Source organism: Myotis myotis, unplaced genomic scaffold (assembly GCF_014108235.1).
Source record: "Myotis myotis isolate mMyoMyo1 unplaced genomic scaffold, mMyoMyo1.p scaffold_m19_p_1, whole genome shotgun sequence".
Classification (NCBI taxonomy): domain Eukaryota; kingdom Metazoa; phylum Chordata; class Mammalia; order Chiroptera; family Vespertilionidae; genus Myotis; species Myotis myotis.
Genome location: NW_023416313.1, coordinates 42,696,667 through 42,939,496, shown reverse-complemented (window position 1 = coordinate 42,939,496; position 242,830 = coordinate 42,696,667). Strand labels below are relative to the sequence as shown.

General features: G+C 37.2%; 4 protein-coding genes, 1 long non-coding RNA gene, 1 other non-coding gene and 2 pseudogenes across 9 annotated transcripts; 6 read left to right on the top strand and 2 right to left on the bottom strand.

Annotated features, from left to right (window-relative positions):
- The first annotated feature begins 10,385 nt into the window (after positions 1-10,385).
- LOC118664995 (transmembrane protease serine 11C-like) lies at positions 10,386-65,154 on the top strand. The gene is made up of 10 exons (XM_036325793.1): positions 10,386-10,441; positions 16,674-16,789; positions 21,300-21,418; positions 26,433-26,500; positions 30,140-30,303; positions 45,601-45,639; positions 49,475-49,646; positions 51,385-51,644; positions 55,416-55,558; positions 64,993-65,154. Exons 1-10 carry the CDS (start codon positions 10,386-10,388, stop codon positions 65,152-65,154), a joined length of 1,299 nt encoding a protein of 432 aa, XP_036181686.1.
- An 11,375-nt stretch (positions 65,155-76,529) lies between these two features.
- Positions 76,530-97,192, top strand: GNRHR (gonadotropin releasing hormone receptor). The gene is made up of 3 exons (XM_036302773.1): positions 76,530-77,048; positions 95,807-96,026; positions 96,948-97,192. The coding sequence occupies exons 1-3, from the start codon at positions 76,530-76,532 to the stop codon at positions 97,190-97,192; spliced, it is 984 nt and encodes a 327-aa protein (XP_036158666.1).
- A 10,355-nt stretch (positions 97,193-107,547) lies between these two features.
- Positions 107,548-174,392, top strand: UBA6 (ubiquitin like modifier activating enzyme 6). 2 transcript variants are annotated; one of them, XM_036335429.1, is made up of 33 exons: positions 107,548-107,704; positions 111,486-111,548; positions 116,521-116,615; positions 117,126-117,154; positions 121,351-121,445; positions 122,215-122,326; positions 127,613-127,693; positions 130,450-130,572; positions 132,748-132,871; positions 134,849-134,952; positions 136,348-136,410; positions 137,178-137,254; positions 138,069-138,135; positions 139,691-139,834; positions 143,319-143,386; positions 143,851-143,929; positions 145,796-145,876; positions 149,925-150,002; positions 151,689-151,870; positions 153,544-153,649; positions 155,141-155,230; positions 155,342-155,422; positions 156,153-156,281; positions 159,099-159,150; positions 159,240-159,303; positions 160,226-160,295; positions 161,642-161,713; positions 162,971-163,088; positions 164,212-164,405; positions 165,417-165,544; positions 166,451-166,538; positions 166,734-166,828; positions 171,930-174,390. In XM_036335429.1, exons 1-33 carry the CDS (start codon positions 107,634-107,636, stop codon positions 172,063-172,065), a joined length of 3,159 nt encoding a protein of 1,052 aa, XP_036191322.1. In that variant the 5' UTR covers positions 107,548-107,633; the 3' UTR covers positions 172,066-174,390. The 2 variants fall into 2 exon arrangements, with proteins under 2 accessions (XP_036191322.1, XP_036191330.1); XM_036335437.1 differs by having other exon boundaries at positions 107,566-107,704; positions 116,521-116,529; positions 117,147-117,154; positions 171,930-174,392.
- LOC118669321 lies at positions 139,841-143,299 on the top strand (annotated as a pseudogene).
- A 10,657-nt stretch (positions 174,393-185,049) lies between the features above and the next one.
- Positions 185,050-227,537, bottom strand: STAP1 (signal transducing adaptor family member 1). Of its 3 annotated transcripts, none has more exons than XM_036335409.1 (9): positions 227,343-227,537; positions 214,401-214,472; positions 210,011-210,124; positions 208,005-208,061; positions 204,834-205,006; positions 202,996-203,124; positions 197,522-197,591; positions 193,346-193,442; positions 185,050-185,261 (listed from the first exon to the last, which is right to left on the bottom strand). In XM_036335409.1, the coding sequence occupies exons 1-9, from the start codon at positions 227,460-227,462 to the stop codon at positions 185,200-185,202; spliced, it is 894 nt and encodes a 297-aa protein (XP_036191302.1). In that variant the 5' UTR covers positions 227,463-227,537; the 3' UTR covers positions 185,050-185,199. The 3 variants fall into 3 exon arrangements, with proteins under 3 accessions (XP_036191302.1, XP_036191282.1, XP_036191293.1); XM_036335389.1 differs by lacking the exon at positions 185,050-185,261 and adding an exon at positions 191,261-191,448; XM_036335400.1 differs by lacking the exons at positions 185,050-185,261; positions 210,011-210,124 and adding an exon at positions 191,261-191,448.
- Positions 191,135-193,123, top strand: LOC118669306. The gene is made up of 2 exons (XR_004971955.1): positions 191,135-191,264; positions 192,635-193,123. It is a non-coding gene; the product is annotated as an uncharacterized LOC118669306 (long non-coding RNA).
- LOC118661535 lies at positions 202,399-202,509 on the bottom strand. Its single transcript, XR_004969362.1, has one exon. It is a non-coding gene; the product is annotated as a U6 spliceosomal RNA (small nuclear RNA).
- On the top strand, positions 218,028-218,997 carry LOC118665080 (annotated as a pseudogene).
- Positions 227,538-242,830: the final 15,293 nt, after the last annotated feature.

Genomic DNA, 242,830 nt, shown 5'->3' with positions numbered 1-242,830 from the left:
CTTTCAACAAAAAGATATATATTGCCCTAACCAGTTTGGCTGAGTGGATAGAGCATCAGCCTGCGGACTCAAGGGTCCCAGGTTCGATTCTGGTCAAGGGCATGTATCTTGGTTGTGGGCACATCCCCAGTAGGGGGTGTGCAAGAGGCAGCTGGTCAATGTTTCTCTCTCATCAATGTTTCTAACTTTCTATCCCTCTCCCTTCCTCTCTGTAAAAAATCAATAAAATATATTTAACAAAAGATATATATATATATATATACTAGAGGCCCAATGCATGAAAATTCATGCAAGAGTAGGCCTTCCTTACCCCGGGCTACTGACACCGGCTTCCCTCTTGCACCCGGGACCCATGCTTCCCTCCTCTGGCCACCAGCAGGCACCCGGGACCTGGTCAGGAAGGATGTCCAGGATGACGTCTGGAAGATGTCCAGTCTAATTAGCATATTACCCTTTTATTATTATAAATATCTTGGTGGGGTCAAGAAATATCTTGATATCTTAAAGAAGAGAAAAACAAAATGTTCTTAGTCTCACAGCAAAAAGAGACTTAAAAATAATGTTATATTGTATATTATTAAAAGTAAGAATTTTTTGTTATTCAAAAGACCACATTAAAGGATAAAAAAAGGCCAAATGACTGAATGAGATTATTACAATACACATAACTAACAACTAGTCTATATCTAGAATTTATAGGAAGGACTACAAATCAATAAGGAAAAGACAGATAACTTGATAGAAAATGGGCATAAGGTTGAAACAGGTACATCAAAAAAAGAAGGAATCCAACTTTCATTTAAATGTTATACATCTACAGGATTGTCTAGCAATGTTAACATTATGAATATATTTAAACATGTCTAGTGTGTATGGTTCTATTCCAGTATTGGATTCTATTTCTTCCACAATTAAGTCATTTTCCTAAACTATGTTTTTGAGGGTAAAATAAAAAGATACATATAATCACACTTTGTAACAAGATACAGGCTTGAATGATTCAGAGATTGTTAAACAATTGTACTTGCAATAATAAAAGTGAAAATGTTTTAAATAAAAGCTGTGTGTGTGTGTGTGTGTGTGTGTGTGTGTGTGTGTGTGTTTAAATAGAATACTTATAAAGCTCTTAGAAAAATAGTTAGGGAATCAATGTTCCCAAATTTTCTTTGCTGGTAAATTTCTACATTTCCATTTTTATTCTCTCTTTGTGAAACATATAAAATTAAGATTAGCATTTTACAGCTTTTATAATTTTCAATGTTTTTATAGAGAAAGTCCTGAAGTAAACATCTTTTAATATTCTAAAAATTTCCACTTTTTATAACCATAGCAATTTAGTTTCCTTTTTTTGTTCTACTAATCAGAAAATATGGCCAGGGTTTCCTACCAGCTGTTTCTTATGTATGTATGTATGTATGTATGTATTTAATGTTTTTATTGATTTCAAAGAGAGAAAGGGAAAGGGAGAAATAAAAACATCAATGATGAGATAGAATCATCAATTGGCTGCTCCCTGCATGCACTCTACTGGGGATTCAGCCCACAATGTGGGCATGTGCCCTGACCAGGAATTAAACCGTGACCTCCTGGTTCATGGGTTGACCTCAACCACTGAGCACACCAGGTGGGCTGTCTCTTTATTTGATTTGCCACGGGGGGGAAATTTGTCAAATTTAGTAACCAATCTATCACTAATGGATGTTCAGAAAAGATGAATCAGTAAAACTCTTGAACATTACTAGATATTTATATGTTTCTACTAACAGCAGGAAAATGTCAGAATTTTACCTAAACTTTCTATTTAATCTAGTTTTCTGGAGTGTAATTGGCTCATAACTTTTAAAATGTGGGTTTTATGGTAAACATCCACACTGAAGAGAAACTTTAACATTATCTCAGAGCCATACTGATAAGTTTTTAGATGGCAACAATATAAAGCTAAATTTCATGAACAGCAATGATGGCTGTTAGTGTAACTGTCTATGTCAGTGATGGCGAACCTATAACACGCGTGTCAGAGGTGACATGCGAACTCATTTTTTTGGTTGATTTTTCTTTGTTAAATGTCATTTAAATATATAAAATAAATATCAAAAAATAAATCTTTGTTTTACTATGGTTGCAAATATCAAAAAATTTCTATATGTGACACGGCACCAGAGTTAAGTTAGGGTTTTTCAAAATGCTGACACGCCAAGCTCAAAAGGTTCGCCATCACTGGTCTATGTGGATAATATAGGAGTTGGCATATGTAGGTTTACAGTTGTGAGTATGAGAAACAGTTTCTTCTTGTTTGTTTATTTATTTATTTATTATTGCATTATCTATTATTATTAACCTACTTTGGCCCACCAGACATTTTTGCATATTTTTGTTTTTAGAAAAATAAGGAAATAAATTCAACTCATAATATGATCTCATGGTCACATTTGGTCAAAGAGAGTATTTTCCTTAACAGTTAGTTACACTCTGCAAAAGGTCAGAGAAGTTAATTGATGTGACCAAGTTCATCCACTAGGAAAAGGCAGAAGACAACTCAACTGCTGGTTATCTGATTCAGACCAAAGTTCACCACTCCCCCCCCCCCCCCTCCGTCTCGCTACCGTTTACACTGCTCTTCCACTCACATTGCTCTATCGAAGGACCATGGTGAGCCACACCAGGGCTTCCATTTCCTTTTCTGTAAAGCATCAACAAGAATACTCCCCACTTCCTAGGGTTTTACTTCAGGTAAATGAGGAAATGTGAGCATTTATAGAAAATAGAAATTTTGGTTATTACAAAAAAAATTTTAGTAGAATAACTGAGTCAACAACAAAAAATTTTAAGTGGGAATTTTTACTCTGAAGATATACAATCAGGCAATTTATTTCACAACCAACTATAGCGTCTAAAAATGTGTTTTATATTATTCTTTAATTTCAATGATAATAAGCATGACATCTTTTTCTAAAGATCTAAACCACTCAGAAAAGAAGTGCGACTCTTTAGCAGAAAGTACAAAATTGTCTCGAATTTGGAGGTTCCAGTCCTATTTGGTAAAGGATCTTGGTTACCTCCACTCTGGCTGGGTAGTTTCAAGAAGGCTGTCTGTTTCCTGAATGATTCCGCTCAGAATTCATGCCAAACAAAACCTGATCAGGAAACATGAAAGTGTAAAAGCTTCAAATGCATACTCTCTCGTTAGCAACAGTTACATTTTCTTGTTAAGTGAAGTTAATATTAAATCTTTCTTTTCACACAACAAAGTGCTTTCCCTAACTAGTGGCGGCGGGAGGGGGGGAGGGGGCAGGGCGGATAAGCTCTCATAAAATGCCTTCTCGAGCTCTTTTATAAAAATGAAGCACAACTATAATATTATAAAGTGAGCTTGTTTACATGATTACAAAACTCATTTGAGTAGAAATCATAAAGCAGGCAATTTCAATGAATTCTAACATGAATATAATGAAAGTGTGGTAGTTAATATTTCATGTCTACCCTACTATTAAACCTATAAATTATAGGAACTTCCTATACCCTATCTGTTAAAACTTGCTCCAGATAAAGTAGTTTTATAAGGATATTTCTTTCTACTGGCAGTTTTGCTGGGATACTCCCATGTAAGCGGATTTGCTGGGTTAACAGTGTAAACTGCTCTCACTCTCTTCACCTGACCAATTTTGAAGTTATGCTTCAGCTGATAAGATTTATTTAGGTTAAATAATGTTAAATTTATTTTAACATTTCCTCACTAACTGTTCTGCTTCATCAGGGGTATTTATCTTTGATAAATAGGAACCGTGAAAGCAAAAATTGTCTTTCTCCCCAGGATTTTTTAGGAAAATAATATATGACGGTGGGCCAAGCAAAGATGACTGATGATATTCTAATGTTGTTTATAATTGTACCCTAACAATACTCAAATATCTGGTCAAGTCAGTCAGGTCGCTTCCCACCATCAGGCAGCCCTTATATGACTTTTGCTCAGTAAAGAACAGATGACTGTTCATTTCTAACCAAATGCTTTGCCAATGTCTTCACACACATGTAAGCAGCTATATCTGTTTAATATTGCTTGACTATTTAACTCCTGAGATTGTTTTGGAGTCCTTATGAATTGCTGCCAATTCTCCCTGGAGACGTCATTTGTTCAGGTGTCCAGAATACAATATATGTATCACACATTACAGAATAAAGTACAAAACTATGAATAAAAATTCCCATTAGCAATAAGTAAAATAATAAACTAAAATTTCATACAAAAATTGTTTTCTTATAGATCAAAAACCTAACCATTGAAATAATGACCTGCAATAATAAGAGTAATAAGAATGGTAGTTATAAGTAGTTGATATTTGTGGAGCATTTGCTAACCACCTGACCCCATGTAATAATGCCAGGAAAGATATTATTACAGCTGTTTTTTTAATATGCTTTATTGATTTTTTTTAGAGGGAGAGGAAGGGAGAGAGATAGATAGATAGAAACATCAATGAGAGAGAAACATTGATCATCTGCCTCTGTACACCCGCTCTGGGAATGGAACCTGCAACCCTGTCATGTGCCCTGACCAGGAATCCCTCTGGTGACCTTTTGTTTCATGGGATGATGCTCAACCACTGAGCAACACTGGCTGGGCACAACTATTTTTAACAGGGAAAACCTAAGGTTTAGAGAAGCTAAGTAAGTATCTAAGGTCACAGAACTGGTAAATTGCATAGTTAGGATTTCCAGGCAGGTTTTCAAATTCTAAAGCCTGTGTACTTATTCTTTAAACACTAATTGTTAGCATAATTTTAATTTTTATATATAAATGTTATTTTCCCAACCCTATCAGATTTAAACTTAAGAATCAGACCCTATAAATACAATTTCCTCTACATTATAATGATATTCATGTTCTCATGAGTACCTTCCACATTATGGGAATCTCCATGTTCTGATGATCTAGATTTTCAAGGGTTATTATGCACTCGCATCCCTTATTATCAACAAATATGCACTGGCTGTCATTCAAATTGGAACCTACAGAATAATGACACTCAGATGGTTTAGTAAATTTTTTTTGTTGGTCTCCGTGTCTTTACGGACAAATTCTCACTTATCGTGTGATCATATACAACCTCCTTTTGAACCATGTTGCTTCCATCTGTAAATACCATATAGAACCTGACCTTTCCCAGTCTCAAACATGCCCATAGCCTGTGCCCATGAAGCCACTCATACACATAAGCCTCGCCACTGTAACCTCCTATCCTCAACATCCAGGCCACAAATGTTTCTTCTGAAGATTTCCTAAACTTCCAACCTTCAGGAATGATGGAGGTGTCTATGCAGGGGCAGAAAGACTGGCTTCTCTCAAAGTCTGTACCACACTTTTTCAACAATCATTCAACAATAAACAATTCTGAGGGGTCTAAAGACTCAAAAACATCTCTTAAATATTTCACTCATTAATCATGTCTTGCTTAAAATCTCACCAAACTCCTCATTTAATAAAATGTTGTTCAGTTTAGGCTCTTGACTCCTCCACCTCTAAGAGCTGACAGTCTCAAGGACCTGATGTATTCCATGCACTCCCTCTGGCCACCGCCACCAATGTATAACTGACTACTATGAAAGAAAGAAAACTAAGGCTTCCATACATATCAATGCGATGAAACAGATGCTGAAGGGAGCGTAGGAAGAAGGTGTGAAGGATATTGATAAAGGCTTCTGGGCTTTAAGTAGTGTTCTACTGTAGTTTTTAAACTACTGTAGCTTTTTCTACACACATGGTTAATGGAATCAAACACTATCTGCAATTCCTAAACTCCTTACTAGTTCTAATGATGTCCTAAGTCAATACCACTCATAGTCATGCTCATCCTGGGCCACCTGAGAAATCCTTCCTATTGCTCCTCTTGTGATGACTTATGCATCTCATCGGATAAATTCTCTGGCCTGTTTTTTTTTTTGGTCCTGAACAGGCTTAGGATACAAATTTATTTATTTTCAATCTTAAATATTCCACTTCCTCCTTAGTTTTGAGGGTTAGAGCATTTTAATGAGAAAGGTATAAATTTGAGTGAACTGTCAAAATCATAAGCAATAAAAATATGATTATAGGAAAATCAACAACAGTTCCAAAGATATGTTTTCAACCACTTACTTGGATCAACTTTTTAAAAAACTTTAACATTATCCTTCAAATTTTATGTTTTATATAGTTATATTATTCTGTTTTGTTGTGTGTGTGTGTGTGTTTAATCCCTGTTTGGTTTATAGATCTTATCAGAACAAGGCAACTCCTCTTCTTCTAAAACTCTGAAGCTTTTTACAATCCCTTCTCTAAAACTTTTCTATTTAGGAGACTTGTCAAGCTTGTTTTATATAAACTGACTATAACTTCATTTTTCTCCAAACCTGGCTCAGGAAACATCAATTGCAACATCAAATGCCCTTAATTTTATAGAAACACTTATCCATAATATGAGATTAAAATGAAGTTTCTTTTTCATCAATTCTAGATACCCAGAGGTAAGTGCAACTTTTGTTTCTTTGTAATCTCATATAATCTGGGGGATAAATGCTAGTTTAAAAACATGTAATTGTAGGACTCTCCTCAATGGCAAACATTTAAAAACTTAGAAAATAAGAATAACTCTTTAATAATGAAGACCTCTCTAGTTAAGGGATTCTTAAAACCTGCCTCCCCCCCAAAAAAAGTGTTCTTAACTTTTAAAAGTAAATTTTTAAGAATTTTAAATAATAATTTAAAAGTGAAACAAATAAAAATGCTCTGTAAATGAGACAAAGAAACTGGAGAAATAAAAACTAAAGCACATAGTTTACCTCAAGCAGACTTGAAATTGCCCATTAATTAAAAGGAAATCTTTACTGAAAAGTGAATATATATTTTAAATTACTTACATACATATGGAAAAGTTCAATAAAATCCTATATTTTGACATCTTGGATTTTAATTATTCAGGTAAGTTTTTAACATTTAAGAAAGCAAAGTCTATGTATGTGTGTTTACAGTTTATGTTTCTTATGGAACGCAACAATATTGAATGATATAACTATTGTTATTCAGAAGACGAAAATATATGGCCAATAACCTATGACCAGTTTGTATCACAGCTTTCCCATGAAATTTATACAATCACACAATATATGTATACAAATTTTTCACAAATTCTTCCTGGAATTCAAGTTTTCAATAAATTAAAATATAGCTGACTTTCATCTCAGAATTCCCACCATGATGCATAACAGATAACAGATACTCAATGAATATTAAAAGTTTTAAAATCTTTAAGATAAATAAAAGTTTTAAAATCTTAATGGCATTAAAAAGAAAATTAATTTTTTGTTCACAGTTGATGAAGATTATAGCAACAAAGGTAATTTTATCTTATATGCAGCCATTTTTTTATTATGACTTCCAAAACCAAAATATACTTGGAAAAATCTAGAATGCATTTTTAAACATTACTAAACTTCTTTCAAATACTTTTTCAAGCATACAACTGTTGTTATTAATGGGTCAGAAAGGTATACACAGAGACACTCAGACACACAAATATTTTTAAACACATACAATTATGGAACTTAAAGGAATAATATATACTCATAAAAACAATCATATGCACATTAACCAAAAAGCAAAAAAGTAGTCTTAGGTAAGAATAAGAAAAATTCAAGAATTTAACCAATATTAGTTTTTGTTAGACAATTTTTATAAAAATAGTTAAAGTATGAGTTATCAACAATGAGTATACACATAGATAGTCATTAATAAAACCCATAATACTAATTCTCAAAGTATGAATTTCATGTATTCCAGGATTACTTTTTAAACTAACTTGTTGATATATCAAATAAAAATTTTTACATAGAATAATCTCCTTAAAATCGCTTACTTATTATATTTAAAAAACCAATAAACTGTTTTCTTTTGCAAATACCTTTTTAAATATTGAACTATCTTTATGTTTTATCCTTTGTGATTTTATAAAATTTCTCTTCACTCAATGTTTTCTACTTAAAAAGTACAAAACATATATTTTATACTTTTAAAAGGTCTATTTTAAGTTTTTACATGAAGTGTTAAAAGTAACTTTAACTGAATAAAAAACAGTTTCTTCATTTTAAAAGAATGAATTTTGCAGGCATATTATAAGAATGGAAAGGAATTAAAAGCTTTAAAAAAAAATCAGTGACACTGCCAATAATCAACGACAATCAATTTTTACTTTCTCTCAGTTCACATCTAAATTTATATGTAATTTTACTTGGTTTATAATCACAACTGTTGGTTCACAACTTGGCCCTTGTACACAGAGGGCAAGGAGGGATAAAAGACAGAAGCCACTCCAGATTTGTAGGTGGCAGGTTTTAATAAGCAAGGGAACTTATTTAGGAGGCTTGGTTTGAGCAACAGCGATATGAGATCTCTACACTCGCCTGCCAGAATCGTAAAAGATTATCTCTTACCTGAGTTCAGTCACGTATTCAGTCTAGTGGTCTCAGCACACATTGTTCTCTCAAGGTTGTGCCCTTGAAGGTGGCTCCCACCATGGGAATGGTGAGCAGAATTTACATTCCAAAGACAGGGCCGGGGGCGGGGAGCCTGTGATTGCTGGAATCCAGTTCCTGAGTACACCCGTGGTCAGTGGTCCTATCCTCTCAATAATCTCCTCCAACAATGTATAAAACAATTTTGTATTCTGCTTTATTCACTTTATATTTTAATGTCATTTTATATTGCTTCATGATAACTGTCAAAAGGCTTTAAGTTTAGCTTACTTTTCAATGCATCAGTTAACATTCATTTAAAAATTCGTTTTTAAATTTTTTTCACTTCAAGCCAGTGGTTCGTTGACTGATTGATTTTTAGTGATAGCTTTTAAAGTGGACACTTGGCATTGTAACAGAAAAAAAAAAAAGTAAAACATAGTTAACCCTTGAACAACATGGGTTTAACTGAATAGCCTGGCTTATACGCAGATTTTTTTTTCAATACACTTGGCCCTTATATCTTCAGGTTTTGCATTTACAGATTCAATCAATACAAGGATAAAAAGCAGTATTTTAAAATGCCCAACCATAGATTCCTAACTGCAGATTGAAAATACAGTTGACGCTTGAACAGGTGGGAATTAGGGGTGCCAGCCTTCGAGCAGTGGAAAATTCACATATAACTTTTGACTCCCCAAAAACTTAACTACAGTCAGACTTTGCATCTGTGGATTTAATCAACCACAGTTGGGAAATCACAGTTGTGAATGGGAAAATATTGTTTTCTGTGTGTGGTTGATTGAATCTATGGTCACCAAATCTGCAGATACAAAGGGCCAACTATATTTATCAAAAAAGGTCCATGTATATTTGAAAATGCACAGTTCAAACCCTGTTGTTCAAGGGTCAACTACACTATTTTCAACCCAAGTTTGGTTGAATTTGTAATGCAAAGGGCCGACAGTAAATTTTGGGGGAGTGGAAAGTTATATGTGGATTTTTGGACAGGGTGAGGTGGTATCAATGCTACCACTGTTGTTCAAGGGTTAACTATACTTTTAGTTTTTTTAAAATATTGTAGTATACATTATCATAAATGTTAGACATAAAATATATCTAACTTTCAAACAGAAAAGAATGGAATTTAAAAGGAAACTTAGAGTTGTAACTTCCAGGTGGCTAAATATTAGAATGTGTCCTATCTAGTTTCCACACCAATATCTAAGTTGGCTGCCAAGAAACATAATGCTATCCAAAACTTTGAAAAACTAGTAGTTAAATCTTTTTTTTTAAGTTAAAAATCAACACCCTTTGGATTTCAGGGAATAAAAAATTCTTTAATGGGCACTAGAATTAGGATCACTGTAAAAATTTCAGGAAGGAATTCATCAAAGGATGATATATGGGTTGAAAGAGTCAAGAGTGTTATGAGTTGGAGAGCATTCAGATTCTAATGGAGGGTTAGAGCTTGGACAGCCATTGGCCTTCCACCCAAAAGCAATAATGAAACTGCCAAAAATTTTGGAAGTGGATTCAAAGGAGGGAAACGAGCAGCTGCTTACCTCCAAATTCACAAAATGCAAAAGCTGGGTGAGTAAAAGCTCTTTTCAAACCTGGGGACCCTATTGTTTTGGTCACTCACAGCAACTGAGAGTTTTAAATTTTGCCTCCACTTGGGTCATGTGATTATTTATTATTTATGGGGAAGCACCTATACAGCTCATGTTTTACTAGTGTAAAATTAATTAGCAAATGTTCAGAAAGCACTTTGAAGATGAAAAGTTGTGTGACTGCTAAATATTATCATTATACTACTATCATAAAATACATAAAAGGCACAGGATCTCGTAAGCTAAATAGATGGAGAATGACTGTGCTGTGTAGCACTCGGGGAGAAGATGGCAAAGGAGCAACCTCCGCAGAGGAAGCAGGCATGGATGCCACTACAGAAAAGGTGAGCTTAAATGGGTAGGCGGTGGATGCAGGATGGCCTGCCTTTGCTCCTTGGGCCTACTTTCTGAAGGGACCAAATTAAAATAGCTTCATTAGTATTTTAAAGATCTTAAAAACAAGGTTATTCTCTCAACTTGTTATGGAAATGAGAGCAATGTAAATCACAAAGGAAAAACAAAAATGAATAAGATTGAAAAACTGTAATTATTAGAATCTGTTTGCTTGTGAATTATTGTGAAAAATCTTTCCATCACAAGTAGACCATTCCTGAAAAGTATAGGTATAATTGCTGGAATTCCTGAGGTAAAATTGGGGGATTTTACTTTTAAAAAGATAATTTCACTTAGACAATGTAAAGAATACAGGATAGTTACATCTCTCTATTTCTAGTGCTGTATGTTGTAATAGAGGCAATATTTGTGTTCATAATATGCTATTTTGCCTGTAGGAAGTGGAAGACAAGGTTTAGGTCTTAATTTTTAATTACTGAAACAGTGCAATGCTTCACTGCTATATAGTGTTAGCAGTATAATTTAACATGTAGTTGGAAACAGGAACAGCAACAAGAAGAGGGGACTTTATTCCTTCCCATTAACAGTGCCATGTGCCCAGATAGCGATTGGCCTGAAGATCAAAGAAGTGTGTTGATGGTTCCATAGCACACAAAGAAGTGCAAATAATTTTTGTGATTCTTCTTAATGTAATCAAACTAACTCACAATATAAATATTCACATACTCATTAGTCTTTCCTAGACTCCAGCAAAATGCACGCCTTGATAAAACCTTTGAGCCTGACCCATATTTTTAAGAAAAATTTTAGACGACTTTTCTGATTTTGATATCTTGCCAACAGCTAGCCTCTAGGTAAAGAGTATAATATTGAGCAGAATGTAATTTCCCAATAAACATGTTGAATAATCAGTCATTTTATACATTAATACTTAGCTTAAGCAGCTATAAGAGAACCTCTGATATCTTTCCCATCAGTTAGTTAATCCTTTTATTTAATTAACAAAAAGGCTAGAAAAAGTATTTAATCTTGGTTTCCAAGTAATATGTTCTATGCCCTTCATGCTAACTTGCTATGCTCCTTTTGCTCCATAAACAACATATAAGAAACCAGACCCTGGTTTCATCCTTTGACGGACTTAATAATTTTTAAGTACAACTTACTACTGTTTCTGAAATCCCTATATAATCCTTGATATCCTCTTATCATTATTATATCTAATGACTTCAGGATATATTTGGCAAAAAAATATAACACTGTAGAAAATTAAGGCAAGTTGCTGAAATTAAAACAAGTTTTCTATTCCTCAAATTAACTCCATCCCAAGACCCAATTTTGGTTGAATAATATTTCTCCACCAACATTCCACATCATAACACTTTGAGAAAAGTAGAATTTATGTCTGACTTTGTGTTTAGAGAACATTTTAAAGAAAATAATCTAAATGGTGACAAAGTTTAATTTTTCTTTTGAATAGCAAATACACTCACACACACAAACTGCAGATTAATTAAACCCTTTGCAAATAGGAAGAATATCTATATTTTAGAAAACTCAGGTGACAATGACAGAAATACTTAGTTCACCTGCCTTTAAAATTAATTTTTACTTATTACCATAATTTTACATTTATGAATTAAGATATAAGTTACTGTGGTGATCTTTGATTTAGTCTGTAAGGTAAGTGAGAGTTGCAAGATAGAGTGGCCTGTATGATTTAATTTTCCTTCTGGAGATCAGGAACTCTCACCCAAAACCTAAACATACTAATAATAACCAGAGGAGAAATCCCCACCTAGAATCCCTACCATATCTTCCCTAGATTTGAAATGGCCTAAACAGAAAATATTGTTTTACACTTACCCTTCTTTAAAATTAGGAAACCAGAATGGTGATCTGCAAAGTTCCTTCCATTTCCAAGAAGCTATGCATATCCCATTCTAGGAGCTATACATTGGAGGGAGGTTTGAAGTCAACAATACTCCTTAGTAAACAAATTCTGGTAAACAAGAATCACTGTCCCATCACCTTATAGACAAATAAGAAGGAGGGACAATAAATGAAGTTTATATATGTGAAATATTGTGAAATTTCCAATATTCAACTTTTAATATACAAACACAGCATTTTTATATTATTTATTCTAGAAGCACATGGTTGAGAAGAATAAGAAAATATACTCCAAATATTTGCTACATCAAGTTTTACACTCCATTTATAACATTTTTTTGAAGCTTATCCCTTGGCAAACTGTGTTGAGTAAAATATACAGACATATACCTTTGGGAATAGAAAAGGTTCCTTTAGGGTAACATATTCATCTATAGGAAACTAAGTTACCAAGATTTTATTATATTATTTAGTCATTTATCTTTCCAAAAAATGTAAACTATTTTACATTCAGTAGGTGAGTTGATCAACTTGGGGGAAAGTGTTTTCCTCTTAATTTTTGCAGAGATAGATGTCTTTTAGTATTTTTTAAATTTTATTTTATTATAGATCCAAAAAGTTCATGGGTATTGTGTTTCTATAGAAATATTAAGATATTCATTTATGTGCAGAGCATGTACAAACACAATTTAAACAAAATATATTTAAATTGTCAAAGTTTTTTAAAATAAAATGAAATTTCTAAAAAGATTTGGAGTTGGAAATTTCACCTGCATTGGAATCTAGTTAATATTATCTGTTCATGAAATAACACCTCTTTGAGGAATACTGGTTAACTAACTAAAAAATAAACTTCCCAAAATATATTTAATTCTGCTTGCAAACAAAAATCAAATTAATATAGGTGTTTCAAACTGATCAACATTTAGTACTGTCATTGTATGTTGATTATATATGTTTACATATATACATTAACATAACAATATGTAAATCTGAAATATATATACAACCCTATGTGCAATATTGTATGTATAGGTATATGAAATATACAAAATAAAATATTAAGAATTTATATTATGTTAATATAAAATGTATAAACCAAATATTATATATACACATATATGTATATATATGTGTGTGTATGTATATGTGTGTGTATATATATATACATATATATATATATACACATATATATATATGTATATATATATACATATATATCATGGGCTGTTTTATTCTTCAAAATTTATATGTTAAAGCCCTAATCCCTCATACCTCAAAATGACTGTAGGATTTACAGATAGGGTCCTGAAAGAGGGAATTAAGTTATGAATTCTCAGACTGAGCCCTAATCAAATATGACTGATGTCTTTGTAAGAAGAGTAAATTAGGACACAGATATGTAGAGGAATCTCCATGTAAAGATACAGGGAGACAACAGTCATCTGTAAGCCCAGGAGAATGGCTTCAGAAGAAAACAATCCTGCCAACCCCTTGATCTCAGGCTTCCAGTTCCAAAATTGTGACAAAATAAACTTCCATTGTTGAAGCCTCTCAGTCTATTGTACTCTGTTATGGAAGTCCTTGCAAATACAATATTCACTATCGTATATAAAACAAAATTCATTTTACAGTTTTCACATTTAACATTAGTAACCTTGCTCATCATTATAAACCCCTTGCCTAAACCAATACCGTGCACTTAGAAAATGTTCAATAAATACGAACATAATAAATTACTTAACTTCTAAAGAGAAATTTCCTGTTTATGCCAAAGAAAAACATTATTTAACATTGTAGAAATATAAATACATTGGATTTAAGTTGTCGCCCAATTCATAAATAATATGGTAATTTATTCTAAAAGTTTTTATTATTGTTATTTTCTTACTCTATTGCTTGCATTAATGCTTATTAAAACAACAACACCTATGAGTGTGTGAATAATGCTGAATAAGCCCCCAGAGCTTCTGAAGGCTGTTTTGATTAAGGCCTTAAATAGGCTGACTTGAGCACTGGCTGGTGCAGCTCAGCTGATTGGGCGTCTTCATCCAGGGGTTGCCAGTTGATTCCCGTCAGGGCACATGCCCGGGTTTGCAGCAGTAAAGGGTGTGCAGGAGGCAGCCAAAGGATATTATATTCATTCTCACATCAATATTTCTCTCTCCCTCTCTAAAAGTCAATAAATTTTTAAAAACAAGGCTGATTTGAACCCTAAAAATATTAAGGGTGGGAAAAGACCAGTCATGCAGCATTATTCAAAGGAAAGCAGGACTGACTATATTAATATCAGAGAAAGAAGTAGACTTCAGTGCAAAGAAAATTACCAGACAGGGAGGGAGATTGTATAATGATCAAAAAGTCAATCCACCAAGCAGATATAGCAACTTTAGAAGTATATGTACCAAACAACAGCTCAGCAAAACATATGAGGTAAAAATTAAAAAGAATTGAAAAAGATATAAAAATTCAAAATTACATTTGTAGAATTTAATGACCTCTTCAATAAGTGTTAAACAACTACAGAGAAAAACAACAGATATAGAATAACTCAATAACACCATCAAACACAATATCTAATCAACATTTATAGAAAGCCTCACCCAACAACAGTAGAACACATTCTTTTTTAAGGATCCATGGAACATAGCCATGCTAGGTCATATGCAGTGCCATAAAAAAATTAAATAATTCAAATCATATATAATACATTTTTCACTTGCAATAGAATCAATCTAGAAATCAAATTTTAAAAGTTAACAGGAATACCTCAAAACACTTGGAAGCTAAAGACATTTCTAATTAATCTATAGGTTAAAGAGGAATACTAACAGAAATATTAAAAATACATTAAACTACATAAAAATGAAAATAAAACATCAAATTTCTGAGACACAGCTAAAACAGTGCTGAGATGGAAAGTACGGCATTAAAAACATGCATAAGAAAGGAGGAAAAGTATCAAATAAATAATCTAAGTTCCCACTGCAAAAACCCAGAAAAAGAAGAGCAAAATAAACCCCCAGCAAGCAGAAGAAAAGAAATAGTGAAGAGTAGAAATTAATGAAGTGAAAACAGAAAAACAGTTGGAAAAAAACCAATAAAACACAGCAACGGTTCTTAGAAAGAAATCAATAAAATTAGCAACTCTCTAAAAAGACTAACAAAGTAAATAGATTAAAAATTACCAATATCAGAAATTGAACAGAATCTTTCTATAGATACCCATAGACATCAAAAGGATAAAAAGGAAATACTACCAACTCTATATACTTACATTTGACAACTCAGACAAAACAGACCAATTCCTTGAAAAAATTACATGAATTCCTATCAACACTATATTCAAAATGTTCCCAAACTTCAGTCTCATTTAAGTTCCTCTGCCTCTCCCACCCTGGTTCAATCCAACATCATTTTGTGCTTGGATTATTATAATCATTTCCTATATTGTTGCTCTGCTTCCACACTTATTCTCTATAATTTACTCTCCACAAAGAAGTCAGAGGGATCCCATTAAGAAATTAGGCTAGATCATCATAGGCTTCTCTCCAAAGACCTCCAATACTCCCATTTCACTCAGAGAAAAGGCCAATATAATTACAATGATGAACAAGGCCCTACATGATCTGAGCCTTAGTACTTTTCAGACTTAGTCTCTTACCACTCTTCCCTTCATTCACTGCTACAGCCACGCTGCTCTCCTAACATACCAGGCATGACCCTCCTAAAGACCATTTGTCAAGTTGTTCCCTCTGCATGGAACATTCCAGAAATCTGTATGGCTAACCCCCTCACATGTTTCAAGTCTGCTTAGATTTTACCTTTTTAGTAAGCCTAACCTGACTATTCTATTTAATATTGCATCCTGACACCAACACCATCTTACACATGCTTCCACATTTCATATTTTCTTTACCTAGAACTATGTTTTTTTCCTACAGAGCTTAATATTGTTTTACCAGTTATGAATTTTATTAATTATGGTATTTGTTGTCTAGCTTTCCTCAGTAAAATGTAAGCTCCATAAGAAAGAGGCCTTTTTTCCTACAACTCTGCTTACCACATAATAGGATATCTAAAAATATTTGCTGAATGAATGAATTCTGATTTTAGTATTACCATTATTATTCATATATCCTCAAAAATAAGCAGGCCAAATATTATATTCACTAATTCTATACGTTGTTTTCCAAGCTCAGCAGTCTACTGAATCCACAGTTATTGAAAAATAATATACTTTCATACTTAACAGCAAATTCATATTTATTTCTGATAGTTCTATATCTTACTCATATTAACACTTGCTTTCCTATTCTTTTTTCTCAGAAGAACAGAGTCAAACACAAAAGTGAAACTCACAAGGTGTGGAAAGATTACCCTGGGTATCATAATTATTGTGATTGCTGTAGTAATCATCGGACTCATTGTTCATTTCGTCACTTATGGTAAGTACTCATGATATCTGGCTTTCCAGTCACATGAATTTAATTTCCCATTATTGGAAAGTTAGGAGCTTTGAGAATAGGAGGAAAGGAATCAGATAAGCCTATTTGACAGAGATAATTTCTTATGGTTAATAACATTTACTGCAGTCTTTGTTCTGTAGCGACTTTTGGCTTAGGGCATTCTGAATCCAGAGATGTGGTATGATCTTTTTTTTTTAATTCCTGGTAAAGATTTAGGTGCTCGGAGTACATTAATTAATGAATTAATTAATTAATTAACCGTTACATTAATAAGATTTGAAGAGATAATCAATGAGTTAACAAATAAATATAAAAGCCTACAACCTAGATTTCTAAGCTAGATTTCTTATTCCAAAGCCTATAATAATTCTCTATATACAATGATTTCTTTTCATAAAATTCTCTCTAAAAAAGTCAAATATTTTCCATTAATGAGGGATGAAAAAAAAGAAACAGTAAAAATTTTTCTATATATTTTTCTTTTACTGACTGGCTTATTTCACTTAGCTTAATGCTCATAAAATTGAAAAAAAGTATGGGATCCTAATATTTGATGTTTTCTTAAAATAGCTTTTTGTGCCAACCCCTCTGTGTCCTGTGCTTATTACTTTCTTTCATCCACTCTTTCCTAACCTTTTCAAGGATAAGGATTTCTTTATAAAAAAAAAAAAAATCCTACATTCCCACAAGCAATTATCACATTTATTGATTGGTAAATCTCACTTGATCAACATGTATAATCCTTTCAATATATTGTTCAATTCAGCTAGCCAGTATTTTGGTGAGGATTTTTGCACCTATACTCATCAAAGATATTTGTAATTTTCTTGTGTTCTTATCAGCTTTGGTATTAGGGTAATGCTGGCCTCATAAAATAAGTTTAGAAGTATTCCCTCTTCTCTTTTTAGCCAATTTTGAGAAAGATTGATATTAAATCTTCTTTACATGTTTGGTAGAATTCATCAGTGAAACCATGTGTTCCCAGGATTTTCTGTATTGGGAGGTTTTTTATTACTGTTTCAATCTCCTTACTCATTATATATCTGTTCAGATTTTCTATTTACTGATGATTCAGTCTTGGAAGGGTGTATATTTCTCAGAGTTTATCTATCTTTTTCTTTGCTACTGTTTTCTAGCTTAAAGTATATTTTGTCTAAGTATAGCTAACCCAGCCTGGGTTTATTGTTTTTCTCATCTCTAACAATTTAATTCAAGAAAAAACTCTGTCTTGTTTTACTTTGCATTTCTTTATTTGTGAGTGTGCAGGAAAGATTTTCTCCAAATAATTAACTTCACTGACATGAAGGATCTTCTCAGTGTTACAAAATGCTTTTATTTCTCCATCTCTTTCTTTCTTCTGTCTTCTCTCTCTCTCTCTCTCTCTCTCTCTCTCTCTCTCTCTCTCTCTCTCTCTCTCTCTCTCTCCTCTCCCCTACCCCCCAGTCTGTTAAGTAGTGGGGTACAATGGCACCTGAGCATAGTTACAAAAAAGTTTGGATTTCTATAATATTTGATGTACTAAAATAGTACAGTCTAAATACAAAAACAATCCTGAGAAAAAAGAATGAAGGCAGAGGTATCACATTCCCTGGATTCAAATTATAATACAAAGTGATGATAATCAAAACAGCATGGTATTGGCAGAAACACAGAACAATGGAACAGAACTTAGAATCCAGAAATAAACCCAGATGTATATGGGCAAATAATTTTTGACAAAGAAGCCTAAAATATAAAATAGAGATAAGAAAGTGTCTTCAATAAATGGTGCTGGGAAAACTGGAAAACCACATGCAAAAGAATGAAACTAGACAGCTGTTCATCCCCATGTACAAAAAATAATTTAAAATGAATCAAATACCTAAATATAAGATCGGAAACAATAAATTACATAGAAGAAAACATAGATACTAAACTTATGAATGTTGGTTATAGAGAACATTTTATGAATTTGACCCCAAAGGCAAGGGAAGTAAAGACAAAAATAAATTAATGAGACTATATCAAACTAAAAAGCTTTGGCACAGAAAAAGAAACCAACAACGAAACAAAAAGACAACCAACTAAATGGGAGATGATATTTGCAAACAACAGTTCTGACGAGGGCTTAATATCAAAAATATATAAAGAACTCATTGCCGAAACCGGTTTGGCTCAGTGGATGGAGCATCAGCCTGCGGACTGGGGAGTCCCCGGGTTCAATTCCGGTCAAGGGCATGTGCCTGGGTTGCGGGCACATCCCCAGTGGGAGATGTGCAGGAGGCAGCTGACCGATGTTTCTCTCTTGTCGATGTTTCTGACTCTCTGTCTCCCTTCCTCTCTGTGAAAAATCAATAAAATATATTTAAAAAAAAGAACTCATAAAACTCAACACTAAACAAACAATCCAACTAAAAATTAGGCAGAGTATATGAACAGATACCTCTACCAAGAAGACATACAAACAGCCAACAGATATATAAAAGGTGTTCAAATCAAAGCTACAAGGAGGTACCACCTCACACTTATTAGAAAGACTATTATCAACAAAACAAATAGTAACAAAGATTGGAGCGGTTGAGGAGAAAAAGGAACCCTCATTCGCCAATGGTGGGAATGTAAATTGGTACAGCTACTATGGAGAACAGTGTGGAGGATCTTTAAAAGATTAAGAATATAGTTACCATATAACCCAGTAACCCCTCTTTGTATATCTACCCCCAAAATTTGAAAACATTTATTCGCAAAGACATATGCACCCCTATGTTCATTGCAGCATTATTCAAGGTAGCCAAGACATGGAAATAACCAGTGTCCTTTGATAGATGATTGGATAAAAATGTGGTACATACAGGGTGGGGCAAAAGTGGGTTTTCAGCTGTTCGTATGGAAAATAATACAATAATTAATAAATAATAATACATCTATGTTTTATGTACTCATAACTGGAAACCTACTTTAGCTTATCCACTATACACAATGGGATACTATTCAGCCATAAGATGAAATACTGCCATTTGCAACAACATGTATGGACCTTGAGAATATCATGTCAAGCAAAACAAGACTGCCAGAAAAAGTTAAAAATCATATGATTTCACTCATATGTAGGATACTAAACTGAAAGCAAGAAATGAAGAAATTAGAAAAACAAACAAAAACTCATAGACACAGACAACAGTATAGTGGTTACCAGAGGGAAGGGGGATGGAGGGTAGTAGAGGGTAAAGGAGGTCAAATATACAATGATGGTGAAGGAAGATTCTTTGACTTTGGGTATTGGGTAATAATGCATATGAATATCATGTATCATAGAAATGTACACTTGAAACCTATATATTCTTATTAATAATGTCACTCCAATAAATTTAATAAAAAGAAAATAATTACTCTATAGTTTTGCAATAAATTATTTTATTTTTTAACGTATTTTTATTTATTTCAGAAAGGAAGGGAGAGGGAGAGAGAGATAGAAACATCAATGATGAGAGAGAATCATTGATTGGCTGCCTCCTGCACTTCCCACACTGGGGATCAAGCCCGCAACCTGGGCAGGAATCAAACCTAGTTCATAGGTTGATGCTCAACCACTGAGCCATGTCTGCCAGGTGCAATAAATTGTTTTATAACAAACTTTTGAAAAAATAAATAAATAAAATAGTAAAGCTGACAGTCTAACCATCAGCTTTATGGTTTGCTTTACTTTCTGAAAGTTGTAAGTTTGATTTCTTTGTTCTGTTTCCTTAATTTGCAGTACGTACAAGTCATCCCTCATTTTACTTTCCTCTTTATTCATTTTCATTTCTTAGGTACTTCATAAATTATTAAACCTGAGACTCCACTGATTTTCCAAAATGTAATCTGTGATGATCACAAAACTAAAAATTATCTACACTTTAATATAATTTCATTTCATAGCCACACATCTGTCTTCAGATTGCCCAAACTTGAAAGCTAGCACATTGAAATTTTACCTAAAAAATTCTGATAACATTCTTGGGTGAAGTTATAATTTAATAAGCATTCCTCTGTCAAAGTTGTTTCAATAGTCACTAGAAATCAAGATTATTTAAATGTCAAGTAACCTGAAATTTTATCAGAGTATTATATTTCATATGTTATTTCTTAAGAATAAAAGCAGTTACATAATGAACTATCCTAAGTGAAATAGCCAATCATAGCAAGACTAGTACCATATGATTTAACTCACGTGGAATTTAATGAACAAACTACCAAGCAAAACAGAGACAGATTCATAGATAGGGAGCAGCCAGACAGCTCTGATTAAGGAGGGGGTATAGGAGGGGGAGGGGTGGAGGGATTGAGAAAAAAAAAGAGAGAAAGAACTCATGGACATGGACAACAGCATGGTGATTGTGGGAGGGAGGAAGGTGGAAGAGGGCATAGAGAGGTTAAATGATGATGGAAAAAATAAAATAAAATAATTTTTTAAATAAATGTAGTTACACAATGATCAAAGTCAGAACTATTTTTTCTTTTTTCTCCTCAGGGAAAACATCTTGCTATTATCACATCAGCTTTAAAGCCAATAATGTTGACTATGACAGAAAGTTTGAAAAGCCATATTCACAAGAATATGTGGACCTAAATAAAAAGATAGTGTCTTTGGTAAGTTAAAATGTTTTTCTGTGCATTGTCTTTTTAAATGCTGTGCTCCTAGGAATACCAGAATCCTAGTAATCACCTTCCAACTTGGAATTTAATAATTCATAAATTCACACTGTTTCTTACCACTATTTTAGTTCTAGATTAGGACAGTCAGCCCTTTCAGAAGGTAAGTTTCTGTCTTGATTCAAAAGTTTTCCACAACTCATAAGAGAAGTGTATTCAGTTGCCTAGAGAGTCTTTTCCCCTACTTTTAAGTTTTAATCTACATGGAAATAGATTTAATATAAGGTAGAGGGCCAACTTTATTTTATTTAGTTGAGCTGGCACTACTTATTGAATAATCTAGTTTATCCCAATGATTTAAAATGCCACTCTTGTTAAGTCCTAAATCCTCATATATTCCAGAATCTATTTTTGGATTCTGTATTGGACTACACAGTAATTGCATAGTATTTCTTTCCCATACCTTTATTTTGAGCAGTGCCGGGGTCCAACCCCAGCAGGTCCAGGGGTCCCCAAAGGTGTGGACGGAGTCGGCGAAGAAGGAATGATACGGAGACAGTGTTCAGTTGATCAGCAGCCTATCCAGGATCTCCAGCCAGGATCTCCAGCCAAGTTCTGTGTCCATGTTGTCTTGCTAGGTTCTCCAGCCAGGTTCTCCAGCCAGGTTCAGTCACCAGGTTCTAGTCAGGTTCTCTTGCCAATTTCTGTAGTCAGGTTCAGTCCAGGATCTTTTGCCATGTTCTCTCGCTAGGTTCTGTCTCTAAGTTCTGAGGCCAGTTTCTGTCCAGGATCTTTTGCCATGTTCTCTCCAGCGAAGTTCTTCTGTCTCTAGAGAAAGTTCTGTGTAGGTTCTGTGCCTAGGTTCCGTCTCTCCTAGTTCTGTGTTCTAAGTTCTGTGTTCTAAGTTCTGTGTCTTGCTGTCTTGTTACATCTGTATTTATACCAGTTGATTCAATCCTATCAATCTCTATTACAAAGGTTAGGGCGTTTCTTATCTCCATTCCAGGGAGTAAAGATTATGTAGCTTAAGCATGATTGTCGTAGTTAAAGTGATTAATTACCCGCCTGGCACTTAGTTGAGGGGTTTTATTCCCTCCCTAACTTCAGGGGAAAATCCCTACCTGGGGAAACAACCTTTCTCAGAGACCTTGGTTAAAACACATAGTGCCAAGAAGGTGAGCAAACATATTAAGAACAGTATGCCATATATGCCAGGTCCCTTGAAACAGCAAGTATGGACCGGCTCCCGGCAGAGCAGTATTTCATCCCTTTACTTACGAGTATGAGGCTTTTAAATAATAGATAACTAGGTTTTGTTTGTTAATGCAACTTAATAGATTCTTTCATGACATTTTGTCTATTCTCATTCATTATAACAAGTAATAACTGTTTTTATTTTTTAAAATATATTTTTCTTGATTTCAGAGAGGAAGGGAGAGGGAGAGAGAAACATCAATGATGAGAGAGAATAATTGATCAGCTGCCTCCTGCACACCCCCTACTGGGGATCGGGCCCACAATCCAGGCATGTGCCCTTGACAGGAATCAAACCAGAGACCCTTCAGTCCACAAGCTGATGCTCTATCCACTGAGTCAAACCGGCTGCCATGGTCGGCAAATTGCGGCTTGCGAGCCACATGTGGCTCTTTGGCCCCTTGAGTGTGGCTCTTCCACAAAATATCACGTGCGGGTGCGCACATACAGTGCGATTGAAACTTCGTGGGCCATGCACAGAAGTTGGTATTTTGTGGAAGAGCCACACTCAAGGGGCCAAACAGCCGCATGTGGCTCACGAGCTGCGGTTTGCCGACCACTTGATAACTGTTTTTATTTCTCTAGTTTGCTTTAAGTAAATATTTTAGCTTCCTTTTTTATTATTTCTGATTTAAATTGTTTTCCATTCCATTTTTTTCCTCCTGAAAATGTCAATATACTTAGTTAACTTATCCTTTCTGGAACTAGAAATTACATAAATATTTTTCCACTATTATTTTAAAAACTGTTAGTCCCATCAACTGGTTATTTTCCTTACCTAACCCTCAACCCAAGAAAAGGAGGCCTTTAACATACTTTCCCTTCTATCCTCTCCTCCCTTTTCCATTCCCCACTCCTGATAAGACTTTTTATCACTTTTATTTTCTCTCCCTCTTCTGCCCTCCTTTCTTCTTCCTAATAACTAGGTTTTGCTGAAATAGTACTTCAAGTTCAAAACTATTATTAGGATGTTTCTTAAAGTATGTTGCCTCCACTTTAAGCATAGAAATTATATGTTCATTATATTAATATCACACACACACACACACACACACACACACACACACACACCAGGTTTTATTGCTCACCATTTGTTTCTTCTCTTCTTAAACTTCTCCTCCAGGGGATCTCAATTATGACTTATGTCTTACTTTATGAGAATTATTAGTCATGTATTTTTCTCAGTTGTGATATGTAAATGATGTTACTAAATCCTTGCCATAAAAACCTCTTTTCCTCTGATTTGAGATTATATCTTGACTGGGAGTAGGATGGTTAAATTGTAAAATTTTTATCTCAAAATATGACAATATTATCTCACCAACTTCCAACTTCAAATGTTATAAATGAAATTTCTGATTCTATTTTTCTATTAATGTATACTTTGTTCCTAAATAGAAATTTGTCAAAATTTTTCTTTATATCTAAAATGCAAGAATATTTCCCAGATACATCAAACATGCCACAAATCAGTCTACTCCTTTGAATCTACAGGTTTTGATCTTTATTTAATTCAGAACCATTTCCTCCCACTATTTATTATCATTATTATATGTCATCCATCCCTCTTTTTTGTCTTTTCACACTTCTATTATTTATAGCCACTTCTGGAATCATATTCTAAGTGGGGATTTTTGCACCCATTACTTTATTTTGATGAAAACCTAATCTGTTTTATTTTCTTTTTCTGGCAGCTAGGCTCCTTATTTGCATTGCCATTTTTCCTGTTGGCTTATTGGGGCCACTGTTTTGTTATTAGAGGTAGTACTACAAGTTGGGAAATGAGATTTTCTTACATCCTATAGGCTGAAGGTTGGGCAGCAGGCATTCTTCATACCAAAGCCCAGAAGGAAATCTTCCAGCTCCCCATGTTCTGCCCACCATACTAGCTTAGTCTCAGGAGCAAGGAATCTTCAGTTTTGCAGTTTCTTCTTAGAGGCCGTGGGTCTATGAAAACCCACTCACATGGTCCAGTGTCAGCTTAATCCCTGGGCATCCATGCATCTCAGTTAGTCAATCTCTTCCCAGGGCCTGTGTGATTCTATCTTTTCACAGGGTTCTCAGGTTGTTCTCTAGGTTCTTCCTGGCCCATGAAAAAGAAGGTTCCTCATCACCTCCCTTCTCCCAGGACTCCAATTAAGCCCAAACCCACTCAACACCAGGAAAGGCAGGTATATTAAAATGGAAATAGAAGAGAAATATGACGTAATTTAGCTACCATCTTGTCAAGATTCTTCCATTCACTATATTTTAGGAATTACATCCAAAACCTTTATCACGGCCAACAAGGTTCTCTATAATCTTGTCGCTACCTACGCATACAACCTCAATTTATATACCCTCTCCCTTGCTCACTTTACTTGAGTCACAACAAGTTTGCTTCTTCCCTCAATTATACCAATCTCATTTTTCCCTAGGAACTGCACTTCCTTCCATCTAGAATATTCCTCTCCCCTTGATTGTCAGGTTTCACTAAAATATCACCACTTCAAAGAGGCCTGACTTGATCCTTCCCATATCTCCATTATTTACTTTAGTTTATATTTTTATATCACCTAATACTATCTCAGATTATCATATTTACTCCTTGGTCTGCTTGTTATCTATGTTCTCTTTTGAATCTCTAAAAAAGAATGGATCTATCTGATTAGTTCATAGTTTTATTTAAACATATACTTATTGAATACATGAACACCTTCCAATTGCTTAGGAGCAAGAGGAAAATGTAATTTAAATCGCTGCAATTCCAATATTGAGTCAGTTTTTGAAGGCCAGTCTTTGCAAAAGTAAAAGTCATGGGCAGTGCAATTTGTTGTCTGGTGCTCTGTAAAGGTCCTACAGTGGGAAATCATCCATCAGGTTGAGATCAGGAGCACCTGAAAAAAACAATTCATAAAATTTCTCTGAGAGATTTCTACATATCTCACTTTGATCCCATCAGTAGCATGTTATTCAAACAGCAGGCAAAAATGGTTTGAAGTTCAGTCATGAACGGAGTCTGCCATTTTAAAGAGAGAGAGAGGGAGGGAGAGAGAGAGAGAGAGAGAGAGAGAGAGAGAGAGAGAGAGAGAGAGAGAGAGAGAAGGAAGGAAGGAAGAGAAAGAGAAAGAAGAAAGGAAAGAAAGAAAGAAGAAAGAAAGAAAGAAAGAAAGAAAGAAAAGAAAGAAAGAAAGAAAGAAAGAAAGAAAGAAAGAAAGAAAGAAAGAAAGGAAGAAAGAAAGAAAGAGAAAGAGAAAAAGAAAGAAAAATCTCCTTCTGGGGACATTTCTGTAAAGTTTTATGACATTGATATTCAATAAAAGGCTGAACATGGAAGATAAAATATATTAGTTGGTCTTTTGAATTCACCTCTCCAAAATGAATATTCTGATGTATCATGCTACTGTTAGGAACAAATATTTTTATACAACTGTGCCACATATTTTTTTTATTTAAAGACATTTGTGAATGAACTGGCCTGAAGATAATTTTCAAAAAGATATATATTTAACACATTGCATCTTTTCCCTAAATGAGTCATGATCTGGGAAAATTTTAATACTATGTATTTGATGATATTAAAGAACTAGTTAATTTTGGGGATGTAGGTAGTAGTAAAATGAAACTGGTCTGGCCATTTATTAATAACTGACAAAGTGGAATGATGGATACATGGGTTTTTTTACACTATTCTATCTGCTTTCATGTATGTTTGAAGTTCTCCACAATGAAAACTTAAAATAAAACATAATAATTATGCATTTTACTCTTTTAACAGATAAATGAAACATTTCATGGATCAAAACTGAGAAGACAGTATGTCAAATCCCATGTTGTCCAAGTAAGGTATATAAAATAGCATGAGAGGCACTGAGAAAAAAATGTTCTGTCCTGTTTCTTATCATACTCAGCAGAATATCTTTGCTTGGTATACAATTAAAGGGTTCAAACAAATTTGAATTCAGGGCTTCAAAACAACTAGCATTTTCAAATGTGAAAAATAAAAGGTATTCAAGGTCTATTGAGAAATTATTGAACCAGAATCAGGAGTTCCAGATTATTGTAAGTTTCAGGTAAAGATTAAATGAGTGTGTGCGCGTTTTAAATATAAGGCCCAAAATAAAAAAGTACATTTAAAATCAGGAGATTATTTCAAGCTAAGGAAAGAATAGGTAAGGTAAGAGAGCCATGTACAGAATGTCTGACCCAGGAGTCATAAACTAGTAGCTAATGGGGTAAATCCCAAATGGAAAAGTTAGAAAATTTCACATAAAAAAAAAGAATTTTTAGAATGTTGAAAAATCAAAAGATCTAACAGCACAGACCACATTCCCACATGATATTAGTAAACTGAAACTGAGGCTGCAGTTTGCCATGATGTATGCACATGTATTTACACCCAAAAAGCTTCATTCTTTTACCTTACCCTCCTGCCCCTCTAAAAATCCAAATCTGCAGCTGTTTTCTAGCAGTGAGGATGTTTTAACCAAATACTGGGAAGGAACAGATAACCTGCAAGAGATAGGAAAAGAATAACAACTACAAATAGAAATAGAAATGTTAATATGCTTTGGAATCTACCTCTCCTTAAACCAGCACACTTAACCAGTGACCCCCTCCCCTGGAACTTTTTATATATTAACCCATTTAACCTGATAATAACCCTGTGTGGTTTTATATATAAGTTTCCCATTCTACAGATGAGGAAACTGAAGGAAAGGAAGGGTAAGTGACTTGCCAAGGTCACACATTTAATAAATACTAGAGCTGTAGGTTGAACCCAAGCAGGTATATCTAGATTATTGCATCAACTTGTGTAATCTTCAGCTTTCACTCTTGCTCCACTACAATCCATTCCCCACACTGCAGTCAAAGTGAATTGGAAAAGCATATAATCCCCCTACTTAATATCATCTGATCATTTCCTACGATTTCCAAACTCCTAATATAGTCCACATGACCCTACCTGACCTGGCCCTGCCTCTCTCTGACCTTTTCTCATACCCTTGACTTCACTCGTAACTTTATATTCACACTACTGACCTGCTATTATTCTAATAAACATGCAAAATTGCATCATTGGCTTTGCCCAAAGTAAACTAAACTCATGTCTTCATGACAGGAGGTGGTTTTACAACTTGGAGTAAGGTGCCCACCAAGGTTAGGCTTTCACCTTCCCCCTGAAACTGAGAGATAGAGAGGCTACCATCTTTGATGGTTACTAGACCCGAGTAACCGTAGATGGCCTTCAGGGGCTTGAGAAATACATTTCTGGGTTAAACTGCAAGAGCCTTTTGAAAAACTTACTTATAACTCAAAGGAGCAGAGAAAGAATTTACATTTACAAGTTTTTAGAGTAAGTGATCTAAAAACAGGGCTATCAGGGGCCTAGAGTCAAAAAGAAGTCTGTCAAACATTTAATAAAATGAGGGGAATGTTAAGGCTACTTTGGGCAAGGTTTTTACAGTTGATATTCCTTCTTTCTGGAACATTCCTCCTTCAATCTTAATATGACTCAGTCCTTGTTACGAGGCTCTTACTTCAAAGAGGCTTTATATAATGTTCCCATATCTACCCTTCAAGTCAATGCTCTATTTTCTTCATAGAATTTACCATAAAGATTATTTATTTCTTTGTTTTCTTGTTTATCTGTCTCTCTTTCTAACTCATGCTAGCAGGGATCTTGTGGTCTTATATGAGCTGATATAGTACCTAGAACTATGTATGGCATATTGCCTGAACTAAATTAATACATGTCTGTTAAATGAATCAAGGTATGAATGAATGAATGAATGAATGAATGAATGAATGAATAGAAAGTTCAGGAATGTAAAAGAAAATAAGCATTTGTCATATAAAACTAAAGAGTATTTTATGAGTCAAGAAAAGGTAAAATTAAAATAACTTTTATTTCATTTTTTATTAGAAAAGAGGACCATTTTACCCTAATGATGTCAGCCTAATAACCCATATGTCTATATTTAGTTTAATTTTAGGTTGTTATTTGACACAGAATGAAGAGTCAAAGTGACATCTATGGTTTGACAAAAATCTTTAAAATAAACAAAGTAATACAATATGTCCTTGCCTATTGCATTAGAAATAAAGTGTTTGTCCCTATAGATCAGACAAGAAAAAAATAGCATTGCACCTACATAAAAGTATACTTAATAAATTGGCAAGTAATAACTAATGCTTAATACTGTATAAAGGAAATAAAAATAATTCACATATAGCACTCAAAGTAAGAGCATATGCATACATACTCTAAAACATAAATAAGGAGTGATATAAAAAATAAGCTAATCCTTTAATTTAGAATTATCCTGGAAAAAATTGTTAGAATAATAGGCTTTATAACCATTTTAATCATGGATACTGGCCACGGTTTCTGTTTTTGTTCATGAGTGTTATGAAAGTTTAGAAGTGGATGTTTTCGGGATCTTTTTTTAAAATATATTTTTATAGATTTCAGAGAGGAAGGGAGAGGGAGAAAGAGAAACATCAATGATGAGCGAGAATCGTTGATCAGCTGCCTCCTGCATGCCCCCTATTGGGAATCAAGCCTGCAACCTGGACATGTGCCCTTGACCAGAATCAAACCTGGGACCCTTCAGTCCTTAGGCCAACTCTCTATTCATTGAGCTAAACCGCCTAGGGCCAGGGTCTTTCTTGAGTCTCATAAAGCTTTGGGGTGGTTGTGGGTTTTCAAATGCACATATTCAGAGAAATACCTAGAGAAGTAAGGAGACACAGAAACTGAGAACAGAGCGAACAGAGTGGAAGAGACATTCCCCAGAGTCACCGGTAGTTACCCCTTTTTAAATTTCTGGTTTGTTTATTTATTTTTACTTTGTTTATTTTATGTATTTGCATCTTCAAGTCAGAATTATAAATTTAATAAATCTGGTAGAAATTTTTTACTCAGTCATGATTTCGAACAGGTGAGAGAGAATTGGCCCACCCTGGAAAATTCTGCCCTCACTTTAAAAAAATGAGAATTAATGATTCTCTCATATTGCCTGTTACATTCACTTTTATACTAGCTATTGGCCCTTTATACAGAGTCTGTACTGGATTTATAATACATAGATGCATTTATATTAATAAGTAATTTTTACACAATACTCTAAAATTTTCAAAATACCTCCATATACATTATCTAATATGGTGTTTACAATAACCCAGTAAATAATATTCCATCCCTATTATAGATATGAGGAAATTTAAGTACAGAAAATGCCAACAGCTTGCTATAATCAAGAAGGTGGCAAGTAGTAAATCTAGAATACAAATTCAGTTCCCCTGAGTCTAAATCACATTGTCTTTTCTGTTCACCATGTCCAGAAAGTGCCATTTCCATGCCCTCGGGAGAAACTGAAATAGCTGCTAGGAGTTCTGCTTAACAAAGTATGCAATGACTCTGCTAACAATGACAAAGGCTCAGTAAAAAGCTGAATTTATTTGTCTGCTTCTGTTCTGCAGCAGAGCCAAAGGGAAAGTGGTAATACATTCTGTGCTGAAGTTTATATTCTGCTTTAAAAATAAGGCAGCAAAATTTCGAGATAGGATCGAAACCATTTTATATCAGAAGTTAAATGGTGAAACTGGGTGTTTAAATATAGATTCTTCTTCATTGAGAGTCTCAGGTAAGCATTTTTCTGTATGGTATAGAGTGATTTTCAACTTTTAATTTGAATATGGTATTTTGATATGCAAATGAAAACAACACTTCTCTCTTTAAAATGTCATTTTATATACAACGATAATTATCTTTAATCACTGATTAAATATTCAAGGTTCATTTTAATCAATTTGTTTATATAATATCATCTTGCATTATTGGAATTAAACCTTATTTGATTATAGTTTTTTTAAGTAATCAGGTTCCCAAATAATGTTTTTTTGCAACCTAAGGCAGCCTTTAACTCTGAAACTATTATGACTTGTTCTGTGGGTCATGATTTCTTCCTCCATTCTTTTGGATATCACAAGAAGCTAGACTCCTAAACGCCAGAATTGAGTTTGAATCTCTTTAACATCGTACTTCTTTATAGGCCTTTAATGGACTTTGTCTCTCACTCATTCCCACAATCTTATTCTTATTCTCAGTCACCTAATACTATTGTAAAAGGCAACTTCTAAAAAGTAGGAACAAATGTTCCACCATTCTCTGGTCTTGATAAAAGTACAGTTAACATTTGGCACAGTAAGCCATGCTTTCAGTTCTTTGGTACAACAAATTTGACCAAGGACAGAAAAGTATCCCTACCCTTAAAGGAAGGGCTACATGTTTGTTTAGGGTGTGGGGAGAGAGGAGAAGAATCTCTAGACCAAGGGTTCACTTGCATGGAACATCAAAAGGCTTAAAACACAAAACCTGAACATGCTTCTCCTGATTATGGAGCACCATGTGTTTGAAATATGACCCTTCTCCAATTATTTGATACTTTCTTTTATAACCTTTCTTATCATACAGCTTATCCTATGTATCGTGACCTCAAAAGAATACAGATAAGTAAAGCAGCTCTCCAATTTATAGAGAGGTTGACAACAACGGTATATTTTGGGAAACTCGTTTGCTAAAACCATGAACTCACAAGTTAAAAAACAACATTATATTCCCAGTATTTTTCCAAACTTTAAGATCATTATGTACGATACCAGGAAAACAGGCTTTCTGGATGTCTTTTCCAGATTTATTCTTTTTCTCGGTAGTTTGGCATATGACAATCCTATGCTACAGTTTTAAGAAAAGCAGTGACCGTTAAGTGTAATATACTTAAGTATGGACTGCACTTTGGTATTGTCTTAGCCTCCACCTGTTGCTGAGAAACTCCACCTCCCTCCTTTCTCACCTCTCATCAGAAGGTTTTTGTCAACAATGTATCTAAAGCCCTATGTTTTCAGTCTACTGGCTTCTACACCCTTGTCACCACGTTTGGCCAACAATTCCAGTAGGAGTTATATTCCTTTGACAGAGCTCTCAGAGAAGCCCATTCTTTCCCTTCAGTGCACTTTCTCAGGTTTTAATTATATAGTCACTAAAGTGATTACTTGATTATGGACTGTCTCTCCCATCAGATCATAATCTCCTTGAGAGCAGAGGCCATGTCTATTTTTGCTCACCATTACATTTTCAGAGACTGGCACAGGGGCTGGCATATAGCAGTTAATAGTTGTTGGGTGAATTAATGAATTCCATAATATCAAAGCTGCAACTGAATATATATATATATATATATATATATATATTCTCCTATTCTGGATAGTATAGGATATACATATATAGTCAATTGGGGTTCCATAAAAAGAATTAATCCCTAAAGAAAATGGTATGTGTGACTGTTTTCAGTTCTTCCAAATAAAATAGTACTATTCCAGATGCATAAAAGAATTCATTCATTTCACAAAAATAAAATCCCCCTAGGGCTTTAGAGCTTAATTCTCTTCCAGAATCCCAATTGAGGAGGGATGACGGCAAGGTTGCAACATGTATGTTATTAGTAGACATTGCTACTCCAGATTTAGGATGTAAAGAGTACTTCACTTATTAAGACCCATGAACATAATGTGTCATTCTACTCACTCCTGAATTCCATGAAAAATGACAAAGCTACTATGTTCCAAGTTACTAACAATCAGTGAGAGAGCAATGTTTTCTCCATTCATCCTAAACTCACTAACTAGTTCAGAAGATTTTCAAATTGCCTAGTTAGCATAAACCTAGAAAAACCATTGATAGTATAGTTTTTCCTGCCCATGAAAATAGTGTTTCCTGAAAAATCTCTCAAAAAGAGAATTTCTCAACCTAATACCATTGATGCCAATGGGTAAACTTTTTATGCATTTCCAAGCTCCCAAATTTATATTCATGGATGCTTAAATCATATCACAATTCTTCAAAACAGAGATGATAATGTCAATAATTAAAATTAGTTAACACAGTTTTTCTTTATTTTATGATGTGAGTGCTTACATGATCTCATTATTTTATAGCTTAAGAATCAAACCAAAACATTAAAGTGTTTGTTTATGTAATTCAAACTTCAATGCAAAAATAAATAAATAAATAAAGGATGGAAGGAAATGACAAGTTAAACAATTCAAGTGATATCTCACCAAACAAGTTGACCTCACAGCATGATGCACTTGACTCTCACTGCCATAAACTCTCAAATCAAAAGCTACAAAGAAAATGTAACACTAGACTAGATGTACCAAATACACAACTACAAAGATGACCACATGGTGGCTCTCTTCAGGGAGCTCTGGAAGGAAAAATCCAAGTCATTCCTTATAAAGAAATATCTCACAAGCTAAAGTGAGGGTTTTAAATCAAATGTCTTATAAAGTTGAATGTTCATAACTTTAATGAACATATTTAAGGGTATGCCTGTAATTTTCTTTAAATAATAATCATTTCCTTAAAAATGCCTGCATACATTGGTACACTTAACCATCTATTGAATAGGAAGAAAAGTATTTTAAATACTTATGCTAAATTATAATTGGTTAGAGTAAAAATTCAAATTATGTTGAAGTAATAGAATGAATAGTAACATAGAACTTCATACAGATGACTGTCCTAACCCATTATTAACAGTTTTACAAGAAGAATAAAGCTCTGGCCTAGCAGTCATTTGTGAGCAGCAGGCCAACACTGACAAATGGATTAGTAGAACTCATCTTTTTCATGTGGCTTGATCCTGAGACAATACCTCGCTGCATTTGCACCATGATTTAATCAGTTGACTGACCAATTATTCTTTGATAAATCCCAGAGGAAATTTTCTTAAAGCTTATTATTTCCCACAGTGTCCTTTCTTAATCAAGAACCAATCTTCAGTTCTTATAATCCTGTTTTATTAACAAAATATTTTTAAAATATTCTAAGTAGTATAATACCTTGACCAAAGACAATTCATTGCAAATAAATTTGTCTAAGGTAAATATTCTGAATAGTTTATATTTTATCTGTTTAATAAACTATAAAAATTCTTTTTAAATTATATTTTTACAAAAATCTTTCTCAAACTTACCACCTACTTTTCTAGTATGAACATTAGTATGGACATCCATCAATATATAGTGGATATTCTAGTGCCCTATATTTCATGTAGGGAAATATTGGGTTATTGGTGCCTTTGCCAAATAATCCCAATGTTTGGGGTTTTGAACTCTAATAATTGTTCTTTTATTTTATTTCTCATACTTCAATGTCAAGCAGAGTTCCCTTTATTTCTTCTTTTTAATACTTTATTGTTTAAAGTATTACCTAAGTCTCCTTTTTCCCCCATTGAACACTCTCCAGCCACCCCCAACCCCAGCACATGCCCTCACCCCCCTAGTATCTGTAACCATTGGTTATGCTCATATGAATGTATATGAGTCCTTTGGTTGATCTCTTACCCCTCACCCCTGCCCCCCTGCCTTCCCTTATAGGTTGGACAGTCTGTTCAATTCTTCTAAGATTCTGGTTCCATTTTTGTTCATCAGTTTATGTTGTTCATTATAATCCACAAATGAGTGAGATCATGTGATATTTATCTTTCTCTGACTGGCTTATTTTGCTTAGCATAATGCTCTCCAGTTCCATCCATGCTGTAGCAAATGGTAAGAATTCCTTCTTTTTTTACAGCAGTGTAATATTCCATTGTGTAGATGTACCACCGTTTTCTAATCCACTCATCTGTTGATGGGCACTTAGGCTGTTTCCAAATCTTAGCTATTGTAAATTGTGTTGCCATGAACATAGGGGTGCATATATCCTTTCTGATTGGTGTTTCTGATTTCCTGGGATATATTCCTAGAAGTGGGATTATTGGGTCAAATGGGAGTTCCATTTTTTATTTTTTGAGGAAACTCCATAATATTTTCTACAGTGACTACACCAGTCTGCATTCCCACCAGCAGTGCACGAGTGTTCCTTTTTCTCCACATCCTCTCCAGCACTTATAGTTTGTTGATTTGTTGATGATAGCCATTCTGACAGGTGTGAGATGGTATCTCATTGTTGTTTTGATTTGCATCTCTCTGATGATTAGTGACTTTGAGCATGTTTGCATATGTCTCTTGGCCTTTTATATGTCCTCTTTTTAAAAGTGTCTATTTAAGTCCTTTGCCCATTTTTTTATTGGATTGTTTCTCTTCCTTTTGTTAAGTTGTATGAGTTCCCTATAAATTTTGGAGATTAAATCCTTATCAGAGATAATATTGGCAATTATGTTTTCCCATGCCATGGGCTTTCTTGTTGTTTTGTTGATGAGGGTTTCTTTCACTGTGCAGATACTTTTTATTTCGATGTAGTCCCATTTGTTTATTTTCTCCTTAGTTTTCATTGCCCTAGGAGGTGTATCAGTAAAGATATTGCTATGACAAATGTCTGCTATTTTGCTGCCTATGGCTTCTTCTAAGATTTTTATAATTGCCCGTTTTATGTTTAAGTCCTTTATCCATTTTGAGTTTATTTTTGTGTATGGTGTAAGTTGGTGGTCTAGTTTCATTTTTTTGCATGTATCTGTCCAATTTTCCCAACACCATTTATTGAAGACTGTCTTAACTCCATTGTATGCTCTTGTCTCCTTTGTCAAATATTAATTGAGCATAATGGCTTGGGTTGATTTCTGGGTTCTCTCTTCTGTTCCATTGGTCTTTTCGTCTATTCTTGTGCCAGTACCAGGCAGTTTTGCGAACAGTGGCTTTGTAGTATACCTTGATATCTGGTATAGTGATCCCTCCAACTGTGTTCTTCTTTCTCAAGATTGCTGCAGCTACTCGAGGTCTTTTTTTAATCCAGATGAATTTTTGGAACATTTGTTTTAGGTCTGTGAAATAAGCCATTGGCATTTTAATGGGGATTGCATTGAATCTATAGATTGCTTTGGGTAGTATGGACATTTTAATGATGTTGATTCTACCAATCCATGAACATGGTGTATTCTTCCATTTGTTTATGTCTTCCTCTATCTCATTTTTCTGCATCCTTTAATTTTCTGAGTATAGGTCCTTTACCTCCTTGGTTAAATTTATTCCTAGGTATCTTAATTTTTTGTTGCAATGGTAAATGGGATTTTTATTATTATTATTATTATTATTATTATTATTATTATTATTTAGTTTCTCTTTCTATGAGTTCATTATTGGTGTATAAAAAAGCCATAGATTTCTGATTGTTTATTTTGTATCCTGCTACATTGCCAAATTCATTTATTAATTCTAGTGATTTTTTGATGGAGTATTTAGGGTTTTCTAAGTACAATATCATGTCATCTGCGAATAATGACAATTTTACTTCTTCTTTTCCAATTTGGATGCCTTTTATTTCTTCTTGTTGCCTGATTGCTATGGCTAGTATTTCTAGTACTATGTCAAACAGGAGTGGTGAATGTGGGCATCCCTATCTTGTTCCTGTTCTTAGGGAAAATGGTTTTAATTTTTTCCCATTGAGTATGATGTTGGCTCTAGGTTTGTCATATACGGCTTTTATTATGTTCAGGTATGATCTCTCTATTCCCACTTTTCTGAGAGTTTTTATCAGAAAAGGGTGTTGGATTTTGTCAAATGCCTTTTCTGCATCAATTGATATGATTATATAATTTTTATCTCTCAATTTGTTTAAGTGATGTATCACATTTATTGATTTGGGGAGATTGTACCAGTCTTGCATCTCTGGAATAAATCCCACTTGGTCATGGTGTATGATCTTCCTAATGTAATGCTGGATCTGATTTGCCAGAATTTTGTTGAGTATTTTGGCATCTATGTTCATCAGGGATATTGGCCTGTAATTCTCTTTCTTTGTGGTGTCTTTATCTGATTATGGGATTAGGGTAATGCTGGCTTCATAGAAAGAGCTTTGAAGTGTGCCTTCCTCTTGAATTTTTTGGAACAATCTGAGAAGGAAAAGTTTTAGTTCTTCTTTGAATGTTTGGTAAAACTCCCCTGTGAAGTCATCCAGTCCAGACCTTTTGTTTCCTGGAAGTTTTTTGATTACTGTTTCAATTGCATTAGTAGTTATCAGCCTATTCAGGATTTTTTATTCTTTCTGATTGATTTTTGGAAGCTTGTATTTTTCTAGGAATATATCCATTTCATCAACGTTGTCCAGTTTGTTGGAGTAGAGTTGTTCATAGTACTTTTTACAATGCTTTGTATGTCTGTGGGGTCAGTTGTTACTTTACCTTTTTCATTTCTGATTTTGTTTATTTGGGTCCTCTCTCTTTGCTTCTTGGTGAGCCTGGTTAGAGGTTCAGCAATCTTGTTTATCCTTTCAAAGAACCAGCTCTTGGTTTCATTGATCTTTTGTATTTTTTTTTGTCTCTATGTTGTTTATTTACACTCTGATCTTTATTATTTCCTTCCTTCTGCTTACTCTGGGATTTTCTTGTTGCCCTCTTTCAAATTCTTTAGTTGTACAGTTAGATAATTAATTACCATTTTTTCTTGTTTTTCTGAGGTAGGTCTGTAGAGTTATGAACTTCCCTTTCAAAACTGTCTGTTTTCACTGTGTCCCATAGATTTTGTATTGTTGTGTTTTCATTATCATTTGTTTCCAGGATGTTTTTAATTTCTTCTTTGATCTCTTTGGTAACCCAATCATTGTTAAATAGCATGCTATTCAGCTTCCAAGTATTTGAATTTTTTATTGTTTTTATTGTAGTTGATTTCTAATATTATGCCATTGTGATCTGAGAAGATGCTTGATATGATTTCAATCTTCTTGAATTTGGAAAGACTTTGATTGTGACCCAATATTTGGTCTATCTTTAAAAATGTCACATGTACACTTGAGAAGAATGTATATTCTGTAGCTTTGGGATGAAGTGTTCTGAAGATATCAATTAAGTTCATCTGATCTAGTGAGTCATTTAATATTGCTGATTTTTTGTCCAGAGGATTTATCCAGTAATGTCAGTGGAGTATTAAAGTCCCCTATTATGATTCTATTGTTGTTGATCTCTCCCTTGAGTTCTTCCAGAAGTTTTTTTATGTATTTGGGTGCTCCTGTATTGGGTGCATATATGTTTACCAGAGTTATATCTTCTTGTTGTATTGATCCCTTTACTATTATGAAATGGCCTTTTTATCTCTTGTTATGGCCTTCACTTTGAGGTCTATTTTGTTTTATATAAGTTTTGCTACCCCAGCTTTTTTCTCATTTCCATTTGCCTGGAAGATATTTTTCCATCCCTTCACTCTCAATCTGTGTGTGTCCCTTGTTTTGAGGTGGGTCTCCTGTAGACAGCATATATATGGGTCATTCAGCCACTCAATATTTTTTGATTGGAGCATTCAGTCCATTTACATTCAAGGTTATTATTGATAGGTACTTGTTTGTAGCCATTTTTATTTTTTGTGCCTATGTTCCTTCTTCCCTTTTTATTTCTTCTTTTTACAACAGTCCCTTTAACATTTTTTTCCATTGCTGGCTTGGTAGTGATAAACTTCCTTATGCTTTTTTTTTAGTCTGTGAATCTTCTGATTTCCCCTTCAATTTTGAATGATAGCCTTGCTGGATAGAGTAGGTTGGACTCAGTTCCCTGGCCTGCATCACTTTGTATACTTCCTTCCATTCCTTTCTAGCCTGATGTGTTTCTGTTGAGAAATCATTTGATAATCTAATGGGAGGTCCCTTGTAGGTAACTCTCTGCCTCTCTCTTGCAGCCTTTAAGATTCTCTCTTTATCATTAACATTTGCCATCATAATTATGATGTGTCTTGGTGTGGGTCTTTTTGGGTTTATCTTGTTTCAGACTCTCTGTGCTTGTGTAACTTTCTTCTTCCCCAAAACAGGGAGGTTTCCTGACATTATTTCTTCAAGTAGGTTTTCTAACCCTTGCTCTTCTTTTTGTAATTCTGGCATTCCTATTATACATATGTTGTTTCATTTCCTGTTGTACCAAAGCTCTCTTTGCTCTCCTCCTGCCTTTCAATTTTTTTCTCCAATTGCAGTTCAGATTGGATGTGTTTTGCTGCTCTCTCTTCTAATTCACTAATTTGGTCTTCTACTTCTTTTAGTCTACTGTTGAGACCTTGCATAGTTTTTTATTGTAGCTATCTCACTTTTATTTCCTCTTGATTCTTACATAAGTTGTTGATTTTCTCATCCATCTAGTTTATGAACTGTATGACCCTTATTCTGAATTCTTTTTCTGACAAATTGCATGTCTTCATTTTATTTAGTTCCTTTTCTGGTGATTTCTCCTTTTCTTTCCTTTGGGGGTTGTTTCATTGTCTCCTCATTTTTGCTCTCACTGAAGGATCTAGGTGTTGAGTTGCACTGGGCCTGTGACTGCAGTGGCAGGCTTGGTGGCAGGTTGTACAGTCACCAGGACCAGGGTTGATGCATTGGGCTTAGCTGCTCATTCTTAGTTGTGGCACCCAGGGTTGCTGCATCAGGTTTTTTGTGGGCTAGTACACTCGTGGCATCTGGAGTTGCTCTGTAAGGCTTGGATTTTCACGTGTGGAAGGGGCTCCCAGGGTTGCTGCAAAGGCTTGGCTCCCAGGGTTGTTGTGTAAGGCTTGGCTCCCAGGGTTGCTGCATAAGGCTTGGCTGTTTGCACGTGGACAGAGTGCTCAGGGTTGATTCATGAGGCATGGCTATTCGCATACAGACAGGGCGCCCAGGTTGCTGCGTAAGGCTTCGCTGTTTGCACGCTCAAGCTGAGTTCTTGCTGCCACTTCTATTTTCTCTGCCTCCTTCTATCTTCTTCAATTAAATTCATTCTAAATATTCTATAGTAAATAGAAAACATTATAAAAGCAAATAGCTTTTAAATGATTATGTGACAGGCTTTCTTATTTAATAATATAGGTAGATTTTTTTATATATCTTTTGGCATCTTTGGTACTCTTATTTCCTGATTATTTTTAACTTTTTTTTATTGCTCAAAATATTACAAAGAATAGTACATTTGTATCCTTTTTTATTTCCCAATTCTTGACTTTAATTCAGAGAAAATGTTGCCCAGTCTCCTTAGCAATGTAGACCACTATTACTGTTGGAATTTTAAAATATCTTTCAATAAGTTGGGAATTTATTTAAAACTAGGCTTGATGCAGAAATTTGTGCACAGAGGCGGGGGTACCTCAGCCCAGCCTGCAACCTCTCACAATCTCGGACCCTTCAAGGGGATTTCCAGCAGTCAGACATCCCTCTCACAATCTGGGACTGCTGGCTCCTAACCACTGGCTTGCCTGCCTGCCTGATCACCCCTTACCACTTGTCTGCCTGATTGCCTCATCACCTCTAACCACTTGCCTGCCTGCCTGATCACCTCTAACCACCTCTGCCTTGGCCCCCACCGCTGTGGCTTTGTCTGGAAGGATGTCCAGAAGGACATCTGGAAGGACATCCAGAAAGTCATTTGGCTGTCCAGTCTAATTATCATATTACTCTTTTATTATTATAGACGATATTTATTTCAGTATTTTTCAAATATAATCTTGAGTTTGAGTTTGAATTCCAAAATATTGTACCATACAACTAGTTTTAGACACTGTTCAGATACTTTAAGAGAATTTAATATTAATAGATAGTCACTATCAATAGAGTATATGATACATATCCACAAAGATATCTGTGAACTAAGAATGGTCTTTCCTAATCTTTTTAATTTTTTAACCTACATGAGAGGAAAAACCATTATAATTTTATAATAGTAATTTTAATAGTCAGGCATTAATTTTAAATTGCTAATACTAAAACATTCTACATAGTGGGCCAATGCAGTTAATTGCCTGAGCTACTTAGATTCATCTATAGTGACTAAGTTCTAAACACACAAAAAGTCTGAGATTCCGACCAAAATAGGCAGGCTATTAATAGACCAGACACCAACAGATTTTATTCAGTGAAGTTCTAATTTGATCTTACCAATTTAAACCCAGTATACCTAGGATGAGTCCTGAACTTCTGTCATCTGCTTTCTGCATCATATCCATTCCTTGACACTTCTTTTAAAATACATATGTGTGTGTTTTTATTGATTTTCAAGAGAGGAAGGAAGAAGGAGGATAGAAACATCAATGATGAGAGAGTATTATTGATTGGCTCCCTCTTGCATGCCCCTTTTGGGGATTGAGCCTGAAACCTGGGCATGTGCCCTGACTGGGAATTGAACCATGACTTCCTGGTTCATGGGTTGACACTCAACCACTGAGACACACTGACTGGACTGGGCTGGGCTTCTTGACACTTCTTGACTGAATTCCCAATCTTGATCTCCATTATAGATAGTTTTGTACAGCTATCTCTATTTTATCGATTTGTGTTTGTGCATTTGCATTTTTTGCTAAAACTGAAGTTCTCAGAAACTTAGCCTTTAGGGCTGAAGTTTTAATAGGTAGGCTAGCTAGCTCTTGCCACTCCCACAAAATGCTTGGGATCTTGTACTCATGGGATTGAATGCCTGGATCCCAAATACTATGTACTGATTGATATTCAGCAGCATCCTTCTGAGGTTCAGATACATCTGTGTGATGGTTAATTTTATGTATCAATTTGACTGGGCCACAGGATGCTGGGTGTGTCCATGAGGATGTTTCCAGAAAACATTTGCATTTGAACTGGTGAAGTGAGTAATAAAAAGAATGTAGATGAATCTCTAGAAAGCTACACCAAGTGAAGAAGCCAATCTAGAAAATTATATTCTAAATCATTTTATTTATATGAACATATGACATTCTTAAAATAAATAAAAAATTATAGAATGGGAGAACAGATTAGTGGTTGTCAGTGATAAAGGATGGGAGGAAGCAGATGTGGCTGTAGAAGGGCAACTTGACAGATCCTTGTGGTGATGGAAATGTTCTGTATTTTACAGCATCAGTGTTAATATTCTGATTATGATACTCTACTATAGTTTTGAAGATAATACCTCTACATCTTTGCAAGATATTACCTTTGGGGAAAATTAGGTAAAGGGTACATAAAAATTATTTATTTCAACTGCATCTGAATCTACTATCTCATATTAATTGTTGAAATTTTTAATCGCATTACAAAAAACATATACACACAAAATTTTGGGATTAGATCTTTGATGTCCTGATTGGTTTGGTTCCTTATCTCTCATGTTCCTAGATCTCTGCTTACTGTCCTAACAAATATTATTTAAATGAATCACAGAGTGGGGGGTTTTTTAAATGGCTTTGAGAAATTTGGAAATCTTTCGATGATTCTGAAATATAGCATTATGGAGTTACTCCTACTAAAGTATAACAATGATATTTCATCTTCCATTTCAGCAGCCTGAAATCTTGACACTCATCAACACTTTAGATAAGATTGTGAAGGTACTAAAGCTATTAGGAAAAAACACTGTTTCTTCTTTTATATGATTATTTATTTCCTGCTTCTCTTAATGCAATACATGTTAAATAGTATCATGTAATAAATGCCAATTTTAATTTTTCCCCTTAAAGCGATTTATTTTTCTGATAATGTATACACCCAAGAGCTTCTATTCAAGCTCATAAAAGTCAATAAGGACAGAAAAGGCATTCACAATATTAATAGCTCTGTGTTAAAAAGAAATAAAAATTTTTACCAAGTCTGTCAACTCAGGCCAGATAGAAATTTAAACTTAAAGAATTTAGACATTTCTTCCAAAACAGATTTTCTATTCTTTGCACCTTCTACATTGTGTCTCTTAAGGAAAAATTTCTGAAGAAACACAAAAGAATTCTTTGTGTTCTGAATAAGAAAGGAATAGCTGTGGTTTGTGGTTAATGAAAGCATACTTGTGCAACTTCAAAAACGATGTATTTTATGTCACAAGTATTGCATAAAATAAGTCTATAAATTTTGTTATAGTTGAAATTGGGTCTATTAACCATGGCCTAAATATTTTTATTTTTATGCAGTTTTTTAAATCAGTATAGTTCCCAGAAAAATAATATTTTCTTAACTATAGAAAAGATACGTTTAAAACAAAACATCCTGAAATAAGTTCCAAAAATTTTTTAATTTGTTCAGAATGAACAAGTGACTATTATCAGGTTATGATTATTTTGCATCAAAAAACTATTAAATGCAAATTGGTAAGGGAACATGAAGCTAGGGTATTTACTGAGAAAAGGGGGATAAGAAGGAAAACTTCTTGGAGAAGCTACCGCTTAAGATGGGTCTTAAAAAAAGCAATGAGCATGAACTAAAAAGAATCACAAAGTATTCTTTGTTGAATGTAACGCCAGATCTGTGCCATCAAAATGAAGACATTCACAAGGTACCCCCAGGAGTGCCAAGCTAGAAACTTCCCGATCTGAAAGTGCTAATCCTAAATATTAACTTCCTGTCCAATGTGTGTTCTCAAAAGAGCCCCTTAGAAACATAAGGATAGCATTTCAAAAGCTTAAGACAGGTTATCACTTACATTGTCCACTGCTCACTACATCAAAGAGCTGTCTAAATATACTCCTCAGTACATGTCTGTCCTCTCTTCATTGCAGTAGTCTTTTCTACTGCTGCCAAAGCTTAAGATCAATTATGGCTAAGTCATAGGAAAAGCATATATATTACCAAATAAAAAGAAATATTTCTGATTTTTCATGTTTCTTAAAATTGCATAAAGGTAAAAACAAACAACAAAAAAAAAACATTGAAGCGCAGTTCTATCTTAAAATCTACTACTTGCATACACAACTATTTATTTAAGTTTAACCAACATAAAAGTTTAATTAATTAAATGTTAAAATCTTTTACATTTTTTTAATCTTCAAAGTTAAAATGATGAACATATTGAAATATTTACATCACTCTGAGGAATGATATATGATATTTAATATCTAACTATAGATTCAGTCTAATTAGAAGCTTAAAAAAACTATTTATTGTTAAATATGTAGCCAGGTGACTAATCAAAGCCTGCAGTGAATGAAGGATTCAGATTTTATCAACCACAATCCAGGTCCAAACTCAATTCCTTTGCCTTCTAATGCAGACAAGTCATATTAATGCTCTAGAGTAGCTTTTATTTTTAAGTAAAAGTAATTTCCTGATTAAATTTGTCATCAGCTATTCCCATTCCCCTATCACCAGTGACTTTTCTTGGTGCACTAATGTTCTCTGCCATAACACTTATCACATAATATCAAATTGTCTACTTAGTTGTATATCTCTTCCACTACACTCCAGGTTCATTGAGGGCAGGGGCCTTGTCTATTCTTCTTTGACTCCTGGTCCATGGAAGAAACCCATGTACATTGGCTGGGCTGTTTTTTAAAACTGCTTTGTCTTATCCATTAATGGAATCTCATTTCTAGCAGGGGCAGTGTTATTGGGGGAGAGGGGAAGAGGTCACTTCCTGTATACTCGATAAACAGAGTATCTTGGGTTACAGCGTTAACTCCTTGATTCAGAGGTAAATCCAGAGGAGTTCCAGCCTTTGAGTGTATGCCAAGGGACTTAAAAGGAAGGAAACACAGTGACTCAGACCAAAGGAGTGACAGCTAATGTCATTTCCCCATTCATTGTACATGTCTGTCTTCCACCAACCCAGGTGATAGTTATTCTATTAGGTTCTGGGATAATACAACTACTAAAAGTAAGTTATAAGTCAGAAATATTTCTTTCCTTTAGCAAGTCATGCATCAATAAAGAAATCCTCAAAGAAAGAAGAAAGTTCTGCAATCATAGAAGGGTTCCTAAATAATTTGTTCTTAAATTATAGGAATATAAAATTTTTAGTCAAGTTAAATGATTTTATTCCCCAAAATCTTAATGTGGTTTGATATATTTTACCAACCACAAAAAGCTCAAAATTAAACTCTAAAGGTACCATGCTGAACAAAACTTGGCTTCTGGAAGGCAGTTATGAAGGATTAGATGGAAATATGCTACCTTCCTGGTTTAGTAGGTGTGGTGCATGTCTACTCATAGTCCATCTGACTGACAAATTGCTCCTGACTTTTTGTCCAGACAGGTTGATTCTCTGGTAAGGGATTCTTTTGTCTCCCTGGTTTGTTGTGTAACCTAATGTAAGAGTGTGTAACTATAATTGGTATATGGAACTGGATACTCCCTCCTGGATTTATAGAAACCCAAGATCATACTAAAATGAACCTACATTGACACTTATAGTATTTAATTTATAGAGCAACTAGAGGTGGGTGGGGTTTTTTTATTGATTTCAGAGAGGAAGGGAAAGGGAGGGAAAGATAGAAAATCAACGATGAGAGAGAATTATTGATTGGCTGCCTCCTGAATGCTCCCCCGCCCCCACTGGGAATTGAGCCCAAAACCCAGTGTGCCCTGATTAGGAATGGAATCGTGACATCCTGGTTCATAGGTTGACACTCAACCACTGAGCTATTATCAGTCAGGCTAGCGATTCTTTTGGAAAGAGAAACACTTAAAGAGAAATATCTAGTTGACTTACAGTTTTCAGCATCTGAAATTTGCACATTATCATGATTCAGTTGTTCACCCTCTCCTTGCACATCTCCCTTATAAATCAAACAGGTTTACAATTTTACAGGGATGTGGAATTTTGCAGACAATTTTTCAGAATTTTCTGGAGTAAATCTCATCCTGTAATGTTCCCTAGTTGCTAGAAATGATTAGACGTTGTTAAAGTCTGCCTTACTACTAAAGTAAAAATAAAAATTGTTATCCAAAATGAATGGAAAACAAATATCATATTTAATTAAATGTTCTGAATAATTGAAACATTACACAAAGAATATTAACTTTAAAAATATCAAACTCACAAAATTACTTATTTTAGAAAACTTGAGAAATTTTAGGCAGAAAAATGAGTACTAAGATTTTATTATTCTTTATGCTAATCTATAAACACAGAAGTTATATAATGAAGATTGAATAAATAATTATGCCTACATAAAAATCTATTCCCCACAGAAAAGTATTTAATATTAATTACTATCAAAATAATATGTTTATAAATATAAATATTTCCATTTTCTTTTCCCTTGACTTTTAGACATAGAAATGTCGACAGCAGAAAATCTTCTTAATACCTGTAAGTTCATCAACAAATACTTATTTTCTTGTGAATCTTAATTTCTTGGATGGCAAAAAGACCTCCACTGGAGAGTCAGTGTGGTATTCATAAAGGGGCAATGGGAAGCCTGCTTTTAGAAACTTGTGTGAAGGTGACCTAAGTTGGCCCTAAAATAACTGATATCATGGGTTTAAAATGAGGAACACTACCACGTGCCATAATGGCACAGGGGATCTAGGGTTTATTAAGCACTTAAAATCTAAAACCAGCTACCTCTTCAGTATTACCTATCAGTTTTGAGACCCAGATCTGCTATTTACCACTGTATAAATTTATATAGATTATTTAACCTTGAAGCCTTTAGTTCCAAGTTGTTGTAAAGAAAACATATTATAGCACTAGTACTTACAAGAATTAAAATACTCCTCCATTTTCCAACTGCATATCTGTGTGAAACCAGATGTTCTTCATATAGTTTAACCAAAACAATATATAACAGTAGATTGAAACAAGAAGCAGATATAAGAAATTCAGCCATCTTTTATTAAGACAGACTTTCAAAATGTAAAACAATGCTACTCTCTTTCCCTAAATTATATTGTTTTGAAAATATACTTTTTTAAATAAAAATATCTAATTTATACTTTTAAAAAGAGAGTACATGGCTCATAATAAGCACTTAATAGATGTCAGCTGTTAGATTTTCTATTCTGCCTATGAAAAATTCAGGTTTAGGAACTCACTATGGAATTCTGACCCTACAAGCCAAGCTTAGTGTGCTAAGAAGTAGAGTGCCTTACGTGCTGGCCAAGGCTTTCTGCTCCCACTCTCCTAATAGCTGCTCTGATAAAGGTGATATCTGGTTGCTACAACCTGGCTGTCAGCAGAAATACTGCTCCTATCTGGGGTGTGAGACCAATTGAGGTAGCTGGATTAGAGGAATCTCCCCCCCAGAGACAGGTGACACTGACCCTGGTGGCTCTTATTATCCTTCAATCACAGCATAATTATTTCTGAGCAACCTGGGCAAAAGTTAAACACAAAGCTGTATTACTTTTCTCTCTGATATATTTTGGCTGGACAATCCTCAGGCAACTTAATAAGACATCTTAAATCGCTTATTCCAATTAAAACTTTAGTACTGATGTGATCAAAATCTACAACTAGGAATTTGTCAGGTTAGTAGAGTAGAGGTCACCAAGACACAAATAAAAGCAGTGGTAAGAAAGAGATCGGCAAATTTATTCATTCCCCAGCTAGAACACTAAACAGCCAGCTAGATCAGTAATCTGAATTTGACTAGGCCTCTCTGAGATTTTGATTGTACCTTAGATAAAAGGGGAGAAAGAAGAGATTGGCAAGCAAAACCAAACCAGGTTAAAGAAAAAATGAAGGTTTGGAACATGATATAAAGTATTTAAAGCACAGCAATAGGTGATGTTTCTGAAAGTAGCCAGAGAATCATTATATTCTAAAATCTTTGAAATTTACCTTCTGACCTCTTTTAACACAACAAAAGCAAGGTGCCCTGTAAGATCTCAGCAAGGTAATAACAAGGTAATACTGAAGAGGTAGCAACTGAAAGCTTAACAGAGAGCTCAGAATGGCAGTTTATGAATAATTATGAATGAGATTAAAATTCTGAGTAAGAGCAGAAACAGGGAAGTTAGAGTCACCCAGGGGAGTTTCCCCTAGCTCACAGAGAAGCATCTTTGTTTTTATATTCCTCTCAAGGAAGTTGAATAAAAGCTGATTTCCTTTAGGAGTTGTCCAAACAGAAGGGAGGATAGGGAAGAACCATTATACCTTTGGGTTCTGGATTGTTTGTTTTATCCTCTGTAGGGACCATGATTAAGGAGTAGAAAGAAAGAGGAAAAGTCAAGGGAGTTACATTCAATGAGTCAATGTGAGAGCTCTCCCATCAAAAATAGAAATCACAAAGGCTCTGTTTCAGCTAAATGGTTTTTATGAATAGGATGCCTTGACAAATGAAGTTTGGGTTGTATCAAACAGAACAATCTGGAATCGGAAGCAATATACAAACTTGAGGACTTTAGAGGACTAGGGAAGGCCTTTTAAAAGGTCTATGTGTCCCTCCCCTGTGCTTCTCATTCCTTTCCACCCTCAGGAAAAAATATCTCATGACACATCTTGTCACATATAATTAACAACATCCCTATAAAGCAATTGACCATCTAACCTTTCCGATTAATTTAAATCTCATTCTTGACATAAACTCCTTTCTCTAACTCAGAGTTTATCAACTTTAACACTATTGCCATTTATGGGCCAGATAATTCTTTGCTTCAGGGACAGTCCTGTATATTATAAAATTTTAGCAACATTCCTGACCTCTACCCACTAGATACCAATACTCCCACCCCCAATTATTACAACCAAAAATGTCTCCAGCCAGATATTGCCAAATTTCTCCTGGGGATGGAGGGTGGTGTGCAAACTGTCCCTGATCAAGCGCCACTACTTTAATCTATGCCCACATTGTTGATTATGGCAAGTTTTTGGCACTCTCTAAATGCTTAGGAACATTACACATTACAGAAAAGGGTTTTGCAGTCAAATATCATGTTTATTCCAAGATGTCTCATGAATTAGTAGACTAGACAGACTTCATTTCTACAAACATTTGTTGAGCGCCTTGTATATAGTAGATTCTCTGAGATAGCTTATGGAGATACATTTTTTTAAAGATACAGTTTCTGCCCTCTAAAAAAATATTTATTAGTAAGACTGACAATATTTAAAAGATACCATAAACTGTTAAGGTATAAGCTCGGTGCTTCATTTGGAGTAACATGAGATAGTCAAAAGAATCAGAGAAAGAGAGTCAGACAGATAAAATAACAGTGAAGTCGTTCTATTATCGCAGATTTGCTTTAAAGGCTTAAGAACCTATGCTAAGGAAATAAGCCAGTCAGAGAAAGACAAATACTATATGATCTCACTTATATGTAGGATCTCATGAACAAAATAAAACTGACAAACAAAATAGAAGCAGAGGCATAGATACATGGAGCATACTGACAGCTGTCAGAGGGGAATGGAGGGGACGAGATGAAAGAAGATGAAGGGATTAGCCAAATAACATATATGCATAACCCATACACTCAGACAACAGTGTGGTGATGACCAGAGGAAAAAGGAATTGGGGGTGGGTAAGGGCTAGCAAAGGTGGAGGAATGGGGATATCTGTAAAAACGTCAACAATAAAAATAAAGTTAAATAAATACATTATACTTTTTTTAAAGAGTCTAGCAGTTTCTCTGAATCTAAATTTACGTGAAAGTAGTCTTGATTCAGAGAAGCATATAACTTTGAGAATATCCTGTGTTATTCCTTTTATCCAGATATTGTGTATTGTAACTTGAGTATGAACACTTTTTTGTCTACTCTTTCTCTTATAAATATCTCATTCATCACATTCATTCACTCGTTACTATGAATGTTTCATAGCAATCGTTACTCTAAACAACTGCTCATGAAATTAAAAGGCACACATTTCCCTATGCAACTTCATAGCTGGTTATACAATTATTATCTTCCAATTTCAAACATTTAATTTCACTTAGCCCTTACAACAGGCAAGGCCACACAGACACAGAGAAAGTGTATGTGAGTGATGAGGATGGGGAAGGAAGATGTCAATTTATTTTGAATGCTCAGGAAATCTCATGTCAGTAGTAAGTTAGTCCTAACTTTCCCAAGACTGTCTGTTGAGTTTTTCCTTAATTCATAATTAACAGTGAAATGTACTATGGGGAATTTGTTTACTAGAGCAATGTATGCATAAGCAATATGAATATCACTATATGCTAATGAGCTCTATTTTGAGCAGGTTGTGGACTGCGAACAATAACTTTCTCTGGCAACAGGATAGCAGGGGGCACGGATGCCAAGGAAGGGGAATGGCCCTGGCAAGCTAGCCTTCAACAGAACAGTGTCCACCGATGTGGAGCCACTCTGATTAGTAACTATTGGCTTGTCACTGCTGCTCACTGTTTCATAAGGTAAGCTCTGGACCACATAAAGGCTTCAAAGCACTCAAGTACCTAAAAGTTTGATACATATCTTTCAAGAATATGGCCATACACAGCACCTCCCACTGTTTAATATTATACAGTCTTAGAATTACTTATTGAATTATTAATTAAAAAATAGATATATTCAGGCTAATGCAGATTTGTCAGCAGTGACTTATGGACATTTTAAGTCAAAAAAATCTTTATGTGTGTCCTTGTTGTTGTTTTTGTTGTTATTTGGGGAGGGGGGCTACCTGTGATTTCAAAGATATTTAGCAGCATTCCTGTCCTCTACCTACCAAATGCCAATAACATTCCCTCAGGATTGACAAGCAAAAATGTCTCCAGATAATACCAAATGGGTCCTGGAGGATAAAATAGCCCTCAGTTGCAAATCACTAAGCTAGATTCACTTAATTTAATTTTTATAAAGAAACTCTAAATCCCAAATTGAACATAAGTCTTCTATTTCTCATCATTATTACATTTGGTCTTATTTAATAGGTATTTGAATTCATCCTGTATCCTCCCATATATATTATAGCCCTATTTGAAATGATTATTTCTTTAAAGGATATATTATTACACCAAAGTTTGCCTTTTTTCTAAAAGCTTTTTTACCCCTTTGTTTGATGGTTCATTTCAATAATTTCTATTAGCTTTATAGAGCATTTACATATTTTATTTTAAACAAAAACTCCTCTCAAACTTGAGAGTTTAAAAATGTCCCAGAGTTCTAATTTTCAATGCTTAATATACAAACTCTTAATTAACAAGTAATGGTACCATGCCCTAGCCAGTTTGGCTCAGTGGATAGAGCGTTGGCCTGCGGACTGAAGGGTCCTAGATTCAATTCCAGCCAAGAGCACATGGCTGAGTTGTGGGCTCTCAATCTCCAGTAGGGGGTGTGCAGGAGGCAGCCGATCAATGATTCTCTCTCTTCATTGATGTTTCTCTCTCTCTCCTTCTGCCTTCCTCTCAGAAATCAATAAAGAAATATATAAAAAATACAAGTAATGGTATCTTGGTTGATTAGCACATAAAATATCTTCCTATTTATAGTTATAACAAATTTGTGCACCAATGAGGTCCCTCCTCCTGGCCTGCAGGGATCGGGCCAAAACTGACTTTCCCACATCCCCTGAGATGTCTTGGATTGTGAGAGGGCACAGGCCAGGCCAAGGGACCCCACCGGTGCACAATCAGGCAGGGGAGGCCTGTCTACCCAATCCAATCAGCCAAACCTAAGCAGCAAGGTAATCTAAGCAGCAAGGTAATCTGAGTGTCTGCCCTGTGGTGGTCAGTGTGTGTCATAGCGACCAGTTGAACAGTTGAATGAATGGTCAGACACATAGTATTTTAGGCTTTTATTATATAGGATGATTATATAAGAGGATTTAGATACTTCCTTAATTTCTATGTTTACTCTGTCCCATAGGCTTGCCCACTTTTTATTTAATCTTTTTACCATGTGTTGTCATAGTAATCTATTTAAATCACTCTTGAGTCTTTTCTAGAAAAAACAAGAATAAAATGTAGTTTTTATGGGTTATCTTTTAAAATATACCTTATTCAGTTATTCAGAATCTAACCATCTTATTATTTTTTAATTTTTCTCATACATATAAATTTATTTTTGTGTGCTTATATGTACTATAGAAATTCAAAACATATCTAATTATTTTCAGAAGCACACAATATTAATAAATAAATTTATTTTCTTTAGGAGCAGTGATCCCCAAAAATGGAATGTTAGTTTTGGGCTTCTTTTAAGTGATCCACAAGCACAACGAAATATCAAGAATATTATAATTCATGAGGACTACCATTACCCTGCACACGAGAATGACATTGCTATTGTGAATCTTTCTTCACCAATATTATATACAAGCAACATTCGAAGAGTATGTCTTCCAGAAGCTAATTATACACTCCCACCCAATTCAGATGTGGTGGTCACTGGATGGGGAACATCAAAGACTGATGGTGAGTTCCTAACCCTCCTCCATTGCATGACTTTATTTTTAGGAATTAAAAAACAATACTCCCTAAAACAAACTAAACCTAAGAAAGACTTTCTCTGCATAATTTTAGAAAGAATAATGTGCAATAGATTGAAAATTATCCTCAACAACTTTCATACAAAACTACAGTTTCATAGAGCTATCTAATCTAATAAAAGAGAAACATGCAAATTGAATGCACCTCTGCTACACCCCAAGACACGCCCACCATCCAATCAGAGCAACTGTATGCAAATTAACCCAACCAAGATGGCGGCTGGCAGCCACAGAGCTGGAGCAAGCAGGAGGCTTGATTGCCCAGGTGATGGAAGAAGCCAAGCTTCCTGCCCTGGCCGGCTGTGGCCTCTGGTCAAAGCAACAAAGTTTCAATTATAGAAGATAAATGAATCCCACATACCTGCTTCCTGCCAGCCTCCACTGGGAGCTTTGAGGGCTGGGGGCTTGGCCAGCCTGCAAACAGCCCTCAGCCCCTCACCTAGGCTGTCCAGAGACCCCAGTGGGGACCCCCACCCTAAAGGGGGTGCTGGCAGCCTAAAAACAGTCATCAGACCCTCACCCAGGCTGGCCAGTCACCCCAGCGGGACCCCCACCCTGAAGGGGCTGTGGCCAACCTGAAAATAGCCATAAGCCTCTCACCCAGGCTGTCCACACCCTCATGGGGTGAGGGTCCCCACTGGGGGGCTTGGCCAGCCTGCAAACTTCCATCAGCCCCTCACACAGGCTGGCCAGGCACTCCAGCGGGGACCCCCACCCTGAAGGGGAGTGACCAGTCTGAAAACAGCCCTCAGCCCCTCACCCAGGCTGGTCAGGCACCCCAGCTGGACCCCCACCCTGATCCAAGACACCCTTCAACGCAAACCAGCCAGCCCCCACCCATGCACCTGGCCTCTATCCTATATAATAAATGAGTAATATGCAAATTGACCCTAACAGCAGAACGACTGGGAATGACTGGTCACTATGACACACACTGACCACTGGGGGCAGACGCTCAATGCAGGAGCTGTCCCCTGGTGGTCAGTGCACTCCCACAAGGGGAACTCTGCTCAGCCACAAGCCAGGCTGATGGCTGCCAGTATAGCAGTGGTGGTGGGAGCCTCTCCTGCCTCCTCAGCAGCGCTAAGGATGTCTGACTGCAGCTTAGGACTGCTCCCGCTGGCAAGTGGATATCCCCTCAGTGCTCCCAGGCTGCCAGAGGAATGTCTGAGGGCCAATCCCCCGGGGAGCAGGCCTAAGCCAGCAGGTGGACATCCCCCGAGGGGACCCAAACTGTGAGAGGGCACAGGCCAGGCTGAGGGACTGCCCCCCGCCCCCCCGAGTGCACAAATTTTTGTGCACCGGGCCTCTAGTTTACTATAATTTCCCTTAACAATGGCAGTTTTTATAGAAATATATTACTTGAATAAGTAATTCATTTTCCTCCATTTCATTAATTAATTCATTCATTCATTCAATAAACATTTATATTCATTATCAGCTTTGTTTCAAGTGGATTGGAGATATTAATAAATTAAATAAACAAATATTCTTGTCCTTATAAAACTTACATTCTTAGCAAAGAAAAATAGATAATAATCATAAAATATAATCAATAAGTACATTACACAGCATGTTTTGTGCAGGTGAGGACCACAGAAAAAATAAGGACTACAGAGGACTGGGCAATTTTGAAGGAGTGAAATGAGTAGCCCTCTGTGATAAGGTAATACCTGAGCAAAGACCATTTAAACATGTGCATCCTGATGACCCTTATAATGTAAATATGTAGTGGCTAGTTATATTCATAAATGCATTTGAAAGCAGAAGAAAATGAACCTAAAATTATTTCTAAGATTCAGAATTATGGTAACAGCAGAAAATCTTTAAAAAGATCATAAAATGTATGTTTCTGGAATATGAATTTTTCATTTTGTTTTGTAGGGTATACATATTCTATCTAATAATAGACAAACATGGGAATTGACCATACCTTCACTACGCTTCCCATTGGCTAATCAGGGTGATATGCAAATTAACTGCCAACAAAGATGGCAGTTAATTTGCATACGTAGGCGCAATGCTGGGAGGCGAAAGGGGAAGGACGGAAGAAGCCATCTGCCATTGACAGTGATCGGAAACCCAGGTGGCAGGCAATAGCCAGTTGCCCTGCCCCCCGGCCCATGATCGGAGAACCGGGGCCACATTTGCCCACCCCCCAGCCAGTGATCGGAAAAGCCGGGCGGGGCAAGGAAGAGGCAGCCACCAGCAGCCCCCTCTTCCCTGCCCCACCCCGGCCGGTGTTCGGAGAAGTACCTGTATTTTTAATAATTTTTTGACATGGTAAAAGAATTTTACATTACAATCCAAGGGTGGTGGGGTGAGGAGAAGGAGTAGCAGAACGATCCAACAAACAAAAAGGGGAATAGAAATGCATGGTGGAAGGGATTTGAAGGGTGGGTAGGGGCATTGCCCAACTAAAATGCAATTGGTTTGTTACTGAGTACTATTCATGGGAAGACAGCATCTTGACTCATTCTCTATACAGCATATTGGGAGTGAAAATGATGCATCCAGGTGGAAATATGATTAGGGGTTGGAAGACAGACAGGGAAAGAAGAAGTCAGAAATAGACACTGAGAGAGTCACTGGCTGGCTGGCTGCAAATACTGACACTCCATTAGTGATAGAATAAAAAAGTGGGGGATATCTCTGGAAGATTCAAGAGATAGAGGGCAACTCTTCTATAGTTTTGACTTACCCAGCAGATTTCCACATACACACGTGTACACGCCTATTTTTGCATGCACACACATATACACATAACTGACTGCCCTCCCTGGAAGCACAGAAGAAGAAGAAGAAGCCACCAGAAAAAGAAGCCACCCACCTTTGGTCCAGGCACCAGGGCCTGCAGCTGGCTGCAGCCCAGGAGACGGACAAGCCACCCGCCCGAGGTCCCAGGCTGCAGCCACCTGGAGAAGCAGCCAGCCCTGTGGTCCAGAGCGCTAGCACCTGTGGCCAGGGAAATAGGTTCCCTCTTCTCCTACTGCAGTCACTACTTCAATATTCCCCTTCTGAATTTCTCTCCTGTGCTGCAACCCAAGTCCACTTTTCATCGGAAGGATACGGAACAGAGAGAGCAGTATTAAAAGCTTACATTTTTAAGCCGGTACGGTTGGTACTTAAACGTAAATGGAAAACTAGAGTCCTTAAGGTAACAAAGGCTACAAAGGACAGGGACAGCACATGACCTATTACATCCAGCAATCCATATGGGGACTGAAAACTTTGCAATGATGACAATTACTGAAGATATGAATCAACTAAAATAGTTGACAGGGACAATTCTTCCATATTTGAAAATATCTACATCAAAGCTGTTTAAATAGATTTTCATCTGCATAATATAACACATTCTGACAAGAACACCACCACCACCAATGTGGTCAGTGTTGTGCCGATAAATGTTTAATAACTTTTGTGCACCGGGCTACTAGTAATAAATATAAAATTACAAAATAACTCTAAAGGAAAAATCCCATCACATATGGATGGACACACTATTTCAAAATATGATCATTTTTAGCAATAGCTTGCTGTGTTGTTAACATTTCTTTCTTACTAGGAAAGGAGACAATTAAAATGTTTTACATTTATTTGAAAATTGCATACAGTGTTAGGTACTAATAACCTAACCAGAGGAACTAATTAATATTGACTTTAGCAAAAATTATAAAATCTCTTCTTCCTTTAGGAACAATTCCTAATATACTCCAAAAAGGAGCTGTGAAGATTATAGATAATGAGACCTGCAATAACGAAAAGATATATAGTGGTGTGATCACACCTGGAATGTTGTGTGCTGGGTTTCTGACAGGAAAGGTGGATGCCTGCCAGGTAAGTCTGCCTATTCCATTTTCAAGAAGATTTTTTTTTTGTAATTTTTAATTTCCAATTAACCAGTTCCATTTTCTCAAAAGACTGACAACTATTTAAAACTTAAGTATGTTTTATATCCAAAGTAGCTAATTAAAATTATATTGCTTTCTGATAGGTCCCTTTAAAGTACTAAAATCCTAAGCCACCCTTACTATTATAAGAAGCTGAGTGGGAATGGGGAAAAGACTCAATTTGGAGTAACAATAGAGACCAAATGAAATATATTGGTGACTTTAGTTCAATTGTCCTCTTTCACTGAGAAACATACAACTGAGTTCAACATCAAATCATAGAACTTTCTTAATTTAGGGTGGCTCCAACACCCTAAACATTTTTTTTTATTTAACAAAGCTTATATAGCATCTCCATGTGCCAGACACTGTTTTAAGATCTTTAAAAACATTAATTTATTTGTTATGACAGTTCTGTGGTGGATGTTTGTACTATTATAAACCTTATTTCTCAGATAGAGACTGAGGCAGAGAGCAAGTAATTTGTCTAAAGTGACACAGGATTAAATGGCAGAACTGAGATTTAAGCCCAGGAAATTGGGCTCTATAGCTTATGCTCCAAATGCCATATTAAGCTGCCTTTCCTTATGATTTATATGCTTCAAACACTCCTGATGCTATTTATAAGCAATCATATAGAGCTAACAAAAAGTACTACTGCAGTTATTAGGACAGGGAGAATCGGTGATAAATCCAGAAGACTCTTATTTTATTAACTCATTCTTTCATGCAATTTACTCACTACTAACTATGTGCTAGGTGCAGGGAAGTTAAAAGTGAATAGAGTATTATTCCTAACCTCTGGAGCGAGAAGACATGCAAACAAGTACTTGCAGTACATAATTATCATCTCTAATTACAGATTCCCAGCTTTCCAACTGTCCTACTAAACCTATTCTTCCAAGTCATGACAAGCTTAAATCCTTGTTTCTCTCCTTTTTCTCTCAGCCCACTCTCAGCCTACAACACTCTTCTAACTTTATGCTTCTAGAATGTATGTTTTGTTATTTCAACCACTCTCGTGACACCACCCTCAATGACTTCACCATCTCCTATTTCCCCCACACCCATCCTAATAATCTCTAACCACTGAGAAATCTATCTACCATATTTGCTTTTATATGTGAGCTCCTTAGCACAGCAAGAAAACATCTGATAGCCTTGTAAATCTGTGCTATATAAACACAGCCTGGTCTTTAACACACTGTTGAATTCTTTAATGCATATTTCTTGATGCTGTGTCAAATTTTCATTACTTTTTTTGAATGTATCACACTAATGTAAACTACTAATTTAAATCACAGTCTTATAATCCTTGACTTATGACATTTCCTCCTACTAACTAGAAAAAAAAATGAAAGCAATCACATGAAAACTCCTTTAATAATTTTTTTTTTTTTACCTGATACATTTATAGTTGCACTTATCTTCACCTTCCAGGCTCACAATGAACAAGTTTATCGTACTATTCGAAGCTAATCTCTTACCTGTGTTTTTCATCCACTATCTTTCTATATATACAGATATTTGAACTTTCTATTAATTTGAACTTTCTTCCATATTCTCCAAACTGTCCCACTCTAATATACTCTTCCACATATTCTGCAAGCATTATTAGGTCTCTCCCTCAATATATCATACTCAGTCTTTCTTTTCCACTTCTTGATCAAATTTCTAAAGAATGCTTTACCATCATTGTTCCATACTCTCAATTTACTCACTTTCTGACCCACTGCTTGTAGACTTTGACCCTACCAGTCCACTAGTCAAGATTATTAATGATTGTCTACTTGACAAATCTAATATATGTAGAGTGTAAGACAGACTGAAAACAAGTGAGCTAGAGATAATGTGATCTATTAAAATATTTTTCTGAGCCCTGTGTTGTTTGGCTCACTGGATAGAGTGTCAGCCTGCAGAGTGAAGGGTCCTGGGTTTGATTCCAGCTGGGGGCACATGCCTGTGTTGTGGCTTGATCCCCAGTGGGGGGCATGCAGAAGGCAGCTGATCAATGATTCTCTCTCATCATTGATGTTTCTCTCTCTCCCTCTCCCTTCCTCTCTGAAATCAATTAAAATATATATATACTAGAGGCCCGGTGGACAAAAATTTGTGCACTCGGGGGGAGTCCCTCAGCCCAGCCTTCCCCCTTTTGCAGTCCAGGACCCCTTGGGGGATGTCTACCTGTCGACTTAGGCCCACTCCCCGGGGGATCAGGCCTAAGCTTGCAGTCAGACATCCTTCTGGCAGCCAGGGAGCCCTCAGGGGATGTCCGACTAAAGGCTTAGGCCCCCAAGGGATCGGGTCTAAACCGTTAGTTGGACATTCTTAGTGCTGCCACAGAGGTGGGAGAGGCTCCTGCCACCACCACTGCGCTGGCCAGCCATGAGCCAGCTTCTGGCTGAGTGGCACTCCCCATATGGAAGTGCACTGACCACCATGGGTCAGCTCCTGCATTGAGTGTCTGCCCCCTGGTGGCCAGTGCGCATCATAGCAACCAGCCATTCTGCCATTCAGTCAATGAGCATATTAGCCTTTTATTATTATTATATAGAATGTCCCAATTTCCCCCCTTTTGCCCCCTCTACCCAGCTCTTGCCCTCACTTCTCTCTGGCCATCACCATACTGTTGTCTGTGTCCATAGGTTGTGCATATATTTTCTTTGGCTAATCCCTTCTTTAAATTCACTTCTTTAAATTTTTATTTTCAGATAAGTGCTTATAACTGCACTATTATATATTTTCCATTATATCATTTAGAATTAAGATATTTTTTAATTGAACCCTTGTAAATTTTAGCACAATTTAATAAATTATGCTAGAAGCAATTAGGAGATTTTTCATGTAATGCATACACATTTCAATTAATATTTTATTAATTTTTAATTTTTTAATATTTTAATTTGAAATAATCTCATACATGTAAAAACACTATAAAATACTACAGCATATTATATGTACCCTTCACCCAATTTCTTAGGTGTTAATAATTTAAACATAACCATTATACAACTAACAAAATTTGGAATATATTTTTCTTATAATCTCTTTATTGTTAATTAATCCATTTACTTTGTTTTTGTTAATCTTCACCCAAGGATATTTTTCCATTGAATTTTAGAGAGAGTGAAGGGAAAGGGAGAGACACATTGATTGGTTGCCTCCTACACATGCTTTGATAGGGACTGGGGATCAAGCCAGCAACTGAGGTACATGCCCTTGACTGGAATCGAACCTGGGACCCTTCAGTCCACGGGCTAATGCTCTATCCACTGAGCAAAACAGACTGCAGCTTAATTCATTTACTTTTAATCTATCTGTGTCTTTATATTTAAAGTGGGTTTTGTTTTTGATTCACCCTGCCAGCTGCTGGGGGCTTCTGGGACAGGTGTGCCTTGCCACCCCAGGACCCACCGTTCTTGGGTCCCAGGGCGGCAAGGCACGGCTGGCTGCTGGGGCTTCTGGGGCAGGCATGCCTTCCTGGGCAGCTGTCCAGCCCTGGATGGCAGCGCGCTGGCGGTTGGTGCTGTCCCTCCCTGCCTGCAGTATGCAAATTAGCCGCCATCTTTATTGGCAGTTAATTTGCATATTGTGCTGATTAGCCTATGGGAGGTGTAGCAAATGTATGGTCAATTACCATGTTTGTCTATTATTAGATTAGATATGGTCTGAGGAAGGCAAGGAGGTCTTCAACTAAGACACAGTAGGAATGAAGAAACAATAATAGTTGAGTAGACAAGATGGTGGGATGGATTATATGTGAGGATGAAAAAAAAGGAACAGTATAATGTTAACTCCATATTTCTCCCTGAGCAACTGGAGAGAGGGTGTAAATGAGAAAGAACAGGTTTGAGGAGGTGAAAGTTCAGTTGGGGATGCTAAATTTGAGGTGCCTGTGGGATATCCAGGCGGATATATTCATTATACTATCCTATCTAATAATAGACAAAAAGGGTAATTGACCATACCTTCGCTACACCTCCCATTGGCTAATCAGCATGATATGCAAATTAACCACCAACAAAGATGGAGGTTAATTTGCCTACATAGGCTCCCAGCGGCTATTGGCTATCGGAGCCTGCAATCAGAGCTGAGAGGTCCCCTGCCCAGGCCTGACGCCTTGGTCAGAAGCGTTAGGCCTGGGCAGGGCAGAGCCGGCAATAGCGGGGAGCTGGGGATCCCCTGCCCAGGCCTAATGTTTGGCCACAGGCATTAGGCCCAGGCAGAGGCAGAGAGGGAGATCGCGGAGAGCTGGGCAGGGGTGGAGCGGGAGATCTTGGAGAGCTGGGGGTCCCCTGGCCAAGCCTAATGCCTCCACCAGAGGCCTTAGGTCTGGGGAGGGGCAGTGCCAGAGATCATGGGTAGCAGGGGCGGAGTGGGTGATGGTGGGAGCTGGGGGTCCTCTGCCCAGGCCTAATGCCTTGGCCAGAGGCGTTAGGCCTGGGCAGGGGCAGAGCCAGCAATTGCAAGGAGCTGGGGCCAAGTTGGCAATTGTGGGAGCTGGGGGTACCCTGCCTTAGCCTAATGCCTCGGCCAGAGGCGTTAGGCCTGGGCAGGGGCGGTGCCAGCAATCACAGGTTGCAGGGGTGGAGCCGGCCATGGTGGGAGCTAGGTGTCCCCTGCCCAGGCCTAATGTCTTGGTCAGAGGCATTAGGCCTGGGCAGGGGAGGAGCCTGGGATTGCAGGGAGCAGGGGGTCCCCTGCCCATGGCATTAGCCCTGGGCCACAGGTGTTGGGCCTTGACAGGGGCAGAGCAGGAGATCACAGAGAGCTGGGGGTCCCCTCCCAGGCCTAATGTCTGGGCCAGAGGCATTAGGTCTGGGCAGGGGCGGTTCCAGAAATCGGGGGTAGCAGGGGTGGAGCCGGCAATGGTGGGAGCTGGGGGTCCCCTAACCAGGCCTAAGGCCTTGGCTAGAGGCGTTAGGCCTGTGCAGGGGAGGAGCCAGCAATTGTGGGGAGCAGGGAGGGAGCTGGCGATGGCGGGGAGCAGGGGTAGAGCCAGCGATCATGAGGAGCAGGGGCTGAGCCGACGATTGAGGGAGCTGGAGGTCCCCTGCCCAGGGCTAATGATTCGGCCAGAGGCCTTAGGCCTGGGCAGGGCCAAGCCAGCAATTGGTGTGAACTACAGAGGAAACACCTTTTCTGACTGCTCATTGGCTTAGCTCCCTGTATGCCACTAGTAATATTCTTAGTAACTTGGGTAATAAGAATCCAAATAGGTGATCTAGGGTTTTTTACCACACTCCTGGAGAAAAAAAGGAAGGTCCGCTCCTGGCGGGTTAAGAGATGTCATATCCTGTCCTAGCTGGTTTTGCTCAGTGGATAATGCCTCGGCCTGCCTACTGCTGGGTCTGGGTTCAATTCTGACTAAGGGCATGTAACTAAATTGCAGGCTCCTTCCTGGCCTGGACCCAGGTCAGGGCTCATGCAGGAGGCAACCAATCAAAGTGTTCCTCTCACTTTGATGTTTCTCTCTGTCTTTCCCTTTCTCTTCCACATTCTCTAAAAATAAATGGAAACATATCCTCAGGTGAGGATAAAAAAGAAAGAAAGAAAGAAATGTCATATCCTATGAAAGACACATCTTAAAATGCCTAAAGAAAGTTGACATTTTTTCATGGTAAAGGGACTGGAGTCCGTGTTGATGAAAACACCTTGGTGGCTGCAGTAACTGGCAGTGGCTGCAACAGCGCAGTAATGGGGCTGGTGCCTTCCCCTGATCAGCCCGGTCTCCTCCCACAAAGGGAGGCCAAACTGTGGCTTAGGTCCGCTCCCCAAGGGGAGCAGGGAGCAAGGAGTAGGAATCCCCTGAGGGCTCCCAGTATGTGATAGGGGGCAAGCAGGGCTGAGAGGACCCCCCCCTCCAGTGCACAAATTTTTGTACACCAGGCCTCTAGTCCTATATAATAAAAGACTAATATGCAAATCGATCAAACAGTGGAATTACCGGTCGCTATGTTCTGACTGACCACCAGGAGGCAGACGCTCAATGCAGGAGCTGCTCCCTGGTGGTCAGTGCACTCCTACAGGGGGAGTGCCGCTCAGCCAGAAGCCAGGTTCATGGCTGGTGAGCACAGCGGTGGTGGAGGGAGCCTCTCCCGCCTCACAGCAGCACTAAGGATGTCCAACTGTCAGTCAGGCATCCCCCGAGGGCTCCTGGACTGCGAGAGGGCACGATTTACATGCACCAGGCCTCTAATTGAAAATAAAAATCTTGCGATCAGGAAAGACTTCTGGCTAGAGATACATATGAAAAGCCATTGCCATCTGAGTGGTAGTTAAATTTGTGAGCATGAATACAGTTCTTCAAATAAAGTGTATAAAATAAGAAGCATCTAAATAACAGAATTCAGTTATACATGTTTTAATAGGTAACACTAAGAGATAATAAAGATCAGAAAAGCAAGAGAAATTTGATGTCACAAGAGTCTCAGAATCAGAAAAAGGGAATAGTTTATAGTGATACATGCCATAGAAAAGTCAAATAAGATAAATGCTGGAAAGAGCCCATCAAATTCTACTAAAATTTTGTCAGTAAAGTTTGGGAAGTTGCATTAGTGGAGAAGAAACACCATTTAGAAGTTAAGAGTGAGATGAGAATATGGAAAGTTCAATGTAAACTACTACTTTAAATCACTTAGCTATGAAAGGATGATAAGGCCATAAGGAGGTCTTAAGATCAAGAAAGCCTTACCTGGTTTGGCTCAGTGGATAGAGCCTCAGCCTGCAGACTGAAGGGCCCCAGGTTCGATTCCGGACAAGGGCACATGCCCAGGTTGTGGGCTCAATCCCCAGTAGGGGGCATGCAGGGGCAGCCAATCAATGAGTCTCTCTCTTCATTGATGTTTCTATCTCTCTCCTTCTCCCCCTCTCTGAAATCAATATATATATATATATATTGATTGTATGTATAGATAGATAGATAGATAGATAGATAGATAGATATAGATTGTATGTATATATATTGATTGTATGTATATATGTATGTATATATGTATATACATATATATATTAAAATAATAAGATCAAGAAAGATTGTCATTTTTCAGGTAGGCAAAACAAAACAAAAGACTATTTATAGAACAAGGTTCTTGATCCAAAGAACAGATTAGTCTTGGAAACAACTAAATACATATGTTACTCTAAAGAGGAGAGCAGATACAGGTGTAGGGCTGATGCAGGTGAATTGCAAAGTCAGTAGGGACAAAGACAAAACGTGGAAAGATTCCTACCTGTTAGTCTCCACTTAACTCTATGAATTTGATACTAAGACATTAGATTCAGAGTCAGGGAACCAGATTTTTAAAAATTGTTAAATGAGCTTTGTGCACTGCTGGTAGGAATGTAAAATGGCACGGCCTCTATGGAAAGCAACAGGGTGGTTCCTCAAAAAAATATCATACAATCCAAAAATTCCATTTCTGGGTAAATACCCAAAAGAATTGAAAGCAGGGACACAACTAGATATTTGTACATCCATGTTCATAGAAATATTATTCTTAATAGCCAAAAGATGGAAGCAACCTAAATGTCCATTGATGAATAAAAACATAAACAAAGCATTATATGCACACACACACACACACACACACACACACGTATATATCATGGGATATATATACCATGGTTTATATGTATATATAATGAAATGTTATTTAGCCTTAAAAAGGGAAAGAAAGTCTGACATATGTTACAACATGAATGAACCTTGAAGATATTATGCTAAGTGACATAAGCCAGTCACAAAAGGACAAATACTCCACTCAGATGAGGTACTTGTAGCAGTCAAATTCATAGATACAGAAAGAATGGCAGTTGCCAGGAGCTGGGGAAAGGAAACAATGGAGAGTTATACAGTTTAATGGGCATAGAATTTCAGTTTTGCAAGATGAAGAAGGCTCTGGAGATGGATGGTGGTGATGATCACACTACAATATCAACATACTTAATGCCATAGAACTATATACTCAAAAATGGTTAGAATAGTAACTTTTATGTTATGTATATTTTACACAATTAAAAAAGAAATAATGATTTTTTTTAAATTGGGAAATGAGAAAAGTTATGATTGGTTGCTCTTAAAAAATGAGAAAGTAATACGATTGGAGACAAATAACTATTGAAGAGAGGTGTTAGTGCAAGGGTGTAAATTTGTAATGTAGTATTTTTTCGCAGAATATGGTTTGGCCTGGATTATGATGGGAAGGTAAGAAACTGAGAATCCTGTTGAAAGAGCAGTGGTTTGGGTAAATTATGGAATATAGTCACATGAAGAAAAATGGAAAGTAAGAAGTAAATACACTAAGAGAAAAGGGAGGAGTCAAGAATTGGCATTCTTGCCCTAACCGGTTTGGCTCAGTGGATAGAGCGTCCGGCCTGCAGACTGAAGGGTCCCAGGTTCCATTCTGGTCAAGGGCACGTACCTTGTTTGCGGGCATATCCCCAGTAGGGGGTGTGCAGGAGGCAGCTGATCGATGTTTCTCTCTCATCGATGTTTCTAACTCTCTATCCCTCTCTCTTCTTCTCTGTAAAAAACCAATAAAATATATTTTTTTAAAAAGAACTGGCATTCTTAATGAGGCTGAAAAGCAGGTGTAGAGTGAAAAGTGGTGGAATGAGAACACTGAAGGGACAGGTACATGCAATCATAATGCAGAAAAATGGCATTTAAAAGGTAGAGCAGTTCCAGGTGATAAAAAGTTTGCCATTTACCTCTTTGCAACCCTGTCCAGAAGTGACATGGAAATGTTTAATGTGTCCAGATTATCAGAAGTAAGGAAACCAAGAGACTGTGGATTCATCCAATAGATATTGAATGATCCACTATGGTGTGAAGGATTAGAGCAAAGGAAAATCCAAATGCCAATGTGTTCAATCATTCTAGAAAAGTGACCTAAATATTAGTAGATTAAAACCATAAGGAGTGTAGAGGGTAGTTTAGCCAAATTACACGATTCTGAAAATCGGAGAGATGTTTACACAAGAATGGAAATCACGAGTCCAATGTTGGTGATGAGTAAATAAAAACCTTCCTTTTTCCCGGCATCTGTCTGAAAATAAGTTTTGGGAGATACTCAGATAATTCTTCATCATACTGATGATTACATTAGCAACAATACCTTCAATATCTTTTAGGTAACAGTTGAGTTGAAGTTTTTCATACTTGTTTTCCATTATTGTATTTTATATCCAAAGACATAGACTGATATCTTTTATTTAAATAAATTATTAGAGAACACAAAAATATTCCACACTAGAATCCTTTTAATGTTTAAATACTGTTTTTCTCCTTTTTCTGTCCCTCCCTAACTTTATTATAGAAGAAAAATGTAGTATTCATCTTTAAATTATAGTAATTGTACATATCCTTTTTCTTTCTAGGGTGACTCTGGTGGACCCCTGGTTATGGCAGATCAGAAAGGCATTTGGTTCCTTGTTGGCATTGTAAGCTGGGGAGATGAATGTGCTCTTCCAAACAAGCCTGGCGTCTACACTCGAGTAGCCTACTATCGAGACTGGATCACGGCCAAAACTGGTCTCTAGTGCAGAAGTTCTTTGTTCTAGTAGATTAAAGCTTGATGATCATATGCTTGTTAAATGTTTGTAATACCCAAACTACATTTAACTAGGAATCATTTTATGCATTAATGTTTCAAATTTTAAAATATTCAATTTTAGAATTATGAAAGCTTCTTATGTATTAGATTTTGACAAATATTTAGTGAAAATAATAGCACAGACATACAACTTTCTCTTTTGCCCCTTTCCAGACTGAAGACTATTATATGAGTAAATATGGATTATAGCTAAGGAGGTCTTCACTGCTGATTTGCAGGTCCTTGAGAAATTATAAAGTTGGTGTTCGCAATAAACTTTCTCCTGAAGGTATAAATAATGCCCTGCTGACAGGCATGTGGATTCCACAAGATCAATATATTGACAGGTTGTAGCCTAGTGAGTTTCCCAGGAAAATCTGTCTACATGTTTTTTTTCTATTTTGTGGCAGTGCTAACCCCCTTTCTATTTTTGGCTTCTTCACCTTGAGTGACACAAAAGAGCATGGTAATCCCATGGAGTGCATTGAACGGATCTTGGTGACTATTGATTTGTCCCTATTTTTCTTTCATATGAAAGTGAGGCCAGAAGATGGTTCTCACATATAAATATATAATAGTAAAATTATCCTCAGACACGACATAGTCTTGAATAGACTATGCAAGTAATGCCAAATTCCTCAATAACACAAATTATCAACCAGAATAAATAATATGGAAATTTGGTTCCACTTCGCTTTCCCAATAAGAAACATCCTAACCAACTTCTGAATCAATACCATTTTATTCAAAATTGTATTACTTTACAAAAAACAAAGATGTCATACTTTTGTGTGTAAATTGTCTTAATTAGAGATTTTGCATAAAGCAATGTCATACTATGTATAATCTGGTATCTGGCCTGGAAAGCATGATGGACTAATGACTTAAGCCACCACTGGTCTTCTTTACCTAATTTTTATATAGAAAATGTATAAAATTCCTATGGGAAGAAGTACAAACACTTAACTTTTATTTTTTAAAATAATCTGACATGAAGATAGGCATGGTAGGTAAGTACATTTATGAAGTATGCCACTTCCAACTAGGGATGGTTTAAGTGAACCAACCTGCATAATGATATATTAGATGATGATAGACTGCCTTTTCCTCCCTATAGAGAGAAAAAAAACAATAAGTAATGTCAGTTATAATGGTGCCTTCTGACCTGGGCAACAGTGTCATAACTACTGGGTATCTTCAGATTCAGGAATTTCTGCAATAATTAATAATGGCAAGATTTCATGAGGAGAACTTTCAAATAATAGTGAAAACTCAATACATTAAATATAAATAAGTTATTACCAAGTTTATTAAATAGTTAAGTTAAATATTATACAAATAACACTACAAGTACTGTGTGTTGAAATCTACTTTTTTCAGTTAATCCCTCCTTACTGGTAAACTAGTAATATTTTAATGAATTTATAAGGTTCTTATCTCAGTTGGTTTCTTCTTTAACCTGTTTAAACCCCATGCCTTTGTGAGTGCTACCATCTGAGTTATTTGGCATCTCTTTCAGCACCTTTGTGATTTACTCAGCTGAGGCTCACAGAGACTCCTTTGTCAGGTAAAACCTAGTTTTATTAGATTGCTTACTACAGATTCATATTTTCACTTAGGTCTATTATTTCTTTACTTTTTCCTCATACTGATGCTTTTCGGCCAGAATTGAACCTGGGACCCTTCAGTTGCAGGCTGACGCTCTAACCACTGAGCCAAACCAGTCAGGGTGATAAGTTATCTGTCTTATTCTATATTCTTAACACCTAGAACTCTGTCTGACAGATAAAAATATTTTTTAAATAAATGAAAGAATGAATGAATGAGAAAAGCGTGGTAATTTTTCTATGATGGTGTTAAATAAGGCATAACCAATAAATAAAAATACATAATTTTAATGAGTACAAATCTGTGCTTAATAAAAGAGAATAATAAAAAATGATTTTAAAGCTGATGACAGAGAACTTCAAAACTGTGTCATGGCCCTGGCTAGGTGGCTTGGTTGCTTGAAGCATTGTCCTGGACAACAATAGGTTGCGGATTTGATTCCCAGACAGGACACATATGGGAGGCAACTGATGGATGTTTCTCTTTCATCTCTCTCTCCCTCTCTCCCTCTCTCTCTCTCTCTCTTCCTCTCTCTCTCTAAAATAATAAACATATCCTGGGATGAGGATTTTTTAAAAACTTGTGTCATGAATTTTATAGATAACTAGAGGCCCAATGCACGAAGATTTTTGCCAGAATGGGCCTTCCTTCCCCTGACTGCCGGCACTGCCCTTGCTCCGGCCAGAGCCACCTTTCTGCCTTTCCATGCTTCCCAGAGGCCTGGAGCAGCTGGGGCAGTGCCTGCATATGCAAATTAACCTGCCATCTTTGTTGGGTTAATTTGCATACTCACTCTTGATTGGCTGGTGGGTGTCATGAATGCACGATCAATTTGCATCTTTCTCTTTTATTAGTGTAGATACATGAGACCCAGGAGGTTTGAGTGTCATGCAGAAAAATTGGAATCTCTTGATTCTCAATACATATAGTGCTCTTTCTTCTGTACTATATTTATAATGAAAATATAGTTTAAATGCCATTATAGAAAACCTATAACCCTCAAATATTTATTTTTTAGAATGTTCTTTGAATAGATTATATGGGTTGTAATGCACATTATTTGTCCTCCACCTACACCCCTCTATCATACGTGGACATTCCTCCATCAATTGTTGAGCTATCTTCTTCTGAGAAATGCCCTCAGCTGATATGGAACGCCATTCAAACGTGCCCGAGATGTCTCCCACTTAACAGGTGGTCCTCAGCCAATGGGTAACTTATACACAAGTTGTCCTGATGGTGGGACAACTGTGGTGCCATTTACACCCCAGCTTTCCATGTGGGATCACACTAAGGCTGGACGTCAGCTGAAGCCACATTTGCCTCACTTCTTCCTCTGTCCTAACTTGCTTTCCCTCACTCATTTGAAAACTTCACCTTAGAGCACTCTCTGAAACCACTTGCACAAGAATCTCCACTTCCAACTCTGATTCTATGGAACTCTACTTAATACACTGGTTGATTTAATTTTCAGATTAGTTGGTTGTTAGGGAAAACAATTTTCCTGTATTTTTTCTAAAATACATGATGTATTTTTCTAATTTAATAAATCTAGTACATTAAAACCAATTGGAAGTTTATTGTTTCAGAATTTTATCTTGCCAAAATTAATCATTACAAACATGAAGTTTCCTTTTACTATAAAGTTAAACATAGGTAATTTAGGCATTTAAATGTAACTATACTGATTTTAGGACATAAAATCTGTGTTTAACTAAAACTATGTTATCACTTTGCTTTTCTTTTTGTCTCTTTTTCGTGGAAGTGTAATGCAAAAACATTTCCAGGTAACTAACCATACACTGGTTGTACAATACCAGTTAATCAAATTTTGCTATTCAAACACTTTTGATTTAAAGAGTTTTATAGATGCTTTGATAAGCTAGCAAAGAAAAATTCTATTTAACAATTAATACTATATTAGCAATTCCATAGGTACAGATCCCTATCTATTAAATGACTCTTTGTAATAAAGGCCTTGCATAGGTGATAACTGCATTTTAGACCATGAGAAATAAATAGGAGAAAAACTATCAACAAAGCAAAAGACAACCTACTGAATGGGAGAAGATATTTCCCAATAATACATCCAATAAAAAGTTAATATATAAAATATATACAAGACTGATACAACTCAACACAAAGAAAACAAACAGTCCAATTAAAAAATGGGCAGAGGATCTGAATAGACATTGCTCCAACGAAAACATACAGATGGCCAACATATGAGAAGATGCTCAATGTCACTAATCATTACAGAAATGCAAATTTAAACCACAATGAGGTATTACCTCACCTCTGAGAATGGCTATCATCAATAAATCAACAAAAAAGTGTAGGTGAGGATGTGGAGAAAAGGGAACCCTCATGCACTATTGCTAGGATTGCAAACTGGTGCAGCCACTATAGAAAACAGTATAAATATTTCTCAAAAAATTAAAAGAGCTGATTTATGACCCAGAAATTCCACTTGTGCATCCAAAATAAATTCAGAACACTAATTCAAAAGAATATGTGCACCCCAATTCTCATTGCAGCATTATTTACAAAAACCAAGATAAGAATGTAACCTAATGTCCATCAACAGATAATTAGATAAAGCAGATGTGGTACATATACAAAATGAAATATTACTTTACCATATAAAAGAATGAAATTTTACCATTTGTGACAACATGGATGGACATAGAGGATATTATTCTAAGTGAAATAAATTAGATAAAGACAAATACCAAATGATTTCACTTATATGTGGAATCAAAAGAACAAAATAAATAAACAAAAAAAATAGAAACACAGTCATAGATATAGAGAACAAACTGATCGTTGCCAGAAAGGAGAGAGGTTGAGGGGCTAGGTGAAAAAGGTAAAGAAATTAAGAAGTAAAGAGTGCTAATTACAAAATAGTTAAGGGAGTGTAAAGTATAGCATAGGGTAATAGTCAATAATATGGTAATATGATAAATGGTGCCAGGTGAGTACATACTAGAATTATTGGGGGAATCACTATGTAAATTATATAATTACATAACCACAAAATAAATAAATCCTACATAATAAAAGGCTAATATGCAAATCAACTGAACGGTGGAACAACCGGTTGCTATGATGCACACTGACAACTACGGGGCAGAAGCACAATGCAGGAGCTGCCCCCTGGTGGTCAGTGTGCTCCCACAGGGGAGCACTGCTCAACCAGAAGCCAGGCTCATGACTGGTAAGCATAGCGGTAGTGGGAGCCTCTCCTGCCTCTGCAGCAGTACTAAAGATGTCTGGGACGTGGGCTTAAGCCATCAGTTGGATATCCTCTGAGGGCTCCCGGACTGCAAGAGGGTGCAGGCCAGGCTGAGGGACCTCCCACCCAAATGCATGAATTTCATGCACCAGGCCTCTAGTCCTATCTAATAAAAGTAATAGGCAAATTGACCATCACTCCAACACACAAGATGGCCGCCCCCATGTGGTCAAAGATGGCCACCCACATGTGGACACAAGATGGCTGCCAAAAGGTGGCCGTCAGGGGAGGGCAGTTGTGGGCGATCAGGTCTGAAAGGGAGGGCAGTTGGGGCAGACCAGGCCTGCAGGGGAGGGCAGTTAGGGGCAACCAGGCTGGCAGGAGAGCTCAGTGGAAGGGACAAGGCCTACAGGGGAGGACAGTTAGGGGTGACCAGGCCAGCAGAGGAGGGCAGTTAGGGCCAATCGGGCTGGCAGGAGAGAAGTTAGGCATCGATCAGGCTGGCAGGGGAATGGTTAGGGGCAATCAGGCAGGCAGTCGGGCGAGTGGTTGGGAGCCAGCAGTACTGGATTGTGAGAGGGATGTCCGACTGCCCAGTGGTATCAGGCCTAAACGGGCAGTCGGACATCCCTCGAGGGGTCCCAGATTGGAGCGGGTGCAGGCTAGGCTGAGGGACACACTCCCCCATGCACGAATTTCATGCACCGGGACTCTAGTAATTATATAAAGTGCAATTTAGAAAGGTTTAAAAAATAAACAGAAAAAGAAGTGTTATCAATAAGCTTCTTGTTGTCACTCCTAATTTTGAAAATAATACTAGTAAATTTGAATATTATATATTCTAGCAAAATAATCAATGAAATAATATCAGATAAAAGACAGCAGATATCATTTATTTGGACTAAAATTGTTTTTCAAAGACCTTGTTAAATAACTTCAGCATCTATGGGTGTCAACCAGTTTTAATGTTAAGTCCTAAAGATTTTGAAACACAATATTAATTTTTATAAAAATCAAAATTTAAAAACTGTTTATAAAGAAATTATCATAAAAGAATTATTATCATTGTCATTAACTCTGAAATGAATGTTTATGTTTTATGGGGCCAGAAATGTTCATGAATGGATTTCTATAAAGTGGCAAACCATAAAATTAAGAGCCAACTTATCTAAATTCAAACCCTGGTTCTGCTACCTAATGTCTGTGGCCTTAAGCAAGTTACTTAACATTTCTGTGCTTTAGTTTCCACATTTCTAGAATAAAGATAAAAGTAGTATTCTCCTCAGAAGGTAGTTATGAGGATTAAAAAACTAAACACCTTAAAATAGCTCCTGGCACAAATTTTGTATATTGGTATTTGTTAAGCAAAATATTTATTTACAACAATTTAACATACTCAAAGAACAGGACAACCCTTTATTTCACTTTACATATTCCCATTAAAGAAATATAAGTTAGAAAAGCAGGAAAAACTACTAAAATAAGAATTGTGTAAGTCACTGTATTCTTATTCTGGTGGGACATTGATATAGGTTTGTGGTACACTATTCACTTCATTTTACTAATTAGAAATTAGGAAATAGTTCAATATTATAAATACAGAGAAATTTCCCACGCTCTTTCTAGAAGGAGCATAAATAGTAAATTAATTTTTAAAATATTTCTTTACTATTTTCTGAGAAAAAAATGCTACATATTGAAATATTTATCACATTATACTAATTATTTCTAAGCTAACTTCAGTGGTGCTCTAAGGTAGTTCTTCCATGTTAGTATACCTTATTCTAATATAGAATAAAATTAAAGGTTGGAATCTACTTAACTCTGTTAAGAATAATGTTAAACCTTAACATGCTAGATTGTATAGGGAATATAGCAAAATTTAAAGCAAGTAATACTGCACTAGCTGATTTGGCTCAGTGGATAGAGCATCAGCCTATGGACAGAAGGGGTTCAGGTTCAGTTCCTGTCAAGGGCACAGGCTTGTGGGAGGTAACTGATCCATATGAGTGTTTCTCTTTCTGTGGCTCTCCCCATATCTTCCACTCTCACTAAAAGTCAATGAAAAAATACCATTGGGTGAGGATTAACAAAACAAAAAACAAGTAATGCTGATGATTTTTTTATAAATGTCTATTAAAAGGAGCATCAAAAAAATTATAAAAGTAGATGAACCACTCATAAACAACAGAGGTTTTTATAAAAAAAAAAATTTAAATGTGAAAAAGAAAAAATATAAATGAAATAATATCTATATATATAAAAGCCTAAGCAACTGAACGATAGGTTGCTATGACCACCAGGGGGCAGATGCTTAACACAGGAGCTGCCACCTGGTGGTCTGTGGGGTCCCACAGCAGGAGCGCCATTCAGCTGACTGACGGGAGCCAAACGCAGGGTTCACTGCTGGTGAGCTCAGCTGGGGCAGCAGGAACCTCTCCTGCCTCTGTAGCAGCTTGCTACTGAGTGGGATGGAAGGCGCAGCAGGGCCAGGATGAGGGGAGCAGCACAGCGCCTGGCTGCCTGCTGTTTTATGCATTAATACATCCCTTGGGGGATGTCGGCACTGGGGATCAGGCCAAAACCGGCAGTCCAACATCCCCTGAGGGGTCCTGATTGCAAGAGGGCACAGGCCAGGCTGAAGGACTCCACCAGTGCACAAATCCATGCACCAGGCCTCTAGTGTTACATAAAAATTAATAGAATATAAATTAATTTCATGGGAACCTAGTCTTAATAAAACTTAATTTGAATAGAAATAAATAATACCAATAATCACATACATTTTCTAAGTTGCATTTTAAATTTTTATTTATATTATATTTGCATTAGAAGTTCTAATTTAATTGTTGAATATCTAGCTTTCAAAGTTCCAGTTCTGAAAAATATGGGATTAAGACTTGTTGTATTTTAGAACTGAATTCCTTTATGAAATGGAAATGTTAAGTGTGTCAACAGAATAATATCAGAAATAGAATAAAATTAAGTAACCAGTAGTCCACAAGAAATTTATGGGAATAAAAATACCTCAACATATTAATTATGAAATATGTTTAGAAATATCAAATATAGTGAACTTTGGCTAGCCTTTTTTTGATGACCATAAGTACAGTACCCAGGACATAATGTTCAATAAATGTTTGATTATCAATTATTGAAATAAAAATGATAATTCTTATATTGTTAGTTTGTATTTAGTTATATATTCTTTTTTTAATTGATTGGGTTTTTTAATTGACATTGGTCAACATGAACATATAGGTTTCATGTGTGGGTTTCTATGTTACAAGTGCATATTCTTTTTTTTTTTTATTTTATTGATTTTTTACAGAGAGGAAGGGAGAGAGATAGAGAGCCAGAAACATCGATGAGAGAGAAACATTGATCAGCTGCATCCTGCACATCTCCTACTGGGGATGTGCCCGCAACCAAGGTACGTGCCCTTGACCAGAATCAAACCTGGGACCTTCCAGTCCGCAGGCCTACGCTCTATCCACTGAGCCAAACCGGTTTCTGCTACAAGTGCATATTCTTAATTAAAATTAAAACATAAATGAAATGTACTACTTTCAATATTTAGTGAATCTATCAATTTGACAAATAAGCATTAAAAGTAATTATGCTTCTGTTTTTTCATTTATTTCATAATATCAATGATCTATGTTATAATGTTTTTTGTTAATCTGACCTGCAATATTTTATATAAATTTTAAACCATTATTTCCTATCATTTGCCTCTGATACAGTTATGCTGAAATAAGAATTGTAATGATGTCTCATGGTTTGATTCTCCAAATAAAATACTCTCAGAAAATGAAAATGAATTTTCCACGTTAAATGCTACATATAATTTAGCATGACTTAGAAAAAAATTGAAGAGCATTTAAATTTGTTCCTTATTTCCATAGCATTTTTGTATAAACACTTCCTCATCAATAATAGTCCACATTTCCTTCCTCAAATCCTTCCAATTAAATTCAAATGAAAATGCTCTCCTTTTACTCAAATATCATTGTTCCAAATACTATCATTCTTGGTTAAACAAAGTGAGTCATGTTTTGAAAATGAGAGAGAAAAAAATATTCCTTTTCTCCAATAATGTGCTGCTTCTATCTTTTCTCTCTACTAGAAGAAAAAATGTTCTCCCAAATACTTTTTATCCATATACTCCTCTTTTGGAAGCCTGACTTCTTCTATTCTTCCAGTCTTATTGGTAAAGAGGTGTTAAAAATCCATTTCTTACACCTCTGGGTCACTTCCCAACACTATTTCTCTTGCACTTCAGAAAGAGCTAGTCAGGTAGGTACAAGAAGAAGATGGAGAAGATAATACACAGAAAAAGAAAAAATGTCATGCTTGAATATCAACTCAGGTCATGAAACAGAGAAAGTTGCTCTAGAGCTGCCTGGGTTCCTGTGGGCTTTCTAGGCCTCTATTACCTAAGAGGGTCTCCTTTTCTTGCTACCAAAAGGACCTAAATACTCTGGCCCTTCATTCACCAAGGACTCTGACATCTGGCTCAGTCCTTCCACCCACTCCTACAAGAGAACTAGTACAACACAAGAGGTAAGGCCAGGACCTCTGGAGGCAGATGCATGCGATGTAATCCTAGTTCAGGTGTGTAAGTGGTGCTCTATGTTTCGCTTTCCTCAACCACAAAATTAACATAACAATAGTACTGACCTCTAAGGCTGGTGTAGGGATCAAATGTGTTAATGTATGTAGCATGCTTAGAAAAGTGCCTGACACATAGTAAGTAGCCAGTATGTGTTAAATCTTGCTAATAGTATCATTATTGCCAGAATCAATGAGCACCTTCAAAATCCATATGGCTGACCCACCCATCCAGCAGCAGAGATTCGCGGCTCTTTGAGCTCTTTAAATGCATCAAACCTCATTCACTCTCTGCTTCTATTCACCTTCATGGACACACCCTGTATTTTCTTGTTAGTCAGAACAGCTTCATCTATAGAATCTTAAATGCAAATCTCTATCTAAAGTTGTGATCTCTTACTCCATTACAACTTGTTTTAATGTTATATTCTTGTTTTACTCTGTTGTGATCTCCTTCTTACTTTGCAATGCTCCCCAATCTCTCTGTGTTCTTTAAATGACCATGTTCTGCCCTGACCAGTTTGGCTCAGGGGATAGAGCATCGGCCAGCAGACGGAAGGGTCTGGGGTTCAATTCCCTGTCAAGGGGTGCATGTGGGAGGAACCAATTGATATGACTCTCTCACATTGATGTTTCTCTTTCTCTCTGTCTGTCCCCCTCCCTTTCACTCTCTCTAAAAATAAATGGAAAAAAATATCCTCAGGTGAGGATTAACAACAACAAAAAGAAGAATCAACCTCTGAAAGTTTTGTTTTAAATAAATGAACATAAACCAGAAAAATGCAAATAAATGAACCAACAAGAATGAACCATTTAAGTCAAAAGATCCACTTTTAATATTCTTCCAGCTTTGGCTGCCACAGAGTCAAACTAGTTAACATAAAACAAATCAAGCTGGTGATTTAATAAATGCCAATGTAAGTCATACCAGTATTTGTAAGTAACATCACCAAACACTCACCATGAAAGTTAAAATAGCAATACAGAGAAAGCTTCTAAGTGGCCCCAAGGTGAAATGACCTGATATAAGGAATATAAGCAAATATTCATATTATATAGAAACATACAAATGTGGTTATAGCATTAATACAGCATTCTCTCCCATAACTAGTTACTATATGCAATAATGTACAATGATGGTAAGTATAATATTGAGACAATTATATAAGCGAGGCAATAATTTTTTTAAATAGTTTACCATTTTTATTCTAACTTAAGCATGGATAATCTGACCATTAAGACTGATTGATAACTTTGAAGCAGTCCAATTTGTATTATATCAATTTGATTCTAACTGTTGTTATTAATTTATGTTTTGTGGAGGATGTCATTAAGTTAATATATTTGTCTAGTGTTTGAATGCATAGCAGCATGTGATTTTAAAAGAAAACAAATGCTTTTGAGAAATGTATTCATTTCTTCAAACAACAGATTTTAACTGAGTTATTTTTGTCTTTTCCTTCATTTTTATTTTGCATCTGTTGGACGGAACACTAACACATTAGTTTTTAGAAAATCTCTTCATTACTGTTATTTTAATAACATCCTGAGTAAATTTTAAATTCAAAATTAAGCTTCAAGTGTCCTTCCATCAGGAAAAATGTTGTGACAACCAGGCCATCTGCTGGGGTTCTACAGTTACGTTTGGCCCTCAGAATGTGTTTGGCAGGCTCTGTTTTAGCACTCTGTTGGATTATAAACCCACAAAACAAGTTCACCTTGATCTTTTGCATTAAATATAAAGTATGTCAGGAACAAAACTTGTCATACATCTAAACTGGTGAGAGAAATAAAATAGGTTCAATTACAATAAAACTCCAGAAGTGCCAGAAGCACAAGTCTTGAAGCTCTTCCAGTTGGGAAAGATGGCAAACGGTGCCTCTGCTGAGCAGAGTCAACATCACTGTTCATTCAGCAACAGCAGCAGCCCGCTGCTGCAGGGCAGCCTCCCCACCCTGACCGTGTCTGGAAAGATTCGAGTGACCGTTACGTTCTTCCTTTTTCTACTCTCCACGACTTTCAATGCTACTTTCTTACTGAAACTTAAGCAGTGGACCCGGAAGAAAGAGAAAGGGAAGAAGCTCTCGAGAATGAATGTGCTTTTAAAACATCTGACTTTAGCCAACCTGTTGGAGACTCTGATTGTCATGCCACTGGACGGAATGTGGAACATCACCGTCCAATGGTATGGGGGGGAGCTCCTCTGCAAAGTGCTCAGCTACCTGAAGCTTCTCTCCATGTACGCCCCAGCCTTCATGATGGTGGTGATCAGCCTGGACCGCTCCCTGGCCATCACGAGACCCCTAGCTGTGAGCAACAGCAAGCTGGGACGGTCCTTGATTGGCGTGGCGTGGCTCCTCAGTGGCCTTTTTGCTGGACCACAGGTAAACCATTATCAGGAACGTGTGACGCTGTGGCAATCACAGATTTCCTATCTCAACTTGAGTACTGTTTTGTTGTAAGTCAAAGGCAGTATTGTATTATCCTTAAGGGCTCGGCTCTGGAAGTCAGAGAGTAGAGTTCAATCCTGGCACTGTTCCCTTGGGCAAATTTCTTAACCTCTCTGGGTTTCACTTCCTTCATTTATAAAATAGAGGTAATGCCTACTTCATGCAGCTTGTGTGATTAAATGAACATGGATTAAAGTGTCTGGAATTATCTCTGGTGCATACTAAATACTCCCCCAAAATGTAGTCATTCTCAAACTTGACTGCATTCCCATCTTAGTTTTCCACCTATTTTCTTTTTGTTCTGGTTGACATGGGAAATTGAGAGGATCTTTAGGAACTATGAAATTTGCATAGCTAGAAAGTATTTATAACTTGTCTTATTTGGGACCTCTTGAGTGGAAACATTAAGAATTCTGTCATTGCAGTTCAGAGAGAATTGTTCTCAATTAGTATGTTGATCTAAAATTTGCAGCTGAGTGGGATTCAATAAAGAGGAAAAGAGGAAAATCTTGAACTTTTGGAATTTTGAATATTTTCCTGAGGTTGACAAACTTTTCTGGAGGAAAGTTAGACTGTAACCAACTATTAGCAAAACTCTAAGACTGTTGGTGCAGGCACAGGCCCTCTCCTGCAAAAGGCAGATAGAGATCTCTCCAGATTGTTTTCAACAGAGGCTACCTGGTTAATTGATCTATAGAATCTGCCTTTGTCAGAAGTCATGCCTTTGAAGAAAAGGACACATTCTTGCAAATAGAAAGATCCTTTAGTAACAAATAAACAAGTTCTCTGTATGCATGTAAATGTACTAGATGAAGAACTTGGGGCTCAAGGGGGTATCAAAAAGTAAAGTCAGACTTAACCAGGATCCTCCAAAAACGTACCACTACAAATGGAAATTTATTTAGATATTCTAAACTGGCCAGATGGTAAAAGAAAAAAAAAAAGGCAATGCAAGACTCACTATACAAATAGTACAAGACACAAGAAAGCCAGGTAACTAAATTTTTTCACTAATTCCACACTTAACCAATATTTTTTTGTTAACCAATTAGTGTTTGTTTTATAGCAGGGAAAATAGAAAAAAAATGTTTTTCTTTCCCTGGGGGAAAGTACATTACAATTGTTCTCACAGTGAATGAGTAGATAAGAATAGATGTAGCAAATATATCACTTGAAATTAAGTTATTTAGCTAAGGCTATGGCTATGTTTTGAAATTTTCCATTTTGTTTCTTTAAAGTATGAGTGCTGCTTTTTTATTGGTTTTCTTGGAGAAGATAACCAAAGTTGGGGAAGATAACCAAAGTTGGGTTTCTAGCACTGAGCCTGGTATTGACAAAATTAAAAAATTACCCTCAAAGAAAATGTAATTCAGTTGTGGAAACAAAATTTATATAAAGCTAATTTAACTATATACTAAATTATTTTAAACCTATTACAAATGTGAAAAGAGGGAGAGATGAGTATGACTTGAAATGATAAAGAAAGATTTTAGGGTAAAGGTACGATTAGCCGAGTTTTTAAAGAGGGATGGTATTTGGATGGAAAAAAAATAAGTCAAGGAGCACATATATTTTCAACAAAGATTGAAAGTGTGATTTTTTAGAAGATGTGTTTGGCTGAAGTGACAAATTGAGAGTTGGGACCAGCAGGAAATTAGATTTGGTTAACCTCATAGGGTACTATTTCTTTGTCATAAAGTAATGTGGTTATGTTGTCTGCCTGTCTTTGCCTTGAAGGTATATGCTCCTAAATAGTGGAGACTGTTGTGTTTAACATATTTCATATTCACCGTACCCAATAAGATACCTAGCAAAAATAGAAATGTAAAATGTTTGGATAATCTGAGGTTTTTCCAGATGAAATAAATCTTCCACGTTTTACTAAAAAAAAAAAAAAAAAAAAAAATTGGATAAATGAATTAATGAATGGGGTAAAATGGATTTATATTATAGCTATTGAAAGCCAGGGAATTTTGAAATGAATGTGGGAGCAATATAGCTGTGAGACCTGTGCAAAGGGTAAAATGTTTTTTTTTCTTTTTAGAACTGACATACATCACTGTATGAATTTATGGTGCACCACATGATGGAGTGACTTACATATATTGTGAAATTATATTAGAAATATGCACTTTTTGTTTGTTTTCATGCTTTTAAAATTAATTGTTTATCGTAGAAAATTGGTGCATAGATATAAAGAGCAAGTGTTAATTTTCCCTAATCCTAGCATTTTACAAAGTTATCGTAATTGTACCCTTCTTTTTTCATCAAAGGCTATATAAAATGATTTGCCTTTTCCTTAACTGGGAGCTTCTTCATTTTAATGTCTATATAAATTCAAATGCAGCCCTGACCAGGTTGCTTAGTTGCTTGGAGCATCGTCCAGTACACCAAAAGATTTCTGGTTCCCTTCCCAGGCAGGGCACATACCAAGGTTTCAGTTTCAATCCCTGGTAGGGCTGTGTGTATGGCAGGCAACCAATTGATATCTCTCTCTCTCTCTCCCTTCCTCTTTCTAAAGCATTTTTGTATTTTTTAAAATATGTCTTTATTAATTTTACAGAGAGAGGAAGGGAGAGGGATAGAAAAAAGAAATATCAATGAGAGATGGGCAATAGGTCAACACTCAACCACATGGTTACTAGGTCAACACTCAACCACTCAGCCATACCAGTCAGGCCAAATTTTTGTATTTTTATCGATTTCCTAAACATAACCTTTGACATTTATTTATATGATGTTGTTCTAGTACTTTGAGTGACTTATTTGAACTTATCATATCTTAATAAATGTACCACTTTACCTTAAAGAAAAAGACTTACATATATTGTGAAATAATTACCACAATAGGTGCAGCTAACTACCGTCATTTAAGATACAAATAAATAAATAAATAAATTTTCTTGTGATTAGAACTATTAGGATCTAATCTGTTAAAACTTTCCTATATATCATACAGCATTGTTAACTATCGTCGTCATGTTACGGACATTACTAAAATAATTTTTAACAAAAATATTTTAATAAAATGCATGCAGAGAGAAGAGAGACAAAGAAGCTTTTTCAGAACATCTGGCAAAGAGGTGATTAGGCTGAGGGCTAGGGTGGAGTCAGAGGGAATTGATAGTAATTACAAGGGACATTTCAAACAAAAAGCAAAGCTTAGCAACAAATTGGCTTTAATAATAGGGGGTTAATAATAGGAGGGAGTAAAATAAAACTCTAATATTTTTGGTCAAGGAGTTTTAATGGTAAAACTACAGAAACAGACAGGTAGGTTGAGAAGAAGAGTGTCAGTTTCTTTGTCTGCCTTTCGATGTGAAAAGGGAGGAAAGGCAGGCTTTGAAAGGGGCTAAACACATTTGCTTTAGGACATGATATTGATGATATAAGGCCTTTATATAAGTATTAGAGGCCCAATGCACAAAATTCATGCATGGGTGGGGTCCCTAGGCCTGGCCAGCAATCAGGACTGATCAGGTTCCCAGCATCCCTGTCTCCCTCCCTCCTCCTTCCCTCGACACCCATGTCCACTGCCACCCACTCCCAGTTCTGTGTCCCAGACTGGCAGCCTGGCCTTGATCAGGCAATTGGGACCTGCCAGCCAGGGGTAGGGACTGGGAGGTTGGCTGGCAGGCCCCGATCAGGCGATTGGGGCCTGCTGGCTGTGGCAGGGGCCAACTGCAACGCCAGCAGGCGGGTGGCGGGCCAATCAGGGCCTGCCGGCCAGGGGGAGAGCCAGGGGGAGGAACCCGGGATATTGCCGCCAGCCCTGAGGAAGGAGCCAGTTCTCGGCCCCCCTGGGAAAGGGGCTGCATCCACCGCCACCCACCCCCAGTTCCCTGTCCCAGCCTGGGGCCCGGGCCTCAAAGGGGCCTGCTGGCTGGGGTGGGGGGAAGAGACTGGGAGATTGGCCTGCAGGCCCCATCAGTAATCATGGCCTGCGGGCTGTGGGCAGCTCCTGCACTGAGCGTCTGCCCCCTGGTGGTCAGTGCACAACATAGAGACCAGTCATTCCAGTCATCTGGTCGTTCCATCATAACAGTCCCTTAGGCTTTTTTGTATATAGTCTAGAGGCCCAGTGCACAAATTCGTGCACTGGTGGGGTCCCTCAGCCTGGCCAGTGATGGGGCTGATCGGGGCCATGGGAGGTTTGCCTGCCAGCCTGATCTGGGACATTGGGACTGGCCAGCAGGGAGGGAGGGCCACAGGCAGTTGGCCAGCTGGCCCAACTCCCAATCAGGGTGTGGGGGGGCTGGTTGGGGGCAAGGCCGGCTGGTGGGGGGGGGGTCCCCTGGCCAGGCCTAGGGACCCCATGGGCAGTTGGCCGGCTGGCCCAGTCCCCTGGTCAAACTCCCATAGAACTCCTGGTCGAACTCCCAGTCAAGGGGACAATTTGCATATTAGCCTTTTATTATATAGGCTGGCTATTCAAAAAGTGGTTGGTAATTTGGAATACTGACATAGATGAAAGTTAAAACAGCAGAAATAAGCCAATTTATGATGACTGAAACACAAACCCACCATTTCACTCTCTTTTAAAAGGACTCTCCAAAAGGCTATAAATAAAATATTGATTTATTAACTCAATTATTTCCATCTAAATATATTACAGCAACAACAGAAAGAAAATACCAAAACTTATCTATCTTGATGTAATAAAAAAAAAAAACCATAAAATTAATTTTAAATTGTTTAGGAATTTCAAGTGATAAATAGCCTGACCTCAAATACATTACTCTGAGAGGTTTATGTGAAATAGGTGACAGAAATTATGGTGACATAGATTTTTTGGTAAAAATGACCCATCTTTACTTTCAGCAGCACTTTAAATTTGTAAGGAACTGTGTAAAGTTTCCTGAAAAAACTAAAATATGTAATCTTATGTTATATTCACACTAGAGGCCCGGTGCACAAAATTCATGCACAGGGGTTGTCCCCTCAGCCCAACCTGCACCCTCTCCAATCCAGAACCCCTTGGGGGATGTCCAAGTGCTGGTTTAGGCCTGATCCCAGGGATCGGGTCTAAATTGGCAGTCAGACATCCCTCTCACAATCCTGGACCACTGGCTCCTAATTGTTCACCTGCCTGCCAGCCTAGTCACCCCTAACTGCCCCCCCTGCTGGCCTAGGTGCCCCCAACTGCCCCCCTTGCTGGCATGGTCTCCCCAAACTGCCCCTTGCCCACTGGCCTGGTTGCCCCTCACAGCCTGCTTGTTCAGTCATTTGCTCGTCCCTCACTAACCCCCCGGCTGGCCTGGTTGCCCCATGCACCTGCTTGTTCAGTTGTTTGGTCGTCCCTTACTAACCGCCCTGCCAGCTTGGTCATAGGCAGTCATCTTTGTGAGGGTATGAGGGTTAATTTACATATTACCTCTTTATTATATAGGATTAACTCTATGAAGTACAATAGAACCATGTTATTGTCCCCATTTTAAGCATGAGAGAATGTCCAAAAAGAACCTTTGAAAATAATGACATTCAAATCTTTTTGGCAGCATACATACTACATAGAGACATGGTTTGTCTGTCTGTCTTTCACACACCTATGACTGAGAACAGATTTTCATTAAACAAATACCTACTCTGTTCCATCTTATTTTTAACTGTTGATTACAACTACCTGATAGGCACAACCTGCAGCTTGGAAACCACAGGTTTAAAGGATTCATTGGCTCTCCCAATGTCACTTGACCTGTTGTTATTTTTTTATTAATGCCAGTTTTTCTTTTTATTATGGCTCTCTGCTATCTCTGAAATGGGGTTTCAACCCTGTGACTAATGTTACTTATATTTGATGGGGAAGATGAGACATAGAGAGGGCTTTTTATTTCTAGACTGTGACACATGGTGAGTGTACTTCATGCTTCACCACACTCTGGGGACAAACCCATTGACAAAGACACATCCTGCCGTGGCTAATTTACAATTGACTTTAATCTTCATCCCTTGGTACATATTTTAATTTTCTATTACTTGAGTAATTCATTACCAGGTTTAAAAATATAACAAGTTCATTGTCAAAATTTAGGCCTGGCAGCCTGGGAATTTATTGCATTTTGCTACAGCTCAGAAAGACCAAATTTCAAATTGGCCACCTTGGTTTTCCACCTTTCTTATTACTAACCTCAGAAACTACATTCTATGATGGATTGGAGATATATTTCCAAAGGTTTTAGCATATGTACTGTAGGAACTTTCAAACTTTTTATGAGTAATGGAAATTTTAAAAAATCTATGTGAAGCCCCAATAAATAAAACAGATATGCTCTGGTTGAATAGGGATAAGGGAGGCCCAGTCTTCTGCTTGGCTATACACTAGCCCCAGTAATAGTCTCTCTGAAGATCTTACATCTCCCTGCAACAAAGTATGAAAGGCAATGGGATAGTAGAAATGGCATGGGTATTGGATTAAAACAAAGGTGACTTCAAAGCTCAATACTATCTCTTACCAGCTATGTGATTCTGTGTAAATTACTTAATTAAGTTTAAGTGCAATTTTAAAGACTACATTATAAAGAATAAGATATATAAAGTATCATCTACTATAAAACTTTATAAATACTCAGTTAATGTTTATTCATTCCTCTCTTCCTGTCTTCACTCCTTCTTTCATCAAGTCAGGTGAGAAAATAATAGGGAATTATGGGTATTGAAATGCATAGTTCTTTGAAAAACAGTAAAGAGAATTGCTTATATAAAGGTTGATTATTTCAAATTTATTCTGACTGATAAGTAAGTTTGGCCAACCTGCTCCCTAGTCACCAAACTATCCTACTCAATCTGATAGGTACTTAATAAATCTAGTATTGGAGGCATAATTTTTAAAAAGTAGGAGAAGGAAAGAAAGAGCGAAGGAAAGGAGGGAGAGAGGGAAGAAGGAATGAAAAAAGAAGAAAAGGGAAGAGTAGAGAAAAAAGAGAAAAGTAAAAAAGAAAAAAAAAAGGCAGCAAACATGACCAAAAGACAATCTGAATTAAGAGCATCTGTGGTTAGGCTGGTAAGTACATGTTGAGAAGAAAACATTTCCTGAATTAGGTGTGTCCATATATAATTAAAAATTACATGGTTTTCAATAACAGTCATTTAAGACCACAAGAATTCCAGAGTAGCAGATTATTTACAGAAAGAGCTTATACCACTAGCTCATACCACTGCTTAATATGAAACATTACATATTGACAGTATTTAAATTCTATAGTTAACCTAGGCCTACAGGCAAGATATATGAGCCATCCTTTAGACTTTGTTATAAAGATGTGTGGTCTGAAGATGTGTGGAGGCTTGCCTTGACACAGAAAATTTATAGTGCTAGAATGCACTTTCGAACTTGACAGGCAGCTTAAATTCAATAAATACTCATCTCACACACACACAATATGCCAAGAACTGTACTGGAACACAGTAATAGAAAACTAACAGCAGATAACAACAATGATGATGATGATGATAAATAATAGTTATGGAGGACATAAATATTGGATAGGAAGTTACTAAATTCTTTTGTGTTCATTACTTCATGTAAGGCTCCAACAACCTTGTGAATTAGATATGATTATTGCCCTTATTTTATTCATGAACAAACTAAGGATAAGAATATTATATAATATGCCCAACATTACCATCTACTAAGTGAAGGTGTCAGTGCACCCAATTACCTTCATACCCAGAGCTTTTAACTACTACACTATACCACATTATGCAGCATTGTTTATTTCCTTTTTACCTGAAGGAAAGGGAAAGACGGGGAAAGTGTAAGGTGAGAATAGATGGTTAAGGGATTTCAGAGGGAAAAAAAGATGGCATATATTTATAAATATATAAATAAATATATATGAACACATATTTGTAAGCTCTGTGCCTCGAAAATCAATATATATAAAAGGCTAATATGCAAAGTGTCCTCGCGGGAGTTCGACTGGGAGACCTGGAGTTCTAGCTCTCGCTATGATGTGCGCTGACCACCGGGGGTGGCGCAGAACGAAGGAAGGCCCCAGCAGGCAGCCGGCAGCTGGGAAGGGAGGCCTCGGCCTGCAGCCAGAGGCCCTGGTAGGCCCTGACCACCTGCCAGGCCAAGGGACCCTACCCATGCATGAATTCCGTGCACCAGGCCTCTAATTTTATTATAATAACAGTTGTGACTTATATAGTGCTGTGTGCCAGGCACTATTCTAAGCACTTTCCAAGTATTTATTTGTTTAATTGTCATGATATCAACTGTAGGTACTGTTAACATCTCCATTTTATAGATGAGGAAACTGAATCACATCACCTGAAGATAATTACCTTTGGAAATGATTAGGTAATGGTGTAATTAGTCTTGGGTAAGGTGAGGGTTAAAAATAATATTCTAAAAAGAAATGAACATCTGCAATTGACTGAAAGAAAGGAAAACAGATTGCTCTTGTTTATGGCAAAATAAAACAAACACTAATGAAACTAGGGCCAAGGATAAGAGAGGAGAAACATAAAGAAATTAAAGAAATATAATCCAAGGACAAAAGAACCACTGGAAGTAAAGTGATCCCTCTAATAATCATTAAAATGAATGTGGCCTTGAGCATAAAATAAACCAAACCAAGCCTCAAACAACCAATTTATGAGCAAGTAACTTTCTGATTTTCCATAACACTTTACTATACTTCTCTTTTTGAACTATCACAGTCTATCTTGTATTGCAGGTGTCACATTCATGCTCTATCTTCTTTACCAAATATTTAATACCCTGATAATAGGATATATCTGGTTTATTGTTTAGTACAGACAGCTCCTAGTATAGTTTTTAACCAAGGAGTTGCTTTAAAAATAAGCATTTTGTCCTGGCCAGGTGGCTCAGTTGGTTGGACTATCATCTCGTACACATAAAGGTTGCAGGTTCGATTCCCAGTCAGGGAACATACCTAGGTTGTGGGTTCAATCCCCGGTCACTGTGCATTTAGGAGGCAATCAATCAATGTTTCTCTCTCCCATTGATGTTTCTTTCTCTCTCTCTTTCCCTTCCTCTCTCCAAAATCAATCAATCAATAAAAATATATATCCTCAGGTGCGAATTAACACACACACACACACACACACACACACAAGTATTTGTTAAATAAAAAAAGATGTTAACCAAAATTCAAATCAGCCCAGCCAGTGTGGCTCAATGGTTGAGCATCAACCCAGGAAACAAGAGGTCGCCAGTTAGATTCTAGTCAGGGCACATGCCCAGGTTGCAGGCTGGATCCCCAGTAGGGGGTGTACAGGATGCAGCTTATCAATGATTCTCTCTCATCATTGATGTTTCTCTCTCTCCCTCTCCCTTTTTCTCTCTCTCAAAATCAATAAAATATGTTTTTTAAAAATTCAAATCATAGTACCATATTTCAAAGTCACTATTATTGAAAGTGTAATCATTACAACTTAAAACATTAGAGTGAAAATGTGGCCCAGTGCAGAGCATAAAGTAAAACTCAGGTCATCTGGTTCCAAGTACAATTGGGAAGGTGAGAAGGAAAGTAGAGATTTTAAGAAAATATAGGACTTTCAGGTTCTATGTAAAGTAACCCTTCCAAAGACTTCAACTCACATCTGTTTGGTCAAATTAAAAACTGAGCTTTAAGTAAGGTAGCTTGAAAAGAAATATGGAAAATTGAAAGAATCACTTTATATTGAGGAAAAAGTTGGTCAGGATCATAAAATAGAATTAGCTGACTGCGTGTTTGAGTTTCTTGATATGATCATTGGGCGCCCTCTAGTGGATTAATTTTAAAATTATTTTTGCCCTTGAAACTATCAACATTTTAATTACAAATAAAAGAAAATGGATGGATTTTTTATTATATTTACTTATATTTTTATTATAATTATAGTTTATTCAAATGTTTCTACTGTAAAAGAAAAGAAAGGAAATATAGGTGTGTGGGTTTTTGGTTTTTGTTGTTTTTTTTTTAATTAATCCTCACCCGACAATACTTTTTCCATTGATTTTTTAGAGTGTAAGGGAGGGAGGGAGACACATCGATTGGTTTCTTCCTACACATGCCCCTAGTGAACCTGCAAACCAGGTATGTGCCCCCAACCTAGAATCGAATCCGCAACCCTTCAGTGCACAGGCCAACATTCTAACCATTGATCCACATGGGCCAGGGCAAAAATATAGTATTTTTAAAATATATATAAAGCATATTCCACTCCTGCTTCATCACTTCAAAAAGAAAAGAACTAGGCTGTTAAATAAATAAGTTTAGTTTAATTTTTTTCTAATGCAATAAAAAACATTTGAAAAGGCTGTCCCTCACTTACTTAAAATAAAAGAAATCCTGGCTACAGAAGCAAAAATAAACAAGTAGAACTGCACCCAACTACAAAGCTACTGTGCAGCAAAGAAAACTATTATCAGTGGAAGTGGGGTATCCCTTTCCTGACTGAGTGCTGGGGGTGGAGTCCTCATGATATCTTGAGAAAAATAATTTTCTGGGACTTGAATGGGAGGATGAGTGATTTTTATTTATGAGGAATTATATCCTTGGGTTTCCAAAGTCCTATTTCTCCTAATCCAGTCCCGGGAGAAGTACGCTGAGGAGTCAATAAAACTAAAAGCAAAGTCAGTGTCCAGAGTTTCTGTTCCATATTGCAATTGGATCCGGTTTAGCATTAGGCTTATTGCAGTCCTTTGGTCCATTGTGTGAGATCCACATGGCTGTGGACCAGGTGAGTAAATGCAAGAGATCAGGGGTTTGAGAGTCCCACAGGCCAGGGGTCAAGTACAACATGCCAAGAGCCAAGAGCACAAGAGACCAAGAAAATCCAAGAGAGTGAACTCCTTTGTTTAGGGTATTTAATATTACAAATCTTGCACTGGCCATGCCTACTCTGGCCAATGGCCTGTTCTCAGGTGTTGACTGACAGAGAAGTACCTTCCCTATGTCAGACTTTATTGGACATTCCTCTATTCACCCTGTTCAGTCCCTTCCCCCATGGATCTGTGGGGAATAGACCCCTGACGGCTCCCTGGGGAGTGTTAAACTGCAGCTTCCTGGTAAAGCTGCCCAAGTGACATGCCTATAATATGTGGCATTCCCTTTGTTTCTTTCCTGTTATTAATAACTAGGTTAATTACAATGGTGCCAAAACTATCAACAAAATTAAAAGACAACCTACCAAATAGGAGGAAATATTTGCAAATCAGGTATCTGATAAGGAGTTAATATCCAAAATACAGTAATTCTTCCTCAACCATTATACTAGTATATGACAGTGGTGGTCCCATCTATACTAATAAAAGGGTAATATGCTAATTAGACTGGTAGACCTTTCGGGTGGCGGGGCCAAGGCAGAGGCAGTTAGGGGAGAGCAGGCCGGCAAGGTTGGGGGGAGGGGGGCAGTTGGTAGTGAGCAGGCTGGTGGGGAGGCAGTTGGAGGCAAGCAGACTGGCAGAGGGGGAAATTGGGGGTGAGGAGGCCAGCGGGGGGCAGTTGAGGGTGAGCAGGCCAGCAGTGAGGGGACAGTTGGGGGTGAGCAGGCAGGCAGGCAGTTGAGCAGTTAGGAGCCAGCAGTCCCAGATTGTGAGAGGGATGTCAGACTGCCGGTTTAGGCCCGATCCCATAGATTGGAGAGGGCGCAGATCAGGCTGAGGGACACCGCCCCCGTGCATGAATTTCATGCACCAGGCCACTAATAAGATTATAATGGAGCTGAATTTTTCCTATCAGCTAGTGATATTGTAGCTCTCCTATCACAATGCATTTCACAAGTACTTACCATTGTATTACAAGTGCCTATGGTATACAATACAGTAACATGCTGTGCTGGTTTATTGCCTAGGAGCTGTAAGGGAACAGAATTTGTCACCCCAAAATATGCCATTTTTTCACAAGGTTTATTTTAGGCTGGTTCACTTTTAAAAAACTGAAGATATGGGTGAAACTCTGAAATAAAACAATTAGAGGTTACCCTTTATTAAAAAAAAAAATACACATTTACATTTGATTAAATCTCCATCTGTAAGGGTGTCTCTCTCCTGGTACCAAGAAAAGGGAATGACCTTATCTCTAGAAGTTCACATCAATGCAATAGACATTAAATCTGCATAACATAACTCAGTCCCCTACCCTCAACATCTTCATTTCGCTTCAGCTGAAGATGATATGTAAGGTGGTGACTTCAGCCACTTTGGCAAGTTACCTGTTTTACAGGGTCTCTCCCATGTAGATGTGAGTTATGCATGTAATTAAGCATTTGTTTTTTGTTTTTCTATATTAATCTGTCTTTTTTTACAAGGGGTCTCTACCAAGAATCCAGAGGGTGGAGGGAAAATTATTTTCCTCCCCTCCAGAGCAATAGGCTATACTATCCAGGTTTGTATAAGTGCACTTTATGATGTTCACACAGTAACAAAATTGCCTAACAATGCATTTCTCAGAGCCGATGCCCATTGTTAGATGGCACATGACTGTATTTAAAGAACTCATACAACTCAATAGCAAAAAAACAAACAATTCAATTAAAAATTGGGCAGAGGGTCTGATTAGACATTTTTCCAAAGAAGACGTACTAATGACTAATAGGTACATGAAAAGGTGCTCAGCATCACCAGTGATCAGGGAAATGCAAATCAAAACCACAGTTAGGTATTTCATACTTGTTAGAATGGCTGTTGTAAAAAAAAAAAAAGACAAGAAATAGCAAATGTTGATGAGGATCTGAACAAAAGTAAACCTTGTGCACTGCTGATGGGAATGTACTTGATACAGCCACTATAGAAAACAGTATGGAGGTTCCTCAAAAAATTAAAAATAGAACTACCATACTGATACAGGATTTTTGTACTGGAACACATGGTGTTCCCCTGGGCAGGATGGTTCCCCAGATTCTTTGTCCATTGGAGTCGAAGAATGAATCCACAGACAGAAGATGGTCTAGCAAAGGTGGAGATTTATTGAAAAACAAGTATAGACTCCCATGTGGGGAGGGGGAAAGAGTCCCACCGACTTCCTGTTTCCACAGTTTATAAAGGCTGCAAGTCCCTATGTCCTGATATCCCTTCTGATTGGTCAATATTCCCTTTTGAATTGGTTACTATAGTAACTCCTGAGGCCCTCCTCCCTCATTGTTCTCCTTCCCTCTGGGCTTTCTTCCTCTTTCTTTATTTTGTAAATATAGACCTTTAGCTACTCCCAGTTTCCTTGTCTTATGGAAATGTAACTCCTGCTCTGTAGTCCTGTGTTTTTTTCCATGGACCCCCAATCCTAAAAATTCCCTAAACCTGCCTATTTCACCCCTAAAATTCCTATTTTAATGTGATCCAGCAATCCCATTTCTATGTATTTATCTGAAGAAAGCAAAAACACTAAATTGAAAAGATATATGCATTCCCATGTTCACTGTAGCATTAGATACAATAGCCAAGATATGGAAATTACCTGTGTCCACTTATAGATGAATGGATAAAGAAATGTATAAACACACACACACACACACACACACACACACACACACACACACACCATGGAATATTATTCAATCATAAAAAAGAAGGAAATTTGCCATTTGTAACAACATGGATGGACCTTGAAGGGACTTTGCTAAGTGAAACAAATCAGACAGAAAACATAAATACTATATACTATTGTTATATGTACAATATTAAAAAGAAAAGAAAATCAAGCTCCTAGATACAAAGAAAAAATTGGTGATGGTCAGAGCCAGGAGGCGGTGTGTGAAGGGGAGCAAACCATGCCAATTTCCAGTTATAAATGTCATGGGGATATAATGTACAACATGGGGAATATACTGTCCTTAGAAGTTTCACGATGAAATAGAAAATGTGTAACTATGTATGGTTGATTCCGGGTGTTTTCTTGAGCAGGATGCAATGGTGATTTCTTTCCCAGGTTCTTGTCCAGATGGAATTGAAGAGTGAAGCCACGAACCAAAGGTGGTAGAAGAAATGGGTGGAAATATATTGGAAGCAAGTACAGATTCCCATGTAGGGAGGGGATCCCAAGGGGGTAACCCACCAAGCTCTTTTTTGCTAAGGTTTATAAAGGCTGCAGTGCTTTGTCTCTTCATACTGCCTTCTAATTGTCACTCTTTTGCAGAATATCAGCTTCAAAGCCCAATCCCCACATGGTTGTGCCCCCCTCATTTTACCCCTTCAGTGGTAGAATTCTCTATCTCCTGAGAAAATCTGTTCTCCTCTTTCTCCCATTTGTTGGCATTTCTCTATCCCGTGTGAAAGTTTATTTCCGTTTTCTCCCCATATCCCGTGGCTTTTCCCTATCTTCTGTGAATGGATGTCTTCCTCTCCCCTTATCTTGTGGCACTTTTCTATTCTCTGTGAATGTATGCCTTCTGGTGGCTCCAAGCCTTCACCTATGCCTTCCTCCCCCATGGACCCTCTTTATTCCTAAAACTGCCTAAATGTGGTGATCGTTTAGAATGTATACATCAAAGCATTATGTTGTTCACCTGAAACTAATATACTGTTGAGGTCAATTATACATCAATTTTTAAAAAGAAGAAATAAAAAACTACAGATTTAAAAAAAGAAATCCTGTAATATTTTGGTTTGAATTTACTTGCTATCAGTTTTTAAGTGCTTTGGCCCTCTTATCTTTTCATTTTATTAACTAGATGCCCAGCATGCACAAAACTGTGCCTGAGTAGCTTGCTTCCGCTTGCCTCAGCTGGCCGCCCTGCCCATTGCCACTGGTAGCTCTCTGCTGCTAGGAGCTCGCGCCCCACCCCGCCCACTGCAAGAGCCACTGCTCATTTGGTCATGACAGTGTTACAGCATGATGACCACGGGCTTTTATATAAGAGACTAGAGGCCCAGTGCATGAAATTCGTGCATGGGGGGGGGGGTCCCTCAGACCAGCCTGCACCCTCTCCAATCTGGGACCCCTCCGGGGAATGTCCCACTGCCGGTTTAGGACATCCCTCTCACAATCCAGGACTGCTGCCTCCTAACCGCTTGCCTGCCTGCCAGCCTGATTGCCCCCTAACCACTCCCCTGCCAGCCTGATTGACGCCTAACTGCTCCCCTGCCGGCCTGATAGCCCCCAATTGCCCTCCCCTGCTGCGACCTGCCTCCTCCAGGACCTGCCTCCTCCTCACGAGGCGGAAGAGACGCTAGGACCACTAGGACCGGCCTCCTCCACACTGCACTGATCCGTGGGACCCCCAGGCCTCACCTTGCGAGCTGCCACCAAGCCCTGCCTCCTCTGTGTGTGCGACCATCTCGTGGTGGCCATCTCGTGGTGGCCATCTCGTGGTGACGACATCGTGCACAAGGGCGTGACGCCACCTAGGCTTTTATTAGTATAGATGTTGTATTGTAAATTAAAGTTTCTCCATGGAAAAGCTTGTAAATGACTAGGTAAGCATGTTTTTGATGAATGAGGAATGAATAAATGTCCCCTGCAACTCATTTTTGAAAACAACTTGCAACATTTCTTTAATAGTTGATTCAATTTGTGCTTTATAAGAAAGCATAATTTTATGCTTAGAGAAAGATTGCAAGAATTGTACAAAGATTTCTTGAATACATTTCCCTCAGATTCCCCAAATATTAACATTTTAGTACACTTGTTTGTTTTGTTCTTTCTCATAAACATTTTTTCTGAATTGCTTAAAAAATAAATTCAGATAGGATGTTCTTTCTCAATATTTCAATGTGACTTTTCTCACATATAATCACAAGTATCAAAATCAGAAAAATAGCACTGATACAAGGTCTTTAATCTCTATACCTTATTCATATCTCACCAGTTGTTGTAATGTCCCTTTTAACAAAAGAAAATCTATAAGATTATGTGGTAGACTGAGTTGCCATGTGTCTTGGGATCCCTTTAAACTACACCCTTTACTCAGTCTATTTGTTTGTTTGTTTCATAATATTGACATTTTAAGAGTACAGGTATGTTACTTTGTAACTTTGTAGAATGCCCCTCAATTTGTGTTCGGTGTTTTTTCATGGTTAGTTTCTGGTTATGCACCTTTAGCAGAAATACAAAAGAAGTGATGCTGAGTTCTTCTTAGTGCATTATATAAGGAAACAGATGCTGTCAACTGGTCCCATTACTGGCAATATTAGCTTTAATTATTTGGTTATTTCTCTATGATAGTTATTTTACTTTTTATAACGCACATACAGTAGGTAGATATTTTTAGAAATGTAAGTAATCTGTTCTCTGCACTTTCACCAATGTTTTTACAATGCATTGATGATTTTTGCCTGAATCACTTTTTATAGATTACCACTACTGTAATTCTGTTGTTCCTTTCTATGATAACAAAGAGCTTTCCCCCTCCACATTTGTTTGTTGTTGTTTTGTAATTTATTGTTAGAATGAACCCATGTATTCTTACTTTATTCAATAGTTTCTCATTTTTTATCAGTTGTTTCCTTTATTATCAAGCTTAAACTGACCTAGATTTGGCCAAGGGGAGCTCTCTCAAGCTGGCTCGTGATCTCTTTTGGCATGCTCTGTCACTCTCTGACTACTGCCTGACTTCTGGCACAACAAGTTTTTCTAAGCACATACTGTACTTCGCTGCCCAAGCCTTGGCATCACCCACTTCTCCAATGAGCTCTTGTTCCTTTGGTAGACAATGACAGTTAGAAATCAATATCTGGGCACTAATGTGTCATTATCTCTAAGGTCTCTCAACAAACAGAACTGGAAAATAAATAAATGTACACATAGGTGCACACACAAATATATATATACTAGAGGCTTGGTCCATGAAACCCATGCACTCAGGGAGGTCTTTCAGTCTGCCTGTGCCCTCTTGCAGTCTGCGAGTTCTCAGGGGATGTCCATGGGGAGCTGGCCTAAGCCGTCAGTCAGACATCCTTAGTACTGCCGTGGAGGTAGGAGAGGCTCCCACCACCGCTGCTGCACTCGCCAGCCATGAACCCAGCTTCTGGATGAGCAGCGCTCCCTCTGTGGGAGTGCACTGATCACCAGGGGGCAGCTCCTGCATTAAGCATCTGCCCCCTGGTTCAGCACGCTTCATAGTGACCAGTCGTTCAGCCATTCAGTTGATTTGCATATCAGCCTTTTATTATATAGGACTAAAGGCCCGATGCATGAAATTTGTGCAAGGGGCTTGGCCCTTGTGGCCGCAGCAGCTTGCCTTGGACTTTCACAGCTGTGGCGGCTTGCCTCGGCCCTCGCAGCCCGGGCTTCATCCAGAAAGTCATCCAGAAGGACATCTGGAAGGTTGTTTGGCTGTCCAGTCTACTTAGCATATTATGCTTTTATATTTATGCTAGAGGCCTGGTGCATGAAATTCATGCACAGAGGTGTGTGTGTCCCTCAGCCCACTTGCACCCTCTCTAATCTGGGACCCCTCTCACAATTCAGGACTGCTGGCTCCCAACCGCTCGCCTGCCTGCCTGCCTGCCTGATTGCCCCTAACCACTCCCCTGCCAACCTGATCAATGCCTAACTGCTCCCCTGCTGGCCCAATTGCCCCCAACTGCCCTCCCCTGCCAGCCTGGTCACCCCCAACTGCCCTCCCCTGCTGGCCCAATTGCTCCCAACTGCCCTCCCCTGCCGGCCTGGTCACCCCCAACTGCCCTCCCCTGCTGGCCATCTTTGACCACATGGGGCAACCATCTTGTGTGTTGGAGTGATGGTCAATTTGCCTCTAATATTACTCTCTTATTAGATAGGATATGTGTGTGTGTGTGTGTGTGTGTGTGTATAGAGAGAGAGAGAGAGAGAGAGAGAGAGAGAGAGAGAGAGAAATTTTCCTTACTCTTTATTTTTATAACCATATAGCACTCCATCATGTGGTCCACCATAGTTTATTCAGCTACTGTTCTATGAATTGGTACTTAGATGTTTTCAATATTTTTCTATTACAAGCAATGCACCAGTGAATAACCTATGCAAATGTATTTTCATATAATGTAGGTAGGGGTATATCACCCAGATATAAATTCCTGGATGTAGGATTGCTGGATCAAAGGTAAATGAATATGTATTATGCTAGTTATAGCCAAATACCCTCCATAACAGCTGTGCCAATTTGCATTCCCACTAGCAATGTCTGACAGTCCCTGTTTCCACACAGCCTTGCCATGAGACCATGTTGCTACCATGTTGCCAATCTTGTTAATGAAAAATTACATTCAGTGAAGACTTAATTGGCAATTTGCTTGTCATGAATGAGGTTGAACATCTTTTCATAAGCATAAGGGCGACTATTAGATCTCTTTTGTGAACTGTATGTTCATGTCCAACTGTCTGTTTTGACCACTTTATTGGATTTTTTTCTTTCTCAAAAATAAAATTTAAATACATAGCTTGGGGGCACATTCTAAATGCCATAGTTTTTAAGTGCTGCAGATGGGACGATGAACAAAATTACTTGCAAAGATTACTCAGCACATTTTCATCTGAAATTGAAACCGAAACAAGATTTAAATCCTTGAGGATTCTTCTACAAGTTTGAGAAAATTTCCAAAAAAATCAAAAATCCTATAGATCCATTCACGTTATCCAAACATATTTTAAGTAAAGATTCACTTATAACTTTTCATAGAAATCCCAAAAGGGTAAATCAAGGACCTCAGCAATTGCTTTGGGCAACAGCATCCTAAAAGGCTAGCAGAATGCAGAACACTTTCAAGAACACATGCAAATACTGTTTGAAATAAAGTAACACAACTTTTTAATTTTTTATTTCCTATACAGTTATATATCTTCAGAATGATTCATTTATCTGATGGCTCCGGACAGTCAGACGGTTTCTTTCAATGTGTAACACACTGCAGTTTCCCACAATGGTGGCATCAAGCCTTTTACAACTTTTTCACCTTCAGCTGCCTCTTCATCATTCCTCTTCTCATCATGTTGATCTGCAATGCAAAAATCATCTTCACCCTCACACGGGTCCTTCATCAGGATCCCCATAGTATGTATGCCTTAGATTTGGTGTTAGTTGTGGATTAACAGTTTTTAAACAGCAATACCCAGAGTGGCACTTAGTATGTGCCAGGTACTGTTCTAAGCAGTTTGCATATGTTAACTCATTACATTCACAATCACCCCAGGATGTAATCCTTTTATTATCTCTATTGACAAATGAGGCTATCTCTCCTAATGTTCTAAATTTGGACCGTGGAAATAAAAATGAAAGGACTATTGCCCCACTTACCCAGTGTAAGTATTGGTGAATTGTTCCTGCTGGGCTGTCACTAACTCTCTATCAAACACCTGATTTCTAGAAGATAGCAAAGTACAATTCTTTAAATGGCAGCCAAATATTTGTTTAAATTAAGCTCTTCTGTTTCACATCAAATCCTCTATATCCACACAAAATAACTGTGCACATTTGTGTATGATTGTGAGTGTGTGTGTTAGATATGTGGAAAATTGTTGAACATGTAATTACCTGTTTCATCTGAAACTTTACAAATATGGTTGTGACTTTTTGCTTCAATAACCTGGTGCATTCTCAAAAACTAAAATGTATGAACTTATAAAGTATGCATGGCTATGTTGGCATTTCAACCAAGATGCAGAGAACTTAACTCTACTCAACCTCAGTCTGATCTCTCAAATTTATATTTTAAGAATTTGAGTACCACAATATTTCAAATCCAAATTAGTTTGGTAGAAAAATATAAGAGCACTATCATCTTTAATATTTTCTATTAATTATATGCTATAATGGAAAACATGCTTTTCCAACAAATTATCATTATTAAAAACATTAAAATTTGTTTCCATTATATTCATTAGGTTGAATTAGTGATTCTCTCTTCCTTTTTGTCCATTTTAGTCTTGTAATAAAACTGGTCTTTAAACACCTACTCTTTTCTCTTTCTAATAGATCTACAACTGAATCAATCCAAGAATAATATACCAAGAGCTCGGTTGAGGACCCTAAAGATGACGGTTGCCTTTGCCACTTCATTCACTGTCTGCTGGACTCCCTACTACGTCCTAGGAATTTGGTATTGGTTTGATCCTGAAATGTTAAATAGGGTATCAGATCCAGTGAATCACTTCTTCTTTCTCTTTGCTTTTTTAAATCCATGTTTTGATCCCCTTATATATGGGTATTTCTCTCTGTAATTATTAGACTACATAGGAAGTCATGTGAAGATAAGCAAGGTAATGAATTTTCCCATTTGGGAATGATAAACAGGTAGCAGCAGACAAACTTAAAAACAAATCATAATTTAAGTTTATGCTATCATCCTTTTTTAAAAAGAATCGCATTGTCAGAGACTCAATTACTAGGGAAAAAAACTTCAGAAATATCTTGAAATATTTTGCCTTAATCATTAGCTTCTGAATTAATCTCCTTCTGACCTCCTATAGTACATTATAGGCTCATAAATGATAGATAGATAGATAGATAGATAGATAGATAGATAGATAGATAGATAGATAATAGATAGATGATAGATAGATAGATTGATAGATGATAGATAGATAGATAGATAGATAGATAGATAGATAGATAGATAGATAGATAGATAGATAGATAGATAGATGACAGATAGATAGATAGATGATAGATAGATAGATAGATAGATAGATAGATAGATAGATAGATAGATAGATAGATAGAAAAAAACCCTGAGCTACTGGTCGAACGTTCAACCAGTCAACTGGTTGGCCTATCGCTATGACACACACTGACCACCAGGGGGCAGATGCTCAATGCAGGAGCTGCCTCTTAGTTGTCAGTGAACTCCCACAGCAGGAGCACCGCTCAGCTGACCAACAGGGCCTCAGGCGCCAGGCTCAGGGCTGGCGAGCGCAGCTGCAGCAGCAAGAGCCTCTCCCGCCTCTGTGGCAGCCCTACTGAATGGCAGCTGCAGCAGACACAGTGGAGCTGGGATGAGTGGGAGCAGCGTGGTGGCCAGCCCAGCTCGGGCTCCTCCCTGGCCGCCTGCCACTTTGTACACTACTACATCCCTCAGGGGATGTCAGACTGCCAATTTCGGCCCAATCCCCACAGTCCAACATCCCCCAAGGGGTCCCAGATTGTGAGAAGGCGCAGGTTAGGCTGAGGGACCCCACCAGTGCACGAATCCATGCATCGGGCCTCTAGTGTTTCTATAATAGCCATGGCCTAAGGCTAAGAGTTACCAAAAAGTCAGGCTGAGAAACCACAACACAATCTTAATCTCAGAAATCCTTGGAGAGTTTTTCTCCAAAAGGGTTTATCAGCAATTCTGATCTTATGCTACAATAATACATGGAGCACAGAAACAGTATTTCCCCTCCCCATAAAATCAATTTTTCTTCCTATGGTTAAAAAAAATGCAATGAAGCTTATATTTTGTTTGGCCTCAAAAGCATTCTGATGTTTGGAGTATTCAGCAATTACCCACCATCCACTCTACCAATATGACAAGACTTACAAGTAGTTTTTCATCTCATTCTTTATTTACATGGTATGTGACTGCCTCTACATGAAGTTGAGTTTAAGAGGGGTTTGGATTTCAACAGTGTTTAGAACAGTGGTTCTCAACCTTCCTAATGCTGCGACCCTTGAATACAGTTCCTCGTGTTGTGGTGACCTCCAACCATAACATTATTTTTGTTGCTACTTCATAACTGTAATTTTGCTACTGTTATGAATCATAATGTAAATATCTGATATGCAGGATGAATTTAGGCGACCCCTGTGAAAAGGTCGTTCAAACCTTAAAGGGGTCGCAACCCACAGGTTGAGAGCCGCTGGTTTAGAACATTCCTTTAAGCTGTAGAGTCTATGGAGTTTGTGGTAATTAAGTGTAGTAATAATTATTGTTTTAAAATACAATCACTAAAAGGTCTATGCCAGTTATGTTTTATACATAATATACTCTCTGTTTTTTTATCATACAGAATTTGTGTTTCTCGTGTCCATTACTTATTTTTTATATCCTCTGTTCTAATATGAGGGATTTTTTTCTATCTTGTGATATTAAATAGGAAAGCAAGTGCACAAGAAAAAGATATTTAATATGTAAAAGAAACTCTGAAAACCACAATTTCAATATAGATAGGTCAAAGAAGACAGCAGAGTATTGGGGAAAACGCAAAAGAAAAACTCTCTGTAAATGGGTAACTAATAGTTACGGATAGTCACATTAAATGGTATCATTTCCAAATGATGTCAGCACAGTACCTCTTTTAAGTCAAGCCTTTTTCTACTCCATGAAAAACAGGAGAGGATAAAAATAATGGGACTATAATACCCATTAAATGAGAAAATTATATAAGGGACTTAAAAAAAATCAACCATTTATTTAACTTTTTTTTTTTTTTTAAGAATAGGTAAAATAACCCTGGCTGGTGTGGCTCAGTTGATTGGCATCGTCCATGCACCAAAAGTTGCCAGTTTGATTCCCAGTCAGGGTACATGCCCAGGTTGCAGGCTCAATCCCTGGTAGGAGATGTGCAGGAGGCAGCTGGTAGATGTTTTGCTCTCACATCGATGTTTTTCTCTCTCTCCTCCTCTGCCTTCCTCTCTGTCTAAAAATCAATTTTAAAATCTTTTAAAAAGAAACAGGTAAAATACCATTATAGTAATCTAAGATATGTAATGCCCACAAAAGATGAAATGTAATTCCAAATATTCTAGGGCATATGAACTTGTGAAAAGTAAATTGCTAATTAGATTCATGGTAGGTCTTTCCTTTCATTATTTTTCTCTTTTCATACTTTCAGTGTTTCAGTATTATAGTGTGTGGTGTTTTTTTTCACATCCTACTTTATTTTCCAATTCTGTTTCCATTGGTCCTATTTCTCTCACCACTGAGCTCTTCCGTTGGACATTTTCATTCATATCTTCTTTTTTACTAAACATTTACCAATCCATGATCCAACTCTAAAGTTGAATTGGTTAAGTCAAAATTCGTAATGTACCAAAATGTTCAAATTTAACTTTAAAGGCATGTATACTGATACCAAGATTGGATGCTTCTGCTAAATAACATAGGACTATATATGTCACAGTAAAGCCCATCTTCTACAAGTCTCTATATCATATACTTATTCTTTTTTTTTTAATATATTTTATTGATTTTTTACAGTGAGGAAGGGAGAGAGATAGAAAGTTAGAAACATCGATGAGAGAGAAACATCGATCAGCTGCCCCCTGCACATCTCCCACTGGGGATGTGCCCGCAACCCAGGTACATGGCCTTGACCGGAATCGAACCCGGGACCTTAAAGTCTGCAGGCAGACGCTCTATCCACTGAGCCAAACCGGTTTCAGCTCATATACTTATTCTTAAACTGATAACCATTCTTACTTTTTCATTTAAAGGCAAAAATAATACACATATACAAAATACAACCTAAGGGCTTTATTAAAATATGTGTTTAATGAACGTATGTCAGTTTGGCTCTTATATGTTTAAGAAACTGTTCTCAGGCATTTCTTTATATATTAAGTAAAGGGCTATTCAAAATCTTAATGCAGGTGGTCTTTAATATATGGTTCATGCACAAAACTGTATTTACATGCAACTGCTTTTCTTTAATTCTGATTTGTATTATTTTATGCATTTCAAAACATTAGCCTGAGTGGGGTTTGTAGGACCAACCAGACTGCCAAAGAACCCCTTATCACAAAACAAGGTTTAGAATTGCTGATTCTTATATATTTATGAGAAAGTTTACTACAATAAAAATGTATTAGAATATAGTTATTTGTTTATTGCATGCATAATAATGTTAATATTGAAACTGTATGTTTCAATTTGATTACTCGCCATTTTCAAACTTAGAAACCCTCTAAAGCTCAATATATAATTAAAAACTTAGCAGAAATAAGTATGTTATATGAATACTATACTTCATAAATTATAATAGGGATATGGATATAAACTAAAATTCATAGTCCAAAAGGTAAATGTAGCTTTTAAATTAAAGATACTACACTCAACAGAGTGTATTTAATATTTGATATTATAGTCACTCCCTCTATTTCTAGTCATAATAAAAGATGAGGATTCCCTGTTTAAAAAGATATATTTTGCAGAGTCTAATGTATCAGATAATTAAAATTTTATCTTGTTTGTCTCCTCCTTTAGTTAGCATATAAAACTGGTTTAACAGTGGATTTCCTCCTGTAACTCAATTTAGTAAAGACATTACATGAACTAATGACAATGTATTGAACAATGACTGCACTAATTCAATTTTGGCCTAAGAACCAGAGATACAATAGGGGAAAATGTGGGGGAAGGAGGAAGATTGGTACCACAAATACTATCTTCCAGGGAGCATAAATCAGTGTAAGTTAGTAATTTCCTTAAAGTGACCTGGTCTCAGAATTTATTTGGTAGTCATAAAGAGATATTTGTGGCAGTTAGGATATATTTAGAATTTCATTTATTTTGTTTTAGCCTAGTTTCAAATGTTTAACCAATTTATTGAGCTTGTCTATTTACTGTAAATTGCATCCATAAGAAGCTAATCTTTAATTAAGATTAATTAATTTAAATGTTCAATTTAATTTTTATGGTTATTAAGTTTTTACTAGTAAACATCATGTTTAAGAGAATTAGTCTAATTTTAAAAGCTATATAATATGTAAAGTGCACGCATAGGAACAATAGAATATATGCAAAAAAGTGTTGAAATAGTTATCTCTGAGTAATAATTTTTAAAATTTTTCTTTCTTGTGAATTCCTATAATTCTAAATTTCCAAAATGTATATTGTTTTTATCATGAGAAAAAAATACAACAAATGTTATTTGTGTGTGTGTGTGCTTGTATGACTTTTATTTTATGTATCACTGTTACTATTAGAATGGTTTCTGCTATAACTAATAGAAATGTCAGACTAGCAGTGGCTTTTTTTTTTTCTTCATTCATTTTACAGGAAATCCAGAAGTAAGCATGTAGAGTTGGTCATTCAGAGATTTGAGTAATTTTTTTTAATTGTTTCTACTAGGCTTTACTTTAGTGATTAGAAGTTAGTTGTTGCCAATTGGGAGCCTCAAAGGCAGAAAGAAAGGGTGGCTTCTTATTATGCATCTCACTTTCCCAGAACTTCAGCACTTCCTCCTAAATTGGCTATAATTGTAACACGTTACAATAACTAATAACTTGCAAAGGAGAAGGGGATTACCCTAAACAGCTTAAAGGTGTGCTTTATCTTGTGGAGGTAGTGTTCAGTTTCCTTGAACATTTAGCCATCTGATAACTGAAAATAATTGTATTTCTTTTTTCTCACGTGTATATGTGTGTGTGTGTGAGAGAGAGACAGACAGAGAGAGAGAGAGAGAGAGAGAGAGAGAGAGAGAGAGAGAGAAATAGAGAGAGAGAGAGAGAAAGCAGAAGGGAAATGTTTTGGGGTCAGAAGCCAGCTGTAGCTGCCACAATCACCAATTAACTTCTCAAAATAAACTGAGACGATATATACCACAAAGTTTAAATAGCACGTAATTTAAATACAAGCATAAAGACTAAATACAGTTCTTGGAATATAGTAATTATACAATCAATGTAGCTGTAAGGGAAAAGAACAGACTTGGTTTTGGTTTTTTACAATCTAAATCTTAAACATTTTAAACTCTAGTAGTTGGAATCTTCACTCAATGAATAGAGGGTAACTTCTGCCCGATTATTGACTTTTTTGGAAACTCTTGGTCTCTGTCTTTTGTCTATTTTATAATTAGCTCATTGGGTAAGAAATTTATATAACTCTTTACAATTCTATCATTTCAAATTTAGAGAATAATTGTCCAATCTATATATATAAAAGCCTAAGTGACCGTTATGACCAGAACGACCAGAATGACCGGTCGACCAGTCACTGTGAAGTGCACTGACCACCAGGGGGCAGACGCTCAACACAGGAGCTGTCCCCTGGTGGGTCAGTGCATTCCCACAGCCAACCTCCCATGGCCGGCCAACCTCCCATGGTCCCTTCCCCTGGCCAGCAGGATCGCTGGCCAGGCCTAGGAGCCCCACCCATGCACAAATTTGTGCACCGGGCCTCTAGTAAACTAATAATTAAATACGTGTGTGTGTGTGTGTGTGTGTGTGTGTGTGTGTACATTGATAGCACAGGGGCAACAGAAATGAAGGAAAAGAGAGAGTGAATCTTTGAGAGATCTGACTGGCGAAAGGAATTAAGCTGGGAAACCACAAAATTAAGCCAACATATTTTTAAACAGTACACACACACACACACACACACACACACACACACACGAGAAGAAAAAACAGAAAATGGAGCTCTCTATTAAGTACTTAACTCAAACAATAAAATGTGCTTAACTGTTCCTAATGAAGTTTGGAAAATTTTGCTGAAACACATGAGAAAGGAAAAATGAATTTGGACTAAGAAAATTAAAATCTCCTTTGCCATTTATCAGATATAGACAACAGACAAAGAAGCCACTTGTAAAGTTAACAGAAAATATTATTTCTCTCAAGAACATGCTATAGTGTTAACAACCACCCCCCAACTTGGAGAAACTACTGCTTTTTCACTTACAGATAACCCTTTTCTATATAATAATGAATGGATTGTTGAAAAAAAACTTGCTCTTTGAAATCCTTTCATTAAGAATGAAATATCCCACTCTTGGCTAGAAAATCTAAGTCACTTTGACACAAAGAAACAGCCTCTACTTCCAACCCAGGGGCAGTCAGAAAAGAGGTTTGTAGAAACAATATGTTTCCAGACTAAAGGGGTCTGTTTGCCTGCCTGCATTAAAGCGAGAGAAGACACAAACAAGATTTGTAGCAAAGAAAGTGAGGGTTTATTTTTACGTGGCCCATGTCCAGAGTCACAGGTCAGCTAATTCTCAAAGACCTGGCTCCCTGATGGCATCAGGGAATGGGTTATACAGATGATAAGTCATTAATTTTGGTGACTAGGAGAGTTAGGGTCATGTTTCCACTGATTGGCCATTGCTAGGGTAGAGGGTATTTGATCAATGCATCTATTCCTAATCTCAGTCATAGCATTGCTTTATCTGTTTTCTCTAGGATGTGGTCAGTGGGATTGTTCTGGAGCTGAAACAGAGCTGAGGCCTACATGTTATCTCTATTTTGACCAAAAATCCATCTCTGGGTTCAACAGACCTGACGCTTTGTTCCTAAGATTACTTGATGTTGGTCAGAACCTCATTGTCCTGAGGGCTTAATGATTTAGGGAGTAGTCCTGCAAGAGAGAAGGAGGCAGGTGAATCAGGGTGCTGGATTAAGCCAGTTCAAAAGAAAGGAGAAAGATAATATTAAACAAATGAAGTTTCTACTGAATTACAAATACACACCTATTTAAACTTTTTAGTTTTCAATAAAACAGCACCCTGGGTCCATGTTGCAGTCCAGACGTAATGTAGACCTCTTTACATACAGCCTTGCTTTCTTGTGAGCCTATCAAAACATTTTCAAACTTCATTGCAATTTCTCCTAAACTCAACACTACCCAAAATTCCTATAATAAACTTATCTTTCCCTATGTTTGGTAAGGCACTTCATGGTTCTTCTGGAATATGGGCTTCCTCCTTGCAATGGGCCAGAAACCTGACTTTCTTGAAATATACCAGTAGTTTTATTCCCCATAGGCCTAGGCTTATTGGACTAGGAAGTCTGCCTCACACTAAAAGTTCAGGAAATTCATTTTAATTTCACATAAAAATTAGCAACAAAAAAAGTCCCATGCAAAGTTATTATAAGAAAAACAAGAATAAGGATCATAACATCATCATTACAGGTAATGCAAGCATGCCTGAAAGATGTACCACCAAATAGATCAAACCTTAAGTTACTGTTTTGAAACCACCTAAATAAGATTAAGAAAATCATACAAAATATAAAAAACAGCATAGATTTAGAATTAGAAAATCTCAGTTAATTAACTCAATGGGAATATCCTTTAACGGTATATACATAGATCAAATCATCACATTGTACACTTTAAATATCTTTATTTGTCAATTACACCTTAAGAAAACTGGGAGAAGGGTTAGAAAGACTCAAAAATGAGGTGACAGAAAATCAGGAAAATTAGTTACAAAGAATAAACTAAAAGGAACACAAAGCTAATGAGCACAAAAGATTGATTTTTTTTTTTTTCTGTAAAACTCTGCACCAAATCTTAGGTCGATACGTCTCCAGTCATTCTGGTTGTCTGACGCTTTCTCCGCTACTTCTCTAGGAAGGGCTCATAGGAACAACGGTCTCATTAAATGTTGATGTCATATCAAGTGTTGATAATAGCTTATTCCCTTTGTACATGAGGGTTGGTTTTGCTGGATAGTAAATCCTTGACCACACTTTTTCCCCCTTGAATATCCTAAATGTCATTTTATTTTCTTCTGGCAAAAAAGATTCATTGTCAAAAGTCTGATGATATTTCAATTTTCTTTTCCATTTTGATGTCACATTTAATGTGACAAAACATTAAAATCTATTAAATCTGGGTATCTGGTATACTGTATGTTTGAAATAATTTACACTATATTTCAACAAATCAAAGATGACTTCAATTATAAGAGCACCATTGTTTTCTGTATTTTTTAAAAAGAAAAAAACACATTCTAATTTCAGGGATGTTAACATGTCAAGAAATGTGGGTGTTAGGTGAAATATACTACATTATGTTTCTAAATACATAAACCATAAATTTATTAGTTCAGAGTTCTTGCAGGTTAGAACTGGGGGCACAGCATAGCTAGGTTCTCTGCCTGAAGTCTTCCAAGGTTGAAATCAAGGTATCAGCTGTGTTTTGGTCTGAAGCTTAGGGGTTTTCTTCCAAGCTCACATAGGTTATTGACCAAATTTCGTTCCTTGCAATGAAATAGGTCGTTATCCCCATTTTCTTCTTGGCTGTTAGTTGGAAGCCACTAGAGGGCATTCCCATTTGTTTCTAGGTGGCCCCTTTCCTCTTCAAAGCCAGCAAAGTAGAATCTCTCTCACATCAAATTGCCCCTCACACTTTGAATCTCTTTCTTCAGGAAAAGCTCAGCCCCTTTTAAAGGTAGACAGGCAATATATAAGTAAACAAATACATATACACCAGAAAGTGATAAATGCTAAAAATAAATAAAATAAAATAAAAAGTTTATGCTTGCATTTCCCTCTGTCTAGAATATTCTTCTGCTAGGATATCTGGCAGGGCTCACCATACATTAGATTTGGGTTCAAATTTCACTTTCTCAAATAGACCCTCTATGACTATCTAAAATTGTCTTCCTCCTCCCCTCCAAGTCTCTTTCTAACTCCTCACATTTTTTTTTCTTCATTATGTTTACTTTTCTGAAATTATTTTTTCATTTATTTTCCATTTTTTTGGCTTTTCACAATGAGATTGTTGAATTCAGGAATCACTGTATCTCTATCACCTTATCATTGTCTAATAGGTCCTAAAGTTTAATGGCCATTCAATTTTTAGAAAGAAAAAAAGGGAAATTAGAAGGAAATACAGAAATTGGCATTATCTGTGGAGTGGGCCAAATATATTTATTTACTTTAGAATAAAAAGACAGAGGGATAAGCCTAGTGCTAGAGCAGAACCTTGATAAAATTTGATTTTAGTTGTTCTGTTGAAAGGTACATAACTGGATTGAGAAACCTGAATGATGCCATAGTTGAGCAGCATGTTTTCAGGTTATTGGAGATGTACAATTTTTAAAAGAGAATGGAGAGGCATAGAGAGTAATGTGGTTTTATCTGGATCCTCACTCCCCACTAGACAGGAAAAAGTTCTAATTAACTAAAAATATCACACATTGCAAGAGATGATGTAATGTATATAAAGACAGTATATGCCAATTTTAAAAATCCTGCAGATGTTTCTTAGACTGGAAGACAAACCCTAATGTTATTGTGTCCCACTCATCCTTGTTTTCCAAGAAAGGTGCAAGGGGAGTCAATGGAAAGAGAATTAGATGAAAGGTTCTTAGACATGTGTGACCAGCTCTTTGACCTTGACCGAGTCACCTACATTACTAACTTCAGCCAGAAGGTGAAGGGGGCAAACTGGATGACATACAGTAATGTTATTCATAGGTCTAAAAGTCACATGATTCTACTAAACCTGTGGCAGTGCCTGGCATGTACTATACGCTCAAAATGATCTGTCAAACGTATAACGTCTTAAAATTGAATCCCAGGCTGGACATCTGGAGCTACCCATTATTAATCTTTGGTTATTTATAAAATTGGGGGTGGGGGTTCCATTTCTCGCAACAAAACTCGAGAATCCTGATAGGCAGCCCCATCATTTCAGGGCCCCTGGAATCCTCAGTGCTTGGCTGGGGAGCCAGCGGTGCAGCGTCACTTGACTGTTTCGATTCCACTAACGTCTGCGGAATCCGTATGGCAACATCGCCACTCACTGCAGCCACCTGCAGCCGAGCGCGCCCCGCGGCCACACCCAGACCGGAAGTCAGGACGCCCCGGGGGCTGACGGGAAGGCGCGGCCAGCCGCAAGCTCCGCAGGCCCGCCCCTCCGGTGACGTCATCGCCCGCCCCTTGACCCCCGGGGTGCCGCCCCCTTCCCTGCCTGCCCGTAGCCCGCGGCGCGGCGTTTCTCCGGAGGCGATGGAGGGATCCGAACCTGTGGCCGCACCTCGCGGGGAAGAGGCGTCCTGCTCTTCTTGGGGTGCCGCCAGGTGAGAGGACCCGTGTGGGCTCAGAAAGGCGAGGGGTGGCGGGCAGGACCCAGCGCCGCTCTCTGCTTCTCCCCATCGGGCGGGCAGGGAGCGCTCTAGAGGCCGCGGGGCCGGGGCAGGACCGGCCTGGGAGGCGCGGGGACCCCCCCAGGGTGGGTGTGGCGGCCCGGGCTCCGGCCTCCGGCCTCCGGGGCTCCCGGCTTCGCCGAGGAGAAAGTCCTTACTCTCCCCCTTTCAACGTTTCCTCAGTTCCGGTCGGGGTCTGCCATCCTCCTTTCTCGCAGTCACCGGGCGGGAAGGTGGCGGAGGGCGGCTCCGGCCGGGAGTCCTGGCCCGGTCCGCTCCCCAGACCTGTTGCCTAACAACACATGCTGCCCTCCCGTCGGTAAAATGAAAAGTAGGAGCTCCCCGGGGCGTCATCCTCCACCGCGAGCCTCCTTTTAAAACGATCACCTGGGGGAACTTGGTCATCATGAGTCAGTGACAGGACACCCCGAGGACTTCTGTGGACTACAGTTAAAAAAAAAAAATCAGGGAAAAGCCCGAGTGACCCATTCTTCTTTCCCAGTTGGTGCTGAGGTTCTTCACGGTTTGCTCGCTCCTGGAACATGAGGGTTCGTGTAGTTCCTGCTTCAGTGATCGCATAGTTAAAGCGTAGCTTTGTGTCCCGCCACCGCCAGAATACAGTCTGCCTGCGGTGGACATGGTGGACGCGAACCCGTAGCCTTTTCCCGAGCTGCAGGCTGAGGGATGCTTCTGATACCGGGGGATTGCCCGGCTTTGCCCACACTGCCACATGCACTCGGGGGGCATTGTGCAACGCTAACAGAAACTCCCCCTTTTTAAAGCATCTTTGATGGCCACCTAGATCTTAACACAAACGTGACTTGTGAACCATCCCAGCAAGGCAGGGCTTTCTGAACACTGCCAGTCACAGTAAGTGACAGGGCTGATGAGGCTGTAGGGCTTCTCACTTTCGCTAGAGAAAGTGTCCTAAGGATGAGAAAACTGTGTAGTAGGACATTTTACGTTCATATTTTGTTGCAATGCCCAAACAGGTTATTACAGTGGATGTGTAATAAGCACAGCTATTTTCTGGCTTGCTTTTGTAATTGCAATCAGGAATATTTCTCATAGTTATCCATTTAATTAAGTAGAAGCTGATAGCATTTAATGGTACCAAGCAATGTTTGGTAAGATTATATTTACAAACTAGAGGCCTGCAGTGGGGGTCCCTCAGTCTGGTCTGTGGCCTCTCACAATCCGAGACCCAAGGGCCAGAGAAGGACCACGGGAGGGCCCCAGGGCGTGTCCTGTCTTGCTCAGTCCCCATCTTCCGGACCCCAGCAGCAAGCTAACCTACTGGTGGAGCGTCTGCCCCCGGTGGTCAGTGCACATCATAGCAACTGGTCAAATGATCGGACACTTACCATATTAGGCTTTTATATATATACTAGGGGCCCAGTGCATGAATTCGTGCACCTTGAAAGGAACTGTGGGCCATGAGGCTGCTGTGGGCACGGGCGGGTCTTGGCCCATCCTCCACGCCCCCGCTCAGCCCCTCCCACTGTGGCCCCCAGTTCCATGTCTGCCAGCAGCCCCACTCCCATGCACTGACGGTACCGGCCCTGCTCGCACCCGCTGACTGAGTGGAGTGATTGGGGCCGGTGCCAACAGCAGGTGCGATCAGGGCCGGGGCCATCACTGGGTGTGAGCAGCAGCTGATGCCCCGACTGCTCCTCATGAGCAGAGGGAGGTAGAGAAGCCCTTAGGGGTGATCAGGACCGGTATCAGGCGCCAGCAGTGGGTATGAGAGGCAGCTCTGGCACCAGCAGCAGGTGAGAGTGGAGCCATTGCTGGCAGCAGTTGAGAGAGGCAGCTTCCAACCCTGAGCAGGGGGAAGTGGAGCAGGGGGAGGTAGAGAAGCATGCACCCCCGGTGGTCAGCGCACATCATAGTGACTGGTTGTTCAGTTGTTCCACTGTTTGGTCTATTTGCATATTAGCCTTTTAATATATAGGATATATAGATAGATCCTTTGACTTATATATCAATACCAGGCCTTAAAAAAAAAATGAGTTCTAAAACTGAACTTTCTTGCTACCACATTGTTTTTAGAATCCTGTAATTGATCACTAAAGCTTCCCAGAATATGGAATGGATTATACTTTTATTAAGATGATACTGATCTTAGCTGTCACAGTGGCTCAAGCCCAAATGCCTCAGGCTGGTTCCCTCTGCCAGGGAAGCATCTCTATTCCCAGTGCTTACCCTATTATCATTTTCTTTGCGTGCCATGCTTTAAAAAAATTGGGAGGAGCTATGGTAAAGGATACATTACCATAAGTATGTCTTGTCACACTGGTATGTTTAACTTTTAAAATTTACTCAACAGATATTTTTTGAGTGCTCTCTTTATTCCTACTACGTAAGAGGTTATAGGCAGTATAGTCTGGTGCCCAAGAGCTAGACTGCTTAGGTTCAGCTTCTGGCTCTGCCATTTGCCTGCTATGACTTTAGGAAAGTTATTTAAGTCATCCTTAGTTTTGTGGTGTTTTGTTTTATTCCTTCTGTTCAATGAAGATGATAATAGTGCCTATTTCATAAAGTTGTTGATAGGATTAACTGAGTTAGTACAGCTAAAGCATTTAAAAGGGTGTGGACACAGTGTTAACTCTCATTAAATGCCAGCTCTTTTAGGTATTTGGAATGCAGTAGTGACTTCTTAATGGATCATACATTCCATAGAGGAAAGCAGACAATAAACAGTTAATGATAAGTGATTTGAAGAAAATATAGCAGGTTAGTGAATTACGGAGTGACCTAAGGAGAAGGGGAGCCATTTCATTGATAGGGTGATCAGGAATGGTCTGCATAATATTTGTGAGGAAGTATTCAGAAAGAATATAGCCAGTGTAAAAATTAAAGTGATAGCAGGCTTGGCTTTTTGAGGAACAGCAAGTAGGCCAGCGAGGCTGAAGATAGTGAGCAAGGAGAGTTGTGGGAATTGAGATTGGAGAACTAATTGGGAGACCTTCAAAGTACTTCAGATAAAATATGATGGTCGTTTGGCCTGAGATTATACAGATTGAAATAGTGAGAAGTGATCAGATTTGAGATCTCCTTTGAAGGAAGAGCTTAACAGATGAAGAAAATGAGGGACAAATGAAAAAGATCCCTAGATTTTTTGGCCTGAGTAGGTAAATGGTAGGTAGTACCAGAAACTGAATTGGAAAGCACTGGGGAAGAATAGATTAAGCAGGGAGAATTGAATTCTGTTTTGGGCTTATTATATTTGTGATACTAATTGGACATCAGACTAGAGATATTGTTTTGGAAGATGTATAAAATCTAGAGGTCAGAGGAGAGATCAAACACAGAGAAAGAAGTTTCGATATCATCAGTATATGGTAAATTCCATGGATTGTATGAGATTATCTAGGGAAACTATATATTAGAGAAGGTTTGTGGGACACTACAAAACTGCTAAAATATAGATCCAAAAGAAATTATGCATCAGTGATAAAACAATGCCTAAGACTAAACAACCATGGGCTGTAATTTTGCAGTATACACAGAAAGAATATGCAATCGGTGAATTTAATTTTGACCTATTTTTTAAATCCAGGTAAAGTGGTAGATAATAAAATATATATCTGATTTGTAAAAGCTCCTTTAGTAACTGGTGAATCTGATACCATGTATAATTGAATGTTAATTACAGGATGTGAATATTGAATAATCGTGCTTGCCCTTAAGAGATTTTGTTTGGTTTTTTCAGTACAAATACACATTTGCCCGTGATGTCAACTGAATCTGTGGAGATTGATGATGCATTATACAGGTAAGAACCTTATGTAAACTGAAACTTATTTTCCCCATTCTTTGTTCTCAAATAATGAAGTAGTCTGTTTGAGGTTACCATTAGGCCTATGCCGAGTTTTGTAAATGTATCTTAAGAGTTGCTCTTGAGTTAAAATTAGATTTTCTGCAACTTCTTTTTTTAATTATGTGTAGTCTGAAAGCTAGAATAATATTTAAATCTCAGTTGCTTTAGGCCAAGCATGTCAAACTCGCCGCCCACAACGAATATTTTTGTGGCCCAGCCAACATAACGGTATATAAGAAATGTTTTAATAAAAATTTCATAACTTAATTTTTACAATATCCTGTTATACATAATTATTAATAACAAACTACAACGTTCGCTAATGACTGATTACTATAATCGTGTTGCATTCATTTCCCTTACGAGCCTTTTACACACAGGCGCACCATTTCTCTCCACTAATACTAGCAGTGAATATTTTAGCAGCCGATTGCCACATCATCAGTCTTGGACTGATTTGTTTGGTATGTGCAATAGGAAATTTTTCACTTTTGGAGAACAACAAAAATAGGTTTATTTGCATTACACTTATTGTGTAGTTATTCAGTGTCTGGTAAGTTAGTGTGCAAGAAAAAATATTAACTTCTATTAAAATATTCTATTATTTTATGTTAATGATTACTCATTTATTTCAGCCGTTTGTATTCAACATGTCTTTATCGAAATAAACCTTTATTTCTATGAAAATTAAAGCTTTTGTTTTTTGCGGCCCACATAAACTTAAACCTTTATGTGGCCCGTGTTAGCCTTTGAGTTTGACATGCTTGCTTTAGACAATATGACTAAGAATGATCCTGCGATCCACCACAAAATATACCTCTTGTTTTTGGACAGGAATATATATTTATGTTCTTAGTAGTACAGGAGTCTCATGAAAAATAGTCCATTCCACTTTATTTACTTATACAGTAGCATCTAAAGAATATTTATGTCAGTATAATCTCATTAATAACTTTGCACTCAATAAATAATGGAGAACTATTATGTGATTGAAGAGCTGTGATTTTAATGAAATTTAGTGAGACTTTATTTACCATACTTTTTCAGGAAATCAAAATAGTTTTTTCAAAATTAAAGTTAAATTAAAAACACATTTGTTGCTATTATTCCTAAGAAATTTTTTAGTACTTCAAGTTATTTGTATATAAGGTAGTATCTGTTCTAAAACTTTTAGGTTTCCTCTCATGTAATCACGAAAAATAAATTTCATGTAGATACAATTTGGAAAGATAAGCTCATTGTGTACTTTGAATTCCTCTGTGTATTTTTAATGTGGGGTACAGTATCATTTTTGAGCACTTTAGAAAGAGCTGATATGTTGACTTCAAATCCACTTGGAAAAAGTGGATGAAAGACTAACTTGATTTTGCTTATGTGAGAATTATTTTACCATATGTTCCCCCGATTATCAGTATACTTCAGAAGTCACCTTAGGTTTGTACTCTTAATCTATAATTATGTTGTTCTTTTTTTTTTTTTTTTTTTTTAATTATGTTGTTCTTAATGTCCTTTTGACCATATTCTTGGGATAACAAATGGCAGCTCTTTGAATTTTTTTGCTAATTTTATTCATTATTTTGTTAAAATCCCTATGAAACTTTTATATCCCTCCAACCCAGTAATTGCTAACTAATGAACATAATTTTCAGTAAGCCAGAGATTAAATTTTTTGTTTGCAATGCTATCTAAGTAGGCTGCAGTTTGCTTGAGACTGAAAGTTTTAGAATATAGCCGTTTAGGTATGGCATATAGTAGTAGTACATATATAATCAGGTATTGCTGGGTCATAAGGTAATTTTATTATTATTTTTTTTAGGAACATCATATTGTTTTCTGTTACTTTTAGACTAAAACATTCCCACCACCTGTGTACAAGGATTCAGATTTCTCCACATCCTTACCAACACTTATTATTTTCTGGGATTTTGTTTTTGTCTTTTTGTTTTGTTTTATAATGGCCATCCTAACAGATAGATATAAGGTGATATTGTGGTTTTGCATGTCTCTGACCATTAGTGATGTTGAACATCTTTTCATAACACACATAACATTTGTGTTATCTTTGGAGAAATGTCTCTTTTAGTCCTTGCACATTTTTAAATCAGATTATATGGTTGTTGTTTTTTTGTTGTTTTTTTTTAACTATAGAATTATAGTTCCGTATATTTTTGGTATTAACCCCTTATCAGATATATGATTTGCAAATATTTTCTCCCATTCTGTAGTTGCCTTTTCACTTTGTTGTTGTTTTTGTTACACAGAAACTTTTTAGTTTGAAGTAGTCCCACTTGTCTGTTTTTGCTTTTATGACCTGTGCTTTTGGGATCATACCTAGGAAATCTTTGTCAAAACCAATGTTTAGAAGCTGTTCCTCTGTTTTCTTCGAGGGGTTTTAGTTTCATGTGTTATCCTTAAGTCTTTAACCCATTTTGACTCCATCAAAAAATTATTAGACCTAATAAATGAATTTGACAATGTAGCAGGATACAAAATTAACGCCAAGAAATCTATGGCATTTTTATACACCAATATTGAACTTACAGAAAGAGAAATTAAAAAAAAAAAATCCCATTTACCATCAAACCAAAAAAATTAAGATACCTAGGAATAAATTTAACTAAGGAGGTAAAAGACCTGTACTCGGAAAACTACAGGACACTGAAAAAAGAGATAGAGGAAGACATAAACAGATGGAAGAACATACCATGTTCTTGGATTGGTAGAATCAACATCATTAAAATGTCCATACTACCCAAAGCAATCTATAGATTCAATGCATTCCCCATTAAAATACTAACAGCATATTTCACAGATCTAGAAAGAACTCTCCAAAAATTCATCTGGAATAAAAAGAGCCCCGAACAGCTGCAGCGATCCTGAGGAAGAAGAATAAAGTAGGAGGGATCTCAATGCCAGATATCAAGATGTATTACAAAGCCACTGTTCTCAAAACTGCCTGGGACTGGCACAAGAACAGACATATAGACCAATGGAATAAAATAGAGAACCCAGAAATCAACCCAAACCACTATGCTCAATATTTGACAAAGGAGGCAAGAACATACAGTGGAGTCAAGACAGTCTCTTCAATAAATGGTGTTAGGAAAATTGGACAGATACACGCAAAAAAAAATGAAACTAGGCCACCAACTTACACCATACACAAATAAAGCTCAAAATGGATAAAGGACTTAAACATAAGATGGGAAACCATACAAATATTAGAGGAGTCCATAGGCAGCAAAATCTCAGACATGTGCTGAAGCAATATCTTCACTGATACAGCTCCTAGGGCAATGGAAACTAAAGAGAAAATAAACAAGTGAGACTACATCAAAATAAAAAGCTTCTGCACAGCAAAAGAAACCATCAAAAAAACAACAAGAAAGCCCACTGCATGGGGGAACATATTTGGCAATGTTATCACTGGTAAGGGTTTAATCTCCAACATTTACAGGGAACGCATACAACTTAACAAAAGGAAGATAAACAACCTAATCAAAAAATGGGCAACGGACCTAAATAGATACTTTCCGAAAGAGGACATAAAGCAGGCCAAGAGACATGAAAACTTGCTCAAAGTCACTAATTATCCGAGAGATGCAAATCAAAACGACCATCTCACACCTGTCAGAATTGCTATCATCAACAAATGACAAGTGCTGGCGAGGATGCTGAGAAAAAGGAGCCCTCATGCACTGCTGGTGGGAAAGCAGACTGGTGCAGCCACTGTAGAGAACAGTATGGAGTTTCCTCAAAAAATTAAAAATGGAACTTCCATTTGACCAAGTAATCCCACTTCTAGGAATATATCCCAAAAAACCAGAAACACCAATCAGAAAGGATATATGCACCCCTATGTTCATAGCAGCACAATTTATCATAGCTAAGATTTGGAAGCAGCCTAAGTGCCCATCAGCAGATGAGTATATTAAAAAACTTTGGTACATCTACACAATGGAATACTACGCTGCAGTAAAAAAAAAAAAAAAAAAAAAAAAAAAAGAGGAATTCTTACCATTTGCAACAGCATAGATGGAACTGGAGAGCATTATGCTGAGCAAAATAAGCCAGTCAGAGAAAGATAAATATCACATGAAATCACTCATTTGTGGAATATAATGAACAACATAAACTGATGAACAAAAACAGATCCAGAGACAGAGAAGCATTGATCAGACTGTCAAACCTCAGGGAAAGTAGGGGAGGGTGGGTGTAAAGGGGAGAGATCAACCAAAGGACTTGTATGCATGCATATAAGCCTAACCAACGGACACAAACAACAGGGGGGTGAGGGCATGAGTGGGAGGGTTGCAGGGTGTAATGGGGGGATAAGTACACATATGTAATATCTTAATCAAGAAATAAAAATTTAAAAGACTCAAAAAAAGAACATCTTAGTCTAAAATTTTTATCTAAAATAATTAATATAAATTTACATTATTGAGTGCTAGTTTTTGGCATAAAGTAGCACTCAACACCATTTGGATCCCTTTTTCTTCCTCTTCCTATTCCCAAGCTTAATTAAATGCTTATTACACCCACTCAGTAACCTAAGATAGGAATATGGTGTCATCTTAGATTTTTTTCCCTATTTGTTATCCTCCAAATTCAATTAATTTTTAAAATGCTTCCAGTTCATTTTCTGAACAAATCTTAATTCCATCTCTTTCATTTCCTCTCCCTAAATTTGGCATCTTTCAATGATCTGTTATTCTTTTATGTGATCTCTTTAGAGCTACTCTTGCCTCTAATCTACCTTTCATACTTTATTTAGCAATTAATTCAGAAAATGTAAACGCTATGCAAATGATCCAAAACGAGTCTCTGGCCGGGATCTAGTTGCCAGGTTGTTTGCAAACAACTTTAAAAGGATATATAATTTCAATGACTTAATTTATTGTTTTTCATTGTGTTTTACATATAGTCGGCAGAGGTACGTTCTTGGAGACACAGCAATGCAGAAGATGGCCAAGTCCCATATTTTCTTAAGTGGTATGGGTGGTCTTGGTTTGGAAATTGGTAAGCAGTAGCTTTTATTTATAATTTTACATGACACTTTTGAGCGTAATTTCAAGATTTAATACCTTCCCCATGTATTATTTCTCTAAAGAAAATTAAATTCAAAACCTTAATCAGGTTTAATTATTTTGGAAAGACTACTTCGCAATACTGTTATATACTTCCAGAAAGAACCAGTAATGACTCTCTTGATTCTCTTTGTGATGTTAGTAGCCATTAGTGGTTATTCACTGTATTTGTTAATTTATTATGGTAGGCCACATATACATATATTTATAATAGTATATTTGGAAGAATACATTAAAATTTTAAGAGTAATTATCTCAGTGTGATATGATTATGGAAAATTTTATTTTTTATTTTTGTTAATCTGTACCTTCTTTGGGACATGTATTTCTTAAGTAGTAAAAAAGTTAAAATTATTTAGTCAGAGATGTGATGAAGCTCCATGAAGACATATCTGTTATACATTCCTAATATTGAGCTATTATTTTTCCTTTTTCTTTATAGCAAAGAATCTTGTTCTTGCAGGAATTAAGGTGAGTAAATGTCCTTGGTAAAAAGAATTATTTTTTATGAACTCTTCTTTTTATTTCTCTTTTGCTTCTCAGAAGTAATATTATTTACACTTTGAGTTAATTATTGCTTTTTTATTTAGTAGCAAAATTGTTTTAATTCTTCAGTCTTTTTTTAAAAACTTACAGAAAATTTAAAAATTTGAAAAAAAAAAGTTTTGACAAACCCCATGTACCCATCATGCAGCTACAATTATCAGCTCATAGACAAATTTTAATTTGTTTTCATGTATCTCCTCCCCATTCCCCACTGCCTACCCCAACCACCAAATTATTTTTGTGTAAGTTTCAGACATCCTATTATACACTCCTTAAATATTTTAGTACATAGTTCTAAAAGATAAGGGTCCCTTTTGAAAATATAACTACAATACCATTTTCACACCTAAAAAATGCTTCTTAATTTCACTGGATTAGTTATCTGTTGCTGCAAAGTAAATTACCCCACAACTTAGCAACTTAAACAGGAGAACCTATCTCAGTTTCTGTGACTCAGGAATCAGACACAACTTAGTTGGTTCCTCTGTTTGAGGGTTTCTAACAAGGCTCCAGTCAAGATATTGGCAGGGACTGCAGTCATCTAGGGTAAGGATCTGCTTCCCAAGGTGGCTCAGGTAGTTATTGAAAGGATTCAGTGGCAAAGTTGTGCCACTTCACATTCTCACCTCAGCTCCTTTCTAGCTGTTAATCAATTCCTTGCCATGTGGCCCTCTCCATAGGGCACTTTGCTTCATCAGAGTAAGCTAGCAAGAAGAAAAGAAAGGGAATGTTCTAGCACCGTGGTCGGCAAACTGCGGCTCGCGAGCCACATGTGGCTCTTTGGCCCCTTGAGTGTGGCTCTTCCTAAGCCTTAGGAGTACCCTAATTAAGTTAATAACAATGTACCTACCTATATAGTTTAAGTTTAAAAAATTTGGCTCTCAAAAGAAATTTCAATCGTTGTACTGTTGATATTTGGCTCTGTTGACTAATGAGTTTGCCGACCACTGTTCTAGCAGACCAGTCTTTAGTAATCTAATCTCAGAAGTGACATTCAATCCCCTCTGCTGTATTCCTCAAAAGCAAGTCACTAGGTCTTGCTTACACTCAAGGGGAGGGAATTACATAAAGGCCTAAATACCAGGAAATGAGAATTATTGGGGTCATCTTAAAAACCTACCACAATCATCAAATATCTAGTTAAAGTTCAAATTTTCCCAATTATCTTCTGAGATATTTTTTCAAAAATTTTTGTTCTAATCAAGATCCAAGTAAAGTCCGTACACTAAACTTGGTTTATTTTAATCTATAGATTTCCCTTCTCTGCCCCCGCCCCCTGCCCTTGCAATTTGTTAAAGAAACCAGATTATTTATCACATATACCTCTACTTCTGTATTTCCTGTAAACTGGTAGTTATATTCAGACAGTCAGATTCATATTTGATTCTTGTGGCGCCACTACTTCACAGGTGATATTTTGTTCTCCCCTGAGGAGGAAATAATATTCTGTTGTCTCTCTCTTTGTGGTTATTACTACCTATTAATGATTATTGCCTCTATTCATTATTTTATTAATGGCAGTGATATTCTAATTCTGTCATTCTTTTTATTTATTAGCTGGAATAATATTTAGAAAGAAAATTTGTCATTCATCACATATTTGGTTCTGCTAAAGTGGTACTATATGAAGAGCAGAAGAAATATTTGATATTTTCCCACTTTATTTACCAGTTTTCAAATCAGTGGCTTTTCTATCATCCCCCAGCAGTAGCCAGTGAACGTGTGTGTGTGTGTGTGTGTGTGTGTGTGTGTGTGTGTGTGTGTGTGTGTGTGAATATGATGACAAACTCAGATTTGATAGGTTTTGATCTGTTATAATAGCTGTTCTCATTGATGCTCATATTGTTTTACCTTTCCTTGTTCAGATCTTCTTCAAGTTCTTGAGTCCTCTTGGTACACCCCAGTAGTCTATGATTGCTACTGATTGTAAAATTTTTTCAGCAAAACAATTCCAGTATTAATAACAATATGATTACTAATCAAAAGCAGTTAAGTAATTTTAAAAAGCTTTAAGATTTTTTTTTGTAGTCACTTTAAGTCATTCCTTTGGGCAGTTATGCAACAAATTGAGTAGGTAGTTTTGTCCATTTATTTTGCTTGGATTTTTAGGGATTGCTTTTTTTGATTTAACGTAGTATTAATATTATGTGAGACTTAAAAAATTCAAAGTCAGTTTTATAAAACAAAGTATATTCAGGTAAGCCTAGCTTCTTTGTACCCTATACCTTCCTTTCCTAATTAGCTCACCCCCTTTTTCATCTGTTTTTAAATATAAACAAAACAGATAAATGTGAAAATTTTGTGTGTTTGTACATATTTATTCCCACCTGCCTTTCTTAGATAAAGAGCCATACTTTCCTCCATCTTGCTTTTTATCATTTAATAGTATGTTCTGAGTTTATCCCATATTGGTAATATATATATATATATATATATATATATATATATATATATATACATATACACACACACACATACATACACACACACACACACATGCATATATATGTATGTATGTGTATATATATATATATATATATGTGTGTGTGTATATATATATACACATACTAGAGGCCCGGTGCACAAAATTTGTGCAAGTGTAGGGTCCCTAGGCCTGGCCGGCGATCAGGGCCGATCAGGTTCCCCACCTCATGGCCTCCCTGTCTCCTCCTTCCCTCACTCCCTCAGAGCCCCACTGCCACCACTGGTTGCCCGCCATGTTCCGTGCCGCCCCTGGTGGTCAGCGCATGTCATAGCAAGTGATTGAACTTCCTGTCTCCTGGTCAAACTCCCAGGGGACAATTTGCATATTAGCCTTTTATTATATAGGATGTATTCCTTTTTTTTAAATAGCTGCATGGATATACATTTTGTCAATGTAGCATATATTATTATACCCACTTCTTCACTGATGGATGTTTTATTTCCAACCTTTTGCTATTATAAATAGTGTTGCAGTTAATACTCATATCCATGTCTTTTTGTATTTTTCCCAGTGTGTCTTTGATATAGATTTTTAAAGGTGGGATTACTATATCAAAGTATAAATGCACATGTCATTTTGCTAGAGATTGCAAAATTCTTTTCCATTGAGGTTGTGCAGCCTAACACTTCACCACTGATGTATTGAAATGCCTGATTCACCTCATTCTCATCAATAGGGTATATTGTCAAACTTTTGGACTTCATACCATTCCAGAATGAGAAAAGATATTTCATTTTTGAGCAAGATTGAACATGCTTCTATATTTTACAGGGCCAAATGCATTTCTTTTGCAGTATAATTTGTTTTCATATACCATGCCCCATTTTTTAAAACATCCTCGCCCGAGGGAGGGCTCTGGCTGGTTTGGCTCAGTTGGTTACAACATCCTCCCATACACAGGAAGGTTGTGGGTTGATATTTTGGTCAGGGCACATGCCTGAGTTGAGGTTTTAACCTTCATCAGGGCGCTTACAGGAGATAACCGATAATGTATCTCTCACATCTCTCTCTTTCTCTCCCTCCCTAAAAAGTCAATAAAAAATAAAATAAATCCTCACCCGAAAATATGTTTTCATTGATCTTTAGAGAGAGAGAAACATCAATGTAAGAGAGAAACATCGATCAGTTGCCTCCTGTTCTTGCTTCGACAAGGGATTGAACCCACAACCTTTTTGGTATACAGGACGATGCTCCTACAAACTGAGCTGTCACCTGACCAGAACCCATGCCTCCTTTTTTTAAATTAATTTCTTGTGGCCTGTAATACAAGTCATAAACATTTTTTTTATAGTTAGTCAATTATCTTTCTTACTTTGAACGTGGAACATTCGGAAATGCTTATTTATGTGAATTTTTAAATTTTTTATGTGATGCTTTATCTAAAATGCTGCTTTCCAAAAATTTAAATTCTCTTACTGTTGGAAATAGTTTTTTTCATTACTTTTTCTGGGTTTTCTGATATGTATAGTCATTTCATCTGTGAATAGATCTAATTTACGTCCTTTTTAATTCTTACGCCTTACTTTCTGTTGTTTAATTATGCAGGATAATATTTTTAATATAATGTAAATAATATTGTAGATGGTGAACATCCTTGTCCTATTTTGAATTAACAGATATTTTCCTTTTTTTGAAGGCACTTACAATTCATGATGTAAAGAAATGCCAAGCATGGGATCTAGGAACCAATTTCTTTCTCTGTGAAGATGATGTTGTTAATATGAGAAACAGGTGAAGATAAGATATTTTGATGTATTATCATAGGAAATATTTTTAAAATATATTTTTATTGATTCAGAAGGAAGAGAGAGGAAGGGAGAGATAGAAACATTAATGAGGAGAGAGAATCATTGATTGTCTGCCTCCTGCACACTCCCTACTGGGGATCATCGAGCCTGCAACCCAGGCACGTGCCCTTGACCAGAATCAAACCCAGGACCCTTTAGTCTGCAGGCCAACACTCTATTCACTGAGCCAAACCAGCTAGGGCAGGACATTATTTTTATTCTTGCAATTACTTATAATATTATCTGTATCCAGAACACTAGTTCATTCGTAGTTGTTTAACTCATCACCATAAAGCTATACTGCCATTGATAAATAAGTATTGGCATATATTTACTTAATTATATTTGTCAAATTTTTGAGATATTCACATTACTACCTAGGAATGTATTTCTTAAAGATTGTTAAAGTAAGTCTTTGTTGTTGCTGAATCATTAAAAGACTTAAGGAGTTTGGAGCTTGATACTATAAGGGTACACTTTGAGATTGTGTCTTACTATGAAATACAATAGTATGCTACATCTCAAGATTGTATAGTCATCTATAAATATAAATATGTCTCAGCTTTTTTTCTTCTACAGCGTATTAAATTTCTGTTGAAATTTTGTGACATTCAGATTCCTCTGCTGTAAAAGTGTCCAAGTTTGAGAGATTGAGTATATTGAATGAAAAAATACTAAAGGTCATTTCTTTTTTTTTTTTTTTTTTTTTTAAGGGCTGAAGCTGTTCTTCAACATATTGCAGAACTAAATCCATATGTTCATGTTACATCATCATCTCTTCCTTTAAATGAAGCTACAGATCTCTCCTTCTTAGATAAATACCAGGTTGGTGCACCATTTAATATTGGAGGTTATTGACAAATTTCAAGGCAAATCATTAAGTATTAATGTAAAATAACTAACCTCTTCAATCAAGCAGAAAAAAAATTTCAGGATAAAAGATTTCCTTTAGAATAATATATTTCTAATGCTTCATTTTAGGCAAAGGGCCTATAAACTTCTGACAAAGCAATTACATTAGTCAGCTATCTTCACAGTATTGTGCATAAAAATCTACCCCAAACGCAGTGGTTTATAGCAACATGTGTTTTTTTCTTTCTTATGTATTTGCATGTCAGTTGGAGTTCAGATATTCTAGATTGAACTTGAACTCCAGAGTCTGGGTTCTGCTCCATGTGCCTCTCTTCTGCGACCAGGGAGCTACCTGCTGTTGTCTGATGGCAACAGCAGAAATGCAAAGGGGCAAGTCCAACATTCTAAGCATATGTCAAGCCTCTGTTTTACTTCCATTTAATAAGACATTAGCCAAAGCAAGTCACACAGTCAAGCCCAAAGTAAAGGAATAGGAAAGTACACTCTTCTCTTCCTAAGGTCATGGGTTAAAGGTGATCTAATCCAGTTACAGAAATGTAAAACATGGGGATCTACTTCAGATAACCTTAAATAATAAAAATTCTAAACACTGTGGATATTCTAAAAGTGACTAGATTCACCCTGGTTTTCCCTATGATCAGATTATGGTGTTACCCATTGTCTAGGGGAAAAAAAATACTCGTATGTTTCTCCTCTACTCTTCTTCAGGCACCGTGTGACCATATATGTGTCAGTTTTCTCCCAACAAGAAGCAATTCTCTAACTCCGGCTGAGAATTTTGTACCATTGATGAAACAAGTTAAGATTCAATATATACTTAGTTAGAATATTTTTTAAATATGTTTTTATTGATTTTGGAGAGAGAGGAAGGTGAGAGAGAGGAAATCATCAATGACGAGAGAGAAACATCAGTCAGCTGCCTCCCACATGCCCTCTTCTGCGGATCGAGTCTGCAACCTGGGCATGTGCTGTGACTGGAATTAAACTGGTGTCCTCTTGGTACATGGGATGATGCTCAACCAATTAAGCCACACCAGACGGGATATACTTAGAATTGATTTTTATCCTGTTTACAAGCTAAGTCAATGTGTTACTATTTGATGAACACTGGCAAGACTACATCAGATTCTTGGGTTACAGACTTAAGAACTTTACTATTCAGAGCATGGTAAGAAGTATGAGTATTGGGGAGAAAACCAAGATGGCAGCATAGTAAACACTGGAAATTGCTGCCTCCCACAACAACTTCAAAAATACAACGAAAAGACAAAACGGACATCATCCAGAACTACAGGAAGGCTGGCTGAGTGGAAATTCTACAACTAGAAGGAAAGAGAAAAGCACACTGAGACCCAGAGGAGCTACGGAAGTAAAGTGCAGAAGTACGGAGGCTCTCGTGCGTGCGGAAAGGGGCTGGCACCTGAGGACGTGGCTTTTTGAATCGGGAGGGAGTCACAAGCTCCCGACTGCGCTGAACTCTGGTTCCGGGAAGTCTCTGGGGACCCAGGACTCATACGGGGAGAAACTGGACTGTCTGGCAGCAGGCAGAACTCGGAACTTGAGGGCGGTTTTCCCTCAGAGGTGCTTGTAGCAATTATCGGGACACTGAGACGCGCGCGGCCCCTTAGGGCAGGGCTGAGGGTCCACCATAGCTTCTTGCTCCGCCCTTTGATTCCCTGAGACCCCGCCCCACCCAGGCTGCGGCAGAGGCTTTTGCATATGAATGCCCTGGCCCTTTGCAACCTGAAAATTACCTAACAAATTGCAGCTGGGCCAGACAGACCCAGAACTTCCAAGAGAAGGCCCAAGGCCCCACAGCAGCTTGCATTGCTTCACAGCTGGGCCTCATCTGGGCACCTCCAAACTCCAAAAAAGGAAAGGGAATCTGCAGTTCTCTTCGTAGCTCCTGCTGGGTAACCTCAGGCAGAGGCTAAATTAGCACCTCCTTAGATCCAAGAGCCAGTGTACCCAGTGGTCAGAGTGGGACCATCCAGATTACAACTCCTCAGATTCATAAGGGACACACTCAGGGGGCAGGCTCAGTGAGCACCAAAGCCCCACTGAAGCAGGTCTTGCCCCAGAAGGGTGTCTTTAGCACAGAAGTTTGCCCACTGCAGACACTGCTGATTCTCACTGTAAATTGGCCTGGAGGTCAATTTTTCCCAGTGATCCAAAAACAATCAAGGCATAACTACAACAAGACTGTGCACAAAGCCCACAAGGGGGTGCACCAAGAGTGTCCACCTCAGGTAACTGGAGAGGCTGAGCCACTGGGCCCTACAGGACACCTAGCACACAAAACTACTCTACCAACACAGGGAAGCATAAAAAATGCGGAGACAAAGAAACAGGTCACAAAGGACAGAAATGGAGGAAAGCAAACGACTGGATATAGAGTTCAAAACCACGTTTATAAGGTTTTTCAAGAATTTTCTGGAAACCGCCGATAAATTTAGTGAGACCCTGGAGGATATGAAAAAAGACCCATTAGAAATTAAGCATACACTGACTGAAATAAAGAATAATATACAGAGATCCAACAGCAGACAAGAGGATCCCAAGAATCAAGTCAAAGATTTGAAATATGAAGAAACAAAAAATACCCAACCGAAAAAGAAAAAAGAATCCAAAAATATGAAGATAGTGTAAGGAGCCTCTGGGACAACTTCAAGCATACCAACATCTGAAATATAGGAGTACCAGAAGAAGAGAGAGAGCAAGATATTGAAAACCTATTTGAAGAAATAATGACAGAAAACTTGCCCTACCTGGTGAAAGAAATAGACTTACAAGTTCAGGAAGCGCAGAGAACCCTAAACAAAAGGAATCCAAAGAGGACCACACCAAGACACATCATAATTAAAATGCCAAGAGCAAAAGACAAAGAGAGAATCTTAAAAGCAGGAAGAGAAAGACAGTCAGTTACCTACAAGGGAGTACCCATACGACTGTCAGCTGATTTCTCAACAGAAACCATGCAGGCCAGAAGAGAGTGGCAAGAAATATTCAAAGTGATGAATAGCAAGAACCTACAACCAAGATTACTTTATCCAGCAAAGCTATCATTCAGAATAGAAGGTCAGATAAAGAGCTTCACAGATAAGAAAAAGCTAAAGGAGTTCATCACCACCAAACTAGCATCATATGAAATGCTGAAAGGTATTCTTTAAGAAGAGGAAAAAGAAAAAGGAACTCTTACCATTTGCCACAACATGGATGGAACTGGAGAGCATTATGCTAAGTGAAATAAGCCAGTCAGAGAAGGCTAAATACCACATGATCTCACTCATTTGTGGAATATAATGAACAACATAAACTGATGAACAAGGACTGATCCAGAGACGGAGAGGCATTGATTGGACTGTCAGGCCTTGGAGGGAAGGTAAGGGAGGGTGGGGGTAAGGGGGAAAGATCAACCAAAGGACTTATATGCAAGCATATAGGCCTAACCAATGGACACGGACAACAGGGGGGTGAGGGGGGTGAGGGCATGAGCGGGGGGCGGGGGGGAAGGGTCGGGGGTAACGTGGGGATAAGGACACATATGTAATATCTTAATCAATAAAAAATATATTTTAAAAAAAAGAAGTATGAGTATTGTATTTGCCTTGTTTCTTCTTGTCTTCCCCCAAATCCTAGTGAAGTGCAAGAGGGCACATGTAGTGGGTTCCTTTAGAAGAGAGGAACACTGAGCTTTGTCTTAATGTTTTACAGTAAGCAATAAACAAGTTTCCTTCTTTGTACCAGAGGGAGACATTACCTCATTCCTCAAGTTGTATGTGACAAATACTATCCTGAGAAATGGCACAAGTAAAAAATGGTCAGAACCTTGCATTCATGGTATACCTCGTGATACGTATAAAGTGAGAGACCCATGGAGAAATAATCTCCTTGTAGAAAGTATGCCACTAAATTAATACCTGGATATTTGTAGTAAAACTAAGTAATATAAGTCATGGAAACCAGCAACAACGAAAGCTCTAGACTAAGAGTCCAGCTCTGCTAATTACTCTAAGAAAGTATTTGACCTTTATCAATTATGATAAAATCTGATTATAAAATCTTCTTTACTTATCTCACAGGGTAATGATAAAAAATAAAGCATTGAAAATTAAATTTGATATTTATTACAGAACTTTGTGGTTTCACTAATGAAACTATTAAAGCAGAAGTAGTTATATTGTGAATCTGTTGAATCTCTGAAGTAAGAGAAAACTAAGCCAACTAATATATCTCTTTAAAAATGTCATTGTTAATCCTTTAGGCTAACTAAATACTTTAAATTAGTATTCTGGTGACTAGGTTTGTATTTTCATAGCAGTAACAGACAAAACAAAAGCTCTAATCATTTGGAGTGCATAAATTCCACAGGAAATTACAGTTTGCTTCTAATTGTGAAGTCTATGATGGTAATAGAATTTAATGTGAGTAGGTTTTTCCTTGTTTATGTTGTTTTTGCTTTTATTATTCCACTAGAGGCCCAGTGCACGAAATTCGTGCACGATGTTTTTGTGTGAGTGTGTGTGTGTGTGTGTGTGTGTGTGTGTGTGTGTGTTGGGGGGGTGTCCCTCAGCCAGGCCTGCACCCTCTCCAATTAGGGACCCCTTGGGGGATGTCCGACTGCCGGTTTAGGCCTGATCCCTGTGGACCTAAACCGGCAGTTGGACATCCCTCTCTGAATCCTTGACCGCTGGCTCCTAACAACTTGCCTGCCTGCCTATCTGATTGCCTTTAACCGCTTCTGCCTGCCAGCCTGATCGCCCCCTAACCGCTCCCCTGCTGGCCTGATTGACGCCTAACTGCTCCCCTGCCAGCCTGATCGCCCACAACTACCCTCCCCTGCTGGCCTGATCGCCCACAACTGCCCCCCTCTGCTGTGACCTGCCTCCTCCTCTGGGACCCACCACCTCCGTGCCAGGCGGTGGAGACACCGAGACTGGCCTCTTCAGTGTTGCGCAGAGCCACGAGACCCCCAGGCCTCACTGCGTGAAGTGGCCACCAGGCCCCACCTCCGCTGTGTGTGCGGCCATCTTGTGTCGGCCATCTTATGATGACATGAGAGTGTGACACCACCTAGGTTATTATTAGCATAGATACCTCTGAGGATATTAACTTTTGGTGGGAATCCTATTGTATTTTGAGTATAAAATTGAAATGCTTCTGATTTAGAAGTTGTACATTACCAAAATAATTGTGTATTCTTTAGTTTTTAGTCTTTATTTTTTTTTTTCTCAACAGTGTGTAGTATTGACTGAGGTCAGACTTCCATTGCAGAAGAAAATCAATGAGTTTTGCCGTTCTCAGTGCCCTCCAATTAAGGTAATAGTATCACTTAATAATGACAGGTAGTTAACCATAGGAAGGACACTTGCACTATTAAAATTTTTAGCTTTTCATTGGATTATATAAAAGTTCTTTTTATATGAGGACAATCACAGTAATATTTTTTTCTTTAAATTTGGTATATTTATTTCATATTTTTAAAACTAAGATCTAAATTTGGTTTATAGACAGATTACCAAAACTAAGGAAGAATAAAGACTAGAAATAAAAAGGATAATAAATAGTGAATTCATCATCTAACTTTAGTATGGTATGGTGATGATACTTTGGTTCTTTTAACAAATTCACTAAACATATACAGTTCTAGACACTAGGAATACATTAGTGAATAGGACATACAAATTTTCCTACTTGTGAAAATAAACAAATAAGTCCTTCAGGTCCTATGAAGAAAAGAGCTAGGTAAAGAATAGAGTATAACATCCTCATGATGTTAGGATGGGGGCCAGTGCTGGTTCTCTTAGACCAGTGGTTCTCAGCCTTCTGGCCCTTTAAATACAGTTCCTCATGTTGTGACCCAACCATAAAATTTTCGTTGCTACTTCATAACTGTAACGTTGCTACTGTTAGGAATCGTAATGTAAATATCTGATATGCAGGATTGTCTTAGGCAACCCCTGTGAAAGGGTCCTTCGACTGCCAAAGGGGTCGCGACCCACAGGTTGAGAACCGCTGTCTTAGAATGAATGTCAGGGAACATCTTCTCTGAGATGATATTTGAATAGAGCCCTGAATGATGAGAAAGAACCAGCTAAGTACACATCTGAGGAAGAGCATTCAAAGCAATGAGAAGTGCAAGTATAAAGTGCAAGTATAAAGACTTGCGAGTATACAACTTCACTTGGTATGTTTGAAAAGCAGAAGGAAGCAAGCAGGACCGGAATGGGAGTTTGGTTAAAGAGAGAGCAGTAGGAGTAAAAGATGCTGGAGGATTAGGTTGGAGAAATAGTTAGAAGACCATTTTCTTGTAGATCACAGTTAAGAATGTCTGAGTTTCAAGACTGTGAGTTTTGATTTAATTTACATTTTGTAAAGATCATTCTGATTGTGCTGAGTGGAGAGAAGACTCTAGCAGTAGTTTTTAAAAGTGTAGTCCAAGGACACAGACCCTTTCATAAAATTTCATATTACTAAGATGTTATTTGCATTTTTCACTCTGGTTCTCTTATGTGGCACAGTCTTTGATGTGTAGTGATACAATTGCTCTGACAGCTAATATAGTGTGTGTGTGTGTATTCTTGGGTTTTAAATGTTTCTCAGTTTTAATATCTAACACATTGGATATCAGTAGGTATAACTGGCATAAATAAGAGCTCTTTGGGCCCTCAGTAATTTTTAGGAACATGAAGGGGTTATGAAACCAAAAAGAGCACTATTGAATAATGAATAGCATAGAGGCAGGTAGGCCAGTTAGGGGCTAATGCAGTAATCCAGGTGAGAGATATTGATGCCTTATTCAAGAGAGGAGCAAATATGGATTGTGAGTCATTGAACTTGTTTAAAAAAAAGAAAAAGAAAAAGAAAAGGCTAGCAGAACTTGAGAGTTGGATCAATGCGAGTTGTGAAGGAAAGAATGACCAAGAATAACTCCTAGCTTTTGGTCCAGATTAATTAGGTAAGTAGTAGTGACACTGGGAATATTGGAAAGAGATTTAGATGAGAAAATGCAAAATTCTTTCTCTGCAATTGAGTACATATTGCTAATTCCACCTCCTTAGTGAGACATTTGTTTCTTTGGAAAAAGCTATTCATCCTGTTTAAATGGCCACCACGTCATAATTGTACTATATAAAATGGGTGTACTTTCAGATTGTGGTATTACATAGCATTTTTACACTTTGCAGAACATTTGTGCTATGGTTCATAATTTAAATTAAACAGATGAGTAAGACATGGAATGGTCAGTAAATTTATAATAGGTCACATAAGTTTTACAAAATAATTACAGTAGTTTATAAACTTAAATACTTGTTTATGTAGTTGATACATATATTCACATTTTAAAAGTTGTTTTGAAAAGGAAGAAATTGTCCTCAAGTCTGAGCTTTTAAACTTAAATATATAAAAGTTTTACTCGATGTTATATCTCATAAAAATGGCTATATGTACTATTTTGACAGTAAAGGTAATACATGATCAAGTAAGAGAGAGTATAACTCTAAAAATAACTGAACACGAAAACTGTTTCTGTACAGATTTAAAATAGTGGAGAGTGTAGTATAATAAAAATCACTTTAACGCATTTATGATTCCGTTGAAGAATCTCATTTTTACCTTTTGTCAGTTCCTCAGCCCTTTATCTGTTGACTCCACTCAGCTTTTAGCCCTGTTCTCTTTTCTCTTAACTACTGCTTTTGGTGAATGGACACACCATTCTTTTCTAAAATGAAAAGTAAAAATTCACTGCTAGACCATGAAATCAAGATAATCTGCTTCTTACATACTGTACTTGTAAGGTAAGAATTTTTGTTATCTAAAAATCATAGAATATATAATGATGATGTGCAGACGTTGCTTCTAATTTTATAACATTAGATATCAAGTCCCAAATACCAAAATCCTTGATTCCTGAACCAATTTACAGGAAAATAATTTATTCTCTTCATGTTTTACTTTATATCCCAAACGATATACTTAATTGTAAGTGAAATTGTCATAAAAGAGCCTAAGATAGTTGAGCTGTTTTTTTTTATATAAATAGATAAGCTTGAACTTTTTTTATTATTTTACAGTTCATTAGTGCAGATATACATGGAATTTGGTCACAGTTGTTTTGTGATTTTGGTGATGAATTTGAAGTTTTAGATACAACAGGAGAAGAACCAAAAGAAATCTTCATTTCAAATATCACGCAAGTATGATTGTATATGTATATTGTATACATATGTATAGGATTAATTTTTTAAGTTGATGTGAATATTATTTTTTAAAGGTGGTATTAGCAAAATATTGTAATATGCAATATTTTTTAGTTGTTTTACAAGATTTTAAGGTAATTCTTGAGAGATATTTTGTTAATTTCTTTATTGTATTATATTTAAAGCTAAATTTAAGTTAGACTATTAAAAGAGTACTCCTGCCTGGCCGATGTGACTCAGTGGTTGAGTATGGACCTATGAACCAGCAGGTCATGGTTCTCTTCCCAGTCAAGCCATATGCCTGGGTTGCAGACTCGGCTCAATCCCCAGTAGGGGGCATGCAGGAGGCAGCCGATCAATGATTCTCATCATTGATGTTTCTATCTCTCCCGCTCTGAAATCAGTAATACTACATCTTTTTTAAAAAGAGTATTCCTGATTCCTTCTAACATTACTTAACAACTAGAGGCCCGATACATGAAAATTTGTGAAAGAGTAGGCCTTCCTTCCCCTTGCACCAGCTTCCCTTCGGCACCTGGGACCCAGGCTGGCTTCCCTTTGGCCCTGGCTTCGTCAGGAATGATGTCCAGAATGACGTCCAAAAGACGTCTGGTCTAATGAACATATTACTCCTCTATTATTATAGGTTGGTAGACCAATATTTGCTTATGTCATATATTTTCTTTTAATCTTCATTTGAGGATATGTTTTTATTGATTTTTAGAAAGAGAGAAAGGGAGAGAGACAAACAACGATGTGAGAGAAACATCACTCAGTTGCCTCCCATATGCACCCAACGAGGGATCAAACTCGAAACCTAAGTATATGCCCTGACCCAGAATCGAACCTGCAACCTTTTGGTGTACAGGATGACACTCCAGCCAACTGAGCAACCTGGCCTGGGCACAAATGTCATAAATTTTAATTTTGTTCTATTTCATGTTCTTATGGGACATGAACTGTGATTCAGTGTTTGCTGAATTGTTCATTGTGTCAGATCATAGATGTAACTTTGATATGAGTCACCTGGACCACCACAGTGACTCTAGAGAGATGCACACTTAAATTATCATAGACAAAAGCTGTTATATTTCTAAAACATTTGGAGGAAGAAAAAAGTTTTAAGAATTAACTAATCTTCAAATCAAAAGGTATTTGATCAGCTTAATTTTTTTATTTCCTATAAAGGAAAAAATCATTATGATTCATTTTTACTCTTTCTTTTTAGCCTAAATCATTAACTTCATTTGCACTTTTTATAATCAGTTTACATTAAAAGCTCCAAAGAAGTCAACATAAGTGAATGATAATGTATTTTTGATAGTACATTATCTTTATGCTTTATTTTTTAACCCAATGTAATGTTGCCTTTTTTTAAGAAAAATTTATTGAAAAATTCTGTGCATCTCTCTCTTAGCAGAATGGTTTATTATTTAGCCTTTTATCTTCTATAGTTCTTTTTGGTTTGTCCCTGAGAATATCATATAGTTAGAATAAGCTCCAAGGGAGATTATGGATTCTTGTATTGCATTGGTCTTTTCTTTTATTGAATAAAGCAGGAAATAAGAAGTTATCCATAAAGAATTAGAAAATATCATACATGTGCCCATTTAAATTATCTGCAAGGAATTCTTTCTCCTTAATAAATTCCATGAGATACTAGCAAACCCATATCACATTACATGTTTGTGATCATAATTTTTAGAATCTACACTATTATGAAAGAGAGAATGATAATTTCATTAGATTTTATATAGATTATTATCACTTTAGTCAAGAAGTGTACAGGATTATGTGCCATTAGAAACTGTCTGGGCCTTTCACCTGTCTCATCCATCCTCTTTGGTGAAATAAGCTAATTCATTTTTGTTTTTATCCTGAGAAGCTGGCTGGGCTACATGTATTTCTTTGCTTTAAATGTTGCAACTCTTACTGGACTCTCTGTTTCCCCCATGCATAAAAATTATATTTTAAGCATTTAAAATAAAATAAATTGATCATTATTTTGTTGCACTTATTTAAAGAGAAGAATGGCTTGGAACTTGGTTGGGGGGGCGGGGGAGGGGTTGAGAATTTTATAATTACATGGTATTTTTTTTGTATGGGATTGGGAATTTGTACGAAAAAAGTAATACTTGAACTTGTTTGTTAGTAGATTACTCTTATTTTTAGGCTAATCCTGGCATTGTCACCTGCCTTGAAAATCATCCTCACAAACTTGAGACAGGACAATTTCTAACATTTCGAGAAGTTAATGGAATGACAGGCTTAAATGGATCTACACAACAAATAACTGGTAAGTTGATGTGTTTTATTAATTCATTTATAATTACTCATTATTCTGCACATTTATAAGTCTTTATAAGTTTAGCAAGAAAACCTACCCAGTTTTGGTGCTACAGTAGTACAGACAAGGTGTCTTGATTCAAATTTGTTGATTGGATTGACTTAGGAAGGTGGTGAAAAGATTATTGTATTCAGAGACAGAGGCATTCAAGGAACTGAAAGATGTGCTATGGCAGGGCTGGCAGTTGTAGTTAAGATAGCAAGAGTCCTAAGACATTTCAGAGGAAACTTTATATGTTATATATCTCATTAGGTGAACAGCATTTGCAACATATTTATTCACTTATCTATATAGATAGATAGATATACTTAAATAGAGTTTAAAATGAGTACTATTTCAAGCCTCCTCCTTGCTCCAGAGGTAACTAAGTAGCTAAGTTTGATGTTTATTCTGCTGGTCTTTTCTCTCTACTTAATCTATGGATGACTTATGGGGAGAAAGAACTTACTGTTTATTTCATTTAATTTTTTTAATAAGGAAATTGTTCAAACACAATAAAGGTCAGATTTTACAGTGAAAACTTTCCTGCCTACCTACGGTTCCCACTCAGTTCTCATCCATTCACTGGTTCTTAGTTTATTATGTGTCCTTCCTGGCTTTCCTTACATTTTTTTACATATAGTGTATCATATTATACATCTACCCTTTGCCTTTTCATTAAACTAAATAGCTACATGATCTTTTCACATTAATAATTGCAGAACATTCTTTTTGTTTTTCCTTTAAGTTTTCTTTATGGCTGCGTATTATTTCATATTACTTAATGAGTTGTATCACAGTATAATTTAAATTTGCATTTTACACATTATGAATGAGATAAGTGTATTTTCTTAAGTTTTAGGGCTATTAGTTCTTTTTTTTCTTTTTTTTTTAAAATATATTTTATTGATTTTTCACAGAGAGGAAGGGAGAGAGACAGAGAGCCAGAAACATCGACGAGAGAGAAGCGTCGATCAGCCGCCTCCCGCACATCCCCCACCGGGGATGTGCCCGCAACCCAGGCACACGCCCCCGACTGGAATCGGACCCGGGACCCCTCAGTCCGCAGGCTGGCGCTCCATCCACTGAGCCACACCGGCTTCGGCTAGGGCTATTAGTTCTTTAATATGAATCATCTATCATTTGCCCTTTTTCCTGTTGAGTTGTTGATTATTTAACCATTCCTTGGAATTCCTAAAATATAAGGCATATCTGTCAGTGTTTTTTATATAAATTGCAAATTTTTTTCTAGTTTGGCATTTGACTTTGCTTATGATTTGTTTTTACTATGTGTATATATCAAATTTAAAAAGTTTTCTCTTATGATTTTTATTTTATTAGAAAAGCCTTCCTCACTGCAAAGTTTTGAAGAAATTTTTCTCCCATTCTTCTGTCTTAATATATTTTTCTCATCTTCAACGTTTAAAACATTTATCCATTTGGAATAGATATTTTGCCAGATGGCATTTTTCCCGAAAGTTTTATTGAATAATCTTATTGTTTCCTCACTGGTTTGAGGTGCCATTTCCTTAATTGTATCCCTTGTGAGCCTGTTTCTGAGTTCTCTAATATATTGTTTGTTTGCCTGTCTATTCGTGAGCCAGTACCATGCTATATTAATTGTTATTAATTATGTGTAATTAGTACCAACATTAGTTATTGAGGTTTTATAACATATTTAAATATCTAATAAGCACCTGCCATTAATTTTTTTCCCTTTGAGTTTTCTTGGCTATTTTTAAGTACTTAAATTCACATTGGAAAAATACTTTGTCTAGCTCTCCACACTTCTTCCTACCTCTATACCCCCCTGCTCCCCCCCCCCCAAAAAAAAAGATTTATATTGGGATCTTCTTAATTTTGTAAATTATGGGAAATTAACATCTTGATAAACCTTGAAATTCAAATTTATATCAGTAAATAATGGTTTTCTTTTTTTTCTTTTAGTGCTATCACCATTTTCTTTTAGCATTGGTGATACTACAGGACTGGAACCTTATTTACATGGAGGCATAGCTGTCCAAATTAAGACTCCTAAAACATTTTACTTTGTAAGTATTTCTTTTTCTGCTTTAAAAAAAAATATTTCTCTACAGAAGAAGAATGGCAGAAGAGAAAAAAAGTAATAAAATGAATAGTCAGTTAACCAAACACTTAATTTAAAGCCTGAACAGATTTTATTCTTTTAATTTGCACCCACTTTGAGGAAAATGGTATCAATCTAAGGAAATAAGCTGGTATCAACAAAATATGAACAGCTAGAATACCATATGCATATAATTGAGGTAAAAATTACATTAAAGGAATTATACCTTTGTGAATCATCGGAGTCAATCATACTCTTACAATTACTTCCTAAAACAAAAGATGAAACAGTGTATATTTTATTATTCGCTTACATTTTTAAAGTAAATGGAATATTTTTTAAATGTTTACATTTTTTTAAATTTCAAGAAACAGTGTAAATGTTGGAAAAATAAAGTAGTTCCTATCATATGGCATTGAAAAGGAAAATCTAAGTATCTGAATAGAGAAAATGCAAAGGCTACTTATATCAAGGAACTCAGGAGTCTCTTGCCACTTAAATCTTTAGCCCACTTCTGAGTATAAGCTAATACATTGTTTTTTCTTACAAGTTCTCGTGGTTTTAATGAGATTGCCTTTTCTTTTTCAGAATTATTATTAACTGTAGTCCTCTATGAGGCTTTGTTTAAGCCAGTTAGAACAACGAACAGATTAAAATAACCACTGATAGTCAAATCTGCCCCTGCCTTACTTCCTCTTGCCCCTGTCCCTAATTTTTAAATTGATAATTTATGCTTCAAGTAAATTTCAGATTATGTAGGTGGTTGGGGGAATTGTTTTTGTTTGTTTGATTGGTTATTTGGTGTTTTGGTCTTTGTAATTTTGAGTTTTCTAGTCTTGTCAGTCATAACAAGTCTTGATAACTTGATAACAGAAAAATATGGTAGCTTTTCAGTTAAAACAATAAATTTTTTTTCAATTACATACAAATGTTTTTGCCATTTCTTCCCAAATTTATTATGTGGGTCAGGTTGCCTGATTGCATTTAACATTTTTTTTAAAAATGTGGTAATAAGACAGGGGGTAACAGGAAAATTAGGAGCTATTTTATGTTTCAGCTAAAACTTAGTAGCCCAGGCTTCTGGTCAAGATGGCATCAACAGTATTCCAGTGGGAAGTAGACTTTTAGTATCAAATCATTCTGAGTCCTATTTAGTTTATTTGGACCTAGTAGCTCAATCAATGTTGGCTCAGTGGATTAGTGAATAAGTTATTCTTAATACTACTTAAAAAAAAAACTTTAATAGCCCAACGTTATTTCAGATTTTTTGGAAAGTTCCGTTACTTTTAGTATTCTGTATATTTTGCCAAATAATCACTCACTTGCAACAGAGTAAATTGTTTTGTTTTGTTTCTATTAGGAGTCGTTGGAGAAGCAGATAAAACACCCAAAGTGCCTTATTGCGGATTTTAGCAAACCTGAGGTAAACAAACACTTAGAAGGTTTTAAGAGAGGCGGCAGAATGGGGGATTGGGATTGGTAAGAGGTTATAAAGTTAAAATGGAGTAACCATGTATATACCTTTCTGTAAGATTTTCTTGATAAAGGTTGTTTCACATATATAAAGTTGACTTCCAGTGATTATAAACAGAAATTTATATCATGGAAAAATGTTAAAATAATAGGAAAAAGTTTTAGAATGATATGTTATCTTTGCTAGTTAAAAGACAGTTTTTAGTTATTTATGCAAGGTAATCTTATTAAAAGATTTTTCTGAACCATGTAGAGTTCATATAATAGCTCTTTTCTCAAAAAGCCTTGGAAGCATTTATTTTTAAAAAAATCAAAGGATATAATTTTGTAGCAGTGAATGTAATTGTGATAAGAAAAGAATTATATTGACAGATTCCAAATTTGGAAATGTTGATAAGGAAAAAAGAAGAAAGTGATCTTATACAAATATTTTGATGCATTTGTTTAGTTGATATTACTCTAAGTTTCATATAGATAACTTAGTAAAAACTGGTCATACCACCTGGGATTGAGACTTAAATCTATTGTTTACTAGTAATATTACTTTATTGCCTTGAAGTCAAGTCATTTGACTTCTCGAAGATTCAGCTCCCTCCTCTGTTAATAATAATATTGAGCTAATTAATTTATTGTAATGATTAAATTAAATAATGTTTTAAAACATTAGCACAGTGCCTAGCACATATTACATTGACCTCTTTTTAATGTTCTAATTAGGCACCTTTAGAGATTCACACAGCTATGCTTGCCTTGGACCAATTTCAGGAGAACTACGGTCGCAAGACAAATATTGGGTAACATTCTTTGTTTGAAATAACTTTTTCCTTTTTTCTTTGTTATAAAACAGTATTTCAGTTTATGAAAACATATTTGATGTTATAATTATAGTTAAATTCAAGTGTACTGTTTAAAATGCATGCATGTGCATGAATTTAGTACCCAAACCAAAAATGATACAATGTGCAATTTGTATTTACTGTTGAAAAGGACACATTATTTTTACATAATTATTTAAAAGTAAATGGAAGCATGTGTAACATTGTTAGTTGGAAAAAAATGATATTTGTCCTTAAATGTTATGAACATTATTAGATGACACTTAAATAAATGTTCTAATATAATACTGACAAAAAAACAGTATTTCAGAAATTATAGTTTAAAACATTTAAAAAGTAATTAAGCATCTTAAAATTGCAACACCAGTAGGTACCCCAAACTATAGAAACATTTTTTATGACTTCCTGGTCTTCCTAGTGAGAGTAGAGAGATTAATTTATAAAATTGGAATTACATTAAATAAGACTTTTCCCATTTTTAATTCTTCAAAAGCTACAACTTTTTAAAATGAAAAATATGATATTAATTCAGTTATGAAATCCATTACATAATTTTTCTCTTTCTAGCCTATTAAGTCAGAAGTATTGTTCTTAGATGAGCATGATTTTAAGTAATGTAGTTGTGAGCCAGTGTTCAAGTCAGTAAAGCACTTGTGCTTCTACCTGTTAGTAAAATTCCACATTTTTCTACATATATCTTAGATTTGAATATGATCTATTGTTTATTGCATTTGAGAAAACTGAATTTGAGGTGCTTTGTTTTGAACCCTAGATGCAAAAATGATGTAGAAGAGCTGTTGAAACTAGCATCATCTATAAGGGAAACCTTGGAAGAGAAGGTGAGTATTGAAAATTACAGCTATCAAAGTGTAACATATAAATGTTCTGTATATAAATTTTCTCTTAACCTTCAAATCCAAACTTTGCTACTTATTGATTCTGACAGGAGACAAGTTACTTGGCTGCATTCTGTTTTAATTTATAAATTTATAAAATGTTAACATGCCTCAGAGAGTTCTTGTGTATAATAGATAATTTAATCTTTTAAGGTACTTAGAACAGTATGTGGCATATAGTAATTTGAAATTGTCACTGCTCTCTATTTTTTTTTTGTTTTTTTTGTTTGTTTTTTTTACAAAATAGTTGCTCTCTATTTTTAGTATTACTATTTTCTCTTCTGATTTACTTGGTTTGTTAAATCGAAATATATGTAAACTACTATATAAACTCATTAGCTTTCCTATATATAAATTGTCTCTTTTATAAGTTATATATTCATATCTCTTAATTGCATTTTGCATATCATGTGTGGACATATCACCTGGAAAATGGTTTTTTTCATGTTACGGTGCCAGTGCCTGCTGGCCAACAGTTTCATTGTAGCAGATATAAATGTAGCAATGTTTGTGCAGTTATTTGAAAATTATGTTGTTTATGTTGTTACTTTATAAAAATGAAGGAGAAATGAAAGTCTTAACATTAATAAGAATAATATCTCATATTTTATGTAATTAAAGAAGAAAAAAATAAGTGTACTGAAAACAGTGAATCACTAGTCATAAATGAAAGCCCTTTTATTGCATGTAGAGTGGTTAGAAAAATGTCTGAAAGGTTAAGAACCTTATGATTTCACTCATGTAGAATATCAAACAAAAAAACAAATGAATAAACAAAAACAGACTCTTAGATATACTTTTAATCTACCACTTAGAGCACAAACTGATAGCTAGCTCCTCATCATTTATATGGGTCATTTTATTTTCATTTATCTTTTTTCAAGGTTTTTCCATAGTTTTCTTAAAACTTTTTTTACAAATTCTGGTTCTTTCTAAATATTGACAGACATCACAGAACTGTTATTTAACAAAACCTCTAGATGTTAGATATTTCATTTAATTCTAAATGGTGTGTTTGTGTCACATAAAGAGTAAAAAAGCAAAAATGGCAGGTACTGATAAAGAGAAATATGTACTGCTTGGGAAACTAACATTCAACTGGGTCTTTTATTGTAAGATTAGAACTTTTTTTAGGACTTAAAAACTGTTTTAATGTTTTCATTGATTTTTAGAGAGAGAGGAAAGGAGAGGGAAAGTTAGAAACATCTTTGAAAAACAGCCATTCTGCTGCCTCCTGCACACCCTTACTGGGGGTCAGGCCTGCAACCTGGTCATGTGACTGACTCAGAATCATATTGGTAACCTTCTGTTGCATGGGATGACACTTAATCCACTGAGCCACAGAGGCTGGGCAGGACTTTAAAACTATTTAGTTAGAGAAACTGAGTGGCTTTTTTTGAAGTTTAGCTATAAAAAATTCTCACATTAAGTAATTGAAGGTTTGAATGTACTATGTGAATACTGTTAATACTGTGGTCTTTCCTGGCTTTTGTTTCAGCCTGAAGTAAATGCTGACGTTGTACGTTGGCTCTCTTGGACTGCTCAAGGCTTTTTACCCCCACTTGCTGCAGCAGTAGGAGGTGTTGCCAGCCAAGAAGTATTGAAATCTGTGACAGGAAAGTTTTCTCCTTTGTGCCAGTGGGTTAGTTCTGTATTTTAGTATTGTTTTATATTTAAGGTTGAATTATCCATCTATACAATGAATTTCTGTTAGGAATTTTTGTATTAATATATTATAAAAGCAACCTTACAATATTTTTTGATGCATGAGAGAGATCTGATATGCTACCAAAACTTAATTCTGTGATTGAAACTGATATGATCATATATTGAGGCTGTTGGATTATAACCCAGAGTTGCATTCTAGGATATATTTCCCTCATTTGTGACAGTTAGGGTATGAATTTTCTATCCTTATATTTAGTCTCCTGTATTATTAGGTTAGCATTCATGGACTCTCAGGATTTGAACTTGTTCTGAAATTATGACTTCCTAGCTCATTTCCTCTATAGTGTATGCAATTATAAGTGACATATAATATCCCGCAAGCTGGAAAATAAATGTAGAATAGGTACTTATCAAACAGTAATCAAGGATGTACATGAGGTGGTGCCATCCTATATAATAAAAGCCCAGCGACCAAAACAGTGGAACGACCAGAGACCAGAACCACCACGGCCCCTCACTGGGGCTGGCTCTGCCCCCCTGCAAGTGGTTAGGGGCGATCAAGCAGGCAGGCGAGCGGTTAGGGAGCGATCAGGCAAGCAGGCGAGCGGTTAGGGGTGATGAGACAGGCAGGCAGAGCACCACAATCCATCGCCTCAAAGAGGGAGACCCAGGCTGCCCACCATAGCCTGCGGGAGGGATGCTCGGCGGCTGTGATGAAAGGCGCTGGCAGCGGTGGAAGCTGCAGGGCAGGGCTGGCACCATGGCGGCTCCTGAGCGGGCATGGCGCCTGCAGCCTGGCCCAGGCCCTAGGTTGCAGCCTCCGCCCACGGCTTCTGCAGGTCTGGACTGCCACTCCTGCTATGATGCCTGGGCAGATCCTGGACCCTTCTAAGACTGTGGGCTCTCTGCCAGGACTCGGCCCCCTGACTGGACTCCCAGCTCGGACCTGACAGCAGAAGAGCTGAAATATGCTGACATCCACAACAATGGGGCCATGATCACCCCTTTGCACTTCCTGGAGGTGAAACTGGGCAAGAGGCCGCAACCTGTGAAAAGTGGGCTAGACGAGGAGTGGAGGAGGAAAAGGTGCCAGGCAAAGAACAAAGTGGCGGCAGTCCGATGCTGGAACAAAAAGGAGTGGATGGAGTTTCTGCAGTGGGAATCTGAGTGGTTAGAGCTCATGAATGCAGAGCTGAAAACCCAGATGGAGGAGCTGAAGCAGGAGCAGCAGCAGCTCATCCTGATGCTCAACCGGCATCGCCCCATCTGCATCATCAGGACCAACAGTGTTAAGACCCCCAACTAAGAAGGCAACCCACTGCTGGAGCAGCTGGAGAAGAAGTGATCATGGGCTGGGAGGAGGAGGAGATGGGGAGACGAAGGAGGAGGAGGGTCCCAGAGGGCTCTTCCTTGCTGCATGAAAAACTCTTCAATGAGGCTCAGCACAGCCAGCATCGGCCAGGCTTTTTTGTGAAACTCAGATCAGCCACACCAGGGGAAGAAACCCAGGCTGATGAAACCCAGGACCAAGCGCTAAAACCAAAGTAGTCCTGAGAGGGGGCTGTTCTGCCTGGGGCAGGGTTGCAGGGGGCAGGACAGAGGCTCTGGGCCGGAGAGATGCCCAACCGGGCAGCTGTGGACACTTCTCCAGCATCTCCACCAGGGCACCCACCCAAAGGACCTCCGAGCAGTCAGGAAAAGCCATGAGTTGGAACCAAAATTAGGCTGAGTATGGAACTCAGAGGGAAACTGCAGTCTGCCTGCCCCCAGCCCTGACCCTGACCCTGACACAAGGCTGGAGAAGGGCACAGTGCCAGACCCTGCTGTACCCACCCACCGTGGTCCAGCTCAGTCCTGCCCAGGGTGGCAGCCGGGGCACACCCTCGCCGGCCCTGCTGGAGTTGCTGTGGGCATGAGACATGGGCACCCTTCCAAAGTACATACTCACTGAATGTTTATAGACTGGCTGTCCTGACAGGGCTCTCAACTGCACATGTTTTTTATACTTTTTAAAAATATTTTTTATTAAAAAAAAAAATATTTTATGCAAGCAATATGTAAATGGATTTCTATAATCACTCAATGTGATACAGTATAAATATGCTATGGTTTGTTTGTTACGAACAGATACGCATCAGTTATGGCCGGTGCTTGTAACTTCTAAGTACTGTAGTCTGGGTGTTGGGGGTGGCAGGGGCAGGGGTGCGGTGCATTTCCATACTGGTAAACCCTTCATAGTATTCAGTTCTGTGTCGCTCAGTAAACATTACTCTTAAAAGAGAGAGAGAGAGAGAGAGAGAGAGAGAGAGAGGCCCAGGCTACCTGGCCGGGGTTGCTTCGGCGGGTGGGCAGGGCCTGCCTCTGCAGGGTGATCGATCTGGGGGCCCTTCCCTCGCTTGCCCCACAGAGGGAGGCCCAGGCCACCGGCCAGCGACGCTCGCTGGCGAGTGTGTGGGGCCAGCCAGTGTTCGCACCCTATGCCTGTCACCTGCAGAGGGAGGCAACTGGCGGCAGGGGACAGCACTGCAGAGATGGCAAGCAGGGACGGGGGCGGGGCAAGCTGCCAACAGCCAGGGAAGAAAAGCCCGGATAGGCCCTGATGTCAGGCCAGGCCTAGGGACCCTACCCAAGGGGTCCCGGATTGCAAGAGGGTGCAGGCCAGGCTGAGGGACCCCCGACCCCGCTCCCGAGTGCACGAATTTTGGGGCACCCGGGCCTCTAGTAAGAATATAAGACCCCAAAGAGGCATTGGGCAGTTGAAGCTTATATGCCATCTGGACAAACGAGAGGGAGGCAGGGGCCTGGGATTTCAAAGGGAAAGCAGGCAATTTATATAAATAGATGAAAAAGATCAAACATATAGTAAACAAATTCTGGCTGGGATACAGAGGGAAGTTCACCAAACAGGCTTTGCTAGATTCCTACCTTGTTGCCACATTTATGTTGCTAAGGTGATGCTCCCTTCCTTTCAGCAGGTTTTTCTATTTGAACTCTTTTAGGTAGGTGAAATGAGAGGGTCAAAGGATCTTTTTAAGTCTTTAATAACCAGCTTAAAATCAAATTCCCAAAAGGCATATTTTGGGGTGGCAAAACTTTGTTCCTCTTCATTACTTATTCAGATGTAGCTAAAATTAAATGGGACTTCCAGAGTTTTTATGTAGTTATAGAAAATAGATTTGGAGGTGAAGTTTTCTTTTGTTTGTTAAAACAAACATCTTTAAGATGGCTAAATTACATGAATCAAATTATATCTTTTAACAGATCCTTCAGGTTTACTCATTGCTTTAATGAAAGAATACAGGAGTGTATATATAAAAACAATTACATTTTGAATCTATTATTTTATTCTATATTGGTATTTTATTATTTTTCTTAATTATTAAATAACTACAGAAGAGAACTACTTTTTCTCTTAAGTTCTATACATAGTAAGTTATTTTTTTATCTTCTACTTTAAGTTATACATTGAAGCAGCAGATATTGTCGAGTTCCTAAGCAAACCGGAACGGGAAGAATTTCTCCCACGGTAATACTGGGATTTCTGTTGTTTTTTTCTTATTTGTATATTTGTAATAGGCAACCAGATTAAAAGAGCTTTTTTTAACATGTAGTTGTTTTAAATTAAATGTCTTTTCTGAAACCTAGCCCATTTGCTTCTGCAGTCATTTCCCTTTTTAGAGGTGACATGTCATAATGCCATATGTCTTTACCACTTTATAAATTATATATTTTTATGAGAATGGTTAGCATTCAAAATACCACTCTGTTGAACAGTTGCTATCTGCAGCTTTTATTTGTATCAGTGATTCACCTTTTTGAGTCACAAATCTCTGAGAATCTGATTAAAGCTTATGGATTCATTCGCTCCAAAATCACATACCCCAAAAGTTCTGCCTTCAATTTAAACTACTTTAAGTTTGTGTCAACAATGAAACTAATCTTAATGTTTTAAATGCCTTTCTGTTTTCTTTGCTATGTTCTTTTCTTCAGAGGAGATAGATATGATGCCTTACGAGCCTGCATTGGAGACACTTTGTGTCAGAAGCTACAAAATTTGAATATCTTCTTAGTAAGTATAATAATGATGAAAATAAATAGTACATTCAAACTGCTATTATATATCATCAAGTAAATTTATTAAAGCAAATTTGACTATAAAATGAGTAGTTTCTAACATAGTAGACATTCAGTAAATCTTTAGAACAGGAGTTTACAGACTGTGGCTGGCAAACCAAATCCATCTTCCTACTTGTTAATAAAGTTTCATTGGAGCACATTCACTTATTATTGTCTAGAATTTCTTTTCTGCTACAATACTAGTTTGACAGAGACCATATGGAGTGAAGCTGAAAATATTTGCTGTTTGGCCCTTTACAGAAAATATTTGCCAACCCCTGATCTAAGGAATTAATACATTTAAGATGAAAATATGTGTATTATAGTTTTGAACATTCCATAATTTCTAGAAATACATTAAAATTGGTTGGGTGTTTGTTTGTTTTTTGTGTTTCTTTTTTCTCTCTCACCAAATGGAGGAATATGGAGGTGCATTCTATCTTTCTTAAATTACTAGAGAATCTTTTTTATTAAAATACTAGAGGCCCAGTGCATGGATTTGTGCACCCATGGGGTCCTGCAGCCTGGCCTGCGCCCTCTTGTAATGTGGGACCCCTCGGGGGATGTAGTAGTGCACAAAGCAGCAGGTGGCCAGGGAGGAGCCTGAGCCCAGACCGGGCACTGCACCGCTTTTGCTCATCCCCGCCCCGCTGCTCCTGCTGCTGCCACCACTCAGTAGTGCTACTGTGGAGGCGGGAGAGGCTCATGCCATCGCAGTTGTGCTTGTCAGCCATGAGCCCGGCATCTGGAGCCCCGTGTCTGGCGTCTGTCAGTCAGCTGAGCGGCGCTCCCACTGTGGGAGCGCACTGACCACCATAGGGCTGCTCCTGCATTGAGTGTCAGTGTGTGTCATAGCAACTGGTCACTTAGGGTTTTATATATATACAAGATTCGTGCACTGGGGGAGGGGGTCCCTCAGCCCGGCCTGTGTCCTCTTGCAGCCTGGGACCCCACTGCCTGCAGTGGAGGTGGGAGAGGCTCCTGCCACCACTGCTGCGCTCACCAGCTGTGAGTCTGGCTTCTGGCTGAGTGGCGCTCCCCCTATGGGAGTACACTGACCACTAGGGGGCAGCTCATGCGTTGAGTGTCTGCCCCCTGCTGGTCAGTGCGCGTCATAGTGACTGGTCGTTCCGCCGTTTGGTTGGTTTGCATATTACGCTTTTATTATATGGGATAGATTGCACTGATGATTTTTGCTGTTTGTTTTTAGCTTATATTTAAAAAAGGAGCTCACTATTTGGCTTTCCTTGGAATTTTAAAATGTTTTCTCTTTGAAGGAAAGGCAGATATTGTGCTTTTTCTTACTTTTTTTAAAATTATATATTTTATTCATGTTTTTAAATTTTATTTTATTGTTTAAGGTATTACAAATAGTACATATGTCTCCTTTCCCCCCCCCATTGACCTCCCTTCAGCCTCCCTTACCCCCCGGCACTTGCCCTCACCGCCGCCCGCTGCCCGCCCACCCCCCCCACACTCCAGTGTCTTGCATCTGTTGGTTTTGCTTATATGCATGCATACAAGTCCTTTGGTTGATCTCTTACCCGCCCCCCCTCCCCCAACCATCCCCTACCTCTCGCTGTAGTTTGACAGTCTTACTTTGGTTTATACCTTTTTTTTATTTTCTGTAACTGAGACACTTAATAATGGCATCATAAACCAGTTAAAACTTTAAACTAAAATAATCAAACATGTTAAAGTTATTTTTAAAGTGTTTATTGTGAGTTATTGTGCATTTGATGAAAATTATTATGAAATTGCTCTTTAGTAAGTAGAAGCTTTGATTTTATTTACTTTGATATATTTTTCTTCTCCATAGGTAGGATGTGGAGCCATAGGCTGTGAAATGTTAAAAAATTTTGCTTTACTTGGTGTTGGCACAAGCAAAGAGAAGGGAATGGTAAGACAAAAATCTTTGAGAGTTAAAGTGTATACATATTTTTTTTGGTGTCCACTTTTTTTTATATATATATTTTATTGATTTTTTATAGGGAGGAAGGGAGAGAGATAGTTAGAAACATCAATGAAAGAGAAACATCGATCAGCTGCCTCCTGCACATCTCCTCCTGAGGATGTGCCTGCAACCCAGGTACATGCCCTTGACCGGAATCGAACCCGGGACCTTTCAGTCCGCAGGCCGACGCTCTATCCGCTGAGCCAAACCGGTTTCGGCAGGTGTCCACTTTTGAACTGCATAGATCTGAAGTATTGAATTTTGAGGATAGGTTAAGCTAGAAATTGAAAGATTCTGATTCTACTGTGACCACTTGTCAAAATTTATGCAACCCCGTGGCAAAATGCTTTAATTCTTTGCTCCTAAATTTCATTCTTTAATACTGTGCAGCTGATATCTGTACAACCTACCTCATAATGTTATTATGAAGATCAAATGTGAAAGAGCTTTGGAAACTTTAAAGTATATAAATATTGTTATTATTTTATTAGATACTAGTTAATTATTAAGTAAATCTTAAAAATAGGAGGAACTAACATTAGGAAGACTAATCAGATATAATTTCAGTTAGTGATTATCAAAAGAAGGAAATAATATAGACTTGTGTATACAATTTAAATTCTTAAGACTATAAGTGTGAGTTACTTGGGAAGCCATGTCATATATTTTAATAAAAATATATTTCAAATTAAGATGTAAACTAGCTTCCCAGAGTATTGACTTCAGATTTATCATGGTGACTAATAGCGAATAATTTTATAGTTAATTAAACTTGGCTTATTGTTTCACTCAAAGAGGTTATTCGTTATTCCTGCTCAGTATTTCTAAATGTTGTATTCTACAAGCTGCTATTAATTCTAGTGGTTTTAAAATACATTTCTCAAAAAAAAAATACTTGGTTGCATGCATTTGGCAATCCCCTGAATACTTTTAACTTCTTGTAAATTCACAATGCATAGCTATATATATATAAAAGCCTAAGCGACTGTTATGACTGGTCGACCAAATGACCAGTCAACCAGTTGCTATGACACGCACTAACCACCAGGGGGAAGATGCTCAACGCAGGAGCTTCCCCCTGGTGGTCAGTGTGCTCCCACAGCTAACCTCCTGTGTCCAACCATCCTCCCACAGTCTCTCCCCGCCCCTGGCCAGCCAACCTTCCAGCTCCAATCAGCCCGATCGGGACTGGGTGAGATAGGCCCCAATTGGCCCTGATCACCGGCCAAGCAAGGGATCCCACCCGTGCACAGATTCGTGCACTAGGCCTCTAGTTAGCATATAAAGATTAGAAAAAGAGTTTCAGTAAACAAACCTACTGACTTCAGGTAACAAAACAAGGTATTAATTGGGACAGATTTTTATCTTATTGCAAAGACATCGACTTGCTGTGTAAAAAAGTTTTTTTAAGTCTTTACATAGGTAGCAAAACTAACTGAAAAGAAGGAAAGAGAAACAAGGTTCCAGGAAACAAAAGAGGAATTAATTCCTAAACTAAAAGTTGTGGTGACTTCTAAGCATTTGTCTTTTTCTTTTCTTTTCTTTTTTTATTTTTGTTGATTTTTATTTTTATTTTTATTTTTTTAAAAATATTTTTTATTGATTTTTTTTTTTACAGAGAGGAAGGGAGAGGAATAGAGAGTTAGAAACATCGATGAGAGAGAAACATCGATCAGCTGCCTCCTGCACACCCCCTACTGGGGATGTGCCCGCAACCAAGGTACATGCCCTTGACTGGAATCGAACCTGGGACCCTTCAGTCCGCAGGCCGACGCTCTATCCACTGAGCCAAACCAGTCAGGGCTTTTGTTGATTTTTAGAGAGAGAAAGTGAGAGAGAGGTGGGGGTCATCAATTTGTTGTTCCACCTGTTTATGTAATCATTGGTTGATTCTTGCCGACCAGAGATTGAACCTGCGACCTTGGTGCGTTTGGACAGTGCTCTAACCAACTGAATTACCAGGCCAAGGCCAACCATTTCTGTCTGGAATATTTGTCCAAAACATTAAATAGAAAGAGAAGTCACTCATGACAAATTAAAACACAGAGCATGCACCACACTGGTAAATGGGGTCCAAAATTATACAAAAATTTTAAGCAGAAAATTAATATAGCAAATTTAGGACCATTGAAACCTCTAGAGTTCTGACTAAAACAAATGCAAAACTGCATCATGACGATTCACAATAAAAAGTGATAATCAGCTAGGAAAAAAGTACCACCTAGAAAAACAATCAGCCAAGGAAAATGGAAAAATTAGTAATCTCTAAGTAATGTAGGTAATAGGAGTGCTACAGATAATAGAAAAATCTAGAGATAATAGAACAAACTTAAAAATGAAGTTAGAAATGATCAGAGATTAAAGTAAATAAATAAAAAGAGAAATGATCAAAGATAAAAAAGAGGAAAAGAAACTGGGAAAAGGCACTGAAATTTTTCACAAAAAGCTGAATAAGAACTTCTATATAGTAAGTGAGCTCAAAATTCAAATATAGCTGAAGTGAGAATTTATTGGAAATTGCATAGTCCAATGTAAGTGCAGAATTTCCATAGAGAATGAGGAAGAGACAGTTTCCAAGGATAATGGCAAAAGTTTTAATTTTGGATGATAAGTGCATGATGCATTATGCAGATGATATGTTATAGAGTTGTATACTTGAAATTTGGTTTTATTAATGTCATTTCAATAAATTCAATTTTAAAAAGTAAACATAAAGTAATGAAAACTGAGATATGGACAACAACCACCAAAATGAAAAGAGACAAGTGTGTTCAAACAAATCAAAGGCAAAGAGAAAAAGAGAAATTACCTAATAGACTTCTCATCAACAAGAAATGCATACCTATGCCCTGGCTGGTGTGCTCAGTTAGTTGAGTGTCAGTCACTGATTCAGTTACTAGTTAGGGCACATGGCCGGGTTACAAGCTCATTCCCCAGTAGGGGGCTGCAGGAGGCAGTCAATGGATGTTCCTCGCATCAATGTTTCTCTCTTTAAAAATCAATAAAAACATTTTTTTTTAAAGAAATGCAGCCCTAACCGGTTTGGCTCAGTGGATAGAGCATCGGCCTGCGGACTGGGGGGTCCCAGGTTGGATTCCGGTCAAGGGCATGTACCTTGGTTGTGGGCACATCCCCAGTAGGGAGTGTGCAGGAGGCAGTTGTTCGATGTTTCTCTCTCATCGATGTTTCTAGCTCCCTACACATCCCCAGTAGGGAGTGTGCAGGAGGCAGTTGTTCGATGTTTCTCTCTCATCGATGTTTCTAGCTCTCTATCCCTCTCCCTTCCTCTCTGTAAAAAAAAAAGTCAATAAAATGTATTTTAAAAAAAAAAGAAAAGAAAAACAAATGCACACCTAAAGATAGGGAATCAGATCTTCACAGTGCAAGGTCAAATTACTATCAACCCAGATTTCTGTACCCAGCTAATTATCCTTCAAGACAAGTAAAGATATTTGACAAGTAAAATGATGAAAAACTATCACTTACTGGTTCTCACTGAAAGAATTATTATATAACATGAACAATTCATGAAGCAAGGATAAGCAGAGACATTTGTCAATATCTTAGACCGACTTTTAAAGCCTTTAAAATATTATCTGATTTGGAAGTGGATGGTTAAAAATAAGTAAAATGTTCATTTATTACATGGAAAATAGAAGGGAGACTTTAGATATCCTCTAATTGTCCAGAAGCAAGATATTTTAATTAATTTTAGATAAATCACATATGCATGTTTAAATTTTGAATTTAATCACATAAAAGTAAATGTTTAACTTGCTTGATCTGTTCCTTTGCTAAGCATTAATTATAATTAAGTTTAAGTATAAAAGAGTAGTAATGGTAATCAATTTTGAATATTTGTATTCATATAATTTTTACTAGCCAAAATAATTTAGAATAATGGTGGGAGTTGTTTCAGTCATCCCGAGAAAAACAAAATAGATTTAAACTTATTAGTTACATAATTTCAGCCATTGTCTTTTCTTGATATTAGGTTACAATTACAGATCCTGACTTGATAGAAAAATCTAACTTGAACAGGCAGTTCTTATTTCGTCCTCATCACATACAGGTATGTTGCTATGTGTTTCAAATTTAAATCATCTGTTGTGTTATACAAAACAGAAGAGAATTTCCTTTTAATATATAGAAAATGGTGCTTGACAAGCATAATATATTCTTTATTTATTAGAACCTCAAATTACCAAATAATGGGAATGATTATAGAGGAAACTATTTTTTAATATAAAAATTGGTTTTTCAATGATTTTGGATTGTTGTGAATTGTGTGTGGTATTTTTTTTCATTTTATAATCACCAAATTATGTCAACATGTTTTATTTTAGAAACTATATATATATATATATACATACACATACACACACACACACACACACACACACACACAGAAACATTTTCTCAATTTGAAGTGTTCAAATTTAGCACTTATTATTTTGTGCTGTATTGATTTTGTCTGATTAATATCCCTTTTTATTATAAAATAATGCTTTTCCATCTTTTTCATAGTGATCCAAATATTTAAGTCAGAAAAAGAAGCAGTTTAGTCAGTCAAGCAAATTTGCTTTTACTTTTGAAATTTTTTTTTTATTTTTTAATGACTCGTAATCATAGCTTAAGAATGTCATAAACAGAAAAGTAACTAAAGCAGGTGGCATAGTTAACGTAATTGACTCACTTATCCAAATATTAAGAACTAAATAACAGGGTCTTTCATGAACTATAAAATGTATGTCACAAAATTAATTTACTTAACTGTGCATTTAACTTAGAGAAGAACTTGGCCTATTTATTATTTTACTGAGTTCTAGCAAAGTTTCTGCTTTGTATGTATATTAACAGCACTGAGAAATAAAAGCATGTCAACTAAACAGTGTGAGAAGAGATAGAAATACCATATTAAAACTATGTTCATGTATTCAAACAGAATGGTCTATACACATTTAGTGTCAAAACCATTGTTTCCAAGTGAACTTTATTGACATTTAAAATGACACCAATAATCTTTAAAAAAAATAATGAATTATGTTTAGGGTACATTTTTTAAATAAAACTTGAAACATGTAATAATTTTTTTAAATATTTATATCCAAAAATAGTAAAATTTTTTAAAGATTTTATTCTCAAAGTGTTAAATTACCGTACGTTTGAGAGCTTATTTTATGTAGTTTGAATTTCTAATAAGGTACTGAATGTATTCTCATCTTTTTCTGGGCACTTAGCCAATTTATAACTAGGAAGAACAATGTGCTTTTAGTTGGACTTTTAACTAGTTGTTGTTTTTTAATTGATTTGAGAGAGAGAGAGAGAGAGAGAGAGAGAGAGAGAGAGAGAGAGAGAGAGGAACATCAGTTTGTTGTTCCTCTTATTTATGCATTCATTGGTTGACTCTTATATGTATCCTGACCAGGGATCCAACCTGCATCTGTGAGGTATCGGGAAGATGCTCTAATCAACTGAGCTGCCCGGACAGGGCCTAACTAATATTTCAAGAACTCTAAAGCATTTAGCTGTAAAAGAGGTTGTTTAAATTTCAATGTGTAAATTATTTAGGCTGCTGGGCACTATTAAATGTAGCCTGAATACAGTCTGAATGTAATTTCCACAAACTAAAACATGAACTTGATCTCATTCTCACCTCCATATATATTTTCCAGAGTGACAAGAATGTGTAAGTTCAATCATAGGCTGTCTTTTTCTGTTTAACATTTATTTCTTCTGTTTGTTGTTGTTTGTTTAGAAACCTAAAAGCTATACTGCTGCTGATGCCACCCTGAAAATAAATCCTCAAGTAAAAATAGATGCACACTTGAACAAAGTATGTCCAGCCACTGAGGCTATTTACAGTGATGAGTTCTATAATAAACAAGATATAATTATTACAGCATTAGATAATGTGGAAGCCAGGAGATATGTGGACAGGTATGTAATTGAAATTTGGGTTCATTGTCTTTATTTTTTTAATTTTTTAAATGCTTTTATTGATTTTAGTGAGAGGGAGAAAGAGAGACGTCAGTGTGAGAAACATCAATCAGCCGCCTCCTACATGCTCCCTCCATTCTAAATTAATGGAGCCGCAACCCAGGCATAGTCCTGACTAGGAATTGGACCTGCAATCATGCAAACTCTCAGTGCATGGGTTAGTGCTCAGCCAACAGAGCCACACTGGCCAGGGCATCATTGTATTTTTTGTTCGTTTTCACTTCTGTTTCCCATACCTATTTGTTGAAAAGTGACTTAATTTTTTAATTATTCTTTATGTTGCTAATATAATACTTCCCAAACCCTGTGATGATTTCTCATTATACCTAGGATAAAATTTAAAATCTTGAACATGGCCTCAATTTTTTTTATAGTGTCTGTCACTTACTTGCCCACCTCTCCACCTTAACATTTACCTATTCCTTCCTGGCTCCCCTTATTCCAGCTACACATTTTTTTTTCAATTCTTACAGAGCATTCAGCATTTCTTTAATTATTATTACTATAAATTCGTGCAAGGGGCTTGGCCCTCACAACTGTGGCGGCTGCCCTCAGCCCTCGCAGCCCTGGCTTCATCCAGAACGTCGTCTGGAAGGACGTCCAGAAGGTCATTCAGCTGTCCGGTCATATTACTCTTTTATTATTATTGATTTTTTTTACCTCAGAGACTTGCACATACTCTTCTTCAGCCTCAGGAAATTATGTTTATGTTTTCTTAAAACTCCTGATCCCAAATTTACCTATTTACTTCTCACCTACCTTTGTTTTTTTCTTCACCCTATAGTTGCAACATAAATGTCTTTCTTTAACTGCCAAATTCTAAATTAAAATATCCTATGGTAATCTTCTATAGCACTAAGCATTTTCCTTCATAGCACTTATTTTATTGATGCACATATTCATTTAATGTTTTTTTCCTCATTAAATCATTTATTTTGGAACCATTTATTTTCCCATCACTGTATCACTGGTGTTCAACACATGATGTCATTCAGTAAATATTAGTGAAATAAGAAGAATGAATGACTATAATGTGTACATCTTACATAATTTTTCTTACATTTTTATATGCCTCTTGAATGTTAGGGTGTTAGAGCAGATATATTAACAGAAAAATTTATCAGTTGAGAGTATAGTGGAAAATTTATTTTTCCTTCCATGGTCAGAAGAAGGAAAAATAACTTTAATAAATTGTATAGAATACAGGTATTATAAATATTTAAGAAGGTATAGTATTATTTGGAATTAAGAAAGTATTGAGAAGATACAGTGGGCTAGAACCTATAGCCAGAAAGTAACCAAAGAAGAAATAGGAAGCAAAAGTAGAAAGGATAACATAGCTAAAAGTTAACCTAATGGAAAACAAGCCCAAAATGTGGTGGTGGTGGTGGTAGAAGGTAGAGACAAAAATGACTAGATTGAACAACATAATTTGTTGGGGGAAGGGTACAGAAATGATTAATGGGTTGTTTGGTGGTAATGTATGTTTCCTAAAATATTATAGTTCAGTAGTGATCAGTGTGTGAAGTGGTCAGTAGACAGTGGTAGGATTTCCTCTGCCTGCATTGCTATTGCTTACTTTTGTGCTTGTTTCGTATTGTCTTTTCAAATAGCCGTTCTGTAGCAAATCTACGGCCCCTCCTGGATTCTGGAACAATGGGCACTAAGGGACACACTGAAGTTATTGTACCTCATTTGACCGAATCTTATAGTAGTCATGTAAGTGAACCAATTTTTTTAAGTAAATGTCTTTTCTTTATATCTCATCATTTTATTATCTTCATCAGTACACAAATTTGATTTAGCTTCTCTAATCCTGGTTTGATCTGCCAGTGATATTCATACATAAGTGTATGTACAATTTTAAAAATATATCTGAACTGATTTTTTTAAAATCAAAATTTTGGTTTGGAGTCTATTCTTTTGTTTACTGTTTATTTCTCAAAGCTGCTTGATTAGTTTTCTAACAACCATTCAACTGTAACTCATGAAATATTAGGGATCAAACTATATATATATAGGGGTTTTTTTTACTATAAATGATATAGAGATATAACTTTTTTAAACCCCTACAAGTAATCTTGATATACTGATGAAGCTGAAAATTACTGGCCTAAAAAATAATTGCAGGCTTTAGGATTTAAAGAAAGATCAACCTAAGTCGTAAAATTAAAAGAAGTATATATATATTTTTTCTTTTTGTTTTTTTTTCTCTTTTTTAAATAAGTATATTTTTTACATTTGTAAATATCCTTTATTTAATGAAAATGTTTAGCTTAGTAAAATTTCAAATATTTTATATTTTCTCATTTACTCTCATGAAATCAACGTTATATAATAAAAACATAGAAAACAAATTGAGGAATTTAATTTGATGGAAATTAGATGGAGGAAATCATGATATGTTGGTTGTTATGTTAGAAATTTTTCAAAGTAGAGAATATTATAAAATTCCAGAAGTTCCATTGATCCTCTTGTTCTATATCTTTCTCAAACCTTTTCCTGTCTTCTCTGACCTCATACTCAAAATTGGAATTTAATAATCTTCTGACTTACCTCTTTGGTTTATATTTTATGGTATTTCAAAAATCAACAAACTAAAATATAAATATCCATTAAAAAGAGACCAAGTGAGTAATTTACATTGGGTAAACAAATAAGCATAGGCAAAATGTACCCTCTACAGGATATAAAATTTTTTCAGTGGTTCCTTTTTATCTGAGACAGTATAGGCATTTGCCATTTACTTTACACACTTTCTACTCAAAGCTGTACCAAGCATCAAGGACATATTCATGTTCCCCAGTTTTTTTCTCCATGGAGAAACTCATGGTATGCTGAGCACTGTATTGGGGATTCTTGAATTACTTTTCATAATAGGGAGTAGTATAAAGTTTTAAATGTAACCTTGATTCTGGGAGGGGAAAAATTAGTTATATATGGTGGTCTTCCATGAGTGCTACATGGTGCCAAAAATGATCATAGAATTCATGTTTGTTGTTACATTGCTATTAACAAGTAGATTAAGTGTCAAAAGAATCAATTTGTCTTCTTGGTGCCTAGAAGAGAGAAGATATAAAAAGGTTGGATTTCTTTTATTTTTGAACTTCATTTCTTTTTTTAATGGTCTTAAAACATTCAAGTAAATTCAATCAATAAAAAATTGCCATTGCTTCTCTTAACTGTCTATTGTCACATTTTATAAATTAGCGGGATCCCCCAGAAGAGGAAATACCATTCTGTACTCTGAAATCCTTTCCATCTGCTATCGAACATACTATACAATGGGCAAGAGATAAGGTAATAAAGATATTTGTTAAAGGAATATTTTTTGTAGTAGTAGAAAAGAAGATAGTCCCAGCTTCCAATTAGACTTCTGTTTGTAACTTTTTTCCCTCTTTTCCATAACAGTTTGAAAGTTCCTTTTCCCACAAGCCTTCATTATTTAACAAATTTTGGCAAACCTATTCATCTGCAGAAGAAGTCTTACAGGTAAAAATCAGTATATTTTAATACAAACAGTGTTTTGTGTCATTTTATTTAAAAGTTCCCTGCAATTGGTTTATTTTACCTTTAAAAAGAGATTAATGTTATTATTATTGTTTGTGGTAAGTACATGAAGAATTTTAAAATTAGCAGGTCACAAATGATCTTTTAAAAAGTTATTTTATTTTATTTTTTTAGTTTGGTTGAACTATATGGAGTTGCCTATATTTGACCATGTTTGACCCACAAAACATCAATTCATATGGTTCAACCTAATAAGAGTGTTATAATTCTAGGAGAGCTACAAATAATAAAACAGCTCTTTGTGAGTTCTAGTGAAACTTTCACAATTGGATAGTAATATCTCAGACTTATACTGTCATGGTGAGGACACGACAAAGATGTTTTCTTTCTTTCCTTTAATCCTAAAAATGCCAGCTTTTTAGTATAAAACATTATTCTTAGTACTTATTTTAGTCAGTACATACATACTACCAGTAGCTAGCAAAACAGAATAATTTGGGAGACAAGAAACTTTAGAGTTAAAATTTGATGTGCTATTTTTTTGCTGTTTCCTCTCCAAAAATGAAAGAAAAGAAAGGGAGAGAGGAGAAAGGAAAGGACAAGTAGCATGAGATGGCACTTCAAACTGTGGCTAGTACTCACCTGGGAGAGAGGGAGGAAGGCAGAGAGAGATTAATTGGAAATGCATTTGTTTTGTTTTCTCTCATTCTAGAAGCTACAAACTGGACACAGTTTAGAAGGCTCATTTCAAGTTATTAAATTACTTAGCAGAAGACCTAGAAATTGGTCCCAGTGTGTAGAGTTAGCAAGATTAAAGTTTGAAAAATATTTTAACCATAAGGTAAGTATGCATTATAAAACATTTTAAAAAGGTCTGCCCTTGGCTTATTTAATTACTACCAAATTAATTTCATTGACCTGAAATGTCTACTCTTTCTTTCAGGAAGTTTTTCAGAAATAAGTAGTAAATTAACTGAGAACAAGTGCTGAGTACACAACTAATTTCTCTTTAAATGTCACTTATTAATGAATGCATTTAAACTTCACTAATTGGCTTGTTAGATATACATTTAACTTATCCTTCTCTGTCTACAAAAATGGGTTTTATTAGCTAGAGTTTCCTTCTGGAGTATAAGGAATATATTTCATCAGTAGTCTAAATGTAGTTTCTTTTTCAGAGTAAAGGAAAAGACTGAAAAAATAGAGATATTCAGTCAGAAATTTTGTTGTAATTTTGCCTTCCCTATCCTGTCTGATAATCATATTTTGTGTTTCCTAATTTGTAAAATGGGGGTAATAAGTTGGTACCTAATTCATAGGGCAGTGATGAGGCTCAAATGAGTTAATCTATACTAATAAAAGGGTAATATGCTAATTAGACTGGACATCCTTCCGGACAAAGCCACAGTGGCAGGGGCTGAGGCAGAGGCAGTTAGGGGCGATCAGGCCAACAGGGGAGAGCAGTTAGGGGGCGATCAGGCTGGCAGGGGAGGGCAGGCAAGGGCCATCAAGCTGGCAAGGGGGGCAATTAGGGGCCATTAGGCCGGCAGGGGAGCAGTTAGGGGGCAATCAGGCAGGCAAGCAGTTAGTAAGTAGCCAGTCGTCCCAGATTGCAAGAGGTATGTCCGACTGGCAGTTTGGAGAGGGTGCAGGCCAGGCTGAGGGGAGCCCCCCTCCCATGCACGAATTTTGTGCACTGGGCCTCTAGTACATGTATAAAGCATTTAGAACAGAACCTGGCCCATAAATACTCAATAATATTGGCTGTTTTCTTACCTCCAATAACTTAACAATTGCTAGAATGTGTCCTGTACTCTCTCTTTAATATCCTCCTTTCTTTGGGCTTTTACCTATTGGAATAAATTTTAAGTTCATCCCTTTTTTAAAGTTTTTTTTAATTATACTTATCCTGCAATTCACTGTCTTCTTGGCTCTACTTCTTGGAAAAAGTGGTCTATACTCAACTTTGCCAACTCCACATCCAGTAAATGTGTCTTCTTTCCCCATTCTATTCAAATTATTCTGACCACGATTATCAATGATCTCTTGTTTCAAAATCTCGAACTGTTTTTAGTCCTTATCTTTTGTAGGTTTTTTAAAACTTCTTATAATGGAAAAATTGAGAACAATAGAATGTAGAGAAAATGGTATCATGAACTCCCATGTAATCATCATATGTCTGTCACCAAGGTTGAATAATTAACAACTCCTAGATAATCTTGTTTTAATCTATAACTCCACCCAATATACCCTTCCCCAGATGGTTTTGAAGCAAATCCCAAATATCCTATCTAATAATAGACAAACATGGTAATTGACCGTACCTTTGCTACGCCTCCTATCGGCTAATCAGAGCGATATGCAAATTAACCACCAACAAATATGGCAGCTAATTTGCATATTGCAGGCAGGGTGGGACAGTGCCATCCTGCCTGCCCCACCGCCATCCGGGCCTGCTATTTGCCACCTGGGGCGGTGGGGCGGGACAGCGCCATCCTGCCTGCCCTGCCGCCATCCGGGCCTGCTATTTGCGACCAGGGGCGGCGGGCATCCCGTGTGCGACCTGACCCGGGGCGGCTGGGCAGTGCAGCAGCGATCGGCTGGCCCGCCTGGCCACCATCTGGGCATCCTGTGTGCGACCCGACCTGGGGAGGCCGGGCGGGGCAGCAGCAATCAGCCAGCCCACCCAGGTGCCCCGTGTGCGACCTGGCCCGGGGCGGCCAGGCGGGGCAGCAAAGGCTTGAAAGCGGCTCTGGCCAGAGCGAAGGCCTGGGTCCCCGGTGCCGGAGGAAAACCGGTGCTGGCAGCCAGGGGAAAGGAAAGCCTATTGCACGAATCTTTTCATGCAGCAGGCCTCTAGTACCACTATAAAAATACAAAATAGTATGTATTATACTGGTTTAATTTTAATTTGAAAGTTGCTGAGTACTATGTAACATACACCACCATTTCTGTAAAAAGGAATGAAATAATCTAATTTGTGTTCACTGTAAATGCTGTTAACCTAAAAATAAAAGGCCAAATTGAGTGGCAATAAGCATTTAGATGAGATCCAAAATAATAGCTATTTAGGAAGCACTGATTCAAGCAGAAACTAGAATAGTATTCCAATTAGGAGGTGAAGGCAAGGGGTATTCATGAGAAGGAGAAAAATTACAGGAATAGAAGGGAGGATTTTTTTTTTCTTTATGGGTCTTAATACTCCAAAGAAGGAATTTCTATAGATGCAGATATCAGCATAGTGTTGCTAATTCTAAAGAATATCTAATTTTCAGTCTAATAGTCATAATGCTTTTCTGTTAGCTTTACAAACAGTTGTTTGGGATATAGTATTGCCGTAGGCCCAGTCCAGTGATTATTTCACCCAGTTTTACTATTCCAAAGGTTTGAGGGTTAAGACCTCTAAGGCAGTTCTTCTGGGATGGTAGCTCAGACCCATTTTGAAGTGGCTTCGTTTATATTATTTTTTATAATGACAAACTATTAGTGTTAATTTTAAAATAACAATAGAGCTTATTCCAGGTTTTGGTGTGGCGGGGAGAGGGCAGTGACAGAATCCAGAATGGACAGATGTAGTACAAGAGTAGCTGGGAGACTTCACTGACATCTTTTTGTGTGTTTTCATTGGTTTTTTTTTTACTTCATTTTTTTTCTTTAGGCTCTTCAGCTTCTTCATTGTTTCCCCCTAGATACTCGATTAAAAGATGGCAGTAAGTATAGCTGAGTATTGAGAAGGAAGTTTAATGTAATTTATTACTGGCTGTCTCAATTTAAAATAATATTTATCTATTTTTGTTAGGTTTGTTTTGGCAGTCACCAAAGAGACCTCCCTGTCCAATAAAATTTGATTTCAATGAACCTTTGTAAGTATTTACATCCAGGTTTATATTCATTTGTAAATTTTTAACTTTATATAAGTTTATCTTACTGGGAAAATATTCAGACTTTTTAATGTTAAACGTAGTCTGCCCAACCAAGCCAGTCACAACAACCCTTCTTTCCACACAATTTATTTATTTTCTGTGGTAAATACCCTCATTATTTTTATCTTTTCTAAAATGAAACCAAAGTGTCACCTCTTTGACTTTATCCATAAAAAGTGAAGAGACAGCAGATTTTCTCTATTTAATGAAGCTAGTATATAGGAAATTTAAGTTATTTGGGGTTAAGAATGATTACTACTAAATATCTCCCTAAATAACCTCAAATTAATTTTCAAAGGAGTTGGTCTTTGAGTGAATACCTGTATACCTATCCAGATGCTATATATATATAAGCATACACACACATATTAAACACTTTGTGTGTAAGCCTTCCTTTATGCTTAGGTTTTCATCCGGTGCTTACTTTAGGCTTCCACTCACCTAATCCTGACTGCTTGTTCTATCAAACTTACCTTTCTTTGTTTTAATACACTCTTTTGCTTAGTATGAACCACCTGACATACACTTTTTAATACCAAATATGTAATGCTTTTTTATGAATTTTCTTTCACTAGTATAATTTTTGCTTCTCTGACCACTCATATCCCCAAAGTAATCACAGTCACTACTTTGAAATATCAGTGCTTATAAGGATAAACATCTAATATTTTCTGTCTATAGCCTGTACAGTACTTAGATCTAGACCAGAATTTCACAGCCGGACTTTTAAAAAATAATCTTGTAATAAAAATTCTACGGTTATTTTCTTCATCAACATTTTAAAGACTAGTTTCTGATGAATTAAACATCTTATTTGAAACTGTGAATTCACACTTTGTTTTTTGGTTTTTTAATTTCAAAGGCACTTCAGTTTTCTTCTGAATGCTGCAAAATTATATGCTACAATCTATTGCATTCCATTTACAGAAAAGGTAAGATATTCTTAAAGCTTTAGCAAATGAAACAAAGCCAGGCTAGAATTATATGACTTACCAGCTAATTCCATCATCAAAATGTGTTTATATATTATGAGAATTTTTTTTTCGTTTTTTTATTTTGTTGCATTGTTGCCTATAGCAAAAGCTAAAATCTCATTGCAGCATTACTAAGTAGAAGAAAGTTAATTTTCTTTCTTCCTAAGTTTAAGTAGTGAAACACATTTATAAAAGCAGCCTTAGCTTTATTTTTAAAACATTTATAACATAGTAACTTCCATTGTAATTACTCTGACACCCAAAAGGAACTATTTTATAACAAATTTAAAATATTCCTTAGAGATTCTCTTTGTTAACATTGGTTTGGCTTATTTTATGATGCTTTTTTATATTCTTTTCAGAAAATTTGAAAATGCTACCTCATATTGACATCTCTTAGTCCTTATCATCATATCCATTCTGTTAGGCATTATCTTTTTTGACTAACTGTAAAGGATCCAATGCAGTTTCATTTGAGAGGCAAATTTGCAGTAGTGAATTTTTCCCCACAAATACATAGTAGAGCTAAATAAATTGTAACACTTTTAAATAGGCTGAATGGGGAAATATGAACCAGATTCATAAAATTCTGCCTATTTTAGATCTAGATCCAAATAGATCTAGCTTCCTAGGATCCAGATAAAAATGCCTGTTGTAGATTAATCCTTTTTAGTTAATATACAGTAAAATGTGCTGTGAATGTCCAGTAAAAATAATGGCATACAGTCTAGTATTCTTTTTGTAAAAAGAGTGGTAATTTTGTGATGTATCATAGGTGACCTCAAAAGCAGTTTGTCTCAGTTTTTCCTAAGCAGTTTCTTAATAGTAAATATGGATCTGATAACCTTAAATTTATCAAAGTTCATCTTGAACCATTTAAATATATTCATGTTTTCAAAGATATGAATTCAATTTACTTATTTATTTTATTTATTGAGTATAATTTTATGCCGAGAGCTTTGTAAAACAATGAAGACATAGTCCTCAATCTTAAAGCACTCAGTCTGATACAACCAGTTGTAAAACTACCTTTATAAAAATTTGTGGAAAGAACTAAGATTTTAAGTTTCTTGACAAATAAGTAGTTTTTTGCACATACTACTGTTCCCCCAGTCTTTTGGGTTGATATTTCTATAGAAATAAAGATAGGTATATGTCATAAATAAGTATAGTCTAAATAGTCAAATGATAAATTATTCAAATATTTTTATATGAAAAGGGACTTTTTATAGGACAATTTTAGCTTTAGAATTCAGAATTAAAAGAAAAAGTTTGTTCATAAATTACTTTTTTTAAAAAAACAGGACATATCAGCAGGTGCCCTCTTGAATATTCTTTCAGAAGTAAAGATTCAGGAATTCAAACCTTCCAGTAAGGTACGTTTAGAAATTCTTTTATTTGGCAAATAGTTATTGAACTTCTGTATGTGTCAAATTCCATTCTAAACCTGGAGAATCCAGGTTAGGGTTATAAAAATTTGAGTTAGATGTCTTTTTAAAATAAAAAATAGTACTTTAATTACTGATGATGTAGCTAGTTTCTTAGTTTGAGAATATTAACTTTACTGCCATCATGGGATGTCCAGTAAGTAATTCCTTAAGGATAAATTACTTGTATATGTTGCCCTGCATTTGTATAAAGAAAGACATATTCATTGGAAAAGAATTGCTTGTCAGCAGTCAAGAAATATTTAAAGGATACCTATGTATTTTATGGATCTATTGTTTCTTCGAAGACAGAAAACAGCTCTGTACTAGTTAGAGCCATGAAGTTTGTTTTGAAGTAGATTTGTGAGAATCACAAACTTTTGATTATTATCAACTTTATTTTAGTGTGGAATTTTAAAAGAGAACCATATAAATTCAGAGCTCACAAGCTATTCAGTAAATATTTTTAACACTCACTATAAAAAAGTTTGTTATATATATGTTTATTGTGGTTCTCTTAGTGAACAAAGTAAGCACTCTTGAGAAAAAAGTTTCTCATAGAGTTTAGATGTCAGTGTTAGGAGACAGATAATAAAGAAAACATATAAACAACATAATATTACCAACTTCTGCAAATGTGGAGAACCTTTTTTCTGCCAAGGGCCATTTGGATATTTATAACATCATTCGAGGGCCATACAAAATTATCAACTTAGCCCTGGCCGATGTAGTACTGGTGGTTGGGCGTCAACCCAGGAACTAAGAGTCGAAGGTTTAATTCCTGGTCAGGGCTCATGCCCAGGTTGCAGGCTCGATCCTCAGTGGGGGGATGTGCAGGAGGCCACCAATCAATGATTCTCTCTTATCATTGATGTTTCTAACTCTCTCCCTTCCTATCTCTCTAAAAACTAATATAAACATTTTTTTTTTAATTATCAACTTAAAAATTAGCCTACTATATGTGGTCTATCATTTAATTAACTCATCCCTAATGCCTTGCAGGGGCAGACCAAATGATTTTGCAGGCCTTATACAGCCCACAGGCCTTTATAGTCCATGGGCCGGATGTTCCCCAACCATATGTAACATTACACCATAATGATTAATAATCTGATTAAACTAGGTAGGGGGAATAAACTAGGTATGATAACCAAACTTAGATATTGGATGTGATACATTAATGAACATGTATACATGTATTTAAAGGTTGTTCAAACAGATGAAACAGCACGGAAACCAGACCAGATTCCTATCAGCAGTGAAGATGAGAGGAATGCTATTTTCCAACTAGAAAAGATTATGTCATCTAATGAAGCTACCACAAGTAAGAGCTAATCTTTATTAAAATGTTTTGAACTTGGAGAGATTTCTGTTTTTGCTAAGTTCTACACCCAAAAGCTTATGGGATTTAATAATAATAATAGTAATGATATTAGTTGATTTCATGATCTAATGAAATATACTGTTCATCTTAAACTGTGACTGAATTCATAATTTTCTCCACCATTGCCCTACTCTCAAAAGCTCAAATGTAAGTCTGCTTTGTTATTGTTCTGATTATTTTAGGTTCTGTTGTGACTCATTTTTAACTTATGACTAGAATAATGAGCAAAAAGTGGAGTCATTAAGTTAGACAAGTCACTTCAGGATAAAAATGCATAGACAAATTTTTTTTCTTGGCTTCTTAGTCTCCATAATTACACACAGGGAATACAAACTGACCTACACAAATACTTTGTCTTAAACATAGGGAAACTGAACAGTTAATTCCTTAAAAACAGAGCTACTAATTCATGTTTTTAGACCTGTTCATCATTTCCCTATTACATAAATCAATAGTTACCAAACTTTTGGATTTTATGCACAGACCAATAAAATTCAGGGAAAACAACCAGGATTATTTATTTTACAAATAAAAGGTAACCATCTTAGTTTATTAATTATAGTTCTGGAAAAAAACATACTATCATTTCTTTTTCATTTCATCACAGATCAAATTATACCTATCTACAGAATGATTATGGGAACCACTGATCTAGAAATCTTTAAAAAAGATGCATATTTTTATTTGACCAACTTACCCTATTCTTAGTTATCAAAGGTCAAATGTTTCAGAGTAGTATGTTTCAAATCAACTTTCAAACAATACCCACTGTTGCCTTTTTATTGTAAACCACTTACTAGCAGATGTGGTACATGGCTTTCTTATTTTTCTATTTTTTAGAAAACTTTTTATAATCTAGAAAATTCTCTAATCTAGTGGTATAAAAGCCATTATTTTCATTTTCTTCAATATCTGCAGTTCCTTGCATTTTTCTTGTACATTTCAGTCATTCAAAAACGTAAACAAAAAAGAACCTATAAGAGTAGTGAACCCACATTGCTTTTCACCTGGTAAAATCTTTACCACTTACTAGGAAACTTATTTTTCTGGTTGTTATGATTAGGTGACCTTCAGATGGCAGTCCTTTCATTTGAAAAAGATGATGATCGTAATGGACACATAGATTTCATCACAGCTGCATCAAATCTTCGTGCTAAAATGTATAGCATTGAACCAGCTGACCGTTTCAAAACAAAGCGCATAGCTGGTAAAATTATACCTGCTATAGCAACAACCACTGCTGCAGTTTCTGGCTTGGTGAGTTTATTATTATTTCAGTGAAAATGCATCTTTTTCATAGCCTCTTTCCTTTTTTCCCATTGTACTACCTCCAACCAGTCACTCAGAGATCTTAGAAAAGGAGAGGTATACATATTGATCTTATAATTTAAAATTGCAAGACATTTGTTAAAGTAATCTACATTTTAAATTTTTACAATAAAAATATATTTTTATTGATTTCAGAGAGGGAGAGGGAGAGAGATTGAAACATCAGTGATGAGAGAGAATCATTGATCAGCTGCCTCCTGCATGCCCCACACTAGGGATTGAGCACAACCCCAGGCATGTGCCCCATCTAGGAATCAAACTGTAACCTCCTGGTTCATAGGTTGATGCTCAACCAGTGAGCCATGCCAGCCGGGCAGGTATACAAACATTTTAACATTAAAAAAAATAAGCTCTGTCAAGATAGTCTAATTTTTCTTAAAGGCACTAATCCTCTTAATCATCTTTGTGTTCTCCATACCAAGCAGGTACTCTTTTTCTTTAATAAAATGAACTGCCCTGATCTTTGCTGTTGGATTTTAGTGCTCTGCCTTAAAAAATTGTAATTCCCTATTTGTGATTCAGATTTCTTACAATTTAATCTTCCCTTAATGATTCAGAATCTTTACAATGGCCCTAATTATTACACTGTATACAGTGTTATTCTTAGAAGTCATGTAATTATCTGCCCCTGTATTGTGCTTAGACTATTGTATTTTTGAGTTCTGCTATCTGCTTTCAAAGTAGGAAGATTACCTGGTTAAGTTAACATATATTTTTTAATAACCTTGTTCACCATGTAGAGAACAGATGGAGAGTTTGAAGTATATATGCTAAAACTGGAGAGACTTAGAAGAAATTTATATTACTCTAGTCCAGTACTTGATTTTACTCTTTACAGAGAAATGCTTAAGAAGAATCTAGGGACATTAAGTAGAGATAATTAAAGTCATTAATAGTTTTAGCCTTTTTATATAATCAGTGTACCTTTTTTTAATCTAGGTTGCATTGGAGATGATCAAAGTAGCTGCTGGCTGTCCCTTTGAAGCTTACAAAAATTGTTTCCTTAACTTAGCCATTCCAATTATAGTGTTTACAGAAACATCTGAAGTAAGAAAAACTGAAATCAGGTATGCATGAAGCTCTATTTCTTGTACATAATAAAATTTTTACCTTTCAAAAGGGAAAAATACTAACTTCACATTTTCTTTTTTCTAAATCTATAAATTCTTACCAATACTTCAAGAACAGGTGAAAACCCTATCTTCTTGAAGTATTTTTGACTAAACCACCCATACAACTCTCACAATACTTAATCTGTCACACTGTTTAGCATTGTACTGTTTTATGGTTTCACATACCTAACTCAAATGAATTAGAAGACACCTTTAGTTTCTGACTAATGGATTATCCGATTTAGAATCTAGTTCCAAAAGCTATGTGACAAAGCAAAGCATTTGCCCTGGATCTTCATTTTTGGCTTTCCAGACTGGCAACAACCAAAAATTTGAAAACATCTATCTTGGCAAGACTGTGAGAAAGCACTTTCATATATCACTGATGAGAGTATAAAGTAGTGTAACCCATAATATGGGGAATATAGCACTGTATTTCAGATTTACAGATACATTTACATTCATATCAAATGATATATGTACAAGATATTCATTCTGGCATCATTTGTCATAACCAAAGATTGGAGCAACCCAACTGTTCAGTGGTAGGGCACTATAACATCCACACAGTGAAACTCATGCAGGTGATTAAAAAAGAGAGGGGGAAGACTCTCACTAAGTCATACTGATTTATAATGAGATGCTAGAAAAATCAATAAGGAACTGATAAAAGTGGTTACCTGTGTGGTATGTTGGAGAAATAAGTTTATGGAATAATTAGGAGTTGTATTTTCCTTTTTCCCTCCACATTAATATCTAGCTAAATTACAAATAATGGATTTCTTGGGGCTTTTTATTATTATTATTATTATTATTAAAGGGAAGAAAATTAAAATGTTTTCTGAATATTTTCTACAACAGAAATGGAATATCATTTACAATTTGGGACCGATGGACTATACATGGAAAAGAAGATTTCACCCTCTTGGATTTTATAAATGCTGTCAAAGTGAGACACGTATTCACTTAGTTGCTTTGAGTTTGTTTTTTATACATTAGTTGCTTTGAGTCTTAGTTTTTATACATAAATTTATGGGACAATTTTATAAGTATTATTTTTACTGGCTGTAAAACCTTGTCACCCAAAACTTTATATTTAGATGAAGCTTTGATAATTGTTTCTCTTTTGGATATTCACTTTCAGGAAAAGTATGGAATTGAGCCAACAATGGTGGTACAGGGAGTCAAAATGCTTTATGTTCCTATAATGCCTGGTCATGCAAAAAGATTGAAGTTAACGTAAGTATCACACACTGTATGCAAAAGAGTCACAGGAATGGAAACATACAAGCTGGATGCACACTGGAAAATTAAATATAGCGGTTTATCGAAATTCAGATAGAAATATGTGTTTTACTCCTAATGGCAATCCAAAGACCGTGAATCTACCAAGCTCAGTTGGCTACCTCTCAAGAGAGATTCTTAAGATTATAATACCCTTGTGAATTTATTGTAGTTCAGTGTTAACTTTTCAGCCAATAGGCTTAGAAACCTAATTTGATCAACATATCAAGTGAAAATAGATCCACCTCTCCTGTGGAAACACATAATGACCAGGAATATGAGACTGAAGTATAAAAACAAAAATGCGAAATTATTATTTTCATTCATTCACAATTTTTTTTTTAGGAGTATCTACTATGTGCCAGGTACTTTGGTAAGCATTAGGGGTATAGCAGTGAGCAAAGCCAAGTCCCTGTCCTACTTGGAGAGTTTGTATAACAACTAGATAAGTACATCAGATAGTATTAAATGCTATGGAGAAAAGAAAGCAGAATAAGGGGGTAAATTGCTATATTATATTAAGTAGTCTAGTTAATCCTTCTTGTCGTAGGTAGCATTTCAGCAGGGACCTAAAGAAAGAAAGGGAACCAAAAAAGGCAGTCTTTACAATGGTCTGCAAGGCCCTAAAAGATCTGGTTCCCAGTTACTCCTCTAAATTTCTTTTATACTTCTCTCCCTTTACTCTCAAAATTCTATCTATACTGGTCATTCTTTCTTTTCTTTGAACACTCCAGGCATGCACTAGCATGAAACCTTTGCTGTCATTGTTCCCTCTGCTTGTACCTCTTTCTGCGATAACAACCTGGTTAATTCTCACTTATGGTCTTTGTACCTCTTGAAGAGGCCTCCATGAGCCCTGTTAAAATACTGCATTCTATCTGCTACCCCCTCCTCGCATGCTTGATCCCCTTTGCTCTACTTTTTCTCTTTAATATAGAATTTATCACTGACTTGTAGCTACTATATAATGTTTATTAATTATCTGTTTCCCCCAGCACCTAGACCAGGGGTCCTCAAACTACGACCCGCGGGCCACATGCAAATACAAATATTGTATTTGTTCCCGTTTTGTTTTTTTACTTAAAAATAAGATATGTGCAGTGTGCATAGGAATTTGTTCATAGTTTTTTTTTAAACTATAGTCCAGCCCTCCAACGGCCTGAGGGACAGTGAACTGGCCCCCTGTTTAAAAAGTTTGAGGACCCCTGACCTAGACCATTAGCTTCACAAGGGGTCAAATCTCTATTTACACGGATATATTTCAAGAACCTAGACCATTTGTAATACTTTACGCAATAAAAAATAAAATAAATAAATAAATAAATAAATAATTTTTAAAAAAAGAAGCCCTGTTAAAATCTGAAGAAAAAAAAAGAACCTAGACCAATGCCTGGCACAAAATAGACATTAATAAATATTTGCCATATGAATAAATGAATCTCCACATGATGGTGCTATAACATGTCAACTTTATGATTATCAGTTAATGAGGTTATTCACTGTTTTTTATTATTATAATCCAGTCTTAATTATCTATACTTCACAAACAGAATTCCTATTATATTAGCTAAGGCAGTGGTCGGCAAACTGCGGCTCACGAGCCACATGCCACTCTTATATTGGTTGTGTTTTTTTAATTCAGATCCCTAAGTATCTTTTGGATAAAGAGTAGTATTTAGAATTATGTCATATACTAACTAGATGAGATTGGAATGTGTGGTCCTGAAGTGTATTATCTAGTGAAATTTAACATTTGCTGTGAATATTCATAAAAATACTTTATAGAATTGGCCAATATGTATAAGCTCCAGCATGATGTTTTGTGAATAATATTTCTCATTTGATTACATTGTTTACTTAGCAGATAACTTACTGAGTATCTATGAAGTGGCTTGATAAGCTTGACTTCAGAAATACCTGGGTTCACATCCTTCCTCAGCTATTTCATTGTTTTGTCACATGGAGTAGTAGCTTATTGAACTTTTTTGAAACTTAGTTTCCTATCCACAAACAGGGATGTTTGTGCTATTGAATACTAAAGTAATAGTAAGGGCTAGTATTGTAATAGCAAGTAAAAAACATTCCATAAATATTACTCCTGTTAATGTTCTGTCATCATACATCTTTATCAAATAGACCAGTGGTCGGCAAACTCATTAGTCAACAGAGTCAAATATCAACAGTATAACGATTGAAATTTCTTTTGAGAGCCAAATTTTTTAAACTTAAACTATATAGGTAGATACATTGTTATTAACTTAATTAGGGTACTCCTAAGGGTTAGGAAGAGCCACACTCAAGGGAGCCTCATGTGACTCGCAAGCCGCAGTTTGCTGACCACTGAAATAGACTTGCTCTCAAGGAGTTCACAGTTTAAGGAAAAGTCACATGTTAACCATTAAAATGTAATTGAATAGTTATTATAATAAAGGTTTTTACAGAATACTATGGGTACTACTAAATCAAACCTTCTGCTTAGGGGAAATTTTATTTGCACTACTTTTGAAAATGGATTATATCAGGCAAAAGCAATAGTTTGTGCAAAGGCATGCAGCTAATAATAAAAAGCGTACATGATCTATTTGGAAAATCAAGTATTTTTGAATGACTTAACGGTGAGATGGATAAGAGTAAGGGGTGGAAAGAATGAAAGTTATATATGGGACAAACTATCTTTGTAAAATGGAAGGAGCTAATATTGAGGATTAAAAATGTTGTAGTTCAGAGCCTGGCATGAGCTAGGTATGACAGATAACATTATTAGGCAAGAGAATAAAATAAGATTTACTTTTTAAGAGAATGTTGGCAGCAGAGTAGATTGGAGGTAGAAGAGAAACTGGAGACAGCTGTCTAGAACAGCCGTGGGCAAACTACGGCCCTCGGGCCGAATCTGGCCCGTTTGAAATGAATAAAACTAAAAAAAAAAAAAAGAAAGACCGTACCCTTTTATGTAATGATGTTTACTTTGAATTTATATTAGTTCACACAAACACTCCATCCATGCTTTTGTTCCGGCCCTCCGGTCCAGTTTAAGAACCCATTGTGGCCCTCGAGTCAAAAAGTTTGCCCACCCCTGGTCTAGAAGCTAATGCAGTAATAGGGTATATAGATGATGGTTTAATTTAAGACAGCAGTGACAATAGCAAAAACTAAGTGGTGGGGGAGGGGGTTAGAGTTTTTTTAATCCATTACAGTTTACATTCAGTATTGTTTATTCTTGTATTAGTTTCAGGTGTACGCACAGTGGTTAGACCAGTGGTCGGCAAACTGCGGCTCTTTGCCCCCTTGAGTGTGGCTCTTCCACAAAATACCACGTGCAGTATTTTAAATATGAGGGAAGCTTTTCTCAACAGGTTTCAGGAATTCAGAAACAGCAAAGCAACATTAGCCTTCGTTAAAAACCTCTCAATGCTACTGTAACAGAATTAAATTTTTCTCCCTTTAATATTGACATTGGCAACTTTGAAATGCAATTGCTGGATTTAAAAAAACAAAGAACTGTGGAGCTCGAAATTTGAACGTCTTTGTGCTGATATAGAAATATTGGAGAAAAACAAATGTGAACTTAGTTCAAAGCACAAGTGGTCTGCTTTGAAAGACCTTGAGAAGGAAGTTTTGTTGATTTTTAACACTTGGAATAGTATTCCTGATTCATATAATCAACTGAAAAACTAGTGTTTGCTGTTCTTTCCTTATTCGGGTCTACATATTTATGCGAACAATCATTTTCAAGCATGAACCTTATCAAGATTAAATTGAGAAGTCGTCTTATTGATGAGAACTTGGAATCATGCCTAAAATTAAAAACAACATACAAACCTGACTTACCCAAACTTTCCAAGGAGATGCAAGGCTATTGTTCACATTAGTGTTTGTCAGTCATTGTCATGATTTAATTTTATGGATATTGTAAGGTAAATTGTAAGGAATTTAATTTTATCAATAAATAATATCCTTATTAAGTATGATATCAAGTTTTATTCAACGTACCTATAGTTTAACTAAGACTTAAAACTTTAAGTAAAGTTTATTAAGTTAATTTTAGGGAATGTTGTGGAGTGAAAGAAGATGTAGTGTCGAGGATTGAGAAAGGTATGTTGAGATGGTTTGGACATATAGAGAGGATGAACAAAAGGAGATAGACGAAACAAGTATATAAGATGAGTGTGGATGGGAGAGTTGGAAGGGGTCGACCTCAGCGAATGTACCTCAATCAGATTGAGAATGTTAGCAAAGGCCAGCTTAGGAGTACCCTAATTAAGTTAATAACAATGTACCTACCTATATAGTTTAAGTTTAAAAAATTTGGCTCTCAAAAGAAATTTCAATCGTTGTACTGTTGATATTTGGCTCTGTTGACTAATGAGTTTGCCGACCACTGGGTTAGACAATCATATTTTACAACGTGGTCCCCCATCCCCCATGTTTTAAGTACCCCTCTGATCCCATTGGTAGTTGTTACAATATTATTGACTATATCCTTTATGCTGTAATTTACATTCCTGTGTCTATTTTGTAACTACCAATTTGTTTAAGTGTTTTTTTGGTTCGTAGGATAAACAGAGGATATAAGGGAAAGGTGATACTTAAGAATGTGTTTTACTGTGATGTTTCTAGCTTACATTCGAAGATTTAAATATTGCTTGCTTTTTACTCTTTACAGAGATAGGAATGAGAAGAATTTATGATTTCTCTAAACTTTATAGGAGTTATAGGAGAATTTGTTTTCTTAAATCATTGCTTTCAAAAAGCATTTTGGGTTTTTTATGTTTTTTGTGTGTTGGAGAATTTGTTTCACTTTTTGTTTTTGAATAAATGGTTTATATTCTTTACCACTACTAGCAGTGGTCCATAGTGATTCACTGTTAGGTAAGTGAGTGTCTTAAGTTTAGAGCTTTTAGTTAAAAAAAAAAAGAATAGATGAAAACAGATGTATTATTGGGGTTAAAATGAAATTAAAGTCTAGATACAAGTCCGATTCTCTGGGCAATGTTAGTCAGCAAATCATTCATTTTAGGAATTTACCAAATTATTTGTCTTTTGTTATTTTTCTTAGAATGCATAAACTTGTGAAACCTACTACTGAAAAGAAATATGTGGATCTTACTGTGTCATTTGCCCCAGACACTGATGGAGATGAAGATTTGCCTGGACCTCCAGTAAGATACTACTTTAGTCATGACACTGATTAACAGAAGTTGTCTTAAAGTTGCTGCAGCACTTCTTTGATTTTAGAAAGAGTGACTTAATTCAGAGCTGCAAAATGAGCTCATATTACTAATGGATTTCTCTTTGAGGAAACCTTAATTTAAGGGACATAACATCAGGAAACTACACTGAAGAATTGCAAAACATTTTGGAGCATAGTATATACTTGTTATGTGGACATGATCACAAGCACCTTTGAATTGGAATGCCATTTTATAATGCTTACAACAAATTTGTGTATTAACCTCTCTGGATGAATAGAAGGAAAAAATATGTATCCATGACCAGAAGAGAGAAAAGTTTAAAAAAAATTAAAGTAACAAATGCAACTATCCACAAAGTTTAATCCTATTTTATGAATTTCTTATTTGTTTACTTTTTGAGGCCTGTTTTTCTATACAAATAGTGTCAGGCACCCTGTACCTCTCATGATTAGACTTTGAATTTAACACCAGTGGGAAGTGGAGAGATGGTGAATGAAGAGTAGACATTTTAAGTTTTATAGTTGCAGTTTACTGTCCTATTACCTCTGCTAGTTTAACCAGAGTTTGTTATATCACCGTCTCCCAAAAATCAGGATCTTTGTTGATAGCATCAGTGTTGTAAGCCATGAGCAGTAGGTCAGATGACTAAATGTTAACTGTATTACATGGACTCTGATAACCCTCTTAGAGAATCCGTGAATGTGAACAGATGTAGCTAATCATTTGATTCTTCACTATGCCGTCTCATGTGGCCGTTTTATTTATTTGGAACTCTAGACCTAATTGTCATAGTATGTAAGATTAAAAGGTTTTGTGAAGGGAGTGTTTTTTAAAAGTAGTTGAAAACTAGAAATTAAAAAATTATCACTAGTTGAGTCTTGGATTTTTTTTTCCAGCAACCTAATAAACAGGAGGGAAAAAATTTAATATTTTATGTTAAAAAAAAAACGTATTATTTTATTCTGCATTCCCAGAAAGGGAATAAAAATAAAAATTTATTTTTTTAGGTCTTTGATGACAGAAACTTTCTGTTTTCTGATATGAGCTGTTGCATATGTTCATATAAGTGCTATCATTAAAATGACATAAAGTATAATCAACACTGTAAACTCAATGAAAACAGCAAGTGTTTCTTTTTCTAAAACTACCGTGTATTTTAAAGCAAGTTTAACCCACAGAAGTCATTTTCCTCTAGTCTAGCTGCTTTTCTTCTGCTCCCCTGTTCAGACCATTAGTAGGTACTTTGATAAAACTAAATTCACATCAGTATTACTCCAATTAGGTATATTTTTATATCCTCAACTTTTATTTTATTTACAAATACTTTAAATGACTATCAACCAGCTTTGTTATTTTATTCTTTTGTAAAAGTATTATCCAGTTGAGAAAATAAATTTCTTTAGGAGTAGAAGGTGAAAATTGTTTGGTTAACAGATAGATAATCTGTGCATTGGGAAGTGGAGAGAAGTGGACAGGATGAATTTAAAGGAAATGGCTACCTTTGAAATAAGCAATTAATTTTTGGTTCCTCATATCCTACTCTATCCAGTTGTGCATATTAGAAATATAATGCTTAAAATTAATGTTACTTAAAATCGAACCCAGAAACATCAGAGTTCTATGGCTTAGAACTTTAGAGGGAAGGAATAATAAAAGGAGTTTTCTGTAAGAAGCCTTTTTCCCCACTTTTATATTGTTTTGTGCTCCATGATAGTAACTGATATTTTCCAAGTAGCCATTCAGTAAGTCAACTATGACCTAATAGCTTGCTTATCATTTGATATAAATCTCCAAATCTCTTCCAAAGTAAATTTAGAATGTGCTCTCAATTCTTATTTATATAGAACAGTGCGTTAGCAGATACAAACAAAATCAACAGGGATTAAACCTGAAACCCTTTTGTTGTTGTTGTTGTGTTTTTCTGTAGGTAATAGTTATTGCCATTAATTTCTTCTGTTTAGTTCTACTAAGCTGGAAAGCCAAGATGAAGTTAATGACAATTTTTTTCATTCTCTAGTTTATTTCTGTACTATGATATTAGTACTAGTGTTTGCAATACCAGGTGCAAAAAATTAATTATTTAATTTTGTATGGTACCACTGAGTAATTTTTTACTTGCTAAAAATAAATTAAGAAATTTGACAATATCTTTGTAAATCCAGAGATTTCAATTTTACTATTTATTTTGTTGGTAATGTTGCTTTGGTGTTTCCTAATTATCAAGTTTTGCAGTCATGGACATACGAAGTCACTGGATGTGGAGGGACATTACTTAAAAGTTTATTTGGCTCCTGGGAAGTCTATTAAAACAATTGGGGGTAAATGGTGGTGACCATGTAAAACCCAGAAGATCTGCTAAATCCCAAACTGTTAGCTGCAGATTTCTAATGCCTGTTTTGGAGTTCAAAGCAGTTATGTTAACTCATCTATAAGTTCCTCTAAATTGTCCCAAAGATAGAACTTGGAATTAGATGTGTATCATTGAGTCTACTATTTTATAATTAGTAAAATGAAGACAGAAAGAAAATTGTTCTCTTGAGATTTTGAGAAAAAACCTCTTGACCTAATAATTCATAATGAATATTATCAAAAATTTACTGTAATCATCTATCTACACTAATAAAAGAGAAACATGGTAATTGGCATATGACAGCTACCCTTCCCATTGGCTAATCAGGGCAATATGCAAATTAACTGTCAGCCAAGATGGCGGCCGGCAGCCAGGCAGCTTGAAACTAACATGAGGCTTGCTTGCTTCAGTGACGGAGGACTCCAATGTTCCCCACCTGCCGCTGCAGGCCTCTGAGCCTGCAGTTTCAAACATTGTAACAAATACAGACGCTAAACAAAACTGCAGAAACCAGCTTTCAGCTGACTGGGATCTCAGAGCTGGAGTTGATAGAGAGTTTCGAGAACTGAAACAAACCAGATACCTGCTTTCAGGAGCGGAGACCTAAGAGCTGGAGCCTCAGAGCTAAAGCTGGCCCAGAATAAAAAGAAAAAAAGGAGCAGTTGGGAGCTTCAGTCCCAGCCTGAAAACAGCCCTCAGCCCCTCACCCAGACTGGCCAGGCACCTCAGTGGGGACCCCTACCCTGATCCAGGACACCCCTCAGGGCAAACCAGCCGGCCCCACCCATGCACCAGGCCTCTATTCTATATCGTAAAAGGGTAATATGCCTCCCAGCACTGGGATCAGCGGAGCCACGAGGCCTCCCGGCACCGGGATCAGCGAGACAGGGGGCAGCGCCCAAACCCCCTGATCGCCCTGCAGCTCTGTGTGTGACAGGGGGTGGGGCCACAACCTCCCTATCCGCCCTGCTCTGTTCGTGACAGGGGAAGGTGCCCCAACCCCCTGATCGGCCCTGCTCTGTGGGTGATAGAGAGCAGTGCTACAACCGCCTGATCCGCACTGCTCTGTGTGTGACAAGGGGCTGTGTGCCAACTCCCCTATTGGCCCTACTCTGTGAGTGATAGGGGGGAGCTCCTCAACCCCCTGATGGGCCCAGCTCTGTGCGTGACAGGGGGGAGCTCCCCAACCCCCTGATGGACCCTGCTCTGTGCGTGACGGGGGGGAGCTCCCCAACCCCCTGATGGGCCCTGCTCTGTGTGTTACAAGGGGCAGTGCCCCAACCCCCTGATTGGCCCTGTTGTGTGCGTGACGAGGTGGCGCCACAACCTCCCCATCGACTCTGCCTTGAGTGTGACAGGGGGCGGTGCCCCAACCCCCCAATCGGCCCTACCCTGAGTATGACTGAGGGTGGCATCACAACCTCCCAATCCACTCTGCTCTGTGCATGACAGGGGACGGCACCCCAACTCCCCAATCGGCCCTGCTCTGAGCCCAACCAGGGGCTGCACCTAGGGATTGGGCCTGCCCTCTGCCACCCGTGAGCAGGCCTAAGCCAGCAGGTCGTTATCTCCCAAGGGGTCCCAGACTGCGAGAGGGCACAGGCCGGGCTGAGGGACCCCCCCCCCCAAGTGCACAAATTTTTGTGCACCGGGCCTCTAGTATATATATAAAAGGCTAAGTGTCCATCCATCCAACCAGTAGCTATGATGTGCACTGACCACCAGGGGCAGATGCTCAATGCAGGAGCTGCCATGATGTGCACTGGCCACTTAAAAATAAATGGCACCAGGGACCTGGCGCTGCCAACAAACCAACACTCGGCTTCCCCCAAATGGGACACAGGCCCCGCCGCACCACCATGGAGCAACAGCCCACCAAATCGCAGCCATCACTGCCGAGACCCCATGGCGCAAAATGCGGCCCACAGCCCAGCCCAGAAATAGTTGTTGTGGGTGCCAGGTAAAGACATCACGTAGCAACATCCAGCTTCCTCTCCTTAGTGACTAGCCTCCTTGGAGTTTCTTCAGCCCAGGAACACGACTTCCTTTATAGCCAGGTGCAAACATTTTACAGTTTAACCAAATGTCTGTGAAGTGTTTTCCCATGCCTCATCTCATTTGATCCTCACAGAAGTCCTGGAGTAGGTAGATAGGAGACTTGAGGGAATCCTATTTTCTTTTCATTAGCCGGAAAATGGAGATTTAGAAAGTTTAGAAACTTGACTCAACTGAAAAGAAGAAATGGTGGACCTTGAAAATGACCAGTTTTTCTCGCTGCACAGAATATAGTCAGACACTGCTGCAGTTAAATATTTTACCCTTTGTTCTTCCTGCTTGATCTACAATAATAATCTGCTTCATGTTGATATTTACTGCTGTGTTGCTGACAGTTACCTAAAAGAGAAGTTGGGATGCTTCACTGGGCTGGAGAAAGTTTAGCTAACTCAGAAATCAGGTCTAATTAAACAAGTTCTAGCTACACTAATAGAAGACAAACATGCAAATTGACTGTATCTTCACTATGCCTTAAGCCTCGCCCACCAGCCAATCAGAGTGACTATATGCAAATTAACCCAACCAAGATGGTAGCTGGCAGCCACGGAGCTGGAGCAAGCAAGAGGCTTGGTTGCCCCAGTGATAGAGGAAGCCAAGCTTCCCACCTGCCGCGGCCGGCTCTGAGCTCCACTCAAGGCAACAAAGTTTCAATTATAGAAGATAAATAAGCCCCAGATACCTGCTTTCAGCCAGCTGTGGCCACGGAGCTGGAGCAAGCAGGAGGCTTGGGTTGCCCCTGGCGATGGAGGAAGCCAAGCTTCCCGCCCACCCTGACCGGCTCTGAGCTCCACTCAAGGCTACAGAGTTCCAATTATAGAAGGTAAATAAATTCCAGAATAAAAAAATAAAGAAAAAAAGGAGAGGCTGGGAGCTTCCATCTTGGGGGGGCTTGGCCAGACTGAAAATGGCCCTCAGCCCTCACCCAGACTGGCCAGGCACCCCAGTGGGGATCCCCCCCACCCTAAAGGGGGTGTGGCCAGCCTGAAAACAGCCATCAGCCCCTCACCCAGGCTGGCCAGGCACCCCAGTGGGGACCCCCAACCTGAAGGGGGTGTGGCCAGCCTGCAAACACCCATCAGCCCCTCACCCAGGCTGGCCAGGCACCCCAGTAGGACCCCCACCCTGATCCGGACACCCTTCAGGGCAAACCAGCAGGCTCCCACCCATGCACCAGGCCTCTATCCTATATAATAAAAGGGTAATATGCAAACTGACCCTAACAGCAGAACGACGGAATGACTGGTCACTATGACACACACTGACCACCAGGGGGAAGATGCTCAGTACAGGAGCTGCCCCCTGGTGGTCAGTGTGCTCCCACAGGGGGAGCTCTGCTCAGCCACAAGCCAGGCTGATGGCTGCCAGCACAGTGGTGGTGGCAGGAGCCTCTCCCGCCTCCTCAGCAGCACTAAGGATGTCCAATTGCAGCTTAGGTCTGCTCCCTGCTGGTAAATGGACATCCCCCGAGGCTGCTGGGCTGCCAGAGGGATGTCTGACTGCCAGCTTGGGCCCAATCCCCCCAGGGAGTGGGCCTAAGTCAGCAGGTGGACATCCTTCGAGGGGTCCCAGACTGCAAGAGGGCATAGGCCGGGCTGAGGGACCCCCCCCCCCAAGTGCACAAATTTTTGTGCACCGGGCCTCTAGTCTATATAATAAAAGCCTCAGTGACCATTACAGCACAATAACTGGTCGCTATGATGCTCTCTGATCATCAGGGTGCAAATGCTCAATGCAGGAGCTGCCCCCTGTAATCAGTGTGCTCCCACAGGGAGAACGCCACTCAGCCAGAATTTGGGCTCATTGCTGGCGAGCACAGCACAGCAGTGGACTGTGAGAGGGCACAGGCCAGGCTGAGGGACACCCCCCTCCCCAGTGGACGAATTTTGTGTACCGGGCCTCTAGTAAGTATGTAATTACTCAATATAGAACCACTAGGTATGAGTTTAGCTATTTTACTTTTAACAAATTCAGTAGGACATTGAGATCTTGGAGATTATAGTAGGTAATGGAAAGGTAATTTGTGTTTATTTTTGTATTGCTATGTCCTATCTTTTTTTGTTTGTTTTTACATATATATATATATATATATATATATATAAACATATACTAGAGGCCCGGTGCATGAAATTCGTGCACTGGGGGGTGGAGGTTCCCTCAGCCCAGCCTGCCCCTCTCACAGTCCGCGAGCCCTCGGTGGATGTCCTACTGATGGCCACAGTCTGGCAGCAGGGGCTCGAAGCAGGCGTTCCGTGTGTGTGTGTGTGTGTGTGTGTGTGTGTGTGTGTCTGCTGGGGGCCTGCCCCCAGCCACACCATGGAGGCTTGAAGCAGGAGCCCCTCTGTGTTGATCTCTCAGGCTCCTGGCCACCACTGCATGTTGTACTCTCCCTTGAGCTATGGCCAGGATGGGGGTGCTGCTTGCAAGCCGGGCTTTCCTGCTCCAGGATCTCCATGGCGACGGGGGAGCAGGCCCAGCTGGGGGCTGTCCACAGGCCAGGCTTTCCCGCTTCCAGGTCTCCATGGCAACCGGGGAGCAGGCCCAGCTTGGAGCTGCCCTCAGGCCAGGCTTGCTCTCCTGTTCCCGGATCCCCATGGCAACCAGGGAGCAGGCCCAGCTGGGGGCTACCCGCAGGCCGGGCTTTCCTGCTCCTGGATCAGGCCCAGCTTGGGCGCAGGCCGGGCTTTCCTGCTCCATGATCAGGCGCAGCTGGGGGCTGCCTACAGGCCTCACTTTTCTACTTACCATTGGCCGGATCACCACAGCGACCCAGGGCCCAGCAGCACGTTCCTGCTCTCCAATAGTCATAGGGTCCCGGCTGGGGGTGGGGCTTAGCAGTGCGGGGCTTAGGCGTCACGGGAGTCCCAGCTGGGGGCTCAGGTGGCACATAGGGGTCCCAGCTGGGGGCGGGGCTTATGCCCCGCTCTCCAGGGCTGCACATGGTGCCCTGATGGCAGCTCACGCTGTCCTGCCCTGCCTGTAGTATAGGATAGAGGCCTGGTGCACGGGTGGGGCCCGGCTGGTTTGCCCTGAAGGGTGTCCCGGATCAGTGTGGGGGTCCCGCTTTGGTGCCTGGCCAGGCTGATGGCTGTTTTTAGGCTGCCCACACCCCCTTTAGGCTGGTGGTCACCACTGGGGTGCCTGCCCAGTCTGGATGAGGGGCTGAGGGCCGTTTTCAGGCTGGCGGATGACTGAAGCTCCCAGCCTCTCCTTTTTTTCTTTTTTCTTTTTTTATTCTGGGATTTATTTACTTTCTATGGCTGTCACTGGAGCTGAGAGCCGGCTTTGCTCTGAGTCCGGCTCCAGCTTGAGGCCTCGGCTGCTTAAAGCAGATATCTGGGCTTTGGTTAGCTTCTATAATTGAAACTCTGTTGCCATCATTGCCACTCTAAGCTCTGAGCCCTCTGCTAGCTGAAAGCAGCTATCTGGAGCTTGTTTAGCTTCTATAATTGCAACATTGTTGCATCCGGAGCTCAGAGCTGGGCTGCCGCAGGCTGGGAACCTTGGCTTCCTCCGTCACTGGAGCAAGCAAGCCTCCTGTTCGCTTCAGCTGCCTGGCTGCCGGCCGCCATCTTGGTTGGCAGTTAATTTGCATATCCTGCTGATTAGCCAATGGGAAGCATTTGGGGGTATGGTCAATTTGCATGTTTCTCTTTTATTAGATAGGATATCTTTATTGATATTCACAGAGAGGAAGGGAGAAGGATAGAGAGTTAGAAACATTGATGAGAGAGAAACATCGATCAGCTGCCTCCTGCACATCCCCTGCTGGGAATGTGCCCGCAACCAAGGTATATGCCCTTGACCGGAATAGAACCTGGCACCCTTCAGTCCAAAGGCCGACGCTCTATCCACTGAGCCAAACCAGTTAGGGCCTGTCTTTGTTTTTTAATTGAGAAACAAATATTCAAAAAATAAATTCAAAAGAGTACATAAAATATAAAATACACAGTTTAAGGAATCATTTTAAGATAGCTATTTGTATCACCAGCTCTCAAATCATTAGAACACTTACAGCAGCCCAGAAACTCCCCTTGTAGTCCCTTCCAAATCAACCAGCTTCTCCCCACATAGCTTCTGGCAATAATACTACCCTAGTTCCTGTGATAACTATGTCATTTTTAATTCTTTTTAGTGTTACCACCTATGTCCGCACTTAATGCCATTTATACTTTTTGATGGTTTTGAACTTTTATGTAAGTGGAACCATAGTGTATTCTTCTTGGCTGCTTCTTTCATTGAACAAGGGATTCATTCATGTTGTTGCCTGTAGCTATACTTCATTCATCATCATTGTTGTATAATTTAACTTTGCAATAACATACCACAATTTATTCATTCTATTGACTGCAGACAATTCTGATGTTTTTAGTTTGGGGCAATCACAGTTCCCAATGAACATTATTATATGTATCTCCTAGTGCAGGTATAACTTAGGAATAGGATTGCTTTGTCATAGGGTATTTATATCTTAAATCTTATTAGATAATAACAGTTTTTCCTGAGCAGTAGAGATGTCCTGTTTCTCAACTATGCATACATGAAACACAGTTTATTTTTGTATTATTACTTATTAATTATTGTATTATTTTTTCATACAAGCAACTGTAAACCTACTTTTGCCCTGCTCTGTGTATATGTCTATCCATATATGTTTCTGAATTTTTTGGCTCCTTTTCTATACTTGTGCTATCTATTGTCTTCATCACTATAACAAATATATTGTTTTTTATATTTGGCAGAACTAGTCCTTGTTGTTCTGTAAGACTGTCTTGGCTATTCTTAGCTCTTTGTATTTTCACTTCTCAAATTTCTATTTGCAAATATGGAAATCTGTCACTCTTACAGTTTCCAATTGTCTTGCTGTAATTTTCAGTCTTTTATCTACCTGAACATGAAAACCATTATTTTATAGTCTGTGTTTAATAATTCCCAAAACTGAAATTCTCTTGGTCTTGTTTTTATTTTTCTTTTGTTTCTGCCAATCCTCATTTCTTATATTTTTGTGTGTCTTTCTATTTTTTAATGTATGCCAACACTATATTTGAAAAAATTGTAGAAATAATTTGATGCCCAGCATGATCATTTTCATCCTCCACAGAATTTTTTCATACGCTCTACCAGATACTTGGGCACTAGTAGTTTGGGATTATTTTTACCCAGTTTTAGAAACTGAGATTTTTCTGAGTTATTCATGTCACTCAGAGCTGAACTATAGACTGTAGTAGTGCTCTTTCTTCCTGTTAACCCTTACTCCTACAATCCAGAAGGGTTGCAAAGTGTGGGCTGGGGTTAATAGGGCCCCCACCTCTTGGCTGGCACTAGACTCAACCTTTGAATCCCTACCCCTTAGCTGTGCTCAGCTTCTCAGTGGACTCTTACTTACAAATTTTCCAAAGCTCTCAGGGAACAAGTGATCCCATACAAAGGGTTCACCTTAATGAAGTTCTATTTCTCCCAAATATTAGCCTGATAATTATTCACTGACAATTCTGATGCCTTCCCAACATTTTTAAAATATATTTTGTCCAACTTCTTTAAATATTCTCAAATAAGAATTTTAAACCAAATTTACCTAGCCACTTTATTTCTTAACTGTTAATTAGTGTAAAATATAATTGATTTCTTTGTATTGCTTCTGTATCTGGAAACTTACTAACTCTAATGATTCTTATAATTATTTGTAAATTCTTTTGGACCACCTATATAATCTTGAAAGAGGGACAGTATTTAGTCTTTTTTTAAGATTCAAATTTTGTTTTTGTTAATCTTCTCTGTTGTATGTTACTTTTCTTTTCCATTATTTTCTGCTTTTATCAATATTGCTTAGTTTTTTCCTATTTTCTTTAGGGTTTTTTTACTATTCTTTTTTTCTAACTTCTTGAGATGAATGCTTACTTCATTCGTTTTCAGCCTATCTTCAAACATATTCATTTAAAAGTTATAAATATCTCTATATTACTATAATATTTTATACTTACATTATATCATACTCTAGTCGCTGTTGTAGCCACATTCCACAAATTTTGATATATATGCAGGGTGTGACAAAAGTAGGCTTATGGTTGTAAGTATGCAAAAATAGTTTATTCTTGTATTATTATTAATTATTGTATTATTTTCCATATGAATAATTGTAAACCACTTTTGCCCCACCCTGTGTATGTATGTGTATTTATTTATTTATTGTTAATATTTAAAATATTTTCTATTTTTCATTAGGAGTTCCTCTTTGACTCTTGATTTTTTTTAAGATAGTGTTTCTTCATATCAGCCTAGAGTTTGAATTTTGGGGCTTTTTAAATCCAATTTGATAATTTTTATCTTCTAACTGGAACACTTAGGCCATTTATATTCCATGTAATTACTGATAGATTTATTTCTGCCATATTGTATGGGGATTTTCTGTTCGGTGATTGTTTTTCTCTAATTTCTTACCTTTTAAAATTTGTATTTACTTAGTTTCTTTACTCCATTTATTGCCAATTCTCTCAACTCTAGACACCCTTTGGTATTCTGCAGTTTTGGAAAGTACATTTTTCCTTTGCCATTAGGCTTCCTTTAGGTTCCATAAATAGCTCTAGAAGGTGACTAGAATGCTGGACAAAGGGAGAAGAGACTTTTACTTTTACCCTTGCCATTTGCTTCCTGATGTCAGCATGCTTTTCTGCCAGTGGTTGTGGTTGGCTTCTAGGCACTAACTCTTCTCTGGCACTCTGCAGGGTATCTCATCTCGGCTTCCAGTTCTAACAATCTCACCCTCTGCCCTTTAGTGTTGTGTGCCTTGCTGACATTTTCAGTACTACCAAGACCTATTTAACCAATTCCTTAGGTTAAATTCTTTCTTAATATAAATGATATAGTTTCCCTTTTCCTAAGCTGTACACCTTTTTTTCTTTACTAGTTTAGTAGCTTTTGTCTTTTGATAATTACTTTATTTTACAACATGCATATACAGATTAAGACTAAAGTGAGTCATTGTCTTTACCTTTTTGCAGATTATTATAGTTTCTGAAAATGGCCACAGCAATATTTCCAATCTCACATGCTCATCTAGAAGCTTGTCACACACTCCCAACCCCCATCAAGAGACAGAGTCTATTTCAACTTCCTTTGAACCCAAACAAAATTTTTTTACTGCCTCAGCTAATACACACTGAGTGGCCAGATTATTATGACCACCTGATGTTTGTAGGCAAATTAGCTATAATTTCCCACTGAAGTTGCTAGAGGGCCAGATCATTATAAACGTCTGAATAGCACAATATACCTAAGTATCATTGCTGATCAACTTCATCCTATCATGTTGATGGTGTATCCCAATGGAGATGGCTTCTTCCAACAAGACAATGCACCATGCCACGGTGCTTGTATTGTGCAGGAGTGCTTTCAAGAACATGAGGGAGACTTTACCTTGCTTAGGTGGCCCCCATAATCACCAGATCTCAATCCAATTGAGCATTTGTGGGACAAAGTTAAAAGAGCCATCAGGCAGCTGGTTCCACAATCATCAAATCTCACAGAACTGGACAGTGCTATTCATCAGGCATGGTGTCAGATTCCTCGCATCGCCTTTCAACATCTCGCGGAGTCAATGCCAAGAAGAATCACCACAATATTGAAGGCAAAAGGTGGCTCAATAAAGTACTGATAGGGTGGTCATAATAATCTGGCCGGTCATAATAATCTGGCCACTCAGTGTAACAGAATGCAGCATATGTAGCACTGTATGATTTCCAAGGTTAGGTCATAGAGGCTTTCTCTTGGCTCTTCCTTTCTTGCTTGCTGACTCCCTCTTTGAAAGTTTAACCTTGAAATCCAGTCATCATGCTGTGAGGTAGCCTAAACTAGCCCACATGGAGAGAACAGCCCCAACCTACTACCATCATCAGGTGTCAGGCGTATGAATAAGCAAAACTTTCAGACGAGATTGGGTGCATTCAGGGTGGTATGGCTGTAGACTGTAAGCAAAACTTTCAGATTTGCTGTGCCCTTCCAATTACCTGACCCACAAAAATCCATGAACACGGATTGTTTATGCAACTAAGTTTTGGGATTATTTATTATGCTGATGTAATAACTAGAATAATGCTCTAATTTCTACTTGAATACTATAGTCATATTCTATTTCTGTTATGCATTTTAATTCTGTTATCTTTTAATTCTGCAAAACTTTATTTTGCTTATAGAATCAATGTTTTATTTACCTACACAATATCACTTTCTTTGCTCTTTATTCTGTTTTGTAACTCAGGCTTGTCATCTGGGATACATTTCTATTGGGAATGTTTCCTTCAGAGTTTTAATTTGTGAAAGACTACTCTGGCATATTTGCTCATGATTCTTTTGTATGAAAAATCTTTATTTTGCCATCATTCTGCAAATATATTTTTGCTAAATGTAAAATTCGAATTTGATGTTTATTATCTTTCAGCACGTTGAAGATATTTTTCTACTCTCTTATGACTCCCCCTGTTGCTGTTTAGTCAGCTGTCAGGCTAAATATTAGATCTTCAGAGAAATCTCTTCATCTGCATTTCTTTTATGCAATTTAATTATTGTGTGTCTGGATATAGATTTTTTTTATTAATCCTGTTCGGGGTTTGTTTGTGTGTGGTTTTTTTCCCAGCTCTTTGAATCTAGATTTGTGTCTTTGGTTAGTTCTGGGAAAGTCCCAGTTATTTGTCTTTTACACTTATCAAGATTCATAAAAATGGTTTCCCCATTTTATTTCATGCAGTATGTAGATGTTTCTTCAACTTCTCTCTTTGCCCTTCTATCATGGGTTCTTGGCCTAGAAATTGTGGGTGGAAAATCTTGATTAAATAAAGATCCAATATCGAGGAAAAGGGCAGTTTTTGATTTGCAGCATGAATTAATTTTCCTGCTTGTACTTGAAACATTGGTGTGGTGTGTTTAATAAATGTAAGTTAATTAAATACTGAATAGTTAGATGCTTTTTTAATTCTTATTTTATCCTTGACTTATAGCTTAGTTCCTAATAAATTTTTCTCTAGGGAGCATTTTTTTCCTTGCTGGTTAGCTTAATATCAGTTACCTATCCTATCATATTTTTAAGTGGTTTTTAATTTCTGAAGTTGGGAAAAATACATTGAGGTAATATCTTTATTCTGATTCTATCATTGCTCTTGCCTTTTATGTCAAGAGAACGCTGAATGCTGACATGTGTTAACACAAAACAAAATCTCATTTATTTTTAATAGTATTTCTTTGTAAACACCTTAACTTTCTCCAAGCCTCCTGATTTTAACCCTTAGGGCTTTACAACTTCCATTTCCCAATTCAAGGCAACTTAAAGCCAAGGGCTCAAGTATTCCTACTGTACCCCACTCAGCTATGAGCCCAAACTCCTGAAACAATTTAGGGCTCCCCAGTTTTCGTAAAACTTCAGCACTGTTTGTCAAGATAGGTTTTGGCCTTTTGTAATTTTTCTTAGAAAGTCCTATTTCCACTCACATTTACTGCTCCAGTTCCCCCTTCTATTACCTTTCTGCTTTTGAAAGAAAAGTATGTCATTCTACAGAAGATAGTCTAATTATTTGAGTCTCTCTCCATGTGTCCCTCTAATTCCATCAGTTCATGTTATTTTAAAATCTGAAATGCAGGGGAGTTGAGTAATTTGGCCTGATCCCAAAACAGACTGAACCAGTTCTATTTCTAAAAGTATTGGAATTTTACATGAATAGCCCATTTTGTCATCCCTTTCCATTTCCTATTTTTTCCACTCCTGCTCTGAAGATGGCCCCCTAGTCCAGGTGCTGCACTGTAGCTGTGGCAGCATGAGCGCCTAAAACCCCAAGAGAACTCATCCTTCTGTCAGTTCTCCCTGAACTGATCTACAGATTTAACAAAATCCAAATCAAAACCCAGGAGGACTTCTGTAGGTAACAAGTTCATTCTAAAACTTATTCTGAAAAGCAAAGAAACTAGACTAGACCAAACAATTTTGAAAAGAACAAAGTTGGACTTGTACCTCCTGATACCAAGAATTACTGTAAAAATATAGTAATCAAGATAGCATGATATTGGCAAAAGGGTAGATAGGAACATAGATAAATGGAAAGCGATTCATAAAAATATGATCATTGATTTTTTTACAAAGATGCAAAGGTGATTTAATAAATAATGGGTGATTTTTTTAAACAAATGTTGCTGAACATTACATGCCTAAATGCCAATAAAATTAACCTTGATGCATCTCTCATACCTTAAGCAAAAATTAATTGCAAGTGAATCATAGACCTAAATGTAACACATAAGACTATAACACTTCTCAGGGGGGAAAAAAAAGGAAAAAAAATCTTTGCGGTTTTGGTTAGTCAGAGAGTTCTCAGATACAACACTAAAAGTAAGGAAAAGTTGATAATTTATACTTCATCAAAACTGAAAACTTCTGCTCTTTTTTACTTATTAAAATAATAAAAAACAAACAAACACAATATTCACAAATTACATATTTGACAAAGGACCTGTTTTTAGAACATGCACAGAAGTATCAAAACTCAGCCACAATCAAACAACCCAATAAAAATATGGACAAAAGACTTAAACAGAGAAACCAAGATGGCGGCATAGGCAAAAACCGGAAATTGCTGCCTCACAAAACCACTTCAAAAATACAACTAGCCCTGGCTGGTTTGGCTCACTGGATAGAGTGTCGGCCTGGGGACTGAAGGGTCCCAGGTTCGATTCCAGCCAAGGGCATGTACCTTGGTTGTGGGCACATCCCCAATAGAGGGTGTGCAGGAGGCAGCTGATCGATGCTTCTCTCTCATCCATGTTTCTAACTCTCTATTCCTCTCCCTTCCTCTCTGTGAAAAAATCAATAAAATATATTTTTAAAAATATACAACTAAAAGACAAAACAGACATTATCCAGAACCACAGGAAGGCTGGCTGAGTGGAAATTCTACAACTAGAAGGAAAGAGAAAAGCACGCTGAGACTCTGAGGAGGTACAGAAGTAAAGTGCAGAGGTACGGAGGCTCGAGCACACGCTGAAAGGGGCTGGCACCTGAGGACGCCAGTGTCTTTTACAATCGGGAGGGAGGCACCAGCTCCCGACGGCCCTGACTCCAGTTCCGGGTGAGTCTCTGGGGACCCAGACTCATACGGGGAGAAACTGGACTGTCTGGCAGCGGGCAGAACTTGAGGGCGGCTTTCTCTCAGAAGTGCTTGCAGCGATTACCAGGACACTGAGACCCGGGGCCTCTTAGGGCAGGACTGATGATCAGCCATAGCTGTTTGCTCCACCCTGTTAATTCCCTGAGACCCTGCCCCACCCAAGCTGTGCACAGAGGCTTTTGCATATGAATGGGCTGGCCCTTTGAGATCTAAAATTACCTAACAAACTGCAGCTGGGTCAGAAAGACCCAGAACATCCAAAAGAAGGCCCAAGGCCCCACAGCAGCTTGCATTGCTTCACAGCTGGGCCTCATCTGGGCAGCTCCAAAACCCAAACAAAGAAGAGGAACCTGCAGATCTCTCTGTAGCTCCTGCTGGGTAGCCTCAGGCAGAGGCTAAATTAGCACCTCCATAGAGATCCAAGACCCTGTGTACCCAGTGGTCAGATTGGGACCATCCAGATTATAACTCCTCAGATCCATAAGGGACACACTCAGGGGGCAGACTCAGTGAGCACCAAAGCCCCACTGAAGCAAGTCTTGCCCCAGAAGGGTGTCTTCAGCACAGAAGTTCTCCCAGTGTAGACACAGCTGATTCTCAAAGACAATTGGCCTGGAGGTCAATTCCTCCCAGGGATACCTACAACAATCAAGACTTAACTACAACAAGACTGTGCACACAGCCCACAAAGGGATGTACCAAGAGTGTCCTCCTCAGGTAATTGGGGAGGCTGAGCCACTGGGCCCTATAGGACACCTAGCACACAAAGCCACTCTATCAACACAAGGAAGCATAAAAAATGCGGAGACAAAGAAACAGGTCACAAATGACAGAGATGGAGGAAAGCAAACTACTGGATATAGAGTTCAAAACCACAGACAGTTATAAGGTTTTTTCAAGAATTTTCTAGAAACCGCCGATAAATTTAGTGAGACCCTTGAGGATATGAAAAAGAACCAACTAGAAATTAAGCATACACAGACTGAAATAAAGAATATTATACAGAGGTCCAACAGCAGACAAGAGGATCCCAAGAATCAAGTCAAAGATTTGAAATACAAAGAAGTAAAAAACACCAATCAGAAAAGCAAAAAGAATCCAAAACTGTCAAGATAGTGTAAGGAGTCTCTGGGACAACTTCTAGCGTCCCAATATCTGAATTATAGGTGTGCCAGAAGAAGAGAGAGAGCAAGATATTGAAAACCTATTTGAAGAAATAATGACAGAAAACTTCCCCTATCTGGTGAAAGAAATAGACTTACAAGTCCAGGAAGCGCAGAGAATCCCAATCAAAAGGAATCCAAAGAGGACACATCATAATTAAAATGCCAAGAGCAAAAGACAAAGAGAAAATCTTAAAAGCAGCAAGAGAAAGACAGTCAGTTACCTACACGGGTGTACCCATACGACTATCAGCTGATTTCTCAACAGAAACTATGCAGGCCAGAAGGGAGTGGCAAGAAATATTCAAAGTGATGAATAGCAAGAACCTACAACCAAGATTACTTTACCCAGCAAAGCTATCATTCAGAATTGAAGGTCAGATAAAGAGCTTCACTGCTAAGAAAAAGCTAAAGGAGTTCATCACCACCAAACCAGTATTATATGAAATGCTGAAAGGTATTCTTTAAGAAGAGGAAGAAGAAGAAGGTAAAGATGAAAATTATGAACAACAAATACATATCTATCAACAAGTGAATCTAAAAATCAAGTGAATAAAAAAATCTGATGAACAGAGTAACCTGGTGAATATAATACAATCAGGGGCATAGAAAGGGAGAGGACTGACAATTCTCGGGGGGGCGGGGGGGGAAGGGGTGTGGGGGGTGTCGGAAGAGACTGAACAAAAATCGTGCACCTATGGATGAGGACAGTGGTGGGGGTAAGGGCAGAGGGTGGAGTGGGAACTGGGTGGAGGGGATCTATGGGGGGAAAAAAGAGGAACAACTGTAATAATCTGAACAATAAAGATTTATTTTTTAAAAAAAAAAAAACTTAAACAGATATTTTACCAAATTCAGGATATGATTGACAAAACATGAAAAAATGCTTAACATAATCATTAGGGAAATACATATTAAAACCACAGTGAGACCACTATATACTTACAAGAATCTTTTCTCTCTTTTTTTTTAATGACAATAAGTGCTGGTGAGAATGCAAATAGAACGCTCAAGATATGGATAGCAGAGATGCAAAAAGGACCATTTGTGAGAAGAGTTTGGCAGTTTTATATAAAGTTATACACACACTATCCTTAGAGATTTATCCAGGTGAAATGAACACTTATGTTCACACAAAAATCTTTATAATAATATTCATATAGGTTAATTAATAATTTCCCAAAACTGGAAACCCTAATACATTTAAATTGGTAGGTAGATTAAAAAAAACTGGTATCTCCATACAGTGAAATACTATTCAGCTTTAAAAAAAGGAACAAGGTATACATGCTATACTTGTGTGGATCTAGACATTATGATGAGTGAAAGAAATCAGTGTCAAAAGATTCCATACTGTGATTCCATACTGTGATTCCATTTATATGACATTCTGGAAAATGCAAAATTATAGGAATGGAAGACATCAGTAGTTGCCAGAGATTGACAATAAAAAGGGCTGAGTACACCCAACTGGTGTGGTGCAGTGGTTGAGCACTGACCTATGAACCAGGAGGTCACGGTTCAATTTCCAGTCAGGGCACATGCCTGAGTTGCTGGATCGCTGGTGCCGGGAGATCAATGATTCTGTTTCATCATTGATATTTCTCTTTCTCTATCCCTTCTCTGAAATCATCTTCTATAATAATAAAAAGGTAATATGCTAATTAGACCGGACATCTTCCAGACATCATTCTGGATGTCCTTCCTGATGAAGCTGGGGCCCAAGGGAAGCCAGCCTGGGTCCAGGGTGCTTGAGGCAGCCAGAGGAGGGAAGCCCGGGTCCCGGGTGCTGGAGGGAAGCCAATGCCAGCAGCCGGGGGAAGGAAGGCCTACTCTTGCACAAATTTTTGTGCATCGGGCCTCTAGTAAAAATGTTTGATTTTTTTAAAGCTTAAAATTGGTAAATTTTAAAGAGAAAGGGCTGACTACAAAGGAACAGCATGAAGGCAATTTTTGAGGTGATAGAACTTTATGTGTCTTGATTGTGGTGGTGGTGGTTGTCAAAACTGGTAGGACTATACACCAAAACAATTGTTGTATGTAAATTAAGTAATTTTTAAAAGAAAGAAATATAGTCCCTATACATAAAACATCACACTTGGAATTATTTATTCACTTCACAGCTTCTGTATAAAAAGCTCCAACAAGGCAGATCCTCCGTGTGGTTTAGTTCATTGTCATTTTGTTACAATGTTGATGCGGTGCTGTAGGAACTTAAGTTTTGTTTATGTCAATTAGCCGATGATAAAATTGGCTTTATTAAACATTTTTTTTTGCTTAAAGTGCAGACCCTGGCAACAACTTTCATGAGGACTTTCTGAATTTTATTCTCAGTACTAAGGATTTCTAGCCCAAGGACATGTAGCTACCCTTCTCTCCTTTAATTGCTCTGAGACCTCGTGTGAGAGCCTAAGCTCAAGGCTTAGAGACCAGGTGAAAAGCCTGGTTCAGTCCAAATTGCTGATGCACAGAATCCTGAGCAAATAAAAGGTTTGTTGATTTAACCACCATGTTCTAGGGGTGCTTTGTTTCACAGCATGTTTTGGGGGTGGTTTGTTACATAGCATTAGGTGACTTCACAATTTATGAAGGAGGTCAATTACATTGGATTCCCCTCCCCACCATCCTATTTTTTCTATTTATTTTAGAGATGTTACAGGAAATCCTTCGGTCTCTGGAAAAGAAGGGGGAGGGGGGAGCATTATTAGTATTAATAGCTCATTCCCAGAGGTTTCTGTTAGATAGTATTTACCTGCATAAAGCCCAGGTAATGTATTATGCTGGCCATATCTATAGCCATGTGTTCATCCCTTGTGCTTAGGCTTTAAGAGAAATGCTCAGATATTAATGTACAGAGAAGAGCAAGATGAGAGTGAGAGTGCTGAAGGAACCAATAATTTATAGATGACAGACTGGGGGGAGAGGGACATGTGGCTAAACCCTGTGTTGTCTCAAAACCAGAAATTGAGTTAATATGTAGAAGTTGAAAGAATGTTTCATAGTCAATACTAAGGAAAAATTCTCTAGTATGAGAGCTTACCAAAAGTGAACTGTGCTGCCTCAAAAATCAGTGAGGTGACTATAATTAGAAATTTTCAAACAAGCTGAATGATCACATCTGAGAGTTGGTTTCTGTACTGAGTGCAGGTGATTCCTATAATAGTAAAACACTGTACTGGATAATTTTCTAAAGTTCCTTTAGATTGAGTTTTTTTTTTTAATATATTTTATTGATTTTTTTTTTTTTACAGAGAGGAAGGAAGAGGTTAGACAGTTAGAAACATCGATCAGCTGCCTTCTGCACACCCCCTACTGGGGATGTGCCTGCAACCAAGGTACATTCCCTTGACCGGAATCGAACCTGGGACCTTTCAGTCCTCAGGCCAACGCTCTATCCACTGAGCCAAACCGGTTAGGGCAAGAGTTTTTTGTTTGTTTGTTTTTTAATTATTTGGCATCACAAAATTTATAGCCATATTTTAATACTTAACACATTTTTAACTTGCTGGCCCCCTTTTTCTATATATATAGTCCTCACTCAAAGATACGTTTTTATTGATTTGAGAGAAAGAGAGAAGGAGGGGGAGAGAGAAAGAGAGAGAAACATTGATTAGTTGCCTCCCATATGCGCCCCCAAATGGGTATCAAAACCGCAACCTCTTGGTGTACGGAATGATGCTCCAACCAACTGAGCCACCCAGCCAGGGCAAACTTGCTGCCCTTTTAATTAGGGAGATTTTCTAGATATGCCCGGATACAGGTAGCCAAAGTTTTTTTTCTCATAATCTGTAGGAACAGGGACTTGTTTTGATAACTGAATCCAAACAAGCTGGGAATATTTTTATCTCTCCTGCTTACAGCTTCTCAAGTGACCATGTATCAAGGATTGTTTCAAAGGATGGAGAGAAACTCACAACCAGCCTATCCTTCTCTGCCAAAGAAAAAAAAAAGTACAAACAGGGCCAGTTTCATGGTCATGTGAACTGTACACTTTTATAGGGTCCCATGCTTGGTTTAACAAATTCTGTAGTTAATTCTGGCTACTATCTATAATCTTTATCTGTAGTTTCTTGCTATTCACCCACTCCTTGTTATCTTGCAGTCTGACTTCTCCCTTTATGGTTGAATAAGACCTCTCTCGGGTCATCTACTGCCCTATGGCCAGTTCCCATGGTCTTTCTTTCATCCTCACCCATTCGCCCATTTTAATGTGCCTAAAGCATTTGGCACTGTTGACAGACCCTACCTTTAAGTTTCCTCTTTGGTTTACATGACTATATCATGGTTTTCTTCTTATCTCTGAATTTGATAAAGCCAAGTAGAATAATGCAATAAAGTTAATAGTTATAGCACATGTCTCAGGGTTTTTCTGTAGAATGGGCCCATCCTCTATCCACCAGGATATAGTGGTACTCCCTTATTTTCACAGGGTCAGTAACAAAACAATTTCTAAATGGGTAAATTTAAAAGCAGAACTACAGTCCTACCTAGTAGATATTACAAACCATATACAGGGTTTGGTTTTGTTTGGCTTTGCTTTCCTTAATATAGAGATTAAATGAAGAACATACCAAGGTTTTCATCAGTTGAATATATAAATGGTCGTAAATTTCCTCGAGTCTCCTTCATGAAATAATCAATGACGCTAAAAAGGTTTGGAAGTGTTACCTGTATAAAGAGAGAGAGAAGGCTCAGTGTCTCCTGTGTAAAGATAGAGGAAGAGAAAGCTCAACTAAAAGTTAATGGAGATTAACTGTGTATTCTCTGGCCTCCAGAAAATCGTATCCATACCTCACTTCAATGGCTTACTGAATGGCTTTGTCTACCCATGCATTTTATTTCTCCTTTATAATCATAGCTGATTTCCTGCTGAAGTATTACCCCTTTCCTATTGGATACGTTTTGATGGACAATCATTAGGTACTCTTTGCTCTTCCCCAGTTTTTGCATGAGAGTGTGGCTCAAGTTAGGTCAGAAATGCTCCATTCCCGAAATTTGAACTAGAGTAGAACAAGGAAGGAGAGTAGATCTCTAATCAGATGATGTTTATTATAGGTAACTGCTTCCTAGTCCCTGCTTTTCTAGCCTTCCAGTCATCGATGTTCGTACATTTAATTTTGCTTCATTTGACTATAGTTGGTTTCTTCTGCTTGAAACAAACTGAAATTAGCATTTTAATATCATTGTAATAGGATAATTTGCTTGGCTAGGCATAACTGCAATGCATTGCTATTATGTGTATTTTTGTACAAGTAAAATCAGATTAAAGCTGAATATCCTTAGTAACCTTGAAGAGGAAAAACATTTTTCAGAAAGTGACAAATCTGGTTGAGGGGTAGGGTTTGGGGAGTGTGGAAGGTGAAAGAATAATTCAGACTATTAGCTTTCCTTATACTGAGAACTGTTTGGGCTAATGACAGATAAATGTGCCCCATTCACCACTTGCAAAGACATTATTTTTCCTGACCATTGCTTCCATTCACTTGGCTATTTGTGTTACCCTTCAGCAATATAGTTCTCTGCTTCCTTCATTCGAATTTTTGAAAACTCCCAATCAGGCATGGACATGAGAATGGAGAAGCTCTGGGAAGCATTTATAGCAACAATTTATGTGGGGTATATGAATCAGCAGCTGCCTTTCTTATGGCAAAGGTCACTACTGTACTCTAAGGGTTATGGTCAAAACATAAATTCAACCATACTGACCCTTCTCTGTTTGATCAACATAATGGGCATGGAGAGGCAGGAGAGTTAGCTCAATTTTAGAAAATATATTGTCAATATCTTCAAGAACCATAGGTTCCATTTAAGTGATAGTACTTTCCTGGTCCATTCTTTCCATCAACTCAGCTAAGATCACATGCCTATCTTCCCTTTTTTTTCAGCATCCTGAACCATAGGTCATGTTACTATAATCTCATTGATTGAGACCAGTGTACCAGTAAATACCCATTTTTCCACCTGTACAACAAGGTAGTGATGAAGAATAAATAAATGGCATATGTAAAGTACTAGCTCTGCCTAACAGAATATGTAGTGGTTATGATATTACTAGAGGCCCAGTGCACCCCGATCAGGACAGGCTGGCCAGGGGGAGGGGACATGGGAGGTTGACCAGCCGACCCGCTCCCATCAGGCCAGTTGGCTAGCCGCAGTGTGTGTCATAGCGACCAGTCATTCCGCTCGTTCTGGTCCAGTCGTTCTGGTTGCTTGGCTTTTATATAGAGATATCATTAGCCCCATGATAAGTTTATTGGGGTAGAAGAGGGGTTACAGACAAAGACAAACCCCTTTTTTTAAAAAATTATATTGGTTTTTTGAGAGAGAGGAAGGGAGACAGAGAGAGAGAGAGAAAGAAAGAAATATTGATTTGAGAGGGAAACATCAATCAGCTGCCTCCTGCACTCACCCTACCAGGTATCAAGCTGGCAGCCTGGTGATATGCCCAGATCAGGAACCATACCAGTAACCTTCTGGTGCATTGGATGACGTCCAACCAACTGAGTCCTACCAGCCAGGGCAAAACCCTTTCTTTACTCTTATGTTGCTATTAAGAGGAAGATTTCTGAAATTCTGCATGGTGGGTATTAGAGGACTAAGCATTCACAGCTGTTTTTCCCATTAGAAATAAGCACATTGAAGAAAGCCCAGAAATACACCCATGCCTATATGGTGAATTAATGAAAGGAGGCAAGAATATCCAATTGGGTAAAGCTAGTCTATTCAATAAATGGAGTTGAGAAAATGGACAGATACATGAATGAAACTAGATGACCTTCTTATATCATATGCAAAAATAAACTCAAAATGGATTAGAGAGTTAAATGTAAGACCTGAAACCAAAAAACCCCTAGAAGAAAACATAGGCAGTAAACTATCTGACATTGCTCTTAGTAATATATTTTATTTTTATATATCTCCTTGGGCAAGGGAAACAAACAAACAAAAATAAACAAATGAGACTACATCAAACAAAAATGTTTTTGCAGAACAAAGGAAACCATCAACAAAACAAAAAGACGGCCTACCTGTTGGGAGAAAATATTTGCCTATAATACATTCAATGAGGAGTTAATATCCAAAATTTATAAAGAACTCATACAACACCACCAAAAAAACCCAACCCAATTAAAAATGGACAGAGGACCTGAATAGACACTTCTCCCAAGAGGACATAAAGATAGCCAATAGACATATGAAACAATGATCAATGTCAGTAATCATCACAGAAATGCAATTAAAACTACAAGATATCAATCACCTCACACCTGTCAGAATGGCTATCATCAATAAACCAACAACTGTTGGTGAGGATGTGGAAAAGGGGGAACCCTCATGCACTGTTGGTGGGAATGCAGAGTGCAGCCACTGACTATAGGAACACAGTATGAAAGTTCCTCAAAAAATTAAATAGAACTACCTTATGACCCAGCAATTTCACTTCTGGGTTTTTATCTGAAGAAATCCAAAAACTAATTTAAAAAGATATTTGCATCCCTATGTTCATTCCAGCAGTATTTCAAATAATCAGGATAAGGAAGCACCCCAAATGCCCATCAATAGATGATTGGATAAAGATGTAGTACATATATACAATGCAATATTTCTCAATCATAAAAAAGAAATCTTACCATTTGAGAGAGCATGGATGGACCTAGAAGGTTTTATGCTAAGTGAAATAAGTCAGACAGAAAGACAACATAATGATTTCACTTACATGTGAAATCTAAAGAACAAAATAAAGAAACAAAATAGAAACAGGCTCATAGATACAGAGAACAAACTGATTGTTGCTAGATGAAGGGGGAGGTAGACTGTGGGGTTGGGTGAAAAAGGTGAAAGGGATTAGAAAGTACAAATTGACCTGGCCGGTGTGGTTCAGTGGTTGAGCATCAACCCATGAATCAGAAAGTCAAGGTCCAATTCTTGGTCAAGCCACATGCCTGGGTTGTGGGATTGATCCCCAGTAGGGGGTGTTCAGGAGACGGCCAAGCAATTATTATTCCCCATTATTGATGTTTCTGTATCTCCCTTGCTCTCTCTGAAATCAATTTAAAAAAACAAAAACACTAATTTTTAAAAAATTATTAAAAAGTACAAATTGATAGTTATAAAATAAGCATGGGGATGTAAACTACAGCATAGGGAATATAGTCAACAATGTTGTAATAACTGTGTATGGTGCCAGGAGGGTACTAGACATATCAGGGGTATCACTTTGTAAAGTATATAAATATTTGACCATTATGCTGTTCACCTAAAAGTAATATAAAATAATATTGAATGTCAACTATAATGAAAAAATAAAATTTAAAAATATAAGCACATTGAAATACTTAATTTGGAGGATGTAAAACAACTGATAAACAAAATATATTTCTCTCCCGGAAACAACTATAGTGATAAAGATTTACAGAAAAAGAAAAATGGAAAGAATTTTTAGCAGATTATCTTCTATTCTGCCTCATCCATCTGCTTTTGAATCTCATTTCTCACCCTTACACCTCAGGGCTCCTTGACATGACTGTTTTTTTCCAGCACTGTTCCTAGCCATGGAGTTTACTTTTCCACCTTTCTTTGTGTTCTATAAGGTAAGTGTGGGGCAGGGGGGAAAAGGAGACATGTGTAATACCCTTTGTAATACTTTAAGCAATTAAAAAAAAAAATAAGTAAATTTTTTAAAAAATCAGGTAAGTGTGGAAGGAAGCAGAAGAAAATTCATGAACAACAAGGAAATAGCTACTTACAGGTTTTTCCAGTTCAATAGTGTAGCTTTTTCCTACCCTCATCACTTTGTAGTGCTTGATTCTTGGCATGCTAAAAATGGGGAAAAAAAGGTTAATATCCATTTGAGTATACTGTTGGGTCAAATCAAACTAAAGTGAGTATAAAATATCACCTGTATAGTAAAACCTATGTTTTAATGACTAGGGGGAAAAATGGTTGGGTTTTTTGTTTTTCTATTTACCTGGTTCTTTATATATATTCTTTTTGGGGAGTTATATGCTAGGTATATAAGAAACCTGGGCCATCAATTGGTTGGATGAGAAAAAATAATAGGGATAAATACAGGAATCAAGAACTGACAATCTTTTAGGCAGAATTATACTTTTAAATGCCTAAAACTTACAAAGTAGACATCATTATAAAATCCTAGGTGGGCATATACAAATCAAATACTTATTCTCTATATTAACAGAGAAATAGAAAGAACTACTGAAAGCAAATTACCCTTTACTCCAGTCAGAAAGCTCTCAATGACTATTCTTCCTGCTTGCTTATATATCATCTTGAACTTCGAGGTATGGAAAATGCTAGATGTTAGGTACTATATGAACACTTAGATGTGAGAATGCAAGTACAACAGATAAATCTTAATGTATTCCTCTTCTGTAGTCACATAGCACTCTAATACTAAATTTGTGCTATTTTATTGACTATGAATTGCTTAAGAACAAGAAGCACATTCTAGTCATTTTTTGTATTCCAGCTTCAGGCACACTGTATTTGTGAAACTGAATTTTAAAACTGTAGGAGCCCATCTCATAGTGCTATTTGCTAGAACTAATTTATACTGAGAGCATAAGTCAATGTCTATGCCAGTTAGTTTTGAACAACAGTATGTTTGCCTTGAATTCCCTTGATTCATATGGAAACAGTGTCAGCAGGACCAAGACTAGCTAATGTTGAAAAGTAAACAGCATTTATTGCACTGCCATTTGCCTGAAAGACAAAGTAATCCAACACCTGTCCGATTTACTGAAGCTGCTATAGCAAAAGTGTCTACCAGGTTAAGTTTTATCTGCAGAGCCTCCTACCTTTCTCATCCCTCATCCTCCATTTCCAGGTCACATTTCTCTAGGACTGAACTACACTTCTGTTCAAGGGACTCACCCTTTCCTCTTCTACTGTTACATTCAAATCTTCTCTCAATTGCATATCATGTTGGGAAACAGCTAATAACTTTATTCCAATGGTTTATTCTAGAGTTTTACTTTCAAAAAATGGGATAAAACTTAACCAACCCTCTCCCCTCCTAAAAAGGGGGAAAAGTAAAAAAAAAAAAAAAAAAGTATTTCTTAATGCTGAACCTTCAGGAATCAGTTACAGACTGCAGTTACAGGTACCCTCTGTTGGGATGGTTGGCTCTGGCTTTATCTTTATCCCTACCATGAAAATCAACCTTATAATCATACAGTTACATATGAAAACTCGCACCAAATCCATTTAGAATTCCTGTATTCCTATGTAATAAGTAATTATCATAACTTGGAAGATTGATAGAAAGCTTGAAGGACATGGCCTTTATAACTAGGAAGATCTAGGTTCACACTCTGGTCTTTTGTAAACTCTCTGAGCCTTCATTTCTTCATCTATAAAATGGAGATGGTAATGCCTTCGTGCTTAAGGCTGCGTTATGAATTATGTTTGAAAAGTCCTTTAAGTTAGTAATTTTTTTAAGTCTCAGCCTCTTCATTTGTTAAACATGGAAAATACTGTCTGTCTCTGTCTTTATTGTGCCTGAAGAAAATGTTTGTCAAGCACTCAACATGCACCCATAAATGGTACCCTATAAGTGGGGACAGTGATTGTGTTAGTAATAACCATCATATCATCATTATCGTCATTCATGGCAACCTGTGAAAGGAAAAGTAGCAAAGGTTAACAGGGTCTCTTGGAACTTCTGACTAACAGGACTAAGTTCTGAAGCAGGATGGTAGAAAAAAATTCCATTCAAGTCACTTAGGCTTTGACTCTTATTTTAGACCTTTGTTTTTCTTTCACATTTTGTTTTTCCAAAGGAATAAAGAAAGAGAGACAAAATGAGATTGACAAATTTGCTATATTGAAGTCTCATGTGTATGACCTCAAAAAGGAAGTAACCTGTCTTTAAAAAAGAATGTGTGGCCTTACATATGGTTATAAATACCTGTTCTTAGCTTTTGACCTCAATTTTTGCAAAGGAATGAATTTTGGCTAACTATTTGCTACTGCTTTCTTGGTCAATGGCTTTCCAAAGTGTATACTAGTATACTGCTAGCTTGCCACATAGTCATAATTATTTTTAGAAAGACCAAAACCATGAAGTTTGTTTTACGAATAGCTTTATGTCTTATGAATTCACACTCCATTGAGCTGGATAAAGGTGGATGATATTTTGCATCAAGAGAGGAGTCACCTGATAATTTGACATTGAATGACTTTTGCTTCTTCCTGTGAACTACAGTCTTCCCTCCCACAGCTGATATGTGAACAGATGGAGATAATTTTTACTTTCATGATATTTTGTAAACCAACTTGTCCTTTTTAGCTAGTGTTTAACCAGACACACTCATCTAAACTTCATAGCTGACCATTTCTCCTACAACCTGTAAGAGAATGAATTAGTTTTGTGGGTAACACAGGTGCTTCCTAATAGTCTAGATTTCTACCAAATCTTCACATGAAGCTCTGTAGTCAATTATACTACTCTCCACAATAGCTATCCTTTAAAATTAAGTAATCTGTTAAATAGACGATATTAAATCTGGGCATTCTAAAATATTAGAGAAGACATATAACTATATATATATGACTCATAAGGAAAATTTGTACAGTAACAGCTAAAACATGTTAACCATTTTCATGTTTTTCATGTTATAAACTATGCCTCAAAGTCTAAATAAGCTTATACTGACTACAGTATTAGAATGCTCTAGTTTAAGCATTCTATTTTACTCCTTGCTTTCTAAATATGAACTTTTTGGGTGAGGGGGTGATTAGTTTTATGAAATATTATATTCTTATGACCATCAGCTGTACAAAGTATGAACTATATGAATTCAAACTGGAAGTGAGTATCGTAAAATTAGAAACACATAACTTTGAAATGAACTCCTTTGCTCGACTCTTACGAGTTTAAATATAATACAAATATATGTATAAGCTGTGACATTAAGTTCATATCCTAGATATAGAAACTACTTGCATTTCGTCCAAAACCACATTTACAGCAGAAAAAACTATTTTTTCATAGCTCACTTGTACAGAAAGTACAGTGCAAAAGTTGGGCTAATTTAGACTACCTTACAAGAGATCCAGCTACTATACACAGTCTTTAAAGAGCTGTTAGGTATCAGGATTTTGTTTCATGCAGAATAGTAACATAGGGTTCACATGCAAATCAATAAAACAGCCAATCCAACCAAGAAAATAATATGAAGGAAACAGTTCATCATTCTCTTGTGTGATCTAGTTTACTTTCCAAGCAGTTAGATGGTTTCTTTTTTTAAAATCTGCAAGATAATTTTAATTTAGCTTTTTATATTTCATATTTTTAAAGTGGGAGTAAACAGTTAAAAACATTCTATATTTTATGTGATACTCAATTTCCTAAACCCTGGAAAAGGATAATCTCCTTAATCAGGATATACTAACAGAAAATCCAGGAGTTCTAAGTACACTGATATTTGATGGCCATTCATAATTTTTATTTATGTTGGATTTGCATCAAGATAGTCAATTAAATGATAAATAAATTATAACTGAACTATATTCATTGAAACTCATTCATTCCAAATGTTAGTCTATAATTGTTAAAAATAATACACCCAAAAGATTAAATTGACATAGATATTTATTGTGGAAAAGACACATGTGAATGCGTGCGTGCACATGCGCACATGACACACATTTTCTCTTACTTCACACACAGAACCAGATTTACCATCTAACATTCTTGCCACTATTCAGTGTACATGGCTAGTGTATACAGAGTAATTGGCAAGTGAATAAAGCTGATTGGACCATGGCTCATACTAGCCATGAAGCCATAATGTCCTAAGTTTAATTTTTTCCTGTGATTGTTTTCTTTTTACTGCCTTTCTTCATTGTCAATGTCTTCATATTTAATCTCTTTAGAGTTATTGATATTTATGGTAGATAGATTCATTGATATATTCTAGCTTTAGAAATGTAATAGAATAATACCCTCAGGAAAAAAAATAACAAATTCAAAAAACAGTTCTGTTTATGCTTTTTTGGGAATAAGAATCACTTATTGAATATTTTCATATGGGACAAAAGCCTTTATATGTAGATTATAAGTTGTGAAAATGTTAACTAAACTAGAGACCCTATTGCAATACAAATTTTCAGAGACTGAGAGCTGAAGTGAACCACCCTAGTTACACAGAAAAATCAACTTGTGCATGTAAATGTTACTTACTTTATCAAGCATAAACCGTTTCACCAGAAAGAAATTATTGACCTTGACAAAAGGCTCCTATGGTCCTTTTCATAGTCACTTCTTTACTCATCACACTCCAGTGGCCTCTCATGTCATTCAGAGTAAAACCCTCGTCCCCACAATGAACTGTAGGGTTTGCACATCAGTCCCTACCCCACCTCTGGAATCTCATCTCTTATCACTTTCTCCTAGCTCACTCCACTGCAATCACCAAGGCCTTTTCTGTTTCTTGAACAAAATAAGCCTCTCCTGCCTCTGGACATATGCACCTGCTGCCTGGAATGCTCTTGTCCCAGACACGGAGGTTTGTTCCCTCACTTCCTTGCGATCTCTGTTTAAATGCCAGTTAATGAAATAGGCCTTTCCTAAGCACTCTATATTAAAGCAACAGCAACTAGAAAAATTTTCTCTTTTTTTAAAATATGAAACACTAGGCAAGGGCCATGCTAATCTTTAATCTTCTCTGTATCATGCCAATTTTAGTGTATGTGCCACCAAAATGTGCACATAATTATTACCTCTGAGATTCCCATTTCCCTCATCCTGCTTTATTTTACTTTCATAAGCCTTATTACCTTATGTATGACATTTTTGGTTACGTATTTATTTATAGTCTGTGTCTCCCTGCAAGTATGTAAACTTCCTTAAACTAGGGATGTTGTTTTGCTCACTGCTGCATCCTCAGTTCCTAGAATATTACTTGGTTCATAGTAATTGCTCAGTAAATACTTGTTGAAATGAATGCATGCATGAATGAATGAATGAACTATATCCAGGACCAAAGTAATTTGCTCATTCATCCCTACTGCTAATATTAGCGTTGGCTCAGTCTTTAGCATTGCTAATACGTATACCATCCCCTCTCTATTTTTGTAGTTATATTCTTAGCCCCAGCAAAACACACAGAGGATGCTAATCTGAACTTTATGACTCCACTTTCTAAAGTGATATCATGCTTTTAATAATTCCATTTGTTTTTTTAATTAAACATACTCTATCTCCTGCCGGATAGTGATGGAGAAGTTTCTGCTGTCACTACCAGGCCTCAGGATCATATTTCCCAATGAAGGATTCTTCTCAAGCATCTCAGTTGCTTCTTTTCGAGACACAGCATAGAAACATCTACAGAGGTGAGATAAAAACAGACTTTTTAAGTTGGATAAAGATCATGACTTGAAAAAAAATGCTTCTGAAGTAATTTAGAACTGCATTTGTTAACTTTTCTTAAAATCCCCAGTTTTATTATAACTGCATTGATATGATTATAATTATTATTATTACAAGCCTGTGCCACTATAAATATGTGTATGCTTACAGCCCTCCTCCTCTCATCCCTCCAAAACCTCGTTCTCTCACCAAAGGGGACCTGAAAAATTATCTACTGATCAGTATATTATCACCATTACCATTTGAAAACCTAAAATAAAAATTAACAATGTATCTCCATTCTCAGTTTATAATAATAGGTTATTGGATTGGATAAATAATATTTGTTAGTGGTTTCTTTCCAGAGATACAAAACATCTCTATACATGCTTCTGTAGTTTGCCTTTCTTTTAAAATAACTCATATTTAAGAGTACATCTTAACTCACTCCATTTGGCAAAATATGGATTTCTTATAACATCGGTGGTGTTTTTATGTGTAAAACCTTTAAGAAACACCTCTCACTTTTATAGTATACTAGTATATTGTAATCAATGAAATATATAGTCCCAGAAAAATATCTGGAAGGATATGCAATATACCAAAATGTTAACAGCAAATATCTTTGAATTAGGGAGCAATGGTTTTAGTCTTTTTATTTATCTGTAAAATCATATATTGGTTTATTGAGCATAAAAGAAAAAGAAGCACTCTGTGACTTTTAACCTATCAGTCTATGAGTCATTGGTTTCAGCTAAACGTTACGGTGGGCAGGTTTCAGTGATCATAGTACAAAAGAACACGAATCAGAACTTGATGTCAAAGGTGGTACCAGGGCAAATTTCACTGGTGAGAACTTGACCAAGGTTCCAGAGGAAGAGGTTCACAATCTTAGTCACGCTCTTTAACAATGTAATGGTAAACAATAGAGATGGGATGTTGCTAAATTCAGCGTGTTCTATGTCTCCATTTTTCCAACAACACCGTACCCACTTTACACAGGGCCTTCAAAGTACAGCACAATGACTACCCAATGATTGAACAGCTGCATAGAATATTCACTTATTTTTTAATTTATTTTATTAGAGTTACATTGGTTCACAAAACCATTTAGGTTTCAAGTGTACAACTCAATGAAACATCATCTGCATGTTGCATTGTGTGCCCATGGCCCAAAGCAAAGTCTCTTTCCATCCCAATTTATCCCCTTTTGCCTACCTCCACCTACCTCCCCCCTTCCCCTCTGTCTATCACCACACTGTTGTCTGTGTCTATATATATATATATATATATATATGGTGTGTGTGTTTTTTTAATTCATTGGTGTAATTTTCTGGTAGAAGATCAGTCAATCAGAGAGTTGCATGGTGAAAAAATATTGCTTCCTTCCTTCCTCAAAGCAGTTTTTATTTAGGTTTAAACTTTGGAAAGAATATCTGTTTAGTCTGAAAGTGTGGGTGGAAGGGGATTTCCTGTGTGGTAAGAGAGATGGTTCAAATCTGCATTTTGCATTTTGTTGATCATGACACAGAAGAGGAAATGTGGCATGCACTCAGATATATGCTGTTTATCCACAAGACAGCTTATTGTCCCTGGTTTAATGAGGTCATTGACTAACTCTCCTTAACAAATAGAAATTAACATTAACAATCCAATAAATAAACTGGAGTTAATGGTGCCCTTACGCTGGCATAGGGTTCAGTACATCCACATAATCCTCTATTGGTTCCCTCTCTTCTTCCGGAGATGTACTTGACAGCCGCTCTGTCTCAATCCTCCTTTTCTTTTCTTTCTCTAAGACTTCGTGCAGTCTAATTACTTGTCCAGGAAGGAGTGACACATGTTGGGGAACTGACAGCTGAAACCAATTAAAACAGTAAGCAAACAAGAAAGAAAGCAAAATAACTAACTGATTTTTAGCCAAGATGAGCCTGTTCTGGTCCTAAGGAGCTTCAGTTACCTGACAGAGATGGGTGGGTAGAATCAAGAATAGACAATCTTGATGTAAGGCAGGTGTCCTAAAACAGCCTCTAAACCAGTGGTTCTCAACCTTCTGGCCCTTTAAATAGAGTTCCTCAGGTTGTGACCCAACCATAAAATTATTTTCGTTGCTACTTCATAACTGTAATGTTGCTACTATTATGAATTGTAATGTAAATATCTGATATGCAGGATGGTCTTAGGCAACCCCTGTGAAAGGGTTGTTCGATTGCCAAAGGGGTCGCGACCCACAGGTTGAGAATTGCTACTAAACCCTAGAACCTGATTAGGGTGTCCAGTGTTCTTCCAGGAAATGTCCCTTTTGGTCAGACCCCAAAGCAAAGTACTACAGGCTAATTCACATAACAACAGATCTCATGTTTTCATTCTGAGTGTACTATTTCTCACTGCTGGGGAAGTCCCAGAGCATCTGCAAAGTGCATAGCTCTCCCACAGGTAACCTAGAAATATCGCCACCAACCATATGGTAACATGGGGTTGAGATGGCACTGTTCATTAGATGACTGAGAATCAGCAAGCGGAGGTCTATATTTTGGTATGCTTGTGTGTATATTTCATAGTTTTATTCACTATGTTACTGCTCTACTTACTACTGCTTTTTAACCTTTTCTAGAGATGTATGTACATATATATGAAATTCAAAATAAAAATTTACTATAATTTTTATATTACACAATAAAAATTTTTTAGGGTACACAATCCAAATGTTTCAAGAATATTCATCTGGATAACTAAGCTAACTAATAATCAGTAGGGCTATTTTCTTATATACCAACCCAGAAAAAAATAATAGAATAAGGAAAAATTAATGAAACAGCTGCTCCTTATTTATTACCTATTATGTCCCAAGCAATGTGTTATTGAAAATCCTCACAACAATGCTACAAGATAAGAATCTTACTTTACAAAGAAGAAAGAAAGAAAGAAAGAAAGAAAGAAAGAAAGAAAGAAAGAAAGAAAGAAAGAAAAAAGAAAGAGAAAGGAGGGAGGGAGGGAGGGAGGGAGGGAGGAAGGAAAGAAAGGAAGGAAGGAAGGGAGGGAGGGAGGGAGGGAGGGAGGAAGGGAGGGAGGGAGGAAGAAAGAAAGAAAGAAAGAAAGAAAGAAAGAAAGAAAGAAAGAAAGAAAGGAAAGAAAGAAAGAAAGAAAGAAAGAAAGAAAGAAAGAAAGAAAGAAAGAAAGAAAGAAAGAAAGAAAGAAAGGCTCAAAAAGATTAAGAAAGAAAGAAAGAAAGAAAGAAAGAAAGAAAGAAAGAAAGAAAGAAAGAAAGAAAGAAAGAAGAAAGAAAGGCTCAAAAAGATTAAATAACTAGTCCTGGGTCACATAGCTAGTAAGTTGTAAAACCAAGACTCAAACTCCATTTTTTTTAAATTCAAACACAATATCTCAACTCTTTCAACTATAGTTTATGTTTCTCAAATGTCTACAAAACTTCTCCTAATAATAGCATAGAGTGACCTGGGTTCATTGTGCAAAAAATGGCATTTATCAAGCATAAAATATAAGGTACCTTGTCTTCTTTTGGAAATTCACTTAAATTTTATATTCTGTAATGTACCTATATACATTTTAATTTAAAAAGAATGCAGCCTTTCCTCAAGGAGAAAAAAAATTGGGGGGCCAAAACATGAAGTATTAGTGTACCAGAAAGATGCACTCCGAAGTTTTTCCAGTGGTTTTAGTGTACTCCTTGACACCTAGGCAGATATCATTGGGATACTAATTCCCCAGGTTAAGAAATGCCACAGCCAAAATGCTGCCTTTGCACAAGGAAAGGAAAAGAATGCAGTTCCCTAAAGAGTTTCTCCCTCCCACCAAGTCAACATGTCTTTCACATCTTAAACTGGACTACTTTTTAATCACCTATGACTTACCCACATGGTAGTTGAGCCTCTAACTTTTACATGTTATTGGCTAAGATAAAGACCCAACATCCATCGCCTATCAGTAAAGTGCAGTGCTTATTTCATGTGACTGCAGAGTCTTTACTGAGGAACTAGCTTTGGATAGAGTCTGTATTTAACTTCCTCTAATAAACAGAAAATTTTCTCATCCACTAAAAGCATTAGAGAATAAAGGTGCTCTTTTGGGGGCTGATTATCAAAGTACCTCATGTTTCTAAGACAATTGCTGCGGTGGCTTTACTTAACATAGTGGTAGTTATCTTGCTACAACTGTACACCATAAGCAGCAGGTCTTACTACCAGTACTGATCTCAGATAAGATGCCACAGAGTCTAACAGATCAACATCCCTTTTTCTTAAGAGTCACTCCGGGGAGGGTTGGGGGGCAGGAGGTAGGGGGGTAAGAGATCAACCAAAGGACTTGTATGCATGCATATAAGCATAACCAATGGACATAAGAAAAAAAAAAAGAGTCACTAAACAAACATTTCAAAGTGGGTTTTATTTTGATGGTCCCTCCATGTTATATTGTCTATGTTATTCATAAAATCCATCTCATTTAGCATTTTATAAATATGTGTTAAATGTGTAAGTATGGATTTGGAAAATATTTTAGAGAATGCTATGCAAGCTAAAATATCAGAATATACAAGGACCACTGTGTCAAAAGGATATTAGCAAAAAGGAGATCTCCCTGACCACTTCTTGTTTGCTAGCTAGCACACTGCTATAGAAATAATCACAATTTTAAATTATCTTGCTTGTTTACTTACTTTATTTCTCCCTCTCCATCCACCCAATAAAGAGAGAAATTTCACAAGTAAGTCTGAAGGTTTTTATCTATCTTTTTCAATTTCTATATCTCCAACCCCTTTTCCTCTGCATGGTTCATAGTAAATATTCAGTAAATATTTGCTGAATGAATGAATTAATCAAAAGTGACGTCTTTCCTACCTCTGTTATTGTAAGAATGAAGCCTCTCCATTCTTCCCCACTCTCTGTGTTCTCCGTCTAAAGATAAAGACAAAGAAGAGAAGTCTTTATGCATGACTATGAGTGTTAATACTTTTATTAATTTCAAATAACTTCCCAATTTCATGATTGTTTGAAAAAATCAAGATATGTATGCCATCAAAAATCAGCAAAATCAACAAAAATGCATAGTCTTCTATTGAAGCACAATGTTTTAAAAAGTCAATTGTAATTTTAAACCACTTAGAATCAGTTGAATGGAATAAACAACTCATTTTTCTTTTTGTGTAGAACTACTGAAGTGTATTTGTTATGAAATATTTCAATATTGTTTTCTTTTATCAGAAGACAGAGTATATATCTTTTGATTAGTAAACAAGTAAAAGTATACCAATTTACTTAACTCAAAAAATTTAAATGTTAGCACACTTACTTCTGCAGTATGTCAATTTATGGTGAATCCCCCAATTGGTATTTAACAATGACTGGTTTAAATTGGGGGCAACCAATGTGGTTAGTCCTTAGAAATTTACAATTGTTAGCTCTAAAAAGTACAAATATGACCAACATTTATTAAGTGCTTATAAGTAGCAACTTCTATTCTATTCACATGCATTATCTGATTTAATCTTCATGGCAACTCGACAAAAGGTACTATCATTTTTTTTTTACAGATTTAATTATTTAACAGGTGTCTATTGAGTGACTTTTAGTGCTAGGCACTATTCTAGTACTGGTTTACGGTGTAGTAGGGTACATTTAATAATAAACATAATAGTAAATTTTATGGTGTCAGGAGGAAATAAATGGGAAGATAAAATCAAGGTAAAAGAGATTGAGAGTGCCATAGAGGGGGAAAGTGTTGCCATTTTAATAAAGTAGTCCAGGTAGATTTCAGTAAGAGGGTTACATCTGAGCAGACTTACTACCAGGTGTAGAAACCAAGGCACAAAGAACTTACATAACTTATCTACAATCACACAACTAATGAATAAAACAACCAGAATTCAACCTAGGCTCCAGTCCTGCCTATACTCTTCACCACCACATCAGAATCATCTGCGGAGGGAGCTTGCTAAAAATGTAGATTCTGAGACCCAGGTTTGTTGGGTGGGGCTTGGATTTCCTAAGTACAAGTGATTTGTAGCACACTAAAGCTTAATGACCAGTACTTTTAAGGTCAGCTCCAATTGCATCTTACTCTATTGCAAGTTGTTTGTTTTGTTTTTACTGTAGTTGTTGGTTGACTGTAATTGGCTCACTTTGAGTGATGAATGTACCAATTTCTGCCGGTGTGGAGTTTAGAGTTTTAATTAATAGATAGTAATACCATATTTTACAAATTGTGTATATGCAAGATACAGATCTTTTTCAAATTTTTCTAATTGTCTCAATAATGTTCTTTATAGCTTTTGGTTTTTATGTGCTTACTTGTTTGTTTTCTTCTTTTCTAATTCAGGATCCAATCCAGATCACACATTGCATTTAGTTATCATGACTCTATAGTTTCTGTAATTGGAACAGGTTTCCAGTCTTTCTTTGGCTTTTGTCACACTGGTAGTTTTTAAGAGTATAGGCCAATTGTCTTGCAGAATGTCCCTCAATTTTTGAAATATGGGTTTGTCTAATTCAGTAGTTCCAAACATGTAATATGTTGGACATGTCTTAGGATCATCTGAGAACTTGGTAAATACCAAGTTCTTGAATATCAATTCAAGGAGAACTTTTATAAACACCAGGTGGGATCTCTGACTTTGTCACAGGACAGAGTATATGGTTTCAATGTGCTTGTATACTAAACAAGTGAACATGCCCTTTTAAGTTCTTATTTAGAAAACCGTAGTTCTTGGCAAAAGGCAAGAAATATTAACAAAGTATAGGAGTTGGCTCTCCCATAACCCCTCTTTACCTCAGCCACTAGGCTGTGAAGAGGTGAATGCTATTTATAACCACATCTTGTTTCAGAATAATTGCATCTCCTCACTCACCTTCAGTTGCACTTCTTCTTTTGGCAAAACAAGGGTGAATTTTGCACAATTTTTATCAGTTGAATTCTGCTCATTAAGGCATGTGAGGTCTATTATGTCTAGCTTGTCAACATACTGCAAAGATAAAGGGAAATCTCATTAAATTATTTCATGGGTGACACACAGTAATTCTAGTAGGAAGGAAAGCAAATAATATCTTCCTTTCAACTGATTTATACTTTGCATGGTACTCTGGTTTTCATTGTGTCACCCCTTCCCAACTCAGAGGGCATGTGGAAATGTATTGTGTGGTGGTGTGCTGGTGCTGGCTTATACGGGTTTGCAAAAGCTCATTTGTTACATTTTCAGGAATTTTGCTAGCTGGTTGTTAAACCCAGTCATTATTAAAAGTTAAATTATATAAACATATAAGTAAATAAATTATCTTTCAAAGAGGGTAATGAAAATTCAAAATTAATCATTTTCTGATTACCACATAATATTCTCTATGCTCTTAAAGTTATTTACATCTTCATTTCTGTGTGTTAAACACATTATATAATGGTGTGCTACCTAGCCTTTATCCCACCTCCACATTCAGTGAGGTCACATGATAGGTTAAAATCAGCCATGGTGGGAGTATTTACTAGTACACCATGGAAATTGGCAAACCTTACAAATTAGGGCTTGATTTATTATTTTATTAATTGACCCAGAGGCCAGCAATTTTTTTCTTCAAAGGCCAGGTAGTAAATGTTTTGGGTTTTGTAGACCACAAAAAGTCTCTGTTGGAAATTTTTTTATAACACTTTATAACTGTAAAAACATTCTTAGCTCATAGAATGTACAAAATTGGGCCACAGGCTAGATTTGGCTGAAAGGCTATAGTTTTCTGGTCTGGTCTAGACTTAAGAAAGTGAAGGAGAAAATGTTAATAATGCAAATGAAACTTTAAAGTTTGTTGTATCTGAAACTTTATTTTGAACAAAAAACAAAATATTATTCTATAATTCTAAGACTGTTATTCAACAAACAGGTGGCTCATGTCATTGAAAAGTAGGTGAAGTTCTGACATACATAATTGTCTTACTTTCCTCTTACTTATTAATGTAAACAAAAATATTAGCCAACAATGTCAGATATCATATTTAATGACAATAAATTTATTAGGAAAATAGCATATTAGAAAACAACTCCATTTGTTATATCAGGATTGAATTGCAATTCTGATATGCATTCAGAAAAATTAACAAAAACATTTTATGAGAATCAACTGCTTTATTTGAAAATTAGAATAAAGATTATTATGTATTTTAACTGTGCTATGCATTCTTTATGTAAGTAATATTTATAATAAATTTATATACATATATTCATATATTTTTTTCCAGGAAGCCATTATTCAACACTTACCACATACTACTGGTTATGAGGATTCTATTAAGAAATTTCTATCTTATTGCAGTGCAATAAAAATATTTCTTCTGAGTAATTAGTCAACATGGCCCGGTTTGTATGTAACTAGCCAGACTTACTCTCTAGTATTAGAAAGGTTAAGACCACCTCTAGAGAGGGTAGTAGGGTTTTTATGGTATAATTTTTTTTGCTAAATTAACCTCATTCTTGACTTTATTTTTTCTCCTTTTATTTTTCTCCACTATGCCTAATATAACTTATTTTACTATATTCTTATAAGACTTATATTATTTTTCTGAATAAAGTAGGACATAAAAATAGTAAATAATTCTCAGAGTTATTTCTATGTTGATAAAGTTGAGGTTACATTTGGGTTGGCCTATTTATTTTCAATGAACAAAGATACATTAAACAAAGAAGGAGAGGTATAAGGGAAGGAGGACAGAATTTAAAATTACACAAGAATCTTTTTCTGATGGATTGTCTAGATTAAGCTCAGTGAATTTTTCTGAGACAGAGGAAGCAACAAAGGAAGAAGTGGCCCAGTTAGATAGAGTGCCTGTAAGCTGATCTATTGATTAGAAAAAAGGAAGTCATATCTTTTTGTTTTTAATTGTAACATTGAAAAAAGCCTTTAAGGTCATCTGTCTAATCCAGCTACTATCCAATGCTTGAATCATCCCCAGGCTATCCCTCTATGTGGTCATCTAGCCTATGTTGAACATCTCAAACATGGAATTTATGCATCTATGCAGCTTTGCCTGTCAGCAAGTTTTTTGGGTTTTTTTTTCTTATGTTAAGCCACAGTTTTCCTTTAGGCAATTTTCATCCATTAATCTTAGTCTCTTTGTACTAACCTTTGCACTAACACTAAACAAGTTCGGTGACTCTTTCATATGATCTCCTGACAGCCTTTCAAATACTTAAATGCAGCTATAAATTCTTCCCGATCATAGGCTGAATATCTACAGTTCTCACCTGTTTTACTCCTGTGATTTCTCTTGTTCCCAAAATTCTGCATCCTCTTTTAATGCAATTGGTAGATCGGCAATTCTGCATCATTTTATTATAACAGTCTCTTCATGGCATGGTAGTTAAGAATGCTATCTCAGGAGCAAGACTTGGATTGTACCCCTTGCATTAGCTGTCTGATCTTGTACAATTTCTTAATCTTTACACTTGACTATTCAGTTCTATAAAGTGGGGATTAAAATAGTACCTACTTTGCATTTTTGTTGTGAGAATTAAATCAGATAATACAAATAAAATGCATGAATGCTCACTATGTGCCTTACATTTAATATCTCATTTAATCCTTTTTATAACCTTATGAGATAGGCTGTTTTTTATCCTAAATTTAGAGATTTGAAACTGAGTGTGTTGGAGATCTTTTATTTGCTCCTCTAGATTCACTTTTATCCCTTCATCACCCAACACTGTGCACCATAGTAGGAACCTATGTGGACAACATTATGGGCACACTTACCCTTTGATTTCCTGCTGGGTTGGACAGTTGAACATTGGCACAAGATAGAAGAGTGAAGAGAGTGAAGTCAAGTATTTATTACTCTATGCAATTGCTTCCTCAATCCAAGAGCATACTCCTCTCAAGATAGTCATCTTCATATAACTCTCCCCACTATTCTCTCTTTCCTTTACACCCTGGCATGGTAATGGGGCACTGTTACTAGTCTCAGGGTTCTGTACTAACCTTTGTGGTTTTTCTACATCCTGGCCACTGCTTTGAGTATTGCATCTTTATTAAACTCTCTTCAAATTGCCCAATTTGAGATATCAACTGTTTCCTACCAGTTCCCTGTCTGATACACTGAGACATTGAGAGGTTAGTTAAGTAGCCCAAGAGACCAAGTTGGCAGAGTGAACAGGGCAGGAACAGGATAAAAACCCAGGTAAAACTACCTGAAGACCAGGCTCTTATCACTAAGCTGTACTGCCTCTTATGGTGAAGAATAACTATTAACTTTCTCACTCAAAATGTGTGTTATACAAGGGCTAGTACAGGGCCTTCATAATTTCACTGACATCAGTGAGAAGTTGGAAGGCAAAACAGAGAAATTAGTTTTGTTAAAATTTATTACAGTTTTGGAAACACCTTTATATAAATCTTATCTATCCAGAACTCTGGTGAAAGATAACTATTTTCTTTTTTAATAACTTCTGGTTAGTCTACCACTAATGGTGCTGAAATGCCTGCAGGTGGAATAGAGACTCGTTTTCTGTTTCTTTCACAAGATCTGGATATGTAATAATGACATTTTAAGGCAACCACATCCATGGTCCAAAATGTTTTTATTTAAACAAGTTACAGCGTCATAAAATCTATTATAAGCATAGCATTTCAAGGTAGGCAACCATTTGCTACTAAAATGCATTTTATTTGTGTGTGTGGGGAATGAAATACAGTCACCTTTCAATTTTTGTATGTGGAAAAATTAAAATACAAATCAATTATTTGAAATTAATATAAATAAATAAATGTCATAATCTCTTCATTGTTTTTCTCATGCTTGAGCTCTTAGAAGTCCTGTTTGGTGAGGTATGCTTTTGTCTTTCCAGAAAAAAATAGTGACATATTGTATGTTGTTAAGCTTTAGGGATCATCTATTTCCTTTCAGATTATAACTGCACATGACAACAAGGAAGGAAATTAAGGTTATCCCTTGGCATTAAGCAATTGTGTCCAGATGAATAGCTAAAATTTACACTTTTCAACCAAGTATTCTACTCGGGATCAGAAAGAAAAGAATGCAAAGTTTAAAATATGAGTTAATACCTTGTTCCGAGTTGCCCAGAAATTTATTACCATAGGTTTTATAATTAATAGCCCTCGCAGATAGAAATATTCTTATTTGAATTGATTTTATTACAACATTTTTACCCTTAAAAGACAGAAAATCCCAAATAAATAATAAACTACATGACAAGTGTATATTGGTGGAAAAAATGAATCAGCTGAACATGTTTAACTACTTACTATTGTGCTTTTTTTGTCATTATAAAAGAAAAGGGTAGTTCCTCTCAACTCTGTCCAATATTGTTTATATTCCTGTGGGAAAGAAATTATAAGCATCAGTGTAATATTCAGCTACTTTCCTATTGATATTTTACTTTGTAACTTGCTTAATTGCTGTGAGATATGAATCTTCTTTATCCTGAGATAAATCACCTAATTTTTATGGCTTAATTTTACATTTAATTCTTGATTAAATTTTTCAAAAATTTATTTTAGTATAAGATGTGAGGTAAGGCCCTGGCCAGATGGCTCAGTTGGTTAGAGCATGGTCCCAAATACTAAAAAGGTTACAAGTTCAATTCCTGGTCAGGAAGCTGCTGGTAGGCAACCAATCAATGTTTCTCTCACATTGATGTTTCTCTCTCCCTCTCTCTCTAAAATCAATAAACATATACTTGGGTGAGAATAAAAAATAAAAAGATGTGAGGTAAAGATGTAGTTTGATCTGTGTTTAAATACAGCATTTACCAAAACTTTTCTCATTGATTTGAGACATTCTATTTTCATGTAGTTTCAGTGGAAGCTTGCACCTGTAAGAGGGGCCATTTAAGAGGCCAGGATAGAACACAGAACAAGCATAAGCATTTAATATCTCCCTTCTAGGACTGTGGAAAGGATTGTATAAATTAATACATGTACAGCACATAGCATAGCACATGACTCATAGTTTGATTTCAATAAGTAACACATAGATCAAGGAAATGTGAGCAATTGATAATGATGAAAATAGCACCATCAAAGCTGAACTTTGAAGTTTAAATTTCATTCCTGTGGTGAACATTTTATTATTAATACCAGCAGACCCTGAGTGACAGATGAATGGATTACTCTGACACATGTTTCTGTGAAAGAGAAGGCTAAGGGGCTGCTTGGCAGGAGGTACCAAAACAGCCCCAATTGCCTGCCTCCTTTGAGCTTTTATTGCAACAACAGCTTGAACTAAAATTGACCTTAAGATACAATCAGCAGGATAAGTGTCCTTGAGAAAGCACATGATTCTACAAGGTCGGGTCTAAAAGACTAAACAGAGATTCCAGCAAAACACTCAGGGGCTCAGACTTGTTTGGAAAAGTCAAGGCAGGGGCTGCCACCTTTGGCAAAATCTTCCTTACACACTTTCCAACCAAGCCCCATGCTTCCCCACACATTCACATTTTATTATTAATACATTCACAACTTTTTAAATTAAAAGAATGTAAATAACCCATTCAGACTCTCACTTCACCCAAGTGCAAGTTTATTTAAATAAGGGGAATTTATATTCTATGAAGATTGTCTGTATTACAAAAGAATGGCAAGGGGGTTTAAGAAATAAAATCCTTCCACATCTAAGGACTTATCCTCATACACAGCTCTTTCCAAAAGTATGTTTTAAAACATTCCAGTCAGTTGCATGGACATGTTGATCATTCCTTCCTTTAGGGTTTAATAAGCTGAATTTCTATGACATATTGGATTATCTGAACTTATACTGAGAATTAAGGTAAGAAAGTCACATGAAGAAATTTTTTTATTTGTTTATAAATGTGAAAACACTTTTATATATTATGGTGTTTTGTATCTCTTTAATACTAAAGTATAATTTATTCCTTTTTTGAACATCAAAAGGTCACCTCTTCAGAATTTATATACTTATTTTCTCAAATAACCGGAACTCCATAACCCATTGTTTTTGTTTGCCTTAGCTTTCAGGAAGCTCAAGGTTATATTCATTCTGAATTACAACAACAATGTTTCTCACATTCTTAGTAGAACTATTTTCTTCCGTTGTCTTCATAGCTGATAAGGTGCTATATTAGTCAGCTTTTGTTATGTAACAAGCTTACCTTCAAACTTGGTGGACTATAACAGCAAATGCTTTCCATTTTTTACCATTCTGTGCCTGGCTAATGATTCTTTAAATGATGATACTTCTCTGTAACCAAATTGTCTAGGGTAGCCTCACTACTTACCTGGAGTCTAAGCTGGAAATGCAAAAAGAATGAGAGGAAGTGGTATAGTCAGAAATATATTTGGTATTTGTGCCCCAGTTCCTGGCATAAAGATCCTAAAACCGGAGTGATAGGAGTGTTTTTGTTACTCATAATGAGCCCCTTAATATCATACCTGAGTTTATAATAATGAGGTGATTTGAGAAGGGATCCATGGAGAGCTTCAGGATGGGTCTGGTCCCCAAAAGAACAAATGATTAGAGGGTTGGGACTTTCAGCCCCACTCACCGACCTCCAAGAAGGAGTGGGAGTGGGGTGGGCCTAGAGATTAAGCTTTATAAAAAACTCTTGAACAATGACATTTGCTGAGCTTCCTAATTAGTGAACACATCCACATGCTGAGTGAGTGGTGCACCCCAACTTTACAGGGACAGAAGCACTCACTTGTGCTTGGGACCCTTCCAGACTTTGCCCTACCTATCGCTTCATCCAGCTGTTCATTTGTGTTCTTTACCAGTAAATGTAAGGAAAGCATCTACCTGAGTTTCATGAGCCATTCTAGTAAACTGTCAAGTCTTAGGAGGGGGTCATGGGAACCCCTGACTTATAGCCAGTCAGTCAGAAGTGTGGGAGGCCAGGAACTTGCAACTGGTTCGGGAGGGCAGTCTTGTGGAACTGAGTCCTTAATTAAGCTGTGAATCTGCACTAAATCGGGGTAGGTAGCTAGTTTCACAATTGAACTGAATGGTTCAGCAGCCAGCTGGTGTTCACAGAATCACAGAAATGGCTGCTGGTGTTGGGAAATACCCCTCTGAGAGAACTGGAGGCTCCCTCCACCTGGCTTCATTCTTTAGCTAGCCTGGACTTGTTCACGTTCCAGCAGAAGGATTCCCAGGAGCAAGAGAGAGCAAAACCCAATGTGCAAGGTCTTTCTAATCCTCTGCCTTTGTCATGTTTACCAAAGCATGACCGAGGCCAGATTAAAGCCGTAGAAAACTAGGCTCAACTTCTTTATAGAAGTCCCATTTCAAAAGGGAGTGTGTACAGTGAGGCTTGAACAAATTGGTAGTATTCCTGCAACAACCTACCTCAGGGGCAGAGGTGGACCCTGGAGCAAGGTTTCTTTGTCTGATCCCTGTGTTCTTTCCACTCCATCCTACCTCCCCATTGAGAGCTGGCCATCGTGTAATGTAATGAACCTGCTGATGCCTCCTGACCAAGAACAAGTTACCATAGGAAAGAACAGTTCCAAAGGGCATAAGATTGAAGGAGCAGCCAATGGTCTCCAAATGAGCAGTTATAAACCTGGGCAAAGAGATGCTGCCTCTTGTCTGAGATCCAGGAGCCCAATATATGCTCGAGCATCTCAGAGTCAAGCAGTTTAATAAGGCAAGAAAACACATCTCGTTTCGGCCCCATCAGAAGTCTTTTCCTCCTTTCATAGAGGATGCAGTGCTATTGGCATCACAATTGCCTTTCACCTTGTCTCTCTTATGGCCCCCCATCTATCCTGCACAGAGCTGCCAGAGTAGGACTGCGTAAATGGTGAGTGTGGGAGGCAGGATGCTCACCTTAGCCCCCTTCCTGGCCTCTCAGCGCAGCCTACCAGAGAGAGTGGGTGTTCTGCTCTGTTCTCTGCCACGTGGCAAAGGGTCTCCAAGAGGAGCAGGCTTGTGCCTCTTACACCGAGTCAGTGATTCAAGGTCGCCCAAGGCTACCTAAATCTAGGGTAAGGTGTTAGCACAGTTTTGGCCTTAAATCTAAACCACATATAGATAGATAGATTTTATTAATGATAAAAGTAACTAGGGCGGGGGAGGCGGACGCCTCCTTGGACTTCCGGGCCACCGTTTCCACGATGCCGCTGCTGATTGAGGGCTGGTGAGTGGGGCTGCCGCAGTCCGCTGGGGACCTCGTCCGAGCCCACCGGCTTCTGGAGGTAATGGGGCTACCTGCTGGACACTGACACCGAAGCTGAGGTCTCCTTGACCATGAGCTCCATAAAATCCTTTTCCGACCACGCTCAATGTGGAAGGTTGGAAGTGCACCCCATGGGCGGCTTCAGTGACAATTGGCAGTTGTCACAAAGTCTTCCTCATCAACTTCTTAGTGAATTTGACAGACTAGACGAGGACATTCACTTAGTGACATTATGTGTGACAGAATTAAATGGCCGCGAAGAAAACGAAAACCACTTTCCAATCACTTATGGCATTGCTGTCAACGTTAGAACTGCAGAGATCTACAGAGCCTCCTGCCAAGATCGCGGCCCGGAGGAGGAGCTGCGAGCGTGCTGCACGAGCTTTAACAGGGGGACCAATGGTTAGAATTTACGATGCAAAGACAGAACAACTTTGTATAGGACCGGATTCCTGGGTGCCATTTCCACATGTGGATTCCTGGTCGCAGCAAGATGATAAGCAAATACTAGAGAACCGTTCCATTCCACCTCGGGCTGAGCCCCCTCACTTTGTTGAACATATTAGAACAACCTTGATTAAAAAAAAAAATACCCATCTCCAACAAATACACTATTTCCTGGGAATAAAGCTCTACTCTAAAAAAAAAAAAAAAAAAGAAAATGGCTTATGACAGAGACCATTGATGGGAGGTTGGACGGAACATGAATTTGGGATCAATATCCATTGAGTCTTAGTGTCTTTCAAATGACTTTAAAATAAAATCTTATTTTGGCAAAGGGAAAATAAGGAACTGGTTGATGTTCATTTGTGTGACCCCTGTGTCTTAATATTTTAATGGTTTCAAGCTGGGAAACGGAAAGTCCCAACAAACAGGTATAAAAATGTACAGGGTATGGGAGGTGCGGGTAATTTTTTGTGTAATGGTTCACTGTTTTGGGGAGGTTTTTTTGTGTAATGGTTCACTGTTAAGGGGCCAAGAATAGAGGTAGGGAAACCAGCCTCCTATCATCTCAAGGACTTGTTGAGGATTGAATGAAATAAGGTATGTAAAGCACATAGGACCTGGGATCCATAAATGTTGGCTGCTAAAAAGAGAAAAAAAAATTGCTAGATTGGTGTAGCCACTGTAGAAAACAGTATGGCATTTCCTCAGAAATTTAAAAATGGATCTGCATTATGACCCAGCTATTCTACTTCTGGTGACTTATCTAAAGAAACTCAAAACATGAATTTGAAAGAATATATATGCACCTTATGTTCATTTCAGTGTTATTTACAATAGTCAAGATATGGAAGTAAGCCATGTGCCCATCAATAGATGAGTGGATAAAAAAGCTGTGGTACATATATACAATGGAATATTAGTTGGCCATAAAAAAGAATGAAATCTTACCATTTGCAAAAGAATGGAAGGACCTAGAAAGTATTATGCTCAGTGAAATAAGTCAGACAGAGAAAGACAAATATTATATGATTTCACTTATATGTGGGTTCTAAAGAACAAAATAAATTAACAAATGCAGCATTGAAACAGACTCAGACATGGAGAACAATCTGGTGGTTGATGAATGGATTAAGAAGTACAAATTGGTAGTTAAAAAATAGTCACGGTCGCCGAAACCAGTTTGGCTCAGTGGATAGAGCATTGGCCTGTGGACTGAGGGGTCCCGGGTTCGATTCCGGTCAAGGGCATGTACCTGGGTTGCGGGCACATCCCCAGTGGGAGATGTGCAGGAGGCAGCTGATCGATGTTTCTCTCTCATCGATGTTTCTAACTCTCTATCTCTCTCTCTTCCTCTCTGTAAAAAATCAATAAAATATATTTAAAAAAAAAAAATAGTCACGGAGATGTAAATAAATCATAGGGAATCCTATATAATAAAGAGGTAATATGCAAATTGACCATCACATCCTCACACAAGATGGCCACCCCCGTGTGGTCAGAAGATGGCTGGAAGGGGAGGACAGTTGTGGGTGATCAGGCCAGCAGGGGAGGGCAGTTAGGGGTGACCGGGCCTGCAGGGGAGGGCAGTTGGGGGTGACCGGGCCTGCAGGGGAGGGCAGTTGGGGGTGACCGGGCCTGCAGGGGAGGGCAGTTGGGGGTGACCGGGCCTGCAGGGGAGGGCAGTTGGAGGGGACCAGGCCTGCAGGGGAGGGCAGTTTGGGGCAATTGGGCCGGCAGGGGAGCAGTTAGGCATCGATCAGGCTGGCAGGGGAATGGTTAGGGGGTATTCAGGCTGCAGGCAGAAGTGGTTAGGGGCAATCAGGCAGGCAGGCAGGTGAGTGGTTGGGAGCCAGCAGTCCCGGATTATGAGAGGGATGTCCGAGGGGGTCCCAGATTAGAGAGGGTGCAGGCTGAGCTGAGGGACACCCCACCCCTGCACGAATTTCATGCACCAGGCCTCTAGTATAGTCAATAATATTGTTATAACTATGTATGGTGCCAGGTGAAACACTATATAAATTATATGATTGTCTAACACTAAGCTCTATACCTAAAACCAATACAAAATACATTTGACACTAAAAAAAAAAAAAAAACATTGCCTCTTCACTCACATTATTAACAGATATTTTGCACCCTTTCATATTGCTGTAAGAAATAGAAAACTGCATTGAGGAATATGGCTTGAGAAATTTACTAATATATACTGTGGCTAAGATCAAAACAGATGTTCTGTAAGAACCATGAGAGTATCTAATCACTTTATTTAAAAATTCTCTTGAACTTTCTCAGATCTGACTTGAGATTAATAAATAAAACAATTCAAATGTATCTTAGGAGTTTTTAAAAAAAATCATATCTCTCTTTTTAAGGCTTTCACATCCTGCTTTAGTTGTAAGCTTCTCAATGCAGGCAGCAGGTCAAAGCTACACTGTAACAAGAATAGGGGTGAAGGGGAGTGGGGAGGAGATCAGAATGTAGGTATATTGGTTAGAGAAATTAATGATGGGCTGTATAGCTTTACTGACGTATATCATCTAAGATCAAGTCCAAATTTGAGACTCTCTGATTCTTGGAGGGAAAGAAAACAAGAGAAACCCTGAAGTCAAAGTCTGCTACTATGTTCACCGTTTTAATTAGCTTCATTTGTATTAACCCACCACTGGACAGAAAAACTACAGAGACTAATAGCCAGTCAAGGTTTATTGATGTCCTTCTGTATGTACATGCAGACATGCATTTGTGCTCCTGAGAAAAATTACAGCGTTGTTTAGTCATGACAGAATGATATGAATTGGATAGAATTAACCAGGGGGAAATGGGGGTTTTACTGGTAAATTGAACATATAAATTTATGGGAAGAATTAAGGAGGATTTATTAAACGAGAGAAGAAGCAAAAACCAAGGCACTGAGTTGAGAGTAAAGGCAGCCTGGAGGAAAAATAAGGTCACAAATAACAATAGGTCCTGTGAACTCCAACCACAGCCACAAACCTAAGAGATCAGATCAAACTTATATTCAATATGCAGAGACCTATGGGCCATGTCTTGATTTAGTTTCTGGTAAGTTCTCATGAATACCAGCACTATAATCTGAGTCTTGTCTAAATATCACTCTCTTGCCCTGTTCAGTTGCTCAGTTGTTAGAGCATCAGCCCATGGACTGAAGGGTCAAGGGTTTGATTCTGATCAAGGGCACATACCTGGACTGCAGGCTCAATCCCTGGCCCTGGGTCATGGCGTGTGCAGGAGGCAACCAATTGATCTGTCTCTCTTGTATTTATGTTTCTCTCTTTCTCCCCCCTTTCTTTCCATTCTCTCTAAAACTCAATGGGAAAAGTATCCTTGGGCGAGGATTAACAAAAATAATAATAATAATATCACTCTCAATAATCAACATGTAGATATATATTTATATCTATGTAAACATTTTACAAATTAAGTTTGAAGAACTCATTTTTGAATGAAATACAATTAGCACTAAGATTCTTATGCTTTAGCAATCACTTATGTTGAGTCAGTGAAGTAAGAAAAGGGACTGAAATGGGACTACTGAATGTATTGCTTGCTTCAAAATCATTATATAGAGTTTAAGGCAGCGGTTCTCAACCTGTGGGTCGCGACCCCTTTGGGGGTCGAACGGCCCTTTCACAGGGGTCGCCTAAGACCATCAGAAAACACATATATAATTACATATTGTTTTTGTGATTAATCACTATGCTTTAATTATGTCCAATTTGTAACAATGAAAATACATCCTGCATATCAGATATTTACATTATGATTCATAACAGTAGCAAAATTACAGTTATGAAGTAGCAATGAAAATAATTTTATGGTTGGGGATCACCACAACATGAGGAACTGTATTAAAGGGTTGCAGCATTAGGAAGGTTGAGAACCACTGGTTTAAGGTCTCTATCTCATTTACACGCAATTAAACAAATGTTTGAAATTACCGAGCTTCCCATTGAGCTCTGAGTGATAAAGAATCTAGTGATTAGACATCCCCAACCTTTGGAAGCCCACAATCAAATGGAATTAGAACTTTAGTTTGAGAGGTAGTAGGATGATGTCAAGTGCTTGGCAATAAAATCCAAAGAGGCTCCTTATTAGATGAGGAACCTTGACCATAGCATCTGTGAGCCACAACTCATTCATCTGTGAAGGGGATAAAATAATTTCTATCCAGAAGAGTTACTATAAGGATCAGAGTGACAGGACATTAAGAGCCCAGCATGAGCCCAGCCGGCATGGTTCAGTGGTTAAGCGTCGACCTATGAATCAGGAGGTCACGGTTTGATTCCTGGTCAGGGCACATGCCCAGGTTGCAGACTCGATCCCCAGTGGGGCAGTGCAGGAGGCAGCCTACCAATGATTCTCTCTCATCATTGATGTTTCTATCTCTCTCTCCCTCACCCTTCCCCTCTGAAATCAAGATTATATATATATATCCAGCAGCGTGGTATCTGCCATCTGTCAACCTTAAGAAAATATACCCATTATTATTTAGCCCATTTGATCATCACAGCAACCCATTCAGTTTTACAAGAGGAACAGATTAAAAGATTTAAGAGATTTGCCCAAGTTCCATAGTTGGGCTGATATTTCTATCTTCTGGCTTCCCAGTGCTCTTTTTCATTAATGTAACTAGTAAAAATGGGTTACAATGCAAAATCCAGTTAAGTTTCTCTCTATCCCATGTCCCCAATAAAAAACTTTCCTTTTTCTTATGAGCAAGCAAAGTGCCTTTACTTAAGGAAGGATGTTGTATAGTGGTCTCCAAAATAGGACACATAAGCCCCAGAGGTGTGCAAGGAAGAAGAAACTTTTAGAATATCTAATTATATTTCATCTTTCTTAATTCCTTTTTTGCATATCTCTAATAATTTGCTTGTAGTATTGGTATTAGTACACAAGTACAAGTGTATAATTTCTAAATAGATTGATAGTCTTATAGTAGAGATCTGTGCTTAAAAATCTTGAAAACAGTGTGTTATTTTAAAAATTGGCCTGGCCGGCGTGGCTCAGTGGTTGAGCATCGATCTATGTACTAGAAGGTCATGGTTCGATACCGGTCAGAGCACTTGTGCCAGTTGCGGGCTCAATCCCCAGTGTGGGGCATGCATTAGGCAGCCAATCAATGATTCTCTCTCATCATTGATGTGTGTGTCTCTCTCTCTCCCTCTCCTTTCATCTCTGAAATCAATAAAAATATGCATTTTTTAAAATTAAAAAAAAAATTTTAAAAGCACACCTGAGATAGCCCTGAAATCTTTCTAAAGAAATTACTGGCAACTAGAGGACTAGTCAGAGAAATGTTATTTTGATATTATTATGATGACCACATTCTTGTGTTCAGGCTCATAAGAAGACATATTACACATAGTGTTTTTAATGTTAGCATATCACAGATTGAAGAAACTGAGATGCTCTCCAAATGCGCTCTTATTTTCGAACAGTTCCAGAAAAATGACATTTTCCCCATGGATAAGAACTGTGTTGCTGTTGATGTCCCACTGTGGCATTCAAAGCTCTTATTATCAAATAAATCTTCCTGATTAATCCAAAATTCTAGTGCTGTGGTTAAAGTAAATTTTTCCACATTATTTTTTCTATGAAGATTCTGTACTTTTAATGGCGCTAAGACACTCCTCTTAACATGTAATCTCCTTATAAACCAGGTTACTTCTCAGTTTTACATTCTCTAGCTCAAATGTTCTGATTTCCTTCAACGGAGATTTCACTTAACATCCTGCAGAGCCTCCCAACTCTTCAGCACATTGGCTCCGAAGATGACCTTCTATATAGCATTGGCTCACCTTCCTTTCAAAGGTTCCCTGGCATTTTATGGCCATATGCGAAGAAATCCCACTATTTTCCTGAGCTTTTCCTCACAGCTTCCATTTTCAAACACTCTATCAATACAGCTCTCCTTTGAGCCATATTACTTGTAGACTCAAAACTGATTTTATCATGTTAATAAGAATATGATAAATAGTGAAATGGGAAGAGAATGAATCTAGCCTTTGGGGTGAGCCAGATGTTTTACATGCTATCCCTTTAATCCTTGAAACCACCCTATCAGTAGAAATTTTTGTCACCCTCTTGCTCTGTTCTCCCTGACATACAAGTGAAAGATACTTTGCTATGTAATTGGGTAAGCGAGTCATCGCTCCTTACTAAATTTATCCTTTTTGTTGTTGTTGTTAATCCTCACAGGAGGATATTTTTTCCATTGTTTTTATTTTTATTTTATTTTATTTTATTTTTTAGACAGAGTGGAAAGGAGGGGGAGACACAGAGAGAAATATCGATTAGTTGCCTCCGTGGAGGGGGTGTTGGAGGCGGGGAGGGAGGAGGGGCAGGGATCAAGCCGCTCTATGTGCCCTTGACCGCAATTGAACCCGAGGGCCAACGCTGTAACAGCTGACCCAAACCAGCTAGGGCTAGACTTAGCCTTGTAAAAGTAGGGTCTTTGTGTTTTATTCATGTTCTACAGAACCGAGTGTGATGCTTATTGCATAGGAGGTACTCGATAGGTGTTGCTTGAACGAATAAATAGACTGAGCACCTACTGTATCCCCGGCATTGTACCTTGGGAGGCAAGTCGTATTCTCTCCATTTTATAGTTGAGGAAATTGAGTCCCAAAGAGATTGAGTAACTTGTGTAAGATCATAAGCTGTGAGTAGCAAAACCATCAGGTAAAGTCATGTTTTACTGACACTCTAAAATCCTTGTTCTTCCTCTTAACCATACCAACGGAATGCCTTCTCTAAACATGAAAAGGAATCTGATATCAAAAACAGTTATTTTAAATACTTGGAAAACAACCAATGAATGACAAAATTTAAATTACAAATTAGAAATTCCTTTTTCTCAACTTCTCTTTCCTGGCAAAGTGTAACAATGTGGCTAACCGCTGGTGGATGGTGATAAGACTGAATTCACTTTTAAAGCATGTAAGATCAAGCAAAAAATATTACAATGTAACTGACCCATAACAGAATACAAATTACGATGTCTTTACTCTCAAATAATAAATGGTCTTATTATGTATGAAATAAATATGTGCCATTATTGATATTTTCATATACACAATTTCCCCCAAGTAATAATAAATCCACAGAAAAAAATATTAATATTATTAAATATTTCTTATGGCATTTTCGAAACATTTAAAATTTTCTAGTTTCAATTAATATTAAGATTTCATAAAATTTGAGCTGTTAGTGATTTTTTTTTAGTAACAGGCACTTTGTGTTTATTTTTCTCATTAATTTCAAATTATCTACAATTACTATTCTAAAAGCACTGATTTTAACTGCAAGTTTTCATTTTTACACTTAAAAATATGGGATGCTTGCCCAGCCAGCATGGCTCAATGGTTAAGTATCAATCTATGAACCAGGAGATCATGATTCGATTCTCAGTCAGGACACATGCCCAGGTTGTGGGCTCAATCCCCATAGGAGGATGTGCAGCTGATCAATGATTCTCTTTCATCATTGATGTTTCTATCTCTCTCTCCTTCTCCCTTCCTCACTGAAATCAATTCAAATATATATTTTTAAAAAATGGGATGCTTTGCCCTGGCCGGTTTGGCTCAATGGATGGAGCGTCGGCCTGCAGACTGGAGGGTCCCGGGTTTGATTCCAGTCAGGGGCATGTGCCTTGGTTGTGGGCACATCCCCAGTGGGGGGTGTGCAGGAGGCAGCTGGTCAGTGTTTCTCTCTCATTGATGTTTCCAACTCTCTGTCCTTCTCCCTTCCTCTCTGTAAAAAATCAATAAAATATATTTTTTTAAAATGGGATGCTTTGTGAATTTTCTTACAAAGTGTATTTATGTCATGTGAAGTATATACCACCCACAAAACACCCTATGTATTATCCTTCATTATTCTTTCTTAACTTTTTTTATTTTTTAAACCCATAATCTTGAACAGTATTTTTAAAATGTATTTTTATACATAATGTTAAACAGTATTACTTTTATCATTTTCACATTTTTTTACAAAAGTTTACCACTTTAAAAAATAATTTGATCCTTATTTATAAGCTTCAAACAACTGAGAATAGGAGCAGAAGGTTTAATTTCAATCATAATATTTTATCTTAATGATACAAGTCATCATGGAAGCATCGTAGTAAATTGCAGAGAAAATACAGGAAACATTTCATCTATTAAGCCAAAATCTTCTGTGATGTGTAAATTAACTCATTGGAAGTTTAGCTTATTGAACTTTTTTATCTTAGTAACTTAATATTAGAACTTTATATTACCATATACAGAGGTAGGCAAAAGCAATTTTACAGCTGTGAGTACGTAAAACTCAGAGCTTATTCTTGTATTGTGTATTTTTCCATATGAACAACTGTAAACCTACATTTGCCCACCCCTGTATAATGCATACATATATACACATATGGTTAAGCCATACATTGTATTTAAATTATGCAAGAATGGGATAATATTTCTGAGCTCCAGGAAGAGGGTTTAATCGCAACAGAAACAAGGAGGTCCTTGTCACATCACAACATCATGAAATACACGTTATATTAAGACAGAAGCTGCTAGTTTAACATTATCATCTGTGGACTTACCTGGTATTCTGAGCGCTTGACTAATAAAAAACCTTCAAAGTATAAAGGTAGAGCAGTAATCTTTAACCTCTCTTGGAAGATCCTTCGAGGGGCTGGTTTCGGGGGCTTCTTAGCCATCATACCCTCTCGTGGGTGTGTGGTTTGGTTACAACTGTATCCAGTTTCAAACAAAATGAGATCTACCTTGAGTGAGAGGAAAAGGCAACTGTTCAAAGAGGAAGTCCCAACTCGATTTTAAACCACCAACAGGACACACACACACACACACACACACACACACACACACACACTTTCCTTTGCTTTTTATGAGGTAAGATAAAACAGGCATAGACCAGCTTTGAGAAAGCAACCTCTGAATAAACTACATGTACTTAGAATTACAATAACAAAATAAACAGAAGATTAACATCACCAGAAGATGAAAGGAACCCATTTGGAGATTCTGGGCTTTAGAGGAGACATCCAGGTCACATTTGTTTACTTTTTGTTTTAATTGTTGTCCATTTTTATCCCCAGAAGGCATGACTTGAATTAACTCCACTTCACTAAAAATTAATTCATAGGATAACTTTTTTGGACTACTTCTGTTGTATTTCAGGATCAAACTTGGTTTAAATTTTAAGAAAAATAGAGCTCTTTATCCCATACCCATTTTGATGGTCCACTAAGCATAAAACACAGTTATGGGAACATGGAATTTTCCACTTCTTTTTGGTCAGTATTGTAAATTCTTGGGTCACCAGTGGATATTTGGCAAAATGTTTGGCAGAGAAAGCTTTAAATTTTCAAACTTTTGTTTTGTTATTTTATGCTTTCTGAGCTGTGTGTCACTGATGCTATGATGCATAGATGAGGTCCTTACTATTAGCTAGTAAGGTTTATAGAGCTTCGCTGGGACCAACATGCAACTAATAGTTCCATGTGGGGAATGGTCATTGAGAGACTGGAGTTAGCTCAATACTGTAAAAGGAATAGCAGAGGAAAGAAACATAGGACTAATTCTGGTTTGTTTTGCAGGGTCCTGAGAAGTTACACCATTTGATATTTCACCCTCAATATTTCAGGAAAACTCTTGATTTAGTAGCCTGGGCCTGAGCATTCTCTACATCTGAACCAGCCTATTCTCAGAAATCAAACCAAGCCAGGCACCTTCCAACTGACACCTCCTTTTTGTTGTTGTTGTTAATCCTCACTCCAGGATATTTTTCCATTGATTTTTAGAGAGACTGGAAGGGAGAGGGAGAGACAGAGAGAAATATCAATGTGAAAGAGTGCACGCACCCTGACCAGGGCCAGGGAACCTGCAACCAAGGTACATGCCCTTGACCAGAAATGAACCCAGGACCCTCAGTCCCCGAGCCGACGCTCTATCCACTGAACCAAACCGACTTAGGGCTGATCCTTCTTTTCTAATGGAGAGAGCACATGGTTTCCTCCACCAGTTGGGGCAGCAGTAGATGTGGGATACCAAATTGTCTACAAAGTGAGGTACAACAATACAGACAGATTATTAATAAATTAGAGAAGAGTGTTCAAGTGTGTTATCAAAATGAAAATAATTTGAAACAGAAATAGGAAATCAAAACTTCAGAATTATTGCCTTGCCTTTAAATTTGAGACCTGCTCCCTATGACCCAAACTTTCAAATGATAAAATCTAAGCCCAACTTAATGTTTTGGAGATAAATTCACACTATTTTTTAGTTTCAATGTAATTTTAAAAATGAGTCAAATAACCAAAGAAAACCTCCCAAGTTAATAAGTGACCAAATCTGCCTGTTGGCAGCTGGTAGCTGATGTAACACAGGAAGGAAGTGAAAGGAGGGCTGAGAACTGAGAAATAAGGAGCCGCAGGGAGGTAGGATGCTGGGAATCATTAGTGGTCAGAATGTGAGAAAAGTAGTCACTGGTTTTATGTCCAGAGAGTGGCATGGGAGAAAAACAAAAAACAAAAACGTCTTTTTAAAAGTGTAAAAATAGAAATATTTTGAGAAATAATGATCTAAATACACCTTTTACATATTATGCAGCAGTAAAAAAGAAGGATCTCTTACCCTTTGAGACAGCATGGAGGGACCTGGAAAGTATTATACTAAACGAAATAAGCCAGTCAGAGAAGGACAAGTATCACATGCATGATCTCACTCATATGTAGAATCTAAAGGACAAAATAAGCTGATGAACAAAATAGATCCAGAGACATAGAAGCATGGAACAGACTGTCCAATCTCAGAGGGAAGGTGGGGGTGGGTGGGAGGGAATAGACTAACCAAAGAACTTGTATGCATATATGCATAACCAATGGGCACAGACAATAGTGTGGTAAAGGCCTGGGGTTGGGGTGGGTGCAGGCTAGAAGGGGTCAGTGGGGAGAAAGAGGACATCAGAAATACTTTCAACAATAAAGATTTTTTTGAAATGTAAAAGTAGGAATATTTTGAGAAATAATGATGTAATTATATTTTTCTTATCTTTATTATTTTTTTTTTTTTTACTTTCAATAATAAAGATAAATTTAAAATTTATCTTTATTTTTTATTTTTTTTTTTTTTATTGCTTAAAGTATTACAAAGGGTATTACATATGTGTCCATTTTATCCCCCCGCCCTAGACAGTCCCCTAGCCTCCCCTATCCCCCAATGTCTTATGTCCACTGGTTATGCTTCTATGCATGCATACAAGTCCTTTAGTTGATCTCTTACCCCCCTACCTCCTGCCCCGCAACCCTCCCCGGCCTTCCTGCTGCAGTTTGACAATCTGTTTGAGGCAGCTCTGCTCTGTATCTATTATTGTTCAAAAGTTTATAATGGTCTCTATTATCCATGAATGAGTGAGATCATGTGGTATTTTTCCTTCATTGACTGGCTTATTTCACTTAGCATAATGCTCTCCAGTTCCATCCATGACGTTGCAAATGGTAAGAGTTCCTTCCTTTTAGAGCAGCATAGTATTCCATCGTGTAGATGTACCACAGTTTTCTAATCCATTCATCTACTGATGGGCACTTAGGCTGTTTCCAGATCTTAGCTATGGTGAATTGTGCTGCTATGAACATAGGGGTGCATATATCCTTTCTGATTGGTGTTTCTGGTTTCTTGGGATATATTCCTAGAAGTGGGATCACAGGGTCAAATGGGAGTTCCATTTTCAGTTTTTAAGGAAACTCCATACTGTCTTCCATAGTGGCTGCACCAGTCTGCATTCCCACCAGCAGTGCACAAGTGTTCCTTTTTCTCCACATCCTCTCCAGCACTTGTCGTTTGTTGATTTGTTGATGATAGCCAGTCTGACAGGTGTGAGATGGTACCTCATTGTTGTTTTGATTTGCATCTCTCGGATGATTAGTGACTTTGAGCATGTTTTCATATGTCTCTTGGCTTTCTGAATGTCCTCTTTTGAAAGGTGTCTATTTAGGTCCTTTGCCCATTTTTTGATTGGATTGTTTATCTTCCTTTTGTTAAGTTGTATGAGTTCCCTATAAATTTTGGAGATTAGGCCCTTATCGGATATGACATTGGCAAATATGTTTTCCCACACAGTGGGTTTTCTCGTTGTTTTGTTGATGGTTTCTTTTGCTGTGCAGAAGCTTTTTATTTTGATGTAGTCCCATTTGTTCATTTTCTCTTTAGTTTCAAGTGCCCTAGGAGCTGTATCAGTGAAGAAATTGCTTCGGCATATGTCTGAGATTTTGTTGCCTTTGGATTCTTCTAGAATTTTTATAGTTTCCTGTCGTACATTTAAGTCCTTTATCCATTTTGAGTTTATTTTTGTGTATGGTGTAAGTTGGTGGTCTAGTTTCATTTTCTTGCATATATCTGTCCAATTTTCCCAGCACCATTTATTGAAGAGACTATCTTGGCTCCATTGTATGTTCTTGCCTCCTTTGTCAAATATTAATTGAGCATATTGGTTCGGGCCGATTTCTGGGCTCTCTATTCTATTCCATTGATCTATATGCCTATTCTTGTGCCAGTACCAGGCAGTTTTGAGAACAGTGGCTTTGTAATACATCTTGATATCTGGTATTGAGATCCCACCTACTTTGGTCTTTTGAAGGATTGCTGCAGCTATTCGAGGTCTTTTTTTATTCCAGATGAATTTTTGGAGAGTTCGTTCTAGATCTCTGAAGTATGCCGTTGGTATTTTAATGGGAAGTGCGTTGAATTTATAGATTGCTTTGGGTAGTATGGACATTTTAATGATGTTGATTCTACCAATCCATGAACACGGTATGTTCTTCCATCTGTTTATGTCTTCCTCTATATCTTTTTTCAACGTCCTGTAGTTTTCTGAGTAGAGGTCTTTTACCTCTTTAGTTAAGTTTATTCCTAGGTAGCTTAATTTTTTTGGTGCGATGGTAAACGGGATTGTTTTTATAATCTCTCTTTCTGAAAGTTCACTATTGGTGTATAGAAATGCCTCGGATTTCTTGGGGTTAATTTTGTATCCTGCTACATTGCCAAATTCATGTATTAAGTCCAGTAGCTTTTTGATGGAGTCTCTAGGGTTTTGTATGTATAATATCATGTCGTCTGCAAATAAGGACAGTTTACTTCCTCTTTTCCAATTTGGATGCCTTTTATTTCTTCTTCTTGCCGAATTGCAATGGCTAACACTTCCAGTACTATGTTGAACAGGAGTGGTGAGAGGGGGCATCCCTGTCTTGTTCCTGTTCTTAGGGGAAATGGTGTTAGTTTTTGTCCATTGAGTATGATGTTGGCTGTGGGCCTGTCATACATGGCTTTTATTATGTTGAGGTATGATCCTTCTACTCCCACCTTGCTGAGAGCTTTTATCAAAAATGGGTGTTGAATTTTGTCAAATGCTTTTTCTGCATCAATTGATATGACCATGTGGTTTTTTTCTTTCAATTTGTTTATGTGATGTATCACGTTTATTGATTTGCGGATATTGTACCATCCTTGCATCCCTGGGATAAATCCTACTTGGTCATGGTGTATGATCTTTCTGATGTACTGCTGGATCCGATTTGCTAAGATTTTGTTGAGGATTTTGGCATCTATGTTCATGAGGGATATTGGCCTGTAATTCTCTTTCATTGTGTTGTCTTTACCTGGTTTTGGTATTAGGGTGATGCTGGCTTCATAGAATGTTCCTTCCTCTTGAATTTTTTGTAGTAGTCTGAGGAGGATAGGTTTTAGTTCTTCCTTGAATGTTTGGTAAAACTCCCCTGTGAAGCCGTCTGGTCCTGGGCTTTTGTTTGCTGGAAGCTTTTTGATGACTGCTTCAATTTCTTCCATAGTTATTGGCCTGTTGAGATTTTTAGATTCTTCCTGATTGAGTTTTGGAATGTTGTATTTTTCTAGGAATTTGTCCATTTCCTCCAGGTTGTCTAGTTTGTTGGAGTAGAGCTGTCCATAGTATTTTTTAACAATCATTTGTATTTCTGTGGGGTCTGTTGTTATTTCTCCTCTATCGTTTCTGATTTTGTTTATTTGGGTCCTCTCTCTTTGCTTCTTGGTGAGTCTGGCTAGAGGTTTGTCAATCTTGTTTATCCTTTCAAAGAACCAGCTCTTGGTTTCATTGATTTTCTGTATTGTTTTTTTGGTCTCTATGTCATTTATTTCTGCTCTAATCTTTATTATCTCTTTCCTTCTGCTCACTCTGGGGTTTTCTTGTTGCTCTCTTTCTAATTCTTTGAGTTGTAGAGTTAGATGATTTACTACCATTTTTTCTTGTTTTTTGAGATAGGCCTGTAGAGCTATAAACTTCCCTCTCAGGACTGCTTTCATTGTGTCCCATAGGTTTTGGATTGTTGTGTTTTCATTGTCATTAGTTTCCAGGATGTTTCGAATTTCTTCTTTGATTTCATTGGTAACCCAATCAATATTTAATAGCATGCTATTCAGCTTCCAGGTGTTTGAGTATTTTGGGTTGTTTTTATTGTAGTTTATTTCTAATATTATGCCATCGTGGTCTGCGAAGACGCTTTTTATGATTTCAATCTTCTTGAATTTGGGGATACTTTGCTTGTGACCCAATATATGGTCTATTTTTGAATATGTCCTATGAGCATTTGAGTAGAATGTATATTCCCTGGCTTTCGGATGAAGTGTTCTGAAGATGTCTATTAAGTCCATCTGATCTAGTGAGTCATTTAGGATTGCTGTATCTTTGCTGATTATTTGTCTAGAGGACTTATCCAGTGCTGTCAGTGGTGTATTAAAGTCCCCTACTATGATTGTATTGTTGTCGATGTCTCCTTTGATATCTTCCAGGAGTTTTTTATGAATTTGGGTGCTCCTGCATTGGGTGCATATATGTTTACCAGGATTATATCTTCTTGTTGTATTGATCCCTTTAGTATTATGAAGTGGCCTTCCTTATCTCTTGTTATGGCCTTCACTTTGAGGTCTATTTTGTCCGATATAAGTATTGCTACCCCAGCTTTCTTTTCCTTTCCATTTGCCTGAAAGATATTTTTCCATCCTTTCACTTTCAGTCTGTGTGAGTCCCTTCTAATGAGGTGGGTTTCTTGTAGACAGCAGATGTATGGGTCATGTTTTTTTATCCATTCAGCCACTCGATGTCTTTTGTTTGGAGCATTTAGTCCGTTTACGTTTAAAGTTATTATTGAAAGGTAGTTGTTTGTAGGCATTTCTGTTTTTGTGTGGCTGTTTTCTTTCTGAGCTTTTTATTTCTTATTTTTATACCAGTCCCTTTAGCATTCCTTGCATTGCTGGCTTGGTGGTGATAAACTCCCTTAGCCTTTTTTTGTCTGTGAATCTTCTTATTTCCCCTTCAAGTTTGAATGATAGCCTTGCTGGATAGAGTATTCTTGGATTCAGTCTTTTGCTTTGCATCACTTTGTAAATTTCCGTCCATTCTTTTCTGGCCTGATGTGTTTCTGTTGAGAAATCATTTGACAATCTAATGGGAGATCCCTTGTATGTAACTTTCCGTCTCTCTCTTGCAGCCTGTAAGATTCTCTCTTTGTCCTGAACATTTGCCATGGTAATTATGATGTGTCTTGGTGTGGGTCTTTTTGGGTTCACCTTGTTTGGGACTCTCTGGGCTTGTGTGACTTTTTTCTTCCCCACCTCAGGGAAGTTTTCTGATATTATTTCTTCTAATAGGTTTTCTAATCCTTGTTCATCCTTCTGTTGTTCTGGTACCCCTATTATTCGTATGTTGTTTCGTTTCATGTTGTCCCAAAGCTCCCTTAGGCTCTCCTCCTGTCTTTTCATTTTTTTCTCCAATTGCAGTACATTTTGGGTGTGTTTTGCTTCCTTGTCTTCTAAATCACTAATTCGGTCCTCCGCTTCTCCTAGTCTACTGTTGATACTTTCAATGGAGTTTTTCATTGCAGCTATATCGCTCTTCATATCTTCTTGGGTCTTACTTAAGTTGTTGATTTTTTCATCTGTTTCTTCTAGCTTCTTCCATATGTTATCGATTTTTTCATCTGTTTCTTCTAGCTTCTTCCATATGTTATCGATTTTTTCATCTGTTTCTTCTTGCTTCTTGCTGAGGTTGTCGATTTTTTCCTCCATCCGGTTTATGCACTCTAGGACCCTTATTCTGAATTCTTTTTCTGTCATGTTGCATGCCTCTGTATTACTTAGCTGCTTTTCTGGAGAGTCCTCCTTCTCTTTCCTTTGGGGGTTTCTTTGTCTACCCATGTTTGATCTCACTGACATATCTAGACGTTGAGTCGTTCAGTGGCTGCTCCCTTGGTGGCAGTGACTCCTTGGTCTGCGGTTCCTCTTCGGGCGGTTGCGGTAGCAGCTGCTCTTCAGTTGGCAGCAACTCCTCTGGTGGGTGCTGTTCACAGCTGTGGTGGCTCTTCTGGCTGGTGGGGCAAGGTTTCACGTACAGCTGCTGTTCCTCAGCAGAGGGTGTGGTGCTCAGGAGGTTGCTGTTGCTTGGATCTGCTGTGTTGATTTAAAGGCACAAAATACAACACAACAAGGCACCACGTACCAGGCACTATACACAAATATATTCACGATATTAATAACCCCAAATAAAGGTGACCACCTGAATTAAGAGAATTAGGGGATAAGGAAGAAGGAAGAGAAAAAGAGAAAAGAGAAAAAAGAAAAGAAAATTAGGGACCAAAAAAAGGAGTGCAAAAATGAAAGTGGGAAAAAGGAGGGGGGAAAGTAAAAGTGAGAAAAGAAAGGAAAAGAAAAAAAAAGAGCAAAAAGAGAGAATGAAGTGGAAGAGGGGAAGGGACTTTTTATATGAGGAGAATGCTCCTATAGAACAGCCATTAAGCCCAACAAATTCCAGCAACAGCTCCCTGGAGATAAATGCAAACTAGAAACAACCAATAATATAACGATGAAAATAGAATGGAGAACACTAATCCCAAAATAAAATAAAGAGAAAATAAAATGGCACTTTAAAAAAAATGGTAAAATGGTAGCAGTAATAATACTGGTTAAAAATAAGAAGGTAGTAATTAAAAGGGTAAAATCAGGTGATGGAAAAAAGAAGAAAAAAAAAAAAAGAAGAAGAGGAAAAGAAAAAAAAAAGAAAAAAAAAAAAGAAAAAAAATTGGTTTCTTAGTTAAAAGGTGAAAAAAGAAAAAAAAAAAATATTGCAGTAGTGAAGGTCCTTCGGTTCTTCTATTCTTCAGTGTGGCTCGCCTTAGACCTGCCCGGTATTCAGGAGAGTGTTGAGTTTCCCTGCGATACACTGTTCCTCTGTGTTGTAAACCACAGTCCTTATTTTAAAGCAAGCCGCATTTGTTTCCCAGACTGCCTTATTTTGTGTTTAGCAAAGAGTCAGTTTGTGGGTCAGCCTCTGGGTGGCAGTGTTCTGGGGTTGGCCTCTGAGGCTATAGGGCCTCTCTGTCCAGTGGAAGTTCACTGCCCAGAGCTGGCTGCGTAAGAGTTACCAGTGCTGTGTTGTTGCTTTGATTCTCTTTATTATTTTTTACATTTTTTCTTATCTTTAAAAACATACACAAAATTTTTTAAAGAGCCAGTTCATGAACTTTTGTACGTTGCTCTGGTTTGCTGATTTGCAAGTCAAATTAATTCATAATATACCAAAGTTCAAATACTGTCTCCAAAAAAACAATACACACAGCAAAAACAAAAAATAAAGAACAACAGAAACACCCCCCAAATCTACGCAATGCAGAAGTCCTGCTGGAACATTATTAACCAGTTACACCTGTCCACAATTTTCAGTATCATTGTACCAGTGTGCCATTACAATGGAAATCCTCTTACAGATATCTCAAGTTTTAGGTGTTGAATAATGAATTGTAGGTTAGGTAATGTCATAGGAAAAGTGTCTGGGAGTAGGGAGAAAGGCCAATTTTGCCACTATCCAGCTCTGAGACCTTAAACAAACCACTTAACTGCTCTGGGATCACAGCTTCCCAGCCTATGATATGAGGGGGTGGGCTACATGACTTCTTGTCTGGAGTTACAGTAGGCGTCTAAGCAGTCTACTTATTACTGTTTTTCTTCTCTGATTCATTTAAAATCAGTCTCTTTAAGTCATTCCCCTGCTTAAAACACTTTAAAGCAGTGGTTCTCAACCTTCTGGCCCTTTAAACACAGTTCCTCATGTTGTGACCCAACCATAACATTATTTTCGTTGCTACTTCATAACTGTAATGTTGCTACTGTTATGAATCGTAATGTAAATATCTGATATGCAGGATGGTCTTAGGCGACCCCTGTGAAAGGGTCGTCGACCGCCAAAGGGATCACGACTCACAGGTTGAGAACCGCTGCTTTAAAGTATTCTCATTGCTTTTGAGGTTTATTTTTTCATTCGACACTAAGTATTTTTTTTTTTTTTTTATTATTAGTTAAGGTCGACACTAAGTATTTATTGAGCACCAGCAATGTGTGCAAGCAGGTCACACAGGTCTTTTATAATAGGGCCCTTTTAAATGAAAACATTAAAAAAATACTCTCTTCTCTAATAGCTTTGGTTACTCCTACTACGTATGTCTTTTGGGACAGAAAATTAAAGGTGACAAATCACTGCTACAGAAGTGATATCATTGCTCTGTCAGAATGATTTAATTTGCTAACCTTGTAATTTTCATTTCGGTAGAAAGAGTTTCTTCTAGGAAGATAAAGAGTTTTTCTAGTTAATGTTCACACTATTTTTATAGTGTGGGGAAACATATTATTGAGAAATATTTCTTAGATGCCACGTAGATACAGGACTCACAGATTTCTAAATGAGATAAATAACAGAACAATGGCAGTTTTAATAGAAGCTGGTAATTTCAGATAAGGAGATAGTTTGGGGGGTCTAGGGAGCGGATACAGGGTTAAGCCTCCGACTGACCTGTGGGCAAAGTCACAAACAATTCCCAGCTTAGAAGGCACAGTCCTCTTAGCATAATTAGGCTTGACCTTATAACACTCCCTAGATCTTATCTGGGAAGCTAATGGGCTGAGGAAGTGCAGGAAGTATAACCATGGTGTAAACAAGTGAAACTCACAAGAACAGTGTAACTTTGGTAACCACTACCTTGTTTACCTCTCACTATAAAATAAAGGCTCAGCTTGCCTTGGGATCTTTTCTCTGTGGCCTCAGCCAGGCACAGGGAAGATCCACGGAGACTAAGGAAAGCTAGAGAGTTTTTGAACGCTGTCTCCGTGTAAAATATTCTTCGCCGACTCCGTCCACACCTTTGGGAACCCCTGGACCCGCTGGGGCTGGCCCCCAGCAGGGGGGGAGGTGAATAGAGCAATGATGAATTCTGTTTTCACCACTTCAAACTCAATATGTATGAGGATAGGTCTACATTTTCCTTCCCCTTCACTTCATTTAAGATCCATTAGTGCTTGCTTAGGGGATAAAATAGATTGATGTTTAATATCCATTCCAACCTCTTCTAGTGTGCCATTCTTTATTGCAGAGGCTGAAAAGCTAAAAACTAAATTTCCCAGACTTCTTTGCAGCTGGAGTTGGGATGCGTTCAACTTTGGCAAGGCAGAACTGAGACAGACTTCATTCTCAGGCTGCCTTTGGTTTTTCTAGAAGCAAGCATAGTCTGTAGGCATCTGCTTTCTTCTGTGGCAACGTTATCAGAAGTCCGAGTCTATGACCACTGGTTTCATGGATGTTAATAGCCAAGACCATCTTGGCAGGTATGGGGTGCTTCTTGAGCTAGAAATAGTAAGGAGGCTTCCTGGTCATAGAGGCTTCTGCTTTGTGGTTGTTTCCTTGACAGGGCAGTTTTGTAATTGCGGTGGCATCCTGACTGTACAGTGTCAGTATGGTTCTGGAAATTCCAGCATTAGCATCAACCTCCCAATTTTTCAATTTGCTTCCTGGCTGTACATGTAGCAGCTGACTATTGGGGAGTCAGTTTTGCAGTGTGTCTTTGGGAATCATTCTTGAAAGCCCAAAATACACTATTTCTCCATCCCTCCCAATGATTCTGTAAGCTGAATTAGTAGATCCTATTAGTAGATTCCCCCCTTTTAAAACCAAAATTAGTTATCATGAATTATTTTCTATGTAACTGACCCTTCATCAATACAGTTCCCTAGTATCTATAGGAATAAGTGAAAAGTCATCCTAACATTGAAGGTACTCCATAATCTAGCTCCATTTTGCTACTACATATATTCTTCTGCATCAACTAACTGTACATCATATCTGCCTCTTGTCTTGGCTTGCAGTTTATCTCCCTATTTACTTCACCTCATAAATCTCTTACTGTTAGGGATTGATTGCCTGCAAGCTACAATTTTGGCACTTCATTGTTTATAAATTTTTACAGGTATTTGAACTTATAAACACCTTATATTTTATCCATACTTAAATTAAAAGAAGTTATTTATTTTTCTTATTATTAATGGAAAACTTACTTATACAAATTTTAGACACAACAGAAAGGCATAAGGAAGAAATGAAAATCACACACTACTCTATTATCTTCAATTAGCACTCTTTGGATGGGTACCATCACTTCTTTGGGCACTTTTTCTCTATTTCTAGATATATTTATGTAATCAGGTTAATCAAATTCACACTGTTTCATAAACTACATTTTAAAAAAATATGTTTTATTGATCCCAGAAAGAGAGGAAGGGGTGGGGAGGGAGGGAGAGAGGGAGAGAGAGAGAAACATCAATTGTTTGCCTTCCACAGGTGCCCAATCATCAGGATTCAACCTGCAATCTATTACCCTGATTGGGACTTGAACCGGTGACTTTTCAGTGCGTGGGGTGACACTCAACCAACCAATCTACCCAGCCAGGGCCACGAACTACATTTTTTATATGATGTGTCTAGAACACATTTCTATGTCAATAAATATAAATGCGCGTTATTTAATTTTTTGCTTAGTATCATTAAAGTAATGTAAATATTTGCAAGGGTAACATTACAGTGCAGAACTATATTTTTAAGCTTTTTAAAATCTAAATTTGTTTTTATATATTTAGGCTTTTTATTTTTAATTTATTTAGATTAAATTTATTGCAATGACATTGGTTAATAAGATTATATAGGTTTCAAGTGTAGATTTCTATGACACATGATCTGTATATTGCATTGTTTAAATGACACAAACCTCCTTTTTTTGAGGTAAGAATTACATTGACTAGAAGTAAACTGAGACACAGAATGGAGACCCCAAAAATAGTGTATTTATTTCCTTGTTAAGAGAATATATATATATATATATATATATATGAATATAATTGCAACTAACAATCAAATGATATGCATAGAGGTAACTTAGAAAAGGTAAGGGTGGGTCAATTTATGTAGTACTTTAACATTCAGGATTTGATGCAGACTTTCAGGATCCATTGCACAGCAAAATTGTTTTTTGTGAACTCTGCTGCCACCTATCTACATATTGCAAGTGCACTTTCTAATCTGGTAGAGCCTTTCTTTCTGGGATAATTTTGTAAGGGAAGGCTGCTGCAAGTGAATGTACTTAACAAATGAAGCGATATTTGGCAGTAAAAAGTAAGCAAATATAATGAGCCCTAGCCTGTTTGTCTCAGTGGATAGAGCATTGGCCTGGGGACTGAAGGGCCCCAGTTTTGATTTCGTCAAGGGCACATGCCAGGGTTGCAGGCCCAGTCTCAGCAGGGGGCATGCAGAAGGCAGCTGATTACAGATTCTCTCTCATTATTGTTTCTATCTCTTTCCCTCTCCCTTCCTTTCTGAAATCAACAAATAAATATATATATAAAATGAAATTTTATATAAAAAGATAAAACTCAAAATTATACAAATAAGTTTATTTCATGTTAGCAAATTTTAGGTTATAATTGCTATGTTATAATTTCTAGAGTAAATTGACTTCTGGAGTGTAATTTTTATGACAAAACTCTGATAGTAATTTGCTAAAATGTCCATTTTTTACTTTAGAAGAATAACAAATTATTTTGCAAGATATTTGAGCAATTTTATTAATGTCACTTTGTGAAACTGAGGGGCCTGATTTAAGGTATGATTTTAACATGTAGCCCCAGAACTCAATTCAGTTTCTTCACAGCAAGCCCAGTAAGTCTCATCCCATTCCCTTGCATCTATTTTATTTATGTTTATTTATTAATTTTATGGGGGGGGGGAGAGAGAAGAAAAAGAGAGAGAAATAATGATTTACTGCCCCTGACCAACCTCTTACCCATGATGACTCTTTATTTTTGCTCTATGACACCCCTTGACTGAAAACATTATTGGAGAGTTTCAGTTTTTCCAGCACAAGCTGCCAGCTCGCGGTTGCGTAGTGCTCCACAATAAACACCAATTTCTTTCACTGCTTCCCTGTGCCAGACTGATTGGCTATCTGCAGTACTGTTTGAACAAACTCTTTTTGGTCAGTTACATTTGCCCCATCATTTTACTAGGAAACAATTTAAACATACAGAGAAGCTGAAAGAGTAGTTGCCGGGGTCCAGCCCCAGCGGTCCAGGGGTCCCCAAAGGTGTGGATGGAGTCAGCGAAGAATGATTTACACGGAAACAGCGTTCACAGCTCTCTAGCTCTCTTTAGTCTCTGTGGATCTTCCTGTGCCTGGCTGAGGCCACAGAGAAAGACCCCAGACAAACTGAGCCTTTATTTTATAGATAGAGGTAAACAAGGTAGTGGTTACCATAGTTACACGGTTCTTGTGAGTTTCACTTGTTTTGGCCACTTCCTGCACTTCCCTCAGCCCATTAGCTTTCCAGATAAGATCTGGGGAGCGTTACAAGGTCAAGCTTAATTATGCTAAGAGGACTGTGCCCTCTAAGCTGGGACTTGTTTGTGACTTTGCCAACAGGTCAGTCCGCGGCTTAACCCTATATGGGCTCCCCACAAGTAGTGTTCATAGATATCTACACATCTACCATCTAGGTTCAAGAATTGTTAACATTTTTGTCATAATTGCTTTAATTGTATCTCCATCTTGTTACAGGAACCTCTCAGAGAAATCATAGTTATCAGACAGCCCCCGGAGTCGCCCCTAACCTCTATTCTTGTCTTCTCGTGTAAATGAGTTTGAATGAGAAAACCCCAGATGATTGTGTTGTGATGAAGACAATTTTTTTAAAGCATGCACCTTTATTAAAGAAGCAAGCAAATCTATACATCTGGCTTATGAAGCACAGATGGGCTCTCAGCTAACCTGAAGAGCGAGTTGGGTTGGGGTTTGAGGTGTTATATACTCTCCTGTCTACAAGTTTCAGAATTCCTCTGCGGAATAATTTTGTACAGATTAATTCTCAAGGTCCCTTTTTACTTGGTTGTGGCCTTCTCAGAATTCATGAGAAGCACCTGGCAATTTTATCTCGCCAAGCCTTGAGACTGCTGGCTTCTCTGCTTAGAGAGTGAAACTGCCTGGTTTTCCTTTCCCCTTCCGCCTTCCTTTCCTGCATTCTCTCCTTAGGGAAGTTTTTAACCTTTTGCTCTCAAGTGTCCTTGGCTGGGAAGGTGCAAGGCCCACTGCGAATTGCCTGCACTGGCCTTGTTCGAACTTCCCTGTCTCAGTTTCCCTATTTCTCTTGCTCTAAAGTTTCCCTAGCTTTTCACTGCCCTGTAACATATCTTTCTTTCACGGAATCATTTCAAAGTACTTAACAAACATCACACTTTGTCCCTCCATACTTTAATATGTATATGCTAAGAAGGAAGACATATGAGTAAGGACATTCTATTATATAAACACTATAACATTTTAATGGCTACAAAAATTTCACAATTCCCTAATGTCATTGAATAATCAATTAATATTTTAGTTTTCCCCTGTTGCTTAATATTCCTTATACCTTCTTCTTCTTCTTCTTTTTTTTTTTACAAGACTGATCAAAATTCGCATTGCATGTGTTTATGTTTCTCTCTCCTCTATTTCTATTACCAGAGAGATGATGAGATCTCAGTTCTTGTCTTTTTTTTTAATATATATTTTATTGATGTTTTACAGAGAGGAAGGGAGAGGAATAGAGAGTTAGAAACATCAATGAGAGAGAAACATCAATCAGCTGCCTCCTGCACACTCCCTACTGGGTATGTGCCCACAACCAAGGTACATGCCCC

Coding starts and splice junctions, on each gene's coding strand:
- UBA6 (XM_036335429.1), top strand. CDS start 107,634: ATGGAGGGATCCGAACCTGTGGCCGCACCTCGCGGGGAAGAGGCGTCC. Junction 130,573..132,747: donor TCATTTCAAATATCACGCAA/GTATGATTGTAT, acceptor TCTTATTTTTAG/GCTAATCCTGGCATTGTCAC. Junction 159,304..160,225: donor TTTGATTTCAATGAACCTTT/GTAAGTATTTAC, acceptor TTAATTTCAAAG/GCACTTCAGTTTTCTTCTGA.
- GNRHR (XM_036302773.1), top strand. CDS start 76,530: ATGGCAAACGGTGCCTCTGCTGAGCAGAGTCAACATCACTGTTCATTC. Junction 77,049..95,806: donor GCCTTTTTGCTGGACCACAG/GTAAACCATTAT, acceptor TTTCCTATACAG/TTATATATCTTCAGAATGAT. Junction 96,027..96,947: donor CCTTCATCAGGATCCCCATA/GTATGTATGCCT, acceptor TCTTTCTAATAG/ATCTACAACTGAATCAATCC.
- STAP1 (XM_036335409.1), bottom strand. CDS start 227,462: ATGATGGCTAAGAAGCCCCCGAAACCAGCCCCTCGAAGGATCTTCCAA. Junction 208,062..210,010: donor AAGAAGAAGTGCAACTGAAG/GTGAGTGAGGAG, acceptor CTTTATCTTTAG/ACGGAGAACACAGAGAGTGG. Junction 197,592..202,995: donor ACTATCCGGCAGGAGATAGA/GTATGTTTAATT, acceptor CCCCATTTTTAG/CATGCCAAGAATCAAGCACT.
- LOC118664995 (XM_036325793.1), top strand. CDS start 10,386: ATGGCAAAGGAGCAACCTCCGCAGAGGAAGCAGGCATGGATGCCACTA. Junction 21,419..26,432: donor ATAAAAAGATAGTGTCTTTG/GTAAGTTAAAAT, acceptor CTCTTTTAACAG/ATAAATGAAACATTTCATGG. Junction 49,647..51,384: donor GCTGCTCACTGTTTCATAAG/GTAAGCTCTGGA, acceptor TATTTTCTTTAG/GAGCAGTGATCCCCAAAAAT.